The sequence below is a fragment of the Geotrypetes seraphini genome, chromosome 2 (genome assembly GCF_902459505.1).
Source record: "Geotrypetes seraphini chromosome 2, aGeoSer1.1, whole genome shotgun sequence".
In the NCBI taxonomy this organism is placed as follows: domain Eukaryota; kingdom Metazoa; phylum Chordata; class Amphibia; order Gymnophiona; family Dermophiidae; genus Geotrypetes; species Geotrypetes seraphini.
This window is the reverse complement of record NC_047085.1, coordinates 521,764,069-522,048,998: the sequence shown is the minus strand read 5'-3', so window position 1 is coordinate 522,048,998 and position 284,930 is coordinate 521,764,069. Positions and strand designations below refer to the sequence as shown.

Genomic DNA, 284,930 nt, shown 5'->3' with positions numbered 1-284,930 from the left:
AGGAGGCTGAAAGAAGGGAAGAAATATTGGATGCACAGTTAGAAGAATAAAGTGCAACCAGAGACTGATGAAATTACCAAAGGTAGGAAAAATGATTTTATTTTCAATTTAGTGATCAAAATGTGTCCGTTTTGAGAATTTATATATGCTGTCTATATTTTGCACTATGGCCCCCTTTTACTAAACCGCAATAGCGTTTTTTAGCGCAGGGAGCCTATGAGCATTGAGAGCAGCGTGAGGCATTCAGCGCAGCTCCCTGTGCTAAAAACCGCTATCGCGTTTTAGTAAAAAGGGAGGGGGAAAATTTGTCTATTTTTGTATAGTTGTTACTGAGGTGACATTGCATAAAGTCATCTGCCTTGACCTCTTTGAAAACCCGCAGAATATAAATGATAATTAACATTTTATCTGCATACAACGTGCTTTGTGTTTTTAAAATTTTATTGTTGGTAGATCATTTTGACTTGGCCACAAAGGTAAGGGGGAGGGAGGGGAGCTGCTGAAAGACATCTAGTAATCCTTGCAGGCTTGACTGTGCAGGGAATTATTTTTGTACAATCATGTTTTGTTATGTGACTGGCATTATTTAGACTTTAATTTCTATGAATGAATAGAATGAAAATGATATAAAATTATTTGCTTGTTTTTATGTGCGTGCGCTGAAGGAAAGTGGAGAGAGTGGGCTGAGGACGCTGAAGGGAAATGGGGAAGAGAGAGTGGGGAGAAGACGCTGATTTATAAATTGACAATTGTACAGAATATTGTTTCTTTATTACTTTAATATAAACAATTCAAGGCATGTGTGGATGGAATCAGGTGGTTTGTTGGGATGAGGACTAGAGAGTTGCGCGGGGACAGAAATCCCACCCGTCCCCGCCAAAGTCCCACCCGTCCCCACCCGTCCCCATGAGGAATCCCACCCGTCCCCGTGAGGAATCCCTCCGTCCCCACCCGTCCCCGCGAGGAATCCCCTCCGTCCCCACCCGTCCCCGCGAGGAATCCCCTCCGTCCCCGCCCGTCCATATAAACTTCAGAAATAGTTATTTCATTTAATTATGCTACTGAATTAAAGGCTCTGGTAGAAACCATTTACAAATAAGCAAAAAGACTTTATTAATTTGAAAATATTAATTGGGAAGAATACATACTTTGCAAATGGGTTTCTACCAGAGCCTCTAATGTTTATAAATTTTTATCAACACAACTAATATACTACTTTATCCTGAAGCAAAATAAAAAAAAAGAAATATAATTCTTTTCCTACCTTTGTTGCCTGGTTTCTGCTTTCCTCATGTTCTCATTCAATTCCTTCCATCCACTGTCTCTCTTCCTTCTGCATCTTCCATTTGCTCTGTTACTGTGCCTCTCCCTTTCTTCCCCCTTCCAAATTGGTCTGGCACCCATCTTCTTCTCTCCGCTCCCCCCATAGTCTGGCATCTGTCTTCTTCCCTGCCAGCGTCTTCTCCCTACTCTCTCTTCCCCATTTCCTTTCAGCGTCCTTCTCCCCCATCTTCCCCATGTCCTGTCAGCGTCCTTCTCCCCCCTCTGTCTTCCACATGTGCTTTCAGTGTCCTTCTCCCCCCTCTGCTTCCCCATGTCCTTTCAGCGTCCTTCTCCCTCTCTGTCTTCCCCATGGCCTTTCAGCGTCCTTCTCCACCCCCCCCATCTTCCCCATGTCCTTTCAGCGTCCTTCTCCACCCCTTTGTCTTCCCCATGTGCTTTCAGCATCCTTCTCCCCCCTCTGTCTTCCACAAGTGCTTTCAGAGTCCTTTCCCCCCCGCCCTTCCCATGGCCTTTCAGCGTCCTTCTCCACCCCTTTGTATTCCCCCATGTGCTTTCAGCGTCCTTCTCCCTCCTCTGTCTTCAAGTGCTTTCAGTGTCCTTCTCCCCCCCTCCTTCTCTACCGCCCCGGGTGCAGCACAGCCGGCCAGGTCCCCTTACTTTTGTGGCACTTCCCCGACCGACTGACAACAGCCCCGGTCCGACAAACCTCCCTGCCCTTAACTGCGAATCTAAATTACCTTATTACAGCTGCTGTAAGAAGATAATTTAGATTCGCGGCTACAGGGCAGGGAGGATTGTCGGACCGGGGCTGTTGTCGGTCGGTCGGGGAAGTGCCACAAAAGTAAGGGGACCTGGCCGGCTGTGCTGCAACCGGGGCGGGGTGTGGCGGGGCGGACCGCCCCGTCCCTTGGTAGCCACTCGAACCGCGAGGCTACTCTCCTCCTTACCTGCACTGCCTGCAGCACAGAGCCAAACGGAAGTCTTCCCGACTCAGTCGCGCGGCTCTTCTCTCTACCTTCTCTGCTTGCAGCACAGAGCCGAACGGAAGTCTTCCCGATGTCAGCGCTGACGTCGGAGGGAGGGAGGGCTTTAAGCTTTAAGCCCTCCCTCCCCTCCGATGTCAGCGCTGACGTCGGGAAGACTTCCGTTCGGCTCTGTGCTGCAAGCAGAGAAGGTAGAGAGAAGAGCCGCGCGACTGAGTACATCCAGCCCCGCAGGAACCCCGCTACCCTCGGAGGCGTCCCCACGGGATCCCCGCGACCCTAGGGGGCGTCCCCACGGGATCCCCGCGACCCTAGGGGCATCCCCACGGGATCCCCGTGACCCAAAGGGGGAACCCGCGGGATGCCCGCGGGTCCCGCGGGATTCCCGTCGTCCCCGTTCCCGTGCAGCTCTCTAATGAGGACCGAACTTACGGGGATTAGTCCAATAAAATGGTATTTTTTTATTTCTCATTATTTGTTTTATTTTTATTTGTTAATTTGTAAAGTGGTGATTGTTATGCATCAGTTTTTTCATATTTACATCTACTGTCTTTATATTTTGTACTGTATTAGAGGACATGTGTTACTGTTTTTTTGTGGTGTTGCATTGTATCCAGAATCTGGTTTCTTGACGATTCAGTTTAACTTTTGTCTACATATTTCTATTTTTAGTTTGTGATTATTCCATATTGGGCGAGGGTGTATCTCTGTTCTGTGTGTATGAAAAGAACATAGTTTTCAGTTGGCATTGACTACAGGATCAATTGACTGGCGGGATCTGGCTTGTTTAGTTTTACAATGTATGTGTTGTGTTCTAGTGCTCACTATAGTGTTTAAGATGCTGCCTTTTCCTAGGTACACTCTTGTTGTGCGATATGTGGATTGTTACGAAAAATCATATTTTTCATATAGATGGGGGGGGGGGTTTTTCTCAAAAAATGATGGGCCCCGGGTGCCACATAACCTAGGTACCGATGTGCCGATCAGTTGAAGATAAGTGGTTTTTCCTCTATCTACAAATTTGTATATGTGAAGCACAAGTTTTTCTGCTCAAACACTCATTTTAACGAAGGTTTTGCCTGTGAGGTTACCGTCTAACCACCTTGATATCCACCTTTGTGGCGGTGGGAGGGCCTTTTTCTGAGGCTTTTTCCTTCTTTTTGAGTAAATTTAGAGTTGATACTTGTCTCACATAGTTTTCTGCAAAACTTTATTACTACATTGTCCTACAATCATAGTAGTCACCAATTGAAAGTGTTGCTTTACATAACCTAGGTACACCACTGCAACAAAGGTAGGAAAAATGATTTTATTTTCAATTTAATGATTAAAATGTGTCAGTTTTGAGAATTTATATCTGCTGTCTATATTTTGCACTATATTTAATGGGTTCCTGGGGGGTGAGGAGGATTTTAAATAGGGAGAACTCAGTTTTCAGACTTAGTTTCAAGTTTTTTTCAAATTTACTATACCGCCCACTCGAACCTTCTGAACGGTGTACAAAATACCTTAACATTATACCAATTAAAAAATAATTTAGTCTAAAACAAACCAGGGGGGAGAAATAAATAAATAAATAAATAAAAACGATTTACAGACACGGACGAACAGGGACAAAAGAGAAGAAGGGATTGGAAATTACAATTGATAGAAAAAGAGAAAACAAAGGGAAGAACAAAAGGTTGGAGAAATAGAATGGAAACATGACTTAAAAATAAATCTAAGTTCTCCTGTTGTATTTTCCCGCAAGTAGTTGGGTATGCTGTTCCAGAGAAAAGGTGCATTAACAGAAAAAAATAGTATTCCTCATCGTACTGATCTGTTTCAATGAGGGAACGATAAGATTTGATTTCTTCCGTATCTGTTTCGTACAATTTACGCATGGTATGCAGTTAATTCCAGTTTAACAATGGATGATATTTTTGCAGTGATACCAGTTTTAAACTGCACCATTTTCCTGGTTTGTTGGATGTCAGGTAAGAGTCTCATGAAATGACCAATGTTTTCGTTATTAGCAATGGTCAAATTTGATTCTTTGTGGTAGCTTTCATTAGAGTTAGACGTTCATGCTGTCATATCCTACAGAGCTCGTTGGCACCCCACCCCAGGTATATTTTCTTGTTGTTAATATTTTAGAGATGCCAAAACTATTGTACTTTTAAATATGTTTGATTTGTGTTTGTATTGGTACAGCTACACACTGTGGACAAAAGTACGTTTGAATTTATTTTGAAGTACAGTGTGTTTCAGTGGGGAGTTTTTATTAACCATACCTGTGCTACCTGAATATAATTCCCCTTGAACTACCCCTGGACAGGTGTGAGCTAAATACAAAAAGAATTCTTTTGGAATGAAATAAATCGTCATATTCTCTTCTATTCCATATCTTCCAGCCTGCGCTCGACTCCTGCTTAAAAGGAGCTGAGACCACTTCAGGGAGAAAACTATGAAAGCTGGCTAACAGGTACCCAGTGGGATCGGCCTGTCCACTACAAACTAGAGTCTGTGACTATTCAAGCAGGCAGAGCTTCAAAATCGCTCCAAGCACTGAACTACCTGAAAAAAGGACAAAATTACATTGAAAATGGGGAGAGCAGAACAGACACAACTGTATCCATGCGTGCAGAAGGAAAAAACTGTAGAGGGCGCTAAACTGAACAGTAAATAGACCAGCGGAAGAGTGATAAATCGGGAGTGGATTCCTTCTGCAACCATGCGGCTAAAAGGAAATAACCCTACTGTCACTTATTGCACTGGAACAGAAAATCAGTAACTCAGCCCTGTGCCTGCGGAAAATGCAGATAATGCAATCCTTACCTAGAGTCCTCAGGATCTCATAATTCTCCTTCATCACCTCCCGGTGAAGCTCCTTCTGCCCTTCATCTAAATACTCCCACTCCTCCTGGGAGAAGGCGACGGTGATGTCCTCAAACGTCACCTGCTTCTGAAACATAAACCAGAAACTCACTCAGGGACACGAGGAAACACTCCGAACGCATTAGAGTTCAGCTGGATGTACTCTTCTGATAGCTTTGCTTTGGCGCTGTAAGTGTGCAGGCTTAGGGGTATTTTTTAATTTAAATTCTGCTTTCTCTGTAATTCCTTGTGTAAAATTCCCCCATCATAAACACCTGGCTCCCAGGTCAGACTGGATTTCCCACCATCCCCATCTCAATCTCTAACTAGAATGAACCCCATCCCATATCTCTCTGTCACTTATACCTAGAACAGTTTCATGGACCATGAATAACTGAGCTGCTGCTGCTGCTTTATCCTGGACAATACCAGGACCGTCTGGGCAACTCTCCATAGGGCTTACGGAGCCACTGGACGTACCCAGCAGTGATGCAATCACCATCCAATGCTCTAATTGTTTTAGGATGGACGCTGAAACCATTAGCGCACACTGCATTTATTTATTTTTTTTTTTTACTTTATTCATTTCAAAACTTAAAATCAAGTATAATAATAACATACATCAATTCAACTTTCAATACACTTTAAAAAGCTGTCAGGCATATTTATCAACAGAAAAAATAACACCATGTCTGGGGCAGCGTTAGAAGGCTTGGTTGAGAGAAGGGGTATCTAATGACACCCCTTCTGATCCCCTGCCCCGATCAGACTTCCTGTGCTTCCCCCACCCATTTAAAAAAATGTTCTTGGTGGTCTAAGAGACCCTTCCTGGCCCTCTCAGAAAATCCCTGGTGGTCTGGAGCAGTGTTTCTCAACTCGGTTCTGGAGTCCCCCCTTCCAGTCAGGTTTTCAGGATAACCACAATGAATATGCATGAAAGAAATTTGTATACATTGCCTCAATTATGTTCAAATTTCTTTCATGCATATTCACTGTGGATATACTGAAAACCTGACTAGCAAGGGGATATTCCTGGACTGAGTTGAGAAACACCGATATGGAGGACCCCTCCTTATCCTAAAACAGATGCCCTTCTGTTCTAGTGGACACCGACCTAACTCCCCTAAAAAAACCCATAGACAAATTCCTTTTCTGATGATCTACACAAGTGGAGGAGCAAGAGGAGAGCTGCTGTATGTCAGATCCTGCTCCAGACTTGGCTACAAATACAACTTATCATTTCTAGAGTAGGTATGTTCTCTGTACTTAGGGGGCTCCTGATCTATGTTTTTGAACCTGAGACAATAGTGTTAAGTGACTTTCCCACAGCCAGGAGGAGATGCATTGGGAATTGAACCCAGTGTGTGCAGAATGGTCTAAGCTGAAAGGAGCGATAAAAATGGCTACGGACCTTTATGTGAAGAAAATCAATAAAAACAAGAGAAAAAAGAAGCCGATATGGTTCTCCTAGTGGCTGAGAAAATAAAGGCGAAAGAGTTGGCGTTCATGAAATATAAAAAACCCCAAGAAGAGGAGAGCAGAAAGGACTACAGGGTGAAACTGAAAGAAGCCAAGAGAGAAATACGTTTGGCGAAGGCACAGGCGGAAGAACAAATGGCTAAAAATGTAAAAAAGGGAGATAAAAATTTTTTCAGATATATTAGTGAAAGGAGGAAGATAAAAAATGGAATTGCTAGGCTTAAAGATGCTGGGAACAAATATGTGGAGAGTGATGAGGAGAAAGCAAATGTGCTAAACAAATACTTCTGTTCTGTGTTCACAGAAGAAAATCCTGGAGAAGGACCGAGATTGTCTGGCAAAGTTACACGAGAAAATGGAGTAGATTCTGCGCCGTTCACGGAGGAGGGTGTTTATGAGCAACTTGAAAAACTGAAGGTGGACAAAGCGATGGGACCAGACGGGATCCATCCCAGGATACTAAGGGAGCTCAGAGAGGTTCTGGCGAGTCCTATTAAAGACTTCTTCAACAAATCTCTGGAGACGGGAGTGATTCCTGGGGATTGGAGGAGATCGGATGTGGTCCCTATTCATAAAAGTGGTCATTGGGATGAAGCAGGAAACTACAGGCCGGTGAGCCTCACTTCAGTTGTTGGAAAAATAATGGAAGTGTTGCTGAAAGAAAGGATAGTGTACTTCCTTGAATCTAATGGGTTACAGGATCCGAGGCAACATGGCTTTACAAAAGGTAAATCGTGCCAAACGAACCTGATTGAATTTTTTGATTGGGTGACCAGAGAGCTGGATCGAGGACATATGCTAGATGTAATTTACTTGGATTTCAGCAAAGCCTTTGATACAGTTCCTCATAGGAGGCTGTTGAACAAACTTGAAGGGCTGAAGTTAGGACCCAAAGTGGTGAACTGGGTCAGAAACTGGCTGTCGGAAAGACACCAGAGGGTGGTGGTTAATTGAAGTCGCTCGAAGGAAGGAAAGGTGACTAGTGGAGTCCCTCAGGGTTCGGTGCTGGGGCCAATCCTGTTCAATATGTTTGTGAGTGACATTGCTGAAGGGTTAGAAGGAAAAGTGTGCCTTTTTGCAGATAATATCAAGATTTGTAACAGAGTAGACACCGAAGAGGGAGTGGAAAATATGAAAAAGGATCTGCAAAAGTTAGAGGAATGGTCTAATACCTGGCAACTAAAATTCAATGCAAAGAAATGCAGAGTAATGCATTTGGGGATTAATAATAAGAAGGAACCGTATATGCTGGGAGGAGAGAAGCTGATATGCACGGACGGGGAGAGAGACCTTGGGGTGATAGTGTCCGAAGATCTAAAGGCGAAAAAACAGTGTGACAAGGCGGTGGCTGCTGCCAGAAGGATGCTGGGCTGTATAAAGAGAGGCGTAGCCAGTAGAAGGAAGAAGGTGTTGATGCCCCTGTACAGGTCATTGGTGAGGCCCCACTTGGAGTGTTTTGTGTTCAGTTTTGGAGACCGTATCTGGCGAAGGACGTAAGAAGACTTGAGGCGGTCCAGAGGAGGGTGACGAAAATGATAGGAGGCTTGCGCCAGAAGACGTATGAGGAGAGATTGGAAGCCCTGAATATGTATACCCTAGAGGAAAGGAGAGACAGGGGAGATATGATTCAGACGTTCAAATACTTGAAGGGTATTAACGTAGAACAAAATCTTTTCCAGAGAAAAGAAAATGGTAAAACCAGAGGACATAATTTGAGGTTGAGGGGTGGTAGATTCAGGGGCAATGTTAGGAAATTCTACTTTACGGAGAGGGTGGTGGATGCCTGGAATGTGCTCCCGAGAGAGGTGGTGGAGAGTAAAACTGTGACTGAGTTCAAAGAAGCGTGGGATGAACACAGAAGATTTAGAATCAGAAAATAATATTAAATATTGAACTAGGCCAGTTACTGGGCAGACTTGCACGGTCTGTGTTTGTGTATGGCCGTTTGGTGGAGGATGGGCAGGGGAGGGCTTCAATGGCTGGGAGGGTTTAGATGGGCTGGAGTAAGTCTTAACAGAGATTTCGGCAGTTGGAACCCAAGCTTTGGATTCTTGCCCAGAATAGCTAAGAAGAAAAAAATTAAAAATTTAAATTGAATCAGGTTGGGCAGACTGGATGGACCATTCGGGTCTTTATCTGCCTTCATCTACTATGTTACTATGTAATTCCCCCAGGAGTAAAATTATACATCTCACACTAATTTGTGACAAGAAACAGAAACAGTGTCCTAAAGCAGAACGAGCAGCTGCTGTGAGGGAAGGAGAATGAGGAAGAAGAGCCTGGGGAGTGGATGGAGCAGTGCCAGGAAGCAGAAAGTGAGATTGTCCTAAAGCAGGAGGAGAGTGAGGAAGAAGAGTCTGGGGAGTGGAGGGAGCATTGCCAGGAAGCAGAAAGTGAGATTGTCCTAAAGCAGGAGGAGAATGAGGAAGAAGAGCCTGGGGAGTGGAGGGAGCAGTGCCAGGAAGCAGAAAGTGAGATTGTCCTAAAGCAGGAGGAGAATGAGGAAGAAGAGCCTGGGGAGTGGAGGGAGCAGTGCCAGGAAGCAGAAAGTGAGATTGTCCTAAAGCAGGAGGAGAATGAGGAAGAAGAGCCTGGGGAGTGGAGGGAGCAGTGCCAGGAAGCAGAAAGTGAGATTGTCCTAAAGCAGGAGGTGATTGAGGAAGAAGAGCCTGGGGAGTGGAGGGAGCAGTGCCAGGAAGCAGAAAGTGAGATTGTCCTAAAGCAGGAGGAGAATGAGGAAGAAGAGCCTGGGGAGTGGAGGGAGCAGTGCCAGGAAGCAGAAAGTGAGATTGTCCTAAAGCAGGAGGAGAATGAGGAAGAAGAGCCTGGGGAGTGGAGGGTGCAGTGCCAGGAAGCAGAAAGTGAGATTGTCCTAAAGCAGGAGGTGATTGAGGAAGAAGAGCCTGGGGAGTGGAGGGAGCAGTGCCAGGAAGCAGAAAGTGAGATTGTCCTAAAGCAGGAGGAGAATGAGGAAGAAGAGCCTGGGGAGTGGAGGGAGCAGTGCCAGGAAGCAGAAAGTGAGATTGTCCTAAAGCAGGAGGAGAATGAGGAAGAAAAGCCTGGGGAGTGGAGGAAGAAGTGCCAGGAAGCAGAAAGTGAGATTTTCCTAAAGCAGGAGGAGAATGAGGAAGAAGAGCCTGGGGAATGGAGGGATCAGTGTCGGGAAAAAGAAAGTGAGATTGTCCTAAAGCAGGAGGAGAATGAGGAACAAAAGCCTGGGGAGTGGAGGGATCAGTGTCGGGAAAAAGAAAGTGAGATTGTCCTAAAGCAGGAGGAGAATGAGGAAGAAGAGCCTGGGGAGTGGAGGGATCAGTGTCGGGAAAAAGAAACTGAGATTGTCCTAAAGCAGGAGGAGAATGAGGAAGAAGAGCTTGGGGAATGGAGGGAGCATAGAAACATAGAAACATAGAAAGATGACGGCAGAAAAGGGCTACAGCCCATCAAGTCTGCCCACTCTACTGACCCACCCCATTAAGTCTGAGTGCATATGACTTAGTTCCTTAGCTCGACCTTCGTAGGGATCCCACGTGGATGTCCCATTTATTCTTAAAGTCGAGCACGCTGGTGGCCTTGATCACCTGCACCGGAAGTCTGTTCCATTGATCCACCACCCTTTCTGTGAAGAAGTACTTCCTGGTGTCACTACTAAATTTCCCTCCTCTAAGTTTAAGCGGGTGCCCCCTTGTGACCGAGGGTCCCTTGGGAACGAATATGTCGTCTTCCAGCTCTACACGACCTGTGACGTATTTAAATGTCTCAATCATGTCACCCCTTTCCCTGCGTTCCTCTAGAGTATAGAGCTGTAATTTGCCCAGTCTTTCTTCGTATGAGAGACCCTTGAGTCCGGAGACCATTCTAGTGGCCATCCGCTGGACCGACTCGGCTCGAAGCACATCTTTACGGTAATGTGGCCTCCAGAATTGCACACAGTATTCCAGATGAGGTCTCACCATGGCTCTATACAGTGGCATCATGACTTCAGGTTTGCGGCTGACGAAGCTTCTCTTGATACATCCCATCATTTGCCTTGCCTTGGACGAGGCCTTCTCTACTTGTTTGGCAGCTTTCATGTCTGCACTGATGATTACTCCCAAGTCCCGTTCTTCTGAAGTCCTAGCTAGTGCCTCTCCATTCAAGGTGTATGTTCTGCATGGATTTCTGCTGCCGAGATGCATGACCTTACACTTCTTAGCGTTGAATCCCAGCTGCCATGTCGAGGACCAGTTTTCCAGCGCGAGCAGATCCTGCGTCATATTATCCTTGAGATTGCTTTCACTTACTATGTTACACAGTTTGGCGTCGTCGGCAAACAGTGCTACTTTTCCCTGAAGCCCCTGGGTCAAGTCCCTTATGAATATGTTGAAAAGGGACGGTCCCAGTACTGATCCCTGCGGCACTCCGCTAGTCACCTTCGATGTCTCAGAGAGGGTGCCGTTGACCACCACCCTTTGAAGTCTTCCACTCAGCCAATCATTGACCCATGCAGTTAGTTTCTCACCCAACCCCATTGATTTCATCTTGTTTAATAGTCTACGGTGCGGGACGCTGTCAAAAGCTTTACTGAAATCCAAGTACACTATGTCCAGAGACTCTCCCGAGTCTAGTTTTCCTGTCACCCAGTCAAAGAAGCTGATGAGATTGGATTGGCATGACCTGCCCCTAGTGAATCCATGTTGACAGGGATCCCTCAGATTTCCCTCATCCAATATCGTGTCTAATTTCCCTTTAAGTAGAGTTTCCATGAGTTTACACACTATTGATGTGAGACTTACTGGTCTGTAATTCGCAGCCTCTGCTCTGCAACCCTTTTTGTGCAGAGGAACAACATTGGCAGTTTTCCAGTCCAGGGGGACTCTCCCCGTACTTAGGGAGAGATTGAAGAGCATGGCTAACGGTTCCGCCAAAACATCGCATAGCTCTCTGAGCACTCTTGGATGCAAATTGTCCGGTCCCATGGCTTTGTTCACCTTGAGTTTCGACAGTTCTCTGTAAACCTCTTCTGGTGTGAAATCAAAATTCCGAAATGGGTCTTCCATGCTTTGCTTTGCTTCAATCCGTGGCCCGTGTCCTGGTGCTTCGCAGGTGAAGACTGAACAGAAGTAATCATTCAGCAATTTGGCCTTATCGGAATCTGTTTCCACATAGTTCCCTTCTGGCGTTCTAAGGCGTACTACCCCGTTTGCATTCTTTTTCCTGTCGCTAATGTACCTGAAGAAGGATTTGTTCCCTTTCTTAATGTTTTTCGCTAGATTTTCTTCCATTCGAAGTTTGGCTTCCCTGACTGCTGTTTTGACCGCTGCAGACTTTGCCCTGTATACAATGTTTGCTTCTTTTTCCCCCGAGCATTTGTATACGAGAAATGCTCTTTTCTTCTCTTTGACGAGGTACGAGACCTCATCAGTGAACCATTGGGGTTTCTTTTTTCTTTGCTGTTTGGTTACCGATTTTATGTAGCATTGAGTTGCCTCATGAAGGGTCGATTTCAAGGTTGACCAGCAGTGCCGGGAAAAAGAAAGTGAGATTGTCCTAAAGCAGGAGGAGAATGAGGAAGAAGAGCCTGGGGAGTGGAGGAAGGAGAAAGTGAGATGGTCCTAAAGCAGGAGGAGAATGAGGAAGAAGAGCCTGGGGAGTGGAGGGAGCAGTGCCAGGAAGTAGAAAGTGAGATTGTCCTAAAGCAGGAGGAGAATGAGGAAGAAGAACCTGGGGAGTGGAGGGAGCAGTACCAGGAAGCAGAAAGTGAGATTGTGCTAAAGCAGGAGGAGAATGAGGAAGAAGAGCCTGGGGAGTGGAGGGAGCAATACAGGAAGCAGAAAGTGAGATTGTCCTAAAGCAGGAGGAGAATGAGGAAGAAGAGCCTGGGGAGTGGAGGGAGCTGTGCCAGGAAGCAGAAAGTGAGATTGTGCTAAAGCAGGAGGAGAATGAGGAAGAAGAGCCTGGGGAGTGGAGGGGGTAGTGCCAGGCTCAGTCCCTCTCCTACCTGCTCAGCCATCCTCCTGCCCTTCTCCGCAGCACCAGCTCCAGCCTTGGCTCCTAATGGAGGGAAAAGAGACAAAGGCAGGAAAAAGAAGAGAGATCTGAATCTCCCCCTTCACTCCTCCCCCAGGATTCTGACCAATCAGTGCCAGAGAGACTTGAAAGACCGCCTTCTTTTGACTCCACCCACATGAGCATTCTCCCCTTCTATGACTTCCTAGGAGCATTCTGTTTCTGACCAATCCTAAGGTGGAATGTACATTCCAATCAGTGTCATAGGGTGTCCTATTGTCCTTCTGTCTCCTCCCCCAGGAGTCTGACCAATCAGTGCCAGAGAGTTGAAAGACCGCCTCCTCCTGACTCCACCCACATGAGCCTTCTCCCCTTCTATGCCTTCCTAGGAGCATTCTGTTCCTGACCAATCCTAAGGTGGAATGTACATAACAATCAGTGTCATAAGGTGTCATATGGTCCCTCTGTCTCCTCCTTCAGGAGTCCTTTGACCAATCAGTGGAAGGGGCGGAGTCTGATACTGACTGGGTCTCCCTCTCTTCCTGACACATGAGAGCAGAGAGAGGAAGCACCAACTCCCTCTTTATCTGAGACAGAAACCGCTGCTGCCACCTCTGGCACATTTTTATATTTGTGTTTTGTATAATTTCAGATGTCTCATGCAGTTTTCGACCCTTCCCGTTGGGATTATGGTGAATTGCAATTGGGATCACCGATCACAGGGATATTTCGACACAATTATTTGAGATAACTGAGCAGCATGAAGCTTATAGTTTGGTGTGCATCACTGTTGTTGAAATTACAAAGAAAGAAGGAAAGAAAACCGAATTATTTAAGAGTTTAAAGTATAATGACCACACCAATAGTTTGGTATAAAAAGAGAGGTTTTTGATCAATGAAAGAGAACGGACTTGATTATCTCTTAATGGATCCAGCCTCAGTCTGTAATTCTTTAACACCAGCCTTACTTTATTCTTAATGGAGTCGTGAAGCCAAGTTACCTCAGGCTAGATGTACAGTGTACAGATGAGGTGTGAGCAGAGAAATCTTGACTGAGCTATTTGTCAAGAAGAACCTGACTGGGGTGAAATCAGACTCAGGGTTTTTTTCTTTTTAAATTGCAAAAGATTCTTTAATCGCAGTTTGCTCAAATAAAATATTTTAAAACCAATTTAAGAATTTCAACAAGTTAAATCTGTGTACATATGTCTGCTATTTACCCAACTAATTGCATCCAGTATTTTAAGTACATTCACAAATAATTAGTATGGGGGTTTGTAAAAAGTCTCTCTTTAATCTTCGTGCATTTAGCCTTTCGTCCAGCTTTAATTTCTGTTCCTCCTTCTTTCTTGTATATTTTCACTTCTTCTTCCTAAACTTATACTGAAATCTAATCTAATCGAATGTTTGTGGGTCGCACATACCTAAACAGGCTCTAGGCGACTTGAGGAAAGGCAGGGAGAGGGTAAGGGTGGGAGGAAGGAGCGCAAGGGGGACAGGAAACATAAGACTGAGGCGAGTTAAGTGAAGGTCAGATGCTTAAGAAGATCTTGAAGGAATTAGTTATCGAAGAATGAAGTTTTCATAAGAACATAAGCAATGTGGAGGAAGTGACAGGCCCCCCCTTCCCCACCCCCACCCCCTGAGAGACAGCTCAATGACCCCCTCCCCGGTACCTTCCCCAACCACCTAGAAGACCAAGTGGAGCCCCCAACTCCCTATATCCAAGCCACAGCCCAACCACCCAGGAATCCAATCACCGCCCCCTCCCCCATCACCCCTCAGTTCTAGCACAATCCATTCCCTCCACTGCGAGAAATCGACCCCACACCTCCTCAAATTGCTGCCAGCGCCGAGTTAGTAAAGCAGATAGTCTATAACGCTCACAGACCCAGCCCAATTTCTCTCTCATCATCGGCAGGGTAGGCACCGTTGAGCTCTTCCAATGAAGGGCTATCACCATCCAGGCAGCCGTGAAGGCCAAACGGGCCAACCTGTCCTGCGTGTCCTCCACCCCCCAGGCAGCACTGCCAACAATGCTCATAAAGCACAGTTACTTACCGTAACAGGTGTTATCCAGGGACAGCAGGCATATATTCTCACATGTGGGGGGTGACGTCATCTACGGAGCCCCGATGCGGAAGCATTTTCAAGCAAACTTGATTGAAGATTTAAGTTTGCTCTGCTGCTCCAACGCATGCGTGCCTTCCTACTCCACTAGGGGGTGCATCCCCTTGTGGTCTCCAGTTCACTTAACTAGCCAAGAAGCCAACCTTGGGGAGGTGGGCGGGTTGTGAGAATATATGCCTGCTGTCCCTGGATAACACCTGTTACGGTAAGTAACTGTGCTTTATCCCAGGACAAGCAGGCATGATATTCTCACATGTGGGTGACCTCCAAGCCAACCAAAAAAGGGCAGGTGGGAGGATGGCAATTTAGGAAAACAGGTTACGTAACACCGACTGGCCAAACCAGCCGTCGCTTCTGGACAAAGTGTCCAGACAGTAGTGGGAGGTGAACGTATGAACCGAAGACCAAGTGGCAGCTTTACATATGTCCTCCACAGGAGTAGACCGGAGGAAAGCAACAGAAGCTGCCATAGCCCGGACCTTATGCCCCGTGACTCGACCATGGAGCGTGAGACCAGCCTGAGCGTAGCAAAAAGAAATACAAGCAGCTAGCCAGTTGGACAAGGTGCGCTTGGAAACAGGATGTCCCAGCCGATTTGGATCAAAGGACAAAAATAATTGAGGAACCTTCCGATAAGACTTGGTACGTTGGAGATAAAAAGCCAATGCCCTCTTACAGTCCAGCGTGTGAAGTGCCGCCTCACCAGGATGAGAGTGGGGCTTCGGGAAGAACACCGGAAGGACAATAGACTGATTGAGGTGGAAATCAGACACAACCTTAGGTAGAAATTTGGGATGGGTGCGAAGAACCACCTTGTCATGATGGAACACAGTAAAGGGCGGGTCCGCAACCAAAGCCTGAAGCTCACTAATTCGACGAGCAGACGTGAGCGCAAGTAAAAAGATCACTTTCCAAGTGAGAAACTTAGGAAGAGACTTGTCAATTGGCTCAAAGGGAGGTTTCATCAGCTGAGCCAAGACCACATTCAGGTCCCAAATTACAGGAGGAGGTTTCAGCGGAGGATTAACATTAACTAAACCCCTCATGAAACGAACCACCAGAGGATGAAGAGAGAGAGAACGACCCTCTAGATGCCGATGGAAGGCAGCAATAGCACTGAGATGCACCCGGATGGAAGTTGTCTTCAGCCCAGACTTGGATAAATGTAGCAAATATTCCAGAACCGAGGACACCGGAACCAAACTTGGGTCCAGATGGTGCGAGGCACACCAGGATGAAAATCTGGTCCACTTCTGGGAATAACAAAGCCGAGTCGAGGTCTTGCGCGAGGCTTCCAATACCTCTCTGACCTCCGAAGTCAGGGGGAAAGGAACCAAGCCGTCAGATGTAAAGACTGAAGATTGGGATGCAACAGCGAACCCCGACTCTGAGACAGCAGAGAGGGAAAAACTGGCAGAAGTAGAGGCTCCCTGGCACTGAGTTGAAGGAGCAGGGAAAACCAGTGCTGACGAGGCCAACGTGGCGCTATGAGAATCATAGTGGCTCTGGATGACTTGAGATGAACCAACGTCCTCATTATTAGAGGAAAAGGAGGAAACACATAAAGGAATCTCCCTCCCCAGTCGAGAAGGAAGGCATCTGCCTCGAGACGGTCCTGGGAGAACATCCGGGAACAATAGAGGGGCAGTTTGCGAGTCTCCGGGGAAGCAAAGAGATCCACCTGAGGGGTCCCCCAGCGGTCGAAGACCTCGCGCAGGACTCTGGAGTTTAGCGACCACTCGTGCGGCTGGAGAAGACGACTGAGTTTGTCTGCGAGACAATTCTTTTCTCCCTGGATGTAAACCGCACGTAGGAAGATGTTCTGGGAGACCGCCCATTGCCAAAGGTGCAGGGCTTCCTGGCACAAGGCCCAAGAACCCGTTCCCCCTTGTTTGTTTACATAATACATCGCCACCTGGTTGTCCGTGCGTACGAGGACTACCTGGTCTTGGAGTAGGTGGCCGAACGCTCGAGCCGCCAGGAAAATGGCACGAAGCTCCAACACATTGATGTGACAAAGACGGTCCTCCGCCGACCATAGACCCTGGGTCTGCAGACCGTCGAGATGAGCCCCCCACGCGTACTCCGAAGAATCCGTGGTCAGGACCTTGCGATGCGGCGGAACGAGAAAGAGCAAACCCCCTGAAAGATTGGAAGAGTTTGTCCACAAACGGAGCGAGCGTCTCAAAGAGGGAGTCACCCTTATCGGGCAAGAGAGTGGATCGCACTCCTGACGCCATTGGGAAGCCAAGGTCCACTGAGGAAGCCTCATGTGCAATCGGGCGAACGGAGTGACATGGACCGTCGACGCCATGTGGCCCAGGAGCACCAACATGCGATGAGCAGAAACTGCGGGCATCAGCGAAACCTGGCGACTCAATCGAAGCAGTGCCTTTATCCGAGGAGGAGGGAGGAAGGAACGGAGGCGAACCGTGTCCAGCACGGCTCCGATAAACTGAATGGATTGAGTCGGGCTCAACTGAGACTTGGGGAAGTTCACCTCGAACCCCAGACATTGAAGGAAGATGATAGTCTGTCGGGTCGCTGAGATAACCCCCTCCCTGGTGGAGGCCTTGATCAGCCAATCGTCCAGGTAGGGGAAGACCTGCAGCCCCTGCGACCTCAGGGCTGCCGCAACCACCACCATACACTTCGTGAAGACTCGAGGGGACGAAGCCAGGCCAAATGGGAGGACTCGATATTGAAGGTGCAAATCCCCCACCTGGAACCGTAAATACTTGCGGAAAGCGGGATGCACCGGAACATGAGTGTAGGCTTCCTTCAAGTCTAGGGAGCACATCCAATCCCCCTCCTCCAACAGAGGGTATAAAACCGGAAGTGATAACATCCGGAACTTCTCCCGGACCAGGAATTTGTTGAGCTTCCGGAGGTCCAAAATGGGGCGTAAGTCCCCTGTCTTCTTTGGAACCAAAAAGTAACGGGAGTAAAACCCCGTTCCCCGTTGGTCTGGGGGCACTGGTTCCACCGCCCGTAAGCTCAACAAGGCCCTGGCCTCCAGAAGGAGAAGGGGAAGTTGGCTGCGGTTGCACGGACACATTCCCAGGGGATGGTCCGGCGGCGTGGCCGAGAAATTCAGCGAGTAGCCCTCGGAGATGATCCGGAGCACCCATGCGTCGGATGTTATCTCTGTCCTGGCCACAGAGAAGGACCTGAGACGGCCTCCGATTGGGAGGGGGTCCCGTGATATTGCGGAGGGGGCCCGCCCCCATCCGCACAGCCCGTCAAAAGGACGGAGCCGGCTTGGACGCTCCCTGCGCCGGAGGTTTCGGCTGTCCCCCTCTACCCTGTTGGGGAGGGCGCCGGGCCGGAGGTCTAGAAAACGCAGGAGTAGACTTCTGCGGGTATCTCCTCGGGGGCGGCCGGAAAGATTTTTGCGGCGGGGCACGCGGTTTAGCACGGACCAAGGAGGCCAAGGAGCGCTCCTGTTCCGACAAACGTTTGGTCGCCGCCTCCAAGGATTCATCAAATAATTCTGAACCCACGCATGGTAAATTTGCCAGGCGTTCCTGTAGGTTAGAATCCATATCGAGGGTACGGAGCCAGGCCAGCCGGCGCATAGCCACCGCAAAGGCCGAGACCCTCGAAGCAAGCTCAAACGCGTCGTACACAGTGTGGAACAGGTACAGCCGCAGTTGAGACAAGTTGGACATGAATGTGGCAAACCCCTCTCGATGGGAAGCAGGCATGACCTCCCGATACTGACCTCCTTCACCATGCTACGCAAATAGGATGAAAACGTAAATGCGTAGTTGAGGACCCTGATGGCCATAAGGGAATTAGAGTAGAGGCGATGACCAAACTTGTCTAGGGTCCTCCCCTCCCTTCCGGGCGGGACCGCCGCCGAGACTCTGGATGGCTGAGTCTTTTTAAGCGCCGACTCCACAATCAACGACTGGTGTGAGAGTTGAGGCTTATCGAACCCTTTAGATGGAATGGTCCGGTATTTGGACTCCATCTTCAACGGCACCACAGTGGTTGTAAGAGGGGAGTCCAAGTTCTTAAGGAAGGTTTGATGTAGGACTTTATTCAGGGGAAGGCGAGGGGTTTCCCTCGGGGGAGTAGGAAGATCCTGCTCCTCTAGGAACTCTTTGGTATATTGAGAACCCGCCATTAAGTCAAGCCCCAAGGCTTGTGCCATATCCTGCACGAACCTGGAGAAGGAGGAGGTTCTGGCGGGCGGCGAGGGGGTTCGAGATCTCCCCGCCGAACAGAAGGGGGAAGCCTCGCGGGAATACCGCGGTTCCCTGCCAGACCCCGAACCCCAAGAGGCCACATCGAGCGACCTCGAAGGGGTTGGGGAACGCCTGCGCCCCGAAGAACCCTTGGGGGAAACCCCGGGGGTACGAGGCACCGAGGCGCGCCCCCTCTCGAACCCCCTCTCGCGGGGGAACGAAACAGGCGTGGGTTGTCGAGGCGGAGCTCCGAGACATGCAAGGTCTTGCCCTCGAGCAGCGAAGAGCGACCACGTCTCCGAGGAGAACCCCGAGAACGTTTGGGTTTCCTCGGATGACGCCTCACCCGAGGCCGGCCCGCGGGCGAGGAGCCCCGGGAAGAACTCGAGGGAGAGGACGAGGATATCCTCCTGACCCGACGCACCTTGTCCTTAGGCCGAACGGTCCTCTCAGGCTGGGCCTCCGAGGTCGAAGTCGAGGGCAAGGTCGGGGTCGAGGTCGGGGCGGGACCAGCACCACTTCTAACGGGAAAGGGAATGGAGACTTGTATACCGCCTTTTTGTGGCTTTGGCATTTCAGAGCTGACCTTCAAAGCAGTGGGCACTGGAGGATTAAGTGACTTGCCCAGGGTCACAAGGAACAGCTCCGGGATTTGATCTCAGAACCTCTGGGTGCAGACGCAGAAGCTCTACCAGTGAGCGATGCAACCGGAAGATTCATATCCCAGAGGGAAATCAGATGGACATGCCTGTGTACATAAAAATGTGTGCCAATCTCTGTCTAGGGACGTATTATACCTATATCCTGGCCAAGCTCACTACAACCCCCTATCTGCTGATAAGAAGGACTGACCGTCAGAATTTCATTACGTATAAAAGTTTATATAGAAAAGCACTTTAGAAACAGACAGCAAAGAGCAAATAAATCAATGGGAAATAGTTTCTTTTCGTTCTTCTAAATTCAGTGTGAAGTGGTATCACTAACGCCCCCTCCTGGCAAATAGCCTCACTGTAACTGAGTGATGACGGAACCAGGACCATACGACCAGCTGTGTTGGCACAGAAGTCAGGGAAGTCTCCGGGTCACTCCTTCCATCTCAGTCTCATCTTTCCTTTTGGGGTTTTGTTCCTTGGTCTCTGCACAGTCTTAAATACACTCTCTTATCAGTCTTGCTATGAAAACACGGTCCTCAGAGCATCATCAATCACTAATTGGCCCCTGTACATCCCTCTCAACCAAACCTCCACCCACAGAGAAATATTGGACTTTAACTCTAGACGACATGGAGTCTGCCGGTATTTTCAATGTCTCCATGAGAGATTTTTTAAACATTTCAAGGGCGATTTGGGAAAATTGATCCTTAAATTAAAATATCTCTAATCTGGTTCTCCAGATCTTCCAATCTGCGATGCTCATAGTTCTTTATCTTTAACCAGAGCTGTAATCTGATTTTTCATCTATTCTTGGCCATTTGCTGATCGAATTTCTCTCAACTGGCTTCAGTAACAATAGTTCAATCAGTTGAAAACTTCCCAGAAACTTTTAACAAGGCATAGTTCAAGCTCTGAATAGCTCCCCAAAGTGACTTTAATTAGTCACAGAAACTGGTCTCTTAATTTATGTTCTCTACTGGGCTGAGAAGTCCGATCCTCGCTGTTCTCCGCTAAAACAACCGTGGAGAGGATGGAAGAGGCAGAAGAGTCAGAACCGTGGGTAGTCTGGTGAATCTGGAGTGTATCGCAAGGCATGGAGGGATCCCACAGCTCACAGCCTTCCTCTTCTCCATAGCTTCCACCGGGATAACAGGCCAAACAATGCTAGATACAGAGACGCTTCAGACTTGTTGTTTTTCTGTTCAATAATGTTTTATTGACAAATTTTCAGTACAAGTAGAAAACAATAGCCAAGAATAACAAGCTTGCAGGAAAGAAATACTCATAGAATAGATATTCCCGACCTGGCTGGTTTTACACTTTATACAAAATCATCGAAATGGTAACACTGTGAATATTTCTCCATACTATAATCATTTTAACACATCCGACCATACTTTATTAAAGATGACAAAGTATTCAGTTTTTTCGCTGCAGCCTTTTCAAATCTAGCGTAAAGACAAACCGTATTCCACCATAGATTATAATTCAGAGAAAAATTAACAAAAGGGATTTAAACAACTTTGCTTCATATTTGTCTAAGGTCGATTCAATAGAAGATCCACCAAATATTATAACTGAATAGGAGAACCTGTAATTGGTAAAAGCTTCCATCTAGTGGACCATATCTCAGACCAATATGGTTGTCGCAATGGACAGTTCAATAACATGTGATCCAACATTACATGACCAACATACATTGGAACTAGAGCGAGAGCGTTTAGATAATTGATGTGTCCAGTCTGCTCTGTGATAAAGAAAACACGCCATTTGCATGGTTGCCGATGCTTTAAAGACTTAAATGAGGATAGCCATATGTCATTGGAGCTAAGAGAGGGGAGTGTGGTAGATGTGTCCCTTGACCAGATATCATACAAGGCGGATGGAGAAGTATATTTTATACCAGGCTGACGCTTCTCCTCTCTTCCACCTAACAATTGTGGCCCAAGTGAGTATCGAAGGCGTTTCGCTAGAAGGCGTATGTTGTTTTATGTATGATGTGAGGCAGTGATGTAACTGTATCCAGCGAAATGCTTGGTTCATAGGCAAGTCAAATGCAGACGATAACGACGTATCGTCAGACAATTTGTTACCCTTGAGTAATTGATCAATAGACCAGATACCAGATTTAGGCCAAGCCTTCCATTCAATCTATCTTTTATTTGAGAATTGTGCCGTATCACCGCCATAATAGTAGAATCCCATTTGATATCAGCAATATAGTCAATTTCACGCAATGCAAGTAAAGACTGACATTGTCCTTCATAATGCGATCTGAAGGTTTACACTCCTCCCTCCATATTCGTGGGGGTTAGGGGCAAGCGGATATCTTTTAGGGCTGACTCTGACCCATCCCTACCTCCCTCCTGTATCCCAGACCTTACCTGGTGGTCTAGTGGTAAGTCTGACTTCTGTAAGCAAATTAATGGAAACACTTTTAAAACAGAGAATGGTCAAGTGTCTGGAATCCTGTGGATTACAGGACCGGAGGCAACATGGATTCACTAGAGGTAGGTCTTGTCAGACAAATCTGATCAATTTCTCTGAGAATTGGATAGAGGATGTGCGCTAGATGTGGTGTATTTAGATTTTAGCAAAGCCTTTGACAGTGTTCCATGCAGATGTCTAATAAATAAACTGAGTGTCCTCGGGATGGGTCCCAAAGTGATGGGCTGGGTCAGGAACTGGTTGAGTGGAAGGTGACAGAGGGTAGTGATCAATGGAGATGGCTCTGAGGAAAGGGATGTTACCAGTGGTGGGCCTCAAGGTTCTGTTCTTGGGTCTATTCTTTTTAACATTTTGATAAATGATATTGCTGAAGGACTGTCAGGTAAGATTAGCCTCTTTGCAGATGATACAAAAATCTAAAATAGAGTAGACACCCCAGATGGTGTGAATAACATGAAGAAACACCTGGTGAAGCTTGAAGAATGGTCTGAAATTTGGCAGCTAAAATTTAATGTTATGAAATACAAACTTATGCATTTAGGCTACAAAAACCCGAATGAATGGTACAGTTTATGTGTAAAGAAATTATCTAATCTAATCTTCCATCTGTGAGTCGCACAAACCTATACAAGGTCAAGGTGACAGATCAAAGAGGACATGGGGAAGTAGAGGGGACATGGAGAAGCAAGGGGAGGGGCCTAGAAGTATACAGAAGCTGAAAGGGTTAAATGTCAAAGAGGTGGGTCTTTAGGATTTTCCTCAATGCGGTGTAGTTTGTCTCTTTGCTGATTGCTTCTGGGAGGTCATTCCAGGTTTTTACACCCAGATAAGTTAGCATAGAGTGGAAAATTTGCTTGTAGTGGAGGTATTTTGTGGATGGCAGGTTTAGTTAAGGATTCTTCTTGATGTCAACCAAACAGTGGAGAATAGTTGGATGAGAGGGGCTGTTGAGTTTCCGTACAGATTCTGGTGTAGGATACATGACGTTTTGACAATTATTCGGGATGATATTGGGAGCCAGAGTAGTTACCTGATGAAGGTTGTGATTGAATCACATTTCTATAATATGTAGATCAGTCTAACGACTGTGTTCTGGATCAGCTACTGTTTGTGGATAAGAGTGGTGTTGATGCCAAGATAGGCGGAGTTGTAATAGTCCAGTTGAGGTAAGACCATCATCTGAACGATCAGAGTAAAGAGCAGGACTTGGGTGTGATTGTAGGTGATGATCTTAAGGTGGCCAAACAGGTTGAAAAGATGATGACGAAAGCTAGAAGGATGCTAGGTTGCATAGGGAGAGGTATGTCCAGTAGGAAAAAGGAGGAACTGATGCACCTGTATAAGACTTTGGTGAGACCTCATTTAGAATATTGTGTACAATTCTGGAGGCCGCACCTTCAAAAAGATATAAAAAGGATGGAGTTGGTCCAGAGGAAGGCTACTAAAATGGTGTGTGGTCTTCGTGATAAGGCCTATGGGGACAGACTTAAAGATCTCATTCTGTATACTTTGGAGGAAAGGCGGGACAGAGGAGATATGATAGAGATGTTTAATCCAATCCAGTCTTTAGCTTTATATATTGGGTCTTTCCCAAAAGGGACTCAATCCGGTTCACAAAGTTAACCCAAAAGAGTAAGAGAAAACAATGCACATGAGGCGAGTCTCTTTCATTTGAAAGGAATCTCTGGAATGAGAGGGCATAGGATAAAGCGGTGATAGACTCAGGGGTAATCTAAGAAAAAACTTTTTTACAGAAAGGGTGTTAGATGCGTGGAACAGTCTCTCGGAAGAAGTGGTAGAGACAGACATTGTGTCTGAATTCAAGAAGGTGTGCAATAGACACATGGGATCTCTTAGAGACAGGAAGATGGAATTGTTACTGTGGAGGGACAGACTGGATGGGCCATTTGGCCTTTATCTGCCATTATGTTTCTATGTTTCCTCAATATGAAAGAGACCTCTTTTGTGGTAATAGAAGTAAACTCTTTCCAGCATCTTGATCTCACTCCTGTCTGGGTTATCTGGTTTACTGGCAATATTCCCTTTTCACTAAAATATTTATCACACTAAGAATATGAAAATGGATTCTCTCCAGTGTGAATTCTCTGGTGTCCTGTGAGGTTTGTCTTATGATGAAAACTTTTACCACACTCAGTACATGTAAATGGTTTCTCTCCAGTGTGAATTCTCTGGTGTTCTGTGAGTGTTCGCTTATCACAAAAGCTTTTACCACACTCAGAACATGGAAATAGTTTCTCTCCAGTGTGAATTCTCTGGTGTTCTGTGAGTTTTCTCTTATCACGAAATCTTTTACCACACTCAGAACATGGAAATAGTTTCTCTCCAGTGTGAATTCTCTGGTGTTCTGTGAGTTTTCTCTTATCACGAAATCTTTTACCACACTCAGTACATGTAAATAGTTTCTCTCCAGTGTGAATTTCTGGTGTGCTGTGAGTGTTTGCTTATCCCAAAAACTTTTACCACACTCAGTACATGTAAATGATTTCATTCATAAGAACATAAGAAGTTGCCTCCACTGGGTCAGACCGAGGTCCATCTCGCCCAGTGGTCCGCTCCCGCGGCGGCCCATCAGGTCCACGACCTGTGAAGTGGTTTCTGCCTACTTCTATAACCTACCTCAAGTTATATCTGTACCCCTCTATCCCCTTATCCTCCAGGAACCTATCCAAACCCTCCTTGAACCCCTGTACAGAGTTCTGGCCTATCACATTCTCCGGAAGCGCGTTCCATGTGTCCACCACCCTCTGGGTAAAAAAGAACTTCCTAGCATTTGTTCTAAACCTGTCCCCTTTCAATTTCTCCGAGTGACCCCTAGTGTTTGTGGCTCCCCACAATTTGAAAAATCTGTCCTTATTCACTTTCTCTATGCCCTTAAGGATTTTGAAGGTCTCTATCAAGTCCCCTCTAAGTCTCCTCTTCTCCAGGGAGAACAGCCCCAGCATTTTTAACCTGTCAGCGTATGAAAAATTTTCCATACCATTTATTAGTTTAGTTGCCCTCCTCTGCACTCCCTCGAGTATCGCCATGTCCTTCTTGAGGTACGGTGACCAGTATTGAACACAGTACTCCAGGTGCGGGCGCACCATTGCGCGATACAGCGGCATGATGACTTCCTTCGTCCTGGTTGTAATACCTTTTTTGATGATGCCCAGCATTCTGTTTGCTTTCTTTGAGGCTGTCGCACATTGCGCCGATGGTTTCAGTGATGTGTCGATCATCACCCCCAGGTCCCTTTCAAGGTTACTCACCCCTAGCAGTGTTCCCCCCATTTTGTAGCTGAACATCGGGTTCTTTTTCCCTACATGCATGACCTTGCATTTCTCTACGTTAAAACTCATTTGCCACTTTTTTGCCCAGTCTTCCAGTTTCGTTAGGTCCCTTTGCAGGTCTTCGCAGTCTTCTGTGTTTCTAACCCTGCTGCAGAGTTTGGTGTCATCAGCAAATTTGATAACCTCACATTTTGTCCCTGCCTCCAGATCGTTAATAAATATATTGAACAGTAGAGGTCCCAGCACCGACCCCTGTGGAACTCCGCTCGTGACCCATTGCCAGTCTGAGTATTGGCCTTTTACTCCAACCCTCTGCTTCCTGCCTGCCAACCAGTGTTTGATCCATCGGTAGATATCCCCTTGCACCCCGTGGTACCACAGCTTTTTAAGTAGCCGTTCGTGAGGTACCTTGTCGAAGGCTTTTTGGAAGTCAAGGTAAATGATGTCTATGGATTCCCCCTTATCCATCTGGCTGTTTATTCCCTCAAAGAAGTACAGCAAGTTCGTGAGGCATGACCTTCCCTTGCAGAAGCCATGTTGGCTCGCCTTCAGTTGTCCATTGTTTTCCAGTGTGGATTGTCAGGTGACTTTTTAGATGTGCCTTGCTTCTGAAGCTTTTACCACACTCAGTACATGTAAATTGTTTCTCTCCAGTGTGAATTCTCTGGTGTGCTGTGAGTGTTTGCTTATCCCAAAATCTTTTACCACACTCAGTACATGTAAATTATTTCATTCCAGTGTGGATTTTCAGGTGACTTTTTAGATGTGCCTTGCTTCTGAAGCTTTTACCACACTCAGTACATTTATTTATTTATTTTTATTTATTTATTTATTTAGATTTTTATCCCGTCCTCCCAATAGCTCAGAACGGTTTACAAATGAACATACACAGTGGGGAGCAACTAGACATATAAGTGGTACAACAGGTTTAGTGATTGGATTTAGTTTTTGGAGAGAATTAAATACAGGGAGAGAAGCAGAGAGAGAGAAGGGGGAAATACAGTAGTTTAGTTTAAGGCTTCATTTCTGTATGAATTCTCAGATGAATTCTGAGATATGACTTACTTCTGAAGCTTTTACCACACTCAGTACATGTAAATGGTTTTATTTTAGTGTGGATACTCTGGTGACTTGTCAGGTTTCTCTTCCAACGAAAGCTTTTGCCACACTCAGCGCATGAAAATGATTTCACTACTGTGTGGATTGTCAAGTGACTTTTTAGATGTGACTTGTTTCTGAAGCTTTTACCACACTCAGTACATGTAAATGGTTTCACTCCAGTGTGAATTCTGTGGTGTGCTGTGAGTGTTTGCTTACCACAAAAGCTTTTACCACACTCAGAACATGTAAATCGCTTCACTCCAATATGAATTCTGTGGTGTTGTGTGAGTTTTCTTTTCTCACAAAAGCTTCTACCACACTCAGTACATGTAAATGGATTCACTCCAGTGTGAATTATGTGGTGTGCTGTGAGTGTTCGCTTATCAGAAAAACTTTTACCACACTCAGTACATGTAAATGGTTTCACTCCAGTGTGAATTCTGTGGTGTTCTGTGAGAGTTCTCTTCTCACGAAAGCTTTTACCACACTCAGTACATGTAAATCGTTTCTCTCCAGTGTGGATATTCTGGTGTCTTGTCATGCTTCCTTTATGAGTAAAGCTTTTGCCACACTCACTACATGAAAATCGTTTCACTCCAGTGTGAATTCTCTGGTGTATTGTCAGTGTTGTCTTATCACGAAAGCCTTTACCACACTCAGAACATGTAAATGGTTTCACTCCAGTGTGGATACTCTGGTGTCTTGTCAGGCTTCCCTTATGAGTAAAGCTTTTACCACACTCACTACATGAAAATGACTTCATTCCTCTGAGGATTTTCTTCTTCATTCTGTGGTTTCCTTTCCAGCAAGTGAATTTACCACGGTCAGCACCAGTAAATAACCTTTCATCTTTCTCACTTTCCTGATATTCTGGGATATTTGCCATCTTGCAAAATATTTCTTCTGATTTAGTAGAAGTGGCTGATTCCTCACCAGTTTCAGCCTTTTTATGATCTGTGAATGGTTCCCCATCACTGAAGCTTTTCTCACATTCAGTATTTAAAACTGATCTTTCTCCTGGGTGAAATTTGTTTTTTCTTGTGAAATTCTTATCCTGGTTTATATTTTTTTTACAACCAGGATATGAAGATATTCTCTTGTCTGAATTGTTTTTCTGGTATTTTGTCATGTTTCCTTTATTGAAAAGGTTTTCCCCATATTCGATACTTGTACACATTCTAGTTCCTTTATTAGTTTTCCTGTGTTGCATTAGCTCTTTCTTCCTATTGAAACTTTTCCCACACTCAGAACATGTAAAACGTGTCTCTTTTAAGCAGGTTTTCTGTTCTCCCTTTTGACTGGAGGTTTCCCCACAGTCCGTACATGTAGATGATCTCTCTTCAGTATCAGATCTCTGATGTGGTTTCAGAATTGAACAATCGCTGAGGAATATCTCACATATATCACAAGGACATCTTTGATCTCTCATCTGGTCCGTCTGGTGTTCCTCTGTCTGTGTGATCTTGAGCAGAGCTGACTCTCCTGGTGAATACTTTTGATTTTGATGTTTTTCCTTCTCTCCCCAGTTCTCTTTCTCTCCTTCTGATAACATCTTTACTCCTTCAGGCTTCTCACTGAGCTTCCAGGGATTATTTTTAGGGTCATCTTTTTCTAAATCAAAAAATAGCATTGTATATTATTGTAGGAGTAAAACCTTTGAACAAGTTCAGTAATACAAAACCCCTTTGTAAATTTACCACCCACTCACTGCTCAGAAAACAACATTTCCAAGCTGATCAGTACCAGAGATGCAAATAAGAGTGTGTGATCATATTTAAGTCAATATTTAAAAGTGCTTTTTTGGTCTTTCCACATAGGTATAAGAAAATCCATGCTGAGTCCAGCCCAAGCTCCATCAAGTCCAGCATCCTGTGTCCAACCTGGCCCCTCTGGTCACAAGTGCCAGGCAGATCCATAAAGTCTACCTGACTAAAAATCTTTTTATGGACTTTTCCTCCAGAAACTTGTTCTAACCTTTTTTGAACCCCTCTATATATATATATATTTTCTTTTTATTTATCAAATTTTTCATACAATTCTTCAAGAACAGTAAAGGATAAAGATATTCATCAAAAGGAAAAAAAGAAAAGATATGCAGAAAATGAGTCAAACAAAGCAGTTTGGCTCCCAGCACCTAGCCAGCGCCTTGCAGTTCCTCGTAAGCCAGTCTGAGGACACAAGCAAAGCCTAAGGGCAGATAAAGACCAAAATGTCCAGCCAGTAAACCCCTCCACAGCAACAATGAACTCCTCCTCTCTCCCAGAGAGTCCAGGTGCCTATCCAATGCCTTCCCCAATTCAGAAACTATTTCATGCATCTACCTCACCTTCTGGAACAAGCACTGCTGCACTGCATCCCCTGCCCTCTTACTCTGGATTTGCTGTCTAATAAAAGGGGAGTCATCTCATGAACAGTTAGGCCACATAGGTATTTAAACATCACTATTATCTCCCTTCTCATGCCCGTCCTCAAAGTAAACAGATGGAGGTCATGAACTCAGTTCCCATATGCCTATAGGACATAGACCATCAACCCTTGTAGTAGCTTTCCTTTGAACTGAACTTAAATGTACACAAAATTCACAAAATTTTTAGAGAGGGGCAGCAAACTTCCATTGTCCTGCTGGCCATACTGATCCCCATGCACCCAAACATCTGTCTAGCTTTTGCTAGCACTGTTACAACCTGGTTGCCTCCTGAAGCTCATCACATTCAATCACACTAAACCCCCACTTCTCATTCGGACACCAAGGTCTTCACCCGATAATCGCACCATGCCCTTGTGGTTTGGCAACTCAAATGCATGACCTGGCATTTCTGAGCATGCACAATATGAAGCCATTCTCCAAACTTAAGCCCATCAGGACTGTCTGGTCCATTACTGCTTTGGCCTCCTCCACAAAAAGGCAAATCTTCCTTACAACCCTACAACAATCCCACTTACAAAATTGTGAAAAGAACAAGCCCAATAACAAATCTTCAAACACACTACCGATAAGATCCCCCCTTGGCATAGCCATCTCCTGGGACCACAACTGAAGTAATGCCACTTATTTTACCTCATTGGAATGACTACGAGACAGCATTGTATGTTCTAAAAACAGACAATATTTGTTTATTATTAGTATAAAAACTTACAAAATTGCAGTAGCAAAGGCGTAGTAGAAAGAAAATATATTGTCAGTTCAGAATATGCAATGGAGAGCAGAACTAACACTCATATGCTTAGCAGGGGGCTAGCAGTTCCCCGCAGCATAAGTAAGCAAATCTCTCTGGCTCTACCTATGATGCACATGTTTTTTATACAGAGAAATTTTTCCTTCGTTCCAAAAAGCGGCACATCCCCGAATTCTGGTCATGTAATTCCCTATTGGTACAAAAATGTATACCTAACTATTCCTCCCCTCAGTCCATGCCTCTCTCACTTCCCCCCCCCCCCCCCAGAAGGGGGGCCCTTGCAGAAACAGAGAATTCTTCATGAACTTTCTTCCTCCAGCTCTGAGATCCTTATCACCTTGCAGATGCTAATTTGTGGTTTTACAATTCTGTGCATCTTCAGGATGGCGTCCTTGAATGCTGAAAGTTGGCCAGGGTAACCTTTCAACAACCCAGCTGTGCTTGTCGGTTCAGCAAATGTTTTGGTACCAAGTTCTCTCATCTCTCTACACCCACATCATCCTGCAGGGATCCTTGCTCATTATAAATGTTTTATGGCTTTCCAGGGTGCCTGGCATATGAAGTCATACAGCACTGATAACAGTTCAGCAGAACCTTGGAGAAATATCCTCCCAGCAGGGAATGGAGACAGGAACTAGATACCCCAATCTTCCAACTCTCAGACACCCTTACTTTCAAAATCTCACACCTGCTCACAGACAGATTTTTCTAATTTTCCTAATTCTCTTCCTTACTGACAGGCAGACCTCAATTACAACTCAGCAATGGCAGGGAGGACAAGAAGCGCGAAGTCTACAATCAAGACCAGTATTCCAGTCGCTATGGGGATCCAGGAAGCGACCACAGACTGCGTGCAGAAGGAGGAAGACCCAGGACGGTGGACAGAGGTCTCTGTGCAGACCGAGACCATCCCCCAGCGCTACACTACAGTCTCTACACAGACAGAGGAGGCTGCGCAGCTGGATGGAGATCTCATGCAGGAACTAAGGAGCCTCAGGGAGGAGGTAATACGCCTGAGAAGCATCCGAGAGGACGAGGCCTACATCGACGGAATCGTCCAGGAACTGTCCCAAATCACCGAGCAGGCCCATGACAAGTCCATCCTCGATACGCCCAAATCATCAGCTTTGAAACCAACAATTGGGATACAGGAAATGGCTAGCGGCACTGACTCCTGGCAGCTGGTGACCTCCTCCACGGGCAAACATAGGAGACTCCACCCCCCTTTTTTAATCTCTTCATCTTCTCCTTCTTCTTACACACAGGGCAGCTATACATCAACCCCTCAACTCGCCCTGCGGAACAAATTCCAGATTCTTCAGGAAGGAACTGCCGATGAGGAACAGGAGCAGGCCCAACACACAGCTCCATCTCCAGGGACAACTGACCGGCTCCCCCCAAAGAAGCGCAGAGTAATAGTCATCGGGGATTCCATACTGAGGGGCACTGAGGGACCAATTTGCAGACCGGATATGCAATCTAGGGAGGTCTGCTGTCTGCCTGGAGCCAGGATACGAGATGTCACCGCCAGTCTGAATAGACTACTCACGCCCCGAGACCACTTTCCTATGCTTCTTGTCCACATAGGAACCAACGACACTGCCAGGAACACACCGGAGACCATCACCAGAGACTTTGGAGCACTGGGTGAGAGGCTGAAGCGGACAGGAGCGCAGGTGGTTTTCTCATCGATCCTCCCAGTTAGAGGCAAGGGAAGAGCCAGAGATGAACGTATCCCGAGGACGAACGAGTGGCTACAGGGATGGTGCCGGGATATGAACTTCGGATTCCTAAACCATGGGGAACGCTACAAGGACTTCAGGGACCAGACGGACTCCATCTGACCAGTAGGGGTAAGAACGTCTTCGGACACCGACTAGCCCGCCTGCTTCACAGGGCTTTAAACTAGGTAAGTCGGGGGAGGGTACCCATTCACATATTAGTGCAGAAAGGAATTATCCTGATGAGGTGAGTTGAAACTCCGCTTCCATGTCCAAGGTAAGTACCCACATTGCAAACAGTTCTTTGGGAGTCACACCGACTCGGGTAGGATACGCCTCACAGGGACTTAGCAAACACAAGATATGGAGGGCCATGTATGTCAATGCACACAGTTTAGGTAACAAAATTCTAGAATTGGAGGCTGAAATAAGGAATGCCGACCTAGATGTGGTGGCAATATCTGAAACTTGGTTCACGGACTCACATGGGTGGGATATGGCTATACCGGGCTACAATCTACTTCGTCAGGACAGAGAGGGCAGGTTAGGAGGGGGGGTAGCTCTATACATTAAAGAGGACATCAAAACCACCAGGATCACAGATGTCAAGTACACCGGGGAGTCCCTCTGGGTAAACCTGGCAAGAGGCAGAGAAAAATGCCTGTATCTAGGTGTGGTATACAGACCCCCAAGACAACTGGAAGACATGGACGCAGAATTAATTGAAGACATAGAGAATATCACTCTACGAGGAGAAGCTGTACTGCTAGGGGACTTCAATATGCCTGATGCAGACTGGAACTCATTTTCAGCGACAACCAGCGGTAGCAGGAGGCTCTTAACCTCCATAAAGGGAGCACGTCTCAAACAAATGGTAACGGAGCCCACTAGGGCCCAGGCGATCCTCGACCTGGTACTCACCAATGGGGAAAGCGTCTCAGAGGTCTCAGTAGGAGATACGCTAGCCTCCAGCGACCACAACATAGTATGGTTCAACCTTAGGAAAGGCTTCCCTAGATCAAACACGAAAACAAAGGTACTCAATTTCCGGGGCACAGACTTCGCACGCATGGGAGATTTCGTCCATGAGACACTGCAGGACCAAGCGGAGACCGATGATGTAGAAGCTAAGTGGTTAACACTGAAATCAATCATACATGAAGCAACTAGCCGCTTCATAAAATCAGTAAATAAACGACAAAGAAACAATAAACCCCAATGGTTCACCGCAGAGATCTCGCACCTCATTAAGGAGAAGAAAAAAGCGTTTCTCTCCTACAAGCGCACGGAGAAAAGAGGGGCAAAAGTAGAATATAGGACCAGGTGTACAGCGGTCAAATGGCAGTTAGGGAGGCAAAACTTCGAGTGGAAGAAATTCTGGCAAAAAACATTAAAAAGGGGGACAAATCCTTCTTCAGGTATATTAGTGACAGAAAAAGGAACACAGGCGGGATAGTACGCCTTAGAAGACCGGACGGAAGTTACGTGGAAGCAGATTCCGATAAAGCCGAAATACTGAATGAATACTTCTGCTCAGTTTTCACCTGTGAGGCACCAGGACACGGTCCCCAGTTGAAGGCAACACAAAGCACAGAAGACCCGTTTCAGAATTTTGAGTTCACACCAGGTGAAGTTTACAGTGAACTGGCAAGACTCAAGGTGAACAAAGCCATGGGACCAGACAATTTGCACCCAAGAGTGCTCAGAGAATTGAGCGATGTCCTGGCGAAACCGTTGACTGAGCTATTCAATTTCTCCCTAAGTAAGGGGAAAGTTCCCCTGGACTGGAAATTAGCTAATGTCGTTCCTCTGCATAAAAAGGGTTGCAGGGCAGAGACTGCGAATTATAGACCAGTGAGTCTCACATCAATAGTGTGCAAACTCATGGAAACACTAATTAAAAGCAAATTGGACACGATCTTGAATGAAGGGAATCTTCGGGATCCCAGTCAGCATGGATTCACCAAGGGTAGGTCCTGCCAATCCAATCTCATCAGCTTCTTTGACTGGGTAACAAGAAAGTTGGACTTGGGAGAGTCTTTGGACGTCGTGTACCTGGACTTCAGTAAGCTTTTGACAGTGACCCACACCGCAGGCTGCTAAGCAAGATGGAATCGATGGGGTTAGGAGAGACACTAACTGCATGGGTCAATGATTGGCTGAGTGGCAGACTTCAGAGGGTGGTGGTTAATGGTACCCTCTCTAAAACATCGGAGGTGACCAGTGGAGTGCCGCAGGGCTCGGTCCTGGGTCCACTCCTTTTCAACATATTCATAGGGGATCTGACTCAAGGGCTTCAAGGTAAAATAACACTATTCGCCGATGACGCCAAACTATGTAATATAGTAAGTGAATGCAGTTTACAGAATTATATGGCGCAGGACCTGCTTACATTGGAAAGTTGGTCCTCAACCTGGCAGCTAGGCTTCAATGCTAAGAAATGTAAGGTCATGCACCTCGGAAGCGGAAATCCATGCAGGACGTACTTCTTGAACGGAGAAACTTTAACTAGGACTTCAGCAGAACGAGATTTAGGAGTAATCATCAGTGCAGACATGAAAACTGCCAATCAAGTGGAGAAGGCTTCATCTAAGGCAAGGCAGATATTGGGTTGTATCAATAGAAGTTTCGTCAGCCGAAAGCCTGAAGTCATAATGCCGTTGTACAGGGCCATGGTGAGACCTCATCTGGAGTACTGTGTGCAATTCTGGAGGCCACATTACAGTAAAGATGTGCGCAGAATTGAATCGGTTCAACGGACGGCCACCAGGATGATCTCGGAGCTCAAGGGTCTCTCGTACGAAGAGAGACTGAACAAATTGCAGCTCTACACTCTTGAGGAACGTAGGGAGAGGGGAGACATGATCGAAACATTTAAGTACCTCACGGGACGTGTCGAAGTGGAAGATGATATTTTCTTTCTCAAGGGACCCTCGGCCACAAGAGGGCACCTGCTCAAACTCAGGGGCGGAAAATTTCATGGCGACACCAGAAAGTATTTCTTCACAGAGAGAGTGGTTGATCATTGCACCAAGCTTCCAGTGCAGGTGATCGAGGCAGACAGCGTGCCAGACTTTAAGAATAAATGGGATACCCATGTGGGATCCCTACGAGTGTCAAGATAAGGAAATTGGGTCATTAGGGCATAGACAGGGGGTGGGTAAGCAGAGTGGGCAGACTTGATGGGCTGTAGCCCTTTTCTGCCGTCATCTTCTATGCTTCTATGAACTTTGCAGCACAAAGGCCAGCTGGGTTAGCATTTCAAAGGATACATGTGTTCACAGATAGCAAAGTACAGGCTGGGCCTGGCTGTGTGAAAATATAGGTTTAAAATGTCTGTAGTGTCCAGCATACACAAGTGAGGCCAGTATGTCCAGTTTATTCATCTGTATGTCCTGGTTATCCATTTCACAACCCACTGACACTTTACTGAGCAACTAGTTCCTGCCCCAGACCACCCAGTGGAGCCCCCCCCATATCGTACACACTGAGTACGATATGCCTATGAAAATGGTAAAATTACTAAAATCAAAATACACCATATTCACCACACTCCCCTTATCCAAACCCATCTCTAGTGAATCCCCAAGCTCTGTTGTAAAAGTGTTTCTATTGAGTTACTTACCAAAAAGTCAAACTTACCGGCCTGTATATCCCTAGTGCTGCCGTTTTTTCATTTGTTGTGTAGAGAAACCACATCCTCCCTGCTCTATTCCTGCATTACCCACTCCCGACTCTAAAGAAGCAGTGAGAAGGTCAGTCAGCAGAATCACCGGAACTACCCCAAATTCCTGCATTACCCTTGGATGTACCTCGCAGTATCCACCCGTTAGTTCTAACGAACCCTCACAAACCCAAGCCACTCCTGCCCCAGTCACATGAGATGTTTGTACACCTTCCTCCCCAAACACTTCAGCTGTGAACCCAGAACAGAAAATATTAGTGAAGAAGTCGGTTATCTCTTTATCAGCTGCTACTTATTTCCCCCTTGTACCCTTGGGTTCCACAATCCTACTTTTGCATGTCTTCCTATCCCTAATAAATCTAAAAATGTCTTGTCTCCCATCATTACCGTGGCAGCTATTTATCCTTCCATCTCCATCTTCGCTTTCCAGACTACTCGACTAAACCCCCCCTTAACTCTATCCAATAGTGCCTCTGATGCCTTGCACCTCATAAGAACATAAGAATTGTGATACTGGGACAGACCAAAAATCCATCAAGAACATTATCCTAACCCAGGACCCAAGAACCTAGTGAGATCCTATAATCCAAATTCCATGCCCAATATCATAGGAATAAGCAGAGGATTTCCCCAAGCCATCTCAATAAGGCCCTATGTACTTCTCTTTTAGGAAAGTATCCAAACCTTTTTTTAAACCCCGCTAAGCACTGGAACAGAAAATCACTAACTAAGCCCTGTGCTTGCGAAAAATGCAGATAATGCAATCCTTACCTAGAGACCTCAGGATCTCATAATTCTCCTTCATCACCTCCCGGTGAAGCTCCTTCTGCCCTTCATCTAAATACTCCCACTCCTCCTGGGAGAAGGCGACGGTGATGTCCTCAAACGTCACCCGCTTCTGAAACATAAACCAGAAACTCACTCAGGGACACGAGGAAACACTCCGAACGCATTAGAGTTCAGCTGGATGTACTCTTCTGATAGCTTTGCTTTGGCACTGTAAGTTAGGGGTATTTTTAAATTTAAATTCTGCTTTCTCTATAATTCCTTGTGTAAAATTCCCCATCATAAATGCCTGATCCCAGGTCAGACTGGATTTCCCACCACCCCCATCTCAATCTCTAACTAGAATGAACCCCATCCCATATCTCTCTGTCGCTTATACCTAGAACAGTTTCATGGACCGTGAATAACTGAACTGCTGTTGCCTTATCCTAGACAATACCAAGACCGTCTGGGCAATTCTCCACAGGGCTTACGGAGCCACTGGACATACCCTGCAGTGATGCAATCACCATTGAATAGCACTCACTCCTAGGTGCTTAGGAATAAAGGCAATCACACATATATTACCAGGTCAATATTATTTATTAATTTTAATCTTACATTGTCTCAGAAGTCATACGTGTGATGGAGTCCCATCACGCGTGGAATTTGCACCTCTCCTGATTCGATACTTTAATATTTTTCACAAGGCAGTATGACATCACACTTGTCAACCAATCAGCCAACAGAGGCTGTCCTTAGGTTTGAATAAAGAAATTCCTTTACATAGGAACAAGTTTTACAAACTCAAAGACAAATTATTAAAAATCATATTTTTGTTTACATTAATTTCTGAATATGCATAACACATTATAACATACCCAATGAACACTTTGTCATTCTCAAAAAAGTGAAATTAAACAGACGAAAAACTTGCTTTGGAAAACTGACAGTTTCGAGTTTCACTGCCACACATTCCTAAGTGGGCTGCAAGTACCTCCCTTCCTAAGCTGGAGGTCAAAGTAGCTGACCTTTCCTGCTCTGGGCCTCTCAAAGACTGGTATTGTCATGGTAACAGTGTCTTTTAGGCTCCCTTAAAGTTTCTTAAATCTTATATATGTAAAACATTTGAAATTAAATACAAATCATTCTCTCACACATCATTCATAGGGATCCTTTCACACACAACACGGTATATTGCATTCATAAGATACATATAACTATCTCTATTCAAAAATGTGAAACCCTATATCTTCCAAAGCCAGACTGAGAGATCTGGTAATAATTAGAGCCATGAAATCAAGGCGGGAAACTGCACAAAGATGCAGAGAGGACAGAGAGAGACAGAAAACAAGATGGCGTCATTAATACCTCTATGTATGTATTATGTATATCTACACCTGATTTCCACATGGTCCTGCCCCACCTAACACCTCACACAAACAGTGAATTCCCCTTTTCCTGGTCTTTTGTTTATCATCCTAACTTTTTCAAGTTTTAAATGTGTTTGCATGTATATAAGACCCTCTGATCGCTCTGCTACTGCTTCTGCATAGTTTGCGCCAAACCAGGCCTTCTTCAGCATCCAATGCTCTAATTGTTTCAGGGTGGGTGCTGAAACCATTAATGCAGACTGCATTTAAATTTGGTCATTTAGTATCCGCAGCAAAACTAAAAAAAGAAAGCTGTCAGGCACATTTATCAACAGAAAAAAAATAACACCTGGCCTGGGGCAGCGTTAGAAGGCTTGGTTGAGAGAAGGGGTATCTAATGACACCCCTTCTAACCCCCTGCCCCGATCAGGCTTCCTGTGCTGCCCCCACCCATTTAAAAAAAGGTTCTTGGTGGTCTAAGAGACCCTTCCTGGCCCTCTCAGAAAATCCCTGGTGGTCTGGAGCAGTGTTTCTTAACTCGGTTCTGGAGTCCCCCCTTCCAGTCAGGTTTTCAGGATAACCACAATGAATATGCATGAAAAAAATTTGCATACACGGCCTCCATTTCTTTCATGCATATTCATTGCGGATATCCTGAAAACCTGGCTGGCAAGGGGTTATTCCAGGACCACGTTGAGAAACACTGGTCTGGAGGACCCCTTCTGATCCTAAGACAAATGCCCTCATGTTCTAGTGGACCCTACATTCTCTGTCCATAGGGGGCTTCCAATCTACATTTTTGAACCTGGGACAATAGAGGGTTAAGTGACTTGCCCAGAGTGAGGGGGAGATGCACTGGGAATTGAACTCAGGGTGTGCAGAATTTTCCCAGGAGAAAAATTATACACCTCACACTCACTTGTGACAAGAAACAGACAATAAGAGTTGTCTTAAAGCAGAATGAGCAGCTGCTGTGTGAGGGAAGGAAAATGAGGAAGAAGAGCCTGGGGAGTGGAGGGAGCAGTGCCAGGAAGCAGAAAGTGAGAATGTCCTAAAGCAGGAGGAGAATGAGGAAGAAGAGCCTGGGGAGTGGAGGGAGCAGTGCCAGGAAGCAGAAAGTGAGATTGTCCTAAAGCAGGACGAGAATGAAGAAGAAGAGCCTGGGGAGAGAAGGAAGCAGAAAGTGAGATTGTCCTAAAGCAGGAAGAGAATGAGGAAGAAGAGCCTGGGAAGTGGATGGAGCAGTGTCAGGAAGCAGAAAGTGAGATTGTCCTAAAGCAGGAGGAGAATGAGGAAGAAGAGCCTGGGGAGTGGAGGGAGCAGTGCCAGGAAGCAGAAAGTGAGATTGTCCTAAAGCAGGACGAGAATGAGGAAGAAGATTCTGGGGAGTGGAGGGAGCAGGGCCAGGAAGCAGAAAGTGAGATTGTCCTAAAGCAGGAGGAGAATGAGGAAGAAGAGCCTGGGGAGTGGAGGGAGCAGTGCCAGGAAACAGAAAGTGAGATTGTCCTAAAGCAGGAGGAGAATGAGGAAGAAGATTCTGGGGAGTGGAGGGAGCAGGGCCAGGAAACAGAAAGTGAGATTGTCCTAAAGCAGGAGGAGAATGAGGAAGAAGAGCCTGTGGAATGGAGGGAGCAGTGCCAGGAAACAGAAAGTGAGATTGTCCTAAAGCAGGAGGAGAATGAGGAAGAAGAGCCTGTGGAATGGAGGGAGCAGTGCCAGGAAACAGAAAGTGAGATTGTCCTAAAGCAGGAGGAGAATGAGGAAGAAGAGCCTGGGGAATGGAGGGAGCAGTGTCAGGAAGCAGAAAGTGAGATTGTCCTAAAGCAGGAGGAGAATGAGTAAGAAGAGCCTGGGGAGTGGATGGAGCAGTGCCAGGAAACAGAAAGTGAGATTGTCCTAAAGCAGGAGGAGAATGAGGAAGAAGAGCCTGTGGAATGGAGGGAGCAGTGCCAGGAAACAGAAAGTGAGATTGTCCTAAAGCAGGAGGAGAATGAGGAAGAAGAGCCTGGGGAGTGGAGGGAGCAGTTCCAGGAAGCAGAAAGTGAGATTGTCCTAAAGCAGGAGGAGAATGAGGAAGAAGAGCCTGGGGAGTGGAGGGAGCAGTTCCAGGAAGCAGAAAGTGAGAATGTCCTAAAGCAGGAGGAGAATGAGGAAGAAGAGCCTGGGGAGTGGAGGGAGCAGTGCCAGGAAACAGAAAGTGAGATTGTCCTAAGCAGGAGGAGAATGAGGAAGAAGAGCCTGGGGAGTGGAGGGAGCAGTGCCAGGAAACAGAAAGTGAGATTGTCCTAAAGCAGGAGGAGAATGAGGAAGAAGAGCCTGGGGAGTGGAGGGAGCAGTGCCAGGAAGCAGAAAGTGAGATTGTCCTAAAGCAGGAGGAGAATGAGGAAGAAGAGCCTGGGGAGTTCAGGGGGTAGTGCCAGGCTCAGTCCCTCTTCTACCTGCTCAGCCATCCTCCTGCCCTTCTCCGCAGCACCAGCTCCAGCCTTGGCTCCTAATGGAGGGAAAAGAGACAAAGACAGGAAAAAGAAGAGGGATCTGTATCTCCCCCCCTTCACTCCTCCCCTAATCTGACCAATCAGTGCCAGAGAGACTTGAAAGACCGCCTCCTCCTGACTCCACCCACATGAGCCTTCTCCCCTTCTAAGCCTTCCTAGGAGCATTCTGTTCCTGACCAATCCTAAGGTGGAATGTACATTCCAATCAGTGTCATAGGGTGTCATATTGTCCCTCTGTCTCCTCCTTCAGGAGTCTTTTGACCAATCAGTGGAAGGGGCGGAGTCTGATACTGACTGGGTCTCCCTCTCTTCCTGACACATGAGAGCAGAGAGAGGAAGCACCAACTCCCTCTTTATCTGAGACAGAAACCGCTGCTGCCACCTCTGGCACATTTTTATATTTGTGTTTTGTCCCCTGCAAAGTTTTCAAATTGCAATTGAGCTGACCGAGCAGAGGGATATTTTGACACAATTATTAGAGATAACTGAGCAGCATGAAGCTTATAGTTGTGAAATTATAAAGAAAGAAGGAAAGAGTAAAAAAAGAAAACCAAATTTTTAAGAGTAGTTCGGTAGGAGCTAGAGAGCGGACGTGTGTGCCTTTAGCTCCCGAACCCCTCTCTCATTATTGGCAGATTTAGTGCTTAATCTAACCAAATTGAGCTTTCGAAGTTGGTTCCGGAGTGGGCCAGTGGGTTGGACATCCTACGAGCGATTCGCCTGAAGGGGCCCCTTCGCTATGAGAACAAGACTACTCCCCGAGGGTTTCTAGTCAGCGCCGAGCTGATCTTTACCGCAAACATCTGAAAACCTGGCTTTTCTCAAAAATATAAGTCTCCCTCCAACTTAGGAATCAAGGAAACTCTTATATCTTGGCATCCAAGTCCTCTAAATTTTTCTTCACACTTCTACCTCTAACCCTCTGTTGTAGTTCCTTCCTATTTCTCCTACTGTAAACTGCGTCGAGCTCTACGAACGTGGAGATGATGCGGTATACAAACCTAAGGATTAGATTAGATTAGTTTGCCTTCCTGTATCCTGCCAAACTGAAGATCTTTTACGAAGATGCCACCTGCTTTGTGGCTCAGATGGCTATCCCTTCTACAAGTTCGGCACCCCAGTAATGCCTCCTGGACTGTTAACTGGTTTCCTGTTTCTTCTGGGTGACTTTTCCTGAGACTACTCAAGTGGACAGATTTTTGATCTCTTTCCTGCCTCCCCTTCTAACTGTCATGGGCTACCCTGAGCTTCACATTGTTTTAGCTTTTCCATGTTGGTGGCTCCCGTGTCAGGTTTGGGGTTTTGTTTTTTTAACTTCAGCTTTGCCTTGTAACGGTTGAGCCGCCCGCACTGTGGGCACGGTTGCTTGGATGGCTGTACACTTCTCCCTCCATATTCGCAGTCTCAGCATTCACAGTTTCGATTAGTCACAGTTTTTAGCTTGCTGGCTCCTCCCCCCAAATTACATCAGCTTCGCATAGAGAAATCGCTGATTCCAAGCGTTTACAGAGAAAATCACCGATTCCCAGCACTTTCTTCACCGTGTTTTGCCTCTCCTTCAGGAACAGGCCAGGTCTCCCACCCTGTTATTCACGGTTTCACCATATTCACAATGATTTTTAATAGAAAACAGCGAATAACATATGAAAAAGTTATTTGCGGTTCTGTTAATCCCTTATCACAGCGAATACGGAGGGAGAAGTGTATTTGCTTATCTGTTGGCTGACCTTTGAATGATTGCTTGCTCCTCTGACCATCACCTTGGCTAGATTTCAGTGGCGTACCAAGGGGGGCGCGTGGGGGGCGGTCCGCCCCGGGTGTCAAGCCCTGAGGGGGTGCTCCCGGTCCGGTCCGTTTCCCCCCCCCCCCCTGCGCCGGGTGTCACGTCTGGAAACAGCCTGCAGCAAGATCGCGATGCCAGCGATCTTTGCCTGCTTCGGTTGTTTCCTCTACCACGGTCCTGCCCCTCCTCTGACTTCAGAGGAGGGGGCGGGACCGCGGTGGAGGAAACAGCCGAAGCAAGCAAAGATCGCTGGCATCGCGCAATCTTGCTGCAGGCTGTTTCCCCAGGGAAATGAAGCGGGAGAGGACGGGGGAATGAGCAGTGCTTTGTGGTGGTGGTGGTGGGCCGAGCGGACCTTCGAGGTAGTAGGGGGGGCAGCAGGCCTTCAGGGTGGGGCGGGCAGGCAGACCCTTGTGGAGGGGGGGGAGACAGGCCTTTAGGGGGACAGGCAGGCCTTCGGGGGGGGGGTGACAGGCCATCGGGGGGTACAGGCCTTCGGGGGGGGGACAGGCCTTCAAGGGAGGGCACAGGCCTTCAAGGGGGGGACAGGCCTTCGAAGGGGGTGTAGGCCTTCGAGGTAGGAAAGACCTTCAGGGAGGGCAGGCCTTCAAGGGGAACAGGCAGGCAGGCCTACAAGTGGGGGCAGGCCTTCAGGGGGGCAGGCCTTCGAGGGGGGGGTAGGCCTTTGGGGGGGTGCAGGCCTTCAGGGGGGGTGCAGGCCTTCAAGGGGGGAAGGCCTTCAGGGGGGCAGGCCTTCGAGGGGAACAGGCAGGCAGGCTTTCAAGGGGGGGGACAGGCCTTCGGGGGGGTGCAGGCCTTCAGGGGGGTGCAGGCCTTCAAGGGGAGGGGGACAGGCCTTCATGGGGAGCAGGCAGGCAGGCCTTCAAGGGGGGGGACAGGCCTTCAGGGGTGGGATGCAGACTTTTAAGGGGGGACAGGCCTTCAGGGGAGGGGGGACCCTGGTGTAGAAGTACACGGAGGGAAGGGGGAGGGGTTCAAAGAGACGTGCATATGCCGGACTTTGAGTGGGAAGAAATAATGGGTCTGAAAATAGAGGAGAGAGGTGATGGACATGGGTTTTAGGGAGGGAAGGAACAGAAAGGGAGAGAAGTTGGACACAAGGGATTGTGTGGAGGGGGGATAGAGATACTGATTAGGAGGGTAGTTGGGAAAAGAAAGGGAGAGATGGTGGACCCTGGGGTGGTGGGGAAGGAGGGAGAGCTGCTGGATGAAAGGGTAGTTAAGAAAAGGTGGATTTGTGGAGGGAGACGAAAAAAAGGAAAGATGCCAGACATCCGGGGAGGGAAGGGAAACGGAAGGGGATGACAGATGGATGGTTAGCACGGAGAAAGAAGAAAGAAGGAGACCCTGGCAAGCAAGTTATCAGAAGACAACCAGAGCATGGGACTAACAAGATTTGAAAAATAACCAGACAACAAAAAGGTAGAAAAACTAATTTTATTTTCTGTTTTGTGATTACAATATGTCAGATTTGAAATGTGTATCCTGCCAGAGCTGGTGTTAGACCGCAAACGTGAGCTAGGATTTAATAATAATAATTTTATTCTTATATACCGCCATACCCAGCGAGTTCTAGGTGGTTTACATCAATTAGAAAATGATCTGCATTGACAAGCAGATTTACAACAATTTACAACAGTCTGCAATGAAGGGTAGATTTACAACAATTTATCAGAAATTGCAGCTTTGATTGAACTAGACAAAGGATGTAGAGAGTAGGGAAAAAAGGGAAGGTCTAGTGAAGGAGGAGAGGAGCAGGGGTGGGCGAGGTGTTATTGTGGGATGAGGGGATAATTAAGGGTCGTGTTTGCTGAATAGGTAAACACGACCCTTACCTATTCAGCAAACACGACCCTTAATTATCCCCTCATCCCACAATAACACCTCGCCCACCCCTGCTCCTCTTCTCCTTCACTAGACCTTAACAGAGAGAGGAAAAGTCCTTTATGTTTCTTTATTTTATTTACACCACAGCGCCAGTGTGGTTAGGAGAAGCCAAAGGGGGGTGAAAAAGCTATAAAATAAACCCACCAGGATGTTTGAAAAAAACATCTAATTGTGCAGGAAAATCGAATCGATAAACCAATTCAATAGGCTGAATCGAATCGAAATTTTTTTTCCTGAATCTGGCAGCACTAGTTTGCGCTACTGTCTTAAGACTTTAGGACCTGGGATTGGGGAGAGATGGCATCCTCAGTACTTTATAATGCAAGTGAAATGAGGATTTGGTCAGATTTTTGAAGGGTCTGCACTCTGCAGAAGAAAAATATTGTATAGGCCGGGGACATGAGACAGCAGGAAATGGGAACTTTTCTTCCGTCTATTTTTGTGAATGGCAAGGCTGAGGATGTCAGAAAGTTCAGTTAAAATATGTGCTTTATAAGAAAATATAATAATGTGTTTTATAAAGTTTATAACATTGCTGGCCTACCCGGTGAGGTGTTTCTAGTGGTGGTGGTGGCAGCGTGTCAATGTGTTGAGAGGAAGAGGTGATCTGGGAAATTCTGCTGAGCAAACTCCGGGCCCATTTCCACCCCCCAGTTAGTCCACTCCATTCAACTGGTTCACAAACTGAGTGGGTCTTTGGGTGTTGTCCCTGGGTAGTGGTTTGGGATCTCTTCCAGTAGTTTGTCAGTATCTCCTTCTGGTCCAAAGAAGGAAACTTTGTTAACCTTAGCACTGACCTACAGAATATGTTTGCAACAGCACTGCTTGTGTGGCATTAGTCTATGTAGTGATCGAAAGAAAAACCAGACCTTTACACATTTTTGCACTATATGGTGGGTGTATGAGGAGATTCACATTTCCTGCACAGCTAAGTCCGTGTGAAGTTACTTTGTGCTGTATTTGACATCTAGCAAAGTCTCTGTTTGGAAGGAAAGATCTCAGCTTAAAAATGAAGTGGCCAGAAGTTATGGTAAAAGCAGATAGCATAGCTGGTTTTAAGAAAGGTTTGGACAAATTCCTGGAGGAAAAGTCCATAATCTGTTATTAAGACATGGGGGAAGTGTCTGCTTGCCCTGGATCAGTAGCATGGAATGTTGCTACTCTTTGGGTTTTGACCAGGTATTAGTGTCCTGGATTGGCTACCATGAGAATGGGCTACTGGGCATGATGGACCATTGGTCTGACCCAGTTAGGCTATTCTTATGTTATGTTCCATCTGTAGAGGCCTTTGTTTTCACTTCTTATTTTAATGTATTTTTTTTCTGGGAACTTATCAGTGTTTTTTATAATGGGAACAAAAATGGAAGAGAATTAATGTGTGTGGGATGAGGGGGTAACTAATTTCTTCAGCTAAATAATTCAATCCACTTCAAACAGACATAGGAGAACTCACGCACCATTCACACACCCTCCAACCAAAAACGTCAAAGAAAAAAAAAAGTTCGACAACCTCCTAGCCATTCGAGCTGCAACACTCGACCCCCAACTCTACAACCAATTGATATCAACCACAGACTGCAAAACCTTCAAAAAGCAATAAAAACCCTTCTATTCAAAAAACACATAAAACCGAACTAACACAATCAGAACTGTCCCAAGCATCACCTGCAACTACTCCATATGTACTTCTGATGTCATGACAATTCAGACATAATTTATGTTATGTTATGGTATGTTTGGAATAATGGTTACATATATGAGGTTCAATAAAAGAAAATTTTCACTGCCTGTTTCTATTCTAACCATTTATTCAGTTTCATGGTTATTACAAAAAATATTTTTTTACATGAGGGGGAGGTCAAAAAATTATGGCCCCGGGTGCCACATACCCTAGGTATGCCACTGATCGGAGAACTATTGCAAAAACTTGCCAACCTGTCAATTAGAACTGGACAGATACTGGGCGATTGGAAGATAGCAAACGTCACGCCAATGTTCAAAAAAGGATCAAGAGGAGAACCGGGCAACTACAGATCTGTGAGTCTTACGTCTGTCCCTGGAAAGATGGTTGAAGCACTGATTAAAGATAGCATAGTCTGGCACTTGGATACACACGACCTGATGAGAGCCAGTCAACATGGCTTCAGGAAAGGGAAATCATGTTTGATGAATTTACTTCAATTTTTTGAGACTGTGAACAAACAAATTGATAGTGGAGAACCGGTGGACATATACTTGGACTTCCAAAAAGCGTTCAACAAGGTTCCAAATGAAAGGCTTCTCAGGAAACTACAAAGCCATGGAATAGAGGGAGATATACTAAGATGGATAGGCAAATGGCTGGAAAACAGAAAGCATAGAGTGGGCATAAATAGAAAATTCTTAGACTGGGAGAAAGTGACTAGTGGGCTCGGTACTTGGGCCCATCTTATTTAATATTTTCATCGATGACCTAGAAGAAGGAACATCCAGTGAGATCATCAAGTTTACAGATGACACAAAGCTATACCGGGCAATCAGATCACAGAAGGATAGCGAGGAACTCCAGAGTGACTTATGTCAGTTAGAGAAATGGCAGATGAAGTTTAATGTGGAAAAGTGCAAAGTAATGCATTTAGGCAGAAACAAGGAACACGAGTATAGAAAGTCAGGTGCAACTCTGGATAAGAGTGAACAGGAAAAGGACCTGGGTGTACTGATAGATAGGACCCTGAAGCCGTCGGCACAAGGTGCGGCGGCGGCAAAGAAAGCAAATAGAATGTTAGGCATGATAAAGAAGGGAATCACGAGTAGATCGGAGAAAGTTATGCCGCTTTATAGAGCAACTAGTCTTTAAGCCCGTTATATTAACGGGTGCTAGAATATATGTCTCTTTGTCTTTCTTTATTTCTGTCTCTCTCTGCCGCTGTTTTTCATTATTTTTATGTCTCTCAGCGCCTGTTTTTTCTTCTTTTCTTTTTTTATCCCTCCCTCCCACTATTTGTCTTTCTTTCTATCTGTCTTTCTTTCTCCCTGCCCCCTATGCAGCAGCATTTATTTTCCCCCTCCACTTTCCTGTGCAGTGGGTACGCAGCATTTCCCTTCCACCCCACTTCCTTGTGCAGCATTTTATTTCCCCCCCTTCCCTATGCAGCAGCTACATCAGCATTCCCGTTTGTCTTTTTTTTTTTTTTGAGATCGTGAGAAGGGAAGGTGGGGGGGGTGCAGCAAGCGACTAAGGAAAGTGGCAAGATTTTTGAAAGGGAGGTTTGGATGGTAGGGTCAGAGCCCGTTACATTAACGAGTGCTAGAATAGATGTCTGTCTATCTGTCTGTTTTTGTTTTTTATTTCTCTCTCTCTCCTTGGACGCTGTCATTCTTTCTGTCTGTGTCTTTCCCTGGCCCCCTGTCTGTCTATCTTTATTTCTAACTCTATCCTCTTCCCTCAATCCTGCATGTGCCCTTTTTTCTTTCTCCTCCCCACTTCCTTCCAACGTCTGCTCCCCCTGTCCTCCACACTTCCATTCAGTGTCTGTCTCCCTCTCTTTACCCCTTCCATCTACTGTTCACCCTCTGTCTTGCCCCTTCCATTCACTGCCCTCTCTTCTCTTTCCATCCAGTGTCTGCCCTCTCTCTCTCTGTCCCATATGGCCTCTCTCCTCCATCTCCTCCTTCCTTTTCCCTTGGTCTGGCATACCTTCCTCCTTCCCTCCATGCCCTGCCATCTCTTCTTCCCTCCAAGCCATTCTCTCCCCCTCTGCTCACTTTCCTCCTTGACCTACTTCATCGGGCAGCAGCAGCATTCACAATTCATTGCTGTTGCTGGCTTCAGGTCTTCCTCTCTGGCCAGTCCTGTCTTCATGAAAAGAGGAAGTAGGCAGGACCGGCCAGAGAGGAAGGCCTGAAGCCGGGAACGGCAGCAAATTGTAAACGCTGCTGCTGCCTGAAGCACCCGAGGCAGACGCTTCTCTCCCCTCCCAGCCCAACCCCCGCGGACTCTGCGACCCTCCTAGTGAGATGACTTTAATAACAAACCTCTCCAGCGTTGGCAGCCGCAGCACGCTAAACAGGCTGCTTCGCGGTTTCTTCTGCCGTTGAGTCTCTCTGTCGCGTCATTGATGACATCATTAGTGACACGGCAGAGGGACTTAACTGCAGGAGAAAGTCGCGAAGCAGCCTGTTTAACGTGCTGCGGCTGCCAACACTGGAGGGAGGTTTGTACCGGTATGTGCAGAAGCGATATGTCTCTCCCCCTCCAGTACCTGTGCAGCACTTTGCACGGCGCATCCTCCCATGATCCTGAGTCGGCCACAGCCACTACTAACCCGTGCTTTCTTGGGCAGAAGGAGAAGGGGCAATCAGTGGGGATGGTAGGAGTGTAGGAAGCTTCATTCAGGGCTAGTATTATTACCATGTTTCTTCCAATAGCTCCGGATGACAAAGTTTATTTTTTAATTCAGAGCCAACACCGCGGCTCTTCTCTCGATCCCCGCCTGGTGCGGTTCAAGAGAGTAGCCACGGGGGCGGCTTTGAGCTTAAAAAAAAAGTTTGACAGGTAATTTCCGATGCGTGGTAAGCGCGCATGCGCACTCTTGCTGCGAGCACATCGCGACAGATTAGGTCTCAGGGAACACGCAGTGCAAATGCGCATGCACGGCTAGCATTTTATTATTTAAGATGGTCAGACCACACTTGGAATACTGTGTCCAACATTGGTCTCCCAACCTAAAGAAGGATATAAAACTGCTGGAGAGGGTGCAGAGACGAGCAATGAAACTAATAAAAGGTATGGAGAACTTGGAATACGAGGAACGACTTAAGAGACTGGGATTGTTCTCCCTTGAAAAGAGGAGACTGCGAGGGGATATGATCGAGACTTTCAAAATACTGAAAGGAATTGACAAAATAGAGCAGGAAAGAAAGTTATTTACAATGACCAATGTGACATGGACAAGAGGACATGGACTGAAGCTAAGAGGAGACAAATATCAGGAAGTTCTGCTTCACGCAACGAGTGGTGGACACCTGGAATGCTCTCCCAGAGGAGGTTACATTACATTACATTACATTAGTGATTTTTATTCCGCTTGTACCTTGCGGTTCAAAGCGGATTACATAAGAAGAGAGCTGGACATTTCCAGGAGGGTACATGACGTTGGAGAATTCAGATTGAGGGTATAGATTTAATAACAGAATGAGTGTGTAGACATAATAACATTGGAAGATAAATCAGGTTACATTACTTTACATATCAAATAGTCTGTTTCCATACGTTGGTAGGTAATCGGTTTCGGTAGGATGAATTAGGTTCCAGGTATTTTTTTTTTTTATATATTTTTGGTCGATTGAGGGTATGGTGCCAGGGAGTGAGCAAAACCTGGTCGGTGTAAGTGGAAGAGGAGAGGGAGATTAGGTAGATTGCATATACTTTTTGAAGAGCAGTGTTTTGATTTCTTTACGGAATGCTTTGAAGTCAGATGTTGAGGTTAACAATCTGGTGATGGAGGGTTCGAGTTTTGCTGCATGCGTTGCTATGAGGTTATCATAAAGCTTTTTACGATGAGTGTCATTGAGTGGTGGGTATGAGAATGGTGTCAGTGTTCTTCTTATTCTGGGTGGAAGGTTACGGTTTAGGCGATCGTTTAGATAGGCAGGTGCTGTACCGTTGAATACTTTGAAGATTAGACAGTATAGTTTGAATTGAATTCTGGCTCTAATTGGTAGCCAATGTGAGTCTAGGTAGGCGTTGATGATGTGGTCATATTTTCCGAGGGAGTAGATTAGTCTGAGAGCTGTGTTCTGAACGGTCTGTAGTTTTTTGATCATGTTTGTAGGGCATGGTAGATATAGGATATTGCAGTAGTCCACAAGACTACCAGGGATTGTACAATGATCCTGTAGTGTTCTTTGTCAAAGAATTTCCTTATTTTTCTTAAGTTGCGCATTGTGAAGAATGCTTTTTGGGTAGTTTTGTTGATTTGAGTCTGCATAGTGCAGCATCTGTCTATCAGCACTCCCAGGATTTTGAGGGAGGTTTGGATTGGGTATTTGATTGCTTTAATTTCCAGGTCTGTTATGGATGGGTTTTTGTCCGTTTCAAGCATTAAGAATTTGGTTTTGTCCGAGTTTAGTTTTAATTTGTGGTTTGTCATCCATTTTTCTACTTCGTCCAGTATTGTTTCCAGGTGTCCTGTTGAGGTGTGGTTTTGGGTTTCGAAGGGGAGGAGAATAGTTATGTCGTCTGCGTAGCTGAATGATGTTACATTTTGGTTGTCTAGAGTGGTACCAAGGGAGGAGATGTAGAGATTGAATAGAATGGGTGAAAGTGGAGATCCCTGCGGGACTCCGCATGGATTTGACCACGGGTTAGATTTTGTATCGTTTATCTTAACTCTGTACGTTCTTGTTTTAAGGAATCCTTGGAACCAGTTGTAAACCACCCCTGAGATCCCTATTGCATCAAGTATCTGGAGTAGTATGGTATGATCAACTAGATCGAAGGCGGCGGAAAGATCTAGTTGGATAATTAGGATCCTGTGTCCTTTACTGAGGTATTGTCGGGCTATGTCCAGTAGTGTTGCTAGAAGTGTTTCCGTGCTGTGGTAAGATCTAAATCCTGATTGAGATGAGTGAAGTATATTGTGGTCAGCTAGGTAGTTGGTGAGGTATTGAGCCACAAGTCCTTCAATCAGCTTGACATATAATGGGATCAAAGCGATAGGTCTATAGTTGATAGGTGTGTCTACAGGACCTTTTTGGTCTTTCAGTAAGGGTGTGATTATGATCTCTCCAAGATCTTGTGGGAATTGCAGAATCCATCGTTCTAGGATTTAAAAGCAAACTAGATGCACATCTCCTTACGAGAGGCAGAGAGGGATATGGGTGACTAAAATTATGCCAGGTGTACACCTTGGTGGGCCTCCGAATGTGCGGATCGCCGGACTTGATGGACCGAAGGTCTGATCCGGAGATGGCAGTTCTTATGTTCTTACATGGAGTTCTGAATAAGTCAGCCTTTATCCTGAGAAGATCCTTCAGGACTGGGACCAGCCGAGGGTTGCCGAGTGAGGTGGCCTCTGACCTTGGTAACCCGTTGCCACTTCAATCAAGGGGAGAGCAATCCTTGGAACTTCGATCCTGCTGATTGAGTGTCCGCCGGACTGCCCAATGTAGCCTGTATCTCCGGGAACATCACCGCAGCTTCAGCCAGGGATCAGACATGATGCAATTTGCCATCCAAATAGAAGGCTATGGCCAATTTGTATTTGATGCCAAAATCCACCAGTAAATGTGTGCAAGGTTTAAGTTCCCCCTTATGTCTCAGCGTAGTCGCCGCCAAGTCCTGATATATTTCCATGAGTGTATAGGAATCCCATACAAAAGGCACTTTCTTCCTGGCTTCAGCAAATATAAGCTCCTTTAGCTTGTAAGTCGCAAAACATACCACCACATCACGAGGGGCATTCTGTCTCAATTGACCCAACACCCTGTGGGCCTGTTCAATCAAAACTTCCTTAGGATGTAGGGCCTGGGCATGGTCATGCAATAGATTGCTCACCAGTTTCTGTATTGTTTGCTCACAATTAGAAAATTCAGGTGTCTCAGGAATGCCACGGAATCTGAGGTTATTCCTTTGCGATCGATTCTCAAGGTCTTCCAACTTATCAACAAGATAATTATAGTCAAATATATTTTATTGAGCTCAAGATAAACAACAACCATGGAGACAGAGTAAACAGCAGATATGCTCACATTTTGGTATAAACATTCCAATAACCCCACCCCCCAAATGAACCACCACACCCAACCCCCCTCCCCAACCTCCCTAACCCCCCCTCCCTGGTGGGTCCTCCTTCAAAGTATTACAATAGTAAACCGATCGGAATCTAAGGTAACAGGCATACCAGGTACATGAAACAAGACAAAGACAAGAGTCAACTATTAAGCAGATGGCTGCGAGCCACTGGAGTCATAGTAGTCCAAAATGGTTCCCAGACACATTGGAAAGTACGGCCTGGGAGGGAGGAAAGGTCCTGCACATCACGCCGCTCCCACATCAAGAGAGTAATCATCCGGCAACGCCAAATAGAGTAGTCTGGTGCTTCCCCCTCGAGCCATTTCAGTAGAACACACTTCAGGGCATCAAGGACAGTCCACTTAATAAAGGTAGCAGCCCCCACTCGGGCGAGGGCAATAATGAGGGATAGCTCCAAACAATAGTAAAGGCGAGCGTCGAATCGAAATGTTCCAAATACGCTCCACAAATGTAAAAACAGCAGGCCAAAAAGTCTGGATGTGAGAACAAGTCCAGAACATGTGACCCAGGCCTGCATCAGAAGCGTGGCGGCAGTTTCACGAAAGCCCGAGAGATACGCCCTCCTGGGAGAGATGTACAAGCGAAAAATCAACTTATAGTTGTTGCTCCCAAAAGGTAGTATCTTTTCGAAAGGCAGGTAACCTACGGACTGCCTGGAGAAGCACATCATCAGGCAAATCAATTGCAAGGTCACGGGCCCAAGCTTCCCGTGGGGCGGTGAAATCAAACATGGGGGACTCATCTTTCAAATGGCGATGATGGAATTGGTAAATGCCGTGGATAATAACTCATGCAAAAATCTAAAGGGCAAAGAAGAAAGGTAATGATGAACTTGCATATAAGCAAGTTCATCGGCAAAATTCTTCGGCAAAGAACAATACAGACTCATAGTTCAATCCCTAGTCCTAAGTCTACTGGACTATTGCAATATCCTCTACCTTCCTTGTCCCACCTACCTAATAAAACAACTACAGACTGTCCAGAACACTGCCCTCAGACTGATCTATTCCCTTCGAAAATTTGACCACATCACCAACGCCTTCCTAGATTCACACTGGCTTCCAATACAAGCCCGCATCCAATTTAAGCTATATTGCATATTATTCAAAACATTAAACGGAACGGCACCCTCTCACTTAAACAACCGCCTAAATAGGAACCTCTATTCCAGACAAAGGAGAACCCAGTCCCCTTTCTCCTACCCCCCTTATAAAGGAACTAAGCGCAAAAAGATATACGACAACCTACTAGCAACACATGCAGCTAAATTGGACCCCTCCATCACCAACCTACTGACAGCTTCAACTGACCTCAAAGCTTTTCGAAAAGAAATCAAAACCATACTATTCAAGAAATTTATCCTAATTTCCTACCCCACTCTTCTCCCCTCTCTCCCCTTCTTAGGATCCTCCCTTCAAAATGTGATTTAGACCTAACGCCTTTAACTGTATTCCTCTTCCTGAAAACGTCCAGCTATCGTTTAGATGTATTAGGCCCAACGCCGTTAATTGTATTCCTATTCCTGGAAATGTCCAGTTATCTTTTTGTTGTAATCCGCTTAGAACTGCAAGGTACAGGCGGAATAGAAGTCATTAATGTAATGTAATGTAATGTAAGCAAAGTAATCATTGGGTGGGAGACCAAATTCATCGCTCAGTCTGGCGAAGGATTTAATTTTACCATCATCATCAACCAGGTGAAATACGTAATGAATGCCCCTTGTTTCCCACCGAGCAAAACTTAACCCATCAATCCCTGGTAAAAAGGAGGGATTAAAACGTATAGGTAGAAAAGGAGTGACTGAGGCAGAAAGAGAGTGAAACTTACAGACCCAGCGCCAAACCTTCCACAAGGGACGATGTAGCACCTTCGCTGAGAGAGACTCAGGCATAGGTGAGGGAAGCGAGTGGAGATAAGCACTAAAATGAGTAAAGCGAAAACAATGAAGTTCCAAGTGGGTAGCAGTGAAGATAGAAGTCCCTCTGAAAAAAATCATTGATGTGGCGCATGCCACAACCAATGGTTAGATAGCGAAGGTTCAGTAAACCCAATCCGCCCTTGTACCATGGAGCCGCCGCCCGTTTGTAAGGGAGACGGGGCCTCTTCCCTCGCCAAAGAAATCGTTGGACTAAACGTTCTAATCGGCGTATCATTCCAGAGATGTCAGGAACAAAGGAAAGAACCTGAAAAACATAGAGCCAACACGGAACAATAAGCATATGTACAAATACACACGGCCCAAAAGCGAAAAGGGTAGATTTCCCCAAAGCTGCAACTTATTCTGAAGAGCCAGAAACAAAGGCTCCACGTTCAATCGATATAAAGTGGACAAATCCAAAGGAAGGAGCACTCCCAAATATTTCAAAGAAGAATCAGCCCATCGAAGGGGGAACACCCCCCTCCAAGAGTGACGAAGGTCGGGGGAAGAAGGCAAAGCAAAGGACTTATCCAAATTAAGTGAAAGACCAGAGTAAAAACCAAACTCAGAAAGAAGATCTAACGCAGTAGGCAGAGAAACCTCAGGTCGAGTGAGGATTAAGAACAAATCATTGGCAAAAGCAAGAGTCTTCAACTCGATCCCCCCAATTCGGATGCCCTGAACTGCAGCAAATCCCCTAAGAGTACAAAGCAACGATTCCAAAGCAATCAGAAAAAGTAAGGGGGAAAGGGGGCAGCCCTGCCGAGTACCCCCAAAAATAGGAAAAGAATCAATCCTGGTTCCATTAATCAAAAGGGAAGCCCTCGGGTTACAATAAAGTGATCTAATCGCATCAAGATAAAAGCCACCCAAACCTATATGTTCTAGAGAACGAAACAAAAAGGACCAGACGACACTATCAAAAGCTTTGGACGCAATCAAGACTGACAAACAAAGCCGGAATACTATGGGAACTACAATGGGCGATAGCAAAGAGAACCTTGCGAACATTACAAACCGATTGACGGCCCCGGACAAACCCAACCTGGTCTTCGTGGATAAGATTGGGGAGATGAGGAGCCAAGCGATCAGCCAACATGCGGGAAAGAAGCTTAAGGTCCACGTTGATCAAAGAGATCGGACGATAGGAACCCGGGTCATCAGCCGCTTTACCAGGCTTCAGTAACAAGGTAATAAGAGCCTCGTTAGCGTAACGCGGAAACGAACCCTGAGCAATAGCAGCATTGAAATAAGCCAGTAAGGGACCACAAACATGGGAAGAAAGAAGACGATAAAATTCGCCCGAGAAGCCATCCGAACCCGGGGCTTTACCCGAGCGAAGGGCCTTAATCATGATGTCTAATTCCGCCGCACGAAACGGTCTATTAAGGGATGACGCAACCGCCTCCGGCAAAACCGGAAGGCCCGAGGATTGAAGGTAGTCAGTCAACAAATCTGGAGAGACGGTAGCAGGCACATCATACAATTGACGTAAAAAATCAAAAAGAACAGCAGAGACATCCGCCTGACTAGTCACCGTACCCCCACCCGGAGCCCGAAGTGACAAAATCGGCTTCTTGCAGGTGGTAGCCTTCACCAAACATGCCATAAGGCGCTCAGGCTTATTCCCAAAGCGCTGAAAGCTATGTGTATAGTAAGCCGCCCATTTTTGAGATCGAGAATGAAGCAGTGAATTGAGAGCTGCCTGAGTTGACAGATAACGTTCTCTAGTCTGCATGGATGGGCGAGATTGAAAAGACCGCTTAGCAACACGTAATGCCCGTTCCAGGGCAATGATACCACCGTGGATACGTTTATTGCGGGTGCTCAGAAAGGATATAATATGTCCTCGAAGCACAGTCTTGGCGGCTTCCCAAAATAAAACAGGATCATCCAGATGGGGAGCATTATTAGTAACATAGTCCTCCCATTGCGCCAACAAAAAGGTTTGAAATTCTTTATCATGAGCGAGGTAGGACGGGAAACGCCAATGAGGCGCCCTAGAATACGTAACGTCCAGGTGAACATCCACCCAAATAGGCGCGTGATCAGAGATATTCAAGGGACCAATCTCAGCGGAAAGAACCGAAGAAAATAAAGTAGAAGAAAGAAAAATATAATCTATCCGGGACCAGGTATTATGGGCCCGAGAAAGGTGAGTATAATCCCTAACTTCAGGATGAAAAAGGCGCCAAGGATCAATCACCGAAAAAGTATCACAAAAATCGGAGAGAAGACGACCCTTAGCTCCCAAAGATGCAGAGGGGGAGCCAGATTTATCCAAAGTAGGATCCAGAACCAAATTAAAGTCTCCCACTATAAGAAGTGGATCTCCAGAAAAACGAGAACAGAGACAGGTCAACCGTTGTAGAAAGTCAGATTCCGACGAGTTAGGGCCGTAAACCACAAGTAAGAGATAGGAGCGATCTCCCAAGGTCAAACGCAAAAGCAAGTATCTACCATCAACATCTTTGTCAAGAAGCTGCACACCAAGGGGAGAGGATTTACGAATCAACACCGCTACACCACCATGGCGACCCGAAGAGGAGGCAAAATGAACCTCCCCCACCCAGGAACGGGCTAACTTAAGATGTTCCGCGTCCGTCAGCCTAGTTTCCTGCAAACAAGCAATATCCGAGTGATAACGCTGTAAGGCAGCCAAGATTTTGGATCGCTTAACCGGCGAGGTAATGCCCCCAACATTCCAAGAAACAAGCCTAAAAGGTGTACTCAGGTCAGTAAGTCAAGAAAAAAGAGATGCAGGAAGGAGAAAGAAAAAGTGAGAGACCGCCCCAGGAGCCCAGCCCCACCCAGAGCAGCGTGATCCAATATACTGAGTAGCCTGAAACTGTTAACAAAGACAAGACAATTATCCAGAAAACCAAACCCCCATACCAAAGGAGGACCCTCCACCCCCCAAACATACAACCCACCCACCCCTATCCCAGCAAACCCCATCCCCAACCCTCACCCCATCCCCCCACAGTCCCACACTCCATCCCACTAGAGCAGGAAGGAGAAGGAGTCACGCAAAGATGTGAACAGGGCCCCAAGGCCCCCCAGTCCCAATCCCACCCTCTTCAGAGCTCACCCACCAAATATTCAAACTGTTCAAAGGAGCCCACATACGTATCACACCAGACCAGCCCACGCCACTCTCATCCATCTAGCCACTAGAACAAAAACACCAGAACTCACAAAACCACAGGTGTGGGAGAATCTCAGGCAAAGCAGCGCCACCAGGCACCCGGAAACAAGAGAGATCTCCCCATAACACAAAGGAAGAGTGGCTGTAGAGTTCCATGCAGACATCCACTGAAGCACTCATACCCATGCTACGGCCACTCACACAAAATCAGCTCCCTAGGTGAAATAGCCCCCAGAATCCTAACAAAGAAAGAAAGACATAAAACTCCCCCCCTGAAATCATACCCACCAGTGACAATCACACAAGAACCACAACCCGATGCAACCCCCCCCCGTCCGTACCCCAAACACACAAAGCAACAACGCACCCATACAAAGCAGAACTAGGAGGGTTCAATTAGTCCAAAATGGGTCCAAATGTGCAAAAGGTCCAGGAATGCAAAAAGCTGCAAGATGGTCATTAGTCAGGCACTTCAACACCACATGGGGACCCTCGCAAGGCAAAGTCAGCAGCAGCCATGTCCGGAGCGACACAGGCCCTGGCCTCTAGCTAAGCGCCAAGTTTTCAGAAGCAAGATGAGAGGACCAGGCCATCGATGAACACCGCAGATATCCAACGAGCTGCTGGGGCTAACAGGGCAGGAACCCCGGCTCCGGAGCCGTAACTCCAAACTCCGCCAGAACCATCAGGTAGGGCTCCAAAAAACAGAAGGGCCCACAAGTTGTAACAGGCAACAAGCCAACAAACATACTGCAACAATGATACTGAGACCAAGGGTGAAAGGCAATACAGCGTCGAGCAGTGGCCTTCAGGTCTACCAGGATAAGGTTAGAAACAACAACAGCAACATCTGGGTAGCCCAAGCTCTGCACTTATGTAGCGCCAGGTCCAATCACCACAGAAACAGCAATCACCAGCAGAGAAAGGAAAGCCTCAGGTGGCCGAGGAAGGCCCAGCCTCCCTCGGCAGGGAATCCAAGTAAGCCTGAGCCTCCTCCGCTGAGGTGTAACTTTTCCACCCCGCAGTAGTCCAGATCCGCAGTTGTGCTGGGTAAAGTAGCTGGAAACGGTGCTGGCGGTCAAAGAGAAACGCCGGCTGCGCTCCTGCAGCGCCGGAGAGTAGTCCTGGAATAGACGAACCTGGGCACCCTCAAAGGTGAGGAGATTGCGCTTTTGGCGGTATTGTTTCATTAGCTCCACTTTGTGTGCGGAGTTATGCACCTTGAAGATGGTGACCCGGGCTCTAGTGTGGTCTTCATTACGCCTCCCAAGGCGGTGGGCTCTATCCAGCCGCAAAGGCCCCATTCCATCGGGCAGGGCCAAGGCAGTACACAGCCAGGACTCCAAGGTGGCATGCAGCCGAGACTCGGACACCGTCTCTGGCAGGCCAATAAGGCGGAGATTATCCCGTCTCGAGCGATTCTCGAGATCTTCGATCTTGTCCGCCTGCCGCACCAGTTGTTCCTTAAGGGAGGTCAGGTCTGCCGCCGATGCAGAGTGGGCCTCCTCCACGTGCGCCACTCGGGACTCCAATTCCCCGGTCCGTCTAGTTGTCTCAGAGACCAGGGACTCGAGTGACGTCAGTTGGCCCCGATAGTTGTTCGAAGCGAGCATCCAAGGCTCGCACGATCGAGGCAGAGAGCGCCGCAATGTGGGCCGCAGACAACGGGAGCTCAGACCCAGAGTCCGACACCCCCGCCACCATCTTAGAGTCGGGACGCGGCATGCGCGCCTCTCGGACTCTCGTCCCTCGGGTCACTTTGCCGCCCTTTACCGGGCTGGCTGGTGGAACAAAGCGGTCCATAAACAAGTCGAGTGATAAATGAAGAGGTCGACGCGAAAATTCGCTCTCAGTAAGGCACAGGAGGACCCGGAGCCCCGGAGCTCGAGCAGAGCACGTCTTGCTCGGCTCAGCACATCACGTGACTCCCGACAAGATAATTATTAACGGCTTTATATTGGTGTAGAGAGCCCTCGAGCGCGGTAATGGCTTCATGATGCTCATCCAACCTCATTTCCGATTCCATCAATCAGAGATTTCATCCCGTAAGTCACTAAGGTTGTCAATTCTGAGTGCACAGCCTCGAGATCAGTTTTCATTTCCTCCAGCACCAGGTCTGTGTCGGTGAGCGCCGTTGCTTCGGACTCCGCATGGGTTACGGGGAATCCGCTGCCATATTAGGAGGAGCTGAGGTCTTCTGTGTAATTGAGTGGTGCAAGAGATTAAATCCTCTCACCCCGACCCTCTTTTTTTCATCTCTGTAGCCGAATCTTGCAGAGAACCACTTCACAGAGTGCCTGAACTGCAAATTTCCATTGAGAAGCACCATAAATATGCTATTTAGAACTGAGTCCTGGAGAGTTCTCGACTCAAGCTCGAGTTAGATGACATCACATCCTCCCATCTAACACATTTCATTTCCATTTGAATTAATATCATAGTTTAAACTTACTGATATAGGATTTGAGGAACTCATTATATCTAAAGGGGATTAAAGCAGACTGACAGCAAGTAAGACTAATCTCAAGATAACATGTCTAGCCTGTGTAGCGGCTTCTCATTAACTATCTGAAGCTAAACATTCTTCATTGTAATTCATTATAATTCTCCATTATATCAATTTCTTAGCTGTGTTTTTCTGTCCTCTGGGGGTAACACAGCTTCCCTTGTTTAAAAGCAGACTGAAAACCCATCTTTTTGATATAGCGTTCAATCCATAACCCTACTCCTCTGCCCTCCAACCCAGTCAGCAGATTAACCCTTCCCCTTCACTGAATCCATGACATTCTGTTTAGATTGTAAGCTCTTTTAATGGATACTTGGAAAACGTTGAGATTTATAAGTAAATTAACACCTATCCCAATAAACAAATCAACTAATCAATCTCTATGGATAAACTCCAAGATCAAAATTGGCGGAGCTCAAATCCTTTGGAAGAACTGGATTATTGCAGGCATTAGATCTTTGGATGACGTTATTTCAGAAGGTAAACTGCTGGATTTTTCACAATTGCAACATAGATTTGGTCTTAATAAAACACAAAGTTTTAAATGGTTGCAATTGAAGCAGGCCATTCAGGTTGGGTTCCCTGAATGGAAAACATTAAATAATCAATATAGTTTAAAGTTCTTATGTTTTCAAGCAGACTTCCTAGGACATCAAGCCGCATTGTGGTATAAATTAATATCTGGATATTTGAATAAAAAACCAAAAAATGGTCTAAGAGATATTTGGAGCATTGAGATTGGACATCAGATTAATGCATCTCAATGGCCACTAATTTGGTCTTGGAGAATGGGATGTACAGTGTCAGCATCTATGAGACAAACTTGGTTCTTTTTATTACATAGAGCTTTTTGGACCCCTACTCGTTTGCAAAAATTAGACAGTTCTAAGTCCAATAAATGCTGGCACTGTAATCTGGAACCAGGGACTTTAGATCACTTACTATATCATTGTCCCTACATTAAAAGTTTTTGGAATTCAATTTGGCCACAAATTAATAAATTGATGGAAAATCATATAGCAATATCATATGATACAGTATTATTTGGAATGATGATGAGGAAAAAAAGTCAAATTTCACCAGAAAATAACAAGCTTTTATTAATTATGACAGGGGTTGCCATTAAGCATATAACCAATAATTGGAAGAATTATAATAACCTAAATTATACATTTTGGTGGAATACAATATGTCATATATTTAAAATGGAAAGAACAATAGCAATACAAAGAGGGACATATACTAAATTCATAAAAATATGGGGGCCATTGACAAAATATTGCAATGAATAATTAGTAGGATTTTTCTTCTTCTTTTCTTCTTTTAAATATCTTCTTTGTGACACACATAGAGGGGGGGCAGTGAAAATAATTTTTACATAATAGACTATAATATGATATACAATATGTAATGTATGATTGAAAAGTAATAGAAGGGTGGGGGGAGGGAGGGGGGATAAAATACATTTAGAATATAATGTATTAGATATAAAAGTGATATTGTGTATTTATCAATTGTATTTTAATATTTTGTACACTTTATGTAAAAATTGAAAATAAAAAATAATATAAAAAAAAAAGATTGTAAGCTCTTTGGAGTAGGGACTGTCTTCTTTGTGACTCTGTACAGCACTGTGTACGTCAGGTAGCAATATAGAAATAATTTATAGTAGTACTGTAGTAGTATTAGTAACAAATTTAAGGGATATTAACCATCAAGTTTCACTCCAGTGTGGATTATCAGGTGATTTTTGAGGTTTTGCTTAATTCTAAGCTTTTAATACATACAGTACATGTAAATGGTTTCATTCTAGTGTGGATTCTGATGCTTGGTTCATGTTCCCTTCTCACTAGAGCTTTTTCCAAACTAAGTTCATGAAATTGATTTAACACCTACGTGGATTATCAGGTGATTTTTGAGGTTTTGCTTAATTCTAAGCTTTTAATACATACAGTACATGTAAATGGTTTCATTCTAGTGTGGATTCTGATGCTTGGTCCATGTTCCCTTCTCACTAGAGCTTTTTCCAAACTAAGTTCATGAAATTGATTTAACACCTACGTGGATTATCAGGTGATTTTTGAGGTTTTGCTTACTTCTGAGCTTTTAATACATACAGTACATGTAAATGGTTTCATTCTAGTGTGGATTCTCTGATGTATTGTTAGTGTTGCCTTCTTAGGAAAGCTTTTACCACACTCAGTACATGAAAATCGTTTCACTCCTGTATGATTAAGTGATTTTTGAGGCTAGAATTCAAGGTGAAGCTTTTATCACACTCAGTACAGGTAAATGGCTTTACTCCAGTGTGGACTTTCTGGTGTATTGTGAGGTTTACATTCAGAGCATGTACATTATTTTGCTTTTGAGTGGATTCTCAGGTGTTTGGTGAGCGCATGCTTCTCAATAAAGGTTTTGCTACACTTAGTACAGGTAAATGCTTTCACTCCAGTGTGGACTTTCTGGTGCATTGTCAGTGTTGCCTTCTTACAAAAGCTTTCACCGCATTCAGTACATCAAAACTGTTTCACTCCTGTATGACTCATTAAGTGACTTTTGAGGCTAGACTTCACAGTGAAACTTTTATCACATTCAGTACATGAAAATGGCTTCACTCCTGTGTGGATTCTCTGATGTATTGTCAGTGTTGCCTTCTTATAAAAGCTTTCACCGCACTCAGTACATGAAAACTGTTTCACTCCTGTATGACTCATTAAGTGACTTTTGAGGCTAGACTTCACAGTGAAGCTTTTATCACATTCAGTACAGGTAAATGGCTTCACTCCTGTGTGGATTCTCTGGTGGCGAGATTTACTTTCTGACTGAAGCTTTTACCACACTCATTGCATGAAAATGGCTTCACTCCTGTGTGGATTCTCTGATGTATTGTTAGTGTTGCCTTCTTATGAAAGCTTTTACCACACTCAGTACATCAAAACTGTTTCACTCCTGTATGACTCATTAAGTGACTTTTGAGGCTAGACTTCACAGTGAAGCTTTTACCACACTCATTGCATGAAAATGGCTTCACTCCTGTGTGGATTCTCTGGTGGCGAGATTTACTTTCTGACTGAAGCTTTTACCACACTCATTGCATGAAAATGGCTTCACTCCTGTGTGGATTCTCTGATGTATTGTTAGTGTTGCCTTCTTATGAAAGCTTTTACCACACTCAGTACATCAAAACTGTTTCACTCCTGTATGACTCATTAAGTGACTTTTGAGGCTAGACTTCACAGTGAAGCTTTTATCACATTCAGTACAGGTAAATGGCTTTACTCCTGTGTGGATTCTCTGGTGGACTTTGAGATTTACTTTCTGACTGAAGCTTTTACCACACTCAGTACACGTAAATGGCTTCACTCCAGTGTGGTTCTTCTGGTGCCTTGTGAGTATCTTCTTTGCAGTGAAGCTTTTACCACACTCAGTACATGTAAATGGCTTCAAGCCTGTGTGGACAGTCTGGTGTCTTGTGAGGTGTTCCCTCCTTATGAAGTTTTTGCCACACTCACTACAGGAAAATGGTTTCATTCCTGTGTGGATCCTCTGGTGTATTGCGAGGGTTCCACTCACTCTGAAACTTTTACCACACTCAGAACATGAAAATCGTTTCACGCCTGTGTGAATGGTCTGATGTAGTGTTAGGTATTTCTTCTGTCTGAAGCTTTTTCCACACTCAGAACATGAAAATGGCTTCACGCCTGTGTGGATGGTCTGGTGTCTTGTGAGTGCTGACTTGTCATTAAAGCTTTTACCACACTCAGAACATGAAAATGGCTTCACACCTGTGTGAATTGTCTGGTGTTTTGTGAGTGCTGGCTTGTCATTAAAGATTTTCCCACACTCAGAACATGAAAATGGCTTCACACCTGTGTGAATTGTCTGGTGTCTTGTGAGTGCTGACTTGTCATTAAAGATTTTCCCACACTCAGTACATGTAAATGGCTTCACTCTGGTATGGGTCTTCTGGTGCTTTCTGAGTATACTTTTTGTGGTGAAGCTTTTACCACATTCATTGCATGAAAATGGTTTCACTCCTGTATGGGTTCTCTGGTGTGATGTGAGGTATACTTTCTGACTGAAGCTTTTACCACACTCAGAACATGAAAATCGTTTCACGCCTGTGTGAATGGTCTGATGTAGTGTTAGGTATTTCTTCTGTCTGAAGCTTTTTCCACACTCAGAACATGAAAATGGCTTCACGCCTGTGTGGATGGTCTGGTGTCTTGTGAGAGCTGACTTGTCATTAAAGCTTTTACCACACTCAGAACATGAAAATGGCTTCACACCTGTGTGAATTGTCTGGTGTCTTGTGAGTGCTGACTTGTCATTAAAGATTTTCCCACACTCAGTACACGTAAATAGTTTCACTCCTGTATGGGTTCTCTGGTGTGATGTGAGGTATACTTTCCGACTGAAGCTTTTACCACACTCAGTACACGTAAATGGTTTCACTCCTGTGTGGATTCTCTGGTGTATTATGAGTTTTGCTTTCACAGTAAAGCTTTTACCACACTCAGTGCATGAAAATGGCTTAACTCCTGTGTGGATTCTCTGGTGGCCTATTAGGTTTACTTTCCGACTGAAGCTTTTACCACACTCAGTACACGTAAATGGTTTCACTCCTGTGTGGATTCTCTGGTGTGATGTGAGTTTTCTTTTCAAAGTAAAGTTTTTACCACACTCAGTGCATGAAAATGGCTTCACTCCAGTGTGCATTCTCTGGTGTTCTCTCAGGGTTCCCTTCTCACTAAAGCCTTTTCCGCACTCAGTACATGAAAATGGCTTCACTCCCGTATGGATTATCAGGTGAATTTTGAGATTTGCCTTTTTACTGAAGCGTTTACCACACTCAGTACATGAAAATCGTTTCACTCCAGTGTGAATTCTCTGGTGTATTGTCAGTGTTGTCTTATCACGAAAGCCTTTACCACACTCAGTACACGTAAATGGTTTTATTCCAGTGTGGATACTCTGGTGTGTTGTCAGGCTTCCTTTCTGACTAAAGCTTTTGCCACACTCAGCGCATGAAAATGATTTCACTCCCGTATGGATTATCAGGTGAATTTTGAGCTGTTGCTTACTTCTGAAGCTTTTACCACACTCAGTACATGTAAATGGTTTCACTCCTGTGTGAATTCTCTGGTGTATTGTGAGTGTTGTCTTATCACGAAAGCTTTTACCACACTCAGTACATGTATATGGCTTCACTCCTGTATGAATTATTTGATGTCTTTTCAGTTCATTCTTTCCATAAAAGCTTTTCCCACACTCAGAACATGTAAAATGTGTCTCTTTTAAGCAGGTTTTCTGTTCTCCCTTTTGACTGGAGGTTTCCCCACAGTCCGTACATGTAGATGATCTCTCTTCAGTATCAGATCTCTGATGTGGTTTCAGAATTGAACGATCACTGAGGAATATCTCACATACATCACAGGAACATCTTTGATCTCTCATCTGGTCCGTCTGGTCTTCCTCTGTCTGTGTGATCTTGAGCAGAGCTGACTCTCCTGGTGAATATTTTTTATTTTGATTTTTTTCCTTCTCTCCCCAGTTCTCTTTCTCTCCTTCTGATAACATCTTTACTCCTTCCGGCTTCTCACTGAGCTTCCAGGGATTATTTTTAGGGTCATCTTTTCCTAAATCAAAAAAGGGCATTGCATATTATTGTATGACTAAAACCTTTGAACAAGTTCAGTAATACAAAACCCCTTTGTAAATTTACCACCCACTCACTGCTCAGAAAGCAACATTTCCAAGTTGATCAGTACCAGAGATGCAAATAAGAGTGTGTGATCATATTCAAGTCAATATTTAAAAGTGCTTTTTTGGTCTTTCCACATAGGTATAAGAAAATCCATGCTGAGCCTGGGCCAATCTCCATCAAGTCCATCATACTCTGTCCAACCTAGCCCCTCTGGTCACAAGTGCCAGGCAGATCCATAGAGTAGATCCAGTTCCTGGCTCTCCTAAGTCTACCTGACTAAAAATCTTTTTATGGACTTTTCCTCCAGAAACTTATTCTAACCTTTTTTGAACCCCTCTATATATATTTTTTCTTTTTATTTATCAAATTTTTCATACAATTAAAGAACAGTAAAGGATAAAGATATACATCAAAAGGGAAAAAGAAAATATATCATAAGTATGTAATATAAATCTTTCTAGCCCACATTAATTTGGGGGAGCCACCATAAGATCAAATATAATTAAAGGAAATAAGATATCAATCTTGAGAAAAGATTCAACTATAATTATAAATAAAAATCCAACTAAGAAAACAGAAATCTTCCCCCAAGTTATATCATTCTAGTTTTTCGCTTCTTATTCTCGGATTCCTTTTTAAGATCAGTGAATAACTAGTTTACTTTGGGGTCCTTTTATCAAGCTTTGGTAGGGATTTAAGACGCAATGGGGGTTAGCGCATGATGAAATGTCCGACACGCTAACCCCACTAGTGCGGCTTGATAAAAGGACCCCTTTATCTTTCTCTTGTTCACGAAAACTTAACAATTGCTGAGCTGTGTGGGGGTCCAAAAAGTAAATTCCTTCTCTTGTATTTTGATTATACACTTACAAGGAAATTTTAGGAAAAAAACTAGCGGCCTGAGCTAAAACCCTAAGTTTTAAGGGAAGAAATTCCTTCCTTCGCATTTGGGTAGCTTTAGCCACATCTGGGAATATCAATAGAGTATCACCACAGAATTTTGTTATTTTGATTTTGAAATATAATTTCAGAAGTAAATTTTTATCTAATTCACTTAAACAAGTCATCTAAAGAACATAAGAACATAAGTAACGCCTTCACTGGATCAGACCCTAGGTCCATCTAGTCCGGCGACCCGCACACGCGGAGGCCAAGCTAGGTGCTCCCCAATGGAGACCTTGATTACCCGTATCCCTCAATGTGATTTGCAAGAAGTAGTGCATCCAACTTGCGCTTGAATCCCAGAATGGTGGTCTCCGTCACAACCTCCTCCGGGAGAGCATTCCAAGCTGTGTGAAACAGAAGTTCCTGCCATTTGTCCTGGGCCTGCTGCCCCTCAGTTTCAGTCCATGACCTCTAGTCCGTGTCACATTTGACAATGTTAATAATGATGTTTCTTGCTCTATTTTGTCTATTAGTATTTTAAAAGTCTCTATCATATCCCCTCGCAGTCTTCTCTTTTCGAGGGTGAACAATCCCAGTTTTACGAGCCGTTCATTGTAGCTCAGATTCTCCATACCTTTTACTAGCTTCGTGGCTCTCCTCTGCACCTTCTCCAGCAGGGTTATATCCTTCTTTAGATAGGGAGACATTACATTACATTAGTGATTTCTATTCCGCTTGTGCCTTGCGGTTCTAAGTGGATTACAAATTAGAAGATATCTGGACATTACCGAGAGAATTATATAACAAAGATTCAAGTACAGTTGAGAGTTACAAATTGGAGGATATCTGAAGTTATCCGATGGAATTACATAGTAAAGATTCAAATAATTACAGGAAACAGTGGAGAATAACAATATAATCGGGTAACTCAAGAGGATTACCTAACATTGAAGGGATAAGTTTATTGGATACATGTGGTAGATGCTTGTTTAGCGGTCTGGATATTTTTTTGGTAGGTATGATTCGAGGAATTGACTAGTGTGTTATTCACGGGGGAGAAAGCATGTACGAGTGGGAGGAGATTAGTAAGTAAGGACGTGTTTTTTGAATAGAACTGTTTTGATTTCTTTTCGAAACACTTTGATGTCTGTTGTTTCGATCATTAGTTTGGTGATGGTGGGGTCAATTTTCGCTGCCTGTGTCGCCAGAAGGCTGTCGTAAAGTTTCTTACGTCGGGTACCATTATGAGGGGGGAAGGTGAATAGGTTCCGAGTTCTCCTTGATCTGGGTGAGTGGTAGCGGTGTAGGCGGTTGTTTAGGTAGCTGGGGGCAGTGCCATGGGTTACTTTAAATAGTAGACAATAGAATTTGAACTGAGTTCTTGCTTTTATCGGAAGTCAGTGCGCATCTACATAGGCGGGAGTGATGTGGTCAAATTTGTTAAGTGAGTAGATGAGTCTGATGGCTGTGTTTTGAACGGTCTGTAGTTGTTTTATCATGTTGTTTGGGCATGGTAGGTAGAGGCTGTTGCAGTAATCTAAGGTACTAAGTATGAGGGATTGAACAATGAGCTTGTAGTGTTCTTTGGTAAGGAATACTGTGTTGGACACAGTATTCCAAGTGTGGTCTGACCACTGCTCTGTAAAGCGGCATTATGACGTCCGCCGATCTACTCGTGATCCCCTTTTTTATCATGCCCAACATCCTGTTTGCTTTCTTTGCTGCCGCTGCGCATTGAGCCGACGGCTTGAGGGTCCTGTCTATCAGTACCCCCAGGTCTCTTTCTTGTTCGCTCTTGCCCAAAGTTACACCTAACATTTTATAATCATGTTCCTTGTTTTTCCTGCCCAGATGCATGACTTTGCATTTTCCTATACTGAACTTCATCTGCCACTTTTCCGCCCATTTCTCCAGTTGGTTCAAATCTTTCTGTAGTTCTTTACTGTCCTTTTGTGACCCAACTACCCGACCTAGTTTTGTGTCATCTGCTTGTTATTTCTTCTTCCAGGTCATTTATGAAGATATTGAATAAGATGGGCCTAAGAACCGAGCCTTGGGGCACTCCGCTTGTCACCTTCTCCCAGTCCGAGAATTTCCCATTTATGCCCACCCTCTGCAATCTGTTCTCCAGCCATTTGCCTATCCATCTTAGTATGTCCCCATCTATTCCATGGCTTTGTAGTTTCCTCAGAAGCCTTGCATGCGGAACCTTGTCGAACGCTTTCTGGAAGTCCAAGTATATTATATCCACCGGGTCACCACTATCGATGTGTCTGTTCACCTTTTCAAAAAATTGAAGTAAGTTTGTCAAACATGACTTCTTCCCCTTCCTGAAGCCATGTTGACTGGCTCTCATCAAGTCATGATTTTCCAGGTGTTGCACTATGCTATCCTTGATTAGTGCTTCAACCATCTTCCCCGGAACCGACGTAAGACTCACAGGTCTGTAGTTTCCGGTTCTCCCCTTGAACCTTTTTTGAAGATTGGGATGATGTTCGCTATCTTCCAGTCGTCTGGTATTTACCCGGTTCTAATTGACATGTTAGCTAGGGTTTGTACTAGTTTTCCAATTTCAAACTTAAGCTCTTTTAGCACTCTCGGGTGAATTCCATCCGGTCCAGGGGATTTGTCACTTTTTAGTTTGTCAATCTGATAGTATATTTTGTCCAAATCCACATTCACTGTGATGAGGCTTTCCTCAATTTCTCCCTTGAATACCCTTCCTCCTTTGGGCAATGTTGCAGTGTCCTCATTCATAAAGACAGAGGCGAAGAATGAATTTAGCCTATCTGCAATCTGTCTGTCTTCCTTGATACACCCCTTTCTTCCTTGGTCGTCGAGAGGGCCTACTACCTCTCTCGCTGTTTTTTTCCCTTTTATATATCTATAAAAGGGCTTGAAGTTTTTTGCATCTTGTGCTATCTTTTCCTCGTAGATCTTTTTGGCGTCTCTTACCGCCTTGTGACACTTTTACTGGTCGACCTTGTGACAGTTCCAGGCCTCCGTTGTTTTTTCACTTTTCCATTTTTTGAATGAGATCCTCTTATCCCTCACTGCATCTTTTACCTCCTTAGATAGCCAAGCTGGTTTTCCCTTGTTTTTGTTTCTCCTTCCTTTGGATATCTGCGGAATGTAGAGATTCTGCGCTTCGGTGATAGTATTTTTTAGTAGGGACCACGCTTGATCAACCGTTTGAATTTCGGCTGTCCTTTTCTTGAGTCGTTTTTTAACCATGGCTCTCATGCTGTCATAGTTCCCTTTTCTGAAGTTAAAGGTTGTGGTTTGGGTCTTGGTTCTTGGTTGGTTTCCCCTTCCCGATGCTAATTTTGAAATTAATCGTGTTGTGATCGCTTGTCCCCAGCGGTGCCATGACTTCTACATCTGTTGTCCTTCCAGTTATGCCATTTAGGATCAAATCTAGGGTTGCGGTCCCTCTCGTCGGCTCTCCCACCATTTGTTACAGGAAGCAGTCCCCTATCATTTCCAGGAACTTTGTTTCCCTGCCGCAGTTTGAGGTTCCCAGACTCCAGTTTATCCCCGGAAAGTTGAAGTCGCCCATGATCGTTACGTTTCCTGTTCTACAACCATGGTTGATTTCCTCTATCATTTCTGTGTCTGTTTCCTCCATCTGTCCTGGGGGTCGATAATAGAGGCCAATTTTGTGTCTGTTTCGTTTTGTCCAGGAATCTTTATCCAGAGGGACTCCAGTTTATCTTTTCCATCCGTCTCCCCTTCTCTGATAGATTCTATTTCTTCTTGGACATACAGGGCAATACCTCCCCCTTTTTGCCCTGTTCTATCACTTCTGTATAGTTTGTATCCTTGCAATGCTGTGTCACATTCATTTTCTTCGTTCCACCATGTTTCTTTTATTCCAATGATATCCAGTCCCTCTCTTCTTGCTAGAGCATCCAATTCCCCCATTTTGTTTCTTAAGCTTCTGGCATTTGTGTACATATATTTGAGCTCCCTTTGTACTACCTTCCTGGACTTTTTAGTCTTCACATCCCTGTTCGTATCTATTTGTGCTCTTTCTTTGCCTCTTGCAGTTACAACATTCTTTTCCCTTTTATCCGAGCAGCTGCTTGTAGTTCCTTCTCTAGACTCTTTAGTCTTCACGTCCCTTCTTGTATCTATTTGCTCCCCTTTCTTGCCTCTTGCAGTTTCAACATGCTCTTCCCTTTTATCCGAGCAGCTGCTTGTAGTTCCTTCTCTAGACTCTTTAGTCTTCACGTCCCTTCTTGTATCTATTTGCTCCCCTTTCTTGCCTCTTGCAGTTTCAACATGCTCTTCCCTTTTATCCGAGCAGCTGCTTGTAGTTCCTTCTCTAGACTCTTTAGTCTTCACGTCCCTTCTTGTATCTATTTGCTCCCCTTTCTTGCCTCTTGCAGTTACAACATGCTCTTCCCTTTTATCCGAGCAGCTGCTTGTAGTTCCTTCTCTAGACTCTTTAGTCTTCACGTCCCTTCTTGTATCTATTTGCTCCCCTTTCTTGCCTCTTGCAGTTTCAACATGCTCTTCCCTTTTATCCGAGCAGCTGCTTGTAGTTCCTTCTCTAGACTCTTTAGTCTTCACGTCCCTTCTTGTATCTATTTGCTCCCCTTTCTTGCCTCTTGCAGTTTCAACATGCTCTTCCCTTTTATCCGAGCAGCTGCTTGTAGTTCCTTCTCTAGACTCTTTAGTCTTCACGTCCCTTCTTGTATCTATTTGCTCCCCTTTCTTGCCTCTTGCAGTTTCAACATGCTCTTCCCTTTTATCCGAGCAGCTGCTTGTAGTTCCTTCTCTAGACTCTTTAGTCTTCACGTCCCTTCTTGTATCTATTTGCTCCCCTTTCTTGCCTCTTGCAGTTTCAACATGCTCTTCCCTTTTATCCGAGCAGCTGCTTGTAGTTCCTTCTCTAGACTCTTTAGTCTTCACGTCCCTTCTTGTATCTATTTGCTCCCCTTTCTTACCTCTTGCAGTTTCAACATGCTCTTCCCTTTTATCCGAGCAGCTGCTTGTAGTTCCTTCTCTAGACTCTTTAGTCTTCACGTCCCTTCTTGTATCTATTTGCTCCCCTTTCTTGCCTCTTGCAGTTTCAACATGCTCTTCCCTTTTATCCGAGCAGCTGCTTGTAGTTCCTTCTCTAGACTCTTTAGTCTTCACGTCCCTTCTTGTATCTATTTGCTCCCCTTTCTTGCCTCTTGCAGTTTCAACATGCTCTTCCCTTTTATCCGAGCAGCTGCTTGTAGTTCCTTCTCTAGACTCTTTAGTCTTCACGTCCCTTCTTGTATCTATTTGCTCCCCTTTCTTGCCTCTTGCAGTTTCAACATGCTCTTCCCTTTTATCCGAGCAGCTGCTTGTAGTTCCTTCTCTAGACTCTTTAGTCTTCACGTCCCTTCTTGTATCTATTTGCTCCCCTTTCTTGCCTCTTGCAGTTTCAACATGCTCTTCCCTTTTATCCGAGCAGCTGCTTGTAGTTCCTTCTCTAGACTCTTTAGTCTTCACGTCCCTTCTTGTATCTATTTGCTCCCCTTTCTTACCTCTTGCAGTTTCAACATGCTCTTCCCTTTTATCCGAGCAGCTGCTTGTAGTTCCTTCTCTAGACTCTTTAGTCTTCACGTCCCTTCTTGTATCTATTTGCTCCCCTTTCTTGCCTCTTGCAGTTACAACATTCTTTTCCCTATTATCCGAGCAGCTACTTGTAGTTTCTTCTCTGGGGTCTCTTGATGTCCGGGCCATCAACCGGTTGTTGACTGTCGGCTCTCCCCCGATCCTTAGTTTAAAGCCTTCTCAATGGTCTTCTTCATGTTTTCAGCTAAGACTCTCGCTCCTTGCTTGGTGAGGTGTAGGCCGTCCTTCCTGTAGTATCTGCTTCTTCCCCAGAATGCCGTCCAGTTTCGCACGAAGTCAAAACCCTCCTCTTCGCACCATCGTCTCATCCAGAGTAGCCCTAGTTTTAATGACATCTTGGGAATCTTCCAGGAAGTGAGTTAAATCGAACTCAGCAGAAACTAAAAGTTTCCCTGATCTGATTTTACTTTTTTTTTCTGTGGTATATAATAACAATTTTGTATAGAAAGTTTCTGAACCTAATATCTATTTCAAATATTTTTGTAATAAAATCTCTGGAGATATCGAGTGCGTCATGGGAAAATTAACACATCGGAGATTTTTTGAGCGTGACAAATTCTCCATAATTTCCAATTTTGAATGAATTACACAGACATCCTTAACTGCAGAGGTCGATGTCTGTGTTTCAACCAACATTAATCTTTTATCTACCAAGTCTAAATTGGAATCCACACTCTTCAACTTCTTTACAACTTCGACTGAAAAATCTGAAGATTGTTTAACAACTGATCTTAATAAGCTTTCCACAAATCTTTCAAGGTATCCTTTGGTTCCTCTGAGGTATACCGATTATCATCCCTTGAATCCAATAAAGTTAATGCTTTAGGTAATGACATATGTTGTAATTTGGATAAAGTTATTGACTTTCGGGGTTCCTCAGAAGTTTCGCTGGGGGCTACTTTAGGCTCCCCATCATCGGATAATGGTGGAAGGGGTGGAGTCCTTTCAAGGGGACTTAAAGATGCACCCGGAACGGAAGCATACTCTTGGTTAACTTGTGAGGGAGACACTGGTATTAAGTGGTGGTCCATAGGGCCGGCTGTGGCAGGGGTGGAGCTTTTGGGTTTAGCTTTTCCTTTACCCATCAATATATTCACACAAAAATTTTTTTTATCTTACCCAAAGATGGTCTACCCTCTCAACACCTCCTGACTCCTCGTGGCTCCCAAGGGGCAGGGCGTGCCCCTTAGGGCATGCCCTGCGGTCACGCCTTGCAGCTGCAGCAATTTTTCACACAGAGGGGGGGACCCCGATGACATCACTGGAAGTTTTGGTGTAAATGTAAAACAGTGTTTGACAGTTGAAAATTGCCGGTTATGGGGTGGAATCCTCCTAGTCTTCTTTAATATCAGCTGATTGGAGGAAAATCGGGCATGAGGGAACGCCCCATAATGTGAGCGGCTTGACGTTGAAGTTACGTAAGGTGGGGTTATGTGATACAATGCCAGGAGCTCATGAGAAGAGAGGGGAACTGGAATTGTGTACTGAAGAATGGCCTGCAGTGACGTTTTTTGGAAAAAAAAAACCAAACTGACATTTTATTCACTATTTTTATTTTAAATTTTATTTTAAGTTGATTATTTATATAAAGTGTCTATTTAGAGATTGAAAAATAAATTTTATGGGTCAAAACTAATGGATTTATTATTGTTTATGAGTTCATGTTCAATTCTCTGAAGTTAATAGATAAAATAATATCATATTCTATATTATATTATTTTATTGAATCGTTAAACTGAGGCTCAGGTTAGAAAATGTATTAATGTCTATAATTAGTTTCTATTATGGGTAGAATTGAATTCTGTAATATTCGGGAAGGTAAAGGGGGGATATGATTTTAAAGTAAGGAATATGAGTTTCTTATTTCCAATAATATTGTTTAGAGGGTATTGCTTTGATTCTGATGATCATATTATAATTAAAGGAACTTGATAGGGGACTAATTTTAGTCATTAGATATAAATTTTTGAGATGGGTTCAAGATAGAGAATTTGTTAGACATAAGCTGGAAGTATAATATTTGTACTGTTTTTAATTGGATTTATGAGTTTATATTGAAGTGTTATATTAATATATGAATTCATATCATTTATCATATTAATGGATATGGATTCAAAAATAAAAAGGGGAGTAATTTATTTCAAACACTACTGTTCTGAGGATATTGAGAGTGTGATAATGGAGTCTAAGGTGGAAATTATTATGAGAATATTATTTAGTATCTTGGGATGGGTTTAGGATAAAGGTTTTGTCAGATATTTAATGCTTTTAAATGGAGTGCGGATATAAAAGGGTAAAGGTATCACAGGTCATCTTTAAGGATAAATTCCTTTTGAGAACGACAGGAGTTGCTGTTCAACTAATTTTGAGAAATTGGAAAAACTGGGAATCTTTATGGCATATTTTAAAAATGGAACGGATGTTGGCTGTACAGCAAGGGAATTATAAAACATTGAGAAATGATTGTAAGGATTGATCGATACACATCCAGGGGGGAGGGGTACATAATGATTTTTAAATGGTCATTAGTAGTGGATTATTAATCAGGGGCTGGGAGGGTTAAAATGATTGTTTAGGTATATTTATTAGTTCAAAGGGCTTTTATTGTAATATTACTTGTGTGTTTAATTGCTTTGCATTATGACTGAAACTCAATAAAGATTTTTTTTTAAACAAAACCAAAAATCCCAAGAGAATGTTGAAAGAGTAAGCGAAATGACTCGATCATAAGAACATAAGAAATGCCTCCGCTGGGTCAGACCTGAGGTCCATCGTGCTCACGCGGTGGCCCAACAGGTCCAGGACCTGTGCAGTAATCCTCTATCTATACCCCTCTATCCCCTTTTCCAGCAGGAAGTTGTCCAGTACCGTACTCTACCCTATTACGTCCTCTGGAAGCGCATTCCAGGTGTCCACCACACGTTGGGTAAAGAAGAACTTCCTAGCATTTGTTTTGAAATTGTCCCCTTTCAACTTTTCCGAATGCCCTCTTGTTCTTTTATTCTTTGAAAGTTTGAAGAATCTGTCCCTCTCTACTCTCTCTATGCCCTTCATGATCTTGTAGGTCTCTATCATATCCCCTCTAAGTCTCCTCTTCTCCAGGGAAAAGAGACCCAGTTTCTCCAATCTCTCTGCGTATGAAAGGTTTTCCATCCCTTTGATCAGACGTGTCGCTCTCCTCTGAACCCTTTTGAATAGCACCATATAGCACAGTTACTTACCGTAACAGGTGTTATCCAGGGACAGCAGGCATATATTCTCACATGTGGGTTACGTCATCTACGGAGCCCCGATGCGGAAGCATTTTCAAGCAAACTTGATTGAAGATTTAAGTTTGCTCTGCAGCTCCACGCATGCGTGCCTTCCTACTCCACTAGGGGGCGCATCCCCTCGTGGTCTCCAGTTCACTTAACTAGCAAAGAAGCCAACCTCGGGGAGGTGGGCGGGTTGTGAGAATATATGCCTGCTGTCCCTGGATAACACCTGTTACGGTAAGTAACTGTGCTTTATCCCAGGACAAGCAGGCATGATATTCTCACATGTGGGTGACCTCCAAGCTAACTGAAAAGGGATGGAGGGAAGTTGGCAATTTAAGCAAATAGATTTCGCAAAACCGATTGGCTGAACCTGCCATCGCTCCTGGACAGCGAGTCCAGACAGTAGTGGGAGGTGAAAGTATGAACCGAAGACCACGTGGCAGCCTTGCAGATTTCCTCAATAGGTGTGGACCTGAGGAACGCTACGGAGGCTGCCATCGCTCGACCATGCAGTGTGAAACCAGCCTGAGCATAGCAGAAGGAGATGCAATCGGCCAACCAGTTGGACAAGGTGCGCTTGGAAACTGGGTGACCTAACCGGTTTGGGTTGAAGGACAAAAACAATTGCGGGACTTTCCGGTGTGGCTGAGTGCGTTGGAGGTAGAAGGCCAACGCTCTCTTACAGTCAAGAGTGTGGAGCGCCACCTCTCCGGGATGAGAGTGGGGCTTGGGAAAAAACACAGGCAAGACAATGGACTGATTGAGATGAAAATCAGACACTACTTTAGGCAAGAACTTTGGATGAGTGCGGAGTACCACCTTGTCGTGATGGAATACCGTGAAGGGTGAGTCCGCTACCAGAGCCTGTAACTCACTAACTCGCCGAGCGGAAGTGAGCGCAAGCAGGATAATTACCTTCCAAGTGAGGAATTTTGGATGGCATTTGTCTAGGGGCTCAAATGGAGGTTTCATTAGTTGAGCCAAAACCACGTTAAGGTCCCAAACCTCCGGAGGGGGTTTGAGAGGAGGGTGGACATTCAGAAGACCCTTCATGAAGCGAGAGACTAAGGGATGGAGCGAGAGGGCTTTCCCTTCCAGGGGCTGATGAAAGGCCGCAATCGCACTGAGGTGTACTCGAATGGAGTTGGTCTTTAGGCCGGAATGAAATAATTGAAGTAAATAGTCAAGGACTAGAGGGACAGGGACCGACACCGGGTCCTGGCTGTGGGAGGAGCACCAGGTTGAGAATCTGGTCCACTTTTGGGAGTAGCAGGTTCTCGTCGAGGTCTTTCTAGAGGCCTCCAATATCTCCTTGACTGATTGAGACACGGGGAGAGAAGTCAGGGGGAAAGAAACCAAGCATTCAGATGAAGAGATGGAAGATTGGGATGTAACAGCGAACCCTGACCCTGTGATAGTAGAGAGAGAAACCGAGGCAGAGGCAGTGGATCTCTGACACTGAGATGAAGTAGAAGGGAAAACCAAGGCTGGCGTGGCCAGCGAGGAGCAATCAGGATCAGGGTGGCTTGTACTGTTTTCAGGTGGACAAGCGTCCACAGGATCAGAGGAAACGGCGGAAACGCGTACAGGAATCTTCCCTCCCAGTCGAGAAGGAAGGCGTCGGCCTCGAGCCGGTCCTGGGAGTACATCCGGGAGCAGAAGAGAGGCAGTTTGTGATTGTGGGGGGATGCGAACAGATCTATTTGAGGTGTCCCCCACTGTTCGAACACCTGTCGTAGGGTCTGAGAGTGCAGTGACCACTCGTGTGGCTGGAGGAGGCGGCTGAGTCTGTCCGCCAGACAGTTTTGTTCTCCTTGTATGTACACCGCTCGAAGGAAGGTGTTGTTGGAGATTGCCCATTTCCAGAGGCGCAGGGCTTCCCGACAGAGGGGCCAAGACCCTGTTCCCCCTTGTTTGTTTACGTAGTACATTGCTACCTGGTTGTCGGTTCGGGTGAGAACCACCCGGTCGTGGAGCAGATGTTGAAAAGCTACAGCTGCGAGATAGATGGCCCGAAGCTCTAGCACGTTGATGTGGCAGCGACGGTCCTCTGCTGACCACATCCCTTGAGTGCGTAGGCAGTCCAGATGGGCTCCCCAAGCGTACTCCGATGAGTCCGTGGTGAGTACCTTGTTGTGTGGGGGGGCGAGGAAGAGCAAACCTTTGGAAAGATTTGAAGAGTCGGCCCACCAGCGGAGCGATCGTTGCAAGGAAGGAGTCACTGTCACGGGGCGATCGATCGAGTCCCGATCTTGACGCCATTGAGAGGCTAGGGTCCATTGAGGGATTCTCAGGTGGAGACGGGCGAATGGTGTGACGTGGACGGTGGAGGCCATGTGGCCTAGTAGAGTCATCATCTGTCGAGCTGATACCGAGGGTAGCAGTGAGATCCTTCGACTCAGATTTACTAACGCCTCTAGACGCGGAGGGGGGAGGAAGGAAAGGAGGCGAACCGTGTCCAGCGTGGCCCCGATGAACTGCAGGGACTGTGAGGGGCTCAGTTGGAATTTTGGGAAGTTTACCTCGAACCCCAGACTCTGTAGGTAGATAATAGTCTGTTGGGTCGCTGAGATAACCCCTTCCCTGGACGGTGCTTTGATCAGCCAGTCGTCCAGGTAGGGGAATACCTGAAGACCCTGGGAGCGTAAGGCAACTGCGACCACCACGAGGCACTTGGTGAAGACCCGGGGTGACGATGCTAGGCCGAAGGGGAGGACTCGGTATTGTAGGTGCAGGTCCCCTACTTGGAAACGCAAGAACTTGCGGTGAGCAGGGTGCACTGGAACATGTGTGTACGCCTCCTTCAGATCGAGGGAGCAGAGCCAATCGCCTTTTTCGATCAGGGGGTAGAGGATCGGTAGGGAAAGCATCCGAAATTTTTCCCGTACCAGAAATTTGTTGAGTCGTCTCAAGTCTAGTATTGGGCATAGGTCTCCCGTTTTCTTCGGTACCAGGAAGTAACGGGAGTAGAAGCCCTTCCCCCGTTGGTCGGGGGGAACCTCCTCCACTGCTCGCAGGCGAAGCAGATCTCGAGCTTCTGAGAGGAGTAGGGGTAGCAGCGTTCGGTTGGGAGGGCACTTCCCTGGAGGGCTGTCTGGAGGAATGGCTCGAAAGTTGAGAGAGTATCCTGATGAGATCACGCCAAGGACCCATGCGTCCAACGTGAGTTGTTCCCAGTGAGGGTAAAAAGCTCTGAGGCGGCCCCCGATGGGCAGGGAGCCTGGGACTCTGTCAAAAGGACGGGGATGGTTTGGTAGTTGCAGGCGGTTGGGATTTGGGTGGGGCCCGATGGTGGCCTTGCGGACGCCTGGGCGGAGGCTGGGAGAAGGCAGGAGTGGATTTTTGCGGGTAGCGGCGCGGAGGGGCCCTGAACGGGCGGGATGCGGGCGGTTTTGGCTTTTGCCGGACGAGGGAGGCAAATGAGCATTCGTATTCAGAGAGGCGTTTTGTAGCCGCCTCTATAGTGTCGTCAAATAGCTCTTTTTCCACGCAGGGGAGGTTAGCCAACCGGTCCTGTAAGTTGGGGTCCATGTCGACCAGGCGCAGCCAAGCCATGACTGAAGTTGCGGGGTGTTTTTCCATTGACACTCATGGCCATCAGGTCCATGAGGGGCTGATCCCAAGACTGCACTATCAACTGGAAGGCCACTGAACTGAGACACCAGTTTCCAGGATCTAGCACCGTGGGACACCGAGATGTCCAGAAGATGAGACTCTGCCCAGACCATGAGCAGAGCCGCCTCCTGTGCAGGGCCGCCATCAGGGCAGTACTACCAGTCCTGCATTCAGGGGCCCGGAGCTGACAGGGGGCCCGGGCTTCCCCAGGGTCGCAAGCATAATCTCCTCTCCTCCTCCTTACCTGCCCTGCCGCAGCACACAGCCGAACAGAAGTCTTCCCGATGTCAGCGCTGATGTCAGAGGGAGGGCTTAAGCAAAGCCCTCCCTTCCTCTGACGTCAGCGCTGACATCAGGAAGACGTCCGGTCGGCTGCTTGCGGCAGGGCAGGTAGGGAAAAGGCAGTCGTGTTCCGAAGGGGGGGGGCGGTCCGCCCTGGGTGCAGCCATGGGGTGTGTGTGCACAGCCAGTCAGGTCCCCTTAACCTTGTGGCGCTTCCCCCAACCGACCACAACAGGCACGGCCGACAAACCTCCCTGCCCTGTAGCAGCGAATCTAAATTATCTTCTTACAGCAGCTTCAATACTCCAGCTGCTGTAAGAAGGTAATTTAGATTTGCGGCTACAGGGCAGGGAGGTTTGTCCGACCGGGCCTGTTCTTTTGTCGGTCGGGTGGGGAAGCGCCACAAAGGTAAGGGGCACGAAGGGAGAAAAGGTGGGGTGGAGAAGAAAAGACGCTTAAGGGAAATGGGTAAAACTGAGGGGGGAGAAGGCCGCTGAAAGCACTGGGGAAGACAAAGGGGTGGAGAAGGATGCTGAAAGGACATGGGGAAGGCAAAGGGGTGGAGAAGGACGCTGAAAGGACATGGGGAAGACGGGAGGGGGGGAGAAGGACGCTGAAAGCACATGGGGAAGACAGAGGGGGGAGAAGGACCCTGAAAGGACATGGGGAAGACAAAGGGGTGGAGAAGGACGCTGAAAGGACATGGGAAGATGGGGAGAGAAGGACCCTGAAAGGATATGGGGAAGACAAAGGGGTGGAGAAGGACGCTGAAAGCACATGGGGAAGACAGAGGGGGGAGAAGGATGCTGAAAGGACATGGGGAAGACAGGGGGGAGGACACTGAAAGCAAATGGGGAAGACAGAGGGGGGAGAAGGATGCTGGCAGGACATGGGGAAGATGGGGGGGAGAAGGACGCTGAAAGGAAATGGGGAAGAGAGAGTGGGGAGAAGACACTGGCAGGGAAGAAGACAGAGATGCCAGACTATGGGAGGAGCGGAGGGAAGAAGATGGGTGCCAGACCAATTTGGGAGGGGGGAGAAAGGGAGAGGCACAGTAACAGAGCAAATGGAAGACGCAGAAAGAAGAGAGACAGTAGATGGAAGGAATTAAATGAGAACATGAGGAAAGCAGAAACCAGGCAACAAAGGTAGGAAAAAAATTATTTTTTTTGCTTCAGGATAAAGTAGTATATTAGTTGTGTTGATAAAAATTTATAAACATTAGAGGCTCTGGTAGAAACCCATTTACAAAGTATGTATTCTTCCCAATTAATATTTCCAAATTAATAAAGTCTCTTTGCTTATTTGTAAATGGGTTTCTACCAGAGCCTTTAATTCAGTAGCATAATTAAATGAAATAACTATTTCTGTAGTTTATAGGGACGGGCGGGGACAGAGGGGATTGCTCGCGGGGATGGGTGGGGACGGAGGGATTCCTCGTGGGGACATGCGGGGATCGGAGGGGATTCCTCGCGGAATCCTTAGCATGTCACATACAGCATGTTACATTACACAAAGTCTGTGTAATGTAACATGCTGTATGTGACATGTTGAGGAGGATAATAATAATAATAATAATAACAGTTTATATACCGTGAAGTTCTATGAGGTTTACAAAGATTAAGCAAAGGTACAAATTGATTGACTTTAAGAGGGGAGGAAGAAAGAGGGTTAATAGGACAGGAAATCCATTTTTGAGGAGAGAGTGATCAATAGAACAAGTTAATCGCTATAGAGGGGAGAGAGAAGAGAGGATCAGTTGTCTAGATGCTTTAGGAACAGGTGTGTTTTCAGACGTTTCCTAAATCCTCATAAGTAGTGGGCGAAAGCAATTGTTCTAGGTCTTTACCCCATGATGCTGCTTGGTGCGAGAGAAGATGTTCATGGTGTTTTTTCAGTTTACAACCTCTCACTGGGGGGGAAACGAAGTTGGAATGTGAGCTTCTCTTGTGTCTGTTGGCTGAGAAGACGAAAAGGTCAGTTATATATTTAGGGGCAAGTCCGTGTAGTGCTTTGAAGCAGAAGCAGGCAAATTTAAACTTTACGCACGCCTCCATTGGCAGCCAATGCAGCTGCCGGTAGTAGGGTGTCACGTGGTCAAACTTCCTCAGCCCAAAGATCAGTTTGACCGCTGCATTTTGCATCAATTGTAAACGCTGCATGTTCTTTGGGGAAATTGCTAAATAGGCGATGTTGCAGTAGTCAAGTAGACTCAGTACGAGGGATTGGACTAGGGTTCTGAATGCCGCTGTATCGAAATAAGCTTTAATGGATCTGAGTTTCCAGAGAGTGAAAAATCCCTTTCTGATGGGAAGGAAGAGGTGCACACTCATAACATCATTATATATTCATCCATAGCTGCATGTCAATGATGTGCTCATATGCACTGATTTATCATCATAACATATACATCATCATTAACATGCAGCTGTGGATGTGTAAGGACAGGCTGAGGAGGACGGATGGGAAGGAAGGAAGGTGCACATATCAACATATCGTACATTTTTAACAAGCTGAGGAGGATGGGATCATACAGATGTGTAGTTTTTTCTGATATATTTATTAAGCTTACAGTATTTATAAAAACACATTTAATACTTGTTACAAAAAATATTGTGCAATTGTGATCTACTTCTGGCCTACAAAGGTCAAAAGAAATCCTTAACTGAGTGAATTATAGCTACTAGCACTATTATTTATTATGCAGATGTTTGTTAGTTTGTTATTAGTTCAGTATTAGACATATGTTAGTTTAGAATAGATAGGTATAGATTAGTTTAGTTTAGGTTAGGGCCCTGCTGAAAGAGTCTACCTTGACGTGGTTGCAGGCTTACAAATCTTTTGGTCAAAGAGTGTGGCGACAGAGAAAAGTATGTGTATATTCGGCCCATGGAAGAAGGGGGGAGTAGGGGGGGGGGAAGGGGTACGTGGGGGGCCCAATAGGATTGCTCAGTAAGGGGCCCAGAAATTTCTGATGGCGGCCCTGCTCCTGTGCCACCAGAGAACTCTTGATGCCCCCCTGACAATTGACATAGGCCACTGCTGTGGCATTGTCCAAGAGAACCCGGACTGACTTGTCCGTCAAGAGGGACCAGAAGGCTAACATTGCCATACGGATGGCTCTGGTCTCCAGAACATTGATCAACCAAGCCTTCGCCTCCAGGGACCAACTGCCCTGCGCAGAGCGACCCAGACACTGAGCTCCCCAGTCGAGGAGACTGGCGTCCATGAGAAGCACTGTCCACTGGGGCTAATCCAGACTCACCCCTTGCACTAGATGGGAGATCTGAAGCCACCAACGAAGACTGCAGCGAGCCATCCCCCAAACCGGTAAGTCCAGACTGTGCCTCTATGGCGACCGCCTGCTGGTGCAACACTCGTGAGGGCCTACTGGAACCACTCCTTTGAGATCTAGCAATCTTTGAAGGGTCTGGCGAAAAACCTCCTTCTTCCATGCCACTTCCATGCCATGTGATAAGGAGAATCTAGAAAATGATCTGGCAAGGAGTGGGCGAACTCTAGAGCATAACCGTCCCGAATCACCTCCAAGACCCACTGATTGGACATGATCACTGCCCACTGTGGAAAGAACTTGCACAGATGGGTGCCCACCAGAATCAGAGGGGATGCCTGCAAGTAGTCATTGAGTGGGACGGGCAGCGGGAGAACCAGTGGAGGGACTCACAGCTCCCCAACGGGCCCCCCAAAAGGACTGCATGCACTGAAAGAAACAACCCCAGGAAGAATCAGAGGTTGGGAAGGAAGCAGTCCTCCGAACAGGGCGGTATCTGCGGAACTCACGCTGCCGGACGAGCATGGACCTCAGGCAGGTGGGGCACTTTAGATTCCGTCAGAGTCTGAAACAACTTATCCAAATCCTCTCCAAACAAAAAGGAACCCCAAAAGGAAATTTGTGAGTTTAGTCTTGGACGCTGTATCCGCTGCCCAAGCACAAAGCTACAAGGTAAGACGTGTGGCCACACCGAAAGACATGGATTTGCCAGACATCCGCAACAAGTCATAGAGGGCGTCCGAGAGGTAAGTGGCAGCCATCTCAATCTTAGCCACTTCCTGATCCACCAAAGACCAGTCATCAGACTCACGTTCAAGGATACGCTTGGCCCACCGAAACATGGCCCGAGCCACCAGACCACCACAAATGGCTACCAGGACACCCAAGGCAGAGACATCAAAATTCTGCTTTAGGAGGGTCTCCAACTTACGCTCCTCAGAGTCCCGTAAGGCAAAACCACCCTCTATGGGCATCGTATGCCGCTTAGCAATAGCTGAGACCACCGTGTCCACCACTGGTGACTTAAAAGTATCCTGATCTCCCTCAGGGATGGGATACAGATGAGCCATGGAGCGCACAAACCGAAAAGGCACCTCCGGCATCTTCCAATGCACCAGGACAATATCACGAATATCCTGATGTATGGGAAAGGAGAGGGATGCAGTGCGGATCCCCCATGAGGGTCCACCACTCGAGAGGTCTCCTGTGGCACCACCTCACAGCACAACACTGAGGAGACCTGCTGAATCTGATCCGGGAGCTCGTCCCACTGAAAAAGGCGTACCATGGACACATCCTCACCAGTAGATGGAACAGCAAAGGCCCTGTTACCAGCCTCTGTTCCCCCGAGAAGATCATGCCTTGAGATCGGGCGGGCAGGAGAAGTGCTGAGCAGAGAAGCGGAAGGGGAGAGAAGAGGAGTTAGTAGAACAGTGGAGGCAGAAGGAGTCCATCAGAGGGTGAGGGGCTGTGGCGAGAGGTAGCTCCATCTACCCCTTGACATCACCCGCAACCGATCCGGAGCTCCCCCTTAAAAGGGGAGGGGCCAACGGCGCTCAGCCGTTCGGCACGCAAAGGCGAGCGTTAAAGGCGCTCGCTTTAGCAAGAGCGTCTTTGCGAAGGGCCTCGAGAAGGGATGAGCCACCACTAAAGAGCAGAGGGAGACCACAGCAGGCGCTGAGGACACACAGACAGGCAGACACAGAGGACACAACAAGCGCAGAGGACTAGTGTTGCCCAATTCAGGGAAAAAAATTTTGATTCAGCCTATTGAATTGGTTTTTCGATTCGATTTTCCTGCCCAATTGGGTGTTTTTTTCAAACAGTCTGGTGGGTTTATTTTATAGCCTCTTAACCCCATTTATAGACTCTTCACCCCCTTTGCCTTCTTCTAACCACACTGGCGCTGTGGTGTAAACAAAATAAACAGAAAAGACTTTTCCTCTCTCTCTTAAATCCTAGATCACGTTTGCGGTCTAACACCAGCTCTGGCAGGATACACGATTCAAATCTGGCATATTGTAATCACAAAACAAAAAATAAAATGAGTTTTTCTACCTTTTGTTGTCTGGTCATTATTCAAATCTTGTTAGTCCCAGGCTCTGGTTGTCTTCTGATAACTCACTTGCCAGGGTCTCCTTCTTTCTTCTTTCTCCATGCTAACCATCCATCTGCCATCTCTGTCCTCCCCTTCCGTTTCCCTTTCCTCTCCCGGAGGTCTGGCATCTTTCCTTTTTTCGTCTCCATCCACAGACCCACCTTTTCTTAACTATCCTTTCATCCAGCATCTCTCCCTCCTTCCCCACCACCCCAGGGTCCACCATCTCTCCCTTTCTTTTCCCAACTATCCTCCTATCCAGTATCTCTTCCCCCCTCCACACCATCCCTTGTGTCCAACTTCTCTCCCTTTCTGTTCCTTCCCTCCCTAAATCCCATTGTCCATCATCTCTCTCCCTCTCCTCTATTTTCAGACCCATTATTTCTTCCCCCCCAAAAAATCCGGCACATGCACGTCTCTTTGAACCCCCCCTTCCCTCCCTCCCTCCATATACTTCTACACCAGGGTCCCCCTCCCCTGAAGGTCTGTCCCCCATGAAGGTCTGCACCTCCCCTTAAAAGCCTGCATCTCCCCCCTGAAGGCCTGTCCTCCCCTTGAAGGCCTGCATCCCTCCCAAAGGCCTGCCTGCCTGTCCCCCCCTTGAAGGCCTGTCAACCCCCCTTGAAGGCTTGTCCCTCCCCTTAAAAGCCTGCATCCCTCCCCTGAAGGCCTGCCTGCCTGTTCCCCCTAAAGGCCTGTCCCACCCCCACCCTGAATTACTGCTCACCCCCACCCCCCCAGAAGGCCTGCATGTTCCCCCTGGTCTCCTACTGGTGTCCGGCTTCCCTACTAGCCTCCCCGCACCGTTTATCTTTGAGGAACAGCTTGCAGACAAGATCGTGGTGCTAGCGATCTTTGCACTGCTTCGGAGCTGTTTCCTCTGCCATGGTCCCGCCCCTCCTTTGATGTCAGAGGTAGGATCGCGGTGGAGGAAACAGCTAAGAAGCAGTGCAAAGATCGCTAGCACCATGATCTTGTCTGTGGGCTGCTCCTCAAATGTAAACAGTGCATGGAGGCCAGGGGGGAAGTGGGAGGGTGGGGGGAAACGGGAGGCCGGGGGGGTAAGCCGGATGGCAGGGGGGGAACCAGATGCCAGCTGACAGCAGCACTTCACGACTGACCCTCCTCCCTCACCCTCTAAAGCAGATGCGGTAGCAGCTGGCCAGCAAGAGCAGCGCTGCAGCTCCTGTTTAGGGGGCGAGGGGGGAGGGTTAGCCGAATTGGGAAGCTGATTTTTGTTTTGTTTTGAATCGATTCAAATTGATTCACCCGAAGTGAATCGGTGAACCGATTCGAATCGTGAATCGGGCAGCACTACTGAGGACACACAGCCAGGCAGACACAAAGGACACACAACCAGGCAGACACTGAGGACATAACCAGGCGAACACAGAAGACGCAGCAGGCACAGAAGACATCCTCAGGAGACCGTCAAACGGGCAGCAATGGAAGCAGCAGACAGAAGCAAGATGTTGAGCTACCCAGTTTTCTGCACTGTCTGCCATATGTATGACTTACCTCCCTTCTGGGAGGCGGTCTTACGTATGCGCTCGATGCGGAGAACTGGAAAGCCTGAAGAAGCAAGTCAGACTCCCTGAGGGCAGAATACTGGAAATGGAGGCACTTCAAGCAGTAGAGGAAGAAGACAGAGATGCAGAGATCATCAAGACGGAGGACACCATCGAAGAAGAAGTCCAGGAGTTGGAGAACTTCATAGAAGAGGCATACAGGGAGGTCGTGGAAAGACACCAGCTACAGGGGAACTGCCGGGATACGCTTACAGAGAGTGTGGACCATCAGACGGACAGCCACCAGAAAGAAATTGGGGACACAGTAGCAACATCTGGAAGCAGCGGAGGGAACCCACAAGAAAACGAACGCCAGGATGAAAGGAAATAGATAGGAACGAATGACACGGACCTACGTTTGGAGAGATGGACATACACCAAGGACACGGACTTGCAGCTGGAGAATCAAGAGAAGATAGAGAGGACAGCAATCGTCGTGGGTGAAGAAAAATTTCCTTACGTTTTTACGGAATCTATCCCCTTTCAAGTTTAGAGAGTGCCCTCTCATTCTCCCTACTTTGGAGAGGGTGAACAGTCTGTCTTTCTCTACTAAGTCTATTCCCTTCAGTATTTTGAACGTTTTGATCAAGTCCACTCTCAGTCTCCTCTTTTCAAGGGAGAAGAGGCCCAGTTTCTCCAATCTCTCACGGTACGGCAACTCCTCCAGCCCCTTAACCATTTTAGTCGCTCTTCTCTGGACCCTTTCGAGTAGTACCGTGTCCTTCTTCATGTACGGTGACCAGTGCTAGACACAGTATTCCAGTTGAGGGCGTACCATGGCCCGGACAGCGGCATGATAACCTTCTCCGATCTGTTAGTGATCCCCTTCTTAATCATTCCTAGCATTCTGTTCGCCCTTTTTGCCGCCGCTGCGCATTGTGTAGACGGCTTCATCGACTTGTCAATCAGAACTCCCAAGTCTCTTTCCTGGGAGGTCTCTTCAAGTACCGCCCCGGACATCTTGAATTTGTGCATGAGATTTTTGTTCCCGACATGCATCACTTTACACTTATCCACGTTGAACCTCATCTGCCATGTCGATGCCCATTTCTCAAGCTAGATTATGTCACGTTGCAGATCTTCACAATCCCCCTGCGTCTTTACTACTCTGAATAACTTCGTATCGTCCGCCAATTTAATCACCTCACTCATCGTACCAATGTCCAGATCGTTTATAAAGATGTTGAAGAGCATGGGTCCAAGCACTGAACCCTGCGGCACCCTACTGGTGATGCTCTTCCAGTTCGAGTATTGTCCATTCACCCCCACCCCCAAGATCGAACGGACCCCCAAACAGGGCCCACCTAAGCTCAGTCTGGCACTAAAACGGGGACTAGTAGCCCTAAACACATTCCAACAGCCAACAAGGAGAAATGGGCACAACTCACACCTGCTGGAGACTGAGAGAAGACTGAGGTATATAGGGAAGGGACAGCTATTATGTACTAGACCAAAGTTTTGGTCTCAGTCTCCAGTGCCGTAGTAATGGGGGGAAGGGGGTCCGCTCCGGGCACTGTCTTGGTGGGGGGAAGGGAAGGGGTGGGTGGCTGTGCTGGGGGGTTGTGAAGGAGCGGGTGGGGGGAAGAGGGCAAGGGAGGGGCATCACCCTCGCCACGCCACTGTGAGAACCCTAGGTTCTGGAAACAGCAGCCCCTGACTTAACTCCAATCCCAAACCAGACCGCGCCCATTGAGTTCTATGGACGTTAGCAATTATTCCTTCTAATCTTTAGCGCGCACTTAATCACTTAGCGTGCGTTAGTAAAAGGAGGAATAGCTCATCCCCTCATTTTATCCCTGGATTTGCAGAGTGGTGCCCTATGTCTAGCGAACTGTGTGTGTGGGGGGGTGAAATTTGGGCATCAGAAAAGAATAATGCCCAGAGCTGTTCTGCGAGAATGGTATGAACTTAGTTCATTGGCCTGGCGGTCAGAGAGAGGTGGAAGAGAATCCCACCCCAGTCATCCCAGCGGCAGTGCCTCATACAAGCAGCTGGGGGCCAGTTACTGGAATTTCCCCCCTCCCCCGAAGGAAGAATGAATGATTTTGATTGCAGAGAAAAAGTCTTCTGCTCTTTTCTTCCAAGTGTTTGCCACATCACTGTGTGTCCTCGCGAAGCAAAGGTTCCTATTAATTAAGACCTGACTTATAAATTGGCACAAAATAAAGAAAGAATGCATTATACAAAAGCCAGATGTCATCGTTAGAGGGCTCGCATACTTTACTGTAATTAAAAGGAATGGCAATTCTTCCTCCACTCAGTACTTTTCCATTTCCTGTCTCTGGGTAGGACTTTAGTGCTGCAACCAGAGAATGACACGGGGACAAAAGAAGCAGATAAAGCCTTTTACTAGGTAGCGATGTTTCAGATTTTGATCATCTTATTAGCCCTGCGCTATTTTTAGTAAGTTAGACAACTTTGGAGGAGTGAGTAGATAATATTGTACTGATTTTGTATGTTTAGATCTTAGGCGGTATAGAAATTTTTAAAATCAATACATCGGTTAAAAGGAACCCATAACGAGCCATGCCAAAAATCGAACCAAAAGTTAGGTCAAAATCCTTTATGCTTTTCCTCTAAATTATGGCCCTGTTCTGAACACCAGCCAGCTATTCTCATGGTTGAGACTTGTCTGATCAGGACAATTTCCTCCTAATTTGTGGAAAAATTAAGTTGCATTTCTCCATAGGACAAGCCTTCTTTCGACAGGCATGGAATAAAAGCCTCTAGGCCCATTTTTCTTCTTTTGGAATCGAAAATCCAAAATGTCAACAGCTTTGCGTTGCTTTGATGGCCCTCCATCTTTGGTCATTAGCCTCACAGGCCTGGGTTGTTTGATTAAAAATGAAAAAGAAAAGAAATATCTGTGTCTCTAGGATTCAGGTTTTTCACAGTTATGAAACCAAGACCTTCACAATGTTCAACTAATAAGGAAGCCTGAAACCCCCATTGTACTCATCTCTTAGGGCTCCTTTTAGGGCTTTAACACGCTAATAGCCCCACGAGCTAGACCTTAATGCCAGCATTTAGCTGGCGTTAGTTCTGGAAGTGTAGTGCGCCGTAATTTCCCGCTTGCGCTAAAAACGCTAGCGCACCTTAGTAAAAACAGCCTTTACTGTTTCTGAATCTGATAATTGTAATGTTTCGAATGGCTAAATAAAGTTTATATATTAAAAAAAAAGAAAAAAAAGAAAATGACATTTATAAATAGAAAATGGAAATAGGATGATCTTTTTATTAGACTGCTCGCCGTACATGAAGAAGGACACGGTACTACTTGAAAGGGTCCAGAGAAGAGCGACTAAAATGGTTAAGGGGCTGGAGGAGTTGACGTACAGTGAGAGATTGGAGAAACTGGGCCTCTTCCTTGAAAAGAGGAGACTGAGAGGGGACATGATCGAAACATTCAAGATAAAGACAGGTTGTTCACCCTCTCTGAGGTAGGGAGAACGAGAGGGCACTCTCTAAAATTGAAAGGGGATAGATTCCGTACGAACGTAAGGAAGTTCTTCTTCACTCAGAGAGTGGTAGAAATCTGAAACGCTCTTCCTCAGTCTGTTGTAGGGGAAAACACCCTCCAGGGATTCAAGACAAAAAGTTAGACAAGTTCCTGCTGAACCGGAACGTACGCAGGTAGGGCTAGTCTCAGTTAAGCAGCTGGTTTTTGACCAGAGGGCTGCCATGTGAGCGGACTGCTGGGCACGATGTGATCGACCTGGGAAATAGGGGATTAAAAGGTTAGCTAAGAAAGAGGAAAGCCCCAGAAATTGATTCTGGTTTAACATAATATTAGAGAACAAAAACCAAAAGAGACTGCAGAGAACAGGACCCAACACGGTCCGTGTTTCGGCGTACACGCCTTCCTCAGGGGGATCCTACAATAAGAAAGACGTAATGAGGGATAGATCCAGAAAAAGTAGCCTGTTGTCATGTGGAGCAGCTGATCTTAATTCCCAGGGTCAGTTCAACTAGTTTTCCAAGTTGCTGGCAGACAGGGAAGCAATGAAGGCAGCACTCAGCAGCGACATCTACTGGTCAGTCATAGGGCGCACACCTTACCTGATTCTAGAGCAGGGGTTCTCAACCAAGTCCTCAGGGCACACCTAGCCAGTCAGATTTGCAGGATATCCGCCGTGAATATGCATGAGATAGATAGAAACATAGAAACATAGAAAGATGACGGCAGATAAGGGCTACAGCCCATCAAGTCTGCCCACACTATTTACCCACCCTCTTAAGTCTTCTGACCCCTAAAGAATAATTGTAATTATACTGTCACTCTACTGACCTGCTCATTCAAGTCCATACCCTAGTGACCCTATCCCTTGGCATGACCCCGTAGGGATCCCACATGGGTATCCCATTTGTTCTTGAAGTCTGGGATGCTGCGTGCCTCGACCACCTGCACTGGAAGTTTGTTCCAATGCTCGATCACTCTCTCCGTGAAGAAGTACTTCCTGGCGTCTCCACGAAACTTCCCTCCCCTGAGTTTGAGCGGATGACCTCTTGTGGTCGAGGGTCCCCTGAGAAGAAAGATATCATCTTCCACCTCGACCCGTCCCGTGATGTACTTAAACGTCTCAATCATGTCTCCCCTCTCCCTACGCTCTTCAAGAGTGTAGAGCTGCAATTTGCTCAGTCTTTCCTCGTACGGGAGACCCTTTAGCCCCGAGACCATCCTGGTGGCCATCCGCTGAACCGACTCAATTCTGAGCACATCCTTACGGTAATGTGGCATGCATGCAGTGCCTTCATTGTATGCAAATCTACCTCTTACATATTCATTGGGGGTATCCTGAAAACCTGGCTGACCGGGTGTGTCTCCAGAACGGTCATTACAATGCTTGTCTTTATCAGTTGGGGAGGGGCAGGGCCAGCTCAGTCTATGGACCAGGTGAGGCACAGGCCCAAGGTGCTGGCAAAAAAGGGCACCAAAATCCCAATCCAGTGTCCATCCATCTTTTCCTTCCCCTTTGCGAACAGGGAGAGAGAGAGAGAAAGAGATGTCAGATTAGGTTTCAGGATTTTAGTATCCTTATTCACCAGCATTGGGGGGAGGGAGACTCAAGATAGAGGGGGGAGTTACTGGGAGGAAGGTGCCAATGCAAAAGTTGTCTAAGATGCCAAAGTCCCTTGAGGGAATACAAAAAGGGAACAGACCTTGGTTAGCTGTTAAGGCACCATTGCTAACCAGAATCCAGCCTTTCCTGCTGCTGAATGATCATACACTCTCATGTTACATAAGAATGTAAGAATAGCCTTACTGGGTCAGACCAATGGTCCATCAAGCCCAGTAGCCCGTTCTCACGATGGCCAATCCAGGTCATTAGTGCCTGGCCAAAACCCAAAGAGTAGCTACATTCCATGCTACCGAGCTAGGGCAAGCAGAGGCTTCCCCATGTCTTTTAATAACAGACTATGGACTTTTCCTCCAGGAATTTGTCCAAATCTTTCTTAAAGCTAGCTATGCTATCTGCTTTTACCACAACTTCTGGCAACGTGTTCCAGATCTTAACTATTCTCGGAGTGAAAAAATATTTTCTCCTATTGGTTTTAAAACTATTTCCCTGTAACTTCATCGAGACTCCCGAAACTACAACGGGAACTCTCCACAGCCATTTCCTATTGGCAATCTGCACGGGGCAGGAGTGTAGGAAGATCGCTCCTGCCCCGAAAGCCTGCTAGACCACCAGGTGAGCCCGGGATGCCGGGGGGAAGGCTAAACATTGGTTGTTTTTTCTTTTTTTTTTCCCCCTCCCCCAAAACTCATGAATATGTGAAATCGCGATTGGCGAAACCGCGAATGGGGAGGGGTAGTGTATTATGTACTAGACCAAAGTTTTGGTCTCAGTCTCCACCTGCTGGTCGTGATGAGATATTACTAATGTGACCATACGTCCCATTTTGAATGGGACCATCCCGTTTTTTAGCTCACCTATCCCGTTGTCCCCATGAACAGTTTCGGGATGCCAAAATGTCCTGTTTTCAGAGAGCGTCCCGAAGCTGTGCGTGGGGACAACGGGGCAGGCGATTGCAGAACCTGGCCTCTCTCCCTGCTTCCCCGCCACCGCAGCAACAGGACCAGTCGAGGCGAGTACAGCGACTGCACAATGACCGGCCTAGAAGTCTTCACACAACGCCAATTCTGATGTCAGACAGGAAGTTTTGGGACAGCCAGGCAGCGATTGGCTGGCCTAGAACTTCCACTCCGACGTCAGAAAAAGGGGCAAAATTATATTGAAAATGGGGAAAGCAGAACAGACACAACTGTATCCATGCGTGCAGAAGGAAAAAACTGTAGAGGGCGCTAAACTGAACAGTAAATAGACCAGCGGCAGAGTGAAAAATCGGAAGTGGATTCCTTCTGCAACCATGCGGCTAAAAGGAAATAACCCTACTGTCACCTATTGCACTGGAACAGAAAATCAGTAACTCAGCCCTGTGCCTGAAGAAAATGCAGATAATGCAATCCTTACCTAGAGACCTCAGGATCTCATAATTCTCCTTCATTACCTCCCGGTGAAGCTCCTTCTGCCCTTCATCTAAATACTCCCACTCCTCCTGAGAGAAGGAGACAGTGATGTCCTCAAATGTCACCATCACCTGAAACACAAACCAGAAACACACTCAGTGTCTCTGACTTAACTTAACCATTTCCAGATGTTGTCTCTTAGGCTCCCTTAAAGTTTCTTAAATCATATACAGTATATGTAAAACATTTGAAATTAAATACAAATCATTCTCTCACACATCATTCATAGGGATCCCTTCACACACAACACGGTTTATTGCATTCATAAGATACATATAACTATCTCTATTCAAAAATGTGAAACCCTATATCTTCCACAAGCCAGACTGAGAGGTCTGGTATTAATTAGATCCATGAAATCAAGGCGGGAAACTGCACAAAGATGCAGAGAGGACTGAGAGAGACAGAAAACAAGATGGAGTCATTAATACCTCTATGTATGTATTATGTATATCTACACCTGATTTCCACATGGTCCTGCCCCACCTAACACCTCACACAAACAGTGAATTCCCCTTTTCCTGATCTTTTGTTTATCATCCTAACTTTTTCAAAGTTTTAAAAGTGTTTGCATGTATATAAGACCCTCTGACCGGAAATAGAAAGGTCCTGCTACTGCTTCTACGTAGTTTGTGCCAAACCAGGCCTTCTTCAGCATCCAATGCTCTAATGCGCTGAAACCATTAACGCAAACTGTATTTAAATTTGGTCATTTAGAATTCCCCAGCAAAAGTAAAAAAAAACAGGTGTCAGACACATTTATCAAACAGAAAAAATAACACCAGGTCTGGGGCAGCGTTAGAAGGCTTGGTTGAGAGAAGGGGTATCTAATGACACCCCTTCTGACCCCCTGCCCCGATCAGGCTTCCTGTGCTGCCCCCACCCATTTAAAAAAATGTTATTGGTGGTCTAAGAGACCCTTCCTGGCCCTCTCAGAAAATCCCTGGTGGTCTGGAGCAGTGTTTCTCAACTCGGTTCTGGAGTCCCACCTTCCAGTCAGGTTTTCAGGATAACCACAATGAATATGCATGAAAGAAATTTGCATACACGGCCTCCATTTCTTTCATGCATATTCATTGCGGATATCCTGAAAACCTGACTGGCAAGGGGGTATTCCAGGAAAACGTTGAGAAACACTGGTCTGGAGGACCCCTCTGATCCTAAGACAGATGCCCTCCTGTTCTAGTGGACCCTGACCTACCTCCACTAAAAAACCCATAGACAAAGCTCTTTTCTGATGCTCTACACAAGTGGAGGAGCAAGAGGAGAGCTGCTGTATGCCAGATCCTGCTCCTCTGTTGTGCTGACATTGCTACAAATACTACTTATTTCTAGAGCAACTACATTCTCTGTCTCCCAATCTACGTTTTTGAACCTGGGACAATAGAGGGTTAAGTGACTTGCCCAGAGTGAGGAGGAGATGCACTGGGAATTGAACTCAGTGTGTGCAGAATTCCCCCAGGAGAAAAATTATACACCTCACACTCACTTGTGACAAGAAACAGATAATAAGAGTGTCTTAAAGCAGAATGATCAGCTGCTGTGTGAGGGAAGGAGAATGAGGAAGAAGAGCCTGGGGAGTGGAGGGAGCAAAGCCAGGAAAAAGAAAGTGAGATTGTCCTAAAGCAGGAGGAGAATGAGGAAGAAGAGCCTGGGGAGTGGAGGGAGCAGTGCCAGGAAGCAGAAAGTGAGATTGTCCTAAAGCAGGAGGAGAATGAGGAAGAAGAGCCTGGGGAGTGGAGGGAGCAGTGCCAAAAAGCAGAAAGTGAGAGTATCCTAAAGCAGGAGGAGAATGAGGAAGAAGAGCCTGGGGAGTGGAGGGAGCAGTGCCAGGAAGCAGAAAGTGAGATTGTCCTAAAGCAGGAGGAGAATGAGGAAGAAGAGCCTGGGGAGTGGAGGGAGCAGTGCCAGGAAGCAGAAAGTGAGATTGTCCTAAAGCAGGAGGAGAATGAGGAAGAAGAGCCTGGGTAGTGGATGGAGCAGTGCCAGGAAACAGAAAGTGAGATTGTCCTAAAGGAGGAGGAGAATGAGGAAGAAGAGCCTGTGGAATGGAGGGAGCAGTGCCAGGAAACAGAAAGTGAGATTGTCCTAAAGCAGGAGGAGAATGAGGAAGAAGAGCCTGGGGAGTGGAGGGGGTAGTGCCAGGCTCAGTCCCTCTTCTACCTGCTCAGCCATCCTCCTGCCCTTCTCCGCAGCACCAGCTCCAGCCTTGGCTCCTAATGGAGGGAAAAGAGACAAAGACAGGAAAAAGAAGAGGGATCTGTATCTCCCCCCCTTCACTCCTCCCCTAATCTGACCAATCAGTGCCAGAGAGACTTGAAAGACAGCCTCCTCCTGACTCCACCCACATGAGCCTTCTCCCCTTCTATGCCTTCCTAGGAGCATTCTGTTTCTGACCAATCCTAAGGTGGAATGTACATTCCAATCAGTGTCATAGGGTGTCCTTCTGTCTCCTCCTTCAGGAGTCTTTTGACCAATCAGTGGAAGGGGCGGAGTCTGATACTGACTGGGTCTACCTTACTTCCTGACACATGAGAGCAGAGAGAGGAAGCACCAACTCCCTCTTTATCTGAGACAGAAACCGCTGCTGCCACCTCTGGCACATTTTTATATTTGTGTTTTGTCCCCTGCAAAGTTTTCAAATTGCAATTGAGCTGACCGAGCAGAGGGATATTTTGACACAATTATTAGAGATAACTGAGCAGCATGAAGCTTATAGTTGTGAAATTATAAAGAAAGAAGGAAAGAGTCAAAAAAGAAAACCAAATTTTTAAGAGTAGTTCGGTAGGAGCTAGAGAGCGGACGTGTGTGCCTTTAGCTCCCGAACCCCTCTCTCATTATTGGCAGATTTAGTGCTTAATCTAACCAAATTGAGCTTTCGAAGTTGGTTCCGGAGTGGGCCAGTGGGTTGGACATCCTACGAGCGATTCGCCTGAAGGGGCCCCTTCGCTATGAGAACCAAGACTACTCCCCGAGGGTTTCTAGTCAGCGCCGAGCTGATCTTTACCGCAAACATCTGAAAACCTGGCTTTTCTCAAAAATATAAGTCTCCCTCCAACTTGGGAATCAAGGAAACTCTTATATCTTGGCATCCCAAGTCCTCTAAATGTTCTTCACACTTCTACCTCTAACCCTCTGTTGTAGTTCCTTCCTATTTCTCCTACTGTAAACTGCGTCGAGCTCTACGAACGTGGAGATGATGTGGTATACAAACCTAAGGATTAGATTAGATTAGTTTGCCTTCCTGTATCCTGCCAAACTGAAGATCTTTTACGAAGATGCCACCCGCTTTGTGGCTCAGATGGCTATCCCTTCTACAAGTTCGGCACCCCAGTAATGCTCCTGGACTGTTAACTGGTTTCCTGTTTCTTCTGGGTGACTTTTCCCTGAGACTACTCAAGTGGACAGATTTTTGATCTCTTTCCTGCCTCCCCTTCTAACTGTCATGGGCTACCCTGAGCTTCACATTGTTTTAGCTTTTCCATGTTGGTGGCTCCCGTGTCAGGTTTGGGGTTTGTTTGGTTTTTTTAACTTCAGCTTTGCCTTGTAACGGATTGAGCCACCCGCACTGTGGGCACGGTTGCTTGGATGGCTGTACACTTCTCCCTCCATATTCGCGGTTTCAACATTCACGGTTTCGATTAGTCACAGTTTTTAGCTTGCTGGCTCCTCCCCCCAAATTACATCAGCTTCGCATAGAGAAATCGCTGATTCCAAGCGTTTACAGAGAAAATCGTCGATTCCCAGCACTTTCTTCACCGTGTTTTGTCTCTCCTTCAGGAACAGGCCAGGTCTCCCACCCTGTTATTCACGGTTTCACCATATTCACAATGATTTTTAATAGAAAACAGCGAATAACATATGAAAAAGTTATTTGCGGTTCTGTTAATCCCTTATCACAGCGAATACGGAGGGAGAAGTGTATTTGCTTATCTGTTGGCTGACCTTTGAATGATTGCTTGCTCCTCTGCCCATCACCTTGGCTAGATTTTCCTCGAATCTTTGGAAACTGCAGAATGTTGATCTTGCTGTGTTTGCTTTGGGGTATTTGAGTTCCATATGGAGTGGGTTTGGGGGCACTCGTATGGGTATGTGGTATGCTTGGTGGTTGAGTGATTGAATGCTCCTCTGGTGTGTTGCTTGGGATCGGCATGTGGCAACGGTGGTGCGTCAGGTGGATGGGAGTTTCTCATATTCACATTTCTGAGTGGGTGGGTGGTTTCTTGTTCTGGAGGGGTTTGGGCGGCCATGTTGAGTTCAGCCTGTGGAATCGGAGGCTGGTGGGAGAGTGGGTTTGAGTGTATATGGGGGCTGTTAGGAACTTTGCTTGTGGGGTGGCTGCGTCTCCTAAGGGTTTTTCGCAGTTTCTTCTCTTCTTTGGTGCTGCCGTTTCGTAGCGGGGTCTTTGCTTGCACCACCTGCGCTTTGGCTGGGTTCTTGGTGGGCCCTGAGTGACTGCTCTTTCTAGCAATACTTTTATTGGTTTGGAGCCTGGAGAGGGGGGATTTGGGTAGCTATGGGCTACCCCGGGTTGTCTTCAGGGACTTAGGTGTATCTGGGGCGGGATGGGGGGGTTTCTTTGAGGGGGGTGGGTGGGTTTTTCTTTTCTGCTGTTTTCAGTTTTTTTCTTTTGGTGTTTGTCTTGATCTTACTTTTTGTTTGGGGAGATGGCTTTTCTGGGGTTTGCCGCACCCTTTTTCCATCCTGGGTGTTTTTGATCACTACTCTGAAGGGTGGGTCTTGTTTTGTTGCTCAGTCTTCCTTTGATCTTTGTCTTTAGGTGACTATTATGGTCAAACTCATATCTTGGACTGTTAATGGGGTTATCTCACCTGTTAAGAGACAAAAAATTTTACAAACCTTGAATAGTCATAAGACAAATTTTGCCTTTTTACAGGAACCAGAATGGAATTGTCCAGATCACAAAGATGTGCACTAAAAAAGTGTCCTCCAGTTCATCTGATAATATAAAACTTTATTTCTCCAATGTCACAATGATGCATACAACGACTCAATGACTCGACATGTACATGTTTCAGCTAATAGACCTGCTTCAGGAGTGTTAATGTGGACATTTGGAGTGTACTGCCGCTCAGATAGATTTTATACAGAATTCAACCATACCAGAATGTCATCTATGTCTTCTTCTAATACAAATGCTGTCTTGGTACGAGAGATCCTTGAGTCCCACCAGGATGGTCTCGGGACACAAGGATCTCTCTTTCCAAGAGTGGCTGAATGAATTGCGGCTATACTCCCTCGAGGAGCGTAGGGAGAGGGGAGACATGTTTGAGACGTTTAAATATATCACTGGACGTATAGAAGTGGAAGAGGATATTTTCTGTCTTAAAGGACCCACAACCACTAGAGGGCATCTGCTCAAAATCAGAGGCGGTAAATTTCATGGCGACACCAGGAAGTATTTCTTCACCGAAAGAGTGGTTGATCATTGGAACGGGCTTCTGTTGCAGTTGATCAAGGCCAACAGTGTGCCGGATTTTAAGAGTAAATGGGATGCCCATGTGGGATCCCTAAGGGGGTCGAGTTAAAGAGTAGGGTCGTTAGGAGTGGGATCTCTAGAAAAATAAGCCTAGGTGGGTGGGTCTGTTAGGTGGGCAGACTTGATGGGCTATGGCCCTTTTCTGCCGTCATTTTCTATGTTTTTAACTCGCAACGAGCGTCCCGCTCCTTTTTTCAGGAGACACACTCGACCTCGCTGGAACATGAGAAATTTAATCAGTGCTGGGTGGGTGAGTTGCTGGGGGCCGAAGCGATTCATCGCAAAGTTGGAGTTTTGATTATAATACAGAAGACCATGGATGTGATGATGAAGGATGTGAATGCGGACCCCTCTGGGCGATTTGTCTTGGCCCATATTGTTCGCACATCTTTGCTCCTCTGCAATATTTATGCGTCAAATGTTTATGAGAAAGTCTTCTACAGTCATTTGTTTAAGGCCTTGAGTCAGTACCCCGGGATACCTATGGTGCGGGGGTTGGGGGGAAGGGGTAACGGGACCTTAACCTCATGCATTATCCAAGTCTTGACAAGTCTAATCCTCGCCCACCGGATCGTGTGGATTCTACCAAGGGCATTCCTTACCTTTGTTATTGGGGTTCGCATTGGCATGGTGGAGTTTAAATTGTCCGCCTTTGCAGATGATCTTCTGGTCCATCTTATTAATCCAGCGACCGTCCTACCCACTCTACTGATGGTGATGGCTGAATATGGTGATTTTTCAGATTTTCGGTTAAATCTAGATAAGTCCTTAGCCCTTCCCACATCCCGTATGGTCCGTGATAATTGGGTGGGTACCTTCCCGTTGAAGTGGGCAGATTCAGCTTTTCGTTATTTGGGTATCCAGTTGACTCCTTCTGCTGCCTCTCTTACACACGTTAATTTATAATTGCTTTTGATTATACCCGCCGGCGCCTGGATAGTTGGAAGTTTTTTCCCCTTTCTTTGCATGGTCGTATTCATCTTTTTCAATATGATTATTTTCCCGAAATGGCTTTATGTTCTGCAGGTGTTACCTCTTCGTCTATTGCAAAAGCATCTCCGTTTGCTCTCTAAGCTTCTCTCTCATATTTTTGGGGGCGATAGGAAGCCATGTCTGGCTTTCCGCTATTTGTTAGGGTCCTGGTCACGAGGGGGAATGGGAGTTCCTGATCTGCGGCTGTATAATCAGGCCTGTTTACTCCTCTATCCTGGGGATTGGATCTTAGAGCAAGATTTTTATACCTGCTTTGATTATGAGCTGGCTTTCTACCACCCATGGCATTTGTCATCTTTGCTTCATGCCGAACAGAATTCCCTTCTTTATTATTTAACATAGAAACATAGAATATGACGGCAGAAAAGGGCCATAGCCCATCAAGTCTGCCCACTCTAATGACCCACCCCCCTGTCTTTACTCCCTTAGAGATGCCACGTGAATATCCCATTTTCTCTTAAAATCTGACACGCTGCTGGCCTCAATCATCTGCAGAGGTAGACTGTTCCAATGATCGACCACCCTTTCTGTGAAGAAGTATTTTCTGGAATCACCACGAAATTTCCCTCCCCTGATTTTCAGCGGATGCCCTCTGGTGGTCGAAGGACTTATAGGACAGAAGATATCATCTTCCACCTCGATACGGCCCTTCACATATTTGAACGTCTCAATCATGTCCCCCCTCTCTCTATGGTCCTCTAATGAGTACAGCTGCAATTTATTTAGCCTTTCTTCATACGTGAGATCCCTGAGCCCCGAGACCATCCTGGTGGCCATTCGCTGAACCGACTCAATTCGCAGCACATCTTTACGGTAGTGTGGTCTCCAGAACTGAACACAATACTCCAAATGAGGTCTCACCAAGGATCTGTACAGTGGCATTATCACTTCAGGTCTCCTGCTGACAAAACCCCTACGGATACACCCCATCATTTGCCTTGCCTTGGAGGAAGCCTTCTCCACTTGATTGGCAGCCTTCATGTCATCTAGTTTTCTCTTTGGATCCCTCCGTGACATTTGGTGTTGTGCCTGGGGGTTGTCCGGGGGTGTCAGATCAATTATCCATTCAGGGGAATTTACAATTTTCGTCAGGCCAAACTCCTTGGTCTCTGCACAGTCTTACATACGCTCTCTTATCAGTCTACTGGGCTGAGAAGTCCGATCCTCGTGCAGAAGATGAAAGAGGCAGAAGAGTCAAAACCATGGGTAGTCTGGTGAAACAAGGCACGGAGGGATTCCCACAGCTCACAGCCTTCCTCTTCTCTATAGCTTCCACCAGGATAACAGGCCAAACAACTGCTAGACACAGAGACGCTTCAGACTTCTAGTTTTTCTGTTCAATAATGTTTTATTGAAAAATTTTCAGTACAAGTAGAAAACAATAGCCAAGAATAACAAGCTTGCAGGAAAGAAATGCTCATAGAATAGATATTCCCGACCTGGCTGGTTTTACACTTTATACTAAATCATTGGAATGGTAACACTGTGATTATTTCTCCGTACTATAATCATTTTAACACACCCGACCATACTTTATTAAAGATGACGGAGTATTCCATTTTTCCGCTGCAGCCTTTTCAAATCTAGCATAAAGACAAACCGTATTCCACCATAGATTATAATTCAGAGATGAGACAATATTGTTTTCAATGCAATTAACAAAAGGGATTTAAACAACTTTGCTTCATATTTGTCTAAGGTCGATTCAATAGAAGATCCACCAAATATTATAACTGAATAGGAGAGAGAACCTGTAATTGGTAAAAGCTTCCATCTAGTGGACCATATCTCAGACCAATATGGTTGTCGCAATGGACAGTTCAATAACATGTGATCCAACATTACATGACCAACATACATTGGAACTAGAGCGAGAGCATTTAGATAATTGATGTGGTGTCCAGTCTGCTCTGTGATAAAGAAAACGCGCCATTTGCATGGTTGCCGATGCTTTAAAGACTTAAAGAGGATAGCCATATGTCATTGGAGCTAAGAGAGGGGAGTGTGGTAGATGTGTCCCTTGACCAGATATCATACAAGGCGGATGGAGAAGTATATTTTATACCAGGCTGACGCTTCTCCTCTCTTCCACCTAACAATTGTGGCCCAAGTGAGTATCGAAGGCGTTTCGCTAGAAGGCGTATGTTGTTTTATGTATGATGTGAGGCAGTGATGTAACTGTATCCAGCGAAATGCTTGGTTCATAGGCAAGTCAAATGCAGACGATAACAACGTATCGTCAGACAATTTGTTACCCTTGAGTAATTGATCAATAGACCAGATACCAGATTTAGGCCAAGCCTTCCATTCAATGTATCTTTTATTTGAGGATTGTGCCGTATCACCGCCATAATAGTAGAATCCCATTTGATATCAGCAATATAGTCAATTTCACGCAATGCAAGTAAAGACTGACATTGTCCTTCATAATGCGATCTGAAGGTTTACACTCCTCCCTCTATATTCGTGGGGGTTAGGGGCAAGCGGATATCTTTTAGGGCTGACTCTGACCCATCCCTACCTCCCTCCTATATCCCGGACCTTACCAGGTGGTCTAGTGGTAAGTCTGACTTCTGTAAGCAAATTAATGGAAACACTTTTAAAACAGAGAATGGTCAAGTGTCTGGAATCCTGTGGATTACAGGACCGGAGGCAACATGGATTCACTAGAGGTAGGTCTTGTCAGACAAATCTGATCAATTTCTCTGAGAATTGGATAGAGGATGTGCGCTAGATGTGGTGTATTTAGATTTTAGCAAAGCCTTTGACAGTGTTCCATGCAGATGTCTAATAAATAAACTGAGTGTCCTCGGGATGGGTCCCAAAGTGACGGGCTGGGTCAGGAACTGGTTGAGTGGAAGGCGACAGAGGGTAGTGATCAATGGAGATGGCTCTGAGGAAAGGGATGTTACCAGTGGTGGGCCTCAAGGTTCTGTTCTTGGCTCTGTTCTTTTTAACATTTTGATAAATGATATTGCTGAAGGACTGTCAGGTAAGATTAGCCTCTTTGCAGATGATACCAAAATCTGCAATAGTCACCCCAGATGGTGTGAATAACATGAAGAAACACCTGGTGAAGCTTGAAGAATGGTCTGAAATTTAGCAGCTAAAATTTAATGTTATGAAATATAAAGTCATGCATTTAGGTTGCAAAAAACCCGAATGAATGGTACAGTTTTAGGGTGAAGAAATTATCGAATCTAATCATCCATTTGTGAATCGCACAAACTTATACAAGGTCAAGGCGACAGATCTCAGAGGACATGGGGAAGTAGAGGGGACATGGAGAAGCAAGGGGAGGGGCCTAGAAGTATACAGAAGCTGAAAGGGTTAAATGTCAAAGAGGTGGGTCTTTAGGATTTTCCTCAATGCGGTGTAGTTTGTCTCTTTGCTGATTGCTTCTGGGAGGTCATTCCAGGTTTTTACACCCAGATAAGTTAGCATAGAGTGGAAAATTTGCTTGTAGTGGAGGTATTTTGTGGATGGCAGGTTTAGTTGGATTCTGTTAAGGATTCTTCTTGATGTCAACCAAACAGTGGAGAACAGTTGGCTGCTGAGTTTCCGTACAGAATCTGGTGTAGGATACATGAGGTTTTGACAATTATTCGGGATGATATTGGGAGCCAGAGTAGTTGCCTGATGAAGGTTGTGATTGAATCACATTTCTATAATATGTAGATCAGTCTAACGACTGTGTTCTGGATCAGCTACTGTTTGTGGATAAGAGTGGTGTTGATGCCAAGATAGGCGGAGTTGTAATAGTCCAGTTGAGGTAAGACCATCATCTGAACGATCAGAGTAAAGAGCAGGACTTGGGTGTGATTGTAGGTGATGATCTTAAGGTGGCCAAACAGGTTGAAAAGATGATGACGAAAGCTAGAAGGATGCTAGGTTGCATAGGGAGAGGTATGGCCAGTAGGAAAAAGGAGGTATTGATGCCCTTGTATAAGACTTTGGTGAGAGCTCATCTAATATAATAAAATGATAGGCCGCGCATGCGCACTAAAAAAAACGTGTTCCCTGGTCCGTCGCGAAAATACGAGTGCGCGCCTACAACGTCACCACAGCCTGCTCTCCGTCTCCACCTCGCGCCGCTGCAGGCCCCACACTCGCAACTCACACATCCGCTGCAGCCTAGCAACTCCGACCACAACCTTCCACCCTCAACCGCCTATGCCGGTTCAGGCTGGCGCGTTGAGGAGTCGGAATGCAGACCCGGAAGAGCGAAAGAAGCCTCACACTGAGCAACTGTATTTACACTGTGCAACGAGCCTCTGCCACGGTCCCGGGTTCTTCTCAGCCAATTGCGTGGGCCACGAAGAGACAGGGAGGAACTGGGAAGAAGGAAGAGGGAAAGGGGCCTGCTTTGGGGTAAGGGTGTGCTTGGAGGCACACAGCTTTGCTTGGGGAGGAGACAGAAGGGGGGCCACGGAGAGACAGGGAGGAACTGGAGCTGGAGAGGGAAAGGGGCCTGCTTTGGGGAAGAGGTGTGCTTGGAGGCAGACAGCTTTGCTTGGGGGGGGGAAGACAGAAGGGGTGGCCACGGAGACACAGTCAGGGAGGAACTGGAGGGCCAGAGAGAAAGGGGTCTGCTTTGGGGGAGGGGTGTGCTTGGAGGCAGACAGCTTTGCTTGGGGGGGGGAAGACAGAATGGGAGGCCACGGAGAGACAGTCAGGGAGGAATTGGAGGGCTAGAGGGAAAGAGGGTCTGCTTTGGGGGGAGGGGTGTGCTGGGAGGCTAGACTAGCTTTGCTTGGGAGGGGAGACAGAAGGGAGACCACGGAGACACTGTCAGGGAGGAATTGGAGGGGTAGAGGGAAAGGGAGCTTCTTCGGGGGGAGGGGTGTGCTGGCAGATCATTTTGCTTAGGGGGGGAAGACAGAAGGGGGGCTACGGAGAGACAGGGAGGAACTGGAGGGGAGAGGGAAAGGGGGCTGCTTTCTAGCACCCGTTAATGTAACGGGCTTAAAGACTAGTTTAGAATATTGTGTACAATTCTGGAAGCCACACCTTCAAAAAGATATAAAAAGGATGGAGTTGGTCCAGAGGAAGGCTACTAAAATGGTGTGTGGTCTTCATCATAATGCGTATGGGGACAGACTTCAAGATCTCAATCTGTATACTTTGGAGGAAAGGCGGGAGAGGGGAGATATGATAGAGATATTTAATCCAATCCAGTCCTTAGGTTTATATATTGGGTCTTTCCCAAAAGGGACTCAATCCGATTCACAAAATTAACCCAAAAGGGTAAGAGAAAATAATTAAATACCTACGTGATGTAAATGCACATAAGGTGAGTCTCTTTCATTTGAAAGGAATCTCTGGAATGAGAGGACATAGGATAAAGAGGTAATAGACTCAGGGGTAATCTAAGAAAAAACTTTTTTACAGAAAGGGTGGTAGATGGGTGGAACAGTCTCTCAGAAGAAGTGGTAGAGACAGACATTGTGTCTGAATTCAAGAAGGTGTGCAATAGACACATGGGATCTCTTAGAGAGAGGAAGATGGAATTGTTACTGCGGATGGGCAGACTGGAAGGGCCATTTGGTCTTTATCTGCAATCATGTTTCTATGTTTCCTCAGTAAGAAAGAGACCTCTTTTGTGGTAATAGAAGTGAACTCTTTCCAGCATCTTGATCTCACTCCTATCTGGGTTATCTGGTATACTGGCAATATTCCCTTTTCACTAAACCATTTGTCACACTAAGAATATGGAAATGGTTTCACTTCAGTGTGAATTCTCTGGTGTCTTATGAGGTTACTCATCTTACTAAAGCTTTTACCTCACTCAGTACATGTAAATGGTTTCACTCTAGTGTGAATTCTCTTATGTCTTGTCAGTGTTGCCTTATCATGAAAACTTTTACCACACTCAGTACATGTAAATGGCTTCATTCCTGTATCTACTGAAACTTTTACCACATTCAGTACATGAACATTGTTTAACTTCAGTGTGAATTCTTTGGTGTCCTATGAGTATTGTCTTATCATGAAAGCTTTTACCACACTCAGTACATGTAAATGGATTCTCTCCAGTGTGAATTCTGTGGTGTGCTGTGAGTGTTCGCTTATCACAAAAGCTTTTACCACATTCAGTACATGTAAATGGTTTCATTCCAGTGTGAATTGTCAGGTGACTTTTTAGATGTACCTTGCATCTGAAGCTTTTACCACACACAGTACATGTAAATGGTTTCTCTCCAGTGTGAATTCTCTTGTGTGCTGTGAGTTTTTGCTTATCACAAAAGCTTTTACCACACTCAGTACATGTAAATGGTTTCATCCCAGTGTGGATATTCTGATGACTTGTCAGGCTTCTCTTCCGACTAAAGCTTTTCCCACAATCAGCGCATGAAAATGATTTTACTCCTGTGTGGATTGTCAGATGAGTTTTGAGATATGCCTTGCTTCTGAAGCTTTTACCACACTCAGTACATGTAAATGGTTTCTCTCCAGTGTGAATTCTCTGGTGTGCTGTGAGTGTTTGCTTATCCCAAACACTTTTACCACAGTCAGTACATGTAAATGATTTCATTCCAGTGTGGACTGTCAGGTGACTTTTTAGATGTGCCTTGCTTCTGAAGCTTTTACCACACTCAGTACATGTAAATGGCTTCATTCCTGTATGGATTCTCAGATGAATTTTGAGATTTGACTTGCTTCTGAAGCCTTTACCACACTCAATACATGTAAATTGTTTCTCTCCAGTGTGAATTCTCTGGTGTGATGTGAGTGTTTGCTTATCATAAAAGCTTTTACCACACTCAGTACATGTAAATGGTTTCATTCCAGTGTGGATATTCTGGTGTCTTGTCAGGCTTCCCTTCAGACTAAAGCTTTTGCCACACTCAGCGCATGTAAATGGCTTCATTCCTGTATGGATTCTCAGGTGAATTTTGAGATGCGACTTAATTCTGAAGCTTTTACCACACTTAGTACATGTAAATGGTTTCTCTGCAGTGTGAATTCTCTGGTGTGCTGTGAGTGTTCGTTTATCACAAAAGCTTTTACCACACTCAGTACATGTAAATGGTTTCTCTCCAGTGTGAATTCTCTGGTGTGCTGTGAGTGTTCGTTTATCACAAAAGCTTTTACCACACTCAGTACATGTAGATGGTTTCTCTCCAGTGTGAATTCTCTGGTGTGCTGTGAGTTTTTGCTTATCACAAAAGCTTTTACCACACTCAGTACATGTAAATGGTTTCATTCCAGTGTGGATATTCTGGTGTCTTGTCAGGCTTCCCTTCTGACTAAAGCTTTTGCCACACTCAGCACATGTAAATGGCTTCATTCCTGTATGGATTCTCAGGTGAATTTTGAGATTTGCCTTTTTACTGAAGCGTTTACCACACTCAGTACATGAAAATGACTTCATTCCTCTGAGGATTTTCTTCTTCATTCTGTGGTTTCCTTTCCAGCAAGTGAATTTACCACGGTCAGCACAAGTAAATAGCCTTTCATCTTTCTCAGTTTCCTGATATTCTGGGATATTTGCCATCTTGCAAAATATTTCTTCAGATTTAGTAGAAGTGGCTGATTCCTCACCAGTTTCAGCCTTTTTATGATCTGTGAATGGTTCCCCTTGACTGAAGCTTTTCTGACATTCGGTATTTAAAACTGATCTTTCTCCTGGGTGAAATTTGTTTTTTCTTGTGAAATTCTTATCCTGGTTTATATTTTTTTTACAACCAGGATATGAAGATATTCTCTTGTCAGTATTGTTTTTCTGGCATTTTGTCATGTTTCCTTTATTGAAAAGGTTTTCCCCATATTCGATACTTGTACACATTCTCATTCCTTCATTATTTTTCCTGTGTTGCATTAGCTCTTTCTTCCCATTGAAATCTTTCCCACAATCAGAACATGTAAAATGTGTCTCTTTTAAGCAGGTTTTCTGTTCTCCCTTTTGACTGGAGGTTTCCCCACAGTCCGTACATGTAAATGATCTCTCTTCAGTATCAGATCTCTGATGTGGTTTCAGAATTGAACGATCGCTGAGGAATATCTCACATATATCACAAGGACATCTTTGATCTCTCATCTGGTCCGTCTGGTCTTCCTCTGTCTGTGTGACCTTGAGCAGAGCTGACTCTCCTGGTGAATACTTTTGATTTTTTTCCTTCTCTCCCCAGTTCATTTTCTCTGCTTCTGATAACATCTTTACTCCTTCAGGCTTCTCACTGAGCTTCCAGGGATTATTTTTAGGGTCATCTTTTTCTAAATAAAAAATAGCATTGTATATTATTGTAGGAGTAAAACCTTTGAACAAGTTCAGTAATACAAAACCCCTTTGTAAATTTACCACCCACTCACTGTTCAGAAAACAACATTTCCAAGCTGATCAGTACCAGAGATGCAAATAAGAGTGTGTGATCATATTCAAGTCAATATTTAAAAGTGCTTTTTTGGTCTTTCCACATAGGTATAAGAAAATCCATGCTGAGTCCGGGCCAAGGTCCATCAAGTCCTGCATCCTGTGTCCAACCTGGCCCCTCCGGTCACAAATGCCAGGCAGATCCATAAAGTAGATCCGGTTCCTGGCTCTCCTAAGTCTACCTTACTAAAAATCTTTTTATGGACTTTTCCTCCAGAAACTTGTTCTAACCTTTTTTGAACCCTTCTATATATATATTTTTCTTTTTATTTATCAAATTTTTCATACAATTCTTCAAGAACAGTAAAGGATAAAGATATACATCAAAAGGAAAAAAAGAAAAGATATCATAAGTATCTAATATAAATCTTTCTAGCCCACATTAATTTGGGGGGAGCCACCATAAGATCAAATACAATTAAAGGAAATAACATATCAATCTTGAGAAAAGATTAAACTATAATTATAAATAAAAATCCAACTTAAGTAACATTAGCATTCCCATTCCCATCACCTGCAACTGAAAACTAATCACCATCAATCAATAATCACACAACTCAATTTTATTGGAAGAAATATTTGGCCGCAGCTTTATTATCTATCTGAATATTATCTTCACTTACAATACAATCTGTGTCCAAAAACCAACAAACCCCCAATGCATATTTCACACATCCCCAGGGAGCTATTCGGTGTCGAAACTAGCTCCCGTTAAGTCTTTAAATTTATCTCCTGGGACCACAACTGAAGTAATGCCACTTATTTTACCTCATTGGAATGACTACGAGACAGCATTGTATGTTCCAAAAACAGACAATATTTGTTTATTGTTAGTATAAAAACTTACAAAATTGCAGTAGCAAAGGCGTAGTAGAAAGAAAATATATTGTCAGTTCAGAATATGCAATGGAGAGCAGAACTAACACTCATATGCTTAGCAGGGGGCTAGCAATTCCCCGCAGCATAAGTAAGCAAATCTCTCTGGCTCCTATGATGCACATGTTTTTTATACAGAGAAATTTTTTCTTTGTTCCAAAAAGCAGCACATCCCCGACTTCTGGTCATGTAATTCCCTATTGGTACAAAAATGTATACCTAACTATTCCTCCCCTCAGTCCACGCCTCTCTCACTTCCCCCCCCCCCCCAGAAGGGGGGCCCTTGCAAAAACAGAGAATTCTTCATGAACTTTCTTCCTCCATCTCTGAGATCCTTAGCACCTTGCAGATGCTAATTTGTGGTTTTACAATTCTGTGCATCTTCAGGATGGCGTCCTTGTATGCTGAAAGTTGGCCAGGGTAACCTTTCAACAACCCAGCTGTGCTTGTCGGTTCAGCAAATGTTTTGGTACCAAGTTCTCTCATCTCTCTACACCCACATCATTCTGCAGGGATCCTTGCTCATTATAAATGTTTTATGGCTTTCCAGGGTGCCTGGCATATGAAGTCATACAGCACTGATAACAGTTCAGCAGAACCTTGGAGAAATATCCTCCCAGCAGGGAATGGAGACAGGAACTTTGCAGTACAAAGGCCAGCTGGGTTAGCATTTCAAAGGATACATGTGTTCACAGATAGCAAGGTACAGGCTGGGCCTGGCTGTGTGAAAATATAGGTTTAAAATGTCTGTAGTGTCCAGCATACACAAGTGAGGCCAGTATGTCCAGTTTATTCATCTGTATGTCCTGGTTATCCATTTCACAACCCACTGACACTTTACTGAGCAACTGGTTCCTGCCCCAGACCACCAGTGGAGCCCCCCATACCGAGAACACTGAGTACGATATGCCTATGAAAATGGTAAAATTACTAAAATCAAAATACACCATATTCACCACACTCCCCTTATCCAAACCCACCTCTAGTGAATCCCCAAGCTCTGTTGTAAAAGTGTTTCTATTGAGTTACTTACCAAAAAGTCAAACTTACCGGCCTGTATATCCCTAGTGCTGCCTTTTTTTCATTTGTTGTGTAGAGAAACCACATCCTCCCTGCTCTATTCCTGCATTACCCACTCCTGACTCTAAAGACGCAGTGAGAAGGTCAGTCATCAGAGTCACCAGAACTACCCCCAAATTCCTGCATTACCCTTGGATGTACCTCGCAGTATCCACCCGTAGTTCTAATGAACCCTCACAAACCCAAGCCACTCCTGCCCCACTCACATGAGATGTTTGTACACCCTCCTCCCCAAACACTTCAGCTGTGAACCCAGAACAGAAAATATAAGTGAAGAAGTCAGTTATCTCTTTATTAGCTGCTACTTATTGCCCCCTTGTACCCTTGGGTTCCACAATGCCACTTTTGCATGTCTTCCTATCCCTAATAAATCTAAAAATGTCTTGTCTCCCATCATTACCGTGGCAGCTATTTATCCTTCCATCTCCATCTTCGCTTTCCAGAATACTCGACTAACCCCCCCCCCCCCCTTAACTCTATCCAATAGTGCCTCTAATACCTTGCACCTCATAAGAACATAAGAATTGTGATACTGGGACAGACCAAAAATCCATCAAGAACATTATCCTAACCCAGGACCCAAGAACCTAGTGAGATCCTATAATCCAAATTCCATGCCCAATATCATAGGAATAAGCAGAGGATTTCCCCAAGCCATCTCAATAAGGCCCTATGTACTTCTCTTTTAGGAAAGTATCCAAACCTTTTTTTAAACCCCGCTAAGCTAACTGATTTCACCTTGTTCTCCAGCAATGAATTCCATAGATTAATCACATGTTGTGTGAAGACATATTTCTCTGGTTTGTTGTAAATCTAGTATTGAATAGAATCATTGCACACCCCCTAGTCCTAGTATTTTTGGAAAGAGTGAACAAGTGATTCACATCCACCCTTTTCACTGCACTCCACTCAGTATTTCCTATACATGACATACAGAATAGGTTGTTACCCTTACAATAACTTTGTTCAGGTTTGCTCACCACTTACCTAGATGATTCCCCACTAGCACTGCAGGACAAATAAACCAAACCCTCAACTTTACTACAATGACCCCTCTCTCTTTCCACAGAGACAGACACCAAGAAATCTATTTCCCCCTAACACACCCAGAAAAACACCACAAGTACATAATATGAATGTACCTGAAACACCAAGAACAGGTCCTCTCCAGCTAAGCTAACGAATCAGGCAGCTTGACACCGTGCTGAATCGCCACAGAAAGAACGCCAGTCACAAGAAGACCCAAGAGACCCAGAAAGGCCACAGCACAAAAGGAAAATTAGGAAGATGGCCCCTATTGACACTCCAAACAAAATTTTAAATCACAATGCTGCGAAAATGGTGATGCCGTATAGTCATGCAGCCGCTGAGCACACAACTATTGCAAAGGCAGTGAATAACTAGTTTACTTTGGGGTCCTTTTATCAAGCTGGGGTAGGGGTTTAACGCACATAATACTGTGCATTAAAACACCTGCCGTGCTAGCCGCTAACGCCTGCATTGAGCAGGCATTAATTTTTTAGCTGTCCGTGGGGGTTAGCGCGTGATGAAATGTACGACATGCTAACCCCACTAGTGCGGCTTGATAAAAGGACCCCTTTATCTTTCTCTTGTTCACGAAAACTTAGCAATTACTGAGCTGTGTGGGGTTTCAAAAAATAAATTCCTTCTCTTCTATTTTGATTATACACTTACAAGGAAATTTTAGAAAAAAAACTAGCAGCTAGTACAGGGGTAGGCAATTCCGGTCCTCGAGAGCCAGAGCCAGGTCAAGTTTTCAGGATATCCACAATAAATAATAATAATAACTTTATTTTTGTATACCGCAAATATCACAAGCAGTTCAGAGTAGTTTACAGAGGAAGAGACTGTACACAGACAGCGATGTTACAGAAAATATTTCCAAATTACGTTGGTAAGTCGAGAGAAGTTAGGTATGACCGGAAGAATATCAGGGATACAAGAAGTATTTCAGTGGTACAACAAGGCGGGAAGGAGTCAGAGAAATTTATCAAAGAGATAGGTTTTAATTGATTTCCTAAAGGATTGGTGGGAGGGGGTGTTTGCGATGAGGGTGGTTAGGCATTTATTCCATTTGCCTGCTTGGAATGACAAAGTTCTAACGAGGAATCTCTTGTAGATTAATGGCCTTGTCCTATGCCTTAAGTAGTCCTGAGGAGAGCCAGCTTGGTTTACCTGGACAGGTACGGATGATGAAATGAGCAAACATGAAATAATAAAAAATTCAGCCATTAAGTTTAAGTTTAATTTTTATTAGGATTTTATATACCGCCTATCAAGGTTTTCTAAGCGGTTTTACAATCAGGTACTCTTTCTCACATTGCACCAGGATTTACTAGTTAGAAAAACCTGTTGATAGATAGGGCCTAATCCAAGAGCAAGTGAGAATGTAGTATTGGTAGCTAAATATATGAAAAATGGATAAGTTGGAATATAATAATCAGAAATACAAAAGTAAAAGACAGGAATTTAAGTTAACATATTGATTTGACACATGTCTCATGTGCTTGAGGGTACAGGAAGGCAGGCTAAGACATTCTGTGATTGATAACCACCATACCAAATTTATCCCAGATGGAAAAGCTTAAATTTTATAGGGCTTCTTTGTTCTGAAGAGTGACCAGCCTGAACTAGGCCAATCCTCAGGGAGATATAGGCAGACAGGAGTTGGCTTTTGACGTGGTATCCACATACCAGGGGGCCCTAAGGTTGCCATGACTTGAGTTTTGCTGTGGGAAAGACAGATCGAAACCATATGTGTATCATTGTATGGATAGATCCAAAATTAAGTTTTAGTAAGTCGGTAAAATTACACAATATGAGTTTACTTTTGTAGCTATAGGTCACAAGTTAACAAGTATAGATTAGGATATATTTTATTTTACTTTTCATATTTCTGAAATCCTGAAGAGATCCTAACAGGCTGCTCTGGTGTTTGACCTCTGACCTTAAGCAACTTTTTTCTACTTTTAGAAATTGATGGGAGGGGGAGCTAACTGCTCCGTCCATCTTTTTCTTTGTTCAGTCTTAGTGAGACAGAAATGATTTTCTCAGTACAGAGAGGACACACTGATTTTTACAGGAAAGGATTTAAAAGCTGAATAGTTTTTGTGAGTATATTACAATATCTGTCTATGTATTTCTTCTTTTTATAAAATATGTAAGCTTAATGTGAGTATGTAACTTTTTAGGTATAAGGATGCAATTTTAGGAAAGCTCCTGTGACACGCCTATATGAAGCTAGCCTTATATGGAAACAAATACTGTGGACCAGTTAGATTGTAACGAAGAAATGTCGTCATTTAGGATATATATGGATGTGTAACTGGTAAAACGTTGGAATTTATTATGAGCAAGGCCAGCTTTTGGCTTCTGTAATAATTCTCATGATGCAACTGATAATCAGTTGATATTCTTATGATCTAATATTGATAACAAATAAGAAATAAGATTTTATTAAAATATTTTGCATCATTTTTGTCATTATTCATTTTACAACCCTAGATTAGCTAGAAGTACGCTTGTGTGCAATTATCCTGCTCAAGATGCAGCCCTTCAGGGAGGGGAAGGCAAACAGGTAGGCGTTGCGTGTGCGAGTGGAGCTTGGGGATAAGCCTGTTAGGGTTTTGAAGCAGAGGCAGGCAAACTTGAAGATGACCTTTGCCTCCATCGGCAACCAGACAAGTTTTCTGTAGAACGGGCTTATATGATCTGACTTTTGTTTTTCTAATCTTTATTCATTTTTGAACTTACAATAAGTGTGTCAATATGTTAAAACAGATTAATAATAAGTATATCACTTTTGTTCGCTTCGGAGCGATCAGAGCCTCGGAGGGTCCGGTTCGCACTCCTGCAGGTATGGGTAATTCCTGCTGCACCTTTGCCTCGACAGCCTTTCTGCTGCCCTGATCTCCTCCTGACCGCGGGCCCAATAGAAAAGGAGAGGAGCGTGGGAGCAATGTCCCGCCCCTCCCCTTCACCGACGAGAGTCTTCGGGAGCCTTTTTAAAGAACTCCCCGACGGCGTGCAGCCGTTCGGCGTGCCGACGAAGACGCACGACTAAGGCGCGTGCGCCTTTGTGAACGCCTTCATGAAGCGCCGGAACGTGAAGCGTGAAGCGTCCACAATCTTCTGATCCCAAGACAGAACTAACTGAACCTCTAGACGATAAGTAACCATCTTTGTCAGACTGCCTATCATTTCCAAGGTATCTCTAGCCATCATCCCCCTTCGGCTAGACAGTTTCTTGTCACCCCAACCCTACGTCTGCTGGACGGTGTTCCTCTCCTCCCAACTTCCTACATAAAATCTGTATCATGGCCCACCCCAACTCCCAACAGTGGCTACCACTATTCCTACTCTATCTGATCTGGTTCAGAATTTGCCTAATCAACTCTCTCACCCTAACCCCTATCCCTGTCCTTAATCCCACATTCCGTGCGATTAAAACTAGCACCCCTACAATCTCTCACCGCACCTTGTACGACTACTCTGATGCAGGCCCCTTCCCAATACCTGTTCTACCACCCCTACCCAGACCAACCAAACCATACATAAAAAAACAACGATCACTAAAAAAACTAACTTACTCACACATCTATCCAATTGATCCAGCCAACTACCAGAACCTACATGGCTTTTACCTAAATATAAGATCTATGAGAAACAAGGCCTTACTTATTAAGGACTGGCTGAAAGAAACCAACCCTGACTTCGCTCTATTTACAGAAACATGGCTACTATCCGATAACGATATTATTATCCAAGATGCCTTCCCCCAGGCTTCAAAATTTTATCGCTGTCTAGAACTTGGGGCAGGGGGGGAGGCCTGGCCATGATCTTCAAAGACAACCTATACTGCTCTATTCTAAGCTCAAAATCCACTCCAAACCTAGAAATTCTTTCCCTCTCACTATCGTCCAAATCCCTAGCGGCTGCGCTAACAATAACTCTGTTTTACATTCCTCCAAAAAAATGGAACCTCGCCAAGGATGACTTCTCCGACTTTTTACTAACTAACTCTCTATATAGCCCTTACAACCTACTTTGTGGAGATATCAATATCCACCTGGAAAAAATAGACCAATCTGAAACCATAGAACTCTGGTCACTCATCTCTTCACTAGGGTACCTCAAACCTCCACCAATTAAAACCCACCAAAGAGGCCATCAATTAGATTTAGTCACTTTCTCAAGAGAGCTACCTAACCCCAAAATATTCTGGAAACAAGAACACTGGACCGACTCTCTATGGTCGGATCACAGCCTCTGCAATTTTGAACTCGATTGCCAACTAAAAACCACAAGCCCAACAAATAATAATAACCCAAACACGAGAAATAAAAAATTCCATACTAGCAGATGTAAAATAAATACCGTAGAATTCTGGTCTCACTATGAGATCATATCAGAACAAAACACACAAACCGATCAATTCATGAACTCCTGGATTAATGATAGCACCAATATCCTAAATAAAATGGCTCCCATTAAAACCCGCAGAAAGAGACTTAAAAACCTAGAGGGCTGGTTTGACATGGAACTGCTATTGTTAAAGAGAGACCTAAGAAAATCGGAAAGACTTTGGCTAAAATCAGGGTCACAAGAGCAATCGCTTGGAGACAAAAACTAAAAATCTACAAAACTCAGACCAAAGAAAAACGTAAAAACTTCTATGCCCTCAAAATCGGCGACATCTCAACCAACAGTAGCAACCTTTTTAAGCTGGTAAATGATCTATACAATATAGAAACATTTATCGACACACCCGAAGAGCCCTCCCTAACTGCAAACAGCATGGCGGACTTCTTCACCTCCAAAATACAAAAACTAAGGTCCTCCCTCACTGACCCAACAAAACCCCACTGGTGTTTCCCCATTCTTCTAGATTCAGACGATTCAAGAGCCGATCTATTCTGGAACACATTCTCACCCATAGACTGGCAAACTTTCAGTAAATACTACAATAAGTATGCCAATTCCTACTGCAGACTAGATACCTGCCCCCCTAATGTCATGAAATCAGCCCCAGTCTTTTTTAAGGCCAAAATGCTGACTTGGATCAACTCTCTACTAACCTCTGGGAAGTTCCCAGCTGAACAAGGGCACATTATGATTTTGCCAATTAAGAAAAACACTAAAGAGCCATCTAACAATGCATCCAACTTTAGACCAATCGCCAATATCCCCCTGGTCACCAAAATAGCAGAAGGGATAGTAAACACCAAACTCACCACATACTTAGAAAAACACAATATCTTACATGACAATCAATCCGGTTTCCGGTCAGGCCACAGTACTGAAACAATTTTAGCCTCTCTGCTTGATTACCTTCATCAACTATTCAGCCAAGGCTCAAGCGCTCTTATATTGCAACTCGATCTGAGTAGCGCATTTGACTTGGTTGACCACGCCACTCTACTAGACTGCCTAACATCTATTGGAATCTCAGGCCATGTTCTCAACTGGTTCCGCGAATTCCTGACAACAAGAACCTACAAGGTGTTCAAGGACGACACTACCTCTTACAGCTGGGTCAACCCCTGTGGGGGTCCCACAAGGCTCCCCCTTGTCCTCCACCCTATTTAACATCTACCTTTCCTCCCTAGGAAACCTTCTGCAGAGTTTGAAACTCAAATTCTTCATATATGCAGATGACATCACCATAATCATTCCGCTCTCCTACTTTACCTCAGAGCTACTCAACTCGCTATCTCTCACCCTAAATCAGATCGAACTTTGGATGACAGCGTTTAGGCTAAAGCTAAACCCAGAAAAAACTAAAGTCTTCTTAGCATCCCCAAACGACAAAATCAAGGAAACTGCGATATATATCAATGGCCTATAGACTACTGTATCGAGCAATCCTTAAAAATTGTAGGAGTCACCTTAGACAAACATCTCTCACTAGAGAAACATACTGACCTAGTGTTTAAAAAATGTATCTCAATACTCTGGAAACTCCGCACCATTAAAAAATACTTTAACGAAACCTCCTTTAGTCTGCTGGTCCAAGCTTCTATTCTTAGCGTCCTGGACTACTGTAACATCATTTATCTAGGCGCCTTCAAGAAAGTCACCAAGAAGCTTAGACTGGTCCAAAACACCGCCATCCGCCTTATCTTCGGCCTGAAGAAATGGGAACACATATCCCCCTTCTACCACAAGTTGCACTGGCTGCCATTCGAATCCAGGATCCTATTTAAGTTCTCTTGCATCCGTCTTGGGGAGGGACTTTTCCTTTGAAATGGGCTGATTCTTCCTTCCGCTATTTGGGAATTCGGCTTTCTATGGATGTGCGGGAACTTTACCGGTTGAACGTTACGCGTCTCTTGTCTTCTATGGGATCGGTTCTGGCTGCTTGGCGGGAGTTGCCGCTCTCCTTGATGGGAAGAGTGCATCTCTTTCGGATGGTGCTCTTTCCTCGATGGTTGTACGTCCTGCAGACGCTTCCCTTGTGTCTTTTGCAGCGGGACGTACGGACTTTTTACTCTTTGCTTTCGAGGTTCTGTTGGGGAGGCCGCAAGCCTAAGCTACGGTGGCGCTTTATGGTGGGTTCGTGGGACCGGGGTGGCTTTGGGGTGCCGAATCTTAGGTTGTATAACTGGGCTTGCCTATTGCGGCATATTCGAGATTGGACTTTGGGTACCGCTCTGTATACGGACATCTCCTTCGAGCGCGATTATTTTTATCCTACCCACCTTGTGTCTCTTTTGCACGCACGGTTGGTGGAGGTACCTGCTCCTGGTAGACGTAGTGTCTTGTTTCGCCCCCTTTGGGAGGTGTGGCGGCGGATTCTTCCCATGTGGCATCAGGACTCGCGGGTTAGTGTGTTGTTGCCCCTGGCCGGTAATCTTTCTTTCCCTCCGGGATTCGGGCCTTCAGTTTTCGGAAGATGGCGGGCTAAGGGCTGTGAATATCTCTTTCAGGTTCTGCGGGATGACGGGGAGCTGCAATCCTGCGCAGACTTGCGACAGGGGGGTCTTCCTTCTCAAGGGCTTGATTTCGCGCATTGTCAGCTGCGTCACTATGTGCGCTCGCTTCCTAGAGATTCTCTCTCTTTGTCCTTTGGGCTACGGTTTAGAGCTTTTTTGGAGGGGGGGGAGGATCCGGAGCCTCAGATTTCGGTTTCTTTTTTTCACAGGCGGCTTGCAGCCCTGGAGCCTCCCCATGACTTTTCCTTGGTTTTGGAGGCTTGGCGGAGGGATGTGGGGCGGGAGCTTAGGGCAGATTGGTTGCTCCACGCTATACGCCGGATTCCGGCCCTAGTCTCAAATGCTGAGCTGCGAGAGTGCCATTACAGGACCTTGCTGCGGGCCTATACCTCCCAGAGCCGGGCCTTCTATATGGGCTGTGTGGATACCCAGGTTTGTCTCACCTGTAACACTGAAGTGAACTCTTATTTTCATGGCTTTTGGAGTTGTGAGAGTATACAGGGTTTCTGGGGGGCTCTGGCCTCCTTCCTGCAGGATCTCCTTCAGGTTCCTGTTCCTCTTTCTATTTTCCACATGTTGTTTGCTTACTTCCCTGCATTTTCTGGTTTTTCTTCCGCTGAAAAGTTGTTCTTGAGTAAATGTTATATTTTAGGGAAGAAGTGTATCTTGAACCATTGGCTGGCCGATGTTCCTCCCTCCTTCTGGTATTGGAGGAACAAACTACATGAGCTGATGTGTTGGGAGGCCCGGCTGGCTCGTTCCTCCCGCCGAAAGAGTAGTGACTTTATTCGTACTTGGCTTCCATACTTGGACAGTTTGCCGCCAAGAAGTCGTAGTCGAATTGTAAATGGGTTGCAATTATACTCTGCTCCACCTGTCTGACCTGGGATTCTTTCTGTTGGGGCTGGGGGGTGGCGGGGTTTGGGGGGAAGGGGGGGGGTATGGGTTTGAGGGGGGGTGTTTGGGTTTCTTTGTTCCCTGAGAGGACATCAGAGTCCAGTCCTCTTTGGGGGGGAGGTGACCTCCTTTGACTTTTCTTGTAACTGTTACAATCCTTTTCTGTATTCTGTGGTTGTGAGTTGTTATTCTATTTACCAATAAAAAAGAGTTTCATAATAAGTTCTCTTGCATCTGCTACAAAACCGTATTGGGTATGTCACCTGACTATCTCTACCCCCACTTCAACCTGAACTATAATAATAAGAGCTCCCGCAGAATAACTTTGTTCGCTTTCCCCTCACTGAAATCATGTCATCTTAAAAGATTCCTCGAACGAACCTTCTCTTTTCAAGCGGCCAAACTAAACTCATGGCTCGCCCAAATTATACTTGACGCCTCTTCATACCTCCACTTTAGAAAAAAGCTCAAAACTCTACTTTTCAATGAACCAAATCCTTAATGCTCCCCTCTTCCGCCTTAACGCTCCCCCTCTCCTCATTAGTAAACAGATCGAACTCTCTTCTCTGCATCAGACCAATTCCTTCTCTCCCCCTCCTCAACACGGCCCACCTTTCTTTACTTTTCCCCCCTCCTCCTCCCCCCTCCCAATGATCCCTGCCCCCTCCTCTCATACGATATGCTTTGCTCCCCCTTCTCTCAAATTCAATTGTACTCTTATACGGTAAATACCGTTTATGCTCTGTATTAGTCCTTCCTTACTTAAATTGTCAATGTAAACTAGTTTGACCCTTTGATTGTCTTGTTATGTTCTTCTTTTTCAACTGCACTGTATGTAACTCATCTATTTGTTGTGAACCGCCTAGAACTCCCTGGGTATGGCGGTATACAAAAATAAATTATTATTATTATTAATAATCATCAATAATACAAATGATATGCTCTTATAATAATAACAGTTTATATACTGCAGGACCGTGAAATTCTATGCGGTTTACAATGATTAGAAATGTTACAGATTGAATGAATAAACAAAGTACAGATTTAGCGACAGGTGGTTCTTGCGCTCGGTTGTTAAGGACTAAGATTGAATAGGTTGGTTTCCTAAGTATTTCAGGAACAGATGTGTTTTCAGGCGTTTCCTGAATTCTCCATAGGTAGTAGGCACAAGCAATTGTTCAAGGTCTTTACCCCATAATGCTGCTTGATGTGCGAGAAGATGTTGGTGATGACTTTTAAATTTACAACCTCTAACCGGTGGAGAAACGAAGTTCAGGTGTGAGCTTAGCTTGTGTCTGTTGGTTGAGAAAGAGAAAAGTGTAGTTACTTACCTGTAACGTACATTCTCCGTGGACAGCAGGATAGTCAGCCACAAATGGGTGTTGTCCCAACAGCTCCCAATTTGCGGATAAGCTCTCCAATAGCTCAGAGATATTTTTATTTTTCTCTGAGCATGTGCAGTGCCTGGGCCCCACTGGGCATGCCCAAGCCCTACCCATTTCCCCCTGCTTCCCCCTAATCCCCAGGATGTTCCTAGCTGTGGCCGGGTCGGCCGTATGGGGAGGCGGGTGGGTTGTGTGGCTGACTATCCTGCTGTCTATGGAGAACCTATGTTACAGGTAAGTAGCTACACTTTCTCCTAGGACAAGCAGGATGAGTCAGCCACATATGGGTGACTCCCTAGCCGAGGGATGTACCGACTGGACCTGCGCCTTAGCGCTCTGTGCATCCCTCGCCTGGCTGTGGAGGCCGAGCCGGGCAGGGTAATCAGGCAAAGCAGGTGAAGTTGTGGAAACAAGGTTTTAGATAAAGTGCTGTGTTAACTGACCAATAATACTCACAGAACAGTGAACTGGTCAATGACAATCAATGAACAGTGAGAAACCAACTGGTCAACAGTGACAATTCGTACTTGCATGTGAGAATTCATACTTGCCTATTCCACATTCAGTCTAGACAGGAATGCTGGAAGACCTACTTAATCAATATCTATAACACCCTACTTGTTCAGTGTTTGTCAAGGCTGTGCTAGTGGTTGCTGTCCCTCCCGGGAGGGAAGAGCCACTTCCAAGACTGCTCGGCCGAATGCATTTGGAGCGTGGAATGCTATGTCGAGGCAGTAGTGCTTGGTGAAGGTGTGCATGGAGGACCAAGTGATTGCATCGCAGATGTCACCTATTGGTGTGTGGTGCAGATGAGCCATTGTGTCGGGGGGGTGGGGGTGATGGACCAGGGCCTGGATCTCGCCGATATATCTGGCCGACGCGATGGAGGTCAGGGCTTTCCCGGCCAGGAATACGGGATCTGCCTCCCCCAAAGGTTTGAAGAGGTCGAGGTGAGCTGATGTGGCACCAAGTTGAGGTCCCATCCGGGTGGTGGTGGTCTGATCGGTGGGTGCAGATTGACAGTCCCTTCATGAAATCTCGTGATTACTGGATGCCTCGACACTGGTTTGTTGTCTAGGCCAATGTGGTATGCCGCGATTGCACTTAGGTGGACCTTGATGGAAGTGGTTTTTAGGTCCCACTGAGATAAGCTCAGTATGTACTGCAGGATGTCCAGTATGGGGCAGTTGTAGGGGTCTCGCTGCGTGTCTGTGCACCGGTAGCGGAACCTTCTCCATTTCAACCCATAGCATTTTCTGGTTTAAGGTCTTCTGGCTGCCATAAGAATGTGCTTCACGTCTTGTGGTAGGTTCATTCTCTCATCATCCATGCAGTCAGGACTAAGGAACGCAGGTCGTGGTGGAGGCTCCCGTGTTGTGTTATGAGAACTGCACTGATCGGGAGGGGGAGAGGTGGGTGAACCGCTATCCCTTGCCGGAACGGGCACCATGGTTGCTGGGGCCCGAACATGGCAATAGAAACATAGAAAGATGACGGCAGAAAAGGGCTACAGCCCATCAAGTCTGCCCACTCTTCTGACCCACCCCATCAAGTCTGAGTGCTAATGACCCAGATCCTTAGCTCGACCCTCTTAGGGATCCCACGTGGATGTCCCATTTATTCTTAAAGTCGAGCACGCTGGTGGCCTTGACCACCTGCACCGGAAGTTTGTTCCAGTGATCTACTACCCTTTCTGTGAAGAAATACTTCCTGGTGTCACTATTAAATTTCCCTCCTCTGAGTTTGAGCGGGTGCCCCCTTGTGACCGAGGGTCCCCTGGGGAAGAATATATCGCTTTCCGCCTCGACACGACCTGTGATGTACTTAAATGTCTCAATCATGTCTCCCCTTTCTCTACGCTCCTCAAGAGTGTATAGCTGTAGTTTGCCCAGTCTTTCTTCGTATGAGAGACTCTTGAGTCCTGAGACCATTCTAGTAGCCATTCGCTGGACCGATTCAGCTCGAAGCACATCTTTTTGGTAGTGTGGTCTCCAAAATTGCACACAGTATTCCAGGTGAGGTCTCACCATGGTTCTGTAAAGCGGCATTATGACTTCAGGTTTGCGGCTGATAAAGCCTCTATTGATACATCCCAACATTTGCCTTGCCTTGGATGAGGCCTGCTCCACTTGTTTGGCAGCCTTCTTATCTGCACTGACGATTACTCCCAAGTCCCGTTCTTCTGAAGTCCTAGCTAGTGTTTCCCCGTTTAAGGTGTAAGTTTTGCATGGATTTCCGCAGCCGAGATGCATGACCTTACATTTCTTAGCAATCATGATCACCGTTGTTCTGTTCTGAAGGATCTTCTGCAGGACTTAGGGTATGGCGGGTAGGCGTATAAGAGTCCGTGGTTCCAACTCACAGACAGATCGTCTGGGCTGAGACGGCGATGGGTTGATCTCTTTGAGCAGAAGATCGAGTATTTTGAGTTCAGTTCGGTTGCAAGCAGGTCGATGCTCGGTGTGCCCCAGGTACTGAAGATCTTCTTCGTCGCTGCTGGGTTGAGACACCACTCATAGGGATCCAGCTGGCGGCTGAGGCTTTCTGCCAGGTCGTTCTGCTCCCCTGGGAGGTAAGTTGCCTGGATGGGGCATTGAATGGAGTTGGTTAACTCCCACATGCAGCAAGTTTCCTTGCATAGTGAGGCTGACCCTGTCCCTCCCTGCTTGTTGATGTAGTACATGGCCACCAGGTTTTCTGTTTGGGTGAGGACTGCCCTGCCTGTCACCCATTGTTTGAAGGTTTCGAGGGCATTCCCTATGGCCCTGAGCTCCAGTAGGTAGATATGGAGTGAGGACGCCTGGGCCGACCATATGTCCCCTGTGCGAAGATGGAGAAGGTGTGTCCCCCCTCCATGTTTGGAGGCAACTATGGTGGCCACAGCTGGTGAAGTGGTGGTCTGGTTTCCCTTTCGCTAAGTTATCTCGAGCCGTTCACCAGTGAAGCGTCTTGTGTATGGGCTGGCGAATGGGTATCTGGGTAGTCAGAGGTTGGGTCTACTGGTCCTAGTGACGTTTCAGGGATCTCATGTGTAGTCTAATGTGCTGGACAACAAAGACCGCAGCCGAGACACAGGAGGGGACGTGCTGACGATGAGCTGCTGGCCAGGGATGTCATGGCGTCGATCTGGTAGTCCAGTAGTACGGCCTTGGTCTGTGTGGTGTCGATGACTACCCCGATGAACGATATCCCCTGGGTGGATATCAGGTGGGATTTCATGTAATAATAATAATAATAATAACTTTATTTTTGTATACCGCCATACCCAGGGAGTTCTAGGCGGTTCACATCAATTAAACAAAACTTAATAAAAAATTACAATAAACTATCTTTACAAATAAAGAAGGTATTGGAACAAAATTAACAAGAAATTACAGTTGATCATGGTTACAGTTGATCATAATTACAGGCAATGAGGTGATAAAGATGGGCATGCGAGGGGGGGGAATGAGTAGGTCATTGGAGTTAGTGAGATGGGGGAGATCTAAAAGAGGGGGGAGGGACCGGGCGTGTTGGGTTGTTTGAGGGAGGGGAGAGAGAAATGGAAGAGATGGGATTAGGGATATTGAGCGTGGAATAAATGCGTTTTGAGTGTTTTTCGGAAATCAAGGTAGGAGTGGGCCTTGAGCAGAATTTGGGCTAGCCAAGTGTTCTGTTTGAGGAACCCGTTCTTGGAGGAGGGTTATGGAGGTTGTCGGAGCTGCCAGCTGTCGAGATAAGATAGGACGCACACCCCTTGAAGGCGAGGATGTGCCACTGCCACGCACTTTGTGAACGCTCTTGGAGCCGTTGAGAGTCCAAGGGGTAGGACCTTGTACTGTCTTGGCTTTAGAAGCGACGATGCCACCTGTGGGCTGGGTGCATGGGCACGTGAATGTATGCATCATGTAAGTCCAGGGATACTAGCCAATACTTGGGCTGTAACAGGGCCAAGACTGTACCCAGAGAGTGCATCTGGACCTTGTGTATGTACCTGTTGAGCTTGCAGAGATCCAGGATCAAGCGTTGTCCTTGTCTATGAGGACACGGGGGTTCCTGGAGTAGAAACCCCTTGGTGATCTCCTCTGTTCGGCACCACCTCTATTGATTCTGCCGAAGCAGGTCCTCTCCTTGCTGCAGGAAAATTGGGTCGTCAGATGGAGGGTGCCCCGCCCACTCTGGGGGGGGGGAGAGGGGCGGGAGTGGAGACGAATTCGGAATCCCTGCTTGATGATGCAGAGGGCCCACTGGTCGATGGTGATCCTGGGCCAAGCCTTCGCAGACAATCTGATCCTGCTGGGCTGGAGGGTGGTCAAGGTTCTGTTTTTGTTTTGGGGAGAGGGCTACCCTTGGATGCCCCTGCCCCTCGGGCGGTGCTTGTTTGCGTAGCAGTTATGTTACTGTTGCGAGTGCTGGGGCACAGACTGCTGCCAGTGTGGACTAGCTCGGTGGTGAGCTGGAGTCCCTGTTTTATTTTATTTATTTATTTTCTCTCAATGACCTCCTGATAAAGCCGCATCTGGAACTGGAGCGCAGCAACTTGTACGCTCAGCATTGCGCCCTCGAAGGTCTTTTTCCCCGTGGAATCCAGGGTTTTTCAGGTCCTTCCCTGATGGGGCGTTGGAGGGGGGGGTCATGCTGCCCTGTTTCTCTTAAGCGCCAACGCTACCGCATTGTCCATGTATGGCTGCTACGGGTTGTTGAATCCCTGGGCCAGAAAGATCTGGTACTTCAGTCCCAGTCTCCTTGATTTTGGTTGCCCTGAAGAGGGAGTCAGCCAAATCTCATCTCTGCAGTCCAGGAGATTCTTGTGGACTGGAATCGCCACCGCCTGCGTGAAGTACTGGTACTGGTAGTTCAGGCATTGTAGTACTCTGTCTTGGGTACTTGTGGTCCACCCACGTGGATCTTGAGAAAGGCTGTGAGTTTCTGGAGGAACTTGGGGTGAGTCCTCGTTTGGGGGGGGGGGTTAATAGTTTATTTATTTATTTATTTTTGTGAGTGGTGACTTGGGGCGTGGCTGGAGGCTGGTGTGTTGCTTGTTCCTCCGTTGCTTGGGTGCATGACATGCTGCTGGAACGCGCCATGTTGTTGTGCGTAGCTCCCTCTAAAGGGGGGCATTGGGGGGAGGGTTGCCCGCTGAGAGAGGAGTTGGGTCAGCAGGAGGATTAACTGTTGCTGCTGGTCCCACCCCTGGTGATTCGCAGGTTCATGTGCTGCTCCATTTGACTGGTTGGGTGGCTCCATGTACCCCAACGACATTCTCTGTCCTTCTTGAGAGGGGGGGTGAGCCTGCAGAGAAGGGGCAGGATGCACCCCTTCATCTGTGCCAGTGCTCCTGGCTGCGTTTCCCACTGTGCCTGGAGGCAGAGAAAGAGGAGTGATGATGCCTCCTGTGTGGGCTTCTCCTGCTGTACTGCCTATTGTATGTTAAACTGTACAGTGCTGCATATGCCTTTCAATGCTATAGAAATCATAAATAGTAGCAGAGTCCCTCATGCTGGCTGTGAGCTGTGGAAGTGCAGTGAACAGCTCTTTAGGCTGAGGAGTTTCAAACCCCCACCTTTGGGGAGGCATGGTCTGACATCCCGCATCACTGATGACATCAGCACCATACTTTGTGAAGAGTTCCCCGGGACTGCCCCTGTTGCCAGGGAGGAAGGAAAAACCTATGTTGCAATTGGTTGCTAGCGGTTTCCATCATGGCTGGTTGCTGAGACCCTGCCCAGCTAAATGTGAAAAGCTAATGTGAAAGGTGTCCTCGTTCCCGACATGAGTGGGGAGGGGGGGAGAGGTCTGAACTGCAGAATCTGCAGGACCCCAAGAAGGAAAGAAGCATCGAGTATATATAAATATTTTTTTTCTTCAGCATGTGGGGAGATTGCAGGGAGGAGGGGCAACCCCCTGCCCTGTACAAGCTGAACTCTGGGGCAGCATGTCTCCTGCTGGTGGGAGAGGTCTGCAGGTCCTCCCCCCCCCCAAGGGAAAGAAGCATGGGAGTTTCTCCTTAAATTCAGATTGGGAGGAGGGTGGGGCAGAGCCCTTGGGGCTGCAAGAGATTATCAGAGGTTTTCCCAAAAACAAGCAGATAGGACTTACCTTTGAGGCTGGAGGGGGAACCCCGATCGTCTCCCTGCGAGGCTGGCTGTACGCGGCCGCATGCAGGGACTCATCTCTCAGTCTGGAGGGCGAAAACCCCGATCTGCTGCTTGCAGTGGCTGGCTTTACGGAGCAGCATGCAAGGACTCTGTGGGAGATCTCTGTCTGGAGGGCGAAAACCCCGATCTGCTGTCAGCAAAGGCTGGCTTTACGCGGCAGCATGCAGTGACTCCGGGAGAGATCTCTCGGTCTGGCGAGACCCCTATCGGCTGCCCTGCAGGGGCTGGCTGTACGCGGCCGCATGCAGGGACTCATCTCTGAGTCTGGAGGGCGAAAACCCCGATCTGCTGCTTGCAGTGGCTGGCTTTACGTGGCAGCATGCAAGTACTCCGTGGGAGATCTCTGAGTCTGGAGGGCGGAAACCCCGATCTGCTGCTTTCAGAGGCTGGCTTTACGGAGCAGCATGCAAGGACTCTGTGGGAGATCTCTCAGTCTGGAGGGCGAAAACCCCGATCTGCTGCTTGCAGAGGCTGGCTTTACGGAGCAGCATGCAAGGACTCTGTGGGAGATCTCTCAGTCTGGAGGGCGAAAACCCCGATCTGCTGTCGGCAGAGGCTGGCTTTACGCGGCAGCATGCAGTGACTCCGGGAGGGATCTCTCGGTCTGGCGAGACCCCTAACGGCTGCCCTGCAGGGACTGGCTGTACGCGGCAGCAAGCAGGGACTCAGGGAGAGATTTCTCTGCCGGGCCGAGTGCAGGCGGGGGGATTAGCTGAGCCAGGGCATCCTGGAGGCTCCTTGCCGCTGTAGCTTGTGGATCCCCCGCTGCTGCATTCCAATGAGGATGGCTGCTAGAGGAAGATTCTCGGGCCTCACTTCTCTTCATGAAGTCTCTCAGTGCCCTCTTCCTTAGCTTGCGTGCACATGGAGACATGTGCGCACAATGCAAGCAACACGGAAACCTCGTGCGCCGGATCCAATCAGTGGGCGCACAATTCATGAGGATCCAGTGCATTCATCCTTCTCCTGCATCCCAGTCATTTCTTTAGATGATTCAGGCATCTTCAAGGTGATGAGTAGAAAAGTTGTAATGGAGAGCTGTAGAAAATCCGACCGATGGAAACGGGCGGAAACTAAAGACTGGGGATTAGGGGAAGCAGGGGGAAATGGGTAGGGCTCGGGCATGCCCAGTGGGGCCCGGGCATTGCACATGCTCAGTGAAAAAAAAAAAAAATCTCTCTGAGCTATTGGAGAGCTTATCCGCAAATTGGGAGCTGTTGGGACAACACCCATATGTGGCTGACTCATCCTGCTTGTCCTAGGAGAAAGGTCTGTTATGTATTTAGGGGCTAAGCTATAGAGTACCTTGAAGCAATAACAACCAAACTTGAATTTCACACATGCCTCCATCGGTAGCCAGTGTAAAAGTCGATAAGAAGGTGTCACATGATCAAACTTCTTCAGTCCACAAAGTAGTCTAACCGCTGTATTTTGAACTAGTTGCAATCGCCGCATGTACTTCTGGGGGAGTGCCAAGTAGGCGATGTTACAATAATCGAGTTGACTCAGAATAAGGGATTGTACTAGAATTCGAAATGATGAAGCATCGAAGTAAGCTCTGATGGACCAAAGCTTCCAGAGGGTGTGAAAGATTTTTCTGATCAAGGAGTCTACCTGGTCTTTCATGGTCAGGCTTTGGTCCAGTTTTACTCCCAATACCTTCATAGTGGGTTGATTGGGGTAACTAAGGTTATTGATACACATTGGTGCTTTAGTGTCGAGTGGGCATGGCGCTGCTATGAAAAATTTTGTTTTCTCTGAGTTTAGTTTTAGTCTGAATTCGATCATCCATTGCTCCATCTGATTTAAAACTTCTGTTGCTTTGGGGGTGACTTCTGAGACAGAGTTGGTTAATGGGATACTTATCGTGAAGTCGTCAGCGTAACTAAATAGTTTTATCCCCAGCTGGGATAGTTGTGTACCCAATGAGGACATGTAAACATTGAAGAGCAAAGGGGATAGCGGTGATCCTTGTGGCACGCCAGATGGATTGCTCCATGTATCTGAGAGATCGTGATTGAAACGGACTTGGTATGTGCGTAATATAAGGAAACCTCGAAACCAGTTCAGTACTTCTCCTCCGATTCCGATTGCATCTAGGCATTGTAACAGTTTTCCATGGTCCACCAAGTCGAAGGCGGAACTCATGTCAAATTGCATGATTAGGGCGTTGAGGCCCTTACTGAACAAGTAGCGCAAATTGTCCAGAATGGCCGCAATTACTGTTTCAGGGCTAAATAGAGGCCTAAAACCAGATTGAGTTTCGTGCAGGAGGGAGAATTGGTCAAGGTATTCCATTAGTTGGGTGTGTACCAGTCCTTCCATGATTTTTACCATAAATGGAATAGATGCTACAGGTCTATAGTTGGTTATTGATGTTGCTGGTTCTTTACAATTTTTTGGGGATTGGGGTTATTATAATATGACCATTGTTGGTACCCAGGGCAGATGAGCAGAGACAGATGGAGCTGCAAGCAGTCAACGCATGGATGCAGCGCTGGTGTGAGGAAGAAGGATTCCACTTCGTGCACAACTGGACGATGTTCTTGGGGAAGAGCAAGCTATACAGGAAGGACGGACTCCACCTCAGCAGAGATGGAACGAGGCTACTTGAAAGCAACATCAAGGGAGAAGTTTTTTAAACTAGGAAGAAAGGGAAAGCCGACAGTCGACCAAGAGAGAGAGTCCGTGGTTCGGGAACTGGTATACCTGGAGGATACCGTGCAGGAAGATAGAGGGGAAGACTCACCGGATTACAGGCAAGACAGATCAAAAAGGGCACAAAAGGGAAGGACACACATAAGAACATAAGAAATGCCGTTGCTGCCAGTCGCAGTCCCACATTTGGTGTTGAAGCAACTACATGCTTTGTTTTTTCGCTTTATTTGGCAGGGGAAATCTCCTCGTATTTCCAGAGCTGCTTTGTGGGCGGCCAGGGATAGAGGGGGGGCGCGTGGTACCTAATTTATTGTGGTACTACCGGGCTGCACAGCTGCGGCTCTTATTGGATTGGGAGATCGCTGATTTTAAGTTGGCGGTGCGTATTGAACAACATTTTGCGGGACACCCATGTTTGAAACTCTGGCTTTGGTCCTCCTCTATTGATCTTGGGCGATTGGCGGTCCCAGGAAATCCGTTTTTGGAACATCTTCTGAGAGTGTGGGGTGTTACTAAACGGCGTTGGGGGGCTGGGGTAGGCCCCTCGATTCTTGGTGCGGTGCGAGATAAGCCTATGTTCCCGGCGGGTGGGGAGAGCTCTGTGTTTGCGCGGTGGGAACGGTTGGGGTTATCTACCTTTCGAGATGTGCTTCAGAAGGGGGTCCTGGTGTCTTTTGAAACCTTCCAGATTAGTGCTGATTTACCCAGGGGAGATTTTTTGGCTTATTCTCAGATACGTCATTTCCTTCACTCTCAGAAGTGGGATAGGGGACCCATTCAATCTCTCGACCCCTTTGCTCACTTGTGGGTCACTCTTCGGAACTTACCTAAACCCATTTCTGTTCTTTACCAATATATTCGGGGCTCCTTTTCCTTCCCGGCTCTCTATCAGCGGGCTTGGGAGGTGGACTTGCACTGTACTTTTTCTGTTGAGGAGTGGTTTAGAATTCATGTCGAAGTGGGAAAAGCCTCTTCTTGTGCACTTATTAAGGAAAATACCTATAAAGTAGCCATGCGTTGGTATTACACACCTGCCCGTCTCCATCGTATGTTTCCTACTGTATCTGCCTTATGTTGGAGATGTGGGGTGGATAGGGGGACCTTTTTACATATAATGGTGGGATTGTCCAGTTTTGAAGCCCTTTTGGAGGACTGTTGTGGGATGTTTATCACACTTGTTACAGATTTCCTTGCCTTTTTCTCCACAGGGATGTCTATTAGGCCCTTATAATGTTAGTCTATATTCTTGGCAGACTAAGCTCCGACGTTGGGGTTTGGTGGCAGCAAAATGCTTGATTGCTGCTCATTGGAACCAGGGACTGGCACCTACTCATTTGGATTGGACTTTGAAGCTTCAGTTTATTTTTCAAATGGAATTATCTATTGCAAAGCGACATGGGTACTATTATACTTACACCAGGACTTGAACAAGAATATTAGCAAAAATCGAATCTTTACATTGAGCTTCTTTCTGAGGGGGGAGGGATTGTGTACAGGGGGACTTCCCTGAAGAAACCACAGGGAGTCCCTCTCTGAGGGTTATGGAGTTGGTAGGGTGGGTATTGTGGAGTTCTGCTTGATGATAAATACTGGGGGCTGATTGGTCTTGTAGGGAGCAACGTCTACTGTTTGTACTGCTGGGGGAGCGTTTTGTGAATTGGGAGCTTTTTTATATGCTTGCTTTCCCATTTGTTGATGTCCCTGATATTTATATTCTGATTTGTATATTTTCATTAAAAAAAAAAAAAAAACTTTTTTCAATAAACATTTATTGATTAAAAAAAGAAATGCCGTTGCTGGGTCAGACCAGTGGTCCAACCTGCCCAGCAGTCTGCTCACATGGCGGCCGTCAGGTCAAAGACCAGTGCTCTACATTAGTCCAGTTTAGCATGAACTTATCCATCTTTGCCTTGAAACCCTAGAGGGTGTTTTCTCCTATAACAGACTCCAGAAGAGCGTTCCAGCTCTCCACCACTCTCTGGGTGAAGAAGAACTTCCTTACGTTTGTACGGAATCTATCCCCTTTCAACTTTAGAGAGTGCCCTCTCGTTCTCCCTACCTTGGAGAGGGTGAACAGTCTGTCTTTCTCTACTAAGTCTATTCCCTTCAGTATTTTGAACGTTTCGATCAAATCCCCTCTCAGTCTCCTCTTTGCAAGGAAGAAGAGGCCCAGTTTCTCCAATCTCTCACGGTACGGCAACTCCTCCAGCCCCTTAACCATTTTAGTTGCTCTTCTCTGGACCCTTTCGAGTAGTACCGTGTCCTTCTTCATGTACGGTGACCAGTGCTGGATACAGTATTCCGGTTGAGAGCGTACCATGGCCCGGTACAGCGGCATGATAACCTTCTCCGATCTGTTAGTGATCCCCTTCTTAATCATTCCTAGCATTCTGTTCGCCCTTTTTGCCGCCACCGCGCCTTATGCAGACGGCTTCATCGACTTGTCAATCAGAACTTCCAAGTCTCTTTCCTGGGAGGTCTCTCCACGTACCGCCACGGACATCCTGTATTCGTGCATGAGATTTTTGTTCCCGACATGCATGCATGTAATGGTGAAAAGGGCAAACAGAATGCTAGGAATGATAAAGAAGGGATCATGAACAGATCGGAGAAGGTTATCATGCCGCTGTAGCGGGCCATGGTGTGCCCTCACCTGGAATACTGCGTACAGCACTGATCACACCGTACATGAAGAAGGAAACGGTACTACTCGAAAGGGTCCAGTGAAGAGTGACGAAGATGGTTAAGGGATTGGAGGAGCTGCCGTACAGCAAAAGATTAGAGAAACTGGGCCTCTTCTCCCTCGAACAGAGGAAATTGAGAAGAGACATGATCAAAACATTCAAGATAATGAAGGGAATAGACTTAGTAGATAAGGACAGGTTGTTCACCCTCTCCAAGGTTAAGAGAACGAGAAGGCACTCTCTAAAGTTAAAAGGGGACAGATTCCGTACAAAGTTCTTCTTCACCCAGAGTGGTAGAAAACTGGAATGCTCTTCCAGAGTCCGTCATAAAGGAAAACCCTCCAGGGATTCAAGACAAAGTTAGAAAGGTTCCTGCTGAACAAGGACGTACGCTGGTAGGGCTAGTCTCAGTTAGGGCGCTGGTCTTTGATCCAGCAGCAGCAATTCTTATGTTCCCCAAGGGTCCAGGTCCTCATCCATGGAAAATCGCTCATCAGATACCAATTTGTCACCCCAGGCCACCCGCAGGCGTTTGGATGAGGGAGGAAGGGAGACGCTAAAGGCACTGAAGGAGGCAGTACCAGAGCGGATGCAGAGGGAAATCCACCCCCTGAGACCCCTGGGGGGGAAGCAGGACCCCCCGGCCACTTGAAAATAAGTCTTGCATAGAGCAAAAATAAAATCAGGGGAAAAACCCTCTGGCAGCCCAATCGGACTCACTGCCAAAGAAGAGGACCCATGAGAAACCTTTCCCTGCCATTCCAATACAGAGGGAAGGTCACTTCAGGCTGCAGACAAAATGGAGGGTCTTCCTGCCAAAATTGGTGAAGATCCCACTGAAAATGACCCCTCCGCGGCCTGTAGCGGCTGGGAAGCCTGAACTGTCCCATCCGCTAAAGCAGGCAAGCCAGCAGCAGCCGTCAACGGCTGGGGAAATCCCTCCTTGGGCGGTGAGGGAAGCCCCGGCTTCTCCGCTGTCAGTTGCTACTTGCGATGCACTAGTGGCAGAATACACTGGCCGCCGGCACCCGATGCCAACGAGGCTCCCCCACCACTCCGGCTTGCACAGCACTTGCACAGGCCTGCCACAAGTGCCTTGAGTCTGGAGCACAATGAGCACTTTTCCCCTGCAAAGTGCTCATTGATCCGCACGTGACCTAGCTGAAAGAAAAGTGCCGGTTAGATGAAAAATACAGTAAATATAAAAGGAAAGCAGCCTTTTAGACCGGCACTGCCTCAGGATTATTTTATTTTTTTACAGAACAGACTCCACTGGCTTTCCAAGCAGTATACCTTGCCTGTATTGGTGGCAAGACTTACTGCTGAGGCACCTCTACAAAGAAGTTGGGGAGGTGGAGGAAGGGGGGGTGGCTCCCAGCATGAGATCCGCCGGGTGTGATACCTCCAAGATCAAATGGACCCCCAAAACAGGGCCCACCTAAGCTCAGTCCGGCACTAAAACGGGGACTAGGAGCACTAAGCAAATTTCATCAGCCCCACAAGGAGAAATGGGCACAACTCACACCTGCTGGAGACTGAGAGAAGACTGATGTATATAGGGAAGGGACAGCTATTATGTACTAGACCAAAGTTTTGGTCTCAGTCTCTACCTGCTGGTCATGATGAGATATTACTAATGTGACCATACATCTCGTTTTGAACGGAATCATCCCGTTTTTAGCTGACCTGTCTTGTTGTCCCCATGCACAGCTTCGGGAGGCCAAAATGTCCTGTTTTCAGAGAGCGTCTCGAAGCTGTGCGTGGGGACAACAGGGCAGGCGATCGCGGAACCTGGCCTCTCTCCCTGCTTCCCCGCACTGCAGCAACAGTACCAGTCGAGGCAAGTACAGCGACTGCACAACGACCGACCTAGAAGTCTTCACCCAATGTCAATTCTGACGTCGGAGAAGAAGTTTCAGGCCAGCCAGGCAGTGATTGGCTGGCCCGGAACTTCCTCTAAGACATCAGAAAAAGGGACAAAATTACATTGAAAATGGAGAGAGCAGAACAGACACAACTGCATCCATGCGTGCAGAAGGAAAAAACTGTAGAGGGCGCTAAGCTGAACAGTAAATAGACCAGCGGCAGAGTGAAAAATCGGGAGTGGATTCCTTCTGCAACCATGCGGCTAAAGGGAAATAACCCTACTGTCACCTATTGCACTTGAACAGAAAATCACTAACTCAGCCCTGTGCTTGCGAAAAATGCAGATAATGCAATCCTTACCTAGAGACCTCAGGATCTCATAATTCTCCTTCATCACCTCCCGGTGAAGCTCCTTCTGCCCTTCATCTAAATACTCCCACTCCTCCTGGGAGAAGGCGACGGTGATGTCCTCAAACGTCACCTGCTTCTGAAACATAAACCAGAAACTCACTCAGGGACACGAGGAAACACTCCGAACGCATTAGAGTTCAGCTGGATGTACTCTTCTGATAGCTTTGCTTTGGCACTGTAAGTGTGCAGGCTTAGGGGTATTTTTTAATTTAAATTCTGCTTTCTCTGTAATTCCTTGTGTAAAATTCCCCATCATAAATGCCTGATCCCAGGTCAGACTGGATTTCCCACCACCCCCATCTCAATCTCTAACTAGAATGAACCCCATCCCATATCTCTCTGTCACTTATACCTAGAACAGTTTCATGGACTGTGAATAACTGAACTGCTGTTGCCTTATCCTAGACAATACCAAGACCGTCTGGGCAATTCTCCACAGGGCTTACGGAGCCACTGAACATACCCTGCAGTGATGCAATCACCATTGAATAGCACTCACTCCTAGGTGCTTAGGAATAAAGGCAATCACACATATATTACCAGGTCAATATTATTATTTATTAATTTTAATCTTACATTGTCTCAGAAGTCATACGTGTGATGGAGTCCCATCACGCGTGGAATTTGCACCTCTCCTGATTCGATACTTTAATATTTTTCACAAGGCAGTATGACATCACACTTGTCAACCAATCAGCCAACAGAGGCTGTCCTTAAGGTTTGAATAAAGAAATTCCTTTACATAGGAACAAGTTTTACAAACTCAAAGACAAATTATTAAAAATCATATTTTTGTTTACATTAATTTCTGAATATGCATAACACATTATAACATACCCAATGAACACTTTGTCATTCTCAAAAAAGTGAAATTAAACAGACGAAAAACTTGCTTTGGAAAACTGACAGTTTCGAGTTTCACTGCCACACATTCCTAAGTGGGCTACAAGTACCTCCCTTCCTAAGCTGGAGGTCAAAGTAGCTGACCTTTCCTGCTCTGGGCCTCTCAAAGACTGGTATTGTCATTGTAACAGTGTCTTTTAGGCTCCCTTAAAGTTTCTTAAATCTTATATATGTAAAACATTTGAAATTAAATACAAATCATTCTCTCACACATCATTCATAGGGATCCCTTCACACACAACACGGTTTATTGCATTCATAAGATACATATAACTATCTGTATTCAAAAATGTGAAACCCTATATCTTCCACAAGCCAGACTGAGAGGTCTGCTATTAATTAGAGCCATGAAATCAAGGCGGGAAACTGCACAAAGATGCAGAGAGGACAGAGAGAGACAGAAAACAAGATGGCGTCATTAATACCTCTATGTATGTATTATGTATATCTACACCAGATTTCCACATGCTCCTGCCAAACCTAACACCTCAAACAAATAGTGAATTCCCCTTTTCCTGGTCTTTTGTTCATCATCCTAACTTTTTCAAAGTTTTAAATGTGTTTGTATGCATATAAGACCCTCTGACCGGAAATAGAAAGGTCCTGCTACTGCTTCTACGTAGTTTGTGCCAAACCAGGCCTTCTTCAGCATCCAATGCTCTAATTGTTTCAGGGTGGGTGCTGAAACCATTAATGCAGACTGCATTTAAATTTGGTAATTTAGTATCCACCAGCAAAAGTAAAAAAAAAAAAAAAGCTGTCAGGCATATTTATCAACAGAAAAAAAATAACACCAGGTCTGGGGCAGCGTTAGAAGGCTTGGTTGAGAGAAGGGGTATCTAATGACACCCCTTCTAACCCCCTGCCCCGATCAGACTTCCTGTGCTGCCCCCACCAATTTAAAAAAATGTTCTTGGTGGTCTAAGAGACCCTTCCTGGCCCTCTCAGAAAATCCCTGGTGGTCTGGAGCAGTGTTTCTCAACTCGGTTCTGGAGTCCCACCTTCCAGTCAGGTTTTCAGGATAACCACAATGAATATGCATGAAAGAAATTTGCATACACGGCCTCCATTTCTTTCATGCATATTCATTGCGGATATCCTGAAAACCTGACTGGCAAGGGGGTATTCCAGGACCACGTTGAGAAACACTGGTCTGGAGAACCCCTATGATCCTAAGACAGATGCCCTCCTGTTCTAGTGGACCCCGACCTACTTCCCCCCCAAAACCCATAGACAAAACCATTTTCTGATGCTCTACACAAGTGGAGGAGCAAGAGGAGAGCTGCTGTATGCCAGATCCTGCTCCTCTGTTGTGCTGACATTGCTACAAATACTACTTATTTCTAGAGCAGCTACATTCTCTGTCCCTAGGGGGCTCCCAATCTACGTTTTTGAACCTGGGACAATAGAGGGTTAAGTGACTTGCCCAGAGTGAGGAGGAGATGCACTGGGAATTGAACTCAGGGTGTGCAGAATTCCCCCAGGAGAAAAATTATACACCTCACACTCACTTGTGACAAGAAACAGATAATAAGAGTGTCTTAAAGCAGAATGAGCAGCTGCTGTGTGAGGGAAGGAGAATGAGGAAGAAGAGCCTGGGGAGTGGAGGGAGCAGAAAGTGAGATTGTCCTAAAGCAGGAGGAGAATGAGGAAGAAGAGCCTGGGGAGTGGAGGGAGCAGTCCCAGGAAGCGGGAAGTGAGATTGTCCTAAAGCAGGAGGAGAATGAGGAAGAAGAGTCTGGGGAGTGGAGGGAGCAGTGCCAGGAAGCGGGAAGTGAGATTGTCCTAAAGCAGGAGGAGAATGAGGAAGAAGAGCCTGGGGAGTGGAGGGAGCAGTGCCAGGAAGCAGAATGTGAGATTGTCCTAAAGCAGGAGGAGAATGAGGAAGAAGAGCCTGAGGAGTGGATGAAGCAGTGCCAGGAAGCAGAAAGTGAGATTGTCCTAAAGCAGGAGGAGAATGAGGAAGAAGAGTCTGGGGAGTGGAGGGAGCAGTGCCAGGAAGCAGAAAGTGAGATTTTCCTAAAGCAGGAGGAGAATGAGGAAGAAGAGTCTGGGGAGTGGAAGGAGAAGTGCTGGGAAAAAGAAAGTGAGATTGTCCTAAAGCAGGAGGAGAATGAGGAAGAAAAGCCTGGGGAGTGCAGGGAGCAGTGCCAGGAAAAAGAAAGTGAGATTGTCCTAAAGCAGGAGGAGAATGAGGAAGAAGAGCCTGGGGAGTGGAGGGAGCAGTGCCGGGAAAAAGAAAGTGAGATTGTCCTAAAGCAGGAGGAGAATGAGGAAGAAGAGCCTGGGGAGTGGAGGGAGCAGTGCCAGGAAGCAGAAAGTGAGATTGTCCTAAAGCAGGAGGAGAATGAGGAAGAAGAGCCTGGGGAGTGGAGGGAGCAGTGCCAGGAAGCAGAAAGTGAGATTGTCCTAAAGCAGGAGGAGAATGAGGAAGAAAAGCCTGGGGAGTGGAGGGAGCAGTGCCAGGAAGCAGAAAGTGAGATTGTGCTTAAGCAGGAGGAGAATGAGGAAGAAGAGCCTGGGGAGTGGAGGGAGCAGTGCCGGGAAGCAGAAAGTGAGATTGTGCTTAAGCAGGAGGAGAATGAGGAAGAAGAGCCTGGGGAGTGGAGGGAGCAGTGCTGGGAAAAATAAAGTGAGATTGTCCTAAAGCAGGAGGAGAATGAGGAAGAAGAGTCTGGGGAGTGGAGGGAGAAGTGCTGGGAAAAAGAAAGTGAGATTGTCCTAAAGCAGGAGGAGAATGAGGAAGAAAAGCCTGGGGAGTGCAGGGAGCAGTGCCAGGAAAAAGAAAGTGAGATTCTCCTAAAGCAGGAGAATGAGGAAGAAGAGTCTGGGGAGTGGAGGGAGCAGTGCCGGGAAAAAGAAAGTGAGATTGTCCTAAAGCAGGAGGAGAATGAGGAAGAAGAGTCTGGGGAGTGGAGGGAGCAGTGCCGGGAAGCAGAAAGTGAGATTGTCCTAAAGCAGGAGGAGAATGAGGAAGAAGAGTCTGGGGAGTGGAGGGAGCAGTGCCGGGAAGCAGAAAGTGAGATTGTCCTAAAGCAGGAGGAGAATGAGGAAGAAGAGCCTGGGGAGTGGAGGGAGCAGTGCCGGGAAAAAGAAAGTGAGATTGTCCTAAAGCAGGAGGAGAATGAGGAAGAAGAGCCTGGGGAGTGGAGGGAGCAGTGCCTGGAAGCAGAAAGTGAGATTGTCCTAAAGCAGGAGGAGAATGAGGAAGAAGAGCCTGGGGAGTGGAGGGAGCAGTGCCAGGAAGCAGAAAGTGAGATTGTCCTAAAGCAGGAGGAGAATGAGGAAGAAAAGCCTGGGGAGTGGAGGGAGCAGTGCCAGGAAGCAGAAAGTGAGATTGTGCTTAAGCAGGAGGAGAATGAGGAAGAAGAGCCTGGGGAGTGGAGGGAGCAGTGCCGGGAAGCAGAAAGTGAGATTGTGCTTAAGCAGGAGGAGAATGAGGAAGAAGAGCCTGGGGAGTGGAGGGAGCAGTGCTGGGAAAAATAAAGTGAGATTGTCCTAAAGCAGGAGGAGAATGAGGAAGAAGAGTCTGGGGAGTGGAGGGAGAAGTGCTGGGAAAAAGAAAGTGAGATTGTCCTAAAGCAGGAGGAGAATGAGGAAGAAAAGCCTGGGGAGTGCAGGGAGCAGTGCCAGGAAAAAGAAAGTGAGATTCTCCTAAAGCAGGAGAATGAAGAAGAAGAGTCTGGGGAGTGGAGGGAGCAGTGCCGGGAAAAAGAAAGTGAGATTGTCCTAAAGCAGGAGGAGAATGAGGAAGAAGAGTCTGGGGAGTGGAGGGAGCAGTGCCGGGAAGCAGAAAGTGAGATTGTCCTAAAGCAGGAGGAGAATGAGGAAGAAGAGTCTGGGGAGTGGAGGGAGCAGTGCCGGGAAGCAGAAAGTGAGATTGTCCTAAAGCAGGAGGAGAATGAGGAAGAAGAGCCTGGGGAGTGGAGGGAGCAGTGCCGGGAAAAAGAAAGTGAGATTGTCCTAAAGCAGGAGGAGAATGAGGAAGAAGAGCCTGGGGAGTGGAGGGAGCAGTGCCAGGAAGCAGAAAGTGAGATTGTCCTAAAGCAGGAGGAGAATGAGGAAGAAGAGCCTGGGGAGTGGAGGGAGCAGTGCCAGGAAGCAGAAAGTGAGATTGTCCTAAAGCAGGAGGAGAATGAGGAAGAAAAGCCTGGGGAGTGGAGGGAGCAGTGCCAGGAAGCAGAAAGTGAGATTGTGCTTAAGCAGGAGGAGAATGAGGAAGAAGAGCCTGGGGAGTGGAGGGAGCAGTGCCGGGAAGCAGAAAGTGAGATTGTGCTTAAGCAGGAGGAGAATGAGGAAGAAGAGCCTGGGGAGTGGAGGGAGCAGTGCTGGGAAAAAGAAAGTGAGATTGTCCTAAAGCAGGAGGAGAATGAGGAAGAAGAGTCTGGGGAGTGGAGGGAGAAGTGCTGGGAAAAAGAAAGTGAGATTGTCCTAAAGCAGGAGGAGAATGAGGAAGAAAAGCCTGGGGAGTGCAGGGAGCAGTGCCAGGAAAAAGAAAGTGAGATTCTCCTAAAGCAGCAGAATGAAGAAGAAGAGTCTGGGGAGTGGAGGGAGCAGTGCCGGGAAAAAGAAAGTGAGATTGTCCTAAAGCAGGAGGAGAATGAGGAAGAAGAGTCTGGGGAGTGGAGGGAGCAGTGCCGGGAAGCAGAAAGTGAGATTGTCCTAAAGCAGGAGGAGAATGAGGAAGAAGAGTCTGGGGAGTGGAGGGAGCAGTGCCGGGAAGCAGAAAGTGAGATTGTCCTAAAGCAGGAGGAGAATGAGGAAGAATAGCCTGGGGAGTGGAGGGAGCAGTGCCGGGAAAAAGAAAGTGAGATTGTCCTAAAGCAGGAGGAGAATGAGGAAGAAGAACCTGGGGAATGGAGGGAGCAGTGCCGGGAAAAAGAAAGTGAGATTGTCCTAAAGCAGGAGGAGAATGAGGAAGAAGAGCCTGGGGAGTGGAGGGAGCAGTGCCGGGAAGCAGAAAGTGAGATTGTCCTAAAGCAGGAGGAGAATGAGGAAGAAGAGCCTGGGGAGTGGAGGGAGCAGTGCCAGGAAGCAGAAAGTGAGATTGTCCTAAAGCAGGAGGAGAATGAGGAAGAAGAGCCTGGGGAGTGGAGGGAGCAGTGCCAGGAAGCAGAAAGTGAGATTGTCCTAAAGCAGGAGGAGAATGAGGAAGAAGAGCCTGGGGAGTGGAGGGTGCAGTGCCAGGAAGCAGAAAGTGAGATTGTCCTAAAGCAGGAGGAGAATGAGGAAGAAGAGCCTGGGGAGTGGAGGGTGCAGTGCCAGGAAGCAGAAAGTGAGATTGTCCTAAAGCAGGAGGAGAATGAGGAAGAAGAGCCTGGGGAGTGGAGGGAGCAGTGCCAGGAAGCAGAAAGTGAGATTGTGCTTAAGCAGGAGGAGAATGAGGAAGAAGAGCCTGGGGAGTGCTGGGGAGCAGTGCCGGGAAATAGAAAGTGAGATTGTGCTTAAGCAGGAGGAGAATGAGGAAGAAGAGTCTGGGGAGTGGAGAGAGCAGTGCTGGGAAAAATAAAGTGAGATTGTCCTAAAGCAGGAGGAGAATGAGGAAGAAGAGTCTGGGGAGTGGAGGGAGAAGTGCTGGGAAAAAGAAAGTGAGATTGTCCTAAAGCAGGAGGAGAATGAGGAAGAAGAGCCTGGGGAGTGGAGGGAGCAGTGCCAGGAAAAAGAAAGTGAAATTCTCCTAAAGCAGGAGAATGAGGAAGAAGAGTCTGGGGAGTGGAGGGAGCAGTGCCGGGAAAAAGAAAGTGAGATTGTCCTAAAGCAGGAGGAGAATGAGGAAGAAGAGTCTGGGGAGTGGATGAAGCAGTGCCAGGAAGCAGAAAGTGAGATTTTCCTAAAGCAGGAGGAGAATGAGGAAGAAGAGTCTGGGGAGTGGAGGGAGCAGTGCCAGGAAGCGGGAAGTGAGATTGTCCTAAAGCAGGAGGAGAATGAGGAAGAAGAGCCTGGGGAGTGGAGGGAGCAGTGCCAGGAAGCAGAATGTGAGATTGTCCTAAAGCAGGAGGAGAATGAGGAAGAAGAGCCTGAGGAGTGGATGAAGCAGTGCCAGGAAGCAGAAAGTGAGATTGTCCTAAAGCAGGAGGAGAATGAGGAAGAAGAGTCTGGGGAGTGGAGGGAGAAGTGCTGGGAAAAAGAAAGTGAGATTGTCCTAAAGCAGGAGGAGAATGAGGAAGAAAAGCCTGGGGAGTGCAGGGAGCAGTGCCAGGAAAAAGAAAGTGAGATTCTCCTAAAGCAGCAGAATGAAGAAGAAGAGTCTGGGGAGTGGAGGGAGCAGTGCCGGGAAAAAGAAAGTGAGATTGTCCTAAAGCAGGAGGAGAATGAGGAAGAAGAGTCTGGGGAGTGGAGGGAGCAGTGCCGGGAAAAAGAAAGTGAGATTGTCCTAAAGCAGGAGGAGAATGAGGAAGAAGAGTCTGGGGAGTGGAGGGAGCAGTGCCGGGAAGAAGAAAGTGAGATTGTCCTAAAGCAGGAGGAGAATGAGGAAGAAAAGTCTGGGGAGTGGAGGGAGCAGTGCCGGGAAAAAGAAAGTGAGATTGTCCTAAAGCAGGAGGAGAATGAGGAAGAAGAGTCTGGGGAGTGGAGGGAGCAGTGCCGGGAAAAAGAAAGTGAGATTGTCCTAAAGCAGGAGGAGAATGAGGAAGAAGAGCCTGGGGAGTGGAGGGAGCAGTGCCAGGAAGCCGAAAGTGAGATTGTCCTAAAGCAGGAGGAGAATGAGGAAGAAAAGCCTGGGGAGTGGAGGGAGCAGTGCCAGGAAGCAGAAAGTGAGATTGTGCTTAAGCAGGAGGAGAATGAGGAAGAAGAGCCTGGGGAGTGGAGGGAGCAGTGCCGGGAAGCAGAAAGTGAGATTGTGCTTAAGCAGGAGGAGAATGAGGAAGAAGAGCCTGGGGAGTGGAGGGAGCAGTGCTGGGAAAAATAAAGTGAGATTGTCCTAAAGCAGGAGGAGAATGAGGAAGAAGAGTCTGGGGAGTGGAGGGAGAAGTGCTGGGAAAAAGAAAGTGAGATTGTCCTAAAGCAGGAGGAGAATGAGGAAGAAAAGCCTGGGGAGTGCAGGGAGCAGTGCCAGGAAAAAGAAAGTGAGATTCTCCTAAAGCAGCAGAATGAAGAAGAAGAGTCTGGGGAGTGGAGGGAGCAGTGCCGGGAAAAAGAAAGTGAGATTGTCCTAAAGCAGGAGGAGAATGAGGAAGAAGAGTCTGGGGAGTGGAGGGAGCAGTGCCGGGAAGCAGAAAGTGAGATTGTCCTAAAGCAGGAGGAGAATGAGGAAGAAGAGTCTGGGGAGTGGAGGGAGCAGTGCCGGGAAGCAGAAAGTGAGATTGTCCTAAAGCAGGATGAGAATGAGGAAGAAGAGCCTGGGGAGTGGTGGGAGCAGTGCCGGGAAAAAGAAAGTGAGATTGTCCTAAAGCAGGAGGAGAATGAGGAAGAAGAACCTGGGGAATGTAGGGAGCAGTGCCGGGAAAAAGAAAGTGAGATTGTCCTAAAGCAGGAGGAGAATGAGGAAGAAGAGCCTGGGGAGTGGAGGGAGCAGTGCCGGGAAGCAGAAAGTGAGATTGTCCTAAAGCAGGAGGAGAATGAGGAAGAAGAGCCTGGGGAGTGGAGGGAGCAGTGCCAGGAAGCAGAAAGTGAGATTGTCCTAAAGCAGGAGGAGAATGAGGAAGAAGAGCCTGGGGAGTGGAGGGAGCAGTGCCAGGAAGCAGAAAGTGAGATTGTCCTAAAGCAGGAGGAGAATGAGGAAGAAGAGCCTGGGGAGTGGAGGGAGCAGTGCCAGGAAGCAGAAAGTGAGATTGTCCTAAAGCAGGAGGAGAATGAGGAAGAAGAGCCTGGGGAGTGGAGGGTGCAGTGCCAGGAAGCAGAAAGTGAGATTGTCCTAAAGCAGGAGGAGAATGAGGAAGAAGAGCCTGGGGAGTGGAGGGAGCAGTGCCAGGAAGCAGAAAGTGAGATTGTCCTAAAGCAGGAGGAGAATGAGGAAGAAGAGCCTGGGGAGTGGAGGGAGCAGTGCCAGGAAGCAGAAAGTGAGATTGTCCTAAAGCAGGAGGAGAATGAGGAAGAAGAGCCTGGGGAGTGGAGGGTGCAGTGCCAGGAAGCAGAAAGTGAGATTGTCCTAAAGCAGGAGGAGAATGAGGAAGAAGAGCCTGGGGAGTGGAGGGAGCAGTGCCAGGAAGCAGAAAGTGAGATTGTGCTTAAGCAGGAGGAGAATGAGGAAGAAGAGCCTGGGGAGTGCAGGGAGCAGTGCCGGGAAAAAGAAAGTGAGATTGTGCTTAAGCAGGAGGAGAATGAGGAAGAAGAGTCTGGGGAGTGGAGAGAGCAGTGCTGGGAAAAATAAAGTGAGATTGTCCTAAAGCAGGAGGAGAATGAGGAAGAAGAGTCTGGGGAGTGGAGGGAGAAGTGCTGGGAAAAAGAAAGTGAGATTGTCCTAAAGCAGGAGGAGAATGAGGAAGAAGAGCCTGGGGAGTGGAGGGAGCAGTGCCAGGAAAAAGAAAGTGAAATTCTCCTAAAGCAGGAGAATGAGGAAGAAGAGTCTGGGGAGTGGAGGGAGCAGTGCCAGGAAGCGGGAAGTGAGATTGTCCTAAAGCAGGAGGAGAATGAGGAAGAAGAGCCTGGGGAGTGGAGGGAGCAGTGCCAGGAAGCAGAATGTGAGATTGTCCTAAAGCAGGAGGAGAATGAGGAAGAAGAGTCTGGGGAGTGGAGGGAGCAGTGCCAGGAAGCAGAAAGTGAGATTTTCCTAAAGCAGGAGGAGAATGAGGAAGAAGAGTCTGGGGAGTGGAGGGAGAAGTGCTGGGAAAAAGAAAGTGAGATTGTCCTAAAGCAGGAGGAGAATGAGGAAGAAAAGCCTGGGGAGTGCAGGGAGCAGTGCCAGGAAAAAGAAAGTGAGATTCTCCTAAAGCAGCAGAATGAAGAAGAAGAGTCTGGGGAGTGGAGGGAGCAGTGCCGGGAAAAAGAAAGTGAGATTGTCCTAAAGCAGGAGGAGAATGAGGAAGAAGAGTCTGGGGAGTGGAGGGAGCAGTGCCGGGAAAAAGAAAGTGAGATTGTCCTAAAGCAGGAGGAGAATGAGGAAGAAGAGTCTGGGGAGTGGAGGGAGCAGTGCCGGGAAAAAGAAAGTGAGATTGTCCTAAAGCAGGAGGAGAATGAGGAAGAAAAGTCTGGGGAGTGGAGGGAGCAGTGCCGGGAAAAAGAAAGTGAGATTGTCCTAAAGCAGGAGGAGAATGAGGAAGAAGAGTCTGGGGAGTGGATGAAGCAGTGCCAGGAAGCAGAAAGTGAGATTTTCCTAAAGCAGGAAGAGAATGAGGAAGAAGAGTCTGGGGAGTGGAGGGAGCAGTGCCAGGAAGCGGGAAGTGAGATTGTCCTAAAGCAGGAGGAGAATGAGGAAGAAGAGCCTGGGGAGTGGAGGGAGCAGTGCCAGGAAGCAGAATGTGAGATTGTCCTAAAGCAGGAGGAGAATGAGGAAGAAGAGTCTGGGGAGTGGAGGGAGCAGTGCCAGGAAGCAGAAAGTGAGATTTTCCTAAAGCAGGAGGAGAATGAGGAAGAAGAGTCTGGGGAGTGGAGGGAGCAGTGCCGGGAAAAAGAAAGTGAGATTGTCCTAAAGCAGGAGGAGAATGAGGAAGAAAAGCCTGGGGAGTGGAGGGAGCAGTGCCAGGAAAAAGAAAGTGAGATTCTCCTAAAGCAGGAGAATGAAGAAGAAGAGTCTGGGGAGTGGAGGGAGCAGTGCCGGGAAAAAGAAAGTGAGATTGTCCTAAAGCAGGAGGAGAATGAGGAAGAAGAGTCTGGGGAGTGGAGGGAGCAGTGCCGGGAAAAAGAAAGTGAGATTGTCCTAAAGCAGGAGGAGAATGAGGAAGAAGAGTCTGGGGAGTGGAGGGAGCAGTGCCGGGAAAAAGAAAGTGAGATTGTCCTAAAGCAGGAGGAGAATGAGGAAGAAAAGCCTGGGGAGTGGAGGGAGCAGTGCCGGGAAAAAGAAAGTGAGATTGTCCTAAAGCAGGAGGAGAATGAGGAAGAAGAGTCTGGGGAGTGGAGGGAGCAGTGCCGGGAAAAAGAAAGTGAGATTGTCCTAAAGCAGGAGGAGAATGAGGAAGAAGAGCCTGGGGAGTGGAGGGAGCAGTGCCGGGAAAAAGAAAGTGAGATTGTCCTAAAGCAGGAGGAGAATGAGGAAGAAGAACCTGGGGAGTGGAGGGAGCAGTGCCGGGAAAAAGAAAGTGAGATTGTCCTAAAGCAGGAGGAGAATGAGGAAGAAGAGCCTGGGGAGTGGAGGGAGCAGTGCCAGGAAGCAGAAAGTGAGATTGTCCTAAAGCAGGAGGAGAATGAGGAAGAAGAGCCTGGGGAGTGGAGGGAGCAGTGCCAGGAAGCAGAAAGTGAGATTGTCCTAAAGCAGGAGGAGAATGAGGAAGAAGAGCCTGGGGAGTGGAGGGAGCAGTGCCAGGAAAAAGAAAGTGAGATTGTCCTAAAGCAGGAGGAGAATGAGGAAGAAGAGCCTGGGGAGTGGAGGGAGCAGTGCCAGGAAGCAGAAAGTGAGATTGTGCTTAAGCAGGAGGAGAATGAGGAAGAAGAGCCTGGGGAGTGGAGGGAGCAGTGCCGGGAAGCAGAAAGTGAGATTGTGCTTAAGCAGGAGGAGAATGAGGAAGAAGAGCCTGGGGAGTGGAGGGAGTAGTGCTGGGAAAAATAAAGTGAGATTGTCCTAAAGCAGGAGGAGAATGAGGAAGAAGAGTCTGGGGAGTGGAGGGAGAAGTGCTGGGAAAAAGAAAGTGAGATTGTCCTAAAGCAGGAGGAAAATGAGGAAGAAAAGCCTGGGGAGTGCAGGGAGCAGTGCCAGGAAAAAGAAAGTGAAATTCTCCTAAAGCAGGAGAATGAGGAAGAAGAGTCTGGGGAGTGGAGGGAGCAGTGCCGGGAAAAAGAAAGTGAGATTGTCCTAAAGCAGGAGGAGAATGAGGAAGAAGAGTCTGGGGAGTGGAGGGAGCAGTGCCGGGAAAAAGAAAGTGAGATTGTCCTAAAGCAGGAGGAGAATGAGGAAGAAGAGTCTGGGGAGTGGAGGGAGCAGTGCCGGGAAAAAGAAAGTGAGATTGTCCTAAAGCAGGAGGAGAATGAGGAAGAAGAACCTGGGGAGTGGAGGGAGCAGTGCCGGGAAAAAGAAAGTGAGATTGTCCTAAAGCAGGAGGAGAATGAGGAAGAAGAGCCTGGGGAGTGGAGGGAGCAGTGTCAGGAAGCAGAAAGTGAGATTGTTCTACAGTAGGAGGAGAATGAGGAAGAAGAGCCTGGGGAGTGGAGGGAGCAGTGCCAGGAAGCAGAAAGTGAGATTGTCCTAAAGCAGGAGGAGAATGAGGAAGAAGAGCCTGGGGAGTGGAGGGAGCAGTGCCAGGAAGCAGAAAGTGAGATTGTCCTAAAGCAGGAGGAGAATGAGGAAGAAAAGCCTGGGGAGTGGAGGGAGCAGTGCCAGGAAGCAGAAAGTGAGATTGTGCTTAAGCAGGAGGAGAATGAGGAAGAAGAGCCTGGGGAGTGGAGGGAGCAGTGCCGGGAAGCAGAAAGTGAGATTGTGCTTAAGCAGGAGGAGAATGAGGAAGAAGAGCCTGGGGAGTGGAGGGAGTAGTGCTGGGAAAAATAAAGTGAGATTGTCCTAAAGCAGGAGGAGAATGAGGAAGAAGAGTCTGGGGAGTGGAGGGAGAAGTGCTGGGAAAAAGAAAGTGAGATTGTCCTAAAGCAGGAGGAGAATGAGGAAGAAGAGCCTGGGGAGTGGAGGGAGCAGTTCCAGGAAGCAGAAAGTGAGATTGTCCTAAAGCAGGAGGAGAATGAGGAAGAAGAGTCTGGGGAGTGGAGGGAGCAGTGCCAGGAAGCAGAAAGTGAGATTTTCCTAAAGCAGGAGGAGAATGAGGAAGAAGAGTCTGGGGAGTGGAGGGAGCAGTGCCAGGAGGCAGAAAGTGAGATTTTCCTAAAGCAGGAGGAGAATGAGGAAGAAGAGTCTGGGGAGTGGAGGGAGAAGTGCTGGGAAAAAGAAAGTGAGATTGTCCTAAAGCAGGAGGAGAATGAGGAAGAAAAGCCTGGGGAGTGCAGGGAGCAGTGCCAGGAAAAAGAAAGTGAGATTCTCCTAAAGCAGCAGAATGAAGAAGAAGAGTCTGGGGAGTGGAGGGAGCAGTGCCGGGAAAAAGAAAGTGAGATTGTCCTAAAGCAGGAGGAGAATGAGGAAGAAGAGTCTGGGGAGTGGAGGGAGCAGTGCTGGGAAAAAGAAAGTGAGATTGTCCTAAAGCAGGAGGAGAATGAGGAAGAAGAGCCTGGGGAGTGGAGGGAGCAGTTCCAGGAAGCAGAAAGTGAGATTCTCCTAAAGCAGGAGGAGAATGAGGAAGAAGAGCCTGGGGAGTGGAGGGAGCAGTGCCAGGAAACAGAAAGTGAGATTGTCCTAAAGCAGGAGGAGAATGAGGAAGAAGAGTCTGGGGAGTGGAGGGAGCAGTGCCAGGAAGCAGAAAGTGAGATTTTCCTAAAGCAGGAGGAGAATGAGGAAGAAGAGTCTGGGGAGTGGAGGGAGAAGTGCTGGGAAAAAGAAAGTGAGATTGTCCTAAAGCAGGAGGAGAATGAGGAAGAAAAGCCTGGGGAGTGCAGGGAGCAGTGCCAGGAAAAAGAAAGTGAGATTCTCCTAAAGCAGCAGAATGAAGAAGAAGAGTCTGGGGAGTGGATGAAGCAGTGCCAGGAAGCAGAAAGTGAGATTTTCCTAAAGCAGGAGGAGAATGAGGAAGAAGAGTCTGGGGAGTGGAGGGAGCAGTGCCAGGAAGCGGGAAGTGAGATTGTCCTAAAGCAGGAGGAGAATGAGGAAGAAGAGCCTGGGGAGTGGAGGGAGCAGTGCCAGGAAGCAGAATGTGAGATTGTCCTAAAGCAGGAGGAGAATGAGGAAGAAGAGTCTGGGGAGTGGAGGGAGCAGTGCCAGGAAGCAGAAAGTGAGATTTTCCTAAAGCAGGAGGAGAATGAGGAAGAAGAGTCTGGGGAGTGGAGGGAGAAGTGCTGGGAAAAAGAAAGTGAGATTGTCCTAAAGCAGGAGGAGAATGAGGAAGAAAAGCCTGGGGAGTGCAGGGAGCAGTGCCAGGAAAAAGAAAGTGAGATTCTCCTAAAGCAGCAGAATGAAGAAGAAGAGTCTGGGGAGTGGAGGGAGCAGTGCCGGGAAGAAGAAAGTGAGATTGTCCTAAAGCAGGAGGAGAATGAGGAAGAAGAGTCTGGGGAGTGGAGGGAGCAGTGCCGGGAAAAAGAAAGTGAGATTGTCCTAAAGCAGGAGGAGAATGAGGAAGAAGAGTCTGGGGAGTGGAGGGAGCAGTGCCGGGAAAAAGAAAGTGAGATTGTCCTAAAGCAGGAGGAGAATGAGGAAGAAAAGTCTGGGGAGTGGAGGGAGCAGTGCCGGGAAAAAGAAAGTGAGATTGTCCTAAAGCAGGAGGAGAATGAGGAAGAAGAGTCTGGGGAGTGGAGGGAGCAGTGCCGGGAAAAAGAAAGTGAGATTGTCCTAAAGCAGGAGGAGAATGAGGAAGAAGAGCCTGGGGAGTGGAGGGAGCAGTGCCGGGAAAAAGAAAGTGAGATTGTCCTAAAGCAGGAGGAGAATGAGGAAGAAGAACCTGGGGAGTGGAGGGAGCAGTGCCGGGAAAAAGAAAGTGAGATTGTCCTAAAGCAGGAGGAGAATGAGGAAGAAGAGCCTGGGGAGTGGAGGGAGCAGTGCCAGGAAGCAGAAAGTGAGATTGTCCTAAAGCAGGAGGAGAATGAGGAAGAAGAGCCTGGGGAGTGGAGGGAGCAGTGCCAGGAAGCAGAAAGTGAGATTGTCCTAAAGCAGGAGGAGAATGAGGAAGAAGAGCCTGGGGAGTGGAGGGAGCAGTGCCAGGAAGCAGAAAGTGAGATTGTCCTAAAGCAGGAGGAGAATGAGGAAGAAAAGCCTGGGGAGTGGAGGGAGCAGTGCCAGGAAGCAGAAAGTGAGATTGTGCTTAAGCAGGAGGAGAATGAGGAAGAAGAGCCTGGGGAGTGGAGGGAGCAGTGCCGGGAAGCAGAAAGTGAGATTGTGCTTAAGCAGGAGGAGAATGAGGAAGAAGAGCCTGGGGAGTGGAGGGAGTAGTGCTGGGAAAAATAAAGTGAGATTGTCCTAAAGCAGGAGGAGAATGAGGAAGAAGAGTCTGGGGAGTGGAGGGAGAAGTGCTGGGAAAAAGAAAGTGAGATTGTCCTAAAGCAGGAGGAAAATGAGGAAGAAAAGCCTGGGGAGTGCAGGGAGCAGTGCCAGGAAAAAGAAAGTGAAATTCTCCTAAAGCAGGAGAATGAGGAAGAAGAGTCTGGGGAGTGGAGGGAGCAGTGCCGGGAAAAAGAAAGTGAGATTGTCCTAAAGCAGGAGGAGAATGAGGAAGAAGAGTCTGGGGAGTGGAGGGAGCAGTGCCGGGAAAAAGAAAGTGAGATTGTCCTAAAGCAGGAGGAGAATGAGGAAGAAGAGTCTGGGGAGTGGAGGGAGCAGTGCCGGGAAAAAGAAAGTGAGATTGTCCTAAAGCAGGAGGAGAATGAGGAAGAAGAACCTGGGGAGTGGAGGGAGCAGTGCCGGGAAAAAGAAAGTGAGATTGTCCTAAAGCAGGAGGAGAATGAGGAAGAAGAGCCTGGGGAGTGGAGGGAGCAGTGTCAGGAAGCAGAAAGTGAGATTGTTCTACAGTAGGAGGAGAATGAGGAAGAAGAGCCTGGGGAGTGGAGGGAGCAGTGCCAGGAAGCAGAAAGTGAGATTGTCCTAAAGCAGGAGGAGAATGAGGAAGAAGAGCCTGGGGAGTGGAGGGAGCAGTGCCAGGAAGCAGAAAGTGAGATTGTCCTAAAGCAGGAGGAGAATGAGGAAGAAAAGCCTGGGGAGTGGAGGGAGCAGTGCCAGGAAGCAGAAAGTGAGATTGTGCTTAAGCAGGAGGAGAATGAGGAAGAAGAGCCTGGGGAGTGGAGGGAGCAGTGCCGGGAAGCAGAAAGTGAGATTGTGCTTAAGCAGGAGGAGAATGAGGAAGAAGAGCCTGGGGAGTGGAGGGAGTAGTGCTGGGAAAAAGAAAGTGAGATTGTCCTAAAGCAGGAGGAGAATGAGGAAGAAGAGTCTGGGGAGTGGAGGGAGAAGTGCTGGGAAAAAGAAAGTGAGATTGTCCTAAAGCAGGAGGAGAATGAGGAAGAAGAGCCTGGGGAGTGGAGGGAGCAGTTCCAGGAAGCAGAAAGTGAGATTCTCCTAAAGCAGGAGGAGAATGAGGAAGAAGAGCCTGGGGAGTGGAGGGAGCAGTGCCAGGAAACAGAAAGTGAGATTGTCCTAAAGCAGGAGGAGAATGAGGAAGAAGAGCCTGTGGAATGGAGGGAGCAGTGCCAGGAAGCAGAAAGTGAGATTGTCCTAAAGCAGGAGGAGAATGAGGAAGAAGAGCCTGGGGAGTGGAGGGGGTAGTGCCAGGCTCAGTCCCTCTTCTACCTGCTCAGCCATCCTCCTGCCCTTCTCCGCAGCACCAGCTCCAGCCTTGGCTCCTAATGGAGGGAAAGAGACAAAGACAGGAAAAAGAAGAGGGATCTGCATCTCCCCCCTTCACTCCTCCCCCAATCTGACCAATCAGTGCCAGAGAGTTGAAAGACCGCCTCCTCCTGACTCCACCCACATGAGTATTCTCCCCTTCTATGCCTTCCTAGGAGCATTCTGTTTTTGACCAATCCTAAGGTGGAATGTACACTCCAATCAGTGTCATATTGTCCCTCTGTCTCCTCCTTCAGGAGTCTTTTGACCAATCAGTGGAAGGGGCGGAGTCTGATACTGACTGGGTCTCCCTCTCTTCCTGACACATGAGAGCAGAGAGAGGAAGCACCAACTCCCTCTTTATCTGAGACAGAAACCGCTGCTGCCACCTCTGGCACATTTTTATATTTGTGTTTTGTCCCCTGCAAAGTTTTCAAATTGCAATTGAGCTGACCGAGCAGAGGGATATTTTGACACAATTATTAGAGATAACTGAGCAGCATGAAGCTTATAGTTGTGAAATTATAAAGAAAGAAGGAAAGAGTCAAAAAATTTTTAAGAGTAGTTCGGTAGGAGCTAGAGAGCGGACGTGTGTGCCTTTAGCTCCCGAACCCCTCTCTCATTATTGGCAGATTTAGTGCTTAATCTAACCAAATTGAGCTTTCGAAGTTGGTTCCGGAGTGGGCCAGTGGGTTGGACATCCTACGAGCGATTCGCCTGAAGGGGCCCCTTCGCTATGAGAACCAAGACTACTCCCCGAGGGTTTCTAGTCAGCGCCGAGCTGATCTTTACCGCAAACATCTGAAAACCTGGCTTTTCTCAAAAGTATAAGTCTCCCTCCAACTTGGGAATCAAGGAAACTCTTATATCTTGGCATCCCAAGTCCTCTAAATTTTTTCACACTTCTACCTCTAACCCTCTGTTGTAGTTCCTTCCTATTTCTCCTACTGTAAACTGTGTTTGAGTGTATATGGGGGCTGTTAGGAACTTTGCTTGTGGGGTGGCTGCGTCTCCTAAGGGTTTTTCGCAGTTTCTTCTCTTCTTTGGTGCTGCCGTTTCGTAGCGGGGTCTTTGCTTGCACCACCTGCGCTTTGGCTGGGTTCTTGGTGGGCCCTGAGTGACTGCTCTTTACTAGCAATACTTTATTGGTTTGGAGCCTGGAGAGGGGGGATTTGGGTAGCTATGGGCTACCCCGGGTTGTCTTCAGGGACTTAGGTGTATCTGGGGCGGGATGGGGGGGTTTCTTTGAGGGGGGGTGGGTGGGTTTTTCTTTTCTGCTGTTTTCATTTTTTTTCTTTTTCTTTTGGTGTTTGTCTTGATCTTACTTTTTGTTTGGGGAGATGGCTTTTCTGGGGTTTGCCGCACCCTTTTTCCATCCTGGGTGTTTTTGATCACTACTCTGAAGGGTGGGTCTTGTTTTGTTGCTCAGTCTTCCTTTGATCTTTGTCTTTAGGTGACTATTATGGTCAAACTCATATCTTGGACTGTTAATGGGGTTATCTCACCTGTTAAGAGACAAAAAATTTTACAAACCTTGAATAGTCATAAGACAAATTTTGCCTTTTTACAGGAACCAGAATGGAATTGTCCAGATCACACAGATGTGCACTAAAAAAGTGTCCTCCAGTTCATCTGATAATATAAAACTTTATTTCTCCAATGTCACAATGATGCATACAACGACTCAATGACTCGACATGTACATGTTTCGATCAACAGGTCTGCTTCAGGAGTCTTAAGAGTCACAAATGTGGACATTCGGAGTGTACTGCCGCTCAGATAGATTTTATACAGAATTCAACCATACCAGAATGTCATCTATGTCTTCTTCTAATACAAATGCTGTCTTGGTACGAGAGATCCTTGAATCCCACCAGGATGGTCTCGGGACACAAGGATCTCTCTTTCCAAGAGTGGCTGAATGAATTGCGGCTATACTCCCTCGAGGAGCGTAGGGAGAGGGGAGACATGTTTGAGACGTTTAAATATATCACTGGACGTATAGAAGTGGAAGAGGATATTTTCTGTCTTAAAGGACCCACAACCACTAGAGGGCATCTGCTCAAAATCAGAGGCGGTAAATTTCATGGCGACACCAGGAAGTATTTCTTTCTTTTTTTGAATAAAGCTTTTATTGAAATAAACACAAAATACATGAAATACAGTGTATATGTAGGAAAAACACAACAAAAATAGTACACTGTAAGCAAGGAAACACCAGTTATGTCAGCAACAAGAAGAATAAACATATGCAATCCCCATACTCCAGTAAGAACAATCAACCATACCCACCATCCCACAACCAAATCCCCCCCTCCCACCCCCCCAGGGACGAAACACTATACTCACAGCACCCAATACGGTTATAGAGCTTCTTACCAAAACCCGAGAAAGGAATAGGATTAATGTCTCCCCAGTCCAAAATTCCCCCTATCCAAAGTCCCCCAGCCCTGCCACAAACTCATCTCAAAATCCCACTCCACCCCTGCCAGACATTCCCACCGTAGCCCGAAATCGACGCCAAATATGAGCATATCCATGCTGCTTACCCTGCCTTAAGACTGTCAATTGATAGAGGAGTTGCCAATTTAGCAAGCGGTGTTCCACCATGTCCCATGTGGGAGGGTGCGCTTGGTTCCATAAGGAGGCTAAAGCCAACCTGGCAGCAGTGAACGCCAATTTACAAAATAAGGAATCTCCCCGGGCCAGGTCCAATTGATGCCAATACAAGAGGGCATGCCGCCAATCATCCGGAATCTGAAAATCAAGAATCCGAGACACCCGAGAAAATACCTCAGTCCAGAACCCACGCACCCTTCCACAGTGCCACCACATATGAAGGTAGGTACCCACCTCCCCACAACCCCTCCAGCACAGAACGTTCACTCCTCCCCTCCATCGAGCCAAAACCTGTGGTGTATAATACCAACGAAAAATAACCTTATATCCATTCTCAATCAGCAAAGCTGCAATACCCACCGAGGAAACTTCTTTCCAGATATCCTCCCAAGTATCCCAAGAAATAGCAGATCCCCAACCACCCTCCCATGCCAACATATAGGAATGCGGGGTCCCCCGACAATTAAGACACCTATAGATAGCAGACAAAGCACCCTTCCAGAGCACCGGACCCAACAACAGCTCAAAGGGAGTTTTACCACCCCTTAAGTCCCCCAGAAGGCCCGAGGACCGAATATAATGAACCACTTGCAGGTATGGAAATAGATCCCGGACTCCGAAACCAAATCGGCCCCGAAGCTCTGAATATGGTCGGATACGGCTCAAAACCGGATCCCACAATTGTCCCACACACACCAAGCCCCGAGACTCCCAAATAGCAAACACCCCTTCCCCCCACCCCGGCGGAAAAGCAGGATTATGTCGTAACGGGGTGTACCAGGAATGACGCCTGCCCAGCAATAATCCTCCCCGAGTCTGATTCCAAACCCTCAGAGAAGTGCCAACCGAAGACGGCTCTCCCGCAAGCCGCACTCTACCAGGCAGCCACGGCCGATGTAACAATGGCACCCCTTCAGTTAAGCATTGTTTCGGGTCCTGCGTCTGCCACTCCAGAAGGGCACGCAGTTGAGCAGCCTGATAATATTTAACCACATTGGGAACCCCAAGCCCCCCATCACTCCTCCCCATACATAAAACTTTCCTGCTCACTCTTGGTCGCCGACCAGCCCAAATGAAGTCAAAAACATGCCGTTGAACCCCCTCCAACGTTCTCCTGCTCACCCAGAGAGCTAATACCTGAAATAAAAACAAGAGACGAGGCAAAATCATCATCTTCACTATTTCCACCCTACCCAACCAAGAAAAATACACGTCCTTCCAACTATTTAAGTCCTGACGAATACGACGAAAGAGCGGAGGATAATTGAGATCGTAGAGATCCACTCCCGGCGGTCCAAAATAAACCCCAAGGTACCGCAATGAATGCTGTACCCACCGAAACGCAAACCGGTCCCGAAAGTAAGTCACTCTGTCGGGGGGTAAGTTAATATTAAGGAGCTCCGATTTCCCAACATTAATACGAAACCCCGACACCTGACCAAAACCCACCAACTCACGCAATAAGGCAGGTAAAGAAGTCTCAGGATCCTCCACCGTGAACAAAAGATCATCCGCAAACAAAGACAACTTCCAATCCCCTGATATCCCGATTCAACCGCACCCTCTGTGCCAGGGGTTCCACTGTCAGGGCAAAGAGGAGCGGGGAGAGAGGACACCCCTGGCGCCTTCCCCTTGCTAGAGAAAATAGCCCCCATTCACTTTAATACACCCAACAGGACAAGTATATAGAACCCGAATTCAGTCTCGCATGCGCGGCGGACCCAAACCCACGGAGTCCAATACCCGAAACAAAAAAGGCCAGGAGACCCTATCGAAAGCCTTCTCGGCGTCGATAGACAGAAACACAGTCTCCCGCTGCCCCCCCCTAGCCCTTTCATACAGATTATGAACCCAGCGAGTATTATCCCCCACCTGCCTACCCACAACAAAGCCTGACTGATCCGGGTGGATCAGCCGGGGAATCCAGCTCATCAATAAACACAGCAATGAAACAGTTCCCTCAAACAACAGTCCCCCCTCCTCCCCCACCACAGATCCCAGTTACATCACAAGTATATCACAGTTCCAACACCCAGCACAGTAGCATCCCCCCCCCCAATCCTCCCTCCACTCACACCCCAGAACCAGGCCGTGTACATCCCCCACAAGCCCCCCATCTAAAACCCAGAAACACAGCCTCAGGGGTGAGTCCAGAAAATCTCCCACACAGGTGCGGAGGGAACAGAGTTAATACAGCATCAGAACAAATATTGTCTATCAGCCCTCAAGAGGGGCCACTCGATGAAGAGGCAGACCCACGGGGAGGTAGTCCTCCCCCCCCCCGGCCTCCCCGGCCGCTCCGGGATCCACTCTCCACTCTCTGCCATCTGGAGGCAGCAGGGGCCCCTACACGATCGGACACCGCTCCCACCGCAGAAGCCGCCTCCTCAGGGATCTCGATACCAGCTTGATGCAGCAAGCCACGGGCCTCCAAAAGGGTAAGTCCAGCGGTAGCGCAGATTGCTTTAGTCACCTCCCGAAATGCCCGTCGTTTCTGGAGCATGCCAGCAGCCAGGTCCTGATAGAACTCCAACCGATGGCCCTCCTGGGTGACCGTGCCCAACTCCCGGGCTCTGCGGAATATCTGTTCCTTTAGCATAAAACTCTGGAGGCAAAGCACAATATCTTTGGGTTGGTCTGTGGTCCGGGGACCTAAGGCTCGATGTGCCCTCTCAAGACCCGGCTCCAGATTGTCGTCCTGTAGTAGCCAACGAATCAGCTTAATAGTGGTGGCAGGAACGCCGGGTGCGGTTCTCCAGATCCTCGACCTTATCCAGGAGGAGTTGGTAGTCAGCGGAAGCAGTCTCCAAAGATCTTTGCAGTCCAGTCACCTTTTCCTCACAGCTATCCATCCGCATCTCCACCACCTCTACCCTCGTGCCCACCTCCACCAAATCAGTGCGTAGCTCCTGCACTGCCTCCCGGACTTGTACAGCTACAGCAGAGATTTCAGACTTCACCTCAGTAATCCAGCGCTGCATGTCCGCTTTCGTTAGCGGTTCCGGTGAGGCACATTCTTGTACAGGCTCTACTATCATGTCAGCAACTGCCGCGACTACGCCGCTCAATCTTGCTGCCTCCCCACAACTCGTCTCTGGGCCCACGCTGCCATGTGCAGCCCGACCCAGCGCCTGCTCCATCGTGCGCTGGCCGGTCTTCTCGGTAGGCAACTTTTTTTCGCGTTGCCATAGGGTCCGCTGTCTCTCCCCTCGCTGCCCCACCGCCCGGGAAAAGAAAATCACACCGTTAACACAGCTTAACGATAGTTAGGACGCCGGCCCGAACGGAGCTCTCAATTTAAGCTCCCATCCGCGGCGATGACATCACTTCCTCCTCCAGGAAGTATTTCTTCACTGAAAGAGTGGTTGATCATTGGAACGGGCTTCTGTTGCAGGTGATCAAGGCCAACAGTGTGCCGGATTTTAAGAGTAAATGGGATGCCCATGTGGGATCCCTAAGGGGGTCGAGTTAAGGAGTAGGGTCGTTAGGAGTGGGATCTCTAGAAAAATAAGCCTAGGTGGGTGGGTCTGTTAGGTGGGCAGACTTGATGGGCTATGGCCCTTTTCTGCCGTCATTTTCTATGTTTTTAACTCGCAACGAGCGTCCCGCTCCTTTTTTCAGGAGACACACTCGACCTCGCTGGAACATGAGAAATTTAATCAGTGCTGGGTGGGTGAGTTGCTGGGGGCCGAAGCGATTCATCGCAAAGTTGGAGTTTTGATTATAATTCGGAAGACCATGGATGTGATGATGAAGGATGTGTACGCGGACCCCTCTGGGCGATTTGTCTTGGCCCATATTATTCGCACATCTTTGCTCCTCTGCAATATTTATGCGTCAAATGTTTATGAGAAAGTCTTCTACAGTCATTTGTTTAAGGTCTTGAGTTAGTACCCCGGGATACCTATGGTGCGGGGGTTGGGTGGAAGGGGTAACGAGACCTTAACCTCATGCATGATCCGAGTCTTGACAAGTCTAATCCTCGCCCACCGGATCGTGTGGATTCTACCAAGGGCATTCCTTACCTTTGTTACTGGGGTTCGCATTGGCATGGTGGAGTTTAAATTGTCCTCCTTTGCAGATGATCTTCTGGTCCATCTTATTAATCCGGCGACCGTCCTACCCACTCTACTGATGGTGATGGCTGAATATGGTGATTTTTCAGATTTTCGGTTAAATCTGGATAAGTCCTTAGCCCTTCCCACATCCCGTATGGTCCGTGATAATTGGGTGGGTACCTTCCCGGTGAAGTGGGCGGATTCAGCTTTTCGTTATTTGGGTATCCAGTTGACTCCTTCTGCTGCCTCTCTTAGACACGTTAATTTATAATTGCTTTTGATTATACCCTCCGGCTGCCTGGATAGTTGGAAGTTTTTTCCCCTTTCTTTGCATGGTCGTATTCATCTTTTTCAATATGATTATTTTCCAGAAATGGCTTTATGTTCTGCAGGTGTTACCTCTTCGTCTATTGCAAAAGCATCTCCGTTTGCTCTCTAAGCTTCTCTCTCATATTTTTGGGGGCGATAGGAAGCCATGTCTGGCTTTCCGCTATTTGTTAGGGTCCTGGTCGCGAGAGGTAATGGGAGTTCCTGATCTGCGGCTGTATAATCAGGCCTGTTTACTCCTCTATCCTGGGGATTGGATCTTAGAGCAAGATTTTTATACCTGCTTTGATTATGAGCTGGCTTTCTACCACCCATGGCATTTGTCATCTTTGCTTCATGCCTCACAGAATTCCCTTCTTTATTATTTAACATAGAAACATAGAATATGTCGGCAGAAAAGGGCCATAGCCCATCATGTCTGCCCACTCTAATGACCCACCTCCCTGTCTTTACTCCCTTAGAGATGCCACGTGAATATCTCATTTTCTCTTAAAATCTGACACGCTGCTGGCCTCAATCATCTGCAGAGGTAGACTGTTCCAATGATCGACCACCCTTTCTGTGAAGAAGTATTTTCTGGAATCACCACGAAATTTCCCTCCCCTGATTTTCAGCGGATGCCCTCTGGTGGTCGAAGGACCTATAGGACAGAAGATATCATCTTCCACCTCGATACGGCCCTTCACATATTTGAACGTCTCAATCATGTCCCCCCTCTCTCTATGGTCCTCTAATGAGTACAGCTGCAATTTATTTAGCCTTTCTTCATACGTGAGATCCCTGAGCCCCGAGACCATCCTGGTGGCCATTCGCTGAACCGACTCAATTCGCAGCACATCTTTACGGTAGTGTGGTCTCCAGAACTGAACACAATACTCCAAATGAGGTCTCACCAAGGATCTGTACAGTGGCATTATCACTTCAGGTCTCCTGCTGACAAAACCCCTACTGATACACCCCATCATTTGCCTTGCCTTGGAGGAAGCCTTCTCCACTTGATTGGCAGCCTTCATGTCATCTAGTTTTCTCTTTGGATCCCTCCGTGACATTTGCCTGGGGGTTGTCCGGGAGCGTCAGATCAATTATCCATTCAGGGGAATTTACAATTTTCGTCAGGCCAAACTCCTAGGTCTCTGCACAGTCTTACATACGCTCTCTTATCAGTCTACTGGGCTGAGAAGTCTGATCCTCTGTGCAGAAGATGAAAGAGGCAGAAGAGTCAAAACCATGGGTAGACTGGTGAAACAAGGCACGGAGGGATTCCCACAGCTCACAGCCTTCCTCTTCTCCTATAGCTTCCACCAGGATAACAGGCCAAACAACGCTAGACATAGAGAAGCTTCAGACTACTAGTTTTTCTGTTCAATAATGTTTTTTTGAAAAATTTTCAGTACAAGTAGAAAACAATAGCCAAGAATAACAAGCTTGCAGGAAAGAAATACTCACAGAATAGATATTCCCGACCTGGCTGGTTTTACACTTTATACTAAATCATTGGAATGGTAACACTGTGAATATTTCTCCGTACTATAATCATTTTAACACACCCGACCATACTTTATTAAAGATGACAGAGTATTCTGTTTTTCCGCTGTAGCCTTTTAAAATCTAGCATAAAGACAAACCGTATTTCACCATAGATTATAATTCAGAGATGAGACAATATTGTTTTCAATGCAATTAACAAAAGGGATTTAAACAACTTTGTTTCATATTTGTCTAAGGTTGATTCAATAGAAGATCCACCAAATATTATAACTGAATAGGAGAGAGAACCTGTAATTGGTAAAAGCTTCCATCTAGTGGACCATATCTCAGACCAGTATAGTTGTCGCAATGTACAGTTCAATAACATGTGATCCAACATTACATGACCAACATACATTGGAACTAGAGCGAGAGCGTTTAGATAATTGATCTGGTGTCCAGTCTGCTCTGTGATAAAGAAAACGCGCCATTTGCATGGTTGCCGATGCTTTAAAGACTTAAATGAGGATAGCCATATGTCATTGGAGCTAAGAGAGGGGAGTGTGGTAGATGTGTCCCTTGACCAGATATCATACAAGGCGGATGGAGAAGTATATTTTATACCAGGCTGACGCTTCTCCTCTCTTCCACCTAACAATTGTGGCCCAAGTGAGTATCGAAGGCGTTTCGCTAGAAGGCGTATGTTGTTTTATGTATGATGTGAGGCAGTGATGTAACTGTATCCAGCGAAATGCTTGGTTCATAGGCAAGTCAAATGCAGACGATAACAACGTATCGTCAGACAATTTGTTATCTTTGAGTAATTGATCAATAGACCAGATACCAGATTTAGGCCAAGCCTTCCATTCAATGTATCTTTTATTTGAGGATTGTGCCGTATCACCGCCATAATAGTAGAATTCCATTTGATATCAGCAATATAGTCAATTTCACGCAATGCAAGTAAAGACTGACATTGTCCTTCATAATGCGATCTGAAGGTTTACACGCCTCCCTCTATATTCGTGGGGGTTAGGGGCAAGCGGATATCTTTTAGGGCTGACTCTGACCCATCCCTACCTCCCTCCTATATCCCGGACCTTACCAGGTGGTCTAGTGGTAAGTCTGACTTCTGTAAGCAAATTAATGGAAACGCTTTTAAATCAGAGAATGGTCAAGTGTCTGGAATCCTGTGGATTACAGGACCGGAGGCAACATGGATTCACTAGAGGTAGGTCTTGTCAGACAAATCTGATCAATTTCTCTGAGAATTGGATAGAGGATGTGCGCTAGATGTGGTGTATTTAGATTTTAGCAAAGCCTTTGACAGTGTTCCATGCAGATGTCTAATAAATAAACTGAGTGTCCTCGGGATGGGTCCCAAAGTGATGGGCTGGGTCAGGAACTGGTTGAGTGGAAGGCGACAGAGGGTAGTGATCAATGGAGATGGCTCTGAGGAAAGGGATGTTACCAGTGGTGGGCCTCAAGGTTCTGTTCTTGGGTCTGTCCTTTTTAACATTTTGATAAATGATCTTGCTGAAGGACTGTCAGGTAAGACTAGCCTCTTTGCAAATGATACAAAAATCTGAAATAGAGTAGACATCCCAGATGGTGTGAATAACATGAAGAAACACCTGCTGAAGCTTGAAGAATGGTCTGAAATTTGGCAGCTAAAATTTAATGTTATGAAATACAAACTTATGCATTTAGGCTACAAAAACCCGAATGAATGGTACAATTTAGTTTAGGGGTGAAGAAATTATCTAATCTAATCTTCCATCTGTGAGTCGCACAAACCTATACAAGGTCAAGGCGACAGATCAAAGAGGACATGGGGAAGTAGAGGGGACATGGAGAAGCAAGGAGAGGGGCCTAGAAGTATACAGAAGCTGAAAGAGTTAAATGTCAAAGAGGTGGGTCTTTAGGATTTTCCTCAATGCGGTGTAGTTTGTCTCTTTGCTGATTGCTTCTGGGAGGTCATTCCAGGTTTTTACACCCAGATAAGTTAGCATAGAGTGGAAAATTCGCCTGTACTGGAGGTATTTTGTGGATGGCAGGTTTAGTTGGATTCTGTTAAGGATTCTTCTTGATGTCAACCAAACAGTGGAGAATAGTTGGATGAGAGGGGCTGCTGAGTTTCCGTACAGAATCTGGTGTAGGATACATGAGGTTTTGACAATTATTCGGGATGATATTGGGAGCCAGAGTAGTTGCCTGATGAAGGTTGTGATTGAATCACATTTCTATAATATGTAGATCAGTCTAACAACTGTGTTCTGGATCAGCTACTGTTTGTGGATAAGAGTGGTGTTGATGCCAAGATAGGCGGAGTTTTAATAGTCCAGTTGAGGCAAGACCATCATTTGAACGATCAGAGTAAAGAGCAGGACTTGGGTGTGATTGTAGGTGATGATCTTAAGGTGGCCAAACAGGTTGAAAAGATGATGACGAAAGCTAGAAGGATGCTAGGTTGCATAGGGAGAGGTATGGCCAGTAGGAAAAAGGAGGAACTGATGCCCTTGTATAAGACTTTGGTGAGAGCTCATTTAGAATATTGTGTACAATTCTGGAGGCCGCACCTTCAAAAAGATATAAAAAGGATGGAGTTGGTCCAGAGGAAGGCTACTAAAATGGTGTGTGGTCTTCGTGATAAGGCCTATGGGGACAGACTTAAAGATCTCAATCTGTATACTTTGGAGGAAAGGTGGGAGAGAGGAGATATGATAGAGATGTTTAATCAAATCCAGTCCTTAGCTTTATATATCGGGTCTTTCCCAAAAGGGACTCAATCCGATTCACAAAGTTAACCCAAAAGGGTAAGAGAAAATAATTAAATACCTACATGATGTAAATGCACATGAAGTGAGTCTATTTCAAGTGAAAGGAAGCTCTGCAATTAGAGGGCATATGATAAAGCAGTGATAGACTCAGGAGTAATCTAAGAAAAAATTTTTTTACAGAAAGGGTGGCAAATGCGTGGAACAATCTATCGGAAGAAGTGGTAAAGACAGAGATTGTGTCTGAATTCAATAAGGTGTGCAATAGGCACATGGGATCTCTTAGAAAGAGGAAGATGTAATTGTTACTGTGGATGGGCAGACTGGATGGGCCATTTGGTCTTTATCTGAAATCAGGTTTCTATGTTTCCTCAGTAAGATAGAGACCTCTTTTGTAATAATAGAAGTGAACTCTTTCCAGCATCTTGATCTCACTCCTTTCTGGGTTATCTGGTATACTGGCAATATTCCCTTTTCACTAAGCCATTTATCACACTAAGAATATGAAAATGGTTTCACTTCAGTGTGAATTCTCTGGTGTCTTATGAGGTTACTCATCTTACTAAAGCTTTTAGCTCACTCAGTACATGTAAATGGTTTCACTCTAGTGTGAATTCTCTTATGTCTTGTCAGTGTTGCCTTATCACGAAAACTTTTACCACACTCAGTACATGTACATGGTTTCACTCCTGTGTGGATTGTCAGGTGACGTTTTAGATGTGCCTTGCATCTGAAGCTTTTACCACACTCAGTACATGTAAATGGCTTCATTCCTGTATGGATTCTCAGGTGAATTTTGAGATTTGCCTTTCTACTGAAGCTTTTACCACATTCAGTACATGAACATCGTTTAACTTCAGTGTGAATTCTCTGGTGTCCTGTGAGTATTGTCTTATCATGAAAGCTTTTACCACACTCAGTACATGTAAATGGATTCACTCCAGTGTGAATTCTGTGGTGTGCTGTGAGTGTTCGCTTATCACAAAAGCTTTTACCACACTCAGTACATGTAAATGGTTTCATTCCAGTGTGGTTTGTCAGGTGACTTTTAAGATGTGCCTTGCATCTGAAGCTTTTACCACACACAGTACATGTAAATGGTTTCTCTCCAGTGTGAATTCTCTGGTGTACTGTGAATGTTTGCTTATCACAAAAGCTTTTACCACACTCAATACATGTAAATGGTTTCTCTCCAGTGTGAACTCTCTGGTGTGCTATGAGTGTTCGCTTATCACAAAAGCTTTTACCACACTCAGTACATTTAAATGGTTTCTCTCCAGTGTGAATTCTCTGGTGTGCTGTGAGTTTTTGCTTATCACAAAAGCTTTTACCACACTCAGTACATGTAAATGGTTTCATCCCAGTGTGGATATTCTGGTGACTTGTCAGGCTTCTCTTCCGACTAAAGCTTTTCCCACACTCAGCGCATGAAAATGATTTTACTCCTGTGTGGATTGTCAGATGAGTTTTGAGATATGCCTTGCTTCTGAAGCTTTTACCACACTCAGTACATGTAAATGGTTTCTCTCCAGTGTGAATTCTCTGGTGTGCTGTGAGTGTTTGCTTATCCCAAACACTTTTACCACAGTCAGTACATGTAAATGATTTCATTCCAGTGTGGACTGTCAGGTGACTTTTTAGATGTGCCTTGCTTCTGAAGCTTTTACCACACTCAGTACATGTAAATGGTTTCTTTCCTGTATGGATTCTCAGATGAATTTTGAGATTTGACTTGCTTCTGAAGCCTTTACCACACTCAGTACATGTAAATTGTTTCTCTCCAGTGTGAATTCTCTGGTGTGATGTGAGTGTTTGCTTATCATAAAAGCTTTTACCACACTCAGTACATGTAAATGATTTCATTCCAGTGTGGATATTCTGGTGTCTTGTCAGGCTTCCCTTCTGACTAAAGCTTTTGCCACACTCAGAGCATGTAAATGGCTTCATTCCTGTATGGATTCTCAGGTGAAGTTTGAGATGTTGCTTGGTTGTGAAGCTTTTACCACACTTAGTACATGAAAATGACTTCATTCCTCTGAGGATTTTCTTCTTCATTCTGTGGTTTCCTTTCCAGCAAAGTGAATCTACCACGGTCAGCACAAGTAAATAATCTTTCATTTTTGTCAGTTTCCTGATATTCTGGGATATTTGCCATCTTGCAAAATATTTCTTCTGATTTAGTAGAAGTGGCTGATTCCTCACCAGTTTCAGCGTTTTTATGATCTGTGAATGGTTCCCCTTGACTGAAGCTTTTCTGACATTCGGTATTTAAAACTGATCTCTCTCCTGGGTGAAATTTGTTTTTTCTTGTGAAATTCTTATCCTGGTTTATATTTTTTTTACAACCAGGATATGAAGATATTCTCTTGTCAGTATTGTTTTTCTGGCATTTTGTCATGTTTCCTTTATTGAAAAGGTTTTCCCCATATTCGATACTTGTACACATTCTAGTTCCGTTATTATTTTTCCTGTGTTGCATTAGCTCTTTCTTCCCATTGAAATCTTTTCCACAATCAGAACATGTAAAATGTGTCTCTTTTAAGCAGGTTTTCTGTTCTCCCTTTTGACTGGAGGTTTCCCCACAGTCCGTACATGTAGATGATCTCTCTTCAGTATCAGATCTCTGATGTGGTTTCAGAATTGAACGATCACTGAGGAATATCTCACATACATCACAGGAACATCTTTGATCTCTCATCTGGTCCGTCTGATCTTCCTCTGTCTGTGTGATCTTGAGCAGAGCTGACTCTCCTGGTGAATATTTTTTATTTTGATTTTTTTCCTTCTCTCCCCAGTTCTCTTTCTCTCCTTCTGATAACATCTTTACTCCTTCAGGCTTCTCACTGAGCTTCCAGGGATTATTTTTAGGGTCATCTTTTCCTAAATCAAAAAATATATTATTGTAGGAGTAAAACCTTTGAACAAGTTCAGTAATACAAAACCCCTTTGTAAATTTACCACCCACTCACTGCTCAGAAAACAACATTTCCAAGTTGATCAGTACCAGAGATGCAAATAAGAGTGTGTGATCATATTCAAGTCAATATTTAAAAGTGCTTTTTTGGTCTTTCCACATAGGTATAAGAAAATCCATGCTGAGTCCAGGCCAAGCTCCATCAAGTCCAGCATCCTGTGTCCAACCGTATCACCTCCGGTCACAAGTGCCAGGCAGATCCATAGAGCAAATCCAGTTCCTGAGATGAGCAATGGCTCTCCTAAGTCTATCTGACTAAAAATCTTTTTATGGACTTTTCCTCCAGAAACTTGTTCTAACCTTTTTTGAACCCTTCTATATATATTTTTTCTTTTTATTTATCAAATTTTTCATACAATTCTTCAAGAACAGTAAAGGATAAAGATATACATCAAAAGGAAAAAAAGAAAAGATATCATAAGTCTCTAATATAAATCTTTCTAGTCCACATTAATTTGGGGGGAGCCACCATAAGATCAAATACAATTAAAGGAAATAAGATATCAATCTTGAGAAAAGATTCAACTATAATTATAAATAAAAATCCAACTTAAGTAACATTAGCATTCGCATTCCCATCACCTGCAACTGAAAACTAATCACCATCAATCAATAATCACACAACTCATTTTATTGGAAGAAATATTTGGCCGCAGCTTTATTATCTATCTGAATATTATCTTCACTTACAATACAATCTGTGTCCAAAAACCAACAAACCCCCAATGCATATTTCAGACACCCCCAGGGAGCTATTCAGTATCGAAACTAGCTCCCGTTAAGTCTTTAAATTTATAACATTCCCCCAAACATGATCCACAGTGACGCAAGGCCATGCTTCCCCTCCCCCCAAACATGATCCACGGTGACGCAAGGCCATGCTTCCCCTCCCCCCAAACATGATCCACGGTGACGCAGGCCATGCTTCCACTCCCCCCAAACATGACCCATGGTGACGTAAGGCCATGCTTCCCCTCCCCCCAAACATGACCCACGGTGACGCAAGACCATGCTTCCCCTCCCCCCAAACATGATCCACGGTGACGCAAGGCCATGCTTCTCCTCCCCCCAAACATGACCCACGGTGACGCAAGGCCATGCTTCTCCTCCCCCCAAACATGACCCACGGTGACGCAAGGCCATGCTTCCCCTCCCCCCAAACATGACCCACGGTGACGCAAGACCATGCTTCCCCTCCCCCCAAACATGACCCACGGTGATGCAAGGCCATGCTTCCCCTCCCCCCAAACATGATCCCACGGTGACGCAAGGCCATGCTTCCCCTCCCCCCAAACATGATCCACGGTGACGCAAGGCCATGCTTCCCCTCCCCCCAAACATGATCCACGGTGACGCAAGGCCATGCTTCCCCTCCCCCCAAACATGACCCACGGTGACGCAAGGCCATGCTTCCCCTCCACCCAAACATGACCCACGGTGACGCAAGGCCATGCTTCCCCTCCCCCCAAACATGACCCACGGTGACGCAAGGCCATGCTTCCCCTCCACCCAAACATGATCCACGGTGACGCAAGGCCATGCTTCCCCACCCCCCAAACATGATCCACGGTGACTGCATCATCCATGCAGTCAGGGCTAAGGAACACAGGTCGTGGTGGAGGCTCCCGTGTTGTGTTATGAGCACTGCAATGATCGGGAGGGGGAGAGGTGGGTGAACCGCTATCCCTTGCCGGAACGGGCACCATGGTTGCTGGGGCCCAAACAGGGCAATCATGATCACCGTTGCTCTGTCCTGAAGGATCTTCTGCAGGACTTAGGGTATGGCGGGTAGGCGTATAAGAGTCCATGGTTCCAACTCACAGACAGATCGTCGGGGCTGAGATGGCGATGGGTTGATCTCTTTGAGCAGAAGATCGAGTATTTTGAGTTCAGTTCGGTTGCAAGCAGGTCGATGCTCGGTGTGCCCCAGGTGCTGAAGATCTTCTTCGTCGCTGCTGGATTGAGACACCACTCATAGGGATCCAGCTGGTGGCTGAGGCTTTCTGCCAGGTCATTCTGCTCCCCTGGGAGGTAAGTTGCCTGGATGGGGCATTGAATGGAGTTGGTTAACTCCCACATGCAGCAAGCTTCCTTGCATAGCGAGGCTGACCCTGTCCCTCCCTGCTTGTTTATGTAGTACATGGCCACCTGGTTTTCTGTTTGGGTGAGGACTGCCCTACCTGTCACCCATTGTTTGAAGGTTTCGAGGGAATTCCCTATGGCCCTGAGCTCCAGTAGGTAGATATGGAGTGAGGACGCCTTGGCCGACCATATGTCCCCTGTGCGAAGATGGAGAAGGTGTGTCCCCCCTCCATGTTTGGAGGCATCTATGGTGACCACCAGCTGGTGAGGTGGTGGTCTGGTTTCCCTTTCGCTAAGTTATCTCGGGCCGTTCACCAGTGAAGCGTCTTGTGTATGGGCTGGCGAATGGGTATCTGGGTAGTCAGAGGTTGGGTCTACTGGTCCTAGTGACGTTTGAGGTGCCCTTTCAGGGATCTCATGTGTAGTCTGGTGTGCTGGACAACAAAGACCGCAGCCGAGACACAGGAGGGGGCGTGCTGATGATGAGCTGCTGGCCAGGGATGTCATGGCGTCGATCTGGTAGTCCAGTAGGACGGCCTTGGTCTGTGTGGTGTCGATGACTGCCCCGATGAACGATATCCCCTGGGTGGATATCAGGTGGGATTTCATGTAGTTTATGAGGAACCCGTTCTTGGAGGAGGGTTATGGTGGTTGTCGGGGCTGCCAGCTGTCGAGATAAGATAGGACGCACACCCCTTGAAGGCGAGGATGTGCCACTGCCACGCACTTTGTGAATGCTCTTGGAGCCGTTGAGAGTCCAAGGGATAGGACCTTGTACTGTCTTGGCTTTAGAAGCGACAATGCCTCCTGTGGGCTGGGTGCATGGGCACGTGAGTGTATGCATCATGTAAGTCCAGGGATACTAGCCAATACTCAGGCTGTAACAGGGCCAAGACTGTACCCAGAGAGTGCATCTGGACCTTGTGTATGTACCTGTTGAGCTTGCAGAGATCCAGGATCGAGCGTTGTCCTTGTCCATGAGGACACGGGGGTTCCTGGAGTAGAAACCCCTTGGTGATCTCCTCTGTTCGGCACCGCTTCTATTGATTCTGCCGAAGCAGGTCCTCTCCTTGCTGCAGGAAAATTGGGTCGTCAGATGGAGGGTGCCCCGCCCACTCTGGGGGGGGGTGGGAGTGGAGACAAATTAGGAATCCCTGCTTGATGATGCAGAGGGCCCACTGGTCGATGGTGATCCTGGGCCAAGCCTTCGCAGACAATCTGATCCTGCTGGGCCGTTGGGTGGTCAAGGTTCTGTTTTTGCTTTGGGAGAGAGGGCTACCCTTGGATGCCACTGCCCCTCGGGCGGTGCTTGTTTGCGTAGCAGTTATGTTACTGTTGCGAGCGCTGGGGCACAGACTGCTGCCAGTGTTGGACTGGCTTGGTGGTGAGCTGGAGTCCCTGTTTTATTTTATTTATTTATTTTCTCTCAATGACCTCCTGATAAAGCCGCATCTGGAACTGCAGCACAGCAATTTGTACGCACAGCATTGCGCCCTCGAAGGTCTTTTTCCCCGTGGAATCCAGGGTTTTTCAGGTCCTTCCCTGACGGGGCGTTGGAGGGGGGGGTCGTGCTGCCCTGTTTCTCTTAAGCGCCAAGGCTACCACATTGTCCATGTATGGCTGCTACGGGTTGTTGAATCCCCGGGCCGGAAAGATCTGGTATTTCAGTCCCAGTCTCCTTGATGTTGGTTGCCCTGAAGAGGGAGTCAGACAAATCTCGTCTCTGCAGTCCAGGAGGTTCTTGTGGATTGGAATCGCCACCGCCTGCGTGAAGTACTGGTACTGGTAGTTCAGGCATTGTAGTACTCTGTCTTGGGTACTTGTGGTCCACCCACGTGGATCTTGAGAAAGGCTGTGAGTTTCTGGAGGAATTTGGGGTGAGTCCTCATTTGTGGGGGGGGGGGTTAATAGTTTATTTATTTATTTATTTTTGTGAGTGGTGACTTGGGGCGTGGCTGGAGGCTGGTGTGTTGCTTGTTCCTCCGTTGCTTGGGTGCATGACATGCTGCTGGAACGCGCCATGTTGTTGTGCGTGGCTCCCTCTAAAGGGGGGCATTGGGGGGAGGGTTGCCCGCTGAGAGAGGAGTTGGGTCTGCAGGAGGATTAACTGTTGCTGCTGGTCCCACCCCTGGTGGTTCGCAGGTTTATGTGCTGCTCCATTTGACTGGTTGGGTGGCTCCATGTACCCCACCGACATTCTCTGTCCTTCTTGAAAGGGGGGGGTGAGCCTGCAGAGAAGGGGCAGGAGATGCACTCCTTCATCTGTGCCAGTGCTCCTGGCTGCATTTCTCACTGTGCCTGGAGGCAGAGAAAGAGGAGTGATGATGCCTCCTATATGGGCTTCTCCTGCTGTACTGCCTATTGTATGTTAAACTGTACAGTGCTGCATATGCCTTTCAGTGCTATAGAAATCATAAATAGTAGCAGAGTCCCTCATGCTGGCTGTGAGCTGTGGAAGTGCAGTGAACAGCTCTTTAGGCTGAGGAGTTTCAAACCCCCACCTTTGGGGAGGCATGGTCTGACATCCCGCATCACTGATGACATCAGCACCATGCTTTGTGAAGAGTTCCCCAGGACTGCCCCTGTTGCCAGGGAGGAAGGAAAAACCTATGTTGAAATTGGTTGCTAGCGGTTTCTATCATGGCTGGTTGCTGAGACCCTGCCCAGCTAAATGTGAAAAGCTAATGTGAAAGGCGTCCTCGTTCCCGACATGAGGGGGGAGGGGGGGGAGAGGTCTGAACTGCAGACTCTGCAGGACCCCAAGAAGGAAAGAAGCATCGAGTATATATAAATATTTTTTTCTTCAGCATGTGGGGAGATTGCAGGGAGGAGGGGTAACCCTCTGCCCTGTACAAGCTGAACTCTGGGGCAGCATGTCTCCTGCTGGTGGGAGAGGTCTGCAGGTCCTCCCCCCCCCCCCTGAGGGAAAGAAGCATGGGAGTTTCTTTCTCCTTAAATTCAGATTGGGAGGAGGGTGGGGCAGAGCCCTCGGGGCTGCAAAAGATTATCAGAGGTTTTCCCAAAAACATGCAAATAGGACTTACCTTTGAGGCTGGATGGGGAACCCCGATCGTCTCCCTGCGAGGCTGGCTGTACGCGGCCGCATGAAGGGACTCATCTCTCAGTCTGGAGGGCGAAAACCCTGATCTGCTGCTTGCAGTGGCTGGCTTTACGTGGCAGCATGCAAGTACTCCGTGGGAGATCTCTCAGTCTGGAGGGCGAAAACCCCGATCAGCTGCTTGCAGAGGCTGGCTTTACGCAGCAGCATGCAAGGACTCCGTGGGAGATCTCTCAGTCTAGAGGGCGAAAACCCCGATCTGCTGTCGGCAGAGGCTGGCTTTACACGGCAGCATGCAGTGACTCCGGGAGAGATCTTTCGGTCTGGCGAGACCCTTATCGGCTGCCCTGAAGGGGCTGGATGTACGCGGCAGCATGCAGGGACTCCGGAAGAGATTTCTCTGCCGGGCCGAGTGCAGGTGGGGGGATTAGCTGAGCCAGGGCATCCTGGAGGCTCCTTGCCGCTGTAGCTTGTGGATCCCCCGCTGCTGTATTCTGATGAGGATGGCTGCTGGAGGAAGATTCTCGGGCCTCACTTTTCTTCATGAAGTCTCTCAGTGCCCTCTTCCTTAGCTTGCGTGCACGTGGAGACATGCACGTGGAGAACAGGGACAGTAACAAAAGGAGTCAGAAAAGAAGCTTAGTTATACTTGAAAAGACCGACTCAGGTCAATTGAACCAACATGTAAGAAGGACCCGCTATACTTTAACTTAGCTCAGAGATATGTAACTCTGAAGAGGGGGAGGTTACCCCCTCTTGGAGTAAGAGTTTTTCATCCAATCATAGCATTATTGTTAGTAAAAACGGATCCGACTCATGAAGGTTTAAAAATCCAATTGAAAAACTGTATATATAACTTTGAATAATACTGTTTTCAAAAATGTAGAAAATTCAAAAAGTAATTGCGTTCAGGTTGTCACTGAAGGTGTGAGAATATACTTAACTCGTATACAAAATGCAGCTTCTCAGGGTCCCGAAGCGGCCCCGTTTCGGCGTCTGCTTCAGGAGACCCCGCCAACTGAGAGTGAAATATTTGCAAAAGAGTCACACCATGTATAAGTTGTTTAACTGTGATCTGAAATGCAAAATCAAAAAAAGATAGATAACAAAGCACCAGGAACGAGCACTGAAACTCTAAAGGCTACTGTAACTGTGCGAGGAGTAAGAGCATTAATAACTGACAAGGCTGGGAAAAAGCACATCAGATACATATCAATCAAAAATTAAAGAAGTTCCGTGCAACGGAGAACGCCGACACCAACTCCGATTTTTAAACCGGAGCGGGAGGGAAAAACCGAGCGTAAGAAGGTAATGACATCATATATTCACATTACAGAAGAATGGAAAAAATATTCTGCAGGTGAAAGGCTGTAAAAAAGAAAGTGAGCCAGACGTGATCAGAGGAATGCTGCCCACTCGATCTCATTGTTGAGGCCATTCGGGTGGAGGGTGTTTAAGTTGAAAATCCATTTTTGTTCTCTCCTCCACAACATACGGGCAATGTCACCGCCCCTGGGGCAAGATATACAGTCCAACACTGTAAATGTAAGATCTTCCATAACGTGATTAACCTGTTGCCAATGCTGCACCAGGGGGGCTTCCTGTACCCCTGTTCGAATACGGCTTATATGTTCCCCAATGCGGAGTTTCAGACTCCGGGTGGTGTATCTTTGTGCAGTTTCCCGCCTTCATTTCATGGCTCTAATTAATAGCAGACCTCTCAGTCTGGCTTGTGGAAGATATAGCGTTTCACATTTTTGAATAGAGATAGTTATATGTATCTTATGAATGCAATAAACCGTGTTGTGTGTGAAGGGATCCGTTTTTACTAACAATAATGCTATGATTGGACGAAAAACTCTTACTCCAAGAGGGGGTAACCTCCCCCTCTTCAGAGTTACATATCTCTGAGCTAAGTTAAAGTATAGCGGGTCCTTCTTACATGTTGGTTCAATTGACCTGAGTCAGTCTTGCCTGTATTGATGGCAAGACTTACTACTGCTGAGGCACCTCTACAAAGAAGTTGGGGAGGTGGAGGAAGGGGGGGGTGGTTCCCAGCATGAGATCCGCCGGGTGTGACACCTCCAAGATCAAATGGACCCCCAAACAGGGCCCACCTAAGCTCAGTCCGGCACTAAAACGGGGACTAGGAGCACTAAACAAATTCCATCAGCCCCACAAGGAGAAATGGGCACAACTCACATCTGCTGGAGACTGAGAGAAGACTGAGGTATATAGGGAAGGGACAGCTATTATGTACTAGACCAAAGTTTTGGTCTCAGTCTCTACCTGCTGGTCATGATGAGATATTACTAATGTGACCATACATCTCGTTTTGAACGGAATCATCCCGTTTTTAGCTGACCTGTCCTGTTGTCCCCATGCACAGCTTCGGGAGGCCAAAATGTCCTGTTTTCAGAGAGCGTCCCGAAGCTGTGCGTGGGGACAACAGGGCAGGCGATCGCGGAACCTGGCCTCTCTCCCTGCTTCCCCGCACTGCAGCAACAGGACCAGTCGAGGCAAGTACAGCGACTGCACAACGACCGACCTAGAAGTCTTCACCCAATGTCAATTCTGACGTCGGAGAAGAAGTTTCAGGCCAGCCAGGCAGTGATTGGCTGGCCCGGAACTTCCTCTAAGACATCAGAAAAAGGGACAAAATTACATTGAAAATGGGGAGAGCAGAACAGACACAACTGCATCCATGCGTGCAGAAGGAAAATACTGTAGAGGGCGCTAAGCTGAACAGTAAATAGACCAGCGGCAGAGTGAAAAATCGGGAGTGGATTCCTTCTGCAACCATGCGGCTAAAGGGAAATAACCCTACTGTCACCTATTGCACTTGAACAGAAAATCACTAACTCAGCCCTGTGCTTGCGAAAAATGCAGATAATGCAATCCTTACCTAGAGACCTCAGGATCTCATAATTCTCCTTCATCACCTCCCGGTGAAGCTCCTTCTGCCCTTCATCTAAATACTCCCACTCCTCCTGGGAGAAGGCGACGGTGATGTCCTCAAACGTCACCTGCTTCTGAAACATAAACCAGAAACTCACTCAGGGACACGAGGAAACACTCCGAACGCATTAGAGTTCAGCTGGATGTACTCTTCTGATAGCTTTGCTTTGGCACTGTAAGTTAGGGGTATTTTTAAATTTAAATTCTGCTTTCTCTATAATTCCTTGTGTAAAATTCCCCATCATAAATGCCTGATCCCAGGTCAGACTGGATTTCCCACCACCCCCATCTCAATCTCTAACTAGAATGAACCCCATCCCATATCTCTCTGTCGCTTATACCTAGAACAGTTTCATGGACCGTGAATAACTGAACTGCTGTTGCCTTATCCTAGACAATACCAAGACCGTCTGGGCAATTCTCCACAGGGCTTACGGAGCCACTGAACATACCCTGCAGTGATGCAATCACCATTGAATAGCACTCACTCCTAGGTGCTTAGGAATAAAGGCAATCACACATATATTACCAGGTCAATATTATTTATTAATTTTAATCTTACATTGTCTCAGAAGTCATACGTGTGATGGAGTCCCATCACGCGTGGAATTTGCACCTCTCCTGATTCGATACTTTAATATTTTTCACAAGGCAGTATGACATCACACTTGTCAACCAATCAGCCAACAGAGGCTGTCCTTAAGTTTGAATAAAGAAATTCCTTTACATAGGAACAAGTTTTACAAACTCAGACAAATTATTAAAAATCATATTTTTGTTTACATTAATTTCTGAATATGCATAACACATTATAACATACCCAATGAACACTTTGTCATTCTCAAAAAAGTGAAATTAAACAGAAGAAAAACTTGCTTTGGAAAACTGACAGTTTCGAGTTTCACTGCCACACATTCCTAAGTGGGCTACAAGTACCTCCCTTCCTAAGCTGGAGGTCAAAGTAGCTGACCTTTCCTGCTCTGGGCCTCTCAAAGACTGGTATTGTCATTGTAATAGTGTCTCTTAGGCTCCCTTAAAGTTTCTTAAATCTTATATATGTAAAACATTTGAAATTAAATACAAATCATTCTCTCACACATCATTCATAGGGATCCCTTCACACACAACACGGTATATCGCATTCATAAGATACATATAACTATCTGTATTCAAAAATGTGAAACCCTATATCTTCCAGAAGCCAGACTGAGAGATCTGGTAATAATTAGAGCCATGAAATCAAGGTGGGAAACTGCACAAAGATGCAGAGAGGACAGAGAGAGACAGAAAACAAGATGGCGTCATTAATACCTCTATGTATGTATTATGTATATCTACACCTGATTTCCACATGCTCCTGCCAAACCTAACACCTCACACAAACAGTGAATTCCCCTTTTCCTGGTCTTTTGTTTATCATCCTAACTTTTTCAAAGTTTTAAATGTGTTTGCATGCATATAAGACCCTCTGATCGCTCTGCTACTGCTTCAGCATAGTTTGCGCCAAACCAGGCCTTCTTCAGCATCCAATGCTCTAATTGTTTCAGGGCGGGTGCTGAAACCATTAACGCAGACTGCATTTAAATTTGGTCATTTAGTAATCCGCAGCAAAACTAAAAAAAAGAAAGCTGTCAGGCACATTTATCAACAGAAAAAAAATAACACCTGGCCTGGGGCAGCGTTAGAAGGCTTGGTTGAGAGAAGGGGTATCTAATGACATCCCTTCTGACCCCCTGCCCCAATCAGGCTTCCTGTGCTGCCCCCACCCATTTAAAAAAAGGTTCTTGGTGGTCTAAGAGACCCTTCCTGGCCCTCTCAGAAAATCCCTGGTGGTCTGGAGCAGTGTTTCTCAACTCGGTTCTGGAGTCCCCCCTTCCAGTCAGGTTTTCAGGATATCCACAATGAATATGCATGAAAAAAATTTGCATACACGGCCTCCATTTCTTTCATGGGACAATAGAGGGTTAAGTGACTTGCCCAGAGTGAGGAGGAGATGCACTGGGAATTGAACTCAGTGTGTGCAGAATTACCCCAGGAGAAAAATTATACACCTCACACTCACTTGTGACAAGAAACAGACAATAAGAGTGTCTTAAAGCAGAATGAGCAGCTGCTGTGTGAGGGAAGGAGAATGAGGAAAAAGAGCCTGGGGAGTGGGGGGAGCAGTGCCGGGAAAAAGAAAGTGAGATTCTCCTAAAGCAGGAGGAGAATGAGGAAGAAGAGCCTGGGGAGTGGAGGGAGCAGTGTCAGGAAGTAGAAAGTGAGATTGTCCTAAAGCAGGAGATGAATGAGGAAGAAGAGCCTGGGGAGTGGAGGGAGCAGTGCCAGGAAGCAGAAAGTGAGATTGTCCTAAAGCAGGAGATGAATGAGGAAGAAGAGCCTGGGGAGTGGAGGGAGCAGTGCCAGGAAGCAGAAAGTGAGATTTTCCTAAAGCAGGAGGAGAATGAGGACGAAGAACCTGGGGAGTGGAGGGAGCAGTGTCGGGAAAAAGAAAGTGAGATTCTCCTAAAGCAGGAGGGGAATGAGGAAGAAGAACCTGGGGAGTGGAGGGAGCAGTGCCGGGAAAAAGAAAGTGAGATTCTCCTAAAGCAGGAGGAGAATGAGGAAGAAGAGGCTGGGGAGTGGAGGGAGCAGTGCCAGGAAGCAGAAAGTGAGATGGTCCTAAAGCAGGAGGAGAATGAGGAAGAAGAGTCTGGGGAGTGGAGGGAGCAGTGCCAGGAAGCAGAAAGTGAGATATTTTCTAAAGCAGGAGGAGAATGAGGAAGAAGAGCCTGGGGAGTGGAGGGAGTAGTGCCGGGAAGCAGAAAGTGAGATTGTCCTAAAGCAAGAGGAGAATGAGGACGAAGAGCCTGGGGAGTGGAGGGAGCAGTGCAGGAAGCAGAAAGTGAGATTTTCTAAAGCAGGAGGAGAATGAGGAAGAAGAGCCTGGGGAGTGGAGGGAGCAGTGTCAAGAAGCAGAAAGTGAGATTTTCCTAAAGCAGGAGGAGAATGAGGACGAAGAGCCTGGGGAGTGGAGGGAGCAGTGCCAGGAAGCAGAAAGTGAGATTGTCCTAAAGCAGGAGGAGAATAAGGAAGAAGAGCCTGGGGAGTGGAGGGAGCAGAGCCAGGAAGCAGAAAGTGAGATTGTCCTAAAGCAGGAGGAGAATGGGGAAGAAGAGTCTGGGGAGTGGAGGGAGCAGTGTCAGGAAGCAGAAAGTGAGATTGTCCTAAAGCAGGAGGAGAATGAGGAAGAAGAGCCTGGGGAGTGGAGGGAGCAGTGCCAGGAAGCAGAAAGTGAGATTGTCCTAAAGCAGGAGGAGAATAAGGAAGAAGAGCCTGGGGAGTGGAGGGAGCAGAGCCAGGAAGCAGAAAGTGAGATTGTCCTAAAGCAGGAGGAGAATGGGGAAGAAGAGTCTGGGGAGTGGAGGGAGCAGTGTCAGGAAGCAGAAAGTGAGATTGTCCTAAAGCAGGAGGAGAATGAGGAAGAAGAGCCTGGGGAGTGGAGGGAGCAGTGCCAGGAAGCAGAAAGTGAGATTTTCCTAAAGCAGGAGGAGAATGAGGAAGAAGAACTTGGGGAGTGGAGGGAGCAGTGCCGGGAAAATGAAAGTGAGATTCTCCTAAAGCAGGAGGAGAATGAGGAAGAAGAGACTGGGGAGTGGAGGGAGCAGTGCCGGGAAAAAGAAAGTGAGATTCTCCTAAAGCAGGAGATGAATGAGGAAGAACAGCCTGGGGAGTGGAGGGAGCAGTGTCAGGAAGCAGAAAGTGAGATTGTCATAAAGCAGGAGGAGAATGAGGACGAAGAGCCTGGGGAGTGGAGGGAGCAGTGCAGGAAGCAGAAAGTGAGATTTCCTAAAGCAGGAGGAGAATGAGGAAGAAGAGCCTGGGGAGTGGAGGGAGCAGTGTCAGGAAGCAGAAAGTGATATTTTTCTAAAGCAGGAGGAGAATGAGGAAGAAGAGACTGGGGAGTGGAGGGAGCAGTGCCGGGAAGCAGAAAGTGAGATTGTCATAAAGCAGGAGGAGAATGAGGAAAAAGAGCCTGGGGAGTGGAGGGAGCAGTGTCAGAAAGCAGAAAGTGAGATTGTCCTAATGCAGGAGGAGAATGAGGAAGAAGAGCCTGGGGAGTGGAGGGAGCATTGCCAGGAAGCAGAAAGTGAGATTGTCCTAAAGCAGGAGATGAATGAGGAAGAAGAGCCTGGGGAGTGGAGGGAGCAGTGCCAGGAAGCAGAAAGTGAGATTTTCCTAAAGCAGGAGGAGAATGAGGAAGAAGAACCTGGGGAGTGGAGGGAGCAGTGTCGGGAAAAAGAAAGTGAGATTCTCCTAAAGCAGGAGGAGAATGAGGAAGAAGAGTCTGGGGAGTGGAGGGAGCAGTGCCAGGAAGCAGAAAGTGAGATGGTCCTAAAGCAGGAGGAGAATGAGGAAGAAGAGTCTGGGGAGTGGAGGGAGCAGTGCCAGGAAGCAGAAAGTGAGATTTTTCTAAAGCAGGAGGAGAATGAGGAAGAAGAGCCTGGGGAGTGGAGGGAGCAGTGCCGGGAAGCAGAAAGTGAGATTGTCCTAAAGCAAGAGGAGAATGAGGACGAAGAGCCTGGGGAGTGGAGGGAGCAGTGCCAGGAAGCAGAAAGTGAGATTGTCCTAAAGCAGGAGGAGAATGAGGAAGAAGAGCCTGGGGAGTGGAGGGAGCAGTGCCAGGAAGCAGAAAGTGAGATTTTCCTAAAGTAGGAGGAGAATGAGGAAGAAGAACTTGGGGAGTGGAGGGAGCAGTGCCGGGAAAATGAAAGTGAGATTCTCCTAAAGCAGGAGGAGAATGAGGAAGAAGAGAATGGGGAGTGGAGGGAGCAGTGCCGGGAAAAAGAAAGTTAGATTGTCCTAAAGCAGGAGGAGAATGAGGAAGATGAACCTGGGGAGTGGAGGGAGCAGAGCCAGGAAGCAGAAAGTGAGATTGTCCTAAAGCATGAGGAGAATGAGGAAGACGTGCCTGGGGAGTGGAGGGAGCAGTGTCAGGAAGCAGAAAGTGAGATTGTCCTAAAGCAGGAGATGAATGAGGAAGAAGAGCCTGGAGAGTGGAGGGAGCAGTGCCAGGAAGCAGAAAGTGAGATTGTCCTAAAGCAGGAGCAGAATGAGGAAGACATGCCTGGGGAGTGGAGGGAGCAGTGCCAGGAAGCAGAAAGTAAGATTGTACTAAAGCAGGAGGAGAATGAGGAAGAAGAGCCTGGGGAGTGGAGGAAGGAGAAAGTGAGATTGTCCTAAAGCAGGAGGAGAATGAGGAAGAAGAGCCTGGGGAGTGGAGGGAGCAGTGTCGGGAAAAAGAAAGTGAGATTGTCCTAAAGCAGGAGGAGAATATGGAAGAAGAACCTGGGGAGTGGAGGGAGCAGTGCCGGGAAAAAGAAAGTGAGATTCTCCTAAAGCAGGAGGAGAATGAGGAAGAAGAGGCTGGGGAGTGGAGGGAGCAGTGCCAGGAAGCAGAAAGTGAGATGGTCCTAAAGCAGGAGGAGAATGAGGAAGAAGAGTCTGGGGAGTGGAGGGAGTAGTGCCAGGAAGCAGAAAGTGAGATTGTCCTAAAGCAGGAGGAGAATGAGGAAGAAGAGCCTGGGGAGTGGAGGGAGCAGTGCCAGGAAGCAGAAAGTGATATTGTCCTAAAGCAGGAGGAGAATGAGGAAGAAGAGCCTGGGGAGTGGAGGGAGCAGTGTCAAGAAGCAGAAAGTGAGATTTTCCTAAAGCAGGAGGAGAATGAGGACGAAGAGCCTGGGGAGTGGAGGGAGCAGTGCCAGGAAGCAGAAAGTGAGATTGTCCTAAAGCAGGAGGAGAATAAGGAAGAAGAGCCTGGGGAGTGGAGGGAGCAGAGCCAGGAAGCAGAAAGTGAGATTGTCCTAAAGCAGGAGGAGAATGGGGAAGAAGAGTCTGGGGAGTGGAGGGAGCAGTGTCAGGAAGCAGAAAGTGAGATTGTCCTAAAGCAGGAGGAGAATGAGGAAGAAGAGCCTGGGGAGTGGAGGGAGCAGTGCCAGGAAGCAGAAAGTGAGATTGTCCTAAAGCAGGAGGAGAATAAGGAAGAAGAGCCTGGGGAGTGGAGGGAGCAGAGCCAGGAAGCAGAAAGTGAGATTGTCCTAAAGCAGGAGGAGAATGGGGAAGAAGAGTCTGGGGAGTGGAGGGAGCAGTGTCAAGAAGCAGAAAGTGAGATTGTCCTAAAGCAGGAGGAGAATGAGGAAGAAGAGCCTGGGGAGTGGAGGGAGCAGTGCCAGGAAGCAGAAAGTGAGATTTTCCTAAAGCAGGAGGAGAATGAGGAAGAAGAACTTGGGGAGTGGAGGGAGCAGTGCCGGGAAAATGAAAGTGAGATTCTCCTAAAGCAGGAGGAGAATGAGGAAGAAGAGACTGGGGAGTGGAGGGAGCAGTGCCGGGAAAAAGAAAGTGAGATTCTCCTAAAGCAGGAGATGAATGAGGAAGAACAGCCTGGGGAGTGGAGGGAGCAGTGTCAGGAAGCAGAAAGTGAGATTGTCATAAAGCAGGAGGAGAATGAGGACGAAGAGCCTGGGGAGTGGAGGGAGCAGTGCAGGAAGCAGAAAGTGAGATTTCCTAAAGCAGGAGGAGAATGAGGAAGAAGAGCCTGGGGAGTGGAGGGAGCAGTGTCAGGAAGCAGAAAGTGATATTTTTCTAAAGCAGGAGGAGAATGAGGAAGAAGAGACTGGGGAGTGGAGGGAGCAGTGCCGGGAAGCAGAAAGTGAGATTGTCATAAAGCAGGAGGAGAATGAGGAAAAAGAGCCTGGGGAGTGGAGGGAGCAGTGTCAGAAAGCAGAAAGTGAGATTGTCCTAATGCAGGAGGAGAATGAGGAAGAAGAGCCTGGGGAGTGGAGGGAGCATTGCCAGGAAGCAGAAAGTGAGATTGTCCTAAAGCAGGAGATGAATGAGGAAGAAGAGCCTGGGGAGTGGAGGGAGCAGTGCCAGGAAGCAGAAAGTGAGATTTTCCTAAAGCAGGAGGAGAATGAGGAAGAAGAACCTGGGGAGTGGAGGGAGCAGTGTCGGGAAAAAGAAAGTGAGATTCTCCTAAAGCAGGAGGAGAATGAGGAAGAAGAGTCTGGGGAGTGGAGGGAGCAGTGCCAGGAAGCAGAAAGTGAGATGGTCCTAAAGCAGGAGGAGAATGAGGAAGAAGAGTCTGGGGAGTGGAGGGAGCAGTGCCAGGAAGCAGAAAGTGAGATTTTTCTAAAGCAGGAGGAGAATGAGGAAGAAGAGCCTGGGGAGTTGAGGGAGCAGTGCCGGGAAGCAGAAAGTGAGATTGTCCTAAAGCAAGAGGAGAATGAGGACGAAGAGCCTGGGGAGTGGAGGGAGCAGTGCCAGGAAGCAGAAAGTGAGATTGTCCTAAAGCAGGAGGAGAATGAGGAAGAAGAGCCTGGGGAGTGGAGGGAGCAGTGCCAGGAAGCAGAAAGTGAGATTTTCCTAAAGTAGGAGGAGAATGAGGAAGAAGAACTTGGGGAGTGGAGGGAGCAGTGCCGGGAAAATGAAAGTGAGATTCTCCTAAAGCAGGAGGAGAATGAGGAAGAAGAGAATGGGGAGTGGAGGGAGCAGTGCCGGGAAAAAGAAAGTTAGATTGTCCTAAAGCAGGAGGAGAATGAGGAAGATGAACCTGGGGAGTGGAGGGAGCAGAGCCAGGAAGCAGAAAGTGAGATTGTCCTAAAGCATGAGGAGAATGAGGAAGACGTGCCTGGGGAGTGGAGGGAGCAGTGTCAGGAAGCAGAAAGTGAGATTGTCCTAAAGCAGGAGATGAATGAGGAAGAAGAGCCTGGAGAGTGGAGGGAGCAGTGCCAGGAAGCAGAAAGTGAGATTGTCCTAAAGCAGGAGGAGAATGAGGAAGACATGCCTGGGGAGTGGAGGGAGCAGTGCCAGGAAGCAGAAAGTAAGATTGTACTAAAGCAGGAGGAGAATGAGGAAGAAGAGCCTGGGGAGTGGAGGAAGGAGAAAGTGAGATTGTCCTAAAGCAGGAGAAGAATGAGGAAGAAGAGCCTGGGGAGTGGAGGGAGCAGTGTCGGGAAAAAGAAAGTGAGATTGTCCTAAAGCAGGAGGAGAATATGGAAGAAGAACCTGGGGAGTGGAGGGAGCAGTGCCGGGAAAAAGAAAGTGAGATTCTCCTAAAGCAGGAGGAGAATGAGGAAGAAGAGGCTGGGGAGTGGAGGGAGCAGTGCCAGGAAGCAGAAAGTGAGATGGTCCTAAAGCAGGAGGAGAATGAGGAAGAAGAGTCTGGGGAGTGGAGGGAGTAGTGCCAGGAAGCAGAAAGTGAGATTGTCCTAAAGCAGGAGGAGAATGAGGAAGAAGAGCCTGGGGAGTGGAGGGAGCAGTGCCAGGAAGCAGAAAGTGATATTGTCCTAAAGCAGGAGGAGAATGAGGAAGAAGAGCCTGGGGAGTGGAGGAAGGAGAAAGTGAGATTGTCCTAAAGCAGTAGGAGAATGAGGAAGAAGAGCCTGGGGAGTGGAGGGAGCAGTGCCAGGAAGCAGAGAGTGAGATTGTCCTAATGCAGGAGGAGAATGAGGAAGAAGAGCCTGGGGAGTGGAGGAAGGAGAAAGTGAGATTGTCCTAATGCAGGAGGAGAATGAGGAAGAAGAGCCTGGGGAGTGGAGGGAGCAGTGCCAGGAAGCAGAAAGTGAGATAGTCCTAAAGCAGGAGGAGAATGAGGAAGAATAGCCTGGGGAGTGGAGGGAGCAGTGCCAGGAAGCAGAAAGTGAGATTTTCCTAAAACAGGAGGAGAATGAGGAAGAAGAGCCTGGGGAGTGGATGGAGCAGTGTCAGGAAGCAGAAAGTGAGATTGTGCTAAAGCAGGAGAAGAATGAGGAAGAAGAGCCTGGGGAGTGGATGGAGCAGTGTCAGGAAGCAGAAAGTGAGATTGTCCTAAAGCAGGAGATGAATGAGGAAAAAGAGCCTGGGGAGTGATAGTAAGGAGAAAGTGAGAGCGTCCTAAAGCAGGAGGAGAATGAGGAAGAAGAGCCTGGGGAGTGGAGGGAGCAGTGCCAGGAAGCAGAAAGTGAGATTGTCCTAAAGCAGGAGGAGAATGAGGAAGAAGAGCCTGGGGAGTGGAGGAAGGAGAAAGTGAGATTGTCCTAAAGCAGGAGGAGAATGAGGAAGAAGAGCCTGGGGAGTGGAGGGAGCAGTGCCAGGAAGCAGAAAGTGAGATTTTCCTAAAGCAGGAGGAGAATGAGGAAGAAGAGCCTGGGGAGTGGAGGAAGGAGAAAGTGAGATTGTCCTAAAGCAGGAGGAGAATGAGGAAGAAGAGTCTGGGGAGTGGAGGGAGCAGTGCCAGGAAGCAGAAAGTGAGATTGTCCTAAAGCAGGAGGAGAATGAGGAAGAAGAGCCTGGGGAGTGGAGGAAGGAGAAAGTGAGATTGTCCTAAAGCAGGAGGAGAATGAGGAAGAAGAGCCTGGGGAGTGGAGGGAGCACTGCCAGGAAGCAGAAAGTGAGATTTTCCTAAAGCAGGAGGAGAATGAGGAAGAAGAGCCTGCGGAGTGGAGGAAGGAGAAAGTGAGATTGTCCTAAAGAAGGAGGAGAATGAGGAAGAAGAGTCTGGGGAGTGGAGGGAGCAGTGCCAGGAAGCAGAAAGTGAGATTGTCCTAAAGCAGGAGGAGAATGAGGAAGAAGAGCCTGGGGAGTGGAGGAAGGAGAAAGTGAGATTGTCCTAAAGCAGGAGGAGAATGATGAAGAAGAGCCTGGGGAGTGGAGGGAGCAGTGCCAGGAAGCAGAAAGTGAGATTTTCCTAAAGCAGGAGGAGAATGAGGAAGAAGAACCTGGAGAGTGGAGGGAGCAGTGTCGGGAAAAAGAAAGTGAGATGGTCCTAAAGCAGGAGGAGAATGAGGAAGAAGAACCTGGGGAGTGGAGGGAGCAGTGTCGGGAAAAAGAAAGTGAGATAGTCCTAAAGCAGGAGGAGAATGAGGAAGAAGAGCCTGGGGAGTGGAGGAAGCAGAGCCAGGAAGCAGAAAGTGAGATTCTCCTAAAGCAGGAGGAGAATGAGGAAGAAGAGCCTGGGGATTGGAGGGAGCAGTGTCAGGAAGCAGAAAGTGAGATTGTCCTAAAGCAGGAGATGAATGAGGAAAAAGAGCCTGGGGAGTGATAGTAAGGAGAAAGTGAGAGCGTCCTAAAGCAGGAGGAGAATGAGGAAGAAGAGCCTGGGGAGTGGAGGGAGCAGTGCCAGGAAGCAGAAAGTGAGATTGTCCTAAAGCCGGAGGAGAATGAGGAAGAAGAGTCTGGGGAGTGGAGGAAGGAGAAAGTGAGATTGTCCTAAAGCAGGAGGAGAACGAGGAAGAAGAGCCTGGGGAGTGGAGGGAGCAGTGCCAGGAAGCAGAAAGTGAGATTTTCCTAAAGCAGGAGGAGAATGAGGAAGAAGAGCCTGCGGAGTGGAGGAAGGAGAAAGTGAGATTGTCCTAAAGCAGGAGGAGAATGAGGAAGAAGAGTCTGGGGAGTGGAGGGAGCAGTGCCAGGAAGCAGAAAGTGAGATTGTCCTAAAGCAGTTGGAGAATGAGGAAGAAGAGCCTGGGGAGTGGAGGAAGGAGAAAGTGAGATTGTCCTAAAGCAGGAGGAGAATGATGAAGAAGAGCCTGGGGAGTGGAGGGAGCAGTGCCAGGAAGCAGAAAGTGAGATTTTCCTAAAGCAGGAGGAGAATGAGGAAGAAGAACCTGGAGAGTGGAGGGAGCAGTGTCGGGAAAAAGAAAGTGAGATGGTCCTAAAGCAGGAGGAGAATGAGGAAGAAGAACCTGGGGAGTGGAGGGAGCAGTGTCGGGAAAAAGAAAGTGAGATAGTCCTAAAGCAGGAGGAGAATGAGGAAGAAGAGCCTGGGGAGTGGAGGAAGCAGAGCCAGGAAGCAGAAAGTGAGATTCTCCTAAAGCAGGAGGAGAATGAGGAAGAAGAGCCTGGGGAGTGGAGGGAGCAGTGCCAGGAAGCAGAAAGTGAGATTTTCCTAAAGCAGGAGGAGAATGAGGAAGAAGAGCCTGGGGAGTGGAGGGAGCAGTACCGGGAAAAAGAAAGTGAGATTGTCCTAAAGCGGGAGGAGAATGAGGAAGAAGAGCCTGGGGAGTGGAGGGAGCAGTGCCGGGAAAAAGAAAGTGAGATTGTCCTAAAGCAGGAGGAGAATGAGGAAGAAGAGCCTGGGGAGTGGAGGGAGCAGTGCCAGGAAGCAGAAAGTGAGATTTTCCTAAAACAGGAGGAGAATGAGGAAGAAGAGCCTGGGGAGTGGAGTGAGCAGTGCCGGGAAAAAGAAAGTGAGATTGTCCTAAAGCAGGAGGGGAATGAGGAAGAAGAGCCTGGGGAGTGGAGGGAGCAGTGCCAGGAAGCAGAAAGTGAGATTGTCCTAAAGCAGGAGGAGAATGAGGAAGAAGAGCCTGGGGAGTGGAGGGAGCAGTGCCAGGAAGCAGAAAGTGAGATTTTCCTAAAACAGGAGGAGAATGAGGAAGAAGAGCCTGGGGAGTGGAGTGAGCAGTGCCGGGAAAGAGAAAGTGAGATTTTCCTAAAGCAGGAGGAGAATGAGGAAGAAGAGCCTGGTGAGTGGAGGGAGCAGTGCCAGGAAGCAGAAAGTGAGATTGTCCTAAAGCAGGAGGAGAATGAGGATGAAGAGCCTGGGGAGTGGAGGGAGCAGTGCCAGGAAGCAGAAAGTGAGATTGTCCTAAAGCAGGAGGAGAATGAGGAAGAAGAGCCTGGGGAGTGGAGGGAGCAGTGCCAGGAAGCAGAAAGTGAGATTGTCCTAAAGCAGGAGGAGAATGAGGAAGAAGAGCCTGGGGAGTGGAGTGAGCAGTGCCGGGAAAGAGAAAGTGAGATTTTCCTAAAGCAGGAGGAGAATGAGGAAGAAGAGCCTGGTGAGTGGAGGGAGCAGTGCCAGGAAGCAGAAAGTGAGATTGTCCTAAAGCAGGAGGAGAATGAGGAAGAAGAGCCTGGGAGTGGAAGGAGCAGTGCCAGGAAGCAGAAAGTGAGATTGTCCTAAAGCAGGAGGAGAATGAGGAAGAAGAGCCTGGGAAGTGGAGGGAGCAGTGCCAGGAAGCAGAAAGTGAGATTGTCCTAAAGCAGGAGGAGAATGAGGAAGAAGAGCATGGGGAGTGAAGGGAGCAGTGCCAGGAAGCAGAAAGTGAGATTGTCCTAAAGCAGGAGGAGAATGAGGAAGAAGAGCCTGGGGAGGGGATGGAGCAGTGCCAGGAAGCAGAAAGTGAGATTGTCCGAAAGCAGGAGGAGAATGAGGAAGGAGAGCCTGGGGAGTGGAGGGAGCAGTGTCAGGAAGCAGAAAGTGAGATTATCCTAAAGCAGGAGGAGAATGAGGAAGGAGAGCCTGGGGAGTGGAGGGAGCAGTGTCAGGAAGCAGAAAGTGAGATTATCCTAAAGCAGGAGGAGAATGAGGAAGAAGAGCCTTGCGAGTGGAGGGAGCAGTGCCAGGAAGCAGAAAGTGAGATGGTCCTAAAGCAGGAGGAGAATGAGGAAGAAGAGTCTGGGGAGTGGAGGAAGCAGAAAGTGAGATGGTCCTAAAGCAGGAGGAGAATGAGGAAGAAGAGCCTGGGGAGGGGATGGAGCAGTGCCAGGAAGCAGAAAGTGAGATTGTCCGAAAGCAGGAGGAGAATGTGGAAGAAGAGCCTGAGGAGTGGAGGGAGCAGTGCCAGGAAGCAGAACGTGAGATTGTGTCCTAAAGAAGGAGGAGAATGAGGAAGAAGAGTCTGGGGAGTGGAGGGAGCTGTGCCAGGAAGCAGAAAGTGAGATTGTCCGAAAGCAGGAGGAGAATGTGGAAGAAGAGCCTGGGGAGTGGAGGGAGCAGTGCCAGGAAGCAGAACGTGAGATTTTGTCCTAAAGAAGGAGGAGAATGAGGAAGAAGAGTCTGGGGAGTGGAGGGAGCAGTGCCAGGAAGCAGAAAGTGAGATTGTCCTATAGCAGGAGGAGAATGAGGAAGAAGACTCTGGGGAGTGGAGGGAGCATTGCCAGGAAGCAGAAAGTGAGATTGTCCTAAAGCAGGAGGAGAATGAGGAAGAAGAGCCTGGGGAGTGGAGGGAGCAGTGCCAGGAAGCAGAAAGTGAGATTGTCCTAAAGCAGGAGGAGAGTGAGGAAGAAGAGCCTGGGGAGTGGAGGGAGCAGTGCCAGGAAGCAAAAAGTGAGATTGTCCTAAAGCAGGAGGAGAATGAGGAAGAAGAGCCTGGGGAGTGGAGGGAGCAGTGCCAGGAAGCAGAAAGTGAGATTGTCCTAAAGCAGGAGGAGAATGAGGAAGAAGAGCCTGGGGAGTGGAGGGAGCAGTGCCAGGAAGTAGAGAGTGAGATTGTGCTAAAGCAGGAGGAGAATGAGGAAGAAGAGCCTGGGGAGTGGAGAGAGCAGTGCCAGGAAGCAGAAAGTGAGATTGTCCTAAAGCAGGAGGAGAATGAGGAAGAAGAGCCTGGGGAGTGGAGGGAGCATTGCCAGGAAGTAGAGAGTGAGATTGTCCTAAAGCAGGAGGAGAATGAGGAAGAAGAGCCTGGGGAGTGGAGGGAGCATTGCCAGGAAGTAGAGAGTGAGATTGTCCTAATGCAGGAGGAGAATGAGGAAGAAGAGCCTGGGGAGTGGAGGAAGCAGAAAGTGAGATTGTCCTAAAGCAGGAGGAGAATGAGGAAGAAGAGCCTGGGGAGTGGATGGAGCAGTGCCAGGAAGCAGAAAGTGAGATTGTCCTAAAGCAGGAGGAGAATGAGGAAGAAGAGCCTGTGGAATGGAGGGAGCAGTGCCAGGAAGCAGAAAGTGAGATTGTCCTAAAGCAGGAGGAGGATGAGGAAGAAGAGCCTGGGGAGTGGAGGGAGCAGTGCCAGGAAGTAGAGAGTGAGATTGTGCTAAAGCAGGAGGAGAATGAGGAAGAAGAGCCTGGGGAGTGGAGAGAGCAGTGCCAGGAAGCAGAAAGTGAGATTGTCCTAAAGCAGGAGGAGAATGAGGAAGAAGAGCCTGGGGAGTGGAGGGAGCATTGCCAGGAAGTAGAGAGTGAGATTGTCCTAAAGCAGGAGGAGAATGAGGAAGAAGAGCCTGGGGAGTGGAGGGAGCAGTGCCAGGAAGCAGAAAGTGAGATTGTCCTAAAGCAGGAGGAGAATGAGGAAGAAGAGCCTGGGGAGTGGAGGGAGCATTGCCAGGAAGTAGAGAGTGAGATTGTCCTAAAGCAGGAGGAGAATGAGGAAGAAGAGCCTGGGGAGTGGAGGAAGCAGAAAGTGAGATTGTCCTAAAGCAGGAGGAGAATGAGGAAGAAGAGCCTGGGGAGTGGATGGAGCAGTGCCAGGAAGCAGAAAGTGAGATTGTCCTAAAGCAGGAGGAGAATGAGGAAGAAGAGCCTGTGGAATGGAGGGAGCAGTGCCAGGAAGCAGAAAGTGAGATTGTCCTAAAGCAGGAGGAGAATGAGGAAGAAGAGCCTGGGGAGTGGAGGGGGTAGTGCCAGGCTCAGTCCCTCTTCTACCTGCTGTGCCATCCTCCTGCCCTTCTCCGCAGCACCAGCTCCAGCCTTGGCTCCTAATGGAGGGAAAAGAGACAAAGGCAGGAAAAAGAAGAGGGATCTGTATCTCCCCCCTTCACTCCTCCCCTAATCTGACCAATCTGTGCCAGAGAGACTTGAAAGACCGCCTCCTCCTGACTCCACCCACATGCGCATTCTCCCCTTCAATGCCTTCCTAGGAGCATTCTGTTTTTGACCAATCCTAAGGTGGAATGTACACTCCAATCAGTGTCATATTGTCCCTCTGTCTCCTCCTTCAGGAGTCTTTTGACCAATCAGTGGAAGGGGCGGAGTCTGATACTGACTGGGTCTCCCTCTCTTCCTGACACATGAGAGCAGAGAGAGGAAGCACCAACTCCCTCTTTATCTGAGACAGAAACCGCTGCTGCCACCTCTGGCACATTTTTATATTTGTGTTTTGTCCCCTGCAAAGTTTTTAAATTGCAATTGAGCTGACCGAGCAGAGGGATATTTTGACACAATTATTAGAGATAACTGAGCAGCATGTAGCTTATAGTTTTGTGTGTATCACTGTTGTGAAATTATAAAGAAAGAAGGAAAGAGTAAAAAAAGAAAACCAAATTTTTAAGAGTAGTTCGGTAGGAGCTAGAGACTGGACGTGTGTGCCTTTAGCTCCCGAACCCCTCTCATCAAGGAGGAAGTCAGGGAACTCAAGAAATTCATTGAGGAGGCATACAAGAGGAAGGTGGAAGAGAACGAACTTCAGATGGAAGAAGAAGTTACACCAACATCAAAGGGAGAGCAAGAAACAGAAGACCACAAAGAAGACTCCCCCAGAGGAAAAACGCACGAAGGCCAGAAATTGACCAGTCATTGCCCAGAGGAAAAAGAGAGAAGCACACTGAGGACATCGACCTGAGACCGAAGCGAACATTGAAGAAGGGAAAGACAGTGATCCTAGTGGGGGACTCGATCCTGAGGCATGTGGACAGCCACATAGCAGGAGGAAGAGAGGATCGACTGGTGACCTGCCTCCCAGGAGCGAGAACCAAGGACATCGTGGACAAAATTGGGAAGGTCCTGGAAGGAGCGGAGACGGAAGAGACCACAGTAATGATCCACATCGGGACGAACGATGTCAGCAGGAGAGACTACAGAAGAGGCACGCTGATAGAACAGTTCAAGATTCTGGGAAGGAAGCTGAAGATGAGGACCCAGAAGATAGCATTCTCAGAGATCCTACCGGTACCAAGGGCAGATGTGAAAAGGCAGGAGGAACTACAATCAATAAATGCATGGATGAGGAAATGGTGTGAGGAAAAAGGATTCCACTTCGTGAGGAACTGGACGACGTTCTGGGGCAAGAGCAAGCTGTACAGGAGAGATGGATTGCACCTGAGCGCAGCGGGAACTAGACTTCTAGCAAACAACGTCAAGAGAGGAATAGAACAGGCTTTAAACTAAGAAGAAGGGGAAAGCCGACAGTCGACCAAGCGTCGATGATTCGGAAAAAGGTATCTCGTGAAGATACTAAGTAGAAAAAAGGCTGGGATGAGACAAGGGACAAATTACAGGAGTCGACTAACAAAGGAGAGGAGATTAGAAAGATCGTAACCAAAGAGAAGAATCTAAAGACCGAAGCACAGGGAAAGGAAATGAAGGCAACAAAATTCCAGGAGCTAAATTGCATATATACTAATGCAAGGAGCCTAAGAAACAAAATGGGAGAATTAGAAGCCATGGCCATTGCAGAGAACATAGACATCATTGGAATCTCCGAAACATGGTGGAATGAGGAAAGCAGATGGGATACAGCACTTTATTTCTGTCTTTCTCTCTCCCTGCCACCTTTCTTTCTATCTGTCTTTCTCTCTCTCCTTGCCTCCTTACTTTCTTTCTGTCTTTCTCCCTACCCCCTTTCTTCATAACACAAATCTCTCCCCTGTTGCATCTTTGAAGAATGTTAAGCCCAGAGAATGGCTGCCACAGGCATTCAGGGCCATCTTTCCTATTTGCAGAGGGACCCCCCCCCACCTCTCCCCCCTTACCTTGGGCCCACCTGCAGCTGGTTGGCATTGAGCAGCAGCTTCTCCAGGCTACGGCTGTAGTGGTAGATCTCGTCGGGCACAGCCTGCATAGAACAGTGTCACTTGTCTACCGACTCCACATGCCGGTTGCAGCGCCAGAGGGGGATGCATTTGAGCATGGTGAGTGCCACCGCCACCGAAGCCCGGACCGCTCACATCCAATGCACAAACAGGGGGGCCCCAGGCCCTCCTCACACCGCGTTCTAAGCTCCCAGGATAAACACTAGGCCAGGGCCATAGGGAGGGAGAGGGCAGTCCTGTCAAGGGGAACGGGACTGAGGAGAGCACATGAGCAGAAGTCCCTGGGGCACTCAGCGCTCCCCACGCACTCTCTCTTGGCCCTCACAGCCAGCCGCTCATGCCAGCAAGAAATCCCGGACTCCTTTTGGGCACCTCTGCACGTTATCCCCATGCATAGCTTCAGGCCGCCGAAATGTCCCATTTTCAGAAAGAGAGCAACTAGACTGGTTGGTCGCTTTCTGAAAAAGGGACATTTCGGTGTCCTGAAGCTTTGCATGGGGACAACAGGACAGGCTACCTAAAAATGGGATGGTCCCGTTCAAAACGAGATGCATGGTCACATTACACATGCAGAACAAATACAGGAACACAAACTAAAAGTCCTAATATACACAAATGAAATGCTACAATGCCAGGCTCTGCATGGAGTACAACACCAGAGAAAGAGAGAGAAATTTGTTTCTTCCTGAACAGCGCAAAATATCGACAGCAGTTGTCAATTCTGAAAACTGACCCATTTCAATCATTTTTCCTACCTTTATTGTCCAGTGATTTTATTTTTCGACTCCTTATTTCCCAGTCTCTGGTTGCATTTCCTTCTGTCTGTGCTCTTAACTATGTTTCCAGGGCCTTCTTATCCAATTGCTGTTTTTCTCTCCTTCATTTTCTGCCCTGAATCCATATTTGGCATTAACTTTTAACATTCCATTTTTCTTCATTTTTCTGCTTCCTCCTAAAATCTCTCTACTTTGCCATGTCTTCCCTTCCCACCATCTTCTCCTTCTTTATTCTCCCCTGTTCCTATCTATCTATAATCAGCATTTCTTTCATTTTCTTCCCTTCCCCACCCCTCCCATCCCTCTGCACCATGTCCTGCCCCTCTCTCCCTTTCCTATGGTATGATATCTGTCTTCCCCCCTTTCCCCCTCTTGTTGTCTGAAATCTTTATCCTCTCCTTCCTTTTCTTTCTCCCCCCCATCCTCACTTTGTGGGCTGGCATCTTTCTGTTTTTCCCTTCTTCCTCCTTCCTTTCCCTGGTCTGACATCTTTCTCCCTTCCCCTCTCCTGTCTGAAATCTGTGTTCAGCTGCACAAAAGACAGCAACTTTGCCTCAATAGTTCCGTCATTACTGGAAATTACAGATCTCCCATGATAGCATAACACGCCCACCAGTATATTTCCTTACCACTTCGAATGGGAAAGAGAATGGAGACTTGTACCTCCTTTTTGTGGCTTTGGCATTTCAAAGCTGACCTTCAAAGCGGTGGGCACTGGAGGATTAAGTTACTTGCCCAGGGTCACAAGGAACAGCTCCTGGATTTGATCTCAGAACCTCTGGGTGCAAACGCAGAAGCTCTACCAGTGAGCGATGCAACCGGAAGATTCATATCCCAGAGGGAAATCAGATGGACATGCCTGTGTACATAAAAATGTGTGCCAATCTCTGTCTAGGGACGTATTATACCTATATCCTGGCCAAGCTCACTACAACCCCCTATCTGCTGATAACAAGGACTGACCGTCAGAATTTCATTATGTAGTTTATATAGAAAAGCACTTTAGATACAGACAACAAAGAGCAAATAAATCAATGGGAAATAGTTTCTTATCGTTCTTCTAAATTCAGTGTGAAGTGGTATCACTAACACCCCCTCCTGGCAAATAGCCTCACTGTAACTGAGTGATGACGGAACCAGGACCATACGACCAGCTGTGTTAGCACAGAAGTCAGGGAAGTCTCCGGGTCACTCCTTCCATCTCAGTCTCATCTTTCCTTTTGGGGTTTTGTTCCTTGGTCTTTGCACAGTCTTACATACACTCTCTTATCAGTCTACTGGGCTGAGAAGTCCGATCCTCGTGCAGAAGATGGAAGAGGCAGAACCGTGGGTAGTCTGGTGAAGCAAGGCACGGAGGGATTCCCACAGCTCACAGCCTTCCTCTTCTCCATAGCTTCCACCAGGATAACAACGCTAGACACAGAGACGCTTCAGACTTCTTGTTTTTCTGTTCAATAATGTTTTATTGACAAATTTTCAGTACAAGTAGAAAACAATAGCCAAGAATAACAAGCTTGCAGGAAAGAAATACTCATAGAATAGATATTCCCGACCTGGCTGGTTTTACACTTTATACTAAATCATTGGAATGGTAACACTGTGAATATTTCTCCGTACTATAATCATTTTAACACATCCGACCATACTTTATTAAAGATGACAAAGTATTCCGTTTCTCCGCTGTAGCCTTTTCAAATCTAGCATAAAGACAAACCGTATTCCACCATAGATTATAATTCAGAGATGAGACAATATTGTTTTCAATGCAATTAACAAAAGGGATTTAAACAACTTTGCTTCATATTTGTCTAAGGTCGATTCAATAGAAGATCCACCAAATATTATAACTGAATAGGAGAGAGAACCTGTAATTGGTAAAAGCTTCCATCTAGTGGACCATATCTCAGACCAGTATGGTTGTCGTAATGGACAGTTCAATAACACGTGATCCAACATTACATGACCAACATACATTGGAACTAGAGCGAGAGCGTTTAGATAATTGATGTGGTGTCCAGTCTGCTCTGTGATAAAGAAAACGCGCCATTTGCATGGTTGCCGATGCTTTAAAGACTTAAAGAGGATAGCCATATGTCATTGGAGCTAAGAGAGGGGAGTGTGGTAGATGTGTCCCTTGACCAGATATCATACAAGGCGGATGGAGAAGTATATTTTATACCAGGCTGACGCTTCTTCTCTCTTCCACCTAACAATTGTGGCCCAAGTGAGTATCGAAGGCGTTTCGCTAGAAGGCGTATGTTGTTTTATGTATGATGTGAGGCAGTGATGTAACTGTATCCAGCGAAATGCTTGGTTCATAGGCAAGTCAAATGCAGACGATAACAACGCATCGTCAGACAATTTGTTATCTTTGAGTAATTGATCAATAGACCAGATCCAGATTTAGGCCAAGCCTTCCATTCAATGTATCTTATTTGAGGATTGTGCCGTATCACCGCCATAATAGTAGAATCCCATTTGATATCAGCAATATAGTCAATTTCACGCAATGCAAGTAAAGACTGACATTGTCCTTCATAATGCGATCTGAAGGTTTACACTCCTCCCTCCATATTCGTGGGGGTTAGGGGCAAGCGGATATCTTTTAGGGCTGACTCTGACTCATCCCTACCTCCCTCCTGTATCCCAGACCTTACCTGGTGGTCTAGTGGTAAGTCTGGCTTCTGAAAGCAAATTAATGGAAACACTTTTAAAACAGAGAATGGTCAAGTGTCTGGAATCCTGTGGATTACAGGACCGGAGGCAACATGGATTCACTAGAGGTAGGTCTTGTCAGACAAATCTGATCAATTTCTCTGAGAATTGGATAGAGGATGTGTGCTAGATGTGGTGTATTTAGATTTTAGCAAAGCCTTTGACAGTGTTCCACAAAGATGTCTAATAAATAAACTGAGGGTCCTCGGGATGGGTCCCAAAGTGACGGGCTGGGTCAGGAACTGGTTGAGATGAAGGTGACAGAGGGTAGTGATCAATGGAGATGGCTCTGAGGAAAGGGATGTTACCAGTGGTGGGCCTCAAGGTTCTGTTCTTGGGTCTGTCCTTTTTAACATTTTGATAAATGATATTGCTGAAGGACTGTCAGGTAAGATTAGCCTCTTTGCAGATGATACCAAAATCTGCAATAGACACCCCAGATGATGTGAATAACATGAAGAAAACACCTGGTGAAGCTTGAAGAATGGTCTGAAATTTGGCAGCTAAAATTTAATGTTATGAAATACAAGGTCATGCATTTAGGTTGCAAAAACCCCGAATGAATGGTACAGTTTTAGGGTGAAGAAATTATCGAATCTGACCTCGGTTCCCGGAAAAATGGCGGAAGCACTGATAAAAGAAAACATCGATGATCACTTGGAAAGAAACAAACTTCTGATAACCAGCCAACATGGTTTCTGCAGGGGGAGATCATGCCTGACCAACTTATTGCACTTCTTCAAAGGAATTAACAAACAGATGGACAGAGGTGACCCCATAGACATCATATACCTTGATTTCCAAAAAGCCTTTGACAAGGTGCCCCATGAACGATTACTCCGGAAACTGAAGAACCATGGGGTGGATGGAGACGTACATAGATGGATCAGAAACTGGTTGGTGGGTAGGAAACAAAGGGTAGGGTTGAAGGGCCACTACTCTGACTGGAGGAGGGTCACGAGTGGTGTTCCGCAGGGCTCGGGGCTCGGGCCGCTGTTATTTAATATATTCATAAATGATCTAGAAACAGGGACGAAGTGTGAGATAATAAAATTTGCAGATGACACCAAACTATTTAGGGAAGCTCGGACTAAAGAGGACTGTGAGGAATTGCAAAGGGACTTGAACAAACTAGGAGAATGGGCGACAAAATGGCAAATGAAGTTCAACGTTGAGAAATGTAAAGTATTACATATGGGAAGCAGAAACTTGAGGTACAACTATACGATGGGAGGGATATTATTGAATAAGAGTACCCAGGAAAGGGACTGGGGGGTAATTGTGGACATGACAATGAAGCCGACGGCACAGTGCGCAGCGGCCACTAAGAGAGCGAATAGAATGCTAGGTATAATCAAGAATGGTATTACAACCAGAACGAAAGAAGTTATCCTGCCGTTGTATCGGGCGATGGTGCGCCTGCATCTGGAATACTGCGTCCAATATTGGTCGCCGTACCTTAAGAAGGATATGGTGTTACTCGGTAGAGTTCAGAGAAGAGCGACATGTCTGATAAAAGGGATGGAAAACCTTTCATACGCTGAGAGATTGGAGAAACTGGGTCTCTTTTCCCTGGAGAAGAGGAGACTTAGAGGGGATATGATAGAGACTTACAAGATCATGAAGGGCATAGAGAAAGTGGAGACAGATTCTTCAAACTTTCAAAAAATAAAAGAACAAGAGGGCATTCAGAAAAGTTTAAAGGGGACAGATTCAAAACGAATGCTAGGAAGTTCTTCTTTACCCAACGTGTGGTAGACAACTGGAATGCGCTTCCAGAGGGCGTAATAGGGCAGAGTACAGTACTGGGATTTAAGAGAGGATTGGACATTTTCCTGCTGGAAAAGGGAATAGAAGGGTATAAATAGAAGATTACTGCTCAGGTCCTGGACCTGTTGGGCCGCCGCGTGAGCGGACTGCTGGGCAAGATGGACCTCAGGTCTGACCCAGCAGAGGCATTGCTTATGTTCTTATGTTCTAATCTTCCATTTGTGAGTCGCACAAACCTATACAAGGTCAAGGCGACAGATCAAAGAGGACATGGGGAAGTAGAGGGGACATGGAGAAGCAAGGGGAGGGGCCTAGAAGTATACAGAAGCTGAAAGGGTTAAATGTCAAAGAGGTGGGTCTTTAGGATTTTCCTCAATGCAGTGTAGTTTGTCACCTTCCAGATTGCTTCTGGGAGGTCTTTCCAGGTTTTTACACCCAGATAAGTTAGCATAGAGTGGAAAATTTGCTTGTAGTGGAGGTATTTTGTGGATGGCAGGTTTAGTTGGATTCTGTTAAGGATTCTTCTTGATGTCAACCAAACAGTGGAGAATAGTTGGATGAGAGGGGCTGTTGAGTTTCCGTACAGATTCTGGTGTAGGATACATGACGTTTTGACAATTATTCGGGATGATATTGGGAGCCAGAGTAGTTGCCTGATGAAGGTTGTGATTGAATCACATTTCTATAATATGTAGATCAGTCTAACAACTGTGTTCTGGATCAGCTACTGTTTGTGGATAAGAGTGGTGTTGATGCCAAGATAGGCGGAGTTGTAATAGTCCAGTTGAGGTAAGACCATCATCTGAACGATCAGAGTAAAGAGCAGGACTTGGGTGTGATTGTAGGTGATGATCTTAAGGTAGCCAAACAGGTTGAAAAGATGATGGTGAAAGCTAGAAGGATGCCAGGGTGCATAGGGAGAGGTATGGCCAGTAGGAAAAAGGAGGTATTGATGCCCCTGTATAAGACTTTGGTGAGACCTCATTTAGGATATTGAGTACAATTCTGGAGGCCACACCTTCAAAAATATATAAAAAGGATGGAGTTGGTCCAGAGGAAGGCTACTAAAATGGTGTGTGGTCTTCATCATAAGGCGTATAGGATCAGACTTAAAGATCTCATTCTGTATACTTCGGAGGAAAGGCGGGAGAGGGGAGATATGATAGAGATGTTTAATTATTACGCCCTCACCTCTCATGCCCTCGGCTAGTGGGCGGTTGGAGGACCAGTTTACACTAGCACAAAGTATACGGGAGGCACTGTTGATCTTTGAACAGTCTAGGGCTCCACCTTCTTCTCACGCTAGTAACACAGCGCCCCTATTGCACACTGACCCAATGGTTAGCAGAAGAGGCGATGACATCACCTGTGGGGTAACCACGCTAGCTTCAGGTGTCCCTAGAGCAATAAAAGAAAAAATACGGAAGAGAGTCTATGTAGAAAAGTCTGCAGGACTGCCAACACTTAATGTCATCCACTTTGGCATTCCATTAGCCCAGGAGAAAACATTAGGCCGGGCGAGCGTCCTCACATTCCTAGGTATTGAGATATGACCATGCAGGACATGGGTACCAAAAAAAAAAAAAAAAAAAAGAAGGTGGTGGATGCCTGGAATGCGCTCCCGAGAGAGGTGGTGGAGAGTAAAACTGTGACTGAGTTCAAAGAAGCGTGGGATGAACACAGAAGATTTAGAATCAGAAAATAATATTAAAGATTGAACTAGGCCAGTTACTGGGCAGACTTGTACGATCTGTGTCTGTGTATGGCCGTTTGGAGGAGGATGGGCAGGGGAGGGCTTCAATGGCTGGGAGGGTGTAGATGGGCTGGAGTAAGTCTTAACAGAGATTTCGGCAGTTGGAACCCAAGCACAGTACCAGGTAAAGCTTTGGATTCTCGCCCAGAAATAGCTAAGAAGAAAAAAAAAAAAAAAAAAAATTTTAAATTGAATCAGGTTGGGCAGACTGGATGGACCATTCGGGTCTTTATCTGCCGTCATCTACTATGTTACTATGTTTAATCCAATCCAGTCCTTAGCTTTATATATCGGGTCTTTCCCAAAAGGGACTCAATCCGATTCACAAAGTTAACCCAAAAGGGTAAGAGAAAATAATTAAATACCTACGTGGTGTAAATGCACATGAAGTGAGTCTCTTTCAAGTGAAAGGAAGCTCTGCAATTAGAGGGCATATGATAAAGCAGTGATAGACTCAGGAGTAATCTAAGAAAAAACTTTTTTACAGAAAGGGTGGCAAATGCGTGAAACAATCTATCGGAAGAAGTGGTAAAGACAGAGATTGTGTCTGAATTCAATAAGGTGTGCAATAGGCACATGGGATCTCTTAGAAAGAGGAAGATGTAATTGTTACTGTGGATGGGCAGACTGGGTGGGCCATTTGGTCTTTATCTGAAATCAGGTTTCTATGTTTCCTCAGTAAGATAGAGACCTCTTTTGTGGTAACAGAAGTGAACTCTTTCCAGCATTTTGATCTCACTCCTGTCTGGGTTATCTGGTGTACTGCCAATATTCCCTTTTCACTAAAGCATTTAAAACACTAAGAATATGAAAATGGTTTCACTCCAGTGTGAATTCTTTGGTGTGCTGTGAGTATTGTCTGATCACGAAAGCATTTACCACACTCCGTACATGTAAATGGTTTCACTCCAGTGTGAATACTATGGTGTGCTGCGAGCGTTGTCTGATCACGAAAGCATTTACCACACTCTGTACATGTAAATGATTTCTCTCCAGTGTGAATTCTTTGGTGTGCTGCGAGTGTTGTCTGATTACGAAAGCTTTTACCACACTCTGTACATATAAATCGTTTTACTCAAGTGTGAATTCTCTTGTGTCTTCTCAGTGTTGTCTTATCATGAAAGCTTTTACCACACTCAGTACATGTAAATGGTTTCACTCCTGTGTGAATTCTCTGGTGTACTGTGAGTGCGCTCTTATAACGAAATGTTTTACCACACTCAGAACATGAAAATGGTTTCACGCCTGTGTGAATTCTCTGGTGTATTGTGAGTGCACTCTTAGAACGAAATTTTTTACCACACTCAGAACATGAAAATGGCTTCACGCCTGTGTGAATTCTCTGGTGTATTGTGAGTTCACTCTTATAAAGAAAGCTTTTACCACACTCAGTACATGTAAATGGCTTCACACCTGTATGTGTTATCAAGTGAATTTGAAGATGTGACTTAGTTCTGAAGCTTTTACCACACTCAGAACAGGAAAATGGCTTCACTTCTGTGTGAATTTTCTGGTGTATTGTGAGTGCGCTCTTATAAGGAAAGCTTTTACCACACTCAGTACATGTAAATTGTTTCACTCCAGTGTGGATTCTATGGTGTGTTGTGAGTTTTCCTTTATCAGTAAAGCTTTTACCACACTCAGTACATGTAAATGTCTTCACTCCTGTATGGATTCTCTGGTGTATTATGAGTTTTGCTTTCACAGTAAAGCTTTTACCACACTCAGAACATGTAAATCGTTTCACTGCAGTGTGAATTCTTTTGTGTCTTCTCAGTGTTTTCTTATCATGAAAACTTTTACCACACTCAGTACATGTAAATGGTTTAACTCTAGTGTGGATTCTATGGTGTATTGTGAGTTTGCTCTTATAAAGAAAGCTTTTACCACACTCAGTACATGTAAATAGTTTCACTCCAGTGTGAATTCTCTGGTGTGCTATGAGTGTTCGCTTATCACAAAAGCTTTTACCACACTCAGTACATGTAAATGGTTTCTCTCCACTGTGAATTCTCTGGTGTGCTATGAGTGTTCGCTTATCAAAACAGCTTTTACCACACTCAGTACATGTAAATGGTTTCTCTCCAGTGTGAATTCTCTGGTGTGCTATGAGTGTTCGCTTATCACAAAAGCTTTTACCACACTCAGTACATGTAAATGGTTTAACTCCAGTGTGAATTCTTTTGTGTCCTCTCAGTGTTTTCTTATCATGAAAACTTTTACCACACTCAGTACATGTAAATGGTTTAACTCCAGTGTGGATTCTATGGTGTATTGTGAGTTCGCTCTTATAAAGAAAGCTTTTACCACACTCAGTACATGTAAATGGCTTCACACCTGTACGGATTATCAGGTGAATTTGGAGATGTGACTTAGTTCTGAAGCTTTTACCACACTCAGAACAGGAAAATGGCTTCACTCCTGTGTGAATTCTCTGGTGTATTGTGAGTGCGCTCTTATAAGGAAAGCTTTTACCACACTCAGTACATGTAAATGGCTTTGTTCCTCCAGGGATTTTGTGGTTTCTTTTCCAAGAAGTGCTTTTACTACTGACAGCACAAGTATATAATCTCCCATTTTTCTGAATTTCCTGATATTCGGGGATATTTTCCACCCTCCAAAATATTTCTTCTGATTTAGTAGAAGTGGCTGATTCCTCACCAGTTTCAGCCTTTTTATGATCTGTGAATGGTTCCCCATCACTGAAGCTTTTCTCACATTCAGTATTTATAACTGATCTCTCTCCTGGGTGAAATTTTGTTTTTTTTGTGAAATTCTCGTCCTGGTTTATATTTTTTTTACAAACAGGATATGAAGATGTTCTCTTGTCTGTATTGTTTTTCTGGTATTTTGTAATGCTTCGTGTATTGATACGGTTTTCCCCATATTCGATACTTGTACACATTCTCATTCCTTCATTATTTTTCCTGTGTTGCATTAGCTCTTTCTTCCCATTGAAATCTTTCCCACAATCAGAACATGTAAAATGTGTCTCTGTTAAGCAGGTTTTCTGTTCTCCCTTTTGACTGGAGGTTTCCCCACAGTCCGTACATGTAGATGATCTCTCTTCAGTATCAGATCTCTGATGTGGTTTCAGAATTGAACGATCGCTGAGGAATATCTCACATATATCACAAGGACATCTTTGATCTCTCATCTGGTCCGTCTGGTCTTCCTCTGTCTGTGTGATCTTGAGCAGAGCTGACTCTCCTGGTGAATATTTTTTATTTTGATTTTTTTCCTTCTCTCCCCAGTTCTCTTTCTCTCCTTCTGATAACATCTTTACTCCTTCAGGCTTCTCACTGAGCTTCCAGGGATTATTTTTAGGGTCATCTTTTCCTAAATCAAAAAATATATTATTGTAGGAGTAAAACCTTTGAACAAGTTCAGTAATACAAAACCCCTTTGTAAATTTACCACCCACTCACTGCTCAGAAAACAACATTTCCAAGTTGATCAGTACCAGAGATGCAAATAAGAGTGTGTGATCATATTCAAGTCAATATTTAAAAGTGCTTTTTTGGTCTTTCCACATAGGTATAAGAAAATCCATGCTGAGTCCAGGCCAAGCTCCATCAAGTCCAGCATCCTGTGTCCAACCTGGCCCCTCCGGTCACAAATGCCAGGCAGATCCATAGAGTAGATCTAGTTTTTGGCTCTCCTAAGTCTAACTGACTAAAAATCTTTTTATGGACTTTTCCTCCAGAAACTTGTTCTAACCTTTTTTGAACCCCTTTAATATATATATTTTCTTTTTATTTATCAAATTTTTCATACAATTCTTCAAGAACAGTAAAGGATAAAAATATACATCAAAAGAAAAGATATAAGTATCTAATATAAATCTTTCTAGCCCACATTAATTTGGGGGGAGCCACCATAAGATCAAATACAATTAAAGGAAATAAGATATCGATCTTGAGAAAAGATTCAACTATAATTATAAATAAAAATCCAACTTTAGAAAACAGAAATCTTCCCCCAAGTTATATCATTTTAGTTTTTCGCTTCTTATTCTCGGATTCCTTTTAAAGATCAGTGAATAACTAGTTTACTTTGGGGTCCTTTTATCAAGCTTTGGTAGGGATTTAAGACGCAATGGGGGTTAGCGCATGATGAAATGTCCGACACGCTAACCCCACTAGTGCGGCTTGATAAAAGGACCCCTTTATCTTTCTCTTGTTCACGAAAACTTAACAATTGCTGAGCTGTGTGGGGTCCCAAAAAGTAAATTCCTTCTCTTGTATTTTGATTATACACTTAAAAAAACTAGCGGCCTGAGCTAAAACCCTAAGTTTTAAGGGAAGAAATTCCTTCCTTCGCATTTGGGTAGCTCTAGCCACATCTGGGAATATCAATAGAGTATCACCACAGAATTTTGTTGTTTTGATTTTGAAATATAATTTCAGGAGTAAATTTTTATCTAATTCATCAAAAGAGTAGCCCTAGTTTTAATGACATCTTGGGAATCTTCCAGGAAGTGAGTTAAATCGAACTCAGCAGAAACTAAAAGTTTCCCTGATCTGATTTTACTTTTTTTTTCTGTGGTATATTATAACAATTTTGTATAGAAAAGTTTCTGAATTTGTTAAACCTAATATCTCTTTCAAATATTTTTGTAATAAAATCTCTGGAGATATCGAGTGCGTCATGGGAAAATTAACAAATCGGAGATTTCTTGAGCGTGACAAATTCTCCATAATTTCCAGTTTTGAATGAATTACACAGACATCCTTAACTGCAGAGGTCGATGTCTGTCTTTCAACCAACATTAATCTTTTATCTACCAAGTCTCCAACTTCTTTCCAACTTTGACTGAGAAATCTGAGGAGTGTTTAACAACTGATCTTAATAAGCTTTCCACAAATCCTTCAAGGTAATATCCTTTGGTTCCTCTGAGGTTTACCAATTATCATCCCTTGAATCCAATAAAGTGAATGCTTTAGGTAATGACATATGTTGTAATTTGGATAAAGTTATTGACTTTCGGGGTTCCTCAGAAGTTTCGCTAGGGGTTACTATAGGCTCCCCATCATCGGATAATGGTGGAAGGGGTGGAGTCCTTTCAAGGGGACTTAAAGATGCACCCAGAACGGAAGCATACTCTTGGTTAACTTGTGAGGGAGTCACTGGTATTAAGTGGTGGTCCACAGGGACGGCTGCAGCAGGGTTGGAGCTTTTGGGTTTAGCTTTTCCTTTACCCATCAATATATTCACACAAAAATTTTTTGGATCTTACCCAAAGATGGTCTACCCTCTCAACACCTCCTGACTCCTCGTGGCTCCCAAGGGGCAGGGCGTGCCCCTTAGGGCATGCCCTGCGGTCACGCCTTGCAGCTGCAGCAATTTTTCACACAGAGGGGGGGACCCCGATGACGTCACTGGAAGTTTTGGTGTAAATGTAAAACAGTGTTTGACAGTTGAAAATTGCCGGTTATGGGGTGGAATCCTCCCAATCTTCTTTAATATCAGCTGATTGGAGGAAAATCAGGCATGAGGGAACGCCCCATAATGTGAGCGGCTTGACGTTGAAGTTATGTAAGGTGGGGTTATGTGATACAATGCCAGGAGCTCATGAGAAGAGAGGGGAACTGGAATTGTGTACTGAAGAATGGCCTGCAGTGACGTGTTTTGGAAAAAAAAAACCAAACTCTGACATTTTATTCACTATTTTTATTTTAAATTTTATTTTAAGTTGATTATTTATATAAAGTGTCTATTTAGAGGTTGAAAGATAAATTTTATGGGTCAAAACTAATGGATTTATTATTGTTTATGAGTTCATGTTCAATTCTCTGAAGTTAATAGAGAAAATAATATCATATTGTATATTATATTATTTTATTGAATTGTTAAACTGAGGCTCAGGTTAGAAAATGTATTAATGTCTATAATTAGTTTCTATTATGGGTAGAATTGAATTCTGTAATATTCGGGAAGGTAAAGGGGGGATATGATTTTAAAGTAAGGAATATGAGTTTCTTATTTCCAATAATATTGTTTAGAGGGTATTGCTTTGATTCTGATGATCATATTATAATTAAAGGAACTTGATAGGGGACTAATTTTAGTCATTAGATATAAATTTTTGAGATGGGTTCAAGATAGAGAATTTGTTAGACATAAGCTGGAAGTATAATATTTGTACTGTTTTTAATTGGATTTATGAGTTTATATTGAAGTGTTATATTAATATATGAATTCATATCATTTATCATATTAATGGATATGGATTCAAAAATAAAAAGGGGAGTAATTTATTTCAAACACTACTGTTCTGAGGATATTGAGAGTGTGATAATGGAGTCTAAGGTGGAAATTATTATGAGAATATTATTTAGTCTCTTGGGATGGGTTTAGGATAAAGGTTTTGTCAGATATTTAATGCTTTTAAATGGAGTGCGGATATAAAAGGGTAAAGGTCATCTTTAAGGATAAATTCCTTTTGAGAACGACAGGAGTTGCTGTTCAACTAATTTTGAGAAATTGGAAAAACTGGGAATCTTTATGGCATATTTTTAAAATGGAACGGATGTTGGCTGTACAGCAAGGGAATTATAAAACATTGAGAAATGATTGTAAGGATTGATCGATACACATCCAGGGGGGAGGGGTACATGAAGATTTTTAAATGGTCATTAGTAGTGGATTATTAATCAGGGGCTGGGAGGGTTAAAATGATTGTTTAGGTATATTTATTAGTTCAAAGTGCTTTATTGTAATATTACATGTGTGTTTAATTGCTTTGCATTACGACTGAAACTCAATAAAGATTTTTTTTAAACAAAACCAAAAATCCCAAGAGAATGTTGAAAGAGTAAGCGAAATGACTCGATCATAAGAACATAAGAAATGCCTCCGCTGGGTCAGACCTGAGGTCCATCGTGCTCACGGGGTGGCCCAACAGGTCCAGGACCTGTGCAGTAATCCTCTATCTAAACCCCTCTATCCCCTTTTCTATCCCAATCCTTTCTTGAACCCCAGTACCGTACTCTGCCCTATTATGTCCTCTGGAAGCGCATTTCAGGTGTCCACCACACGTTGGGTAAAGAAGAACTTCCTGGCATTCATTTTGAATCTGTCCCCTTTCAACTTTTCCGAATGCCCTCTTGTTCTTTTATTTTTTCGAAAGTTTGAAGAATCTGTCCCTCTCTACTCTCTCTATGCCCTTCATGATCTTATAAGTCTCTATCATATCCCCTCTAAGTCTCCTCTTCTCCAGGGAATAGAGACCCAGTTTTTCCAATCTCTCAGCGTATAAAAGGTTTTCCATCCCCTTTATCAGACGTGTTGCTCTCCTCTGAACCCTCTCAAGTAACGCCATATCCTTCTTAAGGTACGGCGACCAATACTGGAAGCAGTACTCAAGATGCGGACGCACCATCGCCCGATACAACGGCAGGATAACTTCTTTTGTTCTAGTAGTAATACCCTTCTTGATTATATCTAACATTCTATTCGCTCTCTTAGCGGCCGCTGTGCACTGTGCCGTCGGCTTCATTGTCTTGTCCACCATTACCCCCAAGTCCCTTTCTTGGGTACTCTCCTTCAATAACATCCCTCCCATCATATAGTTGTACCTCGGGTTTCTGTTTCCAACATGTAATACTTCACATTTCCCAACGTTGAACTTCATCTGCCATCTCGTCGCCCATTCCCCTAGTTTGTTCAAATCGCTCTGCAATTCATTGCAGTCCTCTTTAGTCCAAGCTCCACTAAATAGTTTGGTGTCGTCCGCGAATTTAATTATCTCACACTTCGTCCCTGTTTCTAGATCATTTATGAATATATTAAATAGCAGCGGCCCGAGCACCAAGCCCTGCGGGACCCCACTCGTGACCCTCCTCCTGTCCGAGTAGAGGCCCTTCACTCCTACCCTCTGTTTCCTATCCACCAACCAGATTCTGATCCATCTATGTATGTCTCCGTCCACCCCATGGTTCTTCAGTTTCCGGAGTAGGCGTTCATGAGGTACCTTGTCAAAGGCTTTTTGGAAGTCCAGGTATATGATGTCTATGGGGTCTCCTCTGTCCATCCGTTTGTTAATTCCCTCAAAAAAGTGCAATAAGTTAGTTAGGCACGATCTCCCCTTGCAGAAACCATGTTGGCTGGTTATCAGAAGTTCGTTTCTTTCAAAATGTTCATCGATGCTTTCTTTTATCAGTGCTTCCGCCTTTTTCCCCGGAACCGAGGTCAGGCTCACCGGTCTGTAGTTTCCCGGGTCTCCTCTTGATCCCTTTTTAAAAATGGGTGTAACGTTGGCTATCTTCCAATCCTCCGGGATCACGCCTGTTTTCAGGGATAGGTTGCAAATTTGCCGCAATAGTTCCGCTATCTCCTCCTTTAGTTCCTTCAGAACCCTTGGTTGGATTCCATCCGGCCCAGGGGATTTGTCAGTTTTTAGTTTTTCTATCTGCCTGCGCTCATCTTTAAGACTCACTTCCATGGATGTTAATTTTTCTTCTTGACTTTTCCATTGAAGATTTGTTCAGGTTCCGGTATGTTGGTTGTGTCTTCGCTTGTAAATACAGATGAAAAGAACGTGTTTAGTCTTTCTGCAACTTCTTTTTCCTCCTTCACCACTCCCTTCCTTTCTCCGTCGTCCAGCGGTCCCACCTCCTCCCTAGTCGGTTGCTTCCCTTTAACATATCTAAAGAACGGTTTGAAATTTTGTGCTTCCTTGGCTAGTCTCTCTTCGTACTCTCTTTTGGCTTTTCGAACCACACGGTGACATTCTTTTTGATACTTCCTGTGTCATTCCAGTTCCCCTCAGTTTTGTCCTTTATCCATTTTCTGAATGAATTTTTCTTATTGCCTATCGCTTCCTTCACTATTTTAGTTATCCACGCCGGGTCTTTTGTTCGACTCTTTTTGCACCCATTTCTGAATCTGGGGATATACAGATTTTGCGCCTCGCTCACCGTGTCCTTGAAAAAGTCCAGGCATGTTCTACCGTTTGCCATTTTTTTGAAGTTTTCCTAAGTTTCTTCCTTACCATTTCCCTCATTGCTTCATAGTTTCCTTTCCTGAAGTTAAAAGTTGTCGCTATGGTTCTCTTCCCTTTCGGTATTCCTACCTCCACCTTGAACTTGATCATGTTATGATCGCTGTTTCCCAACGGTCCCACTACCTCTACTTCCTTTGCAGGTCCCGCTAACCCATTTAGGATTAGATCTAGAGTGGCATTTCCTCTCTTTGGTTCTCTAACAAGCAATCTTGTGTAGCCTCCAGGAATCCTGTCTCCCTAGCGCATTTTGATCTTCCAAGACTCCAGTCTATCCCGGGGTAGTTGAAGTCTCCCATAATAACCGTGTTACCGCATTTGCATTCTCGCTTCATCTCAGCTTCCATTTCTTCATCGATATCTCCGGACTGCCCGGGTGGACGATAGTATAGGCCCATCTTTATTTCAGGACCTTTCCTTCCCGGTATTTTAACCCATAGTGATTCCAGCCTGTTTGTCGTCTCTGCTGTGTCCATTCTTGTCAATTGTATGCTTTCTTTTATGTATAGGGCTATTCCACCTCCTTTTTGCCCTGACCTATCTTGGCGATAAAGCTTGTACCCCGGCAGTGCTGTATTCCATTTGCTTTCCTCATTCCACCATGTTTCAGAGATTCCAATGATGTCTATGTCCTCTGCATTGGCCATGGCTTCTAATTCCCCCATTTTATTTCTTAGGCTCCTTGAGTTAGTATATATGCAATTCAGATCCTGGAATTTTGTTGTCTTCATTTCCTCTCCCTGTGCTGCTGTCTGTAGTGTCTTCTCTTTTACTACAATCTTTCTAACCTGTCCTTCTGGGTTAGTCGACTCCTGTAATTTGTCTCTTGTTTTTTCCCAGCCTTGTTTCCCCTCAGTATCTTCACGGGATACCTTCTTCTGAATCGTCAACGCTTGGTTGACTGTCGGCTTTCCCCTTCCTCTCAGTTTATAGCCTGTTCTAGTCCTCTCCTGATGTTGTTTGCTACAAGTCTAGTTCCAGCCACGCTCAGCTGTAGTCCATCACTCCTGTAGAGCTTGCTCTTGCCCCAGAACATTGTCCAGTTCCTCACGAAGTGGAATCCTTCTTCCTCACACCATTTCCTCATCCACGCATTTATTGATTGTAGTTCCTCTTGCCTTTTCACATCTGCCCTCGGTACCGGTAGGATCTCTGAGAACGCTATCTTCTGGGTCCTCATCTTCAGCTTCCTTCCCAGAATCTTGAACTGTTCTACGAGTGTGCTTCTTCTGTAGTCTCTCCTGCTGACATCATTCGTCCCGATGTGGATCATTACTGTGGTCTCTTCCGTCTCCGCTCCTTCCAGGATCCTTCCAATGTTGTCCACGATGTCCTTTGTTCTCGCTCCCGGGAGGCAGGTCACCAGTTGATCCTCTCTCCCTCCTGCTATGTGGCTGTCCACATGCTTCAGGATCGAGTCCCCTACTACGATCGCTGACTTTCCCTTCTTCAAATTTCGCTTCGGTCTCAAGTCAATGTCCTCGGTGTGCTTCGCTCTTTCTTCTTCTGGGTATCGACAAGCCAAATTCTCCCCCTCGTGTGGTATTCCTTTGTGGGTGACTACCCAGGCAAGTGACTATTTAGGGAAATATCTGAGGAACTGAACATCTCTTTTGCGTGTAGAGAACGAACTGAGAAATGGGCAAACAGTTCCATCTTCCATTATGACAACGCTCTGTGTACAGCCATAAAAACATTATGCGTTTTTTGGACCCAAAATTAATATAAGACACTGTCTTATTTTGGGGGAAACACGGTATTTTTCTGTTACCACTTGTATAATGTCTGGAAAGTGTGTGATAAACCAAAAAGGAGAAATTAGGTTCTTACCTGCTAATTTTCTTTCTTTCTATTAGCCTGTAGACCAGTACAGTTCTTCACTGATGGGTAATATCTCATCATGACCAACAGGTGGAGACTGAGACCAAAATTTGGTATGGTACATAATAGCTGACCCTTCCCTATATACCTCAGTCTGCTGAATAGCCAAGCAGAACCAAGAAAAAAATAACCATAAACAGTAACATTACTCCAAACAGGAGAAACAACTAACCAACAGAGAGGGACCTTGGGGTGATAGTGTCCGAAGATCTAAAGGCGAAAAAACAGTGTGACAAGGCAGTGGCTGCTGCCAGAAGGATGCTGGGCTGTATAAAGAGAGACGTAACATAGAAACATAGAAGATGATGGCAGAAAAGGGCTATAGCCCATCAAGTCTGCCCACTCTACTGTCCCTTCCTCTTAAGTATATACCTAATGACTATTTATTCAGATTGACTCTCTTAGGGATCCCCTATAGGCATCCCATTTATTTTTAAAGTCCTATTTATTCTTAAAGTCCAACACGATGCAGGTCTCGATCATCCCATCAAGTCTGCTGACCCATCCTCTTAAGTCTGTACATAGCGACTGAAGGTGTTGATGCCCCTGTACAGGTCATTGGTAAGGCCCCACTTGGAGTATTGTGTTCAGTTTTGGAGACCGTATTTGGCGAAGGACGTAAGAAGACTTGAGGTGGTCCAGAGGAGAGCGACGAAAATGATAGGAGGCTTGCACCAGAAGACGTATGAGGAGAGACTGGAAGCCCTGAATATGTATACCCTAGAAGAAAGGAGAGACAGGGGAGATATGATTCAGACGTTCAAATACTTGAAGGGTATTAAGGTAGAACAAAATCTTTTCCAGAGAAAGGAAAATGGTAAAACCAGAGGACATAATTTGAGGTTGAGGGGTGGTAGATTCAGGGGCAATGTTAGGAAATTCTACTTTACGGAGAGGGTAGTGGATGCCTGGAATGCGCTCCCGAGAGAGGTGGTGGAGAGTAAAACTGTGACTGAGTTCAAAGAAGCGTGGGATGAACACAGAAGATTTAGAATCAAAAAATAAGATTAAATATTGAACTAAGGCCAGTACTGGGCAGACTTGCATGGTCTGTGTCAGTATATGGCCGTTTGGTGGAGGATGGGCAGGGGAGGGCTTCAATGGCTGGGAGGGTGTAGATGGGCTGGAGTAAGTCTTAACAGAGATTTCGGCAGTTGGAACCCAAGCACAGTACCGGGTAAAGCTTTGGATGCTTGCCCAGAAATAGCTAAGAAGAAAAAATTAAAAATATTTAAAAATTTAAATTGAATCAGGTTGGGCAGACTGGATGGACCATTCGGGTCTTTATCTGCCGTCATCTACTATATTACTATGTTACAGGAATGATCTTGGAAAATGTATAGGATAGGACCTCTGCAGGAAAGAGTCCCCACAGCTCGCCAGCTACGCCAGCCGAGCCACAGCTGCTGTTCTTTGACTCAGCCCATGAAGCCGTCTGATCCCGAGTGGAATGAGCCTGTTGAGAAATTCCAGAACAGGCTCTTTCTAAAGAAGATACGCAGAAGCAATAGTCTCCTTAATCCATCGTGCAATAGCAGCCTTGGAAGCACTATACCCCTTATGAGGACCCGCCAAAGGACAAATAGATGATCCAATTTCCTGAACTCCTGGGTCCAATGAACATTAGAACAAAGGACCCGACAGACATCCAGTTTGCGCAACTGTTTCTGTTCGAAAGACCCCTCCCGACTACCCAACACCAGGAGGACCACTGACTGATTGACATGAAAAGAAGAGACCACCTTTGGTAGAAAAGAAGGAATACGACGCAACACCACCCGCTCCCTAGAAAACTCCAGAAAGGGAGACCTACAAGAGAAACCCGGTGAGCAGATGTAATAGCCACCAAAAAGGGTGGAGAGACCAGCACAGACAAGACCAGATTAAGATCCCAAGATGGAACAGACGGTCGAACTGGAGGCCTAAGCAACTTGGCCGCCAGCAACACAAGAAAAGCAGACAAGGCCGCAAGCTGAACCTGGAGAGAAGATCAAGCCAGGCTCCTGTCCAGGCCTACTTGCAAGAACTCCAAGAGGTTAGGCAAGGAAGTGCGAAAAGAGACCACTCCACATGCAGCACACCACTCCTCATAAAGACACCAAACACACAAATAAACCCGAAAAGTGGAGATCACTTTATCTGAATACGCTTTCTTACCTAGGTGTTCCCTTTCAAGAGCCAAGCTGTAAGACAAAAGGGAGAAGCAGTGGCAGAGGATCTGAGACCAGATGACGAACCAGATCCGTGTACCATGGAGGCCTGGCCCAGGATCACGAGGCCGGGATGCCGAACAATGTGAAGAAGAACTCTGCCTACCAAAGGCCATGGAGGAAACACATACAAAAGACCCTCCTGTGGCCATGGATGAACCAGAGCATCTAGCCCCTCAGCCTGACCATCACTGCCATGACTGAAGTTGCGGGGTGTTTTTCCATTGACACTCATGGCCATCAGGTCCATGAGGGGCTGACCCCCAAGACTGCACTATCAACTGGAAGGCCACAGAACTGAGACACCAGTTTCCAGGATCTAGCACCGTGGGACACTGAGATGTCCAGAACATGAGACTCTGCTCAGACCATGAGACCTCCTGTGCCACCAGAGAACTCTTGATGCCCCCCTGACAATTGACATAGGCCACTGCTGTGGCATTGTCCAAGAGAACCCAGACTGACTTGCCCGTCAAGAGGGACCGGAAGGCTAACACTGCCACACGGATGGCTCTGGTCTCCAGAACATTGATCAACCAAGCCTTCTCCTCCAGGGACCAACTGCCCTGCGCAGAGCGACCCAGACACTGAGCTCCCCAGTCGAGGAGACTGGCGTCCATGAGAAGCACCGTCCACTGGGGCTGATCCAGACTCACCTTTTGCACTAGATGGGAGATCTGAAGCCACCAACGAAGACTGCAGCGAGCCAACCTCCAGAGAGGAACCGGTAAGTCCAGACTATGCCTCTATGGCGACCGCCTGCTGGTCAACACTCGTGAGGGCGTACTGGAACCACTCCTTTGAGATCTAGCAATCTTTGAAGGGTCTGGCGAAAAACCTCCTTCTTCCATGCCAGTTCCATGCCACGTGAGAAGGAGAAACTAGAAAATGATCTGGCAAGGAGTGGGCGAACTCCAGAGCATAACCGTCCCGAATCACCTCCAAGACCCACTGATTGGACATGATCACTGCCCACTGTGGAAAGAACTTGCACAGATGGGTGCCCACCAGAATCAGAGGGGATGCCTGCAAGTAGTCATTGAGTGGGACGGGCAACGGGAGAACCAGCGGAGGGACTCACAGCTCCCCAACGGGCCCCCCGAAAGGACTGCATGCACTGAAAGAAAGAACCCCAGGAAGAATCAGAGGTTGGGAAGGAAGCAGTCCTACGACCAGGGCGGTATCTGTGGAACTCACGCCACCGGACGAGCATGGACCTCAGGCAGGCGGGTCACTTTAGATTCCGTCAGAGTCTGAACCAACTTATCCAAATCCTCTCCAAACAAAAAGGAACCCCAAAAGGAAATTTGTGAGTTTAGTCTTGGACGTTGCATCCGCTGCCCAAGCACAAAGCTACAAGGTAAGACGCGTGGCCACACCGAAAGACATGGATTTGCCAGACATCCGCAACAAGTCATAGAGGGCATCTGAGAAGTAAGTGGCAGCCATCTCAATCTTAGCCACTTCCTGATCTACCAAGGACCAGTCATCAGACTCACGGTCAAGGATACGCTCGGCCCACCGAAACATGGCTCGAGCCACCAGACCACCACAAATGGCTACCAGGACACCCAAGGCAGAGACATCAAAATTCTGCTTTAGGAGGGTCTCCAACTTATGCTCCTCAGAGTCCCGTAAGGCAAAACCACCCTCTACGGGCATCGTATGCCGCTTAGCAATAGCTGAGACCACCGCGTCCACCACTGGTGACTTAAAAGTATCCTGATTCCCCTCCGGGATGGGATACAGATGAGCCATGGAGCACGCAAACCGAAAAGGCACCTCCGGCATCTTCCAATGAACCAGGACAATATCACGAATATCCTGATGTATGGGAAAGGAGAGGGATGCAGTGTGGATCCCCCATGAGGGTCTACCACTCGAGAGGTCTCCTGTGGCACCACCTCACAGCACAACACTGAGGAGAGCTGCTGAATCAATAAAGACTTTTCCTCTCTCTGTTAAATCCTAACTCACGTTTGCGGTCTAACACCAGCTCTGGTAGGATACACGTTTCAAATCTGACATATTGTAATCACAAAACAGAAAATATAATTAGTTTTTCTACCTTTTGTTGTCTGGTCATTATTCAAATCTTGTTAGTCCCAGGCTCTGGTTGTCTTCTGATAACTTGCTTGCCAGGGTCTCCTTCTTTCTTCTTTCTCCATGCTAACCATCCATCTGCCATCTCTGTCCTCCCCTTCCGTTTCCCTTTCCTCCCCCGGAGGTCTGGCATCTTTCCTTTTTTCGTCTCCATCCACAGACCCACCTTTTCTTAACTATCCTTTCATCCAGCATCTCTCCCTCCTTCCCCACCACCCCAGGGTCCATCTTCTCTCCCTTTCTTTTCCCAACTATCCAGTATCTCTATCCCCCTCCACACCATCCCTTGTGTCCAACTTCTCTCCCTTTCTGTTCCTTCCCTCCCTAAATCCCATTGTCCATCATCTCTCTCCCTCTCCTCTATTTTCAGACCCATTATTTCTTCCCCCCCCCAAAATGCGGCATATGCACATCTCTTTGAACCTCCCTTCCCTCCCTCCCTCTATGTACTTCTACACTAGGGCCCCCCTCCCCTGAAGGTCTGTCCCCATAAAGGTCTGCACCTCCCCCTGAAGGCCTGCACCCCACCCCTAAAGGCCTGTGCCACCATCCCTGAAGGCCTGTTTCCCCCACTGAAGTAAAATAACTTATAGCATGGCAATAATAAACCTTAGATAAGTAAAGCCTTAAAAGAGCACTTATCTTTCTATGTGAGATAAAGCGGCAGGAAATTAATTCTGCTCACGCCCCGCTTTATCTCACATAGAAAGATAAGTACTCTTTTAAGGCTTTACTTATCTAAGGCTTATTATTGCCATGCTATAAGTTATTTTGCCTGTTTTGCACATTTTTCAACTGCAATTTGCACAAAAATAATTGCTATTTGCACATGCTATTTGCACTGCTTGGATATACGATATAAAAAGTTTAAAAGAAAAAGAAAAGTTATAATTTTAGAAATTTAAATTATTGAGTAGATGAATTTTGACGAAATAAGTCATTCATAGAAATTTTACAAAAATTCAAAAACAGACAATAGAGGAAAATAAACAGGAAATTTCTAATGTCAAAGAAAAATTGGGAGGTATTGAAAATGAAGTGAAAATGATTAAACAAGTTCAATCTACAATAATAAATGATAATCAAAGTATTAGAAAAAAATTGGAAATTATGGAAAATAACTATCGGACTAATAACCTACGACTGTTGAATTTTCCTAAAATCTTATCAGTAAACCCGAGAGAGATGATAAAAAGGTACTTCATGGAGATATTTAATATTCCTGAGGAATCAATGCCTCCTCTCACTCGAGTATATTATTTGCCTATGAACGTAAGGGGTCAACATTCGGAGGATAAGAGACAGGAAATACAAGACCTTCAACAAAATTTGACAGCAATTTTGGAAACATCAGATAAAGATTTGGTTAAACCAGCAACTCTTATACTATCTGTGGCATTGCTGCCGGATAAAGATTGGATTTTGAAAATGTTCTTTAGGAACAAGAGTAAGGAGTTTCTGGGTTTAAAAATTCAAATGTTTCCAGACGTTAGTAGAGAAACTCAGAATCGTAGACGTCAGTTTCTTTTGTTGAAAGCAGGAGTTACACAGCTGGGTGGCATTTTCTTTTTACGTTTCCCATGTAAATGTATAGTAAGATATCGAGATAATAAGTATGTGTTTTTCGAGCCATCTCAACTTACAGCTTTTCTGACACTGAAACGTCTGGAAAAAGAGGGTATAACAACAACTACCACAATAACAACTAAGTAATTGTTGGACTTGGTAATAGAATAATTCCTCAAGTCAGACACATGATACTGTTCTTTATTATATAGAATTTATAATTGATTTCCTTAAAAGTTCACTCTTATATATATCTTGGATCACATAATTATTGAGGACTTGAGATTGTCCGATTTGAATTTTGTTCTTATTATGTTAATGATTTACTTATTATTTTGTGTTCGATCTGACAATCTTTCTGTACAAAATGTTTTGATTTTGTTAAAATTTTTAAAATGATAAATAAAGAATAAAAAAAAAAAAAAAGAAATTTTACAAAAACACGATGAATTAAGTCTTTTTAAATAATAACATGAAGGTTTTTTAGATCTATGAAAGATATCCACACCCAATTCCTTAAAGGAATGATAACATTATGATCCTTGGAGTGGCAATTCTGAGATCTTTTCCTTCATTTAATATTATTATTTAATAAGAAGTTCTCTCTTCAATTATATTAACGTTTTTGTGGACTTGGTTAATCTGTGGTTAATTTCTCTCTCCCTGCTTCCCCACCACCGCAGCAACAGGACCAGTCGAGGCAAATACAGCGACTGCACAATGACCGGCCTAGAAGTCTTCCCCCCAACGTCAATTCTGACGTCAGAGAGGAAGTTTTCGGACAACCAGGCAGCGATTGGCTAGCCTGAAACTTCCACTCCGACGTCAGAAAAAGGGACAAAATTACATTGAAAATGGGGAAAGCAGAACAGACACAACTGCATCCATGCGTGCAGAAGGAAAAAACTGTAGAGGGCACTAAACTGAACAGTAAATAGACCAGCGGCAGAGTGAAAAATCCGGAATGGATTCCTTCTGCAACCATGCGGCTAAAGGGAAATAGCCCTACTGTCACTTATTGCACTGGAACAGAAAATCATTAACTCAGCCCTGTGTCTGCAGAAAATGCAGTCCTTACCTAGAGACTTCAGGATCTCATAATTCTCCTTCATCACCTCCCGGTGAAGCTCCTTCTGCCCTTCATCTAAATACTCCCACTCCTCCTGGGAGAAGACGACGGTGATGTCCTCAAACGTCACCTGCTTCTGAAACATAAACCAGAAACTCACTCAGCGACATGAGGAAACACTCCGAACGATTTAGAGTTCCAAAATAAACGTTTTTTTCTCATGCTGCAACTGATTTCAATTTTTATCACTGGAACATTGATACGATGCACTTATCTCATAAATATAGTCTTGTGGGGTCCCAACGTGGCCCCGTTTCGTGATCTGCTTCAGGAGACCCAGCTGTAAAACCTGTTAGGTTCTCTTTAAAACTGTTATGAATTTCCGTGAGATAATCTGTAATACACACACAACGCAGATAACTACTTAAAGAAATACGTTGTGGTGAATCTTTACATCTTACTGGCTATTAGTGGAGGAGAAGGCACAAATGAAATTACATACCATGGCTCCCAACAACGGAGAACGCTGCCCGCCGCTCCAGATTCTAAACCGGAGGACAGGGGGAGGGACTCCGTGCAGGGAGACGTGATGGCGTCATGGCGTCACCGACGTAAAAATTTTCTTATCAATGATAAATATTGAAATCAGTTGCAGCATGAGAAAAAAAAACGTTTATTTTGGAATTATAAGAGAAAATAATATCACCAGTTCTCAGAGCGTGACTATTTCAATTGAATATGCAGTGACTGGATGGTAAACTCTTGTCCCAAGAGGGGGTATTACTCTCTCTTCAGACTTTCCCTTCTCTGAGCATACTTTAAAGTAGTTTCACTCTCTTGAAATTGGTGTGTATCACACTCAGTTTTCTTTCACTATCACTGTAACCATCTTTGGCATTAACTTTTAGCATTCAACTTTTCTTCATTTTTCTGCTTCCTCCTAAAATCTCTCTACTTTGCCATGTCTTCCCTTCCCACCATCTTCTCCTTCTTTATTCTCCCCTATTCCCATCTATCTATAATCAGCATTCTCCTAGGACGAGCAGGATGAGTCAGCCACATATGGGTGTTGTCCCAACAGCTCCCAATTTGCGGATAAGCTCTCCAATAGCTCAGAGAGATTTTTTTTTTTTTTTTCTCTGAGCACGTGCAGTGCCCGGGCCCCACTGGGCATGCCCGAGCCCTACCCATTTCCCCCTGCTTCCCCCTAATCCCCAGTCTTTAGTTTCCACCCGTTCCCATCGGTCGGATTTTCTACAGCTCTCCATTACAACTTTTCTACTCATCACCTTGAAGATGCCTGAATCATCTAAAGAAACGACTGGGATGCAGGAGAAGGATGAATGCACTGGATCCTCATGAATTGTGCGCCCACTGATTGGATCCGGCGCTCGAGGTTTCCGTGTTGCTTGCATTGTGCGCACATGTCACCACGTGCACGCAGCTAAGGAAGAGGGCACTGACTTGCATGCTGTCGCGTAAAGCCAGCCTCTGCAAGCAGAAGATCGGGGTTTTCGCCCTCCAGACTGAGAGATGAGTCCCTGCATGCTGCCGCGTACAGCCAGCCTCTTCAGGGAGCCGATCGGGGTTCCCCCTCCAGCCCCAAAGGTAAGTCCTACCTGCTTGTTTTTGGGAAAATCTCTGATAATCTTTTGCAGCCCTGAGGGCTCTGCCCCACCCTCCTCCCAATCTGAATTTAAGGAGAAAGAAACTCCCATGCTTCTTTCCCTCGGGGGGGGGGGGGGGGGGGAACCTGCAGACCTCTCCCACCAGCAGGAGACAGCTTGTACAGGGCAGGGGGTTGCCCCTCCTCCCTGCAATCTCCCCACATACTGAAAAAAAAAAATAATAAACTGGATGCTTCTTTCCCTCTTATGGTCCTGCAGAGTCTGCAGTTCAGACCTCTCCCACCCCCCTCCCCCCTCATGTCGGGAATGAGGAGTCTGCCTTTCACATTAGCTTTTCATAGCTGGGCAGCCATGATGGAAACCGCTGGCAACCAATTGCAACACAGGTTTTTCCTCCCTCCCTGGCAACAGGGGCAGTCCCGGGGAACTCTTCACAAAGAATGGTGCTGATGTCATCAGTGATGCGGCATGTCAGACCACGCCTCCCCATAGGTGGGGGTTTGAAACTCCTCAGCCTAAAGAGTGTTCACTGCACTTTAAATACCTGCTTTTCCACAGCTCACAGCCAGCAGAAGGAACTCTGCTACCATTTATGATTTCTATAGCACTGAAAGGCATATGCAGCGCTGTACAGTTTAATATACAATAGGCAGTACAGCAGGAGAAGCCCACACAGGAGGCATCATCACTCCTCTTTCTCTACCTCCAGGCACAGTGGGAAACGCATCCAGGAGCACTGGCACAGATGAAGGGGTGCATCTTGCCGCCTCTCTGCAGGCTCTCCCCCCCTCTCAAGAAGGACAGAGAATGTCGGTGGGGTACATGGAGCCACCCAACCAGTCAAGTGGAGCAGCACATGAACCTGTGAACCACCAGGGGTGGGACCAGCAGCAACAGTTAATCTTCCTGCTGACCCACTCCTCTCTCAGCGGGTAACACTCCCCCAATGCCCCCCTTTAGAGGGAGCCAAGCACAACAACATGGCGCATTCCAGCGGCATGTCATGCACCCAAGCAACAGAGGAACAAGCAAAACACCAGCCTCCAGCCACGCCCCGAGTCACTACCCACAAAAATAAATAACTATTTAAAAAAAACCAAAAAACCCCCACAAACGAGGACTCACCCCAAGTTCCTCCAGAAACTCGCAGCCTTTCTCAAGATCCACGTGGGTGGACCACAAGTAACCAAGACAGAGTACCACAATGCCTGAACTACCAGTACCAGTACTTCACACAAGCGGTGGCGATTCCAGTCCACAAGAACCTCCTGGACTGCAGAGACGAGATTTGGCTGACTCCCTCTTCAGGGCAACCAACATCAAGGAGACTGGGACTGAAGTACCAGATCTATCCGGCCCGGGGATTCGACAACCCGCAGCAGCCATTCATGGACATTGCGGTAGCCTTGGCGCTTAAGAGAAACAGGGCAGCATGACCCCCCCCCCCTCCAACACCCCGTCAGGGAAGGACCTGAAAAACCCTGGTTTCCACGGGGAAAAAGACCTTCGAGGTCGCAATGCTGAGCGCACGAATTGCTGCGCTTCAGTTCCAGATGCAGCTTTATCAGGAGGCCATTGAGAGAAAATAAATAAATAAAATAAAACAGCTCACCACCGAGCCAGTCCACACTGGCAGCAGTCTGTGTCCCCGCGCTTGCAACAGTAACATAACTGCTACGCAAACAAGCACCGCCCGAGGGGCAGGGGCATCCAAGGGCAGCCCTCTCCCCAAGACAAAAAGAGAACCTTGACCACCCTCCGGCCCAGCAGGATCAGATTGTCTGCGAAGGCTTGGCCCAGTATCCTCATCGACCAGTGGGCCCTCAGCATCATCAAGCAGGGATTCCGAAGTCGTCTCCACTCCTGCCTCCTCAGAGTGGGCGGGGCACCCTCCATCTGACGACCCAATTTTCCTGCAGCACGGAGAGGACCTGCTTCGGCAGAATCAATAGAGGCGGGGCGCTATTGAGCTGGAGAACAAGGTGGCTGCATAATCTCTTCTCTCCTCCTTGGATTCTAAAACATCGACACGGAGCAAGTGATAAACTTTACTGATTGAGTTTATAAATATCTCCTTTTATCGCTGAGATGGCAGCGAATAAATCTAATAAAGCAGAATCGCAGCTAGCACAAACATCGGGATCAAAAAGATCCAAACATGATCCTCCGACACCGGAAAAGCAGTCGGTGAGTAAACATCACTCGGATTCCTCAGATATCGTGCTGGACGAGATTCGTGCACTAAAAGATCTCATAACAAAACAATATGACATAACTTGTGAAATGCGTGGGGAAATTAATTCACTCTCGGTCTCCTTTGAATCTTGCAAAACGCGTGTTGAGGTGCTAGAAAACAGGGCAGACATGGCGGCGCTTTCTACTGCACAATTTGAGGAACATGTGCAGCAGCGATTTAAAAAACTGGATCAGGAATTGGAGGACCTTTCCAATCGCAATCGACAAAATAATATTAGAATTATCGGCTTAGCAGAATGTGCGGAAGGATCAGATCTTGTTAAATTTCTTACAGACCAACTGCTGAAAATCCTGCATTTATCATCCGACTTACCTCTGCAATTCCAGCGCGCCCACAGGACGCCATCTTCCTTAAAACAAGGTTTCACGAGACCAAGACCCATCGTTGCAAAACTACTGCGCTATCTATCCCCAGGCTCTGCAAATTCTAACTGCTGCAAAGTCCATATCAGATTTGAAATTTGAGGATAAGAAATTCTTAATAGCTCCGGATCTGGCAAAAACGACGGCCCGAAAAAGGAAGTCCTTTTTGGAAATGAGAGCGCGACTTAAATCAATGGGAGCAAGATACGGGCTGCAATACCCTGCTCGGATGATCGTGACAATTAACAATTCCACTCAGCATTTTGAATCCCCAGAACAACTTCAGTCTTTCTTGGATGGCCTGCAGTCACAGGGCATGTCTTCCGCCTGATGACTTTATGTTGTACTCCAGATACAGGCCTAACCTTTCTTTCTGAGAACTGAAGATCGCTGAGGAAGACTGCACCAGTTTTGCACTTCCTACGGCCTTCTTTATTTGATGACTTATACATATGTTTCTTTGATTCGTCTTTTTTATTGCTGATCAAATCTCGGTTTTCTTCTTTTTATTTCACACAGATGCTTGATTTGATTATATATACTATGTTCTATATTTTCATCTAATTTTTTTCGTTTGTTTTTTTTCTCCACACAGTGTTTTTGGACCTTGCTGTTTATAGTAGGGATATATGTCGACATTGTAAGGGAAATATGTCCTCCTTCTCCATCTTATTTTAATGATTTCTTTTACAGCGATATATAATTTTTCTCATACTATGCTTATGGGGTTAGGGTTTTCAATATATATAGATATAGATGAGAGCGTAAAGAAGAAAGCAAAGAAGATAAATGGAAATCAGTTTAGGGGAGTTAGGAATATACTTTAATTATAAAAAAAGAAAAAAAAGAAAACACAAGGGGGACAGGCAGGTGAGCCAGATGCTGGAAGCAGGGGAGGGAAGAAAGAGGGAAATAAGTTCGATGGGGTTGAAGAGAAGAGACACATTGGTGTAGAAGAGGAAGAGAGGGGAAATCTGGACACAGGAAGGTAACAGAAACAGAGGGGAAATTATGTGCATGGGGGTATAGGGACATAAAGGGAACATACATGCCATGGGGATGGTATATGGACACGGGGGGGGAGGGCAATACCAGATACATAGGGGAGATATTAGATACATAAGGGAGATATTAGATACATAGGGGAGATATTAGAAATAGGGAAACTAGGAACACAGAAGCGAGATTGTTTGGGGACCGAGCTCGCAGGCTCCAGCGGCTTGCACAAATTACATTGTAACATGCCACGAAAGTAAGAGGGAGGGAGGTAGATAGATAGACTACACGAGAGGAGCTGAAGGGTGGTAGAAAGGAACAGATGGTGAAGGAGGGCTGCACGAGAGGAGCTGAAAGGTGGTAGAAAGGAACAGATGGTGAAGAAGGGAGGAAAGTATGGTGGTAGAAAGGAATAGAACAGACATAGAAGGAGGGTGGAGAGGAACAGACCCTGAAGGGAACTGTGGAAGACAGAGTGGGGAGAAGACGCTGGAAGGGAAGAAGTCATATGCCAGACTATGGGGGAGCGGAGGGAAGAAGATGGGTGCCAGACAAATTGGGGAGGGGGTAAAGGGAGAGGCACAGTAATAGCAAATGGAAGACGCAGAGAGAAGACACAGTGGATGGAAGGAATTGAATGAGAAGATGAGGAGAACAAAAACCAGACAACAAAGGTAGAAATAAAATTCTATTTATTTTCTTTTTTTGCTTTAGGATAATGTAGTATATTAGTTGTGTTGATAAAAATTTATAAACAAAGCCCTGCCAGCTGAACATCTCTTTCTCTAGTTCAGCAGCCAGAACTTTGATTTATAAGGAAGGAATAAGCTAAATATTGCAGTACTGAGGCTTATATGGATGCTGCGGAGACGGTGACGGGGCGGTGAAGGGGACGGTGGGTCGGGGACAGGGCAGTGACGGGGACAGATTTTTCCCCGTGTCATTCTCTAACCCAAATCTCCTCACTAAAACTCATCGGCACCAGGCGTAACGAGATCTTTCCAGCTATGGAACTCGCTCCCGACTCATCGGAAATTAATTAAGACCACTTTGTTCGATAAGTTTATTACTTAGTGAGTTTTATTATTGAAATTCTATTTCACAAATATTTGTATTTTTTGCTGTATTTTGCTGATTGTCCAGCTCTTTTTGGTGTAAACCGCCTAGAAATCGCCTGATTAAGGCAGTATAGAAGAATAAAATTATGTTTATGTTATGTAATGCCGCTCTTGAGAAATGCTCATTGGTTGCCAATTCCTCACTGCATCTTAAAAAATTGCCCTTCTATCAATAAAGATTGGTCAAACTCACTTTCCTCTCTTTTTAGACAGATTATTAATACCCGGTTCCAGCCTTGGAGCCGTACGTTCGAGTAACCCAAATCTCCTCACTAGAACTCATCGGCACCAGAAGTAACGAGATCTTTCCAGCTTTGGAACTCGCTCCCGACTCATCATAGAGAGGAATCCACAGTAGAAAAATTCCAGAGTTCCCTGAAAACCTCTCCCTACCTCAGAGCACTCAATCTTTCAACTTCTCTTCTCATCAGAAATTCTCTCTCTTGTAGAGAGTCTCAACCCATCCTTTTTCCTTTTTATTCTTCACTTTTCCTGTTCATTTTCGGGTCCAAAGTTTGCATTTCTTGATGGTCTCGTATCCCCTATTTTTATGATGATGTCCATGGCTTAGAATGAAAGATTAGGTTTCTTACCTCTGCTTATCTTCCTTCTTGTATAGCTTCTCTGGATGCTGAACAATTGGGATCTTGTATCTCTATTAGCTTCACGGCAACTAAAAGATCCCTCCCCTTTGGGCTACCTGCCCGGGAGCTTCCTGTCTTGCTTCATTTAGTAGAAAAGCCAGGTAGACCTATGACAACAGGAAACAGAAGAAAAGAGAGAGAGGGAACTCCCGCTACCAGTTAAATTCTGCTCAATATCGTATTATTCCAAAAACTATGGCCAACAATGGCCAACTGGAAATAAACAGAGAATGCAAACATCATAAACTGCAAAACCCAGGAAAATCCTAGAACAGGGACATAGCCTGAAGATCAGAAGGGCCCCCCCCCAGGGACCCCCCACCAATTCTTAAACCCAACAAAGGGGAATACGCATGAATTATTATTATTTTTTTTTAATGTAGTGAGGCTAGTCAAAGACAGAAATCCAGCTTACCAGGTACTGAAGAGGTGACCTGCGAATCGGACAAAAAACAGATGGGCGGGTGTTCAGCATCCAGAGAAGCTATACAAGATGGAAGATTAGCAGAAACCTAATCTTTCATTCTTGTACAAGCTCTCTGGATGCTGAACGGATGGGACATATCAAAGCCGTCATAAAACTCAGGGAGGGCCCGAAGAGCCCACTGCAAGAACAGAAACGCCAAAGACCGTATCACCCGTAGCCACCACATCAAGCCTGGAAAACCTGGAAAAGGCATGAAGGGAAGCCCACGGGGCCTTCAACAAGTCTCCACAGGCGAGACCGCGTGAGATTCAGCCCACGAGGAAGCCATTCCTCAGGAGAGTGAGCCTCCACCCTAAGGGGAGGCTTCCTCCTTACCGCCACACAGGCCGTGGAAATAGCCGTTCACATCCAACGTGAAATAGAAGTCTCGGAAGCAAGCTGACCCCGAAGCGCAGGGCCCACCAGTACAAACAGACGTAAGACGGTAGTGGCCCCTAGGTATCCCAAAAGATGATGCCAGATAGCCAGAGACCGCAGAACATGGACCTGAGACGTGGAACCCGAAGGCACAATGGCCGGCAACTGAACTCCCTTGTTTATGAGGAAAGAAGAAACCACTTTCGGAAGAAAAGAAGGCATAGTTCTCAAAATCACTGCCGACTCTGTGACACGGAGAAAAGGATCTCTGCACGACAAAGCCGGAAGCTCTGACATTCGCCGTGTAGAAGTGACCAACACCAAGAAGACGGTCTTAATGGTAAGATCTTTCAGAGAGATCGTATCCAGGGGTTCATAGAGTGGACGAGTCAGAGAGCGTAGGACCAAATTCAGGCTCCACAATGGGCAAGGCCGTCATAAGGGAGGCCTCAGCCTCCCTGCCCCCGCAAGAACCAGACAACAGCCGAGTGAGAAGGTAGAGAACCTCTGAATGAAGAGGGACCCAAACTTGAGAGGCCCGCAAACTGAACACGTACAGAGGAGACTGCCAGACCCTACCCGAGGCCAGCCTGCAGTTAGTCCAGAACCGGAGCCACTGACGTAACCAAAGGGTCCAACCGGAGCCCCACACACCAAGCCGAAAACACCCCCAGGCGTTCGCATAGGCCGAGACCGGTGATTTCCACTTGCATTGCAGGAGTGTGGCGATAACCGCAGAGGAATAACCCCTGGCCATCAAGGCTGTCCGCTCAAGCGCCAGGCTGCAGGACTAAAGCAGTCCGGTCTTGAAGTGCAAACTGACTCTGCGTGAGGAATCGCCGATGGCGAGGAAAACGCAGACCACTCCCAAAGCTCAACCTCACAGGGTCTGTGTACCAATGTCATCTGGGCCAGTCCAAAGCCACAAGGATCACCGGGCCCCTGTGCGAGGACACCAGGCGCAAAACGCGCCCTATCATGGACCACTTAAGAAAAACGCACAGAAGGTCCCCTGTGGGCCAAGATTGAACCAGAGTGTCAAGTCTGATGCTGTCGACCTCTCATCGATGGCTGAAGAATCTGTCCGCCTTCCTGTTCACTAGGACGCCATCAGATCGAATGAGCGAAAACCAGCCCAGATAGGGACCATGCTCCCTTGTTCAGAGACTGACAACTGAGGAAGTCTTCCCGAATGCTGTCGACGTCGGCCACATGAGCCGTGGATAAAGCCAAGAGATGACGCGCCACCCATGGAAAAAGCATCCGAGCCTTCAATCCCAGCCGGGGACTCTTTGCGCCCCCTGACAGCAGACATAGGCAACAGTCGTCACAATGGCTAAGAATATTTTATACAGACAAAATTCATAAAGCTAAAAATTCTGCAGTTCTATTTAACATTTTAAAATCTATCACATTTCAAAATACAAATAATTCTACAAACCAGACACCACTTCTAAAAGCGCAAGACTTAGCAGATGCTTTTAATCAAAAAATCTACAATATTCGAAATACTTTTAACTCCAACATAAGCAATAATCACTCCATAGAACATCCTGGTGACCATCTTTTTACTGCTAAATGTTCAAATTTCAAACTCCCTTCACTTAATGATATTAAATCACTCATGTCACAAATAAATCTAAAGAGTTCTGGATCTGAAATTCTGCACCCATTTTACTTAAAAAAATTCTGTCATCTCTTCGGCCCATTTATTCATTCCATTATTCTAAAAAGTTTACAATCCGCTACAGTTCCTATGCTTTGGAAAACTGCTACTATTATTCCTTTACTTAAAGATCACAAAATCAGTAGAAATGACCCTTTAAATTATCGCCCAATTGCTAATATCTCATTCTTAGCAAAACTGACTGAAAAATTTATATTTAATCAGGTTTCCGATTTTATTGAATCAACCAATGTATTACATCCCAATCAGACAGGTTTCCGTAAGTACCATAACACAGAACACTCCCTAATTGGCTTAACAAACAACATTCACTATTTTCTGGATCATCACAGATCCGTGGCCTTGTTTTCCCTGGATATTTCTGCAGCATTTGATACAATAGATCATGATCTAAGAACATAAGAACTGCCATCTCCGGATCAGACCCATGGTCCATCGAGTCCGGCGATCCGCACACGCGGAGGCCCAGTCAGGTATACACCTGATTGTTCTAATCACCCATATCCCTCTATGCCTCTCATAAGGAGATGTGCATCTAATTTGCCTTTGAATCCTAGCACAGTGGATTCCTTAATAACCTCCTGTGGAAGAGCATTCCAGGCGTTCACCACTCGCTGCGTAAAGCAGAACCTCCTGACATTTGTCCTGGACTTGTCCCCCCTTAGCTTCAAACCATGTCCTCTTGTCCGTGTCACGTTGGACAGTGTAAATAATTTGTTTTTCTGCTCTATTTTATCGATGTCTTTCAGTATTTTGAACGTCTCTATCATGTCCCCTCGCAGCCTCCTCTTCTCAAGGGAGAACAGTCCTAGTTTCTTGAGTCGTTCCACATATTCCAAGTTCTCCATACCTCTTATTAGCTTTGTTGCTCGTCTCTGCACCCTCTCCAGCAGTTTGGGAGACCAATGTTGGACACAGTATTCCAAGTGTGGTCTGACCATTGCTCTATAAAGCGGCATTATGACTTTCTCCGATCTGCTCGTGATTCCTTTCTTTATCATTCCTAACATTCTGTTCGCTTTCTTTGCCGCTGCCGCACATTGTGCCGACGGCTTCAGGGTCCTATCTATCAGTACACCCAGGTCCCTTTCTTGTTCGCTCTTACCCAGAGTTGCTCCTGACATTCTATACTCGTGTTCCTTATTCTTACTGCCTAAATGCATTACTTTGCATTTCTCCACGTTGAACTTCATCTGCCATTGCTCTGCCCATTTCTCTAACTGATACAAGTCGCTCTGGAGTTCTTCGCTATCTTTCTGCGTTCTGATTGTCCGGCATAGCTTTGTGTCGTCTGCAAACTTAATGATCTCACTGGATATTCCGTCTTCAAGGTCATTGATATAAATGTTAAATAGGATCGGCCCAAGTACCGAGCCCTGGGGCACACCACTAGTCACTTTCTCCCAGTCTGAGAACTTCCCATTTATGCCCACTCTCTGCTTCCTGTTTTCCAGCCATTTGCCTATCCACCTGTGTATATCTCCCTCTATTCCATGGCATTGTAGTTTCCTGAGAAGTCTTTCATGCGGAACTTTGTCGAATGCCTTCTGGAAGTCCAAATCTACTTCTTAGGAGATTAGAATCAATAGGCTTTAGTGATCAAGTCCTTAATTGGTTTACATCATATCTCACTAATCGAACTTCTCTTGTTAAATTCAATAAGGAATTTTCAGAAGAATATACGACAACCTTTGGCATCCCTCAAGGATCTATCCTATCTCCTTTGTTATTTAACATTTATCTTGCACCATTACTGAATTTGTGCCAGTCTGTCGGTTTCACTGCTTTTTCATACGCAGACGATATACAATTAATTCATCCATTAAACCCTGAAAATCAAGAAGACATCAAAACTTTAAATGCAAAACTTGAACAAGTTCATAATTGGCTTAACAATAATAAATTATCATTAAATATAAACAAAACAAAAGCTATGATTTTTAACTGGAAAAGAGATATCAGACTTAATTCTCCTTTCCTCCTTAATAATAAACCAATCGAAATCGTCCCTAAAACGAAAATCTTGGGTGTTATAATTGATGAAAGATTAGAATTTAAAGATCACATTAATAATATAGTTAAAGTCTGCTTCTACAAATTACGTCTAATTCGATCTATTTCTAAATTTCTTGAATCCAAATCTCGCAATATTTTAATTCATTCCTTGGTTATATCAAAACTGGATTATTGCAACTCTTTGTTGCTTAATGCTACTCAAAAGGAAAAACGACAACTGCAAATTGTTCAAAACACGGCTATAAAACTAATCTATGATGCCAGGAAATTTCCACTCTTCAAAGATGCACACTGGCTTCCCATTTGCCAGCGTATACAGTTTAAAGTTCTACTACTTATCTTTAAAAACTTGATTTTCAAAGAACCTCCGTGCATTTCTAAAATGCTAATTCCCTATAGTTCCGCACGCGCACTCAGGTCATCTTCCCAAAACTTATTAGTTGTTCCATCTTTAAAAATTATAGGCACTCGTAGATTAGATATGTTTTCGGTCGTGGGCCCCCAATGGTGGAATTCATTGCCCCAATACATAAAAAATGAAAAAGACATTCCCTCTTTTAAGAAATCTCTGAAAACATTTCTTTTTAAAAAGATTTTTAATACATAAAAAAATTTCTTCTTTTATATAAAAATTTTTCGTTTCAAGAATTTTACCACCTCCTCAATGTTTTACCCTTAAATGTGTTTCTTTTTATAAGATATGTAACTTTAACCTCCCTTTCCTCCCAATTGTTGTTGGTCTTGTCTAATATCTAATGTTTATATATTTATTGTATGTTTTTATCTTAACTAATTGTATTTTAATGTACATCGCTTTGTATAAAGATATAGCGATTCATCAAATATTTAATAAACCTTGAAACCTTGAATACACAGACAGCCGTCCTGTAGAGATACACTTGGAACCGTAGCGAAGCTAACCAATCGCTCGTAGCTCCAGCCGATCGATCAATCATTGCCTCTATCTGACGCAGACCGCTACCCATCCAGTGACCCTGTAGCAGGACGGACATGCAAACTGCTCTCCAACCCCTCCATCCGAGGGCAAGGAGGTATGTTTGGGGACCTGAGCCACCGCCGAATCTACCCACGGCGGGACTAGTCCCATGGAAAATTCTGAAGCCATGGGATACAATTTAGCCATGGCCCTAGCGCACTTCAGGGGACCCTCATGGGCCCCCCAACCTCCAAGAGCATTTCTGCCATGTTCTCATGATCCGGAAATGCAGCGGAGAACGGGCATGTGGAACACATGATCGAACATAGTCGGAATCAAGTCCCAATGTCCGCAGGGATTCAGAGATAAAATCAGGAAGGCAACTGGACTTAGCCTGTGCAACATCTGATACTCTCCCACATCGTGAGAACCAGCATTCTGGGAATCCCCAAGATCCGCTAGGCTAGTCACGCAGCGGGACCCGTCTAATTGCCGTGCGACAGCAACGGCTTAGAAAGTGATGCAGGTATCAAGACTAGCGGGAAGTTGCTGCTGATGTTCAGGCATATCAGCAAGGATCAGATTGACATGCTGGAATCCAAAGGCTGTACAGACTGCCGCACCGCAGTCTGAAAGGGAGACACGCGCATAGCCCGATTTCTCATGAAGGCCTGAGACAACATATCCACAATGTCCGGCAGAAAATAGTCCTCGGCGGTCTGAGCCGATCAGCGGGACTCAGATTTTAAATTGTTTGAAGATTGATGAGACTTTCCCTGGAACTGCGCCTGCGTTTATGCAAAAATGCCCTCCTTGCAAAATTGCGGCATCCCAGATGCTGGAATCACAACTCTCCGGAGGAGGAATCCACACACCAGATATGCCCCTGATGGGCCGCGGCGCACAGAATACGTGGCTACGCAACCACAAGCCATCTACCGGATTTACGGCATGAATCCATGCCATCCTGTCTTAAGGTGGCCATCTATGAAGATTGGAGCAAACACGACGCTTCTAAATCCAAAAAACACAGAAACTGCGCCTGCGTTTATGCAAAAACGCCCTCCTTGCAAAATTGTGGCATCCCAGATGCTGGAATCACAACTCTGGCGGCAACGGAGGAAGGCAAGTCCTCCCCGGAGGAGGAAAGTGTGGAATCTACACACCAGATATGCCCCTGATGGGCCGCGGCGCACAGAATACGTGGCTACGCAACCACAAGCCATCTGCCGGATTTACGGCATGAATCCATGCCATCCTGTCCTGAGGTGGCCATCTGTGAAGTTTGGAGCAAAAAAGCACAGTTACTTACCATAACAGGTGTTATCCAGGGACAGCAGGCATATATTCTCACATGTGGGTGACGTTATCTACGGAGCCCCAGCGCGGACAGCTTTTCAAGCAAACTTGATTGAAGTTTCAAGTTTGCTACACTGCACCACGCATGTGCATGCCTTCTTGCCCACTAGAGGGCGCATCCCCACCTCGTGGTCCTCAGTTCCATATCAAGCAAAGATAAAAGCCATCCCCGGGGAGGAGGGCGGGTTGTGAGAATATCTGCCTGCTGTCCCTGGATAACACCTGTTACGGTAAGTAACTGTGCTTTATCCCAGGACAAGCAGGCAGCATATTCTCACATGTGGATGACCTCCAAGCCAACCAAAAAAGGGCAGGTGGGAGGATGGCAATTTAGGAAAACAGGTTACGTAACACCGACTGGCCAAACCGGCCGTCGCTTCTGGACAGAGTGTCCAGACAGTAGTGGGAGGTGAACGTATGAACCGAAGACCAAGTGGCAGCTTTACATATGTCCTCCACAGGTGTAGACCGGAGGAAAGCAACAGAAGCTGCCATCGCCCGGACCTTATGCCCCGTGACTCGACCCGGGGGCGTAAGACCAGCCTGAGCGTAGCAAAACGAGATACAAGCAGCCAACCAGTTCGACAAGGTGCACTTGGAAACAGGACGTCCCAACCGATTAGGGTCGAAGGACAAAAACAATTGAGGAACCTTCCGATGAGACTTAGTGCGTTGAAGATAAAAAGCCAACGCCCTCTTACAGTCAAGCGTGTGAAGCGCCACCTCACCAGGATGAGAGTGGGGCTTCGGGAAGAACACCGCAAGAACAATGGACTGATTGAGGTGGAAATCAGACACAACCTTAGGCAAAAATTTAGGATGGGTGCGAAGAACCACCTTGTCATGATGAAAGACAGTAAAAGGTGGATCCGCAACCAAAGCCTGCAGCTCACTAATCCGACAAGCGGACGTGAGCGCAAGCAAAAAGACCACCTTCCAAGTGAGAAGCTTAAGATGAGATTTGTCGATAGGCTCAAAGGGAGGCTTCATCAGTTGAGCTAAGACCACATTAAGATCCCAAACTACAGGAGGAGGTTTCAGAGGAGGGTGAACATTCACGAGACCCCTCATGAAACGAGTTACCAGAGGATGAAGAGAAAGAGACCGACCCTCGAGATGCCGATGGAATGCCGCAATGGCACTGAGATGCACCCGAATGGAAGTCGTCTTCAGCCCAGACTTAGACAGATGCAACAAATATTCCAGCACCGAAGACACTGGAACTGAACTCGGGTCCAGATGGTTCGAGGAGCACCAGGATGAAAATCTGGTCCACTTCTGGGAATAACAAAGCCTAGTCGAGACCTTGCGCGAGGCTTCCAAAATCTCCCTCACCGACTGAGAAACAGGAACCGAAGTCAAGGGGAAAGGAACCAAGCGGTCAGATGTAAAGACTGAAGATTGGGATGTAACAGCGAACCCCGACTCTGAGACAGCAGAGAGGGAAAAACAGGCAGAAGCAGAGGTTCCCTGACACTGAGTTGAAGGAGCAGGGAGAACCAGTGCTGTCTGGGCCAACGAGGCGCAATGAGAATCATAGTGGCTCTGGTCGATTTGAGATGTACCAACGTTCTCAAGATCAGAGGAAAAGGAGGGAACGCATAAAGGAACCTCCCCCCCCCAGTCGAGAAGGAAGGCATCGGCCTCGAGACGGTCCCGGGAGTACATCCGAGAACAATAGAGGGGTAGTTTGTGAGTCTCCGGGGAGGCAAACAGATCCACCTAAGGAGTCCCCCAGCGGTCAAAGACCTCGCGTAGAACCCGGGAGTTCAGCGACCACTCGTGCGGCTGGAGAAGACGACTGAGTTTGTCTGCCAGACAGTTCCTCTCTCCCTGAATGTAAACCGCACGTAGGAAGATGTTCTGGGAGACCGCCCATTCCCAAAGGCGCAGGACTTCCCGGCACAGGGACCAAGAGCCCGTTCCGCCCTGTTTGTTCACATAATACATTGCCACCTGGTTGTCCGTCCGCACGAGGACTACCTGATCGTGTAGCAAGTGGCAGAACGCTCGAGCCGCCAGAAAAATGGCCCGAAGCTCCAACACATTGATGTGACAAAGACGGTCCTCCGCCGACCATAGACCCTGAGTCCGCAGACCGTCGAGATGAGCCCCCCACGCGTACTCCGAGGAGTCCGTGGTCAGGACCTTGCGATGCGGAGGAACGAGAAAGAGCAAACCCCCTGAAAGATTGGAAGAGTTGGTCCACCAACGGAGTGAGCGTCTCAAAGAAGGAGTCACCGTTATCGGACAAGAGACTGGGTCGCGATCCTGACGCCACTGCGAGGCCAAGGTCCACTGAGGAAGCCTCAGATGCAAGCGGGCGAACGGAGTAACATGGACCGTCGATGCCATGTGGCCCAGAAGAACCATCATGCGCTGAGCCGATACTACAGGCATCAGCGAAACCTGGCGACTCAATCGAAGCAGGGCCTCCAACCGAGGGGGGGGGAGGAACGAACGGAGGCGAACCGTGTCCAGCACGGCTCCGATAAACTGAAGGGATTGAGTCGGGCACAATTGAGACTTGGGAAAGTTCACTTCAAACCCCAGACGTTGAAGGAAGATGATAGTGTGTTGGGTCGCTGAGATAACCCCCTCCCTGGTCGATGCCTTGATCAGCCAATCGTCCAGGTAGGGAAAGACCTGCAGCCCCCGAGATCTCAGGGCTGCAGCGACTACCACCATACACTTCGTGAAGACTCGAGGGGACGAAGCCAGTCCTAAGGGGAGGACCCAATATTGAAGGTGCAACTCCCCCACCTGAAACCGTAGGAACTTGCGGAAGGCGGGATGCACCGGAACATGAGTATATGCTTCCTTCAAGTCCAGGGAGCACATTCAGTCCCCTTCCTCCAAAAGAGGGTATAAAACCGGAAGCGACAACATACGGAACTTCTCCCGGACCAGGAACTTGTTGAGCTTCCGGAGGTCCAAAATGGGGCGTAAGTCCCCGGTCTTCTTTGGGACCAAAAAGTAGCGGGAGTAAAACCCCCGACCCCGCTGTTCGGGGGGAACCCGCTCCACCGCCCGAAGGCTCAACAAGGCCCTGGCTTCCGCGAGGAGTAGAGGAAGCTGGGCTCGATTGCATGGAGAAGCCCCCGGCGGATGTTCCGGCGGCGTGGCTAAGAAATTTAGCGAGTAGCCCTCGGAGATGATCCGAAGCACCCAAGCATCTGAGGTGATCCCGGTCCAGGCCGCATGAAAGGCCCGCAGCCGACCCCCGATGGGAAGGGGGTCCAGCGAGAGTGCGGAGGGGGCCAGCCCCCATCCGCACATCACGTCAAAAAGACGGCGCCAGCTTGGACGCCCCCTGCGCCTGAAGTTTTGGTTGGCGCCGGGGCGGAGGCCTCGAGAAAGCCGGCGTGGACTTTTGCGGGTATCGCCGCGGGGGAGGTCTGAATGGCTTCTGCGGCGGGACCCGAGGTTTAGGACGGACCAAGGAGGCGATGGAGCGCTTATGTTCCGACAGTCGTTTGGTCGCCGCCTCCAGGGACTCGTCGAATAATTCCGATCCAACACACGGTAGATTGGCCAGACGCTCCTGCAAGTTCGGGTCCATATCAACCGTACGGAGCCATGCCAGCCGGCGCATCGCCACTGCAAAGGCGGAGACCCTCGAGGCCAGTTCAAATGCGTCGTAAACAGCGTGGAACAGGTACAGACGCAATTGAGACAAATTGGCCATGAAAGTAGCAAACCCCTCCTTATGGGAATCTGGCATGACCCCATGATAACGGGGCAAGTCTTTCACCATACGTCGAAGATAGGAGGAAAATGTAAAGGCATAATTGAGGACCCTGGTAGCCATCAATGAATTGGAATAGAGGCGGTGACCAAACTTGTCCAGGGTCCGCCCTTCCCATCCGGGAGGAGCTGCCGCCGAAACCCTCGAGGGCTGCGATTTCTTCAGCGCCGACTCGACAAGTAACGACTGGTGAGACAGTTGTGTCTTCTCGAAGCATGGGATGGTCCGGTACTTGGACTCCATCTTAGACGGCACCGCTGTGACTGTAAGAGGGGATTCCAAATTTCTCAGGAAGGTCTGGTGGAGGACCTTATTGAGAGGCAGCCGAGGAGTTTCTCTCTGGGGAGTGGGCAAGTCTTGCTCCTCCAAAAACTCTTTCGTATATTGAGAACCCGCGAGTAAGTCCAGGTCCAAAGCACGTGCCACATCCTGCACGAATCTGGAAAATGAGGAGGGCCTGGAAGGCGGGGAAGGAGTTCGAGAAGCCCGTGCCGCCAAAAAGGAGGGGGAAACCTCACGGGAATACTGAGGCTCCCTACTAGACCTCGACCCCCAGGGGGCCACATCCAGGGACCTTGAAGGGGTCGGGGATCGCCTATGCCCCGAGGAGCCCTTGGGAGAAGTCCCCGGGGTACGAGGCACCGAGGCACACCCCCTCTGTCTCGGCGAGGAGCCCCTCGAACCCCTGCCCTCGGAGGAACGGAAAAGCCTCGGGTTGTCGAGGCGGAGCTCCGAGACCCGCAACGTCTCACCCCCGGTCGGCGAGGAGCGACCGCATCTCCGAGGAGAACCCCGAGAACGCTTGGGCTTCCTCGGCCGACGCCTCGCCCGAGGCCGGCCCGAGGACGAGGAGCCCCGGGAGGACCTCGAGGAAGAGGAAGAAGAAGAGATCCTCCTAACCCGACGCACCTTGTCCCGAGGCCGCACGCTCCGCTCAGGTTGGTCAACCGAGGCCGAGGTCGAGGGCAAGGTCGAGACTGGGAGAACCCCGGGGGCCGAAGCCGAGTGGACCGAGACCGCCGACGCCGGAGCAGTCGAGGACGAGGCCGGAGCAGTCGAGGCCGAAGCCGGCTGCAGGTGTGCGAGGGCCCCGGACAGCTCCGAGGCAATCAGCGCTCGGAGCAGGTCCTGGAAGACCGGAACCCCCATCATGGCGGGTAGGTCCGGGGCCGTCGGGTGCTCCCTGGAGGGCGACCTCGAGTATTCCCTCGGGGTACCCGACTTCGACACTCGGGGCGGGGCCGAGGACGACCCACCCGCTGTCGAGGAGCCCGAGGATGGCTTCTTCGCAGACCCTGGAATCGAGGAAGGAAGCAAGGACTTACCCTGGGCAGGCTTCGTCGAGGTAGCAGGCTTGGATGAAGCCGAAGGTCGCGGCGAGGTCGAGGTACCCAAGGCCGAGGTCAAGGCCGGGGCTGAAGCCGAGGCCGACGTCGAGGCCTTTGCCGCCGCGGGGTCCACAGCAAAGAGCTCCGCCATTCGGGCACGGCGTCTGCGGAGCGCTCGAGACTGAAAAGTCGAGCACCTATCACAGGACTCTGTAGGATGCTCAGGACCCAGGCAGAGCAAGCACCACCGGTGTGGATCGGTGATAGAGAGCAACCGATCACACCGGGTGCACTTTTTAAAGCCCGTCAAGGGACGGGACATGAACTCAATAAATGGCCGGGAACGAACGATGTCCCACGGCTGCGGCTACCGGGAGCCCCCGGAGCCGAACAAAAACCTTTTTTTTTTTTTTTTTTATGTTAACTAATACACGAACGAAGAAAAACAACAAATGAACCACAGCGACCGAGCGAAAACACCCAGCCGCGGTGTCAGAAGGCAAAAGCTAAAGAGCACAATTTCCACAGGGCTTCTGGCTCCGAGGAAAAAACTGAACTGAGGACCATGAGGTGGGGATGCGCCCTCTAGTGGGCAAGAAGGCATGCACATGCGTGGTGCAGTGTGCAAACTTGAAACTTCAATCAAGTTTGCTTGAAAAGCTGTCCGCGCTGGGGCTCCGTAGATGACGTCACCCACATGTGAGAATATCATGCCTGCTTGTCCTGGGATAACGAAGCTTCTAAGTACAAAAATATAGTTTTAAAAACTTTAAAGAAAATCAACGATGGCCACCACGGGTGCCGGTTTTGACATATAAACGGCCGTTAAAAACACAGAAAAACGGCAATTTTAGGATTTTACGGGTGGTGGGGACATGCAGGGAAACCCCCCAAAATCGGCAAACTCTGTGACTCACAGACCCCACAGAGACATGTGCTTCAATGCATTCCACAGTGCAAGCATAGGGAGATCCTACCTCAGATCACGACCAACAGGACCCCTCAGGGAAATCAGGGAAGACACGCGGTGCGGTTCCCATCCCGAACCAGGGGAGAGATGGCTCCCGAACCGAACCGAACCGAACCGATTCAATCTGCAGGCTGTCCAGATGGCTTACTGCACTTTCAGGCTTACAGAGCACCCTCCAGAAGCAGACAAACGTGAACATGCCTGCGATCTCCCACCGAACGATCACTAGACTAGAAAGTGAAAACAAATCAGGAGCAGAATTAACTGAGATGAAACCTAGCAGTGAAGCTGCAGGAACAAACTGAGCAAGACAGGAAGCTCCCGGGCAGGTAGCCCCTCCGTTCAGCATCCATGTTCTTCTGCTTGGCATTGCCTGGCACTGCATCCCCTGCTGCCCACCTCCTGCCAGTCCCTCTTCTACCTGCTCAGCCATCCTCCTGCCCTTCTCCGCAGCACCAGCTCCAGCCTTGGCTCCTAATGGAGGGAAAAGAGACAAAGGCAGGAAAAAGAAGAGGGATCTGAATCTCCCCCCTTCACTCCTCCCCCAGGAGTCTGACCAATCAGTGCCAGAGAGTTGAAAGACCGCCTCCTCCTGACTCCACCCACATGAGCCTTCTCCCCTTCTATGCCTTCCTAGGAGCATTCTGTTTCTGACCAATCCTAAGGTGGAATGTACATTCCAATCAGTGTCATAGGGTGTCATATTGTCCCTCTGTCTCCTCCTTCAGGAGTCCTTTGACCAATCAGTGAATTACAGGACCGGAGGCCACATGGATTCACTAGAGGTAGGTTTTGTCAGACAAATCTGATCAATTTCTTGACTGGGTGACCAGAGAATTGGATGGAGGATGTACGTTAAATGTGGTATATTTAGATTTTAGCAAAGCCTTTGACAGTTCCACACAGACGTCTAATAAATAAACTGTGTCCTTGAGATGGGTCCCAAAGTGACGGGCTGGGTCAGGAACTGGTTGAGTGGAAGGCGACAGAGGGTAGTGATCAATGGAGATGGCTCTGAGGAAAGGGATGTTAGCAGTGGTGGACCTCAAAGTTCTGTTCTTTTTAACATTTTTATAAACGATATTGCTGAAGGGTTGTCGGGCAAGATTTGCCTCTTTGCAGATGATACCAATATCTGCAATAGAGTAGACTCCCCAGATGGTGTGAATAACATGAAGAAAGACCTGGTGAAGCTTAAAGAATGGTCTGGAACTTAGCAACAAAAAATTTAATGCTAAGAAATGCAAGGTCATGGATATAGGCTGCAAAAACCCGAATGAACGGTACAGTTTAGGAGGTGAATAAATTATGTGCATGACAGAAGAGCGGGACTTGGGTGTGATTCTATGTGATGATCTAAGGTAGCCAAACAGGTTGAAAAGGTGACGGTGAAAGCTAGAAGGATGCTAGGTTGCATAGGGAGAGGTATGGCCAGTAGGAAAAAGGAGGAATTGATGCCCCTGTATAAGACTCTGGTGAGACCTCATTTAGAATATTGTGTACAGTTCTGGAGGCCACACCTCGAAAAAGATATAAAAAGGACGGAATTGGTCCAGAGGAAGGCCTACTAAAATGGTATGTGGTCTTCATCATAAGGCGTATGGGGACAGACTTTAAGATCTCAATCTGTATACTTTGGAGGAAAGGCGGGAGAGGGGAGATATGATAGAGATGTTTAAATCCCAAAATTTAACTACAAAATATTACTCACCAGAGATGGAGGATTGGGCATGGATTCTGGATTGTACATCTGAATGCTGCCGTGGTGTTTTCCTCTTCAGTCTGGCCAGACATTTTCTACCAGCACAGCACGGCGTTTCAGACCATGGTCCCAAGCTAAGTAAAACTTTTTTTGCTTTTCCTGTGCACAGTGATGGGTATATTACCCTTTTGATAATTACATTTCAGTGGTGGTGGATATTTTTTTGCCAGTGATAGTACATAAGCAGCTTGGACTTAAAACAGTAATGAAGTTATTTACTGCTGCATTTAAATTTTTGAGGCTTTTTCTCCACTAGTTTGTGAAATGATTATCGGGGGAGTATAATCCATCTCTGGTGAGAAATATTTTGCAGTTAAATTTTGGGATTTTTTCTATTACTCTTTGCTTTTTTCTTGAAAGATGTTTAAATACCTACATGGTGTAAATGCACATGAGGCGACTCTCTTTCAATTGAAAGGAAGCTCTGGAATGAGAGGCCATAGGATGAAGAGGTAATAGACTCAGGAGTAATCTGAGGAAATACCTTTTTTACAGAAAAGGTGGTAGATGCATGAACAGTCTCCCAGAAGAAGTGGTGGAGACAGAGACTGTGTCTGAATTCAAGAAGGAGTGAGATAGGCACATGGGATCTCTTACAGAGAGGAAGATGTAATTGTTACTGCGGATGGGCAGACTGGATGGGCCATTTGGCCTTTATCTGCCATCATGTTTCTATGTTTCCTCAGTAAGATAGAGACCTCTTTTGTGGTAGCAGAAGTGAATTCTTTCTAGCATCTTCATCTCATTCCTGTCTGGATTATCTGGTGTACTGGCAATGTTCCCTTTTCACTAAAGCTTTTGTCACACTAAGAACATGAAAATTGTTTCACTCCTGTGTGGATTCTCTTATGTTTACCGAGGTATGCCTTATTTCTAAAGCTTTTTTCACACTCAGAACATGAAAAAATGGCTTCTTCCTATGTGAATTCTCTGATGTATTATCAGTGCTCTCATCTCAAAAAACACTTTTACCACACTCAGTACATGTAAATGGTGTCACTCCTCTGTGAATTCTCTGGTGTATTGTCAGTGATTTCTTGTCAGAAAAGCTTTTACCACACTCAGTACATGTAAATTGTTTCACACCTGTGTGAATTATCTGGTGTATTGTGAGTGCTGTCTTATAATGAAAGCTTTTACCACACTCAGAACATGAAAATGGCTTTTGTCCTGTATGGATGATCTGGTGTGTTGTGAGGTTCTCCTTCTGATTAAAGCTTTTACCACACTCAGTGCATGAAAATGGCTTAACTCCTGTGTGACTTCTCTGGTGTATTATGAGTGCGCTCTTATAAAGAAAACTTTTACCACACTCAGAACATGAAAATGGCTTCACACCTGTGTGAATGGTCTGGTGTCCAGTTAGGCTTACCTTAAGCCTGAAGCTCTTTCCACACTCAGAACATGAAAATGGCTTCACTCCAGCATGGATTTTCTGGTGGTTGGTCAGTGCTCCCTTCAGACTAAAGCTTTTACCACACTCAGAACATGAAAATGGCTTTTGTCCTGTATGGATGATCTGGTGTGTTTTGGGGGTCTCCTTCCGATTAAAGCTTTTACCACACTCAGTATATGTAAATGGCTTCACTCCTGTATGGATTATCAGGTGAATTTGGAATGTGATATTTCTGAAGCTTTGAGCACACTCAGAACATGAAAATGGCTTCACTCCAGTGTGGATTTTCTGGTGTATGGTCAGTGCTCTCCTCTGACTAAAGCTTTTACCACTCTCAAAACATGAAAATGGCTTTTGTCCTGTATGGATGATCTGGTGTGTTGTGGGGGTCTCCTTCTGATTAAAGCTTTTACCACACTCAGTACATGTAAATGGCTTCACTCCTATGTGAATTTTATGATGACTTCTCAGTGCAGTCATTGCACTAAAGCTTTTACCACACTCAGTACATGTAAATGGCTTCACTTCTGTGTGAATTCTCTGGTGTATTGTCAGTGATTTATTGACATAAAAGCTTTTACCACACTCAGTACATGTAAATGGCTTCAGTCCTGTGTGAATTCTCTGGGGTTTTGTCAGTAACTTCTTATCAGAAAAGCTTTTACCACACTCAGTACATGTAAATGGTCTTACACCTGTGTGAATTCTCTGGTGTATTGTGAGAGTTCCCTTCAGACTGAAGCTTTTATCACATTCAGTACATGTAAATGGTTTCACTCCAATGGGGATTCTCTGATGCCTTGTCAGTACAGTCTTTCTACTGAAGCTTTTACCACACTCAGTACATGAAAATGGCTTCACTCCTGTGTGGATGATCTGGTGTGTTGTGAGGTGAGCCTTCTGAATAAAGCTTTTACCACACTCAGTACATGTATATGGCTTCACTCCTGTGTGGATGATCTGGTTTCTTGTGAGTCCTGCTCGCACTGTGAAGCTTTTACCACACTCAGAACATGAAAATCGTTTCACTTCTGTGTGAATTATCTGGTGTATTGTCAGTTTACTCTTACCACTAAAGTTTTTATTACACTCAGAACATGTAAATGGCTTCACTCCTGTGTGAATTCTCTGGTGTCTTGTGAGTGTTAACTTGTCAGAAAAGCTTATACCACACTCACAACATGAAAATGGCTTCTCTCTTTGATGGATGGTCTGCTGTCTTTTGAGGGTGTTCTTAAGACTGAAGCTTTTACCACACTCAGAACATGTAAATGGCTTCAATCCTGTGTGAAAACTCTGATGTCCTGTCAGTCCATTCTTACCATGAAAAATTTTACCACACTCAGAACATGAAAATGGATTCTCTGCTTGGTGGATGGTCTGGTGTCTTGTGAAGGTGTTCTTCAGACTGAAGCTTTTATCACACTCGGGGACTTCCGGCGGAAACATGGAGCTGTAGACCGCGAGTAGCTACAGCTCCGCACCACCCGACCGCGGCTCGGCAAATTCGCCGCATTTTGATCTTCGGACTCGGTCCCCCCACGGAGGTGGTGTGTTCCCAGGAGGTGTGCGAGCAGATTGCACGGGTCGGCGCGCTGAGATGGCCACGAAGACGGTCCGTAAGGAGCGGGAGAGATGCAAGCCGCCTGACTCCAAAATGGCGGACCACGTGGCTCCCCCGTCGCCGGAGGCTCCTAACTCCTCCTGGGTGTCGGCGGTGTCTGCGGAGGTCCAGGCGGCGCTTGAAAGTTCCCTAGGAGACAAGCTGCAGCGCATACTGGACAAGTTGGACAGTTTAGATCAGCGTTTTGCTTCCCTTTCCTCAGAGGTGAAAGAGACCCAGTAAAGAGTGAGTGCTACTGAGGATACTGTCCAGCAGCTTACTCAGGAGCAGTCTGCCCAGGCTGCCTCTATGGCTGCATTGAGAGCCAAGGTGGATGACCTCGAGAACCGGTCCCGCAGGAATAACCTCCGTTTTGTGGGTTTGCCAGAGTCGGTGCGAGATGTGGAGCTGGGAGCGCTGTTGGAACGCTGGCTGCCGGAGACCTTATCTTTATCTTCCTCCTCGGGCCCCCTGCGGGTGGAGAGGGCGCATCGCTTGGGGCAGCGGCGAGAGAATGCTGACCGGCCACGAGTGGTTATCTGCCGTATCCTGAATTATCATCATAAGATGGAGATTTTGCGTGCGTTGCGGCAGGGCAAGAAACTCTTGTATGACAACAGGCCCGTTCTTTGCTTTCAGGACTACTCAGCGGAAGTCTCTCAGGCACGGCGCCGGTTTTCACCTTTGTGCACCCGTCTCATCCAACGCCACATTGCCTTTTCTCTGCAGTATCCGGCTCGCTTGCGGTTGACCCACCTGGGAAGGGTACATCACTTTGACACGCTGGAGGCAGCGCAGCAGTTCCTGACGGAGATGATGCCAGAAGAACAGGCGCAGAGAGCTGTCGGGGATTGAGGAGCCCTATCTTCGGTGGACTGTCCTGTAGTTTATGTATGGACTGGTGGCCTGTTTTTCCTTTCCTTTCTTTTAACGCTTTGTCTGCTTGGAACCTATGGGTCCCTCTAAGCGTGGTGTCCGGCGATGGGGTCTCTTGGTTTGTGTGTTTCTTCGTTTCTTTTCTTTTTTTTTTTTTTTTTTTTTTTTCAGATCCAGGAGGTTTCCCAGTGGGGTTTGGCCTGTTCAATATTGTGCTGTATCCATTGGGGTCTTTGCTGGAAGAGTGTGACCGCATGTGGGAGATGTGGTGGTAGGGAGCGGGGAGGGGTGGGGTGTGTTTGAGTGCTCGGGGTGGCTTTGGTTACTGGGGTTGCATTTTGGTCTTTTTATGGTGGGGGTCTGAGGCCCGGGGGTTCTTGGTTAGTGATCCCGTGGGAGGGTGGTCACGGTTTTCTGGAAGTGATGCCCTTTTTGGGGTGTCTGGGATGTGAGTTGGGTGAGGGTTGGTTGTGGCAGGGGGAGGGGAGGGGAGGGGTTTGGGGGTGGGGGGAGGTTGAGCAGGGGTTTGGGGTTTCAGTGGTTGGGGTAATTGTAGATTCTAGTGGGAGCGGGGTGGGGGGGCTGTTTGATCTGGGTCTGGAGTGGCGGCGGGGGTATGGCTCGCCTTTTGGGGCAGGCGGCTGCTTGATACTGGAGAAGTGGTGGCTGGGACGCTTCTCTGGTGCATTACTGGTTTCTTCTGTATGTTCTCTTTTTCTACTAAGTGGGCAACTCTGGAATATACTTTAACTTCTTGGAACGTTGGGGGGATTCATTCCCCTATTAAACGCTCAAAAATTTTGCAGCGTTTGAATCGCTCTAAAACCTCCATAGCCTTTTTACAGGAGACACGTTTATCCTCAGTGGAACATGCTAAGCTCTGTACCTGGTGGGTGGGTTCCCATTTGGAGGCGCCCGCAGTGGGGGGAAAGGGAGGTGTTATTATTTTGATCCGAAAGGGTCTTCGTCTTCAAACCCAGAGAGTGCTCCGTGATCCGCGTGGGCGTTACATCGTTGCCTTAGTGTTGCTGGATAATAGGCCCCTTTTGTTATGTAATATCTATGCTCCTAACAATCCATCGGGCAGGTTCTTTCGGGGGCTTCGCAATCAGCTTTTGCAGTTTGGTGATGTTCCCATGCTGGTGGGCGGGGATTTTAACGAGGTGCCGGATCCTAAGTTAGATCGCTCTGCTTCTTCGGGCAGAGAGACCTCTAAACTTTTCACTGGGGCCCAGCTCTTGGAATCTACCCTGGGGGTGTTGGATGTGTGGCGGGTGCTCCATCCATTGGAGAGGGATTACTCCCACATATCCAGGGCGCACGGGACGCTTTCTCGAATTGATTTTATTCTTATTTCCCGCAACCTGCTTCCCCGGGTGTTGGGGGTGGATCTGGGGCCCATTGAAGTTTCTGACCATGCATGGGTGGGATTGCGGTGGACCTGGGGCGATTCTGCATGCCCTAGAGGGCCCTGGCGGTTTCCGTGTTATTTGTTTAGGGAGGCTCGGTTTCAGGAATACCTGGTAAAGCGTTGGCAAGATTTCCACCACACTAATCAGCAGCATCGCGAGGAGCCCATTCTCTATTGGGAGACGGCTAAGGCTGTATTAAGGGGGGATATCATTGCTTATGTGGCCCGAGAGTCGAAGCTTAGGTTCAGGACGGTTTTGGCTTTGGAACGAAAGGCGACTGCGCTGAGGAGGCAGTATAGCGGGACACCCTCCTTTCTGCTACGTACGCAGCTGTTGGAGGTCCAGCAGGAATTGAACGAATTATTGCACCTCCGGGCTATGCGGACGCGGGCGTACTTTAAGTTTCGATTATTTCGGTTTGCGAATAAGAGTAGCAGACTGTTGGCCCGCATGGCACGCCCGCGGGGCGGACAGGAGGGTGTTTCCGCACTTCGGGACTCCTGTGGGTTGTTGCATCATCGGCCGGTGGAGATTTGTGAGTTGATGCGGGAGTTTTTTGCTGAGGTGTATGCGGATCCTGGCTCAGAGATTTTAGATGGGCAACTTTATCTAGATAGCCTTGATTTGCCCTGTATCTCTCAGCGAGATGCTGCCGCTTTGGATCTTCCCATTGCTGTTGAGGAGGTTGAATGGGCGATAGGGGTCAGTCCGTTGGGAAAGGCGCCGGGCCCGGATGGGTACAGGAGTGAGTTCTACAAATTGTTGGTGACGGAGATAGCGCCTGTGTTGGCTGAAGTTTATAATCTGAGTGTTGCTAAGGGCTTTTTACCACGTTACGTGAATTTGGCGACTATTATAGTTCTCCCGAAACCCGGCAAGGACCCTCTTTTACCTGAATCGTACCGTCCTATTTCACTGTTAAATTACGAGGCGAAGCTTTTAGCTAAAATTCTAGCTACCCGCCTGGCGCGCGTCCTGCCCTCAGTGATCTCGGACTCGCAGGTGGGGTTTGTGCGGGATCGCCCTGTAGCTAAGAATATCCGGCGTATCTTGTTGGCTCTGGAAAGAGCGGGACAGGGGGGTGGCCCCTCCATGCTTATTAGTTTTGACGCTGAGAAGGCTTTTGACAAGGTGCGGTGGGGTTACCTCTTCGCGGTACTTAGGACGTACGGTTTGGGGCCTTTCTTTTATGGGGCCATACAGGCGTTATACAGTGATCCAGCTGCGCGGATATCAGTCAATGGGACTCTCTCGGGCTTTTTTGATATTCACCGGGGGACTCGCCAGGGCTGCCCCCTGTCGCCGCTATTGTTCGTGCTTTCTTTGGATCCATTACTCCGGGAGATTCAGGCTAATGTGGATATTAGGGGAATGGTATTGGGAGATTCCCATTTTAAACTTGCGGCGTTTGCGGATGATCTCTTGGTTTTTTTAACGGACCCGCAGTGTTCCTTGCCCATATTGCTGGAGAGTTTGCGGGAATACGGGGATTTCTCCGGCTTCGTTCTGAACTTTGCAAAATCTGAGGCTTTGGCCTCCTCAACCCATCTTCAGCGGTTTTGGGGGGATCGCTTTCCGTTGCGCTGGGCCAATTCCTCGTTTCGTTACTTGGGGATCCGGCTGACTTTGGAGGTAGCCCACTTGTATCGCCTTAACATAGATAAACTCCTTGTCGACACTAAATTGTTACTGGCCAAATGGCAGGCGCTGCCGCTGTCTTTGTTGGGTAGAATTCATTTATTTCGTATGGTGGTGTTCCCGAGGTGGCTTTACGTTCTCCAGACTCTTCCTCTTTCCTTGTTACAGAGGGATATTAGATCCCTCTACTCCATGTTGTCCCGGTTTTGTTGGGGAGGGCGGAGACCTAAAATGAAATGGTCCTTGTTGGTGGGGCCCGCTTCTAGGGGTGGTATGGGGGTGCCGGACATCAGGGTTTATAACCAGGCTTGTTTGCTACGTCATGTGGGTGATTGGGTGATGGGCACCTCATTTTATACGGATCTTTCAATGGAGAGGGATCATTTCTATCCTCTTCATCTGTTGTATCTCCTTCATGCCCCATTGTCCAAATTGCCGAGATCTTGTAAGTGTAGCCTTCTGTTCTGCTCTTTGTGGACAGTGTGGCATCAACTCCTTGGGTTATGGAATCAGGATTCCCATACTAGTACCCTGTTGCCATTGGTGGGGAACCTGGCTTTTCCTCCGGGGGTTGGCCCCTCAGTTTTTGGTCGCTGGAGGGCTCGGGGGGTGGAGCTGTTGAGGCATGTTCTGCAGGATGATGGGTCTCTCCTCTCATGTGCTGAGTTAGTGGGACGGGGGGTTCCTGAGCTTGGTCTCCCCTTTGCCTATTGTCAACTTAGCCATTACGTGGCGTCTCTCCCGGGGAGTTCCCTGCAAGGGGATTTTGGGACCCAGCTTAGTGCTTTTTTGACTGCTGACTCTGATACTAGGGTCTCTATCTCTTTTTTTCATGGTCAGATAATGGCTCTTCGCCCACCGAGGGTTTTTCCTGGTGTTTTGGCTGCCTGGCAGCGGGACCTGGGCAGGGATTTGGGGGACCATTTCTTGTTGAACGTCCTGAAACGTACTTCGGGTTTAATACATAGTGCGGAATTACGAGAATGTCATTATCGCACTGTCTTGCGGGCCTATGCTTCCCAAAGTCAGGCTTACTATATGGGGTGTGTTGGTACTCAATTTTGCACCCGCTGCTCGGGGGAGGTTAACACTTATTTTCATGGTATTTGGAGCTGCGAGGGGACTCAGGCTTTTTGGAAGGCGCTGGCCTCCTTTTTGCAGGGCTTGTTGAAAACACCTGTGCCTGTCTCCGTGAATTCTATGTTGTTTGCCCAATTCTCTTTCCTGTCTATGTATACTTCTTCTGACAAATTGTTTCTCAGTAAATGTTTTATTTTGGGGAAGAAATGTATTTTATGTTGTTGGCTTTCTCTTGAGCCCCCCTCCTTTTGGCACTGGAGGAATCGGCTTCACGAACTTATGGGCTGGGAGGCCCGTTTGGCCTGTTCTTCTCGTCGCCGGAGCAGAGACTTTGTTCAAACTTGGACTCCATATTTGAACATTTTGACCCCTGAAAGTCGTAGCCGCGTATTGAATAGGCTCCATTTGTGAGTCCGTTCCTCTCGACACCATTGCTGTACCCTACTTGAGAGTTGTATGTTCATTGGGGGGGTGGGGTGGGATGGGGGGAGCTGGAGGGGGGGTTTCTTCTGTGAGGTGGGGGTGGTGTTCACTCGCAGGGGACATCAGAGTCCAGTCCTCCGCGGCTGTTGTTGGGTGACATTGTATACCATGTTTTACTATTGCAGTTGTGCTTTCTGTTGTTTTGCATAATAAAACAGATTTGAACATATCACACTCAGTACATGTAAATGGCTTCACTCCTGTGTGAATTCTCTGGTGTATTGTGAGTGCGCTCTTATAAGGAAAGCTTTTACCACACTCAGTACATGTAAATGGCTTTGTTCCTCCAGGGATTTTGTGGTTTCTTTTCCAGAAAGTGAATCTACCACGGTCAGCACAAGTAAATAATCTTTCATTTTTGTCAGTTTCCTGATATTCTGGGATATTTGCCATCTTGCAAAATATTTCTTCAGATTTAGTAGAAGTGGCTGATTCCTCACCAGTTTCAGCCTTTTTATGATCTGTGAATGGTTCCCCATCACTGAACCTTTTCTCACATTCGGTATTTAAAACTGATCTTGCTTCTGGGTTAAATTTGGTTTTTCTTGTGAAATTCTTATCCTGGTTTATATTTTTTTTACAACCAGGATATGAAGATATTCTCTTGTCTGAATTGTTTTTCTGGTATTTTGTCATGTTTCCTTTATTGAAAAGGTTTTCCCCATATTCGATATTTGTACACATTCTAGTTCCTTTATTATTTTTCCTGTGTTGCATTTGCTCTTTCTTGCTGTTGAAACTTTTACCACACTCAGTACATGTAAATGGCTTCACTCCAGTGTGGATTCTCTGGTGAATTTTGAGCTGTTGCTTAGTTCTGAAGCTTTTTCCACACTCAGTACATGTAAATGGCTTCATTCCTGTATGGATTCTCAGGTGTTCTCTCAGTGTTCCCTTCTCACTAAAGCTTTTTCCACACTCAGTACATGTAAATGGCTTCACTCCAGTGTGGATTCTCTGGTGTTCTCTCAGTGTTCCCTTCTCACTAAAGCTTTTTCCACACTCAGTACATATAAATGGCTTCACTCCAGTATGGGTCTTCTGGTGGTTTGTGAGTATCTTCTTTGAAATGAAACTTTTACCACACTCATTGCATGAAAATGGCTTCACTCCAGTGTGGATTCTCTGGTGTTCTCTCAGTGTTCCCTTCTCACTAAAGCTTTTTCCACACTCAGTACATGTAAATGGCTTCACTCCAGTGTGGATTCTCTGGTGTATTATGAGTTTTGCTTTTACAGTAAAGCTTTTACCACACTTAGTACATGTAAATGGTTTAACTCCTGTGTGGATTCTCTGGTGGCCTATTAGGTGTACTTTCTGACTGAAGCTTTTACCACACTCAGTACACGTAAATGGTTTCACTCCAGTGTGCATTCTCTGGTGAATTTTGAGCTGTTGCTTAGTTCTGAAGCTTTTTCCACACTCAGTACATGTAAATGGCTTCATTCCTGTATGGATTCTCAGGTGAATTTTGAGATTTGCCTTTTTACTGAAGCGTTTACCACACTCAGTACATGTAAATGGTTTCACTCCTGTGTGAATTCTCTGGTGTATTGTGAGTGCGCCCTTATAAAGAAAGCTTTTATCACACTCAGTACATGTAAATGGCTTTGTTCCTCCAAGGATTTTCTCCACCATTCTGTGGTTTCCTTTCCAAGAAGTGCTTTTACCACTGACAGCACAAGTATATAATCTCCCATTTTTCTCAATTTCCTGATATTCTGGGATATTTGCCATCCTGCAAATTATTTCTTCAGATTTAGTAGAAGTGGCTGATTCCTCACCAGTTTCAGTCTTTTTATGATCTGTAAATGCTTCTCCTTGACTGAAGCTTTTCTCACATTCGGTATTTAAAACTGATCTCTCTCCCGGGTGAAATTTTGTTTTTCTTGTGAAGCTCTCGTCCTGGTTTATATTTTTTTTACAACCAAGATTTGATGGTATTCTTTTCTCAGTATTGGTTTTCTGGTATTTTATAATGTTTCCTGTATTGATAACGTTTTCCCCATCTTTGATACTTGTACACATTCTAGTTTCCTCATTTTTCTCAATTTACACTAGCTTTATCTTTTCACACACTGAACATGTAAAATGTGTCTTTTTTAAGCAGGTTTTCTGTTCTCCCTTTTGACTGGAGGTTTCCCCACAGTCCGTACATGTAGATGATCTCTCTTCAGTATCAGATCTCTCTGATGTGATTTCAGAATTGAACGATTGCTGAGGAATATCTCACATACATCACATGAACATCTTATAATAATAATAATAATAATAACTTTATTTTTCTATACCGCCATGAAAAGGATTTAGGTCCCAATTCCTGCCCCATACTTTCTCTGTCTCTGTCATTTGGAAGTCAGGTACCTGGGGACACATCTTAAAGACCAGAAATCGTCTTCCAAAACATGTCCAAATTTTATTATGAGTTTCACATCTTTTATATGAATCAGGTTTGTCAGCATGTGACGTAAACACAAACCATATATGGACACAGGTCACATGAAACTTCAAACACATCAGCATTTTTCCTATCTGGAGATTGAAGTCCAAAAGGTAAGAAAAAGCCTTAACCAGCAGAGCTTCTAATCTAAATCTGTCTGTAAATACGGCTTAACAAAACAATTGAATTCACTTTACAACAACTCTGTTTAAACATTCATGTCCTTGTATTCTCTTCAAGGAAGGAAAGACAAACAGGGCCTGCCTTTACATCTTTAAACAACAAATGCCTAAGGAAAATTACTAAAGTTCTGATACGTGTCCCTTCACGCCATAGTCAGGCGACTTCTAGGCGGTTAACATTGTAAGAAGGCTGGACATTCAGCGAATAACAAGAGGTCTTAATGCAATACAATAATTCTGCATACAATACAATACTATGAGTCTGAATACAATACAATACAATAAATCTAAGTACAATACCATACGATGAGTCTGAATACTTTACAATAATCTAAATGGGAAACTTACGTTCTAATTGGAGTTCTAAGGGTAAAGAATACCTAATACGTGAAAGGAGCTTCTTGAGAGAAAGAAAAGGTGATTACAGGAGGGAAGTTCTGGTTCGTCTGGTCTTCCTCTGTCTGTGTGATATTACTGGTCTTCTTGAGTAGAGCTGACTCTCCTGGGGAATATTTTTTATTTTTTCCTTCTCTCCCCAGTCAGAACAGGAAGTACGACAGTATGACGCAGGACCTACTCCTGCTGGAGCATTGGTCAAAGACTTGGCAACTAAGTTTCAATGCCAAAAAATGCAAGGTCATGCACCTGGGTGGCAAAAATCCATGCAGGACTTACACCCTAAATGGTGAGATCCTAGCAAGGACTGTAGCAGAACGTGACTTGGGGGTGATCATTAGCGAAGACATGAAGACTGCCAATCAAGTGGAGAAAGCTTCATCCAGGGCTAGACAAATCATGGGCTGTATCTGTAGAAGTTTCGTCAGCCATAAGCCCGAGATCATAATGCCGTTGTACAGATCCATGGTGAGACCCCATCTGGAATACTGTGTACAATTCTGAAGGCTGCATTATCAAAAAGATGTGCAGAAGTTGAGTCGGTTCAGCGAATGGCCACCAGGATGGTCTCGGGACTCAAGGATCTCCCGTATGAGGAACGACTGGGTAAGTTGCAGCTGTACTCACTCGAGGAACGCAGAGAGGGGAGACATGATCGAGACGTTCAAACATGTCACGGGCTATATCGAGGTGGAAGAGGATATCTTTTTCCTTAAAGGACCCATGGCAACAAGAGGGCATCCATTGAAAATCAGGGGTGGGAAATTTCATGGTGACATCAGAAAATATTTCTTCACCGAAAGGGTGGTTGATCGCTGGTAATTGAGGCCAGCAGCGTGCCAGATTTTAAGAAAAGATGGGATTGGCATGTGGGATCTTTTCATGGAGGTAGTTAGGGGGTGGACCATTAGTGTGGGCAGACTAGATGGGCTGTGGCCCTTTTCTGCCGTCATGTTCTATGTTTCTATGTTTCGTCTTTCTCTCCTTCTGATAACATCTTTACTCCTTCAGACTTCTCACTGAGCTTCCAGGGATTATTTTTAGGTTCATCTTTTCCTAAATCCAAAAAGAGCATTGTATATTATTGTAGGAGTAAAACCTTTGAACAAGTTCAGTAATACAAAACCCCTTTGTAAATTTACCACCCACTCACTGCTCAGAAAACAACATTTCCAAGCTGATCAGTACCAGAGATGCAAATAAGAGTGTGTGATCATATTTAAGTCAATATTTAAAAGTGCTTTTTTGGTCTTTCCACATAGGTATAAGAAAATCCATGCTGAGTCCGGGCCAAGGTCCATCAAGTCCAGCATCCTGTGTCCAACCTGGCCCCTCTGGTCACCCTTAATGGCGAGATCCTAACAAGAACTGAAGCAGAACGAGACTTAGGGGTGATCGTCAGTGAGAACATGAAGACTGCCAATCAAGTGGAGCAAGCTTCATCCAAGGCAAGGCAAATCATAGGTTGCATACGCAGGAGTTTCGTCAGCCGTAAGCCTGAAGTCATTATGCCATTGTATAGATCCATGGTGAGGCCCCACCTGGAATACTGTGTTCGATTCTGGAGGCCGCATTACCGTAAGGATGTGCTGAGACTGGAGTCGGTCCAGAGAATGGCCACCCGGATGGCCTCGGGACTCAAGGATCTCCTGTACGAGGAACGGCTGGATAAGTTGCAGCTGTACTCACTCGAGGAACGCAGGGTGACATGATCGAGACATTCAAGTATCTCACGGGCCGCATCGAGGTGGAAGAAGATATCTTCTTTTTCAAGGGTCCCGCGGCAACAAGGGGGCATCCGTGGAAAATCAGGGGCGGGAAACTGCACGGGGACACCAGGAAATTCTTTTTCACTGAAAGGGTGGTTGATCGCTGGAATAGTCTTCCACTAGAGGTTATTGAGGCCAGCAGCGTGCCTGATTTTAAGGCCAAATGGGATAGACACGTGGGATCTATTCACAGAGAAAGGTAGAGGGTGGGTCATTGAGGTGGGCAGACTAGATGGGCCGTGGCCCTTATCTGCCGTCTATTTCTATGTTTCTATGTTTCTAAGTGCCAGGCAGATCCATAGAGTAGATCTAGTTCCTGGTTCTACCTGACTAAAAATCTTTTTATGGACTTTTCTTCCAGAAACTTGTTCTAACCTCTTTTGAACCCTTTATATTTGTTGCTTTGACCACATCCTCCAGAGCGTAATTATACAGCGCAGGTAAAAGAACCTGTGTTCTCTTTGGCCTCCTGCTGCATCTGAGTAAGTGGAAATGACGATTTGATCATTGTGCTGTAGCTTTCTTGTTTGGTTTTTTTGGTAATATTTTTTATTAGAATTGCAGCCAATAGATAAGAAAACCAAATAGGAACCACATACAATACCAGTATCCCAGTGGGCAAACAGAGGCAAAGCAGCGTTAGGACTGGAAAAGGCACAAAGTCATCTAACCCAGTAGATGTGTCTCCCCTGCACTAACATTTTTGAACCCTATATCTAATCCCAGACATACCCACATACACTCCAAGATTCCCCCATATGCCCACCACACATACCACTAGCGAACCAGCTTGAGAGTATTCTAGGCAATCGTTCAGATGGAGGAGGCCCTCCAAAATGCTAGCCAGAGTGGCTTATGGTCGGGGTGTCCACTCCCGCATTCTGGAATGCCTTCCACAAGGAGACATAAGTCAGTTTTTCTCTACGTAAGGTTGGGTGAAAGGTTCGTATTTCAAAAGCAGCAATTTCCCGGCTGCTCTGCAACCACTGGGTGAAGGAGGCCGGAGTCTACGCGACCCAATGCTGTAACAATAACTTTTCCAGCAAGAATAGTGCTAAGAAGATGAAAGCCCTAGAGGGTACAGAAAGCCCCAGACGTACAAAGCCCCAGATTATATAGAGACCCATATAATCAGGACTTCACAACCAATCAAGATGACCTTTATTCTATGCAATCACGGTGGTGCTTTAATTCCAAGACATACTATTTGGAGGCTTAAGGCTTGCCCCATCTGTCTTCAACTTGCCAGTATTAAGGAGGAGCTCTGCAAACTTAAACAGGAATTGAATACAATTAAAGCAGCTTCCATCACTCCACAAAATCATACCAACTTACCACCTCTACCTCAAAGAATAAAACAGCCCAGGAATAAATGGGTTACAGTAGGCTCGGGAAGACTGCGACATATAACACAGAAACATCCACCTTCACTAATATTACCTCTACAGAATTCCTTCGCTCCACTAGTGCACTGCGATACTCAGGAAAACAGAAGGGAGGTGGGACTGGAACCAATGAAGGAAACTCAAGAGAACAAGAGCACCCTAAGTACAAATAAAAAAGCCAAAAACAGAAAACTATTACTGTTGGGGGATTCCATCATCAGAGGCATTAACCTTGGAACACAGGGCGAGAAGACCAAAATAGTGAAATGTCTTCCAGGATCCTCAGCTACCAGGAGTTCCAGGCAAATACTGACTATAATTAAGGAAGAAACTAAGGATTTTAACACTGATGTTGTTATCCATCTGGGAACAAATGACCTGGCCAACAACTCCACACATGCAGCACAGAAAGCTTTTTGGGAGCTTGGTGAGGGCGTGAAACCTTTTGTAAAGACTTTAGCTTTTTCTGAAATACTGCCTGCATATGGAAAGGGAGAGCAAAGAGTGAAAAACACAGAGGACTTCAATAGATGGCTCAGAGCCTGGTGTCATCAAGAAGGCTTCAGGTACATAGGAGGTTGGGGAAATACATGGAAGGACAAGAAGCTATATTGCACTGATGGGCTACATATTACTACAGCAGGAAAAAGAAACCTTGCAGAGAAATTTAGACAATATTTTTCTAGGCATTTAAACTAGAAGGTGGGGGTGGTGTATGTACGAAGGACAATTATAAAGACCACCCCCGGCAAAAGAAAAGATGTGATAGTAGTAAAGGCTGCAACATAAGCAATATCAGCAACTCATTTCTTAGTATTGCAACGGAAAGTGAAACGACACAAAAATCCATACGAAGAAGGAGATTATCGCTGAAAAATAGCTGGAAAGCGATGACCACAAATGCTCGCAGTCTAAGCAACAAAGTTCATGATCTGCAAGCCCTAATATTAGAGGCAGATCTAGATATTGTTGCTATCACAGAGACATGGTTCAGTGAATCACATGGATGGGATGCAAACATACCGGGATATAATCTTTTTAGGAAGGACAGAGATGGTCATAAAGGTGGAGGAGTAGCTCTCTATGTAAAGATCAATATCCAAGCGACCGAAATGCAAGGGACCTGGGGAGAGGAAGAAGCGATATGGATTGCTCTGAAAAGAAAAGATGGAACTTCTATCTACGTGGGTGTAGTCTACAGACCTCCGACTCAATCGCAGCAAATTGATAAGGATCTGATTGTGGATATCCAAAAGTTTGGAAGGAAAGAGGAGGTTCTGCTGTTGGGAGATTTCAACCTGCCGGATGCGGACTGGAATGTTCCGTCTGCGGAATCGGAAAGAAGTAGGGAGATTGTGGATGCCTTTCAAGAGGCTCTGCTCAGACAAATGGTGACGGAACCCACAAGGGAAAAAGCGATATTGGATCTGGTCCTCACAAATGGAGAGAGTATCTCTAATGTTCGAGTGGGTGCTCACCTGGGTAGTAGCGATCATCAAACGGTTTGGTTTGATATAACGGCTAAAGTGGAGAGCGGCCGCACGATACTTAAAGTCCTAGATTTCAAACGTACGGACTTTAATGCAATGGGAAAGTACCTGAAGAAAGAGCTGTTAGGATGGGAGGACATAAGAGAAGTGGAAAGACAGTGGTCTAAGCTGAAAGGAGCGATAAAAATGGCTACGGACCTTTATGTGAAGAAAATCAATAAAAACAAAAGAAAAAGGAAGCCGATATGGTTCTCCAACCTAGTGGCTGAGAAAATAAAGGCGAAAGAGTTGGCGTTCATGAAATATAAAAAAACCCAAGAAGAGGAGAGCAGAAAGGACTACAGGGTGAAACTGAAAGAAGCCAAGAGAGAGATACGTTTGGCGAAGGCACAGGCGGAAGAACAAATGGCTAAAAAAGTAAAAAAGGGAGATAAAAATTTTTTCAGATATATTAGTGAAAGGAGGAAGATAAAAAATGGAATTGCTAGGCTAAAAGATGCTGGGAACAAATATGTGGAGAGTGATGAGGAGAAAGCAAATGTGCTAAACAAATACTTCTGTTCTGTGTTCACAGAAGAAAATCCTGGAGAAGGACCGAGATTGTCCGGCAAAGTTACACGAGAAAATGGAGTAGATTCTGCGCCGTTCACGGAGGAGGGTGTTTATGAGCAACTTGAAAAACTGAAGGTGGACAAAGCGATGGGACCAGACGGGATCCATCCCAGGATACTAAGGGAACTCAGAGAGGTTCTGGCGAGTCCTATTAAAGACTTGTTCAACAAATCTCTGGAGACGGGAGTGATTCCTGGGGATTGGAGGAGAGCGGATGTGGTCCCTATTCATAAAAGTGGTCACAGGGATGAAGCAGGAAACTACAGGCCGGTGAGCCTCACTTCAGTTGTTGGAAAAATAATGGAAGTGTTGCTGAAAGAAAGGATAGTGTATTTCCTTGAATCTAATGGGTTACAGGATCCGAGGCAACATGGCTTTACAAAAGGTAAATCGTGCCAAACGAACCTGATTGAATTTTTTGATTGGGTGACCAGAGAGCTGGATCGAGGACATATGCTAGATGTAATTTATTTGGATTTCAGCAAAGCCTTTGATACAGTTCCTCATAGGAGGCTGTTGAACAAACTTGAAGGGCTAAAGTTAGGACCCAAAGTGGTGAACTGGGTCAGAAACTGGCTGTCGGACAGACGCCAGAGGGTGGTGGTTAATGGAAGTCGCTCGAAGGAAGGAAAGGTGACTAGTGGAGTCCCTCAGGGTTCGGTGCTGGGGCCAATCCTGTTCAATATGTATGTAAGTGACATTGCTGAAGGGTTAGAAGGAAAAGTGTGCCTTTTTGCAGATGATACCAAGATTTGTAACAGAGTAGACACCGAAGAGGGAGTGGAAAATATGAAAAAGGATCTGCAAAAGTTAGAGGAATGGTCTAATGCCTGGCAACTAAAATTCAATGCAAAGAAATGCAGAGTAATGCATTTGGGGATTAATAATAGGAAGGAACCGTATATGCTGGGAGGAGAGAAGCTGATATGCACGGACGGGGAGAGGGACCTCGGGGTGATAGTGTCCGAAGATCTAAAGGCGAAAAAACAGTGTGACAAGGCAGTGGCTGCTGCCAGAAGGATTCTGGGCTGTATAAAGAGAGGCGTAGTCAGTAGAAGAAAGAAGGTGTTGATGCCCCTGTACAGGTCATTGGTGAGGCCCCACTTGGAGTATTGTGTTCAGTTTTGGAGACCGTATCTGGCGAAAGACGTAAGAAGACTTGAGGCGGTCCAGAGGAGGGCGACGAAAATGATAGGAGGCTTGCACCAGAAGACATATGAGGAGAGACTGGAAGCCCTGAATATGTATACCCTAGAGGAAAGGAGAGACAGGGGAGATATGATTCAGACGTTCAAATACTTAAAGGGTATTAACGTAGAACAAAATCTTTTCCAGAGAAAGGAAAATGGTAAAACCAGAGGACATAATTTGAGGTTGAGGGGTGGTAGATTCAGGGGCAATGTTAGGAAATTCTACTTTACGGAGAGGGTGGTGGATGCCTGGAATGCGCTCCCGGGAGAGGTGGTGGAGAGTAAAACTGTGACTGAGTTCAAAGAAGCGTGGGATGAACACAGAAGATTTAGAATCAGAAAATAATATTAAAGATTGAACTAGGCCAGTTACTGGGCAGACTTGTACGGTCTGTGTCTGTGTATGGCCGTTTGGAGGAGGATGGGCAGGGGAGGGCTTCAATGGCTGGGAGGGTGTAGATGGGCTGGAGTAAGTCTTTCGGCAGTTGGAACCCAAGCACAGTACCGGGTAAAGCTTTGGATTCTCGCCCAGAAATAGCTAAGAAGAAAAAAAAAAAAAAAAAAAAAAAATTTTTAAATTGAATCAGGTTGGGCAGACTGGATGGACCATTCGGGTCTTTATCTGCCGTCATCTACTATGTTACTATGTTACTATGTTACAAGTTCTTTGAGCCCCGAGAAGCAAGAAACCGTAGTCCCTCGGGAAGGAGACGATCCAAAAAAAGGAGAACCTGAAGCCACCAAGCTGTATGGGGACATTCCAGAAGCATGTGCCCCCCTGCAATGAAAACCCAAAGCATCCTGCCACAGTCCTTTCCTTAGTGATATAGGCCCGGTGTAGGATTGTGAACTGTATTTCTCTGAGATTTGTGAAACCAACCAAGAGAAAGAGGTTAGTGAAAAGGTCCAGCCACTGTGGCCTGGTATACTCAATGCCCAAACCCCGGTTCCATAAAGAGAGCAATCTATCCCAATAAGGTGCCTTGCTGGCATTCTTAAGAATCTGATACCAAGTAGGTGGTGCCTTTAACAACTGGACATCCAGACTGCCTAAGGACCATTGCTCCATCCACTGTTGATGTAAAGGGAAGTAATAATGTCTAGCCTGTAAATAGGCCCAGAAATGGGTGGCAGGTAAGGTCCACTGAGACTGTATGTGGACTGTATGAAGGAGTGACTGATATGTGTCGAGAAAGAGGATCGCAAACTTGTGTCCATTGAGATGCCAGGGTCCACTGAGGAATTCTGAGGTGAAGTCTGGCAAAAGGAGTCACGTGTACTGTGGAGGCCATGTAACCTAGGAGTACCATCATGTGAGATGGAAGAGCGGGAAGACATTGTATGACAGAGTTGAAGAAGAGCTTCCATTCATTGCTGTGGAAGGAATGCTCTGAGTTGGTCAGTGTCTAGAACAGCTCCAATGAATTGTAGAGTCTGTGAGGGCTGAAGTTGAGATTTGGGAAAGTTGATTTTGAATCCCAAACTTTGTAGGAACCAGGTAGTCCGTTGGGTCGCTACAATAACCCCTTGAGATGTGGAATCATTAATGAGCCAGTTGTCAAGGGAGGGAAATACCTGAAGAACATGATTCCTTAGAGCTGCTGCTACCACTACCAGGCACTTGGTGAACACTCTGGGAGATGAGGCCAGGCTGAAGGGTAGTACTCTGTATTGATAATGCAGGTTCCCCACCCGATATCTGAGGTATTGACGGGAGGCCGGATGAATGGGGATATGAGTGGAGGCCTCCTTGAGATCCAGAGAGCATAACCAGTCGTTCTGCTCGAGAAGGGGATAAAGGGATGCCAGGGACAACATTCGAAACTTTTCTTTGACTAGAAATTTGTTGAGAGCCCTGAGATCTAGAATGGGCCGCAAATCGCCCATCTTCTTCGGAACAAGAAAGTAACGGGAGTAAAACCCCCTGTTCTGCTGTTCCAAAGGAACTGGTTCGATGGCATGGAGACAAAACAGAGCTTGAGCTTCCTGAAGAAGAAGGGTGGTCTGGGATGGATTGGAAGGATATTCTCTTGGTGGAACCTGAGAGAAATGAAGAGCGTATCCTTCCTTGATGATGGAAAGTACCCAGAGGTCGGATGTAATTATCGTCCATCGATGATAAAAAAGATGGAGACGACTTCCTATAGGGGGAAAAGAAGACAGAGTCAAAACGGTGGAGGTTATGCTCTGTTTTAAACAGTCAAAAAGGTTGAGTAGCCTTAGGTGCAGCAGAAGGTTGAGGTTTTTGTTGCTTCTGAGGTTGCTGTTTCTTAAGAGGAGGGTGATTATAAGGAGCTGTGCTCGGAGCAAAACGCCGCTGATAGATAGGAGCAGGGCGTGCAGGTTTGGCAGGAGCTGGTTTTAGCTTAGGTCTGATAATAGAAGCAAAGGATTTTTCATGGTCAGACAATTTCTTAGTTGCTTCTTTGAAGAATTTATCGAAGAGGTCATTACCTTCACAAGGGATATTAGCCAAGCAGTCTTGAAGATTAGGGTCCATGTCAATGGTACGAAGCCAGGCAAGACAACGCATAGCTACAGAGCAAGCAGCTGCTCGGGCAGACAACTCGAAGGCATCATAAGATGACTGCAGAAGATGTAATCTGAGTTGAGATAAAGAAGCAAGGACTTCTTGAAACTCAAAATACTTTTGAGTATCCAAATAAGTCAAGAAATTTGGTAATAGAGAAATGAGGAATTCAAAATAAGTAATAAACTGAAAATTATAATTGAGGACTTTAGATGACATCATGGCATTTTGATAGATGCGACGTCCGAATTTGTCCATCGTTTTCCCTTCCCTTCCAGGAGGAACTATGGCTTAAACCTTGGAAGGATGGGATCTCTTCAAGGAGGACTCGACAAGCAGGGATTGATGAAATAACTGTGAGTTGTCAAACCCTTTGTGATGCACAGTTTTATACCCAGAGTCCAATTTTCCTGGAACAGCTGGTATAGAAAAGGGTGTTTCCATGCATCGACCAAAAGTCTGATTCAAAAGCTTATGAAGAGGAAGCTTAAGTGACTCTGCCAAAGGTTGAGGAAGATGCATGACTTCTAGATACTCCTTAGAGTATTTGGAGCCAGTATCTAATTGAAGATCCAAGTCCACAGCCATCTGACGAAGAAAAGATGAGAAAGATAGCTGATCTGCCAATGCTTTGCCTCAAGAAGGACTCGAGGACGTCGAGGCAGCCTGGGTCGAAGATGAAGCTTCGGCAGGAAGAAAGGCATCAAAGGAACATGGTGACTTGGATGAGGCAATCGAAACCGGGACATCCTCGAGGTCCGGCATTGGAGACCTCGAACAAGGAGTCGGAGGTCTAGTCAAAGTTGGGGTAAATCGAGGCTTAGTTGAAGAAGGTCTTTCTTTAGAAGAAGAACTATGCCTGGAAGGATGCCTCGATGAAGGCCTCGATCATCGATGAGAACTGTGCCTAGAAGCAGATCTCGAAAATCGAGGAGACTTCGCCTCGGAGATGGAAGCAGCCGATGGTATCAAAGAAAGTATAGGACTGGAGGCTGTAGATCAAAGCTCCAGAGGCTTAGTGGAGGAACCTCGATGCACTCCCAAAGACTCTGCTCCTTGGATAGTAAGTGAGGATTCCTTCCGAGGCACTTGCAAAGATTCTGCTCCTTGCTGTATGTGCTTGGATGCCAGACCAGACACTCGCAGAGACTCTGCTCCCTGCAAAGAGTGTGTAAGCTCACACTGAGGCAGGAGAAGTGGCTCGACCTCGCGGGAGTCTGCTGAATGCCCAGGCTGGATAAGAGGAAGAAGCTTCGGTCCCATATTAGTAAGGAACTGAATAAATTGCTTCTCCAACATGGTCTGGAAAGAAGCCGGCAAGGATGGATCCGCGTCTGAAACCAGACCACCTGCTTTGGCTGGAGGTTCCATTGAGGTAGTGTGAGTGTGCTTCGACTTGGAAGTCTTAGGCACTTTAATCACTACCACTGGAACTGTCTGCTGAGCAATCTGACCTGAGGAAACAGGGGAAGATACAGCAGATGTTGTCGAAGAAAGAGCCGCTGCAAACAACGAAGGTCTGATGAGGCTTGAGGTGGAAGCAGTAGAAGCAGGAGGAGCCTCGGTAGGAGTAAAGGCCGAGGTTGCCTTTGAAGTCGAGGGATCTGAAGAAGAATCCATCTCGAAGAGCTTCGATGATTGAAGGCTTGAAGCTGAAGCGTAGCACAGCGCAGGTACGACTTCAGATGATGTTTTGGCCCAAGGCACTTGAGGCAGCGAAGGTGTGGGTCCGTAAGAGAAATTGCGCGCTGGCACTTGCTACACTTCTTGAAGCCCGTGGCAGGCCGGGACATAGGAATAAAAATAGCCGTTGCAAAATCGAAGCCCTCGGGCTGCGGCCGAGTGGCCTGTCCCGGGAAACGGACGAAAGAGGAAAAGTTTTTTTTTTTTTTTAAACTGAAAATGAAAGAAATAAAATAAGAACAGCGATTCGTGAGGAAAAAATACAAACCGCGGTTCAGAGAAGGCACAAAGTAACGAAGTTAAAACGCAGAGAGTCAAAGACGGACTTCTCGGCTCCGCGGAAAACTGAGAACTGAGGAGATGCGCCCTGCGCTGGGCAGGAAGGCACTCACGCATGCGCGGTGCGGGCGACTCGAAACTTCGAGTTTCTTCAAGCAAGTCTGCTTATGAGGCGTCCGCATCTGGGCTCCGTGGATGACGTCACCCATATGTGAGGATAGGCTGCCTGCTTGTCCTGGGATAAACTGTTTTATTTTACTTTTGTGATTATGATAAACATATGGATGGCCTCAAAATAGTACCTGGTGGGCCGCAGGTGCCCCCGGGCCATAAGTTTGAGACCACTGGCCTACAGCATCCAGGAACTTGGTCTCGCTACTGCAGCTGGAGTTGCCTAGGTTCCAATCTATCCCTGGATAATTGAAGTCGCCCAAGATGACTGTGTCGCCTCCCTTGCATTCGTGTTTAATCTCGTCCGTCATTTCTCCATCAGTTTCTTCGGACTGCCCTGGGGGGTCGGTAGTAGATGTCGATCTTCGTATCCGTTCCATTTGTTCCTGGTTTTTTGGCCCATAGAGACTCTACCTTATTGTTCGTTTCCGGTGTGTTCTCTCCAGTAGACTCAATTCCCTCTTTTACGTACAGGCAATATCCCCACCTTTTTTGTCCTACTCTGTCTCTGTGATATAGCTTGTATCCCAGCATTACAGTGTCCCAGATGTTGTCCTCATTCCATCATGTTTCCGTGATGCCGATGATGTCATAGCTTCCAATTCCCTTATTTTATTCCTTAGGTTCCTTGCATTTGGGTACATACACTTAAGTTTACGGCCTGTTAATTTCTTGCATTTCCTTTCCCCTTCTGTCTCCCTCACTTCCGTCCCTTTCGATCCGTTGGGATTTCTATCTTGACTATGAGTCTTCTCTGCCATTTTCTTGCATGGTATCCTCATTTCCCGAACCATCGACTCTTGGTCGACTGTTGGCTTTCCCCTTCTTCTTAGTTTAAAACTTCTCAATTTCCATGGGCATAAACTCCTAAGCTTCTCCTGCAGCAGATTCAGGAACGATGTGTGGCCACATTAAGAACAGTGTGTAGCTGTGCGTGTTGTACCTTATAGGGAACACTTTTGTCAGCTGGGAGCAGAGGTTAGCAGCAAGAAGCTTAAAATCTGAGTTACCTACAAACCTGACTTAAGAAAAGCTTTAAAAACGTAACTCGTTCTTAATCTGGGGACTTCTGAGCTGAAACCTGCAGAAACATCCGGCCAGAGGTGGCAGCAGCAATTTGTCTATCCGGCTAAAGAGATAGTTGGTGCTTTCCTTTCTCTCCTCTCATTCACTGCCATGTGCCAGGAAGTGACTCCATGACTCAATAACTGTACCTGACTCCGCCCCTTCCACTGATTGGTCACAAGACTACTGAGGGAAAGGAGAGAAGCACAAGGTCCGCCCCTCGAACACTGATTGATCCATTTCATATGGGGATTTGCAAGAATGTTCCTGGGGGGGAATAAAGGGGGAGGAGTTTCACTTCTCACTTCCTTCCTCCATTAAGAGAGATTCTCATTTCCTGAAGGGCCTCATCAAAGCTTAAAACTACATCCCTAGCCCAGAGTTGCATTGAAGGAGTTGGTGCTGCGGAGAAGGGCAGAAGAATGGCTCAGGAGGTGGGTAGGAGAGAGACTGAGCCTGGCCCTGCTCCCTCCACTCCCCAGGCTCTTCTTCCTCATCCTCCTCCTGCTTTAGCACAATCTCAATTTCTGCTTCCTGGCACTGCTCCCTCCACTCCCCAGGCTCTTCTTCCTCATTCTCCTCCTGCTTTAGGACAATCTCAATTTCTGCTTCCTGGCACTGCTCCCTCCACTCCCCAGGCTCTTCTTCCTCATTCTCCTCCTGCTTTAGGACAATCTCAATTTCTGCTTCCTGGCACTGCTCCCTCCACTCCCCAGGCTCTTCTTCCTCATTCTCCTCCTGCTTTAGGAAAATCTCACTTTCTGCTTCCTGGCACTGCTCCCTCCACTCCCCAGGCTCTTCTTCCTCATTCTCCTCCTGCTTTAGGACAATCTCACTTTCTTTTCCCCAGCACTGCTCCCTCCACTGGCCAGGCTCTTCTTCCTCTTCTCCTCCTGCTTTAGGACAATCTCACTTTCTGCTCCTGACACTGCTCCCTCCACTCCCCAGGCTCTTCTTCCTCATTCTCCTCCTCCTTTAGGACAATCTCACTTTCTTTTCCCCAGCACTGCTCCCTCCACTCCCCAGGCTCTTCTTCCTCATTCTCCTCCTGCTTTAGGACAATCTCACTTTCTGCTTCCTGGTACTGCTCCCTCCACTCCCCAGGCTCTTCTTCCTCATTCTCCTCCTGCTTTAGGACAATCTCACTTTCTGCTTCCTGGTACTGCTCCCTCCACTCCCCAGGCTCTTCTTCCTCATTCTCCTCCTGCTTTAGCACAATCTCACTTTCTGCTTCCTGGCACTGCTCCCTCCACTCCCCAGGCTCTTCTTCCTCATTCTCCTCCTGCTTTAGCACAATCTCACTTTCTGCTTCCTGGCACTGCTCCCTCCACTCCCCAGGCTCTTCTTCCTCATTCTCCTCCTCCTTTAGGACAATCTCACTTTCTTTTCCCCAGCACTGCTCCCTCCACTGGCCAGGCTCTTCTTCCTCTTCTCCTCCTGCTTTAGGACAATCTCACTTTCTGCTTCCTGGCACTGCTCCCTCCACTCCCCAGGCTCTTCTTCCTCATTCTCCTCCTGCTTTAGGACACTCTCACTTTCTGCTTCCTGGCACTGCTCCCTCCACTCCCCAGGCTCTTCTTCCTCATTCTCCTCCTGCTTTAGGACAATCTCACTTTCTGCTTCCTAACACTGCTTCCTCCTCTCCCCAGGCTCTGCTTCCTCATTCTCCTCCTGCTTTAGGACAATCTCACTTTCTGCTTCCTGGCACTGCTCCCTCCACTCCCCAGGCTCTTCTTCCTCATTCTCCTCCTGCTTTAGCACAATCTCACTTTCTGCTTCCTGGCACTGCTCCCTCCACTCCCCAGGCTCTTCTTCCTCATTCTCCTCCTGCTTTAGCACAATCTCACTTTCTGCTTCCTGGCACTGCTCCCTCCACTCCCCAGGCTCTTCTTCCTCATTCTCCTCCTGCTTTAGGACAATCTCACTTTCTGCTTCCTAACACTGCTTCCTCCTCTCCCCAGGCTCTGCTTCCTCATTCTCCTCCTGCTTTAGGACAATCTCACTTTCTGCTTCCTGGCACTGCTCCCTCCACTCCCCAGGCTCTTCTTCCTCATTCTCCTCCTGCTTTAGCACAATCTCACTTTCTGCTTCCTGGCACTGCTCCCTCCACTCCCCAGGCTCTTCTTCCTCATTCTCCTCCTCCTTTAGGACAATCTCACTTTCTTTTCCCCAGCACTGCTCCCTCCACTGCCCAGGCTCTTCTTCCTCTTCTCCTCCTGCTTTAGGACAATCTCACGTTCTGCTTCCTGGCACTACTCCCTCCACTCCCCAGGCTCTTCTTCCTCATTCTCCTCCTGCTTTAGGACACTATCACTTTCTGCTTCCTGGCAATGCTCCATCCACTCCCCAGGCTCTTCTTCCTCATTCTCCTCCTGCTTTAGGACAATCTCACTTTCTGCTTCCTGGCACTGCTCCCTCCACTCCCCAGGCTCTTCTTCCTCATTCTCCTCCTCCTTTAGGACAATCTCACTTTCTTTTCCCCAGCACTGCTCCCTCCACTGCCCAGGCTCTTCTTCCTCTTCTCCTCCTGCTTTAGGACAATCTCACTTTCTGCTTCCTGGCACTACTCCCTCCACTCCCCAGGCTCTTCTTCCTCATTCTCCTCCTGCTTTAGGACACTCTCACTTTCTGCTTCTGCTCCCTCCACTCCCCAGGCTCTTCTTCCTCATTCTCCTCCTGCTTTAGGACAATCTCACGTTCTGCTTCCTGGCACTACTCCCTCCACTCCCCAGGCTCTTCTTCCTCATTCTCCTCCTGCTTTAGGACAATCTCACTTTCTGCTTCCTGGCACTGCTCCATCCACTACCCAGGCTCTTCTTCCTCATTCTCCTCCTGCTTTAGGACAATCTCACTTTCTGCTTCCTGGTACTGCTCCCTCCACTCCCCAGGCTCTTCTTCCTCATTCTCCTCCTGCTTTAGCACAATCTCACTTTCTGCTTCCTGGCACTGCTCCCTCCACTCCCCAGACTCTTCTTCCTCATTCTCCTCCTGCTTTAGGAAAATCTCACTTTCTGCTTCCTAACACTGCTTCCTCCTCTCCCCAGGCTCTTCTTCCTCATTCTCCTCCTGCTTTAGGATGCTCTCACTTTCTGCGCCGGGCCTGTGATGATGCCAGTGGCAAAGTCAGTGTTGCCACATGAAGCTGGTTGACGAACGCGGTGTTAAATCTGATAACTGACTTTGCCACTGGCATCGCCATATACCCAGTGCAGCTTGAGATCTTGTTGCAAGGAGTTGAACCACATTGCAGGCTTTATCCTATCTGAAGAAGACCTTGAATGCTTGAATGTTTAGAATGCCATTGGTAGATGACTAGCCCAAAGTGTACGTGTGTAGCTTTTAGCAAAGTATGTGAAATTTGTTATTTTCCACAGTAAAGAGCACATATTGAAGGTTAATTTAATAAAATACTGCTAGATTATTTGCATGAAGTGTCTTTGTATTAATGTATGATTGCTGAGTGTGAAAAAATAATTGATACACTTCTCCCTCGGTATTCGCAGGGGCAGAGCCGGACCGCGAATGGAGGAAAACCGCGAATATCTTCTCGTCCGGCTCTGACCCACCTCCATCTCCCTCCCACCTTCCCCCCGGCATCCCGGCCTTACCTGGTGGTCTAGCAGGCTTTCGGGGCAGGAGTCATCTTCCTACGCTCCTGCCCCGTGCAGAACGCTAATAGGAAATGACTGCCGTGAGTTCCCGTAGTCTCAAACTCCAACCCTTTGCGGGCCCACATTTTTTATTTTTTCTATTTTCTATTCCGTTCTCTGAGGGGCAGCTCAGAACGGTTTACATGAATTTATTCAGGTACTCAAGCATTTTTCCCTGTCTGTCCTGGCGAGCTCACAGTGTACCTGGGGCAATGGGGGGATTAAGTGACTTGCCCAGGGTCACAAGGAGCATTGTGGGTTTGAACCCACAACCCCCGGGTGCTGAGGCTGTAGCTTGAACCACTGCGCCACGCTCTCTCCACCATTTTGGATTTGTAGGTACTTGGAGGGTCTCAGAAAAAAAAAAGTGAATGTCTTATTAAAGAAATGACCATTTTGCATGAGGTAAAACTCTTTATAGTTTATAAATATTTCCTTTTGGCTAAGTCTTAATACCGAGGGCCTCAAAACAGTTCCTGGTGGGCCGCATGTGGCCCCCGGGCCGCGAGTTTGAGACCAATTGTCTAGACGGAACTTACACGTAGTGAGTTACACAATGTAAAGACAGGTCTAAGTGCCTAAAGGTATCCAATGTGACCAGACAACCACTGCACCGACAAAGTAACATAGTAACATAGTAGATGACGGCAGATAAAGACCCGAATGGTCCATCCAGTCTGCCCAACCTGATTCAATTTTTTAATTTTTTCTTCTTAGCTATTTCTGGGCAAGAATCCAACGCTCTGCCCGGTACTGTGCTTGGGTTCCTACTGCCGAAATCTCCGTTAAAACCTACTCCAGCCTATCTACACCCTCCCAGCCACTGAAGCCCTCCCCAGCCCATCCCCCACCAAACGGCCATACACAGACCGTGCAAGTCTGCCCAATACTGGCGTTAGTTCAATATTTAATCTTATTTTCTGATTCTAAATCTTCTGTGTTCATCCCACGCTTCTTTGAACTCAGTCACAGTTTTACTCTCCACCACCTCTCTCGGGAGCGCATTCCAGGCATCCACCACCCTCTCCGTAAAGTAGAATTTCCTAACATTGCCCCTGAATCTACCACCCCTCAACCTCAAATTATGTCCTCTGGTTTTACCATTTTCCTTTCTCTGGAAAAGATTTTGTTCTACGTTAATACCCTTCAAGTAAAGTAAAGACCCACACACTCTCCCCTGCCCCCTGACTCCACTGTACCCCCACAAAGTTCAGAATAAAAACGTACATAACCTGTCTCGAACATCAGCACCTGGCAAAGGAAAGCCTAGTACAGCTGCACAGAGGTGGGGTGGGCTAGTGAACAGTAGAGAGAAGGACCCAGGCCCATAAGCCACTCTAACCATTAAATTAACGGTGGAAAATGTGAGCCCCCCCAAACCCCATAAAACCCTACTCTGCTGCCATATAGGTGCTACCTGAGGCCATAAAGGCTAATGGGGTTGTATATAGGTGGGTAAAGTGGGTTTGGGGGGGGCTCAGCATGACCTATAAGGGAGTTCTGGTGAGATGTTTGTGTGGCACCCTTTTTGTGAAGTTCCCACTGCTCTGTTGCCATGTCTGGGTGTCCAGTCCGTCAACATGCTGGCCCCTCCCACGTCCAAACGGTCTTGTTCTGGGCGTTTGGGACTCGGATGAATTTTTGGCTGAGAATGTGGTATGAAGATAGACGTACTGGCGGTGGGGACGATGAAAAGTCTGGACGTACAGAGAGACGATTTTCGGGGGAAAAAAATACCTTTCAAGAATGGACATTTTTCTGCCTCCGACTTTGGGCGTCTTACGCCATACGTCCGAATCGGACCTAGACGTTTCTTTGGATTAAGCCCCTCCCACATGCACAATTTTTGGGCCCATCGGGGAGAGGGGACAAATCTGGCAGTCACTGGGGAAAAGCGGCCTTGGCATCCCCTGTTCAGCGATAAAGTGTCAGAAGAGTAAATGCGGCTGAAATCTAATCCGAGTGTGTTTCTGGTTTGTGTTTCAGATGCGGGTGATGTTTGAAGAAATCACCGTCTCTTTCTCCCAGGAGGAGTGGGAGTATTTAGATGAAGGGCAGAAGGAGCTTTACCAGGAGGTGATGAAGGAGAATCACGAGACTCTGATCTTCCTAGGTATGGACTGCATTATCCAATACAAGGTCTGATTTACTGAGACTATTGGTGACTTTTTCATAAGAACATAAGAGCTGCAGTACTGGGACAGACTGAAGGTCCATCAAGCCCAGGATCCTGTTTCCAACAGTGGCCAACCTAGGTCCCAAGATCCCAAAAGGGAAAAACAGGTTTTATGTTGCTTCTCCTAGGAATAAGCAGTGGATTTCCCCAAGCCTGTGGTCGTCTCTTTTAGGGAATGATCCAAACCTTTTTTAAACCCCGCTAAGCTAATTCATTGCCTCATTCCAGCTCCTACATTGCTACTTAATAGTTGCATTTATTTTTGATGGGTCAAGTAGTCCTTATATGACAACTCCAGCTGTGTCCTGTTTATGGCAGTTTGGATTAGGATGGCCCAGAGAGGGCTTCGACAGAAATTCCAGTAATTTGGAACCTAAGGACTTTTTTTTACCCCATCAAAAATTACAAAGGCTAGGAGACACTCAATGAAGTTACTTTTAAAACCCACAGGAGGAAATATTTTTTTTTTTTTAAAGCAACTATCAAGCATTTATCCTGCCAGTGATTCTTGGTAAAAGAATTCAATCAACATAATCTCTGTATGTTGCAACAGACAAAACATCCTTGAAGTGTAGAACCCCACTCCCCCTCTTCGCCTTATTCAAATATATAATGGAGGCACCCAGTTGGTTCGGCAGGAATTTTAGGGTTACCATATGGCTCCAGAGAAATGAGGATGGATTGAGAGATCCAGGCTATTGCTTTCAATAGAAGTAAAACCTGGAGGTCTCAATCTGTCCTCCTTTTTCTGGAGCCATATGGTAACCAACTCTATACAGGATGCCCCCACTGAATAACAACAAAATACTCACCCAACCCCTCCCCTGGTATGGAGGCAAAAGTTGAGAATGACACAGTGACTGCAACGGTAAACCCGCAGGAACGGGGAAAAATTCAGCCCGTTTGCAGGGGGTTTAAGAACAAAGCTTTTCACCACAGTAAAGGATGACTTCCGTATCACCTCTCTCCCGGCCAGCAGAACCCCTCCCTCGTGATCACAGGTCCTGCAACGCCTATAAACCCTGCCCCCTTTAAAACCAGCTAAAAAACCCAGTGACTCCCCTATTGATCAGCTCCTTTGCGCCTCCTGCACCAGGCCTACCAGCATTTAAGAAGCTTCAGCAACCGAAGAGGCAACGTTGCAGGTCTGCTCCGGGGCCTTCTTCCGGCTGAGTCCCTTGGCCTTCTGATGGAACTTCCGGTTTCACAGGAAGTTACATGGAAGAAGGGACTCGGCTGGAAGAAGGCCCCGGAGCAGGCCTGCGACGTTGCCTCTTCGGTCGCCGAAGCTTCCTGCTAGCTTAGGGCTCTCTCTGATCCCCTAGTTGCGCTCCCCTAACACTATTCAGCACCGTGTAGAGAATCCAGACCTTAGCACAGGATTTAGGTTTTTCAAACGTCTGGTGTATTTTTCATCCTACTGATAGTGATTTTACTTGTCATTCTTTACCAAAACTCTGCTGCGAGACTCATCTTCTACCAACCTCGCTACGCTCACGTCACCCCTCTCCTTACGTCACTTCACTGGCTCCCTATCTGTCACCGCATACAGTTCAAGATCTTATTGCTGACCTACAAGTGGGTTCATTCTGCTGCCCCTCAATATCTCTCCTCACTTCTCTCACCTTATATACCTCCCAGAGATCGCCGTTTCTCAGATAAGTCACTCAACGTTGCCCTTCTCCTCCACTGCCAATTCCAGACTTCGCTCCTTTCATCTAGCTGCCCCTATGCCTGGAATAAATGACCCGAGTTTGTCCGTCAGGCCCCTTCCCTTGTTTAAAAGCAGACTGAAAACCCACGTTTTTGATATAGCTTTCAATCCTTAACCCTACTCCTCTGCCCTCCAACCCAGCCTGCTGATTAACCATTCCCCTTGACTGTATCCATGACATCTTGTTTGTCTGTCTTGCCTGTTTAGATTGTAAGCTCTTTGGAGCAGGGACTGTCTTCTTTGTGACTCTGCACAGCGCTGCAGAAATCATTCATAGTAGTAGCAGTAGGATGCTAGACTGCATTGAGAGGGGCATAAAAATCAGGAAGAAGGGTGTGATGTTGGCCAGACCTTACTTGGAGTGCTCTTTTCTGTCCACAGAAACAAATCTCCAATTTGTCAATCCTGATATGTTATCCAAGATTAGACGAGATTCCCGAATGTCAAGAAAGAGAAAAGCCACTCGCTCATACGCAGGTAAGTAAGAATATTGCTCAGAGCAAGAGAAAGCATGCCAGAGGACATTTGAGTAATGCTGTAAGAAATTATACAGAGTGGACAAGAGATAAATAATAAGCCGGCCTTGTAAAATCAAGGTTTGGGTTTATTTCTATATATTACCTTTAAAAGTGGACCAATGTGGCTACCACAGCACTATTTGACTCATAAAATTCCAATTCCTTGTCACTAATATATGATTAATATCTTATTTCATATTAAGCAGATGACGAGGCGAAGCAGGAAAACCGAAAAGAGCAACCTTTAAAACGCAAACTGTGCCCAAAACAGGTCATTGTTTCCCAATGGACAGTCGGGGGAGAATCTGGGAGAAGGCGGCAGGAATCACCGACGGAGCAGAGACGCCCTGCAGGAGACTCACCGGATGGAGCCACTGAGCGTGAGAGAAGTGACAGGCAGCTCAGAAACACCCCTGTGCACCAGAGACTCCTGAAATCAAAGACAACCTTCCAAAATAATGATAGTGAGAGGAAGACTTCTAAATGCCCCCAGGGAGAAAAAACAGGAAAGAAATCCTTTGTATGTAAATCCTGTGGAAAGAACTTTGATAAGAAACCGTGTTTTATATCGCACCAAGAAACCCACAGAGAAGAAAAGACCTTTTTGTGCTCAGAATGTGGAAAAGCGTTCACACTCAGACGATACCTATTAAAACACGAGAGAGTTCACAAGGGAGAGAGACCCTTTGCCTGTGCTCAGTGTGGGAAAACGTTCCCTCGTAAGGATACCTTAATAGTACACCAGAAGTTCCACACGGGCGAGAGGCCGTTTCACTGTTCTGAATGTGGACAATGTTACATTTTGAAGAAACATCTACAAGCGCACCTTAAAATTCACACGGGCGAAAGACCCTTTGCATGTTCTGAGTGCGGAAGGTGTTTTCCAGTACGGAGAGAACTAAGGAGGCATCTGAGAACCCATACCGGAGAGAGACCCTTTCCGTGCACGGAATGTCATAAAGCTTTCTCACGAAAGGAAGGCCTTGAAAAGCACCTTAGGGTTCACACGGGAGAGAAGCCTTTTCCGTGCTCAGAATGCGGGAAAAGGTTCAGCCGCAAAGATCTTCTAAAATATCACCAAACGCGGCAGCACCAGCCTCCAATGTCAAGCCAGGAAACGTCTTTTGAGGCTGACTAGAGTCAGTGGCAAATCGCAGCTGGAGCCGCAAAGGAACAGAATAATTGCAGTAAATTTGACGGACCAAAATCCTACTTCGCGTAGCAGCGAGGCGCATTACTGTCATAGTTTGGAGAAGTTTCCTCCAAGAGAAACCATTCAAATGTCCTTACAATTTGAATACCCGAGAAACTTTACTCAACATATGCTGATGATATCTTCATATTACTTGTGGTTGATCCACATCTCGATAATTTGATACACAATATTAACCATTGTATTACTAAACTTCAGTCCTGGGTGCTGCAAAGACTAAGCTTTTATGGCTTGGCCCAAAGTTGGATTCTCTCCCTTCTGCTGTGATCTTAGGAGAATCTTTGAAAATTGAGTTTTCCTCGTTAATACTAGGTATTGTTATCGATTCTTCACTTACATTTAAGGACCAACTAAACTCGCGTACTAAAAAGTGTTTTTTCAGCCTTTGTGCTCCGAGAAGAGTGAGAGCACTTTTTCAGCAACAACACTTCTCTGTATTGGTTCAATCAATCATTTTGTCAAGGCTGGATTACTGCAATTCAGTGTATTTGGGTCTTTCAAAGGTCAGTCTGCAGAGACTTCAATTAATACAGAACACTGCAGCTAAACTTATCTTTGGTAAGAGTAAATTTGACCACATAACCCCTCTGCTCAAGGAATTGCATTGGCTTCCAGTGTATCTCGGAATTCAATTGAAGTGCATTTGTATTGCATTTAAGATCCTATTTGGCATTTTTGCCACTTTGATTCCTTTAGACTGGAATGTTCATAGATCTCATCTTGCCAGAAGTTCTCCCAAATTAAAACTTACATTTCCCTCTCTCAGTGGTAAAAACAGAACCTTTAAGAGATTTACGGCCTTTATTACAAAGCCACACTAGCGGCTGCCACGCGGCAACAGCCCCGAAGCCCTTTAAATCTCTATGGGCTTCAGGGGCTTTGTAAAAGAGGCCGTTAGTCATTCTTTTGCTTTTAAATTAACCAAATTCTGGAATGCTTTTCCGCTTACATTAATAAGTTTAGGTTCTTTTGCTTTATTCCGGAAAGTTCTGAAAACTTTTTTGTTTGCTAAACATTTTGGAAATGAACTATTTCAGTCCACTTTTCCTCGTCAAGTTTATGTATTATGTTTTACATTATTGTTAACCAAATCGAGCTCCTCTCAGTCTATAAAACTAAATTTTAGTTTAGTTTAGATGAGAGATGTGTGCAGGCATCTCTGGTAGGGGAGAAGCAAAAAATATAACATTTGAAATCATTGTTTTATTATGGCAGACAGGGGGGTCTGTCCAGCCTGGGCACTGTCTTGGGGGGAGCGCCCCTTCCCTTGTCCCTCTTTGATTTTCCTGGCGCGAGCAGTGTCCCGCGCCTAGAAGTGACATCAGAGGGAGAGCCGACGCGACGCGGGCAGCAAGTCTGTGATGCTGGCTGACGCCTGGCAAATGAAAGCAGCACAGAGAAGGGAAGAGGGGCGATTGGGAAGGCATGAGGGGGCGGGCACCATTCACCCTCGCTGCGCCACTGGTGGCAACATGTTAGCAAATCAAATGCAGCTGTCGGTATTAGCAGAGATCAGCGGCAGGCACAGCAAACTCTTTTGGCACCGGCACGTCCTGCGTGGGCCGCGGGGATGGGGTGGGCGAGCCGGTTCCTGAGGGTGGGGTGGAAGCGCACCAGTGACCTCGGTGGGGGAGGAGGGGAGAGTCTTTTTGGGATGTGGAACGAATCTTCCGAGTTTCCCTTACTTTCTATGGGGAAACTGGCTTTGATATATGAGTACTTTGGTTTACGAGCATGCTTCTGGAACGAATTATGCTCGCAAACCAAGGTTCCACTGTATATTGAAATCGTTTTATTAGAGCATAAAAAGGGACAATATTCTCTACTTATAAATCAGAAATAGACCACTCTCGGTTGCGAGATGCTTGGTCTTGTGATCTTGCTGTAGACTTGCCTTCGGACATACCGTGTTTCCCCGATGATAAGGCAGGGCCATCAAATAAGACAGCCCCCCCTTTTTAGAAAAAATTGTAAAATAAGGCACCCCCCCCCCCCGCAAATAAGCCACCCACCGATACCTGCGCTTACCCGAATCGGGTGGTACGGTGGGTGACTCCGTGTGGTCCCTCCGTCTACCACGGGGGTCGGCAACCCGCGGCTCCAGAGCCGCATGCGGCTCTTTTCCACCTTTGCCGTGGCTCCGGTAGTGTGTCACGCAGGCATGCAACTTACAAGTCCGGCGTCGCGGCGGGAAATAGCCATGCTGAGCAGTGAGCTCAGCACGTACACAGATGAAAGCCTTGCTTGCTGATTGGTCCAGCGGCCGTGCCGCCGGACCAATCAGCAAGCAAGGCTTTCATCTGTGTAGTGCTGAGCTCACTGCTCAGCATGGCTATTTCCCGCCGCGACGCCGGACTTGTAAGATGCACGCCTGAAAAAGAAATCATCCTGGCCGGGGTCGGTGTCATGCTCCGGAGATCTACAGCCTTCCTATCTCCATCTCCCTTCTACCTGCTTCCGGCCACATCCCCTGCTCCGCGGCTCTCTTCGGCAACTCAGCAGCAGCGATCGACACAAGCTTCTGACGTCGGGGCCTACCCTCTGCGAGTCCCGCTTGTTTCAACTTCCTTTTCCAACAAAGGCGGGACTCATAGAGGGAAGGCCTCGATGTCGGTAGCTTGTCTTGATCACCGCTGCTGACGAGTTGCTGAAGAGAGCCGCGGAGCAGGGGGGTGTTGCCAGGTGCAGGTAGAAGGGAGAGGGCCAGATGCAGGACTCGTGGGTGAGGGAGCAGAAGAGAGAGAGAAAGAGAGAGGGGAGGGAAACAAAAGGAAATATTTCATACTGGGCTGGGCCGGAGTGGAGGGAGGGTGGAAAGATTCTAGCTACAGGGTGCAGTAACAAAGGAAAAGGGGGGGAAAGCTGAAAATGGAGATAGTGACACAAAGAAGAGAAAGGGTAAGCAGGACCTACTGAATAAGGATAGAGATACAGAGGGGACATGAAAGGGTAAATAAGGCATCCCCCCGAAAATAAGCCCTAGAGCATATTTTGGCCTTCCAAAAAAAATAAGACAGTGTCTTACCATCGGGGAAACACGGTACTTCTTCAGGCTGTCCGACGTCTGCCAGCATTTCGCAAATATACCACCTTTTGGGAACAACATTTTAAATTGATTTTTCGTTTATATATCTCTCCTAAAAGGGCTTATTTGGCTCGCTTTCGTTTAAATGCAGCCTGCCTTCGAAGCCAGTTTGGGACACATGTTTTGGACTTGTCCTCAGGTACAACATTTTTGGACTACTATTTTTGCTTTTGTTGAGAATCTTTGGCATGTTACCATCCGCGGCTCACCTTTGCTATTGTTTGGGACTGTTCCTCACTCCTTTCCACACTCCAAAGGCGTTGGCAGCTTTTCTCAAGTGGTCTATCCTGATTGCTTTGAAATGTATCTTGCTGAAGTGGCTTGATGCTGACGCTCCGGACTATTCCCTTTGGAGGACCCGCATGATTGCTCTCTTGATGTGGGAGCGACGGGATGTGACTGATTTGTCCTCTCGCCAGGGCCGCCTTTTCCAAACTACTTGGGAACCCTTTTGGACTACTTTGACCCCTCTGGCTCGTAGCCGGATACTTAATTGATGCTTTTTGTAATGCATATTTCTTTTGTTTACATTTGTGTATAGCTCGCTCTTTGTTTCTTTTTGGTAATTGGTTCTTGGAAGGAGGACCCAGGGGTGGGATTGGGAGGGGGAGGGGGGTGTATTGGGTGGGGTGGGGGAGGGAGGTTCTTTGGGGGACTATTTCAAACTCTTTTGAGCTGGTTTTTGATCTTGTTGTATCACTCTGTTGTTTTCTTGATTGCTCAATAAAATATATTTAACTATAAATCAGAAATAGAGCCTTCCATTTTGATCTGGTTTTAACACAGCCTTCCCAAAGATTCAGTTGCCTATAGTTTTATATCATCGGGGAAGGAAATTGGATTGACCAGATTTTTTTTGGATAAAAAATATCTTTTTATAAATTCATAAGAAAGCTTCAAATAAGGATATTCTTCCAGGACCAGCAAGACATAGGGGATCGAGAGGATTCTTCTATCATTAAGAAGGAGTTGAAATGGGTTCCGCCTGGGCCTACTGGAATAACAGAATATGAAAACTCGATGAGAGGGTCTGATGTGCAATATAACCTCACTTACCAGGGGTATGGAGGAGGTGGTGATAACCGGAGCAGATAAAGGGGGGAGCCACTGTAATTCAAAATAAAGAGATGTATCAAATGGAGGCTTTCCGCCAACTTAATAAGGCGGAAGCTTATCAGCTTCCCAGGGATCCAGAGGAATCACTAATGAAGGAGATTTTTGATTGTCACCCAATATTATGAACAAGGGAACCTCACATCTAAAGAATGCCGGTTCTTATTGTCCCAAAGATTCATAAAAAATTTGGAAACACCTCCCGGTAGACCTATAGTGAACACCAGAGATAGTCTGTTGGAACCCCTTTCCAAATTTTGGGATGTATTTTTGAGAAATGAGGCTAAATTATTCTTCACACCTTCTGAGGATATTTTCAGAGGATATAAATGTCAGTTTCGTTTGTGGCTTCCCCAATGTATGGTGGTAGGGGTTAAGTGAAATGCACACTGACAGACGCCAGGTCCCAGGTTCAGTTCCCTCACAGATGACTCACCAGGAAGTAGAATAAACGAGCACAGCCAGAGGTGATTATATAAAGAATATATTATAGAAATAGGCTTACAGAAAAGTAATATTTATAAGCATTACAATGAAGCATTACACTTAAGCAGAGAGCAATGCAGTTTCCCTGCCTTACAGAGTCCAGAGGACAGCGTGAAGTTCTAGGGAAAGGCAGAGAGAGAGAAAGGGGGATGGGGTGATGTTTCGTGTTCCATAGATAAAGAGAAGGATAGACAGAGAGATAGAGAGAGCTCAAGAGAGAACCAGAGTGCCAAGCCAAGAGCCAAGAGATAGCTAGATAGAAAGAGAGATAGATTGATAGAGCAGAGAGCAGGCTTTTATACCTTGGAATCTTATTCTGAATAAAGAAATTATTGTATCTCCCAGTATCTTTCTGTTTAGAACTTGCAAACTGTTTGAGACAATGGTCAATTTAATGGATAAAGGAGGGTGTGATACTTGCAAGCATGGTGATGGGATTAGCCTCTGGCTTCTTTGTTCCATTCAAGCAGGCCATTGTCCTAAGCACCCTCTTAATCAGACATTAACACCTTTTAGCTAGTCATGATTTAATCAGGGCTACTTAAAACCATATCAGGGATACTTAAAACAGTCTTCCTGTCCTCAAGGTCTATCTGCATTCCCATGCCAGAGTCAGATTGATATAATTTCCCATAGGCCTCGCTGACATAAGTAATGCGACAGCTAGGCTGACAATACAGTTACAGGAGGATCTTGGTTGGTAACGCTCAATGTAGTTTCACTATATACATGGATTCCACAGGAAGGGGCACTATCAGACATAAGAGAAGAAGAACAACGGATTTCCACAATGTTTCTGATGAAACTAGCTGAGTGGGTAATGACCAAAATAATAGGACATTTTTCTAGCAAACACAAGGGGGTGGCCATGGGGACTACGCTGGCCCCCTCGGTGGCGACACTAGATGCGGGGAATTTTGAGACAGACGAGATCTACCCTTCTGGGTATTTCAATAATATACCCCTATGGAAGCGTTTCCTGCGTGATATCTTTTTCTTATGGGAAGGGTCCGAGCAAGAGTTGGAAGGATTCATCCAGTGGATCAATAATAGAAATCCCAATTTTCAATTTACAGCAACATATAGTAAACATCAGATAGAATTTCTGGACATATTAATTGGGAAGGAGGGATCTCAGTTAACAACGACACTTTATAGGAAACCTGTGGCTCGAAATACATTCCTACATTTTGGCAGTTTCCAGCCCTACCGCCTAAAGTACAGCCTTCCAATTAGACAGTTCTTATGAGGAAGAATCTGCTCCAAAGTGGTGGCGAAAGACCGAGAGAAACGGTTCCTGAGGAGAGGTTACCCTAAAAGGTCCGTTCATCAGGCCTATTTGAGGGCAAGATATGCCCAGAGAAATTTACTACGTAGAGAAATCTTTGACATCTGAAGAAAGGCAGATAGTATGTGTACTGCCATATTCAGTAGCCACGAAGGTAGTGATCTCACTTCTAAAGGAACATTGGTATATTTGACATCTCCATAAGGGATTTGAAGAACTTCCCATGTTTGCTTTTTTAAGAGGCAAAACTATTGGGTAACTATTGCGGCTTCAAGATGGGGAGAAGGAACGGGAGACTACCATGGGGGTACATGAGAGATGTCACCATTGTCAATAGAGGGCCAACAGTGGCAAGACCCCCAAACTAGGTACACCATTGTAGATTTGCTAGGGTCATATATATATAATAATCTGTCCCTGTGATTTAGTTTATGAAGGATGCACAAAGCGTTTTATTCCGGTGTGCCTTAATGAACATAAGTCCCGTATTGTTACAGAATCAATTCAAGGCCCTATAGTGCAACACTGGCTTCAAAAGCACCAAACGGTTGACCAGTTACGGTGGAGGATAATTGACAGTTTAGATCAGGGGCTCTCCAAAGTCCCTCCTTGAGGGCCGAATCCAGTCGGGTTTTCAGGATTTCCCCAATGAATGTGCATTGAAAACAGTGCATGCACATAGATCTCATGCATATTCATTGGGGAAATCCTGAAAACCCGACTGGATTCGGCCCTCAAGGAGGGACTTTGGAGATCCCTGGTTTAGATCACTGGTTCCCAACCATGTCCTGCCAGTTGAGTTTTCAAAATATCCCTAATGAATATGCATGAGAGAGATTTGCATACCTGTCACTTCCATTATATGCAAATCTCTCTCATGCATATTCATTAGGGATATCTTGAAAACCCGAATGGCTGGTGGTCCCCCCAGGACAGGGTTGGAAACCACTGGTTTAGATGAAGGAAGGGTGGGAGACAACTGGGAAGAAAAATTAAGTTATATAGAACAACGGTGGGTTTACCGGTTAAATACGGCTACCCCCAATGGGTTAAATCAGGAGTAGGGAACTCCGGTCCTCGAGAGCCGTATTCCAGTCGGGTTTTCAGGATTTTCCCAATGAATATGCATGAGATCTAGTTGCATGCACTGCTTTCAATGCATATTCATTGGGGAAATCCTGAAAACCTGACTGGATTGCGGCCCTCAAGGAGGGACTTTGAGACCCCTGGCTTAAAGCAATAGGTTAGGGATTTTTTAACTATGATTTCTAATGGGTAAATATTTATGCATGCAGTAAATGGAATAACTTAGCAGAGTTAAAGGGAAGTTTAGAGATGGAGAGGGTTTTCTCTTTTCTGTTGTAGCCTTGAAAAGACCTACGTAAAGTTCAATCCCTGTGAGAGGCGAGACCAGACAGACTTTTAGTACATAAATATTAAGTAAATGATAAATAAGAAACTAGTTAAACAAGTGACAGAAATTGATCCGGTGACGAGTTGGAGCCTAAAGCCACATACTATGAGATATGTTTGAGTATGTGGTGGTACCGCTGAGGATCTGGGAAAATAATAAGGGGCAGGATGAATGCGTGATGACATCAAGCATTTCAAAGTGGTGTAGAGAAACATGGCCCATCCAGTCTGCCCATCCGCAGCATCCACTATCTGTCGCGTCAGAGGGAACGTGCTACTGAGGTGGAGAGCGGCCTGCGACGTTCGCTTCAGCAGGCTGCTTGGAAGAGGAGCGGTGGCTGCGGTTGGTGAGTGAGGGCGGGAGGGGGGAGTTGCCAGCGTGTGCCCTGCCTCCGTGTTCGAAAATGGAATTCGGCACGGACCCAGACACCACGGTGGCAGGGAACACGCCGTCCTAAGTGCGCGCACGTGCTTAGGCTTTTATTATAGAGGATATTCAGGGTTAAATGGCCTTTTCTTGAATATTTCTGGGCAACAGACCATAGCAATCCACTCGGTACCTTCTTTAGGTTCCCACTGCTGCCGTTGCCATTGAACCATCCTGTCACTGGAGCTTCCATCAAAGCCCTCCCCCAGCTCATCCTAAACTAAATCATATACAGCCTTAGTTTGTTTTATGCATAAACAGAAGAAAGACAAGGTGGATGTCTCGATCAACCAGAATGGTTCTTTAAATTGTACAAACGTTAAAAAGAGTCCCAACAAGGATCCCTGTTTCGGCGCTACTGAATAACGCCTTCCTCAGGGGACACTGGGTTGTATTGTGCTTTCCAAACAAGCGCTGTACCAAAGGGGCTAGGCCAGGGGTGTCAAAGTCCCTCCTCGAGGGCCGCAATCCAGTCAGGGTTTCAGGATTTCCCCAATGAATATGCATGAGATCTATTAGCATACAATGAAAGCAGTGCGTGCAAATAGATCTCAGGCATATTCAATGGGGAAATCTTGAAAACCTGACTGGACTGCGGCCCTCGAGGAGGGACTTTAACACCCCTGGGCTAGGCGGTCCGTGCTGTATGCCTCAAAACCGAAACCGCCTAGCCCCATTGGTACAGCGCATGTTTGGAAAGCAAAATACAAACCACAAATACCAGAAAATCTCCCAGTCAAGTGTTTGTAGAGAATGAGATGAAAAGGGTCTCAGAAACTGACTTGGGTCAGGGCATTCTGCCCCCTACTACGCTTTTTTAACGGTTCCTAATTTCCATCAGAGACCCATCCAACCACCTCCTCCTTTTTATGCGTTTCCATTTAGAAATGACTGAATTGTAAATGATTTTTTTTATTCTTATTTTCAACTTTTATATCAATCAGCAGTGAAAGTTACTTATCTTAATGCGCAGAGTTTCTAGCAAGCCCGATGGGGACCCGTTTCGCCCCAATCGTGGCTTCTTCAAGGGTAATCAGGGCACTCTGCCTATAATAAATTTGACATCCCGTCTCATTTAGGGCTGCGATCCTTGTCGGGACGCTTTTAACGTTTGTACAATTTAAAGACCCATTCTGGTTGATCGAGACATCCGCCTTGTCTTTCTCCCGTTTGTGCATCTTTATCCCAAGAATAGGGGTTCATTTGGTCTGCTTTAGTTTCTTTTATATCATTTATTTTCTAATGGAATACTAAAAGAAGCAGCTTGCTTTCCACAAATGAATGCTTTATTACAACAAATTTTACAATGTCCAGTGTGACAAGAGGACACGGACTGAAGCTAAGGGGGGACAAGTCCAGGACAAATATCAGGAAGTTCGGCTTCACGCAACAAGTGGTGGACACCTGGAATGCTCTCCCAGAGGAGGTTATTGCGGAATCCACCGTTCTAGGATTTAAAAGCAAACTAGATGCACATCTCCTTACGAGAGGCATAGAGGGATATGGGTGACTAAAATTACGCCAGGTGTACACCTGGCTGGGCCTCCGCGTGTGCAGATCGCCGGACTTGATGGACCGAAGGTCTGATCCGGAGGTGGCAGTTCTTATGTTCTTACGTACTCCTCATGTTTTACTTTGCAATGAATCTACAATCAAAAACCACATTTTGCGACTAAGGCCTACACCCCAGTAGTATAGAAAACCTGGAGCATCTGTTCAAAGTCCACCGAAAAATCTCTTCACTGTAGGTTTCAAGAGTACTTGGACTTGACGCCAATAATGATTGTATGGATAAAGCATCACTGAATTGCCTCCGCTGATATTGGCACGATAATGTTCCGCCAGCCCGACACAGTGTGTCGCTACACATCAGGAGCCACTTTTTTTCAGTTCTTATACATCGTAAATCCTTTTTTTTTATTTTGTCACGGAGCAACCGCAGCCAGAGCTCAGAGCCTCCGCTCCCAAGGGTTAAGCCATCATATTTCTTTTCTGACGAGAGATCCTCTGTGTCCGTCCCGCGCTTTTTTAAATTCTGTCACCACTTTCATGTCCATCGCCTTCCTCGGGAGGGCACTTCAGGCATCCACCATCCACTCCGTGCAAAAGAATTGCCTGTCATGCCCTCTAGTTTTACCATGTTCCTTTCACTGGAAAAGAGTTTTTAAATGTCTGTATCGTATCTCCCCTGTCCCTCCTCTCCTCTAGAGCAGTGTGTCTCAACTCGGTCCTGGAGTACCCCCTTGCAAGTCAAGTTTTCAGGATAGCCACACTGAATTTGCATAAACTTGGTTTGCATACGCTGCCTCCATTATATGCAAATGTCTTTCAGGCATATTCATTGTGGATATCTTGAAAACCTGACTGGCAAGGGGGTACTCCAGGACCGAGTTGAGAAACACTGCTCTAGGGTATACATATTTGGGTCATCTAATCCAGTGATTCCCAACCCTGGCCTGGAGGAACACCAGGCCAATCGGGTTTTCAGGCTAGCCCTAATGAATATGCATGAGAGAGATTTGCATATGATGGAAGTGATAGGCATGCAAATTTGCTTCATGCATATTCATTAGGGCTAGCCTGAAAACCCAATTGGCCTGGTGTTCCTCCAGGACAGGGTTGGGAACCACTGATCTAATCTCTTCTCTGGACCGCTTCAAGAGTTGCCATTACTGGGACAGTTCGAAGGTCCATCAAGTCCAGTATCTTGTTTCCAACAGCAGATAACCCAGGTCACAAGTACCTGGGAAGTGGATTTCCCCAAGTCCATCTTAATAAACAACTTATGGACTTTTAGGAAATGATCCAAACCTTTTTTAAACCCTGCTGAGCTAACTGCTTTCATCACATTCTCCTGCAGGAGCTTTGAATCGCCCAATATTCAGCTCCAGGCAGTCGGTAGTGTTACAATGCAAGTTGAATTAAACCGCAAAGCCATTCTTGTTGGTTTACTGGGCATTCTCCTGCGCCTGATATAAAGTTAACCTTCAACAACTCTGAAATTTCTCTGGTTAAGAAGTTTAAATATCTCAGAGCTGTTGTTGATGCTCAATTAACTTCTTCAGACCAAGTCTCAGAAGTGGTAAAGAAAAGTTTTTACTCTCTTAGATCCTTAAGAGCGGTAAGACATTTTGTTTGCCTTGATTCATGGTTTTTCACTTCAAAAATTGATTATTGCAATATTGTCTGCACTGGTAGCGAGAAGTCTCTCGTGCAAACCATTCCTGCCTTTGCCTGACCCCAATACCTTCATGTATCGTATTTTTGAAATTTGAAGCTTTGTAAACTGCTTCATAAAGTGGTATATCAAGAAAATCAATCCAATCCAATAACACTTATATAGCACCTGTACCATCAAAGCGGTTTATAACAAGAGCCCCTAAAACAATATTATTGGGTTTAGAAGTTCCTTACACATCCGGGGGGGGGGAGGGAAATGTATTTTGATTATTAAAATTTCTTAATTATAATATTGTAATCACATAATATGTCTTCTTATATTAATAACTGAGAGGAGGGGGGGAGAAAATTATTGTTTTATGTATAAATTGTGTATTTAATAGTGCGTTTTATGAAATGTTTATGCTCAAGTAATTGTATTGCACTGTCAAAGTTTAAAAATCAATAAAGATTTATTAAAAAAAAAAAAAAAAGAAGTTCCTTCACGAAGATAATTCTTAACTAAATAGTGTTGTTTTTAAAGCAGGAACGGTTTGTCACAGCAAAAGTGCAAGAATTAAACAGTCTCCAATATTTAGGGGCCCAGCAAGCCAAGTTAGCATGACTTAAGTACAGGCAGTCCCTGAGGTGCAGAAGACTCCAGACTTAAGTACGACTCGTACTTAAGAACGGGGTCGGGACTTCGTTTGATTTCACTGAGCATATTTCCAGGGGCGTAGACTCCTTCACTTCTCCTGCAGCAGATTCAGGAATGATGCGTGGCCACATTAAGAACAGGGTGTGGCTGTGCGTGTCGTACCTTAGAGGGAACACTTTTGTCAGCTGGGAGCAGAGGTTAGCAGCTAGAAGCTTCAAATCTACAAGTTCTGAGTTACATACAAACCCGACTTAAGAACAGCTTTTAAAACGTAACTCGTTCTTAACCCAGGAACTGCCTGTACATAAGAATTGCTGTACTGGGACAGACCGAAGGTCCATTAAGCCCGGTATCCTGTTTCCAACAGAGGCCAACCCAGGTCCCAAGCACCTAGCTAGATCCTAAGTAGTCAAAAAATATCCAGAAAGAAGACTCTGTTTTTCCTGAATTTCAACAGTTTATTACAACACAAGTAGGAACAGTCTACATACTGCATGCAGAAGCTAAAACTAGAAATCTTGGTGCCGTAGGGCCGCAATCGACGGCTGGATATTCACAGTTTATGACAATATTGCAAAGAAGCATCTAGGAAGTGTCTGAAGAATGATTTATTGCAGAGGTAGAGCTATGTGGGGGGAAAATTTCAGGAGGTTTAAGAAGTGAGGTGTGAAGGAGTTGGGCAAAAGGTGACCGGCGAGTGGCTTTAAAAGGCTGGGCAAAAGAAAAGGGGCAGAGCTAAAAGGGCAACGGGTGAAAAAAGGTCAGAGTGTGGGGTCACCATAGGCCGCCAGAAAAAGGAGGACGGATTGAAACATCCAAGTTCTGCTTCCATCTGGGTTTCACCTCCATTGAAAGCCTTTTTCTGGAGCCATATGGGAACCCTATTAGGAGCGGTACTGTATGTTCTGAGCCAAAATGGAGATTCTGACTTGCAGGAAAGGAGGGGGAGGAGGCAAGAACAAACCCCACAAGGCTAGAGGGCAAGGAAAGGAATCGCTAGGATGGGGTGACCAGATTCTACTCCCGTAAAATCTGGACCCAAGTCACACCCTGTTCCGCCACAGCCCTGCCACCCCCCCCCCAACCTGTTCTTGTCCTCGGGATCGTGTTGAGAAGGCATCTGCTCATGCACGGATATTTTATAAGGTTGTATTGGCTGAACAGAAAGGATAAGATCCGGTACAAGCTACTGGTGAATGTCTTCATGTGTTTACAGAAGTCGGCCCATAAACACCTGGTCCAGAGCATCTCGCCGCGTGAGCCGGCTCTACTGCTCCGCTCAACTGAGCATTACGATCTGTCTGTACCATCTGTGCGGGAATTCAAGCTTTCCTCTTCCAGAAACAGTGTCTTTCACGGCATCAGCCACTGGGAGTGGAACAATATTGCAGGATACATTCACCAGCAGCAAAATGTTCCGAACTTTAGGAAACTGCTGAAAAGACCCCGATTCTGTGAAATGTCATCTAGGGTCTGAGTCTGGTTGAGGGAGAAGGAGTGACGACTCTTTTGGTCACGGAGGTGTTCGATGGTCTGGTTTAATGGCATCTGTTATTGAGGCATCTTGTATGACTTTGGAATTTTATATTTTGATGTAGGTGTGGGTATGGCCAGTTTGGGCCTGAAATGATATTTGTCATTGATGCGACATGTATGTTATATGTAATTTGATTCCATTTGTAAGTATGTCATTTGTTATAGTGTGTCTCTGAAGTGTTTTGTACGATAAATGCAAATCTTTTATTTTGTATGTTAATATGTAACTCGCCCTGGATAAGGGTGGGTGAGAAATAAACTCACAGATTTGCATACCATGGAGGGGACAGGCATGCAAATCTGCTCCATGCATATTCATTAGGGTTATCCTGAAAACCTGACTGGCTGAAGTTGCCGAATTGCATGCCCAAATTTAGGGACAAAAACTGTTACTAGAGGTAGGCCTTGACAGACAAATCTGATCAATTTCTTTGACTGGGTGGCCAGAGAATTGGATAGAGGATATGCGCTAAGTGGTGTATTTAGATTTTGTTCAAGATAATGAAGGGAATAGACTTAGTAGATAAAGACAGGTTGTTCACCCTCTCCAAGGTAGAGAGAACGAGAGGGCACTCTCTAAAGTTAAAAGGGGATAGATTCTGTACAAACGTAAGGAAGTTCTTCTTCACCCAGAGAACGGTAAAAAACTGGAACGCTTTTCCGGAGGCTGTTATAGGGGAAAACACCCTTCAGGGATTCAAGAGAAAGTTAGACAAGATCCTGCTGAACCAGAACATACACAGTTAAGGCTGGACTCAGGCACTGGTCTTTGAACTAAGGGCCGCCGCATGAGCGGACTGCTGGCCACGATGGACCACTGGTCTGACCCTGCAGCGGCAATTCTTATGTTCCACACAGACTGAGTGCCCTCGGGATGGGCCCCAAAGTGACGGGCTGGGTCAGGAAGTGGTTGAGTGGAAGGTGACAGAAAGTAGTGATCAATGGAAATCGCTCTGAGGAAAGGGATGTTACCAGTGGTGGGCCTCAAGGTTCTGTTCTTGGGTCTGTTCTTTTTAACATTTTTATAAACGATATTGCTGAAGGGTTGTCGGGTAAGATTTGCCTCTTTGTGGATGATACCAAAAATTTACAATAGAGTAGACACGCTGGATGGTGTGAATAACACGAAGAAAGACCTGGCGAAGCTTGAAGAATGGTCTGAAACTTGGCAGCTAAAATTTAATGCATTTGGGCTGCAAAAACCCGAGGGAACGGTACCGTTTAGGGGGTGAAGAGCTTATGTGCACGACGGAAGAGCGGGACTTGGGTGGGATTGTATGTGATGATCTTAAGGTGGCCCAACAGGTTGAAAAGGTGATGGCGAAAGCTAGAAGGATGCCAGGGTGCAAAGCAAGAGGTTATTGTGTACAATTCTGGAGGCCGCACCTTCAAAAAGATATAAAAGGATGGAGTCGGTCCAGAGGAAGGCTAGTTTCCAAGTTTCTTTATTCTTTGATATACCGTTTATCAAACTGGTACCTAAACAGTTTACATTGGAAGTTTTACAAAGTGTAATATTAAAATAAAAGTAATGGCATAATAAAATAATAAAGAAGGAAGCAAGAAGGACTGACATTTTGGAGACAAGATGGGAGGGAGGGACCTGGTAAGTTAATAAATACATCAAAATTTGAAAGAAAAGGGGCGGAAAATGGAGCGGAGGAAGAGACATCATAATAGGGCTCGCTTTAATAGAAGCGTTTTGGCGAAATTCATCTCGGAGCTATGTGGATTCTGTTAGAAAGGAAGTGGATCAGAGGTTGTAAGTCTTAAGCTTGGATTTGAATTTTTCCAGAGTTTTCTAAACCGAGATCCAGTGGGAGAGCATCCCATTATGAAGAGGCCGTAACTGAGAAAATGGATTTATGGATGGTTAACAAGACTGAGAAGGTCCTAATGCCCCTGGATCGCTCCATGGTGCGACCTCATCTGGAGTATTGCGTTCAATTCTGGTCTCCTTATCTCAAGAAAGATATAGCGGCACTAGAAAGAATGTACAAAACTTTACGTAATGAACTGAAATTATTTATAGCAATGCTCGGTAAAGATTTTGACGGTTGTTTTATCATGCATGTCTTCTTAAAATTGCCTTGTTTTGTTTAGTGTAAGGTTTTTATTATGTTATTTTATGTTTGCATTGGGTATTTTATAAGCGTAATCCGCTTAGGTTTCAGACAGAATGGAAAGCCATTAAATCCTTAATCACATGCCAGGAAAGTGGAGTACGTTAGCCTCTCATAGTTACTGCTAATGCTTGCCTGTCCAATTTGAATGATGGAACTGGATTCTGGATGTTTGCTCTCGTACTTCAGCACATTCGGATTAGAGAGTTGCGCGGGGACAGAAATCCCACCCATCCCCGCCCGTCCCCATCAGGATCCTCTCCGTCCCCATCAGGATCCTCTCCATCCCCACCCGTCCCCGTCAGGATCCTCTCCGTCCCCACCCGTCCCCGTCAGGATCCTCTCCGTCCCCACCCGTCCCCGTCAGGATCCTCTCCGTCCCCACCCGTCCCCGTCAGGATCCTCTCCGTCCCCACCCGTCCCCGTCAGGATCCTCTCCGTCCCCACCCGTCCCCGTCAGGATCCTCTCCGTCCCCCCCCGTCCCCGTCAGGATCCTCTCCGTCCCCACCCGTCCCCGTCAGGATCTTCTCCGTCCCCGTCAGGATCCTCTCCGTCCCCACCCGTCCCCGTCAGGATCCTCTCCGTCCCCCCCGTCCCCGTCAGGATCCTCTCCGTCCCCACCCGTCCCCGTCAGGATCCTCTCCGTCCCCACCCGTCCCCGTCAGGATCCTCTCCGTCCCCACCCGTCCCCGTCGGGATCCTCTCCGTCCCCACCCGTCCCCGTCAGGATCCTCTCCGTCCCCACCCGTCCCCGTCGGGATCCTCTCCGTCCCCACCCGTCCCCGTCAGGATCCTCTCCGTCCCCACCCGTCCCCGTCAGGATCCTCTCCGTCCCCACCCGTCCCCGTCAGGATCCTCTCCGTCCACACCCGTCCCCGTCAGGATCCTCTCCGTCCCCACCCGTCCCCATCAGGATCCTCTCCGTCCCCACCCATCCCCATCAGGATCCTCTCCGTCCCCATCAGGATCCTCTCCGTCCCCACCCATCCCCGTCAGGATCCTCTCCGTCCCCACCCGTCCCCGTCAGGATCCTCTCCGTCCCCACCCATCCCCACCTGTCCCCGTCAGGATCCTCTCCGTCCCCACCCGTCCCCGTCAGGATCCTCTCCGCCCCCCCCGTCCCCGTCAGGATCCTCTCCGTCCCCACCCGTCCCCGTCAGGATCCTCTCCGTCCCCACCCGTCCCCGTCAGGATCCTCTCCGTCCCCACCCGTCCCCGTCAGGATCCTCTCCGTCCCCACCCGTCCCCGTCGGGATCCTCTCCGTCCCCACCCGTCCCCGTCGGGATCCTCTCCGTCCCCACCCGTCCCTGTCAGGATCCTCTCCGTCCCCACCCGTCCCCGTCAGGATCCTCTCCGTCCCCACCCGTCCCCGTCAGGATCCTCTCCGTCCCCACCCGTCCCCGTCAGGATCCTCTCCGTCCCCACCCGTCCCCGTCAGGATCCTCTCCGTCCCCACCCGTCCCCGTCAGGATCTTCTCCGTCCCCGTCAGGATCCTCTCCGTCCCCACCCGTCCCCGTCAGGATCCTCTCCGTCCCCCCCGTCCCCGTCAGGATCCTCTCCGTCCCCACCCGTCCCCGTCAGGATCCTCTCCGTCCCCACCCGTCCCCGTCAGGATCCTCTCCGTCCCCACCCGTCCCCGTCAGGATCCTCTCCGTCCCCACCCGTCCCCGTCAGGCTCCTCTCCGTCCCCACCCGTCCCCGTCGGGATCCTCTCCGTCCCCACCCGTCCCCGTCAGGATCCTCTCCGTCCCCACCCGTCCCCGTCAGGATCCTCTCCGTCCACACCCGTCCCCGTCAGGATCCTCTCCGTCCACACCCGTCCCCGTCAGGATCCTCTCCGTCCCCACCCCTCCCCATCAGGATCCTCTCCGTCCCCACCCCTCCCCATCAGGATCCTCTCCGTCCCCATCAGGATCCTCTCCGTCCCCACCCATCCCCGTCAGGATCCTCTCCGTCCCCACCCGTCCCCGTCAGGATCCCCGCCATCCCCACCCGTCCCCGTCAGGATCCTCTCCGTCCCCACCCGTCCCCGTCAGGATCCTCTCCGTCCCCCCCGTCCCCGTCAGGATCCTCTCCGTCCCCACCCGTCCCCGTCAGGATCCTCTCCGTCCCCACCCGTCCCCGTCAGGATCCTCTCCGTCCCCACCCGTCCCCGTCAGGATCCTCTCCGTCCCCACCCGTCCCCGTCGGGATCCTCTCCGTCCCCACCCGTCCCCGTCGGGATCCTCTCCGTCCCCACCCGTCCCCGTCAGGATCCTCTCCGTCCCCACCCGTCCCCGTCAGGATCCTCTCCGTCCACACCCGTCCCCGTCAGGATCCTCTCCGTCCACACCCGTCCCCGTCAGGATCCTCTCCGTCCCCACCCGTCCCCATCAGGATCCTCTCCGTCCCCACCCATCCCCATCAGGATCCTCTCCGTCCCCATCAGGATCCTCTCCGTCCCCACCCATCCCCGTCAGGATCCTCTCCGTCCCCACCCGTCCCCGTCAGGATCCTCTCCGTCCCCACCCATCCCCACCTGTCCCCGTCAGGATCCTCTCTGTCCCCACCCGTCCCCGTCAGGATCCTCTCCGTCCCCACCCTTCCCCGTCAGGATCCTCTCCGTCCCCACCCATCTCCATCAGGATCCTCTCAGTCCCCACCCATCCCCATCAGGATCCTCTCCGTCCCCACCCGTCCCCATCAGGATCCTCTCCGTCCCCACCCATCCCCGTCAGGA

At 46.7% G+C, this 284,930-nt stretch overlaps 9 protein-coding genes and 1 pseudogene across 14 annotated transcripts in view; 1 reads left to right on the top strand and 9 right to left on the bottom strand.

Moving 5' to 3' along the window:
• Positions 1-12,699, bottom strand: part of LOC117354735 (oocyte zinc finger protein XlCOF6-like) — a 24,917-nt gene extending 12,218 nt beyond the window's left edge. Inside the window, exons 1-2 of one of the 2 annotated variants that reach the window (XM_033932675.1) lie at positions 12,580-12,699; positions 5,085-5,211 (exon numbers count right to left, since the gene is read on the bottom strand). In XM_033932675.1, the coding sequence (XP_033788566.1) occupies positions 5,085-5,211; positions 12,580-12,591 (139 nt within the window). In that variant the 5' untranslated portion in view covers positions 12,592-12,699. The remainder of the gene's footprint in view (positions 1-5,084; positions 5,212-12,579) is intronic. The other variant, XM_033932676.1, reaches the window with a different exon arrangement.
• Positions 12,700-23,444: 10,745 nt separating this feature from the next.
• On the bottom strand, positions 23,445-39,670 carry LOC117355037 (gastrula zinc finger protein XlCGF58.1-like). The gene is made up of 4 exons (XM_033932982.1): positions 39,561-39,670; positions 35,756-35,882; positions 26,316-28,013; positions 23,445-24,472 (listed from the first exon to the last, which is right to left on the bottom strand). Exons 1-4 carry the CDS (start codon positions 39,570-39,572, stop codon positions 24,078-24,080), a joined length of 2,232 nt encoding a protein of 743 aa, XP_033788873.1. The 5' UTR covers positions 39,573-39,670; the 3' UTR covers positions 23,445-24,077.
• A 21,714-nt stretch (positions 39,671-61,384) lies between these two features.
• Positions 61,385-93,793, bottom strand: LOC117354728 (annotated as a pseudogene).
• A 9,950-nt stretch (positions 93,794-103,743) lies between these two features.
• On the bottom strand, positions 103,744-148,698 carry LOC117354734 (gastrula zinc finger protein XlCGF58.1-like). Its single transcript, XM_033932674.1, has 3 exons — positions 148,635-148,698; positions 132,290-132,416; positions 103,744-106,234 (listed from the first exon to the last, which is right to left on the bottom strand). The coding sequence occupies exons 1-3, from the start codon at positions 148,644-148,646 to the stop codon at positions 103,890-103,892; spliced, it is 2,484 nt and encodes an 827-aa protein (XP_033788565.1). The 5' UTR covers positions 148,647-148,698; the 3' UTR covers positions 103,744-103,889.
• Positions 148,699-150,983: 2,285 nt separating this feature from the next.
• On the bottom strand, positions 150,984-153,220 carry LOC117354740. Its single transcript, XM_033932684.1, has 2 exons — positions 152,427-153,220; positions 150,984-152,174 (listed from the first exon to the last, which is right to left on the bottom strand). The coding sequence occupies exons 1-2, from the start codon at positions 152,460-152,462 to the stop codon at positions 151,137-151,139; spliced, it is 1,074 nt and encodes a 357-aa protein (XP_033788575.1). The 5' UTR covers positions 152,463-153,220; the 3' UTR covers positions 150,984-151,136.
• A 6,534-nt stretch (positions 153,221-159,754) lies between these two features.
• On the bottom strand, positions 159,755-185,461 carry LOC117354739 (gastrula zinc finger protein XlCGF57.1-like). 4 transcript variants are annotated; one of them, XM_033932681.1, is made up of 4 exons: positions 185,362-185,461; positions 170,938-171,064; positions 168,977-169,107; positions 159,755-162,798 (listed from the first exon to the last, which is right to left on the bottom strand). In XM_033932681.1, the coding sequence occupies exon 4, from the start codon at positions 162,034-162,036 to the stop codon at positions 160,495-160,497; it is 1,542 nt and encodes a 513-aa protein (XP_033788572.1). In that variant the 5' UTR covers positions 162,037-162,798; positions 168,977-169,107; positions 170,938-171,064; positions 185,362-185,461; the 3' UTR covers positions 159,755-160,494. The 4 variants fall into 4 exon arrangements, with proteins under 4 accessions (XP_033788572.1, XP_033788571.1, XP_033788573.1 ...); XM_033932680.1 differs by lacking the exon at positions 168,977-169,107; XM_033932682.1 differs by lacking the exon at positions 168,977-169,107 and having other exon boundaries at positions 170,938-171,061; positions 185,362-185,419.
• Positions 185,462-194,742: 9,281 nt separating this feature from the next.
• On the bottom strand, positions 194,743-232,745 carry LOC117354736 (oocyte zinc finger protein XlCOF6-like). The gene is made up of 3 exons (XM_033932677.1): positions 232,629-232,745; positions 212,323-212,449; positions 194,743-197,819 (listed from the first exon to the last, which is right to left on the bottom strand). The coding sequence occupies exons 1-3, from the start codon at positions 232,638-232,640 to the stop codon at positions 195,556-195,558; spliced, it is 2,403 nt and encodes an 800-aa protein (XP_033788568.1). The 5' UTR covers positions 232,641-232,745; the 3' UTR covers positions 194,743-195,555.
• Positions 232,746-234,924: 2,179 nt separating this feature from the next.
• Positions 234,925-236,814, bottom strand: LOC117355036 (gastrula zinc finger protein XlCGF26.1-like). The gene is made up of 3 exons (XM_033932981.1): positions 236,535-236,814; positions 235,947-236,396; positions 234,925-235,808 (listed from the first exon to the last, which is right to left on the bottom strand). The coding sequence occupies exons 1-3, from the start codon at positions 236,812-236,814 to the stop codon at positions 234,925-234,927; spliced, it is 1,614 nt and encodes a 537-aa protein (XP_033788872.1).
• A 3,679-nt stretch (positions 236,815-240,493) lies between these two features.
• LOC117355035 (gastrula zinc finger protein XlCGF26.1-like) lies at positions 240,494-244,485 on the bottom strand. The gene is made up of 2 exons (XM_033932979.1): positions 242,656-244,485; positions 240,494-240,607 (listed from the first exon to the last, which is right to left on the bottom strand). Exons 1-2 carry the CDS (start codon positions 244,483-244,485, stop codon positions 240,494-240,496), a joined length of 1,944 nt encoding a protein of 647 aa, XP_033788870.1.
• A 13,471-nt stretch (positions 244,486-257,956) lies between these two features.
• Positions 257,957-267,366, top strand: LOC117355678 (zinc finger protein 567-like). Of its 2 annotated transcripts, none has more exons than XM_033934589.1 (4): positions 257,957-258,083; positions 263,286-263,412; positions 265,571-265,666; positions 265,914-267,366. In XM_033934589.1, the coding sequence occupies exons 1-4, from the start codon at positions 258,072-258,074 to the stop codon at positions 266,843-266,845; spliced, it is 1,167 nt and encodes a 388-aa protein (XP_033790480.1). In that variant the 5' UTR covers positions 257,957-258,071; the 3' UTR covers positions 266,846-267,366. The 2 variants fall into 2 exon arrangements, with proteins under 2 accessions (XP_033790480.1, XP_033790479.1); XM_033934588.1 differs by having other exon boundaries at positions 265,911-267,366.
• Positions 267,367-284,930: the final 17,564 nt, after the last annotated feature.

What these genes read in the sequence shown, in the direction of transcription:
- LOC117355678 (XM_033934588.1), top strand. An exon ending in CGAGACTCTGATCTTCCTAG is followed by an intron (nt 263,413 to 265,570) that starts GTATGGACTGCA and finishes TTCTGTCCACAG; the next exon opens with AAACAAATCTCCAATTTGTC. An exon ending in AGCCACTCGCTCATACGCAG is followed by an intron (nt 265,667 to 265,910) that starts GTAAGTAAGAAT and finishes TTTCATATTAAG; the next exon opens with CAGATGACGAGGCGAAGCAG.
- LOC117355037 (XM_033932982.1), bottom strand. An exon ending in TGAGATCCTGAGGTCTCTAG is followed by an intron (nt 28,014 to 35,755) that starts GTAAGGATTGCA and finishes TTTTTGATTTAG; the next exon opens with AAAAAGATGACCCTAAAAAT. An exon ending in TCATACAGAAATGAAGCCTT is followed by an intron (nt 24,473 to 26,315) that starts AAACTAAACTAC and finishes TTTTGGGATAAG; the next exon opens with CAAACACTCACAGCACACCA.
- LOC117355036 (XM_033932981.1), bottom strand. Translation starts at nt 236,814, where the DNA reads ATGTTTCCGCCGGAAGTCCCCGAGTGTGATAAAAGCTTCAGTCTGAAG. An exon ending in ATTTTCATGTTGTGAGTGTG is followed by an intron (nt 236,397 to 236,534) that starts GTATAAGCTTTT and finishes TAATTCACACAG; the next exon opens with AAGTGAAACGATTTTCATGT. An exon ending in ATTTACATGTACTGAGTGTG is followed by an intron (nt 235,809 to 235,946) that starts GTAAAAGCTTTT and finishes AAATTCACATAG; the next exon opens with GAGTGAAGCCATTTACATGT.
- LOC117354734 (XM_033932674.1), bottom strand. An exon ending in TGAGATCCTGAGGTCTCTAG is followed by an intron (nt 106,235 to 132,289) that starts GTAAGGATTGCA and finishes TTTTTTATTTAG; the next exon opens with AAAAAGATGACCCTAAAAAT.
- LOC117354736 (XM_033932677.1), bottom strand. An exon ending in TGAGATCCTGAAGTCTCTAG is followed by an intron (nt 197,820 to 212,322) that starts GTAAGGACTGCA and finishes TTTTTGATTTAG; the next exon opens with GAAAAGATGACCCTAAAAAT.
- LOC117355035 (XM_033932979.1), bottom strand. Translation starts at nt 244,485, where the DNA reads ATGTGTACAAGTATCAAAGATGGGGAAAACGTTATCAATACAGGAAAC. An exon ending in ACCAGAGAATTCACACAGGA is followed by an intron (nt 240,608 to 242,655) that starts GTGAAGCCATTT and finishes TATCCACATTAG; the next exon opens with CCTGAATCTCCCGGAGTAAT.
- LOC117354740 (XM_033932684.1), bottom strand. Translation starts at nt 152,462, where the DNA reads ATGATGATTTTGCCTCGTCTCTTGTTTTTATTTCAG. An exon ending in GTCTCTTGTTTTTATTTCAG is followed by an intron (nt 152,175 to 152,426) that starts GTATTAGCTCTC and finishes CATCGGCCGTGG; the next exon opens with CTGCCTGGTAGAGTGCGGCT.
- LOC117354739 (XM_033932681.1), bottom strand. Translation starts at nt 162,036, where the DNA reads ATGAAAGATTATTTACTTGTGCTGACCGTGGTAGATTCACTTTGCTGG.